This window comes from Acipenser ruthenus, chromosome 5 (genome assembly GCF_902713425.1).
Source record: "Acipenser ruthenus chromosome 5, fAciRut3.2 maternal haplotype, whole genome shotgun sequence".
NCBI classification, from domain to species: domain Eukaryota; kingdom Metazoa; phylum Chordata; class Actinopteri; order Acipenseriformes; family Acipenseridae; genus Acipenser; species Acipenser ruthenus.
Window position 1 is genome coordinate 33,819,369 of NC_081193.1, and position 246,544 is coordinate 34,065,912.

Here is a 246,544-nt window from a genome sequence, read left to right on the forward strand (position 1 = left end):
TGCAAAAAGAAAATTAAGAAAGGAACAAGCAGCAAGCTGCAGAGGTTAGAAAGCAAACTTCAATTGCCGAGTGACGTATATTTTCCCATATCTGCAGCCAGGTAGTACAAAGCGCACGGTGGCCAAAACAGACAGACAAAACCAACAGTGAACAAACACTAAATAGAACAAATATCGCGCTGGTGTAAAGCCAGCATGAATAGTAATTGCCAGCATGAATAGTAATTATTTCTTTTAGTCTCACTCTCTCTCGTTCCACCTCAAAACACCCAAACCCGAGTGAGAAATTTGTGGTGCTTTTAAGCAGATGTGCAGGGACTTGATTGCTAATCATTCAATCTGGCTCCGGGACAGTCTGCACGTGAAGTAACTGTGACATCACCATGCCCACTTACCAACATATATTTTAACTCACCCATGCTACATTCCCCAAACTATCCCAAATAAACCTAAATACACCCAGGGGCAGGGTTTGCCTGTTACATGGTCCCATTGTGTCTTACTAAAAAAATGAGTAAAACTACCAATTGTCTCTTGCTTGGTTAGGGTTTGAAATATCATAGTTATCTCACTAATGTATTCTTCTGAAACATTAGAACCATGAAAAGAATATAACATTACCAATACAACACAATGGATTTGCACAAATATGCGCAGTGGTCCTAATACAGTAGCACACAACTGCTAAAATAATGCTATCATAAGGGTTCATTCAGATGACAATGATTGAAGATATCTCTTCAGACTGGGGGTAAAAAGGTGGTGGAATCCGCTGTGAGTGACTGAGAGAGAGACAGGCACAGACTTCCAGGTTTTATTGTTTTACAGCACAGAACACAGTGCAAGGTGTAATTGCAGACATCACCACTGAGCTACAGTACGTCCCAGCACCAATTGCTGGTGCGGCTCTCCCTCGGTTGCTGAGGACTGGTGGAAACTATAATAAAATCCAAACTTGAAAACTAACTATATGGTAACAGTATCCTGTTAGACTGTCAGCATGGTTTTACGAAAGGGAGATCATGTCTAACTAACCTGCTTGATTTTTTTGAGGATGCAACATTGACAATGGATAATGTGAAAAATAGACTTAGTCTGTGTATGACATGGTTTATTTAGATTTCCAGAAAGCTTTTGACAAAGTCGTGCATACAAGATTAATTCTCAAACGGAACGCAGTAGGGATTCAAGGAAATGCATAAGTTAACATATAGAAAACAGAAAGTACTGATTAGAGGAGAAACCTCAAAATGGAGCGAGGTAACCAATGGAGTACCACAGGGTTCAGTATTAGGTCCTCTGCTATTCCTAATCTACATTCATGACTTAGATTCTGGTATAGTAAGCAAACTTGTTAAATTTGCAGACGACACAAAAATAGGAGGAGTGGCAAACACGGTTGCAGCAGCAAAGATCGTTCAAAATGATCTAGACAGCATTCAGAACTGGGCAGACACATGGCAAATGACATTTAATAGAGAAAAGTGTAAGGTACTGCACGCAGGGAATAAAAATGTGCATTATAAAAATCATATGGGAGATACTAAAATTGAAGAAGGGGTCTATGAAAAAAAAAATCTATGTTTATGTTGACTCAGAAATGTCTTCAGCTAGACAATGTGGGGAAGCTATAAAAAAAGGCCAACAAAATGCTTGGATATATTGTGAAAAGTGTTGAATTGAAATCAAGGAAAGTAATGTTAAAACTTTACAGTGCATTAGTAAGACAAAGGCTAAAAGTATTGAATATATTCAGTCTTGAACAAAGAAGACTACGCGGTGATCTGATTCAAGCATTCAGAATTCTAAAAGGTATTGACAATGTCGACCCAGGGGACTTTTCCGTCCTGAAAAAAGAAACAAGGACCAGGGGTCACAAATGGAGATTAGATAAAGGGGCATTCAGGACAGAAAATAGGAGGCATTTTTTTACACAGAGAATTGTAATGTTGTTGAAGCTGACACCCTGGGTTCCTTCAAGAACGAGATTCTGGGATCAATACGCTACTAACAACCAAAAGATCAAGATGGGCCGAATGGCCTCCTCTGGTTTGTAAACTTTCTTATATTCTTATGTTCTTATGTACCAACAATATCCCTTCCTCCGTGTCAAGAGGTACACACACCTTACATTAGGGCTTCTGGTTTTCTGTGTTTTTGTCTGACTTTTCACCTCTCCTTTACAAATTAATTTCACAATTAACACATTTCTCAGTTTTAATTCAGAAACCAAAACACAGTAAACAGCACTCAAAGTCATTTTAAAAGGAAAATAGTTGAACACAGGGACAGACTGGGACTAAAAATCGGCCCTGGCATTTAAAGCACACAGACCCACATTCAGGCTGTGGGCTCCATGCCAAATTATTTTTCTGTGCTAGGTCTGTTTATGTCAAAACATTTTTTTAAAAGTGTTGGCGTATAATGTTTAATAAAAATATGTATATAGTTAAAACATGAAGTATACACACCAGAGGAACGCGCCTGTCTACTTTTATTAATATACATCTATTTGATTTATTTTATTAATATGAAGGCCTATCTGTAATAGAACCTGATAATTGCATACAATTGTGAAGTACATTTATTTAGAAAAATGAATGTTCCTTATCCTGGTTAAATGAAAATGTGTGTTCCTGTGGTAAGGCTGGGTGCATTGTTAAATTCACCGCTGCATGCACCGATGTAAAGCGGATTCACCGAACAGTTGTTAAATTCACCAGGAGTTGCTGAACGAACTGTTGTTAAATTCATCAGGTCAACATATGATGTCCTCCTATCACTACAGAACCTAAACCTCTGGGTAGCAGTGGATCCCTCAAGTCCTTTGTGTTCATCACCTGCAACATTCAGGCACATTTTGCCAGGATGTTAGGTGGGTCTTAGCCAAGGACAGTTTACTTGGCACCATGACCAGGTGCTGCGATGTTTAGCCTTAGCACTGGAAGACAAGCGTAACATGACCAATAAGTTGCCATCAGTTCCATCAAAACATAATGCACAAAAGACAACATTCCTCTGCCCAGGAGAGCAACCGCCAAGAAAAGGTGTTAAAACCAAGCCTCGCCCAGGACATTGTGCAATCCCCGTGCCTAAATACAAATCTTACATTTTAACATTACCTGTGCTACATAACCCACACTGTGCACCACTACAATAATACATATAACAGACAACAGTAACACGCCACATACAACACAAATCACAATAATACGCACAGGGGCGGGGCACCCCACCACAGTTCCTTATTCGGGTTAAATGCATAAAACTGTGAGGCACACAGGATATGCAATTCACAGGAATCTACTGCATGAGCATTTTCATACCTTATGGCTGGCTACAGCCCTGGTCTACATAAAGAACTACTATTACTGTTGAAAAATGTATGTTATTATTAAATAATAATAATAATAATAATAATAATAATAATAATAATAGTTATTATTATTATTATTATTATTATTATTATTATTATTATTATTATTGGTTGCTTAGATTGACGGCTTGCCATTCTGGTTTCTGAGAAAAGAAAATTGTAAATTTCATAAGCAATATGTTTTGAGTTTAGATTTAAAAATACTGACAGACACAATTTGGAAGAGTTTTCCAGTGAAAAATGAAAGCCCTTGGACCATATCAAGTTCTTGGAATAACTAGGACACCAATGTTTGTTACGCGTCGGCTTACACGGAATAAGTAACTCATGCAAATAGCCTTGTAAGTGAGAAGCAGCGTTTTGAAATCAAAGTGCTGATTCACAGGAATCCAATGCAGTGACCTTAAAACTGGGGAAATGTGAAAAATAGACTTAATCTGTGTAGGTATGCTTGCTGCAGCGTTTTGTATTATCTGCAACATATTCAACGAGGCACCAGGGAGACCAGCAGTGTAGTTGCTGCAGATATTTTAAGTACTGGGCAACTACTGGGCATAGCTGATCCACTAAACTTTGATAACTTTAAATTGGTCATTTTATTTATTTATGAGGACACAAACAAATTGCAAAATTGATACAAACATACATTCCATTTATCACGATTATGTCATCATGGTAAATGTATATTAGACATATATGGTTGTTGCAATAGAGATTTTTTTTGTAATTAATTAATACGGGTTGCATCTCTTAAAATCACAATTTGTTCCAATTGTAGGAGCCACTTTTTTTCTCCAAATCCATGTTTTATCTTTGGGAATTAAATGTAGTGTATCACAGGATCTTCTAACATGCAAGAAAAGATCTAAATGATAACTTTACTCATTTACAGGTAACTAATACAGACTTTTATTGCACCATCAAAATCACATGGTCACTACTGTGGTGGGGGACCAGGAGAGATTTGCTTAACACACTGTAAACCAGGAATGGAAAACAATCCCTTTGCTTTAAAGTATCAGTAAATGAGTTGGAGTGGTGAAGTGTGAAAGTACTATGTCACTTCCAAAATATCATCCCCTCCAAAAAAAAACAAAACAAAACACCTGTACAGTAGGCATTTTTGCTTTGCTTATTTTGTGTTTCAAGAAACCAGGACATTCATTTCAGTGGGGCAATTATTAAGATGTCACCCACAGCCATGTTGCTGTTGTTGCAGGCCTGGGTGACCTGTTAAAAAAGAGACGTGCTACTGTAATGCAGCACAATAACGTATTTACTATTTATTTTCCAGGCAGAAGGATTTAAATCACTGGGTGTGTAAAGTACATTTTAGTAACTGATTCCAGGTCTGAATGTCTAAGTCACTTGGTTCAACTATAGCAAACACTTTCATTGATGTGTTCTGTTGTGAAATGTGAAGCAGTCTACTTTTTCATTATATTCACACACAAAACACAAAATTGTTCTTTAAATGGAATTCCTTTGGGCCCGAAAAAACAAACCATGTAAATTCTTTGAGGCAGGAAATCAGGACAAACTATTATGGAAACACAAGAGGGTGCTATAGCATTACTTAATTTCATTCCATTTCAGGATCGGTTTCATAAGCATGTTATGTCACTCTAAAGAGAAATAGTCATCTCTGCTTTATATTGAACAAGGTACAGACATACAGTCTACGGTTAAGTCTCTCTTAAACACTGAGGGACCAATGAAAAGTATACATCTATTTCTAAGACCTTGCATTTTGGTATCTATTACTGTAGCTATATACTTTTCTTTACAGGTGCAGGGGGTAGGATGGAGGAGATGTGTTTGTGCATTTAGAATGCTGATGACAAACCTCTGTAGTCAACTACCATAGATGCTTGACATAGCGCCTAGCCTCGACTGTTTGCCATTATTCATATTGGCGCCCAGTTTTACTGGCCAAAGGTTAATAAGCGCCCAGGTAAAGAGAAGATTGAGAAAATAAGCACCCAGGCACTATTTCGAGCAAATAGGGTACTTGAGTTGATTGTCTACAGTGTATGAGAATGATTCACCCTTGAACAAGCATTGAGTTTCAAATATATGAGACCCATATGTAATACGAACACAGAAGATTATATCATCCTGCAATAATTGTGCTCATTTTATAACAAGGTCACACACATACACAAACAATATCCTGCCTGAATTTCCAGTAACATTTTCTTCTTGGAGTGAGAGGAATCTAATTATTATATTGCAGGTGAATAAACAAGTTTACACCACAGGTATTTTATCAGCTGTTAGAATGTGTAATGTTATTACTACTGCCATCTCTTTTTTAATACAATATTGCACATTTTTTTGTTCATGTTTAAACTGGTTTAATTATATCATATTTTATGCAGAATGCATTGCAGACTAGCATTTTGTAATTAATGGCCTAAGAACACTATAGAATACTGTAAAGACAGAGCTGTTTATGAAATATGAAAACATAAATAAGGCAAAGGTACCTGGGGTATACTTTGCTTAGCTTAGGCTAAAATATATATTTTTTTATTTTATTTTTTAATGGCCACTATAGACTAATTTAGGCATGCTGACAAAGCATGCCTTTACCCAAAGTAATCTTTTGAGAAACTAATATAGGTTTTCCCAGTCTAAACGGACCCTTGTGGTTTTGGTAGTTCAGTACAGAATACATCCCTCGACGTCTATAGCATGGTAAAACCTACATGATATAAATGTAAGCTTTAGTTTTACAGAGGCAGCATTTTCTGCTATGTGATCCAAATGGCAAATCACAAGTCTCCTGCACTGGAAGAGGTGGCTTGTTTAAATGTGTATTAATGATAAAATAAACTGAAAAGGATGATTTTGTTTAGGAAGACATTTTTATAGTGTTTAGGTTATATTTTATACTGTATTCATTTAAACTGGTCAATATTTAATTCATACTTAAAGTTTGTTTCCAGACTCCCAAAATTCTCTGTGTAAAAAAGTGCCTCCTATTTTCAACATTGTCAGTACCTTTTAGAATTTTGAATGCTTGAATCAGATTCAATTCTTTTAGCCTTTCTGCATATGACATGCTTTTCAAACCAGGAATAATTCTGATCGCTTCTTTGCACTCTTTCTAGAGCAGCAATATCCTTTTTGTAGGTGACCAGAACTGAACACAATATTCTACAGTCCAAGGGTTAGATGGAAGTCAGCCATCTAGGAAGGCGGCGGAGCTACGGTACACCAAGTCATCACCCCAGAAGGGAAGTGATGTGGCAACCATGGATTACAGGAGAAACGGTTGCATTCGCTAACCAAGGGGGTGTGACTGACAGTACAAAAGGGGACTTGGCTAGGCGATCTGTTCCTTTTATTATGGTTAAGAGTGAACCGTGAAAGGGAAAACTGTAAACTAACCATGAGTGTTTTGTTTGTTTGTCGTGTCTAATAATACTTGTTTGTTCCTGTTAGGCGGCTAACACGATCCGGAGCTGTTGCTTAAGGCCAGCACTGCATACCTGTTCACAAATAAATTGTATTTCACCAATCTCACTTCAGCAGTCACTCTGGACTTGGGATTGTATGTGTGTCTTGTGTGTGTTTAATACTGTGTTTATTGTTTCGGGACTGAACCCTGTGGATTTAACTGAGCAATACACATCATTGTGTATTGCCAGTTCTCATTATTATTTACTGTTGTCAAGTGACTTTGGATTACAATTTGTCATTCTCTTGAGAACTTTATGACCTCTACACCCACACTCCTGTATGGCATTTATAATGGACATTTGTATTGCCTGCATGCAGTACCTTACACTTTTCTATATTAAATGTCATTTTCCATGTGTCTGCCCAGTTCTGAATGCTGTCTAGATCATTTTAAATGACTTTTGCTGCTGCAACAGTGTTTGCCACTCCTCTTATTTTTGTGTTAAATTTTGCTTACAGGGGAAAGAGTGTGATTATTTTATGTTTGGGTACATCATATTTATATACATCAAAAACATTTAAAATAATTATATATATATATATATATATATATATATATATATATATATATATATATATATATATATATATATATATATATATATGGAAATGTAGTAGAGGTATTAGAGTTAGAATCAATTAGAAATAAAAAATAAATAAATAAATAATAAAATAAATAAATAACAAAATTGTCAGGCCATTACCTGGATTGTGCAAAACAATTTACAAAGCTGGCTTATAAATATGGTAATTTCTGAATAACAACTTCATTTAGATGTTAATGATTGTGGAATTGCTTCAGCCGCCACTATCCCAACAACCAATCCACTAAAAAGTATAATCAAAAGATCTTAATGCACCATAAACTTCAGACTATGTTAAAAGGTCCCCTAAACTTCAAACTTTGAGACCCTCTAAAGTACCTTCTGTCTGCCATGGCATATTCGTACTGTGAAATAATTTGTGGACACCAAACAATGGCAATTCAATTCATGTATTCATAAATAAGAACCCCAGGGTGCTATACAGACTGTGTGTACAGGAAGTTCAAATGAATTGGTTCCAGTTCTGAAATGCATTCTCCTTGATTTCCACAAGTCAGTAACACTAGAGTACATATTAAAGTGGAAGAAAAAAATGGAAATTAATGTAAATCTGCTGTGAAGGTGAAAAAAGCCCTGATTCTGGAGGGACCAATTGACTTTGAAACAGTAATAAGACTCTTGGAGGACTTCCATCTGTTGTTTCTTTCAATGAGATTTGGTTTCCAAAGGAAATGCAATTGCACTGCGCGACTGAAAAGAAAATGCAAAAATTAAACAAAAAAAACAAAATGTAAATAAGCTGGATTTATTTTTCATATGATTTATGTTTTTACACTTTAGACACTCTCCATTTAGCAAATGTACACAATACCAGATTCCTAATGATACATATGGGCAGCTCTCTGGGCGTTTTTTGTTTTGTTTTTGTGAAATGGTATCAGAATAAGAAAGAGCACACCGTAAGAGATGATGAGAATGTGAAATGTCAATAGAAATCTAATACAGGGGTGTGAAAGTAAAACCTGAATAGCAATGCACTTATTTCATTTTCTTGAAACTAAGAAATATTCCTTATCAAACAGGGTGACATAAGGATAACATATAATAAACAATAGGATCACAGTGCAGCCTTCTTAGCATGCAAAGACATGCAGCAATTGTTTTTGAAAGCCCTACTAGGAATAGTATCTATTAAGTTTAAGGTTTAAAACCTCATTTCATTAAGCATAATGGGTTATGATGACCCAAACAACCATAGTTTTAAATTCAGTTTGATTATTATAATGCTTATAATAGCAGCAGTTTCAATGTTATTAAGATAAACAGCTGGACGCAAAACAATTGTATTTTACATTCCGTTTAAAATGTGTTGATGCATATCATTTAAAGACTCCTTAGCTCTGTATAACTGTAGAGTTGATTACCTTTTGTAATCTACAGGTAAACCCTGCTGGGAGAAGCCTATAAACTTTACATTTCATTTAAATTGTTATTGCCCAGGGCTGTATTGTTTTTTTTTAATTCCTTCTCATTATTGGGCTTGGAGGAAAATGAATGAGGTTGTTTGTTACGAACATAATTTTCACAAAAACAGTGGAGAATCCACTCAGCTGCATTTGGCCATATTGTCATTCATACTGGTGTTGAATAACAATGTCATATAGCTGAGTGACCCGTTGAATAATTACAATATGCAGTATGAGGGTTGGCCTATTTTTATCCATGTCTTTGTCAATCTACCATACAATTCTGTGCATACATCTACTTTCTAGGTATTTTTTAAGATTTGTTGAAGCAGCTTGTACGTTGTAAGACAGGTATACTGTAGGGCCCATTTTGTTGCATGCTTAACCTTCTGTAAATGTAATACAGTTCCATGGAGTAAAACATACAATAGCCTTGACAAGGGAGATGTTATTGGCCCTTGTTTCAATTTTTGTATTATTGTTATAAAATGGTGCAATTGCACTTGAATTTTCACTTGAAAATCTTTGTAAAATGTTTAAAATATATAAAAAAAAATTGTATTTTTTTTATTGACTTCCATATTTAAAGATGTATATGGTATTGTAAGTGTTACGCGCGTGGGTCGTCACTGAATAATAATAAGTCAGACACAGAGCTTTGGGTGGTAACACGCCGCACAGGTGCACAGATTTATTTAACACAGGTGCTGCCACTAGGGTACCAGCAATGGTAACCCTAGTGTCAGATTTAATAAAGAAAACACAACAAAACCAAGCTAAAAATAAACGTTTGCCACACAAGGCGAGCACTAGTCTCACTAAAAGAGACGTCACGCTCCAGGAACCTACAACACTTCGAAACCCTCTCTATACTGGTTGGGATGAACATCCCCTAAACTAACCTATTGCTGTTGCTCCCAAAGTCCCGGCCTCCCAGCGACTCCGGGTCTTTACGACAGTCCTGGCTGAGCAGAACCTTCACAGGCACCGTCTTGCAGTTGAAGGGTTCCGTAGTAGTTATCCTGCAGAGCGGATTCTCTCCTCCTTAATGTAAAAGCACCCCTCTGTGTAGCATGGCGGTGCAGTCACCTGGAGCTGTGCGCAGCCTCCCCGGGCACCCCCCCCAGCCAATCCGGACCTTTCGATCAGTTCAGCATGTTTCAGTGGGAGAACCTGTGTGAATACTTTTCTACTAGTTCTTTTTTATGGACAGCACAGTTGCCCTAAATATGTCCTAACTTCTTGTTTATTTCCTCTTAATTGTTTGGTTTATTTTGTAAATATTTAATTGAAAGTAACGCAAAACAAGATTCATTACCTTGGTTCAACAAAGTGATAATTTTTAATCTGCTCTGTCTCAAAATGGATTGATGACAAATTGCCTCTGGTGTAGATTTGTTTTTTATATGAAAAAGCTCTAACAGAGAGATTTTATTAAAAACCATTAGGTACTGAACCTATTTAACTTTTCTTTCAGAATTTTCATTTTAAAATCGGCCTATTCTCCTTTTTGAACGTGGTCTGAGCATATTTAAGTAATCTGAGTAGCGCCAGAGAAAACATTCACACACTACTCAGATAGTTAGGTTTAGTCCTCACTTGAACTAGTGCTGCTCTGAGGTTGGTGTCCTAAGGCTGTAAACATTCACAGTGCAGTTCTCTTACACATTTTCCGTTTGCTTAAGAGAACATTCTGATTAATCTGAAAACTCTGAGGTATTAACGGCAGAATAAAGAAAATCATATCTGAATATTTTTAATTGGTGGACCGGGACAATTAGCTAAACACCAACTACACAATACAGCACATCCTTTGCTGACTTGGTGCAGCAGACACAGTATATTTGGATCTACAGTGGATGTGGATATGGTTTTTGGTGTGATTTCTTCCTGTGCATTTCTGGTCCAAGGATTGTGTCTAAATTCCACTCAGCATTGCTTCTTGTATGCCAAGGTATTGGTAGGTAATCAGGTGGATTTATTGTTCAGAATTCACTGATGGACATGCATTTTCCTTTTTACCCCATATACAGTACAGTAATTTGTGGACCATGTTTGTATTCCACTTGAAAGCATTCAGTCAAACATATTCTTTTTTTAAAAGCTCACTTATCTCCTTATAGGATAAGAAAATCGAGCTATAGAGAAATTATCTGCTACATTACTCTTTGCCATTTCATTTCTTTCCATTTTAACTTTTCCAGTCCAACTGCATACCTCACTGGGCTGATTTGAAACATCCACAGAGCTTTAGACTTTAGTATTAATTGGCCTTCAGAATAATAGATAATACCTCAACCATATAGCTGTAATTTTACTTTATGTAATGTAAAAGTACAGCAATGATATCATTCAGTGGTTCTGTGTTATGCTGTTCCTATATTGAGTTATAATTGTTCTCGATATCTGTCTTTACTTGGCTTTGCTATTATAAAAGCTTACCACTGGAAATGTGCCATTTCCATGGTTATATTATGCAATTACAATAGTTTACCATGGGTTGCCATCTTTTTTTTTAATGTTTAATCATACCTCTCTGGGATTTACAGCACTTAACTATGTTTTATCATGATTTCACTCTGCTTAACTGTTTGCTATGATTTTATGAGAAACATTGGTTATATTTTAAAAGAGGTGTGCATGAAGCCGAAACATCACACAAAATCAGATCATGACCTACCTACCTATTAAAATGAAAAAAGATATATAGGAAGATATAAAGTACCTCCTAAACATATTGGCTTATATGCATAAAACTTACCGTCTCCTATCGTGCCAGTAATAGTGTTTAACATGACAGTATTTAATCGGATGATGCATAAACACCGTCAATAAACATCACTCATCACAGTATTAGAATTACGTGCCCTTAGAGACCAATTTTCTCATTAGCATGTTATTCTTCTGATTCATAAATCTGTATTGTGCCATTAATTGACCCTTACCTGTAATAACAATACTGAAATAATAATAGTACAATCAGTTTAATTTACGGGGTTTGGCTGTGAAACAATTAAATGAGCTTTTAAATCCTCCATGTCCTTACTTTCTCATTTAAATGTGGAATGAAGAATGAGAATAAGTGACTGTATTGATGGTGGTACAATTACGAATAGTGATTGTAATAAAGTGTATCCATCTTTAAACTATATGTAATTCTTTAAACAGTATGTAATTCAGTATGTTAACGTAACATTATTCAGCAGATTTCATTCGACTTTATGAAGCAAAATATGTTAATTATATAGGGTGATGCCAAACGTTTGGCAATAGCTGTATATGCCTAATTTAATGTGCAGATTTATATTTGTACATGTGTACGGAGAATACATTTATGTTATCTCAGCGCAATGATTTATACATTTAAAATAAACCGACCACTATAAATATGTGTGTGTGTGTGCAATTTATTTGTACTTTTTTTAACCTGACGTGTTGATATTTTGGACAACCTGTCTCCAGACATATCCATTATCCATAACGTGACGGTGTAAACAGACGATGTATGCCATTGACGTCTTAAGTAGGGGACACAGCTCATTTGCATACCTCTGACAATTGGTTAGATACAATCTCTCGGTAACAATCCGTGATGGTAAATCACATCTAAAACCAATACTGGACAGTAAAATAACCGGGCAGTAGTTTTATAAGTCACATGTTAAATACGGCCCAGTCATTTGTTTTAATGGCTGAAAATTACCGCCATCTTTCGTGCATATGGTCCAATATGTGTCTCACCTAAAACGGAACACTATGTGCTGCTTTGTGGTGCTAAGATTGGCATTTGTTGCCTGTTTTTCTGAGCCTGCTTTTCTAATATATTATTTTAATAAGCAAACTTTCTCACAGGAGCTGTGGTCCTGTAATCCAAAGCTATCAGTGTACTTAGTAAGATGTCCTACAAGCCCAGTGACAACCCAAATTGTATTAACAACCAAAAATAAACTACTGGGTGGGATATTTGTTGTTCTTTAACCCAGATTGGTGAATGCTATGACTGGTATTTTGGTGGTGACAATTATCTATTTAGGAATACCAAAATATGTGGGTAAATGGGACATAAATGTACCACCTTGTCATAGCTAAAACAATGTATACATCTTGCAGTACAACAGTTCTTCTGAAATGACTTGACTATACTGTATTTAAGGAGCAGAAAATTATCTTTTCATTCCAATATATTTAGTAAATAATAAGTGGTCTGAGTGGTAAGATGATCAACAAAAGCACCACAAACCAGCACATTTTTTATTTAAGCATTATGGCAGGACAAGGGGTCTGATTTACTATATGAAGCACATTAACTTTAATCCTTATACCAGGTGATTATACCCTGAATTTGCATTTATGCTCTTCATAGCATAAGTGCTGATCAGCTGATGTAATTGCTGTTGTTTAGCCTGACATGGTTAGCCGTACACTTCTGGAAAAGTCATCATCAACAGGAAGATCAAACTACTGTAAACCCCTTTATATCCACGGCCTCCTTTTTAATGATTAAAACAAAAAAAAAATGGTATTGCATATGATAAGTGGAATCTCTTTGCCATTCACTTTTATTAGGATTTCAAATCTTATTGTGATAATACAACACAGTACAGTTTGGGTAAACAAAAATGGCAAAGGCTCCCATTTCAGCCTGCTACTGATTTAGGTCCATGAGTACATGAGTAACTATTTAATAAAGTACAGAACTTTAAAAAAAGAAAGTCCATATATGTATTATGTGTACTCCTGTTACCTTCTTGTACGCTCACTGCTGTTTTTAGTTGTTAAATGGACAATATGGGTAACTACAATTAATGGCACACCAACAAAAGGGTGTTACCAGTAAGATAAATGGAATCAATCTTACCTGTCTGACAGATCACAGCTTATAGCTACATGTCAATACAAAGGAGTCTGTAACAGGGGGAGACCTGTACTGACTCTTCTGATGTGTTCATAGTGCTGCAGGAAGAGGGCAGCAGCCCGTCAATATCCGCCTGTCAGTCATGGCAGTGACACGGAGAGGTGGGAGAGTGGGTGTGCGGGCTTTCCTTCTCTCTGAGTGGCTGAGAGGCTGGTCTTGGGGGAATTGCTGGCCCTATAAGTTAACATTCTGCTGTTCCCTCAGGTCTGCCCTCTGAGACGTACTGAGCGTACGGAAGCGCTGGAGCGAGAACTGCGGGGACGGAAATCCCAACAAGAAAAGAAAAAAAAAAAGAAAAAGAATTAGCGGTAGCGCGGAAAACCTTGGGCAGCCCCGATAAACATTGTATAGCAGGCTGAGGGAGCCGTGAGTGTAGGACGGAGACCCGGGCCGTGCGGGTAGCGACGGTTGGGGTGAAGCTGCCGAGCGCAGCACCTTTTATCTGTAGTTTTGTTTATTGTGCTTTATTTTCCCTGTTCCTTTTGCCTTTTGATTATTCTTGTGTTTGAGCACCTGTACTCTGTACTGCTCCCGGTATAGTTGTGGCTCTGTCTGTACCATCGCTGGTAAGGCAGACCACAGACAACAGCGCCCTCTGCGGGCTGAAAAGAAATTACACTCCCTTAATAAAACTGGGCACCTGTGCGGTGTTTCCAAATTACTTTTGTGTCTCCTGTGTGTTAGTGAACTACCCACCACCCTTCCACAGAGTCCCACAGATGTTCACTCTGGGCCCTTGGTTTTCAACACCTTTGTAATGAAATTCCATCACTTAGTCAGTTTAGCATTTTTCATTTCTATGCTGATGAGACATTTATTTACATTAGCTCAAAAGGCTGTGCCTGCCCTAGGTACTCAGGAGTAACACACACACACACACAAATACTTGAGTAGGCTACACAAATAACTTGACAAGAACTATTCTAAAGAAAAAACAAATTACATCTGTCAATTTCATATCATCATTCCACTTAATACATCAACTGCACCATCTGTAAAGCTAGCAATATTTTGTGAGAACTCATTAACATGAAAAAAATAAGCAAAATGACACTTTTGGGCAGCTACATGTGCTCTATGACAGGGGTTCCCCAACATTTTTTTTATCTGAGGCCCACCTGTTCAACTGCATTAAGCACTGCTGCTCACTATTTGAACTCATTAAATGAGGAATGAAAAACATTTTTAAACCTGTAACACCATAAATAAACGTAATCTAAATTGTCCTTTTTTATTCTGAATCTTATTTTTTTCTTCATTTGTATGTTATTGTTGCGCTTATATATATATATATTACTAAGTATAAATAGAATGCCATTGCTCCCATGGCCCACTTGGGACTGCGTTGTGGCCCACTATTGGCAACTCCTGCTCTATGACTTCCTCTACTACCTCCACTGGTTTTACAAAAAAAAATATATATATCTGGTTCTCCATCATGTGGGACTTCCATAATTTTACAATCGCCCTTATTTATTGTGACACGGTTTATTCCCTTTTTGTGTGGTATAATCTATTTCAATACCTCCGATGAGGCTTTCTGCTTTAGGAATAATCTGATTCTGATACTGCACGCTGGTCCTGATAAACCACTGTCACTACAACATACCATGTTCGGAGTCTGACATTAATGGAACGTGCCACTCAGTGGTGCATGGGTGCCTAATCACAGTCCTGGAGGGCCATTCCTCTCCAGGTTTAACAAGTAAAATTAAATATTAAACTTATTTTGGAACTTGACAGCGGTTTAATTGGTTAAATAAAAGTATTTAGAATAGGGTAGGAACGACGACCAGGACTGTAAGGGCAAACTTAATGTATGCAGAATGGGTTGCATAAGTACACACTGTAGAAAAAAATATTTTCAATAAAAAGAAAACCAGCACAGCCTTGAGACCTTTCACAAATGGAATTTATTATATTTACAGTAGTTTTAAAAAGTAACAGAAATAGAAAAATAGCTAAAACTAATTAAAAATAGAAGTTAGCGCCGAACCCAAACAAAACAACTGACGTTCTTTTGAAGATAGACTTCAAAAGGAGTCTTCTTTTTCACTGTATACGCTTGAAGTATATTTGAATAACTATTGTATGCCACTATATGCATGTAAAAAGATTTCCTATTTGGGATTAAAAAATTAATTCTAGAATAATCGCAAAACATCAGAATTGGTTTGGAATCGTTTATTTACATACTGTAGTGATACCACCACTGAATATAAAGGGTGTGGGGCATTCAATAGCAATAGTGACTTGCTGGTGCTCCTGATAACTTATTTTTCATAGCTTACAAACCTAAGGGGATAACTCTATGTTTGAACTATATTTATATTTCCATTGAGGATAGTGCATACATAGTTTATATATACAGTACATATAAAAAGACTGAGTAAATTATACTCAGACATGAGTGAGTGATTTATATAGTATATGCAGTTGTTAGTATATTGCACAATAAAATGTTAAATACATAATTTAACCCCAAACATTATCTGACTACTGTAAAGCGTAGAATTGGCACAAAGGACTACTTTCGCCTGGAGCTCCCTCTGGTGGTCACTACAGACACAGATGTTCAGCACCCATCACAGTAAAAAATAATAATAATCTGGCTCTTATTGTTTTGGAATGTTGAGTACAGCATTTACAAACACCTCATTCAAATCCTGAACTTGTCCTGGATAAACTCATGGCTTCTAGGCTAATTATTATTCTTTTTTTTTTTTTAATAAAGTCAGCAGGGCTTGCATCAGCAAATAAACATAATCTGCAGGCTTCAGATTTATGCTTAGACAACATTTTAATGATGGCGGTGCTGTATAAATTTGATGCCAGAAATTCAGATAACAACAGTGAACTACAGTAAGAACTTCATTCAGAGCAGGGGCCTGGACAACTTCAAGCTCAGTCATGGAGGTATAGCGCAAAACAGATTACACTCAGTAAAAGTAGTCCAGTAATAAAGTTCAGAAACACTGAATGCAAAAGATCAACAAGGCTTTTGGGCTGACATATCTTTGTATGATATGCCCCTACATTTTCAGATTTTTATAACACAATGATCCACAACTATGTACTACATAATTCATGCAGTTTCTCTTCCCACAATTTAGACTGGGGAGAATGTATTTGCAGTCAGGTTTTCTGACACTTCAGCCTTTTTGTTTTATTTATCACTTAAGGTACTCCATTACTGGAGGCCAATTTAAATTCCCAGTTTCGATGAGAAGCTCCTGGTTTACCATTAAAGAACAGGTTGGAGAATTACTGGGGTCGTTCCATATGTTCAACCTGAAAGCATTTGCATTTTCACAGACTGTCCACCCCAAATGGATACAGGTGCAGAAATTTGCAGTGCAAGCCCTCATTTACAAACCCTTTCATACACGGAAAGAGATCCCTGGAGGAGAAGACAAGCGCAAAGAGCTACTCTTCAGTTCTTCATGGTTTCGTGCCACCCACTACACAAAGCACAGTTTTCAGCCACATCACATGGAAGATAAAATACTCACTATCACACACTACTCCGCCTCTTAACACCATATTATCAGGAAATCACTAATACAAATACATTTTTTTTGTTTTTTTACAGCTGTAAGAAAAAAGGCTCACTAACACAGTATAATAATAAACTTATAAGTTAACTATAAAAAAGTAACAACTAAGTTGGCCTGTTAATAGAAATTCACGTTTTCCCTAAGTCATTTCATCAGGCATGTCTGTGCACTCATTTACAACAACATACAATGACGTGTATTACCCGATACAGAGAAACTGTGAATCACCCACGTTTTCATTGCTAATTTATAGCAGGTTTGCTTCAGAAGTTGTGTGCGCTGTTATTTTATGTCCATCTTAAGCAAGATATTGTTCTGGCCACTGCAAATAGAGAACATGTCTAATTGTACTCTGAAAGGTGCACTTAACTAGTCAGTATGGACTTGTCTGTTGCCATTGGACTTCACCTTGAAAACCTTTTTTGGTTTAGTAGAGTTTAAATCAAGACTATTTTTTGCCTAAAAGACATTCATTAATCCTCTACTCTTTGAATACATCTTGGCACTTATAGTATTACTCAAGCTACAACAAAAAAGAGAAATGCTTTTCTTTATAAAATCAATATTATTAATGACCTTAATGATTCTGGTTATTTGATTGAAAGCAGCAACAGACAGACTGGAGATATAGGTAACAGCAAGGACCATGCATCTGGAGGGCACTGTTCTGCCGGATCCTCTCAAGTCCATCTGGTTTAACTTGCTACTTGATTTGTTGTGTACAGACAAAGGAAAGTCCAGTGCATTCTTTTTTGTCATTGAGGTTAAACAACAGGATCTTTTTTTTCTTAAATCAGTTAAGACACTGTAGCATTTTTTAAGACATATAAGCAAAACACAGAAGGTCACTGTTCTTTGTTGTTTTTTTTTCTTAAGGCAGCCACCTGGGTTACTTTGACCTAAAACAAAAAGAAAGAAGAAAAGAGAAAGAAAACATTACTGCTGATACAGTGCTCAGACAATGTTAACTACAGAAAAGCACTTTTGTTTTAGCTGTGTTCTTGGTTAATGGACCAGAAAGGCAATGGTACGATTCAAATTAGAAAAACAATATACACCAAGATGTAGGTAAAACGATACTCAAAACAACATTTCAAACTTGAATTTTTCCAAAACACAATTAACAATGAGAATCAAAATGAAGTACCCTTTGGCATTGAAATAAACATATAAATTAATTTTATTATGTGCGTAACATCAGTGACACGCATATGAACACAACCTATGGTAATCAAAATGCCTCTGGGCTTGGTCTCTGGAGATCATTCTTTCTTACAATTTGAAAATGGTCCATATAAATGTCTCAGTATTAAGTGTGGGCTCCTCTGGTGTTGATGCACTCTCTACATTGATGGGGTATGCTTCTAATCAGGCAGCAGGTGACATTTTGGGGTATCCTGTCCCATTCTTCAGTCAGTGCAACACCAATCTCTCTGATGTCATGTGGAAAGTCACAACGCTGACTAACAAGATGTAAAAGAAGGTCCCAAAGGTGTTTCTATGGTATTAAGGTCTGGACTTCTTGCTGGCCAGTCCATAACCTCTATAATCTCTTGTTTAAAATATTCCATGACAATCCTGGCAGTATGACAACAGGCATTATCTTACATCAAAATAAACTCAGGATCCAAATCTATGTAACGCAGAGCTATAAATCAGATCTTGGTAATACAATAAGTTCTGTGTGACCTCCAATGCAGAGGCCTCCCCACACCATGTGGAGTCCCCTCCAAAAACGGTCATAATTAACAATGTTGATCCAAATGTTAACAATGTGGACAAAATGGGTGCCCAGTGGACAATTATGGAGCTGTCAGTTTTGATGATCAAGGGAGTAATCAGCAGTCTCTCTGGTAGCTGGTCTTCTAGACCTCAAACCAGACTCATGCAATCTGTTTCACAGTTTGGTTGCTTATGGTGACTCTAGTTGCTGTCCTGAAGTGGATATTGAGCCCATGTGCAATGAACTGGCAATTCCTTATCTGGACTTCAGTCTAAAATCATTATATGCCACCACCTAGCATCATTAAAAGCCTTGATTCCCAAACCAACATCAACAATTAATGTTATGATGTGAGCAGCCACCTGACCATATTTAAAGTTAGCTTCTTTTATACAAATAATTGTATATAAATATAGTTTAGCTTGACTCTTTGATTGGTTGTTGTTATACATTCACAGTCACACACCAGGCTCTGCAAGTGTTGCATGAATAAGTATGTTGTAACGTGTGTTTTAAATAAATGATGATGATGATGATGATGATGAAAGGGGACACTTCCTTTTGAGCTTGTGTAAGGCAAGATTAATCATACTGCACATACATTTTATATACTGTAGTCAATTATATACTATCTCTCTAAGTCTCCCTTTCTGATCAAGACCCTTGGCCTCTATGATGTCAGATCTAGACAAGCATTTCCCCTGAAGATGTTGATTAAAGCACTGGCAGTACTATTCTCTTGTATTTTTTAAATAAATTGATGTTGTTAACATTCTTCCTTTACTACTGTAGTTTTGGTTGGCAGACAAAAATCACCATGAATGAGGAACTCAAAATGACCTGAGTAAAGCATCATAGGTCATTGTATCGGAAATTAAAGAGGCTCAGAATGACAGAATAGATAGAAGATTATAAAGTAATACTTACATATACATAGGCTGTAGTTGCAAATGCGAGGTCTTCTGTGGGCCCTGATAACCGTAAGAATCAAATCCTCCTATGAAATCAACTGAGACAAAAAAAGAAAAAAAAAAACTTTATTACTGCAGCATTAAATATGAGCATGAACTGCCATTAAAACTAGTCTCATCCACAATAATTCAATGCGGCAAATATCAACTGATTAATTATTGGAGGGCAGTATGAAGGGGTGATATTTCTAGAGCACTAACATATGAAAAAATACCTCTTGGATCAGCAGACAAGTTTCTAACAAGACTGTACACACTTGAACAAGATTATCACAGTGCAGTCTGCTGTTCAGGCTTTGCTGTTTTATCCATGCACTTTAATGGTTGTACAACGAGTCCTAGCTGGCTTTCAGAAACCAAAAGGCTGTCAGGCTTTTAATAAAAGATCAGCTGTAGCCCTGCATAAAGTGATTTGTTTTTCTTCAAACAAATACTGTAGCTGGATAAAAATAATATAGTGATGGCTTTCTACTCAGAAAATGAAGGGCAGGATTTTAATAAATATGACTCTACTAAATACTAATTTCCTTTCTCTAGCACACAGTGACTGACAGAAAAGTACAATTTCTCCAATTCCACTGAAGTGTGATTATCCCCATCACCTTTCCGATGGATCATATTTAGCTGTGAAAGAGTCCTACTTGAAAATGTGACCCTCACAATACCACCACTAGCAGTGTGTTAATTCGAATTCACAGGCTACAGCATTACTAGCAATGATAACAATGGATTTTGAGTAAATAATCCACAGTGGTCCTATGACAATGCAATGAATTACAATGGTGTATCGGGTTGTGCTATTATGATACAAGTGTCAGAATATGAAAAGTCTAGCTTTATTACATGCTGAAAACATGTAATGACAAAATACATCCACAGTGCATGCCCTCTTTAAGGATTGTACAGAAAGAATGGGAATAAGTATTTGTCACATTACACAGTGGGACTGTCTGGCCTTGTCCTATCATGGTTCAAAATCTTTTTGATAGGTTTCAGTTCATCTCTATTGCGGAGGTATAATCTACCGTTAGGTGACATTATCCGCAGACACGGAGTGAACTTCCATTTCTACGCTGATGATACCCAGCTATATTTGTCCCTAAAACCAGGGATTTCTTCTGCCTGGATGTTAATAGCTACTTTCTTACAGACATCAAGCATTGGATGTCACAGAATGTTTTAATGTTGAATTCAGATAAAACCAAGGTTTATGCTAGTTAGAACACAGAACCAACTAAAAGGAAATGTGGGATTACATGAGCTCGACCCTTGCAACCTTTCAGCAAAATTTAAACTAGAAATTAAGAGTTTGTGGGTCATCTTTGATCCTGATCTCTCATTTGAGACTCATATTAGGGAAGTTACTAAAGTATCTTTTTATCATTTGAGAAATATAGCCAAACTTAGACCAATTATATTGTATATATTATAAATGCAATAAATAAATAAATAAATAAATAAATAAATAAATACTTGTACGTTTTGGGCATTTGGGCATTTCCACAAATTAAAAAATACTAAAAATACATGTTCAGTGATAACAATAAATCGAATACAATACCTACTGTGAATGCATAAACTGATGTGTGAAGATATCATATTAATCAAAAATGTGTACTATATTTAAATGTATTAAAAAATAAACATAAGTGTACTTTAAAAAAAAAAAAAAAATCAGAAACTGAGGTAACCTCAAATATGACTTCTTCATTTTATTTGGTTTCTTCAGAGCTCAAGCATAACAAGTCCTGTAGGAGATGTAGGACAAAATATTAGCATTCATGAACTTGGTGAAACACCTTTTTTTTCTTACAATGTTTTTGTCTAAAATTCTACCCAAGACTCCAAGGATTACCATTCACATCAATGTAATTTATTTACAAAAACAGCAATCCACAACCAATTTTCTTTTCTTGTCAGGCTTCTTCGTGTATAAACGTAGCCCTTTTGTGCAAAACATTCACACAATTAATTCAGCAAACAAAGAGAATGCAAATCCAACACTGATGAGTGCCTTAGCTAACCATTTTGGGCTTTCATCTGCCATCTATTATACTAAACTTGATTGCAATTCCCATTCCGGGCCTAACCTAATTTTCCAGCTATAAAAGCAAAAAGCCTCTAATGCATCTTGTGAATTCTGATAGTAACATCCCAATTTCCTTCTGTGGAGAAAATGTTTTAAATAAGGGTTCTTATGGACCCCAGGAAATTGACCTTTAAATTAATTGTAATTATAAATGCCATAGTTGATTAGGTTGCACTCCAGTGTACATTACTTAAACATGCACAGAAATGCTTTATCTGTTATTTTAATTAGAATTAGGATGACAAGGAGAGAGCCTTTATATGGCTGTTAGTATTCTGGTTTACCTTAAAAATTAACAGTATTTCTAATTGGCAAATACATTATGTAAGAGACTCTGTAGATTCTAGAAAGGTGTTTTTATTCCCCACACAATTTGAGGTTGGTTTAAAATAAATGCAGCTTTGTTGGAGAACCTAACAAACCATATATTGTCAAACGCCCTTTGCGCAGAGAATAAAATATGAAGACAACTTGTGGTAATTTAACAAGGGCACTGGGTACAAGTACAGTACCAACCAAAGAGAGGCTAGAACTAACACAGAAAGAAGGTTGCCATGACCTAAATCAGGGATTGGCAACAGTCGCCCTTCCTGACCATGTCTTTGTTCCAACTATGTTCTTAACTGTGTAATAGAACCAATTAAACATCCATTCAGGTCCACAAACAGTTAACTACATCTTTATACCTGTCAAATCTGGTGTAGAACTGCCTTCCAGTGCCAGAGTTGCTCATGTCTGACCTAGATTCTGAAACCCTACAGAATTATTCCTCAGAAATGTTCCTGTTAAGACTAGATAACTGATTTTAAACATAGATGTACATTGACGTGTAAGTGTGATATACTTCTGAATAAAATGAGCAACACCCGTTTTCAGCATCTGGTGTCAACACCATATCAAACGTGCGTTTAATTTCTGAAAATACCAGATAAGCAGGATTTGGGCAGAGGTGTAGCAGCAGACTGGGACAGATGAAGACTCCAGGGATGTTTTTGGAAAGTCACACTTGGACAGCATGCTTGCAATGAGGTCCTGGATCTGACATTGTGAAAGCAGTTCCTGATACAGCTATTAGTGCAGATTCCAAGCTCGTCCCATGTGTTTTGGATGAATGAAAAATGATAGGTCTGTGTTTGGCTGTGTGAGGCAGAGAATTGTCTTCCTGGAACTAAAAGCGCTGATGCTGTAGCAGAAAGAATACAACTACCAGCTGAAGCATTTAATCATAGCATGGTTTATCCACAAAACACTGACAACTGAGTGTAATAAAGCACATTGATGACTGCAGTGTAATAAAACATGGTAAAGCTTAGGTAAGCATTGTAAACCCCATATACTGTAGGTATGTTAAAACATATTAAAAACCAGTGCAGTGCAGGTCCTCATAATCCTGCAATAGGCTCACAATAAGTGGAAGGTTATAGTCAAATGCAATCTAATACTTCTATAGCAGGCTAGGAGTGTATAATATAAATAAATAAATAAACACTGGTGATTATTGGAAGCAAAATCAAGGCAGTTATCTTGTCCATTGTGTAGTGCAACAGACAGGCATGTGGGTTTAGTTAAATATTGAAATAAAATGTAGAACTCAATTTGTTTATTAAAGCTATTATAAACAAATTGGTAATTCAAAGTAATAACGAAATTATACTATACACATATAGTATCTACCTTCTAACAAGACCATACAACCATGTTTGTAAGAAATGCATTTACTTTTCACATCAATTCAACTTAGCATCTGAACCGGTCAGCATCAACAAAAAGCGAATACAGCTTGAAGAGAATCCTCCTGGCTTCACTGATGTTTCACTGTATTTATTTAGATTTTGTGAGCATCTCTTTAAAAAACTTTGCATTGGAAACGAGCATAAATAACTGTCACTTACATCATTAAATAGTGTAGACGTTGCAATCATTTTGGACATTCTGAAGAACGAAAGGCTAACGTTGACATCAGTTATATGATATGTATGCATGGTTTTACATGTTGGAAACGACAATCAAATAGCACTTAACTAGCTTCCCCATGTCTTTTTACTTTGTAGTCTGTTATGTGTATTGCCTATTAACAAACAATAGTGTTTACTGCAGACCCCTGCCTAACTTAAATAACTTCTGACCACTCTGTACAGTACTGTTGTGCACACGCATTAGGCAGATACGGAATAAAGTGATGATGTTATGCTTTTAGACCGCTTTAGGTGAGAAAGTGCATGTACAGGTTTAAAATATTAATATAACATCAAAAGTGTATCGGATTAGTACCAAATGCAACCCAAAACTTCTATAGGAGGCTAGCAGTGTATGACACATGTTTAGTGAAGTCTGGTGCAAAATTAAGGCTGTTATTGTGTTCACCCGGTATGCGCTTGACAAATTGACAGATTGAAACAAGCAGTGTATAAGGGTCTCCATTTTTTATAAGAAAACATGGCACACTATGGTAAATGCATTGTATAAGCATGGGCTAAGCATGGAAAAACTGCAGAATTACTGTGCAAATTTACTATGGAAACTTCTATAAGGGATAACATCACTCCTGCCAGTACAGGGTTGCTGAATCTGAATGGGATTATAGCTTTCTCTGTCATGCTTGACTGGTAGTTTGCTCACTCAGTATTTCTATGTTTACCAACTACAGTTGTATATCAAATCAAAAAGTGTTTGATTCAGTGTTTATATACATAAGCAGGTAACAACACACTCTATTAAAGGTATATCTGGATCCAGTATGATACTTAGATAGATAGGTAGAACAAGGTCAGGTGAAAGAATAACCGTGTCAAACTGTTCCAATGTCATACAGCACAATGCAGCAGTCCTTAGGGAGATGTTGTCTTCCTGGTTAAATCTGTCAGGAGACACTGCTCTAAACCAGGGGTGTCTAATCACGCTACTGGAGGGCCATTCCACTCCAGGTTAACAGGGAAAATGTGATAAATAACTACTGCATGGTCTGGCTGGAGGTTTAATTGGTTCAATGAAACAGTTCAGAATGGGGCTGGGAAAAAAGACCATTTCTGGAAGACCTTAATAATGTTGCTTTTCAGGATTGATATGACTTATCTGCAGAAAGTACAGGACTTTTCACAAGATACTGCTTTCCAAAGGCAGTCCTAATGGAATTGTAAGAGATGTTGGATCCTAGGTTCAGAGTTGCTACAGATTCAGTGAATTGAAGAAATAATTTTTCACTCTGGAAATATGGTAACCTTATACAAGGAAGAACAGTAGATCAGAGTCAAAAGGTATTTTCATTAAATTGCCGGGTTCCCCAATATGATATAGACTACTCATATAGCAATTAAAGCACAAAGAGAGAAGGAATGTCATTTCATGAGCATAAAACAATCCCATTCATCTCATGTACAGGTTACATCTGATGCACGTCTCTCTCTACTAAATGTTGTAGCTAAATGGCCAGAAGAAACCCACTATTCATTTATTCTTTAAATGAGCAGTGTCGGCACTTGCCTAGAAAACTGAGCAGTGACAGATGGCTATTACCATATATGACTATTGAGGAGCATTTTAAATGCAAATGTCCACGTGCGAACAACTTTAGTGCCATTTAGATTTATTAACACCTATTACTTAGAAATGTGTGTAAGAGTGCCTTACGCAAGATTGATAAATCAGGATTTAGTACTGTGAGCAACAATTCTAATCTTTATGTGTACAAACAAACAAAGTCATTTATTCATGCACGAATTATAAATATAAGCCCAGGAGTAGAAGGGCCAACCTTGGCCACTGATCTAGGTGTCTTTTGGGTGTCCAAAGGTGGCTCTTCCATGCCTGGTCTTTGTTCCAACCATGTTCTAAATTGTTTAATAAACCAATTCAATCTCCATCCAGATCCTGAAGTAGTTAATTTTGTAATTTTACCTGGAGTCGGAAAAGCCTCCAGGACCATTACTGGACACCCCTGATCTAGATGTTCTCTGGATATCTATTTAATATGATATTATTTTGCCAATCAGCTCAACTGACCTAGGTGTTGGTTTAATTCTTCCTGATAAGAACATGGTTCACATTAGTCTCCACTGAGACTAATCAACAAACTTGCACTTGTTATAACTGAATTCAGATTCAAAGTGCAACCCTTAGGCATTCAAACCACAGGGCCTCCCATTCCCCATGATCCTAATTTAAAAATAAAGTTATAAGTGACTTTGAAATCAGTTCCTTTTTAGAGTTCTGCAACTAAAAAAAAATAATAATCAAAAACAATTTTTAGTAGGAATTAAAAGGGCTGACACAGTAAAAGGGAGTTTCCCTAAATTAATTTAATCAAAACACTCTAATCACTAGAGTAGCATCACTAATTCAGGGCTAATCCTAATGGCACTGAATATTAAATACAAATGTTCTTTTTAGTTTCTGTGACATATTTTAGAACAAACTGAATAATTTTAATTAATCCAAACTTATAAACAAATTTTAAAAACTTTAAAAATGAGTGGGCCAGACTACTCTAAAATGTGTTAAAGTTAAATAAAATCTGTTAGTTATCAAACAAGTGTGTCAAAACTGTGCCTTATATATTTGCTCACTGGTTATGTAAAATTAACAGTATAGTTACTGTATGCAAGAACAGAAATCTTATGGGTCATTGGTAATTTTCACCTCTGCCTGCTCCTTTCCATACTTTTTGTAGTTGTTTATTATCAACTAATATAGACAGTAAGTACAATGACCAGAATAAAGGGTGTATTTGGTTATGTCAACCCATTTTCAGTGGCTTTACAGGAGGAGGGAGGAGACATAGCCAATGCATACTACTTTCACACCTGGAGAAGCATTTGTGTTCAGTGTATGAGGCACAGCTTTAGCATCAGCTTTAAATAGATATTATTGGCTTTTTAATTAAGGACGTCTAATTAATAAAACCGTAACACTTCAAAATAAGCATCTGTAATTAAAATATGATTCTGTATGAACTAACATATGTCCTATTGTTCATATGAAGTAAGCATCAACTCAGCATACATTTAATACTTACTCATTCTAGTGGTATTTTTCATTATTCACAATTAATGTTAGTGTTGGGGTAAAGCATGAATTATTGTTTACTTCATTTAAATGTATTAGTAAACCATATGCTTGCTCATTTGAATTATACAGACACTAATTAAATCAACACACCATGGTGACACCCTGGATCAATTTCAGCGTTAATGTCCAACATTTCTTGTAAATGACTGACACATTGGCAGTAGGATAACCTGAGCCACAGGTAATCACCACTGGAAAACATACACATTTGTTTGTGTGATGAAGACGTTGCAGTTGAAAATGCATCTCAAGATTCTTGTTATTGTACCTTTAAGACCTGGTCTCACAAGCAACTTTTGTTGAAGGCACCAAAAAGGAGACATCTGTTTCCAATGGTTTGTCTTTTGTGACCATTGTGATCAACATGCTGTCAACAAGTCAGAGAGGTTTTGCCCTGTTTAGGACAATGCCCTATTTTGCTGGCAACACAACAGTAACATGCCCAATACCCGCCAACACGTTGGATAGTAGAGTCACATGGTACTACAATAACGATGTGGATGATTTGGAATTAAGAATAATTATTTCTTGAATTCAAAATTTAAAAAGATAAAATAAGCTCTAATTTAATTAAGGCTTTATAGGTATTGTCATGCTGTTATATACTTGTATTGCTTATAGTACTGAATATGATAGAATTATTTGACGTAATGGTTAGGTGGGAGTCCATTAAAGTTTTATAGTAACTTAGCTCTTCATATCTTATTATCCAGAAAGCTAACTGATTGAGTATTATATATTAGAATTATGTTTACAGAAAACATATACAATATGGCATACGATATGTTTAAACACATACAATATGTTGAAATGTAATATCTTCCATTTGGTAAACCATTTAAAGATTTGACCAATCCTGTAGTGATGATATTTGTTTTAAAGTGCATGATACACAGTAGTCTCTGCGTATAGGTACACCTCCTAAGAGAACACTTGGCCTAAGGAAACACCCTTGTGGTATAATGGATTTTCCCATTGTAACTGCTCCGGCTAAAGGAACAGGAACTTTGCTTAAAAGAACATCTTCTTGGCACTGATAGCGATTCCAGAACCGCCATCATATCATTGCCTCGTTTTGTATTATGATTTCCACACGTGCACCTCATCGCTACAAAATGGCATGCAAACAAACAGCAAAATGCACTGCTGTTTCTCTTGCTACACAAAGTTGGAAATTGTTCGAGCTCCTGAAAAAAACCTGAATCAGACACAAGTTGCCTAGCAGTTTCTTGTGAGTTGCTTCACCATTCTGTTAAATAATGTGCATGTCTTGTATATTGCTGCTGCATTTTCTAACGTGTGTAGGGGTGCTGTGTTAATTTAGCGTGACAGTTTATTAACGTTAAGTTAACCCTAAGTAATGTCCATTATTTTTGCCTCTGCCATTATGATTGACCAAAACACACCCGCCAGCTAATTTCATAGTACATAGCGATTTAAGCTTTTTGACCGTGTTGTTTTGCTTTAGTTTTATTAATGTTAGTTTGTCTGTTACTGCATTATTATAGTTTATTAACATACACTTGCCTATTGTTTTGCTTTTACTTATTTAGTTAATTTCATATGTTGATCCATGTGTGTCATGATAAGTAATACATATGTATTTATTTATGTATTGATTCATATTGGTGTCTGGTGGCTAACTCCGTCTTAGAGAACACTTCGGCTATAAGAATACTTTGCTTGCTTCCTGAGGGGTGTTCTCTTAGCCGGAGACTACTGTACTTTTCAAATAACTGAATGTCATCATAAAGTCACATTAGTAAATGCATCTACAGGTATCCTCTTGGTATTAAGGATTTTATGAGGTACTTTCATGAGGTTAAAACAAACCAAAAAAAAACAAAAAAACTTTTGAAAGATGACATAACAAATTATACTGTACTTGAGGTGGAATTTTATATTAAGAAGATGCATCAGGAGATACTTACAGCTATCTTCTTCTTCAGTAATTAATTTCACAACATAACAGGCATAGATAAATCCAGCAAGCTGAAAAAAAGAAGAGAAAATGTTCAGCATCTAAGTCATGTACTGTATGAAACCGCATAATAGAGAAAGATCACGCTTTCCTCCTGACACATCGTAATCATACAGTATGACTTTGACATGTATGCCTGTTCCAAGGAATCAAAACATCACTGAAAAGAATATTCATGGGAAAATATAAATGATAACACAGGGAAGCTACTGCATGAAAAGCCCTAGAATTCTACCATCCTTCAGCTGGTAGAATTCCTGTTTTATAATCTTGCTAAAGTATGGCACAGATACAAATGAACAACTTCCAGTGGGTGTGGAACAACACAATATTAAATATTTGAGGAGGGATACTGTGGCAAAGTGCCCCCCCTGTGTGTGTTATATGTTACGTGTTGTGTGTAAATGTTGGTGTATAGGCATTGGTACACGGGATATAAGCGGTCTGTGTTTCACGTGTGTGTAAATTGTATATTTGTATTTAGGCACGGGGATGGCACATCACATCACGTGCAAGTAAAAAGTAATATGTGAGCACGGGGAATTGCACTTTAATTAATTCACGTGCAGTTGTACCGAGATTCCAATTGAATGATTGACTAGCAATCGAATCTCGGTACAACTGCATAAAAGCTGCATGTTTTCACTCACTGGGGGTTGGTGTTCGGTGAGTGGAGAACGGGTTAGGAGACGGAGGGTATTTAAAAGTAATAATAGTAAAAGAAGCTCACCGTGTTTGTCTGTGTAGTTCGTTTTGTCTGTCTGTTTATTTTGGCGTGTAGTGCCGTGTCCTGTTTTGTGTTCTGTTTGGTAAACCTTTTTATTTTGTTAATAAACGCTGAGTGCAGCCATTGCACTCAGCTCAGCATCACCACCGTCTCTGTCTGTGTGTTTCTCTCTGGTCTGAGTTCCTCCCTGCAGCCATCTTTGTCACACGTGGTGTCAGAACCGGGACAACAGCGCCTCCAGGGCTCAGGCCAGAGCGGGAACCGCAGTTTTTTTTTTTGTGGAAAAGTAAATAAAAAAAAAAAAAAAAAAAAAAAAATGGAAGGCTGGAACTGGAGAGACGGCTGCAGTGAGCTGGAGGATCTCCTCGGCAGGTTGGAGGACCAAGGTTGGTGCCTTGCCTGCGGGGTGTATGGGCACACGGTGGCTGTCTGCCCCTTCCAGGAAGAGGAGGAGGAACCAGCCCAAAGGAGGAAGGTGAGCAGAAGGAGGCAGAGAGGGGGAAAAATGAGGAGGAAGCAGAGGGAGCCAAGGTGGTGCACCATGTGCATTGCATATGGGCATGAGGACGAGGACTGCCCAGAGCAGGAGCCAGGGGAGGAGGAGCCCGAACGTCCTGCGCCTGAGTGGGAGGAGCCCGAACGTCCTGCGCCTGAGTGGGAGGAGCCCGAACGTCCTGCGCCTGAGTGGGAGGAGCCCGAACGTCCTGCGCCTGAGTGGGAGGAGCCCGAACGTCCTGCGCCTGAGTGGGAGGAGCCCGAACGTCCACAGCCCAAGAGGGAGGAGTCGGTGCGTCCACGTCCCAAGAGGGAGGAGTCGGTGCGTCCACGTCCCAAGAGGGAGGAGTCGGTGCGTCCACGTCCCAAGAGGGAGGAGTCGGTGCGTCCACGTCCCAAAAGGGAGGAGTCGGTGCGTCCACGGCCCGAGAGGGAGGAGTCGGTGCGTCCACGGCCCGAGAGGGAGGAGTCGGTGCGTCCACGGCCCGAGAGGGAGGAGTCGGTGCGTCCTGTGTCCGGAGGGGAGGAGCTGAAGGCCCAAACCCCTATTTTTTTTTGGGAGGGACGAGGGCGTGAAGCTCAGGCTCCACAGCAGCCGCTGTTTTTGCTGCTGAAGGGAGCCCAGCGGAGACGCCCGCCACCAGCTCTACCCCCGCTGTCGGAGGAGCCGGCAGCGCCACCAGCCCTACCCCCGCTGTCGGAGGAGCCGGCAGCGCCTCCACCACCACCCGAGGGAGAGGAGCAGGAGCTGCCTCTGCCTCCACCACCACCCGAGGGAGAGGAGCAGGAGCTGCCTCTGCCTCCACCACCACCCGAGGGAGAGGAGCAGGAGCTGCCTCTGCCTCCACCACCCGAGGGAGAGGAGCAGGAGCTGCCTCTGCCTCCACCACCCGAGGGAGAGGAGCAGGAGCTGCCTCTGCCTCCACCACCACCCGAGGGAGAGGAGCAGGAGCTGCCTCTGCCTCCACCACCACCCGAGGGAGAGGAGCAGGAGCTGCCTCTGCCTCCACCACCCGAGGGAGAGGAGCAGGAGCTGCCTCTGCCTCCACCACCCGAGGGAGAGGAGCAGGAGCTGCCTCTGCCTCCACCATCTCCAGGAGCAGAGGAGCAGGAGCTGCCTCTGCCTCCGCCACCACCACCGCAAGGAGCAGAGGAGCAGGAGCTGCCGCTGCCTCCGCCACCACCACCGCAAGGAGCAGAGGAGCAGGAGCTGCCTCTGCCTCCACCATCTCCAGGAGCAGAGGAGCAGGAGCTGCCTCTGCCTCCGCCACCACCACTGCAAGGAGCAGAGGAGCAGGAGCTGCCTCTGCCTCTGCCTCCACCACCGCCAGGAGCAGAGGAGCTGGAGCTGCCTCTGCCTCCACCACCGCCAGGAGCAGAGGAGCTGGAGCTGCCTCTGCCTCCACCACCGCCAGGAGCAGAGGAGCTGGAGCTGCCTCTGCTGCCCGTACCTCCGCAGGGAGTACGGTGGCCGGAGCCCCAGAAAGGGGAGCTGCCGGCCACAAAGAAGGGGGAGGAGGTCTGGAGACCACTTTCCCCAGCAGCAGTTTCGCTGCAGGAGTTCTTGTGGCCGGAGTCCCACAGGAGGGAGCTGCCGGCTATGAAGAAGGGGGAGGTCGGGGGACCACCTGCCCCCGCAGCTTTTTCGCTGCAGGACGGGACCAGCATGCTGTCAGCCGTGCCACTACCGGCAGGGGAGCTGACCGCATTTCCAGCCATGGGCCCACTGAAGCCTCCCGTCCCAGCCCGAGACTTTTGCCTGGACTGCTGGGTATTTAAGGGGGGAGGTGGCCGTTGAGGCCATGTGTGCGTTGCACAAGGGGGGGTATATGTGGCAAAGTGCCCCCCCTGTGTGTGTTATATGTTACGTGTTGTGTGTAAATGTTGGTGTATAGGCATTGGTACACGGGATATAAGCGGTCTGTGTTTCACGTGTGTGTAAATTGTATATTTGTATTTAGGCACGGGGATGGCACATCACATCACGTGCAAGTAAAAAGTAATATGTGAGCACGGGGAATTGCACTTTAATTAATTCACGTGCAGTTGTACCGAGATTCCAATTGAATGATTGACTAGCAATCGAATCTCGGTACAACTGCATAAAAGCTGCATGTTTTCACTCACTGGGGGTTGGTGTTCGGTGAGTGGAGAACGGGTTAGGAGACGGAGGGTATTTAAAAGTAATAATAGTAAAAGAAGCTCACCGTGTTTGTCTGTGTAGTTCGTTTTGTCTGTCTGTTTATTTTGGCGTGTAGTGCCGTGTCCTGTTTTGTGTTCTGTTTGGTAAACCTTTTTATTTTGTTAATAAACGCTGAGTGCAGCCATTGCACTCAGCTCAGCATCACCACCGTCTCTGTCTGTGTGTTTCTCTCTGGTCTGAGTTCCTCCCTGCAGCCATCTTTGTCACAGATACTTATTAAATTAAGTTTGGCAAAACAGATCTGGGCATGGTTTCTGGACATCAGCAGGGGGCAAGTGGAGAGCAAGTGGGGGTGATGTAACTACCCTGAAAACAGAATCACAGAAGCAGGACTGCAACACTGTGGATCGTTACTGGAAAGACAACCAGTGCCACTGTAGGATCTAGGCCACCTGTCAATGATGCTAATCAGGGCTTGTAGCTAACAAAGAGCTTTATGACCTTATAAAAGTTTACCATGGTAAATTTGCTCTGTAATTATGCAGTTTGGCCACGGTTTACACAGTTTATTTTAATATGCTTTACCATGCCTCTTTACAGTGCTTACCTACGCTTTACCATGCTTTCACTACACTTTATTACACTATTGGGAACATGTATCAAGATCGACTGACGCATCACTAAATTGGCGGAGTGTAAAGTAGCGCTCTGAGGCACAGCGTAAACTGGCACATTTAAATGCGAAAATTCCACTGCGCCGGTTTTCTGAAACCCTCAAAATGGTCTACCGGTAGCACAGATTAACAGACTACTCTGAAAAATAGCGCCTCCCCTCCAAATGGGCTACCTCAATTGAACAATAGGTAGGTCATTTGGAGAGGCAATGACCTGTGTTGACTTAAGTGTCTTGACTTTATATTATATTACTATTATATGATGGATAAAACCAATATCAAACATAATGAAAAGGATATAATGAACCAAGTTTATTATATGACAAATACAAACAATTGTACATAATGAAATAGCTGGTATCGAGCTATAATTTCATCCTCAGGGAGATCAGAAAGGGTAATGTAGACACTAAATACTCTCCCTTCTTCTCAGTACTCTCCCTCTGTTCCTGGGTTGTTCAGGAAGGTTAGGAGTCTACACTCTCCATTGTAAGAAATGCCCCTGAAAATTCATGCTATCACAAATTTCACGGAATTGGATATTTGACTGCCTACTGTGAAAAATATGCATTTTATTTTCCTTACAGTATTTCACATTACTGTACTCTTCACCTCCCATTAATTTCATACTTTTATGCCTTGACCTTTCTGCTCCCTCCTATCTCCAGACTATCATCTCTCCCTAGAACCCCCTCTTGCCCCCTCCGCTCCTGAATACACATTCACTGAATACATACTGAGTACAGCAGTGTTATTGTGTGATATGCATGTAGAGGGAGTGGGATTGTGGTGCAGCGCGGCGCAGTGAGGAGGAGGGGGTGGGGGGTATTGTGGAGCTTTGCATCTCCGCTTAATGAAAAACTGAGATTTGCATTGCAACAGAAAATAAGTAAGCCAGACACTTAAATGCAGTGGTAGTCCTGACAGTAAAATACTGTACTGTAATGTAATTTTAATTCAAAGGCCATTACACGTAACACCGCACAGCAGTTAAACTAGGCACCCTCACGAGACGATCACTTCTCAAGGGTACTGTAGTAAAATAGGATTCTGCAGCCTTGAGTAAACATAATCGTGATCATATAACATGCTGTTTACCCACGCAGACTTGTTTTGATGTATTGTCCTCAGTGATTGAGCACCATTGACATCTGTATACTGTATTTAAACTGCTGATGGCACGCTTTTGCTTATTGTAATGTGACAGAGTGGCCGAGGACAGTGTAAATTATCAGGCTGGAGTCTTGATTTACAGTTTTACACCGGTGTTGGTTTTATTTTTCTTACACTGCGATGGCGAAACAACCGCTAATAAAGCAAACAAAATAAACCTAGCTCTCAGTTGGAGCACTAAGAAAACAATACAGTACTTTGAGTGGAACAAACACTAGATTTCTTAGTCATGTTTTTGTTTCTGTTGGTTTAGTTGTGGGTTTTTCTTGGGCATGCATACATGTGGGAACTCGTGACATCTAGTGGTCAACCCATTACACTGCAGGGAACAAGCTCTTATTCTCATACTAACATACTGATTCTGCACCACAGTAATCATATCGGTCAGCTTTTAAGAATCAACCGCTTATAAGAATCAAATCACCCAGGACGGATGTGATTCTTATAAATTGAGTGCACTGTATTTCATAACTTGATAACTTGTAATGTCATATTTTCTAATGTGATACTTTGTACTGTGATATTCTGTAACAATTGTAAGTCACCCTGGATAAGGTTGTCTGCTAAGAAATAAATAAATAAATAATAATGATAATCAGATAGAAGCAGCGCTACAGTACCTGTACACGGCTCAATGCCATGCATTTGGTTATTATGGCAACGGGGTCAAACAAATACCGGCTTCATGATTGAATTCCTCATAATGTATAATGACATTTCTACATGATACTAATGTACAGTGTTGTGGAAGGGTGTGGGTATTCACTAACACTGGAGACAGAAGGGTGTACTTGAAACACAGCACAGGTGCCCAGTTTTATTTATGACTTTTGGTTTTTCTTTCTTTTATTTTAAAGTGCTTGTTTAGCCCGCAGAGGGCGCTGTTGTCCATGGCCTGAATACCAGCGATGGTAGACAGGACCACGGAAATACCCACAGGTAAACAGTCCCGCTGATGGACTCGCAGGTGCTCTCAAATAATAATAATAACAAAAGGCGAAATCAAAAAGAGAAAATAAAACACAATAATCAAAAACTACAAAGAAAAGGTGCTGCACTCGACAGCGTTACCCCGACCGTCGCTACCTTCACGGCCCGGGTCCCCGTCCTACACTTCACCGCTTCCTCAGCCTGCTTTCTATGCACTTATGGGGTCTGCCCAAGGTTCCCCTGCTACCAATATGTGCTTGACAGAGGCTCCTGGAAGGCAGCACACTGTTGTAGTAAGGGGGTCCAAACTTCGAACTGAACTTGCTGTGTTTCTCAATATGGAGTCCCCAACAATCATGATCTCCCTTCTTTTTGCTGCCTGGCCAGCACTGTTTATAGGGTCCTGGATGTTGTTCCTTTCATTCTCTTGATGTTGGTTTTGGTCATCTAAATGTTGAAGTGGCTCAAATTTATTGGATGTTTGGATTTCTGGTGGTTGTGTTTGACGAAGTTTCTTTTTTCCCTGCTTCTGCCTATCTGAACCCAGCTGTTTCAACTCTGATAACTTATCGTTAGTATAACTCGGTGCTATGGCTTTAATGCCGTCGCAAACACTTGACACATGTCCCCCAGTGTTTTTACTTTGGTCAATTGTTATAAAGGGCTACTCCCTGCCTCTGGTATGCCTCTGGTATGCGTGATTGTTCTAGCCAGTCCAGAATCCTACTGTATATTCTATCCCATAGAATGCATTTGCACAAAAGAAAAGTGAATGTTCAACAAAGAACACTCCAAACAAAAAAATCCCTTGAAAAGAAAGGCGGGAGAACAAAAGAACAACTGATTTCACAAAACACTTTTGTAGTAAAAGTTGATTGTGTAACAGTGGCCTATTGTTATGAAGTAATTGTGGTACTTAAAACTGTTACTGTATGTGTCTAGCACTGCAATTCAACACTGCCGGTGCTATCTTAATCCCAGTAATGCAAGCTAAAAGCCCATTGTGTTCTACAGAGGAGCAAAGCCGAAGCCTGAGTTAATTGCAGTGACTGGTGGAGCAGTGCCTCCTTTGAATTTAGAGACATTTAATGCCACTGCAGTGCTTACCTCAGTCATTCTGTGGCGAATTACATTTGTAGTAACAAGCTGAAATATAAAGGCTAAAAGAATACAAATTTGTATTCAGTTCAGGTCACCAAGTCTGTACAAAGGGGGAGGGGGGGTAATGATTTAAATATTCTGGGAATACCTCAAGGTTCAACCCTCATTTAATGTGAATAATGTGCAACTCCCCCAGTACCTGATGCTGGTGAAAGCATAGCCCATCAAGCACAGAGATGAGTCTCAAGACTGGGGTTATTTACATAATATTATGACCCTTTGTGAAGGACAATGCTTACAAATGATCCTGGCTGGATGTATGGAGTGAATGTTACACCTGAATCCAGTTCATTTTTCAATTGAAATAAAAACCACAGCTTGTTAAAAAGCATTGGCAATGAAAACAACAATAAACCTAGCCATGCTCTGCTAGACGCTTCAGTGTATAAAAACCATTTAACTGCCATAGAGAATTACAGTATATTTCCTTAACAACTACTACCCAAGGCTCAAGACTGCAATTTGCATTTTTTTTTTTGGCTTGAAAATGAAGAGCCATAGACAATATTCTTAGCTCAGCTCTCCCACTAATTTTCCATCAGGATCCCCTCTTGAATGTCTGCAGCTTACAGTAATTTATTTTTCTTTTTCGAGGCGTGTTTCCATTTAGAGATGGCTACTAAGTAAATGACTTACTGAACGCTAGACAGTATTGTTTCAGCATAGCAAGACACGCCTGAAGTGAATTCTATCTTTGGCTAAGTGGATGGACTATTCAAAATGCAATGACTGTGCAAACAGCTCTAAACAAGAATGAAATGGGTCTGGTTATTAAGTAAACCAAAAACAAATGTGTATGGAATAACACTGTCTAAATAGAGAGGTAATGCAGGAGTCCAGAAGTGATTCCCAAACCTGGCCTGATCCTGTCCATATTGTAGCCTTGACTCTTATTAACCTTAATTCTGAACTGCGGAAGATTACTTTAATTGATAATTATATCAGAGGGTGGAACAGAGAGTGAAATTAAAATTAATAACCAAATGATAAATCATCTGTTTAATCTTCCTAGAATAAAAATGTGGACCATTTTCTTAAAACTTACTGTTTGTTTTTATCATGGCAGTAATTGTGTTTACATTGACAATATTTTATCCAGTGATTCTTGCAGGAGTGAAATTCTGCTGGTAATAATAATAATAATAATAATAATAATAATAATAATAATAATATATTTATTTTTATATAGCACCTTTCATAGTGGACCACCATCACAAAGTGCTTTACAGAGGTAGGCTGTGAACTGTGCATTATATGCAGAGTCACTTACAATAGAACACTGATTTAACATCTCATCCGCAGGATGAAACACAAGGAGGTTAAGTGACTTGCTCAGGGTCACACAGTGAGTCAGTCAGTGGCAGAGGTGGGATTTGAACCAGTAACCTTCTAGTTACAAGCCCTGGACTTTAACCATTGGACCACACTGCCTACTCACGACCAGGATTTATTTTAATGCTGGTAGTAGTTACCAGGACTTATTTGATCTGCTTTTACATTACTGTCAGCATAATAACTGCATGTTGATTGGCTTTATTTTCTTTACTAGTGCAGAGAAAACATCTGAATATTTGAACCAGTGGCATAGGCAGGACTTTGTTTCAGTGGTGGATGGAGATTTTTTTGTTGATGGTTAATAGCACTGGCATAGTGTGGATTGGGGGTGTTAGTGATGGGTTGCCAGGATTGGTGATGGATTGAGATTTGCACATTTTTACATTTATTTTATGTTTTGGTCCCACGTAATTTAATAATTAGTTTGGTGGTGGTGGTGGTGGTGGAGGGTGGTGAGGGTGGTGGGGGTGGGGGTGGTGGTGGGTGGGGGGGTGGGGTTGGTGTTCAAGCCATCCCCCTAGCTACACCACTGCTTTGAACGACCATTGCTGCACATTACTTTGAAGGCAACAATCCACGTCAGTGTCCGCCATGAATCACATAGTTGATTAATATTAAAAACAATTATCATAATGTGTTTCGGTTTGCTCCAGTTCAGTTTGCGCTACAGTTTCTAACGGCATATGATGTGTGGGACAGTAGGGATTAACATAAAAAGCAGGATTATTTTTTAAATAGTTTATTTAAATTAAATTAGTTTTCACTTGCATGTACATCTAAAAAAAGGCATAAGTAAACCACAGTAATTCTATTACTTTTTTTTTTTAAAACGCAATGTCTACTTTTTATACTGTTTCTGTCTGAAATACACAAGAAAAAATGCATAACTTTAACTACTGTTTTAAAGCAAATTCAGTGGGGCAAAGTAAAGCCTTAACAGCCTTATTATTCCTGGATATTACAGTTTTACATATCATTTTATGATAGAACAGCATTGCAAATCGCTATAAGTTTGTTAAATTTAGCTGGTAATTGGGCAGAAAGTGATTGGAACAGGAAAGTGAAAGTAGGTTTTGTATTTTTTAAAATTAAATACATGAGTAATATACTTTATCTCAGGTAAAAACCGACATTCAGTTAAAAAAAATAAATTAAAAAAAAGTATATTTTCAGTAAAATTCTGAATAAACCAGAAATGCGGAACACTAGTTATATATTAAGGCTTATTTTGTATTAAAAAATGTACGTGTACTGATATGTATACACAATTTAAAAGTATTTATTCATTGTCAGTCAAATTGTCTCAGTTTACGTGTAGAAAAAAAAAAATGAACCACAGGTGTGCTCCACCCTGCTGCACACGAGTACACCCCTGGATTCCAGTGAATTTACGTGACATAAAGATGTTAGGATCTCGACTTTAGCATAATGTGCCATTGGAGACTAATTTTCTCATTAGCATATTTTTCATCTGATTCAGTGCTGTTAACTGACAGTGACATCAGCATCATAATCACCACAGACCTCAGACCACACTGAGAATGACACGTGCCTTCTTCAGTCTAATTTCCTAGTTTAAAATCACACTTTTATGGCCATGTTTTTTTACACCTGGTTACACATTATTTAACTTTTTTTAACAAATAACATAGCTTTGTTTTATTGAAATGATCTCTTCGTTATTTCTTACTTATTTATTATCTGTACTGATCATCGCTACTTGAAGCATCTCTTTGTAAATTATTGCTGGTTGCTGTTATCATTGCAGAAAAATAGGATGAGTTGCAAAGTACTTAAACTCTCAAAACCACAGCCTTGCTGATATGAAGATTCATTCAATAGAAAAAGTGTACAATCCTAACATGTTAGATAAAAGGGAAAACATTTGACTTTAGACATTATTTCTCCATGGACTGAACCTGACCAACCAAAAAAATCTCTAAATTGCACAGCCTTCTATATTCAACTCAAATCAAAAGGTAGAAGTTGCATGCTATTATTCTAGCACTATTATTTCTGAAAAAAAGTTTATTTAGTTGATTACATACCATAAATAAGTGTCTTGATTTATAGTGACCCCTCCTCTATCAGTAATGTGATCACCAGTATCAATAGTGACACTGTAATATGAACATTAAGTTAAAACAAAATGCATCTGGTAAAAAGACATACGGTTCTTAACTCCAAACCAATTACATTTTCAATGAAAGGCTAAAACGACAACTACTAATTATTATAAGTGAAGTACTTTTGTATTCAAATAATTTCCAGCAGCAGGATTTGATGCTGTGATCATAAACTACAAGCAAAGGCTTTCTTTTTTGAGATTTCGGTGGTTTTTATCAGCAACAGTCGATAAAAACAGATTAACCTATTTTGAGATTATTCTGTAGTCTGTTGTGAAGTTCCAGAGAATGTATTTTAGGTTGGCCACCCTTTTTTTTTTTTAAATGTATACCGATTTTCATTTGTGTTAATTTGTTTTCAAGTTGTGTGATAACACAAGATCTGCAAGTTTATTTTTGTCTCAGTAAGATGACAAATCTTCAATTTGCTCCTGGAATATGACTCGTTTTGACCCATGGTACGATGTTAGCGAATCAGACCAATAGAATGCACATTTATAAAATCTAGAACATTATGGTACGGTGACATCAAAATTCTAGAAAAAGAATGTTCCAGTCTGAGTGCCAAAGTCATTGTAAACATGCTAATGTGACATTTCAAAACTGTCAGCTCCATCTACTCTACCTATGTTAAGGTAGAGTAGGTGGGGCTGGCACAGCTGAAAGGTTACATTGGGGGAGTTTCCATGTATGTTCTATTTTACTCGAGACATTGTGCTTGAGCCAAATGAAAAATGACCCTATACATTTTGTGTTTCCATTGGCTTAGTTTATTTTACTCGAGAAGACCCTCTTTTCATGCAAATGAAGGAGAAAGGAGGAGGTCAATATGCTGTTTTCGCAGACAGCTCAGGAAAATGCGGTTTCTATGCAAAGAGAACAGAGAATCTCACCTGGAAATCCATGGTTGTCAGGTGACATCTTGTTTGAATGAAACTTTAAAGCACAGTGTAAAACTCATGTAACAAAGCTATGATTTGTAAATGCCTCGTCATGCCTGGCTGTTTAATAATGTGTTTAACTGCTCTTGCCCAAATCGTTTTTCAAATGTTCATTGGTGGGGTGGCAGATCGTTAGTAGCGAATAATATTTCAAATAATTTAGCACATGACTTATTAATTAAATAAAAAAAGAAAATAATTAACTTGGAGGTATATAATGAAACTGTTCAACCCAGCTATTGCAAATCACCATGGCTGAAAACCGACAGAGACGTAGGATTATAGAGATTGGTGCCATACACCTTCCACGTATGCTCCCAAGGCTGTCTGGATTGGGGGCAGTGGATATTTTCATGTGAAATGCTGGTTTCCATGTGAAAATGGGCATGGATTTCCTGTGTTTTACGTCATGCTCACAAGTAAATGAGATTTACCCTATCCCTCTCTGTGGCCGTTATTTTCTGCCACAAATCTAATCCTTAGACACTTATTACTGGTACCGAAGGGATAAATCCTATTAAAAAGACTAGTGGATAGCTCGACACTGTCGTTTCACGAGACTGAACTCTGACTGGAAATGGATCGCTCATTCATTCATTTGCAACTACCAAGTGCAGCTGGTCACAGTGTCAGTTCATAATGAGTGAGAAGCGAAACATTTGTTCGCGTTCAATTGGCTTTAAAGCTCAGGCTATTCGGAATAACAAGCTTGTCAGCAGAACTTTCAAAACACATGTTTTTGCATGCGAAACATTCAACAATGTCTGATTTCTGTGTGAAACTGTAAGTTGTTTATTATTGTTTTTATTCACCGAGTTAATTCTGTATACTGTACATTTGTTAACCTTTGCTATTTAAGCTGTCAAAGTAGACAGTACAAGTCAGTCAATAGTCAATACCTTAAAGTATTGTGGTGAACCTCAGTTCCCACAGGCAGGGACATCTCACAGGCAGAGGTCGGACACACACCCGGGACCTCCTGCTTTGAAGCATAGCGCCGATACCGCTGTACAAAAGAGCTGGGCTCCCTTGCAGGAGCATATATTGGGCTTATGTCTTCATGTTTTTTAGATTGCATCACTGTGGCAAAGTGGTTGCAGTGCTCAAGACAATGACAGACAACATACTGGTGAAATAGAGATTTATTTTTGTAATCCAAAGACTGATCACAAAACAGTGAACAATAATGAAAACAGACAATACAGAATGGTTTGCGTATTGCTCTGTTGGCCCTGAAATGATAGTCCCAATTTTTAAACACCTACACGTAACACAAACACAATCACAAGTCCACAGTGAGTGCTATAGTGCTCGTGGTGCAAATACAGTTAATCATGACACAAGTGAAATGTTGACTGGATTTGGTGCTGGCCTTTAGAGACAGCTCTGGATCGTGTTAGCCGTCTAATAACAACAAACAAAGTTTTTAGACATGACAAAACAAACAAAACTCACGATTACAATATGGGTCTCCTTCTGGTTTAGCATTAACCATAACAAAGGATCAAATCACCTCGCTACGTCCCCTTATGTACCGTCAATCATGACCCCTTGGTTAACGACTGCAACCCCTCCTCCAACCCGCGGCTGCCACATTGTTTCCCTTCCGGGTCGATGATTTAGTTTACCGTAGCTCTGCCCCCTTTCTAGATGGCCGACTTCTGCCTAACCCTGGGAATGAATTGGCTGGCCATCCAGTCCAGGGCACTCTGTTCCCTTTATACAGCGCCCTTACAGGTCGGGAGGGAGATGTATCACCAAGAATCATTCTGTCTCTGTCACAATCACCTACCAGCCCTGACCCCTACCCCTGTGCATGCTACAGTATAGTCAACAGTTTGTGGTTGGATTGTCTTCGTAAAAATAACGCTGTAGTTATTTTATTAATTATTATTTCAATCGAACTATACAAGTTGTACCGAGTTTGTACAGTACTGTATACTGTAATTCATTCATTCACTGCAGTTCTCGTCTGTTTTCATAAGGACATTTAACTAAAAATAAATGTGTAAATACTGTAATACTGTAAACGTGTGAGTTCTGTTACTTATATGCATGTTAATGCCATGGCTTATGTGCACCTGTGCTTAACTCGACATCTAGGATAAGTCAATACTAAATGGCATCCCTGCGGGATGTCGAGTTAACTGTACTTACTCTTCACTGCTGAATGTCTGTCAAGATAGCTACAAAGAACCAGCAGCTGGATCATCACTGATCTACCATCAATCTGCTGCATATATTTTCCACTTTTCAGTTCTGTTTTGTTCTGATGAGATTAAACCTTGATACATTCACTTTGGGAAGCTTACGGAGGGACAGGAGAATTATACTGACTGGAATTATCAGCCCCACATGATAAAAACCGCTTCAGATGGATGCATGTTTTAAATAAGAAATTATATTTTAGATCATAGATAAAAATGTCTTTAGGGAATAACCTGTGCGAGTGAGATAGTAAACTTCAGCACATCAGCACCTGAATACCAATGGTATCCATTTGCCTTCTAAAAGGCTCCTTATCTGGTACCTTCAGTGCTTAGCAGGGGTTTCCACAATATGAGAAATCGGTAGATTACCCTGGTTCCCTGAAGTAGAAAGGTAACCATTAGCGCATGGGTGTTTACCTCCTAAAGACCCTGAAACCTGAATATTTTAAAACCAAAGCTGCTCGGCCGAGCCTGTGACGCAGTGATGCCTGCCCCCAAGGGCCAAGAGGCTGCCTTGTGTGTTACCATACGGAATCCCAGTAACAAGTAGCTAGGGCTAAAAAATTGAGGGAGAACTCACCTCTATGACTGTGTTGTAAGGGTCGGCTTGGAAGCTGCCCTTAACACTCTAGTTCCAAAGCCAGGGTTTTGAGGAAACAACGACATATAGTGTGTAGTGAAGGTATGGGGACCATGGGACCATGGGCCCAATAGCAGATAAAAAACAGTTGAACTGCCTCCAACTTTTCATCCTGTGAACATAATAATCTAGTGTCCACACAGGCGTATGGAGCTGTCGCTCTCTCTCAGACTGGAAAGGAGGTGGATAAAAAGCATCCAATTCCACAGACCGGTTGACATAAAATGCTGAGATAGCAAAAAAACAGGATTGGTACAGAGAGTAACCTTTGTCCTGGCTTCTGCAAAAAATAAGCTGGCTTTCGCAATTGAGAATGCCTGCATCTCACTCACCCGCTTTGTGGAGGTGATTGCAAGCAAAACGATGCTTTGAGTGATAGAAATTTCAGCTTAGTTGAATGCAAGGGCTTAAATGGAGGCTTTAAGAGTGCATCAGGAACCATGTTAAGCCTCCAGCGAGGACAAATATCCTTCATAAGAGGCCAAGCCGCCGAGCTCCTTTCAAAAATTGCCCCTCCAGAAAGTGAGCTCCTGGGAAGACCATGTCAATTTGACATGGCAAGCTGAAAGAGCTGCCAGATAGACCTTTAAAGTAGAGCAGGTGAACCAGCTCCTTCGTGGATTCCCGTGTGTGGTGACAGCGCTGCAGCATCTCATCCACTGTGGGACCGAACATATTCCCTGGAGTGAGCAGGGCGTCAAAAAATGGTGCTTTGTCCCAGTCAGGCACGCGTGCCTGGGAAAACCAAAGCTGCCTGTGGGTGGCTACCAGTGCAGCCATGTTTTTGCCTACAGCCTGCCCATTCAGTTTTGACAGACGAAGCAGGTTCTTAAAACCAGGCACAGCTTATCCAGTTGTGGTGGTGAGGGCCTGTGGCTGTCAGAGAGGGACCTCAGTAAATAGGACTGGTAGGCTACCAGTTGCCCAGCTGTCTGCAAACGTACTGGCTGAACATGCATGCTTGAGGATCACCTCTGAGACACGGCACTGTTTGTTGGGGTAGATGGTGTCCTTGGACAGGTGATTGAAGCCTCTACTGATGGAAATTGGGCCATGCCCAGCTTCTTCGCATCGTGCACCCTATATAGGATGTCCATAGACCGGGAAATAGTAGGAGCTATAGCCTGGTGACCTCAAGACGACTGGATTCCAAAAAGAAAATCTGGGTGCACTGGGGGGGACACGGTAGAGGTGGTAGGCTCGTCATCAAAGATGAACTTCCTTGTCTCACCTTGTGTAGGCCAGGGCACTAAATAAATCTGCAGGTCCAGAGGGTCTCAATCCTTAAATAAAAAATAGTCACTGCTGATATTATAGCTAAACCATTGCTGTTTATATTTAAGGCATCAATTTTGACAAATGAAATACTTCAAATATGTCTACATTTGTTACACTATTAATGAAGATGATTTGAATAACTAGACCTATTTCAAATTTGTCTGTTCTGGCTAAGTTGCAATAACTGCATTGTATTAGTATTATCAATAACCAATGGACCTTTAATAAAATGTAATTTGATTGCCAAGACTTATCATTGATGTTGGCTAATTGATATTAAATAACACAATTTAAATCAATAGTTAACACCACATTCCCTAAAACAGCATGAACTTAGAAATGTTTCCCTACAGCTTTTCAGTTTACTCAATTAGAACATAAGAACATAAGAAAGTTTACAAACGAGAAGAGGCCATTTGGCCCATCTTGCTCGTTTGGTTGTTAGTAGCTTATTGATCCCAGAATCTCATCAAGCAGCTTCTTGAAGGATCCCAGGGTGTCAGCTTCACAACATTACTGGGGAGTTGGTTCCAAACCCTCACAATTCTCTGTGTAAAAAAGCGCCTCCTATTTTCTGTTCTGAATGCCCCTTTATCTAATCTCCATTTGTGACCCCTGGTCCTTGTTTCTTTTTTCAGGTTGAAAAAGTCACCTGGGTCGACATTGTCAATACCTTTTATAATTTTCAATGCTTGAATCAGATCACCACGTAGTCTTCTTTGTTCAAGACTGAATAGATTCATTTCTTTTAGCCAGTCTGCATACGACATGCCTTTTAAACCCGGGATAATTCTGGTCGCTCTTCTTTGCACTCTTTCTAGAGCAACAATATCCTTTTTGTAACGAGGTGACCAGAACTGAACACAATATTCTAGGTGAGGTCTTACTAATGCATTGTAAAGTTTTAACATTCCCTTGATTTAAATTCAACACTTCTCACAATATATCCGAGCATCTTGTTGGCCTTTTTTTATGTCTTCCCCACATTGTCTAGATGAAGACATTTCTGAGTCAACAGATTATTGTAGAAAAAAACAACAAATTATTTGTATTTTTATAAATGATATCTGTATTGCATTCTTCTGTTTTGTCATTTTAAGATTAAAGATTAAAGGTTAGATTCAATTCAAATGCCATAAACTAAAACATAGGCAGAGTTTCAATGGAACAAGTTAAGTGGTCATTGATTGTATAAAACTGTTACATTCCACAAACGATAAAAGACCCTCAAGTTTAACAGTGCTTTCATTATCTACCAACACAACATGGTTTATTCTGTTTTAAATCTGTTTCACTGCACGGCAAGACATGTTTATCCATCACAGAGAACTAGGATAAAACACTGGATTTTAAAGCAGATTACGTAAAATCCCCAAATACAGAAAACGCAGTATAAACTTTAAAAAACAGCAAAAACATTTAATACTTGAAGGAAAGTCTGGTTCAGTTTGATTGATGTGGATGTCTGTGGTTATATGAAAAATGCAGAAATTATATGAAAAAAAAGTCACATTCTGTGCTACATATGCACTTACATAAAGTGCATGGAATACATGGTGCCAGTCAAAAGGGGTTTTAGCCTAATCCAGCAGAATTAAATTACCAAGATAAGACGAGGGACTTTAAACATACACTTTGTGCATCATCTCAAACTGAAATTTAATTACAGTTTTAAGTGAAGTATTTTATTAGGCTGATTGAAATATTTTTTATTCGCCAAGTGAGTACTTCATTACAAAGTCTGATCTCCTACAATCACTGTAACAGTTATTGATTGTTTGCCATAAGAGCCTGTGCTGAGTAATAAGACTAAAATAGTCCCACATTTACTGTAATGCGTATTGACTTTGTATTGATCAAAGAAAGACACTTAAGTGTTACTACCCAACGGCCACGGCTATCCTGTCAGGTATGGACTGCAGGGTTATGCACTCTTCCTTCCCAAGAAGATTAACATCACATAAAAGTACAAACAGGATACTTGTTACTCATTAAGAGCTTTCAGTGTGTCTTTGTTGCTGTGAATATAGTATACAGTATATGGAAAAGGTTAAGGTGTTTTTTTCTGTTGTTTTTTTTTTTGCTCTTCCAGTTGTTGACATTGAGTATTCTTTTCATTTAATTAAAATGAAATGCAATATTATTATGTACTGTAAAGCACACATTTTTAAAAAGGGTACATTTATGTAAATCATGCAGTATGTAAATGGTTTACCTGCATATGACAGGGTGCCCACCCTTTTATTAATGTATATTATTGTGTTGTTATTGTTATGATTTATTTCTGTTTTTATATATTTGTTTCTCTCTCTCTCTCTCTCTCTCTCTCTCTCTCTCTCTCTCTCTCTCTCTCTATATATATATATATATATATATATATATAGTAATATTGGCAGGGAAGGGGTTAGAAATACATGTGAGAATGTGGCTGGAGCCTTAATTAGGTAATTGTTAACTATTGATTCATTGGGCTCCAGCCACATACTATAAAAAAAAGGATAAATCCTTTGTCTGGGTGGAGTCACACTACAGTATATGGATTTAAATTACTATATAATGATCCCAAGATATTTCAATAAACTTTCCTGCTACTTTGGATTCCACAGGTCTTGGTAACATTTTCCCCACAGAGGTACTAACTTTTGACTTTTTGAGTGATCCCATGCAGTGCCATTTACACCTATTAGGCTTTGAGTACTCTGAAACACTGCACTTTTGTGGCACACTTAGACCCATGTACTATATTCTGAAAACCTTAATAAGCACTTGCACATGTACTGTACCTGTGCTGAATACAAGCCTTATTGAAGTACTGCATGTTTGAAGTATCAGTAAAAGGCACTGAAGTAGACTTTAAAAGGATATTTTTTTTCTTCTTCATTATAATTCAATTTGGTACAATATTAAACAAAAAAACAAACAGGTACAATATTAAACAAAAAAACAAACACAAGCCCTAGGGGACTCACAGAGACACATTTAACATAAATAAATAAATAAATAAATAAAGGGCCCGATGATGATACAAGCGCAAGGGCAACACTCACAGTCATTGCGGTAGCACTGTCCCAAGAGAGGGATTTTGATCAAATGTAGCTTAATCCAACGCAATGTCTTTGCGCTACGCCAATCACTGCAGAGTGGGAGGTGAAATCCGATGCCCAGCCCAGGATGCTCAGCAATGTTGAATTGAGAAAAAGAATAAGTAACGCTAGCTCTGTGTTTTTGGTATCCAACGCCATCGCAGCATGCAGTGGAATTTGGCAATTCGCAGACAATGAACGGAATACTTTATGCCACAGGACTAGATATTTTTGCAGGAGGCTGGCAATAATATATGGCACAAAACATCGAGAACAAAAGGCAAATAATGTGAAAGAGGCATGGAAACAAATAGGCAACCCCTCACACCGCAAGCCAGCCCCCCAACCACTCTACAAAAGAGCCAAACTGGCAGCGGTCACTGAAAAGGTTACAGCAGGACCTACTTTTTATATCTTTGTTATTTTTAAAAACAATAATGAAAAACCATTACATGTTCCATTTCTGAATTTTTTAATTAATGGTACATTTACAATGAAAATAGAGGTAGCACGCTATGATTGTCGCAAAACTCCTTGAACCTGCCGATCCTTTTATTTAGACAAGAGTTGACAACAAACGTCTAAGTGCTGTGTCAGTATAATTTTATGGTATTTAAGAAGGTGCTATGCTAATATGTCATACTGCACACACCGCAAGAATGAAATTAAACATGCATTGCATTAAGAAGGGTTTTTACAAAGACTTTGTAAAATTTTAGAATGATATTACAGAAATGTTCAAATTTTACTTACCTAATCGTGACTATCTGGGTTTACAGCAGATGTAACTGGAGCGTTCTTTTGGTCATCTCAGTTTTTTCACATCTCCAAATATGTCTAAACGTAATTATTTGTTAAATGTTTCTATTAAGATTCCCTCATAGTACTTAAGGATTCTTTAATGTGCTGTGCTAAATGTGGGCCAACATGCTATGGCTACTTCTATATTTTATTTATTATTTTTTTTAAACTATGCAAGGTAATACATACTTTGTTTTTTGGTTACTCAGCATTGCATTAGAATCGCTACACTATAACATGATAATCATAAAAACTTCAAATCAATACATTTTTAAAGAAAGGCTATAACTACTATAATTATTATAAGAGAAGTATTTTGTAGTAAAATATTTTTCAACAGCGGGATTTGATGCTGTGATATTAAAAACCGAGAGCTGAAATTTCAGTGATTTATCAGCTACATTTAATCATACACAATTAAAGCCCCATATATACCAACCCTTGTCATTATTACAAGTCGACAAGTTGTCAAATCCATATTATATGAATACTCTTCCCAATACTGGTTTTCAGACTGCAATTTCCGGTAAGGTAATTTCAGCTCAGTGGCCTAAATGTCATGTTTGACAATACAGATAGTTGCAGTAAACAGTGAGACAATGGAAACTATTTAGATTTTAATAGAAATAGAAAACCAATATAAACATTACAAATGTAATTTCTTTCACACATTTTGTACAGCTGGTTGTGAAAAAACCTGACAGGTTGCTCCTTGTCTTCATAGTAACCAATACTATAGCTGAGTAGCGAGGTAGGGATAAAATAATACATAACACTAAATCATAATAAAACTGTAGCTTGTCTATACATACATTAAAGCACATCAGACACGAATTGTAACGTGTGGTATCAGAATTGCATATAAATGTTTATATTTCCACAATTTCAAATTTTTCAAAATATCAGCTCCACAATTTGCACATAATTTAGACATAAGTCATTATGACTTTAATTGTGGTGCCTGCTACACAATTGACCTGCTTGAATTCCAATATGCATACAGATGCCTCCATAGTTCAATAGATTAGACTTGCTAACTCAAAACTTTATCAAGTCATGTTGTGTATACCTTCAGTGGCAGAGGAAGAGAAAGATGGGCTCGTACAAGACCTTATTGCTGCCCCCCCCCAGACTTTAACGTAACACTTGTTTATAGACATAAAACATGCCAAGTCAAGTGTTCAATATTTAACAATATTTAATTCTCAGAATGTTAGCATGTGTAAAAAAGTATACGACTACATGTAAATGAGAGTTTTCTACTCACCTACTAGAATGGCATTTTGCGTGCATCTTTACATCCAACACTACACCATTTTTAAATCACAAGCTATCAAGTTTATTCACCACTCCCTCTAGGATCCCGCGACTGCATTCGCAGAAATCAATACAAAATTTACACAAGGGTGAAGAACTCTGCGCAGAAATCCACAGAAATGTTCACATAGAAAACCTTTTTTTTCAGTCAGAAAAACAGGCATGTTAATTTGCTTTGATTTTGAAACCCAGCAAGAAAAGATAAACAAATTCCACCTAAACTACAGCATGAATCGTCCTCACAGAATATAACTGCAAAAGACTGTGCTGAACAGCACCCCAAAATCTTCCATGAAGACAGTGGGAAACTATTTTGCAATGTTGAGCGACCACAAGGCTAAAGCACAAGTGGTCGCAGAGTTTGACAAAGCGATGCAGATGACACATAAAACAGTGCCTAGTACCAGCCTCCATGCAAAGACAGAAACTCATTTTAATTCAACAATTTTTTAAGTGAATTGCGGTACATGTTGAAAAAAGAGAGGATAAACACAATGATACTAATATTAAGGTTGTATCATCTGCAATTATAAATGAAAAGGAACTTTCAGACCCCTCTGAGTGCATGGGCCTCAGTGCAGTGCCTCCACCACGGTATACCTTAAACAAACATTTCCTCTATTTAACACTATTTGAAACTCATAGAGCAAAAATCCTAATTGTACATTTATCTCAAGAGCTGAAACTATCAGCTTAATCAATACATGATTAATCCCGGGACTGCTTGTTCAACATCAATAACAAAGAACCACATTTTACACTGTGTGTAAATTCTGATAAATAATATTGCAATAAGTGATTCTGTCCAAACTTAATAATTAACGGCAGGTCAGATTTGCCAAAGCATATTCAGTGCTTTTGTGCACCAAAAACAAACAAACAAACAGAAAGAGATTTGGGGACCACTTGTATTTTTTTTATATAAAGAAGTCTATTGATGGCTTACTCTCTCTTGCACTATGGATAAATACAATGGTTTGCTAATGTAGTAGCCACACAGAATTACATTTAAAAGATAAATATATATTCCACTTTTGGAATAATAAAGATCCATTACCATTTGACTGCCAAGAGTAAACAGAAAAGTAGTAATATATATTTCTGGATAGGAAAACTAGGTAATGTAGGCTCTGGATTTAACCAACTGTAAACAGTTTTACATACAGTAGGAGAATGCAAACAGTCACACCTCAGCAGGTCACCCGGTAAGTATCATATTGGCATATTTATTTGTCATTTATGTCAGTAGTTCTATTTATACAAGCAATAGTACAGCACAGCAAAGTAATTTACATTTTCATTCAATTTATCTGCCCATTTACATGAATGTCAAGAAAACCAATATCAACTCTATCAAACTGAAGATCTGAAGATCTCTATTATCTGCTTCCATGTGAAGGACTAATGCAATGTTTTATCAAGCTGATGTGATGATGATACTTGAATTTACAATATAATAAAGGGTCTATATTATACATTTTAATATTGCTTCAACACTGCAACCCACTTACCAATCAAGAGACCTGAAGAGCAACGGCTGACCAACCAGATCATTTTCCCCCTTTGATCGGAATGTGACTGCCACCAATTAGAGCATACATGGATGACATGACAATCATGACTATAACAGTAGCCTGCACTAATCGGTTATTGGGCAAACTAATCAATAACATTGAATGGGCACGAATGCAATCCAAGCCCAGTAAGTCAAGGAGCATCTCTATAACTAAAGGTAAAGTAGTGGATAAGAGGTTCTACATTAACGGTGAGGCAATACCAACAGTGTCTGAGAAGCCTGTGAAAAGTCTTGGGAGATGGTATGATGGGGACCTAAAGGACACAGTTCAAGTGGGAGAAGTGAGACAACAAGCAGTGCAAGGGTTGAACAGTATAGACAGCAGCACTCTACTGGGGAAACTAAAACTCTGGTGCTTTCAGTTTGGTCTACTGCCAAGACTTCTGTGACCATTCACTGAGTATGAGGTTTCCTTGACAACAGTAGAGAAACTGAAAGCGTTAATCAGTTCATATGTCAGGAAATGGTTAGGAGTTCCACGCTACCTCAGCAGACTGGGACTGTATGGTAAAGGTATACTGCAGCTGCCAGTCTCAGCTCTGAGGAGTTTAAGTGGGCCAGATTGTAAATTACATTGGTAGAGTAACACTACGAATGTGTGAGGGAGGCAGCACCTGTGTTGAAAACTTGAAGAAAGTGGGCGGCAAAAGAAGCTGTGGAAGATGCAAAGGCTGTCCTTTGTGTCAGTGATATCATGGGGCAAGTACAGCATGGAAGAGGAGGCCTTTTAGAGTTCCATCCCCCCATTTTATGTGAGCATCATATTGGGACAATTCAACTTAAAGCAAATATAAGAAGTATAAAAGCTAGTTAGTCGCAAATCCCTTGCATGCAATAACAGCAGTGAGTCTGCGACCCATTGACATCACCAAACACTAGGTATCGTCCTTTGAGATGCTTTGCCAAGCCTTTTCTGCAGCCATTTTCAGCTGTTGCTTGTTTTGGGGAGTTTCTGACTTCAGTCTCCTCTTCAGCAAGTGAAATACATGTTCAATCGGATTTAAATCAGGAGATTGACTTGGCCAGTCTAAAACTTTCCACTTTTTCCCCCTGATGAGCTCCTTGGTTGTGTTGGCAGTGTGTTTTGGGTCATTGTCCTGTTGCATTGTGAAGCGCCGCCCAATGGGTCTGGTCTGGTGGCATTTTCTCGTATTTCTTGAAGTCATTCTGCTGCTGCCATCATTCGTTACATCATCAATAAAGATGAGTGAGCCCGTTCCAGAGGCAGCCCTGCATGCCCATGCCATGACACTACCTCCACCATGCTTCACAGATGAGGTGGTATGATTTGGATCATCTGCAGTTCCTTTTTATCTCCACACTTTTGCCTTCCCATCACTTTGATAAAGGTTAATCTTCATCTCATCTGTCCATAAAACTGTTCCAAAACTCTACTGGCTCATCTCTGTACTTTTTAGCAAATTCTAATCTGGCCTTTCTGTTTTTGGTGCTGATCAGAGGTTTGCATCTTGCAGTGTAGCCTTTGTAATTCTGCTGCCGAAGTCTTCTGTGAACAGTAGATTGTGACACTTTCACCCCAGCATTCTGGAGGTTGTTGGTGATTTCACTGACACTTATTTTAGGGTTGTTTTTCACAGCTCTGGTCATTTTTCTGTCATCAACTGCTGTTGTTTTCTTTGGCCGACCTGGTCGTTGCCGATTGCTGAAGACACCAGTGGTCTCTTTCTTTTTCAGGACATTCCAAACTGTTGATTTGGCTATGCCCAACTTTTGTGCAATGGTTCTAATTGAGTTCCTCTTTTCTTTTAGCATCCAAATCACTTGCTTTTCTTTCATAGACAGCTCCCTAGACTTCATGTTGGATTATGCCTACTGACACCAAACGCAGACTCCAAAGGCAAAAGCAAAGGATAGAACTGAGACTACACATTCAAAGCTCTTTTATGTGTGAACAATCAATGCAACAGGAAACACCTATCAATTAGAAACACCTGTGAGCCAAATGTCCCAATACTTATGCTCACATAAAATGGGGGAATGGAACTCTGAAAGTGCTGTTATTCTTAGTTGGTAAAACATATATGTGTTGAAACAGCCAGAAATATAAGGTGACATTCTGTACTTTTGCCTCATATTCATCTTTTAATCGTATTTTCATATTGCTTGAGTGTACAGCAAAAATAGCAATTTTGACTTCACTGTCCCAATACTTATGGAGGGCACTGTATATATGCACACACTCCTAGCTATAATACCGGTATGTTCAATAATACCGGTATGTTCTTTATTATAATTATAATATAGATATACAATCATATTATTGTTTGTATAATCAATACTTGAAATATTGTATCTTTAAAATAAAATGGACATTAGATCATATAAAACCCTTAAGGCAAAACCTCCCCAGAATGCTCTGAGGAAGATGTGATTGTACATCGAAATGTCAACTTTACTGTCTGAGGACAATGACATCCTGGCTGAATAATATGGATTATACAAAGTAAAATGTCCTGAGTGACAAAACAATGTGCAGTTTTCAATGCAGCACACATGCAAACTTCAGTTATACTGTGAATAATATATACTGTGCAGTCTAGTCCTGTGCTGTATTTTGTAACAAAGCTCTACTATAAGTAGGGCGCTTCGTTTTTGGGTTTTATTTTTGATGACATAATGTCCCTTTAAGTTTGTTTTGAGCTGACATGATTTCTTAATAAAACGAAGAGCTCCAACAATAAGCAATGGAACCACAATAACCACTAACTAATAAAAGAAAGAATGTAGAAAGGTGATTTTTTTTTAATGAACAATAATGAAAATAGATACACAATATTTTTTCCCACATGCAAACCAATATCTCTGCATGCCTGCAAGCACAATTTACAATACAATATATACACTTGCAGTTCTGTCCAGTTTACTACACTTTTTACAAAGATCTACTAAAACAATAGAACTATTTACAGTAACCATTAACAACAAAGTGGAATGAACAATTCAAGCATTCAAAATTCTAAACGGTATTGACAGTGTCGACCCAGGGGACTTTTTTGACCTGAAAAAGGAAACAAGGACCAGGGGTCACAAATGGAGATTAGATAAAGGGGCATTCAGAACAGAAAATAGGAGGCACTTTTTTACACAGAGAATTGTGAGGGTCTGGAACCAACTCCCCAGTAATGTTTTGAAGATGACACCCTGGGATCCTTCAAGAAGCTGCTTGATGAGATTCTGGGATCAATAAGCTACTAACAACCAAACGAGCAAGATGGGTTTGTAAACATTCTTATGTTCTTAACAATGTCAACATTTGTTTTGTCGACGATTACAATGCAGAGAAAGCAGCACCGATATCAAACAAAAGACACAATCCAAACTATTATTATTAAGAGCTACAGTAGTAGATCATCATAAGCAATTATTAGTTTAACTTATTATTTACAAATGTCTTATCTCACAATTAGACAGCTAGTGAAATATAGCAATCAAAATGTAGCGATCAAAATGATTTAATAATTTAAAAAAAAATTGCAATGAATTTACTGAGGCAAGCGTAGGCAAAGCAGAGAAATGCTGCTTTTTTTAACAAAGAAATACAGTAATTAAGTGCCCTTTCCCCTGAAAAACATATCCAGCTTATATTGCTTCATATTTCTTGTGCTATTCTCAATGCACACTGTTTCAATCTTGTTACCTCCTCACGCCTGTTGCCATGGTTACAGTTTGTGTGAAGATAGCAATGGTTGCATATGTTACACATGATTCGCACTACAATAGGTTATCTATGAATCAGCCTTATCTTCGAATTAGCCTATCAAGGTCTTTGTTTTCACTGAGAGAATAACACATTCACACTGGAGAAATTTCAGTGTCACTCACTACCGAGATTGTTTTCGGGTAGATTTTGTAAAAGTGATTGTCCTAATAGGGCTAATTTCCATTAAAAAACGGTTCTTGCTACTTGGATCGTTATAAGAAGGGTTTGTTATAGTGAAGTTAGAGTTTGTTATAGTTGCAACATTTTTGTTATATTTGTGTTCCCACCATCCTCCCTTTCACGTATTTCAGCTGTAATGGTTAAGTCTTTTGCAATATGTTGGAAGGCATCATGCTTTTACAGATTTAGAAAGGTGCTTATTTTGTTTTCTTATTGAAGAGGCCACTTAGATGTAGAGCACAGTGGCTGTGTCACTTATTTCAATGGGGCTTGATACAAAGTATCTGCATCGTCCAATATAGCATACTTTTTGCATGGTTATCTACAAGTTTGCCTGCTCAATGTAGGCTAATAATTCATTTTCTTACTCATAGTGGCAGCAATATCAAGATTATTATTATTTAGTCATTTAGCAGACGCTTTTACCCAACGCGGCTTACAAAGACTAGGGGGTGAACTATGCATCACAACTGCTGTTGCAGAGTCACTTACAATAGGACCTCGGTTTTATGTCTCATCCGAAGGACGGGGCATAAGGAGGTTAAGTGACTTGCTCAAGGTCACACACAGTGAGTCGGTTGCTGAGCTGGGATTTGAACCTCCTGGTTTCAAGCCCCTTTCTTTAACCACTGGACCACCAAGCATGACTGAAATAGAGTCCAACATCTGTGATCAATTGCTGTATAGAAAACATTTCAAAATAAAACGATAAAACCAGTCTAATTGTTCTTGAAAAAAGCAAGTGTACTTACTGCAAGGATAATCTGAAGGGTGCTGTGAGCTACTTCTATATATTGGTACTCCAACAAGCATCCTGAGATACTAATGTAGCGATGGTCCTCTGGTGCCCAGTCAGGAGCTGGGGTCACTGGAGTCACCATGCACCCAGGTCCATTTTCCATCCACCAAGAACGATGCATTGACATGTTGAATGTCATAATTAGGTCTGTATCCTAAAATGAAAAAGATAGAAGACTTCATCATTTAATATCTTTGTAAGTATTGTTCACCCACCATCCTGTTTGACACATATGTGCTACAGCACAAATCATTTGTTAGTCAGTTATGTTGTGTGAAAAGGAACACTGCAGGAGGAGGAATGCAATTCCCAGTTTTAGAACTTGAAATATTGTTTAGCTTATGGGTGTCAATTTAGCAAGAGCAAGACTGCATTAATTGCATAGACTGAAGTCGTGTCTCACCTTAGATAACATTATTTACTGTTGCATATGTTTGTTTTTAAACCGACATTTGAAGCACAACCTCGGTCATAAAATCAGGTTGCGCTACAATCAATCTTAATATCATGGTTATTTCATTACATTTACTGTCTTGAAGTCATGTTCATACAAAAAAGAGTTAGAAACCAATATATAGGCAAACAGATTTTTAACTACACCGTATGACACATTTAGTCAACTGTCTTAAAGGAAAAGAACACAGTTGTGGACCAAGTTTGGAGACAATATCTACTATAAGTGTTTGGTCTCCATCATCCAGAATAAAAAACAGAATATGTAGCAGGCATATTAGGTCAGAGGTTAAGGACATAAGAACATGCAGCCTGATACAGTATGTTCACATATGCCTCAAAACACAAAGTCTGTATATCAATACATATAGGGGTGTCATATAATTAAGGGTTAACCATAAGGACGGGGAGTGTACAAAGCAATAACGTGACTCATAGATAGATTTCCTGATGCCTCAGCTAGCTCTGCACCTACATTTTACATGTGATAGTATTATTTATGTATAGCAAACACATACAGCAAGCCACAACAGTAAATCTAGTAACACCCACTGTTAGTAAATCTGCATTAAAAAAAAAAAAAAGCCTGATCACTCACTCAGAAAGGATACCGAATTACTAATGCACATAGGTTTGTCACGGACAACACCCACATATCAAGTAACTGTTAACGCTGCTGAATGAATCATGCTAAAGCAGACTGCTCTCTTTGTAAATGAGCCTAGTTTATCAGTCCTGCTGTCACCTGCACAGTGCTTCTTCTCCACCTCCACAGAGGGTAGCTCTCTGAAATAAATAATAATAATAATAATAATAATAATAATAATAATAATAATAATAATAATAATAATAATACCCCACATCCAGTTATTCTTCATTCCAAAAAATAAATACAAATGTTGGTGTACAACTGCACTTGTGAGATGCCTTCCTCAATAAAATATTTTGCATATGGAGTGGTCATGATAGTATTTTCACGGATGACAAGATATTTATAAATGTATCTTCTGTCCCTATACTTGTTCGACTTTAGTGTAGATTATTAAGACTCATATCTAATTCACTATTACTTTTCTTTGTATTTAGTTTTTTTATGAATTGAAAAATAGCTCTCTTTCATGTCTTGTCTTGACTGAGCAGGCACAAAGACGAATACCCTGCCGATTCCTAATAAATCACTTCCAAATATCAATTATGCTTGGAGCCATTCCAAACACACAGGTGCAATACCAACACTATTGCAAATGAGATATTCTGTAGGGATATGACTATACACCAGCTTTCAGTTGGATACCTTTTAATATATACAAAGTAATAACCTTGCTTACTGCCAACTCTATCTGCTCAGTTATTACCGGAATGTAATGAAATCCTGTTGTGTAGAAAAACAGAATCCATCAAACACTATTCACTTTTCCATCAAATTATAGAACTAGAATGCAAATCTAAAAAAACTGTAGCAAAATGTAACAGACAAAAAGCAGCATCCTAACAAAGCAGTTTGTTGCAACCTTATTTGACTGAACAACACTAAAGCAAGTTTAAAGGAAAAAAAAACAATAACAGAAAACAAAAATACAAAGAAATAAAACTGATTTCATAGGGCCCTAGCTACCTCTAAACGTCCACATTAAAAATGTATTCCTTCAAGCAAAAAAACTAAACAAAAACAATTAGTCTGCACCAGCTAAGGGACTCTTTGGCCTTAAGGGATTGTTTGCGTGTGTGACAGCTTTTACCAAGATCAATACACTTCTTAAGGGACACACCTGAGACCTGGAGATGATTGGGAATGATAATCAGTCCCAGCATGCCAAATACAATACAAAGCTTTCTATTCTAAAATGATTCAAAGCGCTTCTATACAGTATGTTAGTTTAACACTTATATACTGTAGGTCTGCCACCAAATAAGACTTCATTTTACCAACATGACATCTGAGCCCAAGTGACCTTGCTGATACATTCCCATCAATAGCAATTTAATAGTAAACAAGCATTATAAAAGCAGCACTCATAATGACATTATAAAGCAATTCTATTACTAGGTAATATATGCAATCAACAAGGCCTCTTTCAGTGAATGATAGGATTTTCTGTTTTGAAATTGAATACTGAAGATTAATTAAGACAGTTTTCTGGTTCTGTATGAATAAACTAAAGCACATCAGTTAAAGGTCAATAATTCCAGAATGTACAGTCATGTTAAACATCACTGCCTTCAAGGCAATATATTTCTGAAATCAAATGAGACATTATTTGGGAATAGATAGATAGATAGATAGATAGATAGATAGATAGAGGGTGCGATTTGTAAAATTTCCAGTGGAGGGGATAAAATAGACAAACAACAAAACATCATGACAAGCCTTGATACATCTGTAGTACACAAGTTAAACAGTTAAGAGAATCACTAAGTTACTTATTTATTATACCGAATCAACTGCTAAAAAATCTTTAGGAATCGCACGTTTGCCAAATCTGCCTACATGCAGGATAAATGCAGTTATTTTTTCTGGATACGGTCATACTTGCCAACATTTGGAAACTGTTCAGCGAGACGCTGATTATACAGTATATTATCACATAATAGACATACCCCCCAACTCAACACCACACGACCATCATGACCGTAGAATTAGACATAATGAAGCGTTCTTGCCTTTGTATAAGTTAGTGATCAGCAGATGTGCAGAAAAATTAATTTTTTTCTATGGGTAAATATCCGGACTTTCTTCCTATGTATCGGGATGTGGGACATTTGCTATGAAATCGGGACTGTCCCGACCATATAGGGACTGTTGGCATGTATGGTATCAAAAGACAATAACAAAAACTACCTACGTTACAGCAACTAAAATAATGTTAAAACACACTCATGACAAGTACTTGCATTGTTGCACATAACCTCACTGATAACTGCACAGAGTGTAACAACAATAAATGGAACATAATACAACATCCGTATTTTAACAGCTTCATCTGCAGGAGTTAATTGTTGTTAATCTTGGCCCTTTTTCCACTCTGCTCAGCGGGTGACTCGGCGGGTAAAAGTTCCAGTCTTTGGCTCTGGGGCTGTTTAAAAAAAGCTACTGTGGATGTTTAGTGTTCTGTCTTAATTTATTTTTTCTTTAGCAAAGTATGCTCTTCTGATGACAATTAAAAATAACAGTTTGAAATACAGCAACGGAATGATGTTGACGTAGTCATTGGTCAATTTGCCTTGCTACGGTGCATTCATCACTACTGTTGGATGACAATGACGGGTAAGTGGAATCCGAGCCTGATCCACTTTATACAGCTGAACTTTATGATCCGGCTCCAGTGAAACTAAACTCCATTCCTTTCTTTTTTTTTTAAATCATGATAATACAATGTGCTACAGATCTTACGGTCTGAAGTGCTAAGACCGAGATTTTTTTTAAGTCAGTGCGTAAAAATTATGCAGTATACATTTATCATTTTAAATGTTTAACATTTCCAGAAGAAATCATTGTTAATTCAAAATCTTTTATCGGGGGGGATAAATTACCCCCCCCCCTCCCCTCCTTGGGATGACAACTGAAAGTGCAGAGCCAGGGATAAAAAAAGCAGAGCCAGGGAAATCCCCTTTTGCATTCCAGATTCCACATACCATATTATGGGGAATTAAATCTTTAGGGCCAGCTTATTATTATTATTTTAATGGTATACAGTACGCATCCCTCTGTCAACTTTCAGTTTTTATTTATGGACTCCAGAAGTAGTGTTTATAGCTGTTAACTGTGCATACCAGAAAAAATGCGTTTAAAGCATTATCTAACCCTTTTGATGCTAAATTAAACTACTGAAGAACCGTTTATTGTAGTGCAGAATTATGTGAGAAACAAAAGGAAAAACAAATGGGGAAAACCCTGTCACCACTGGCAATTAGTGAGACTGTTTAAAGGTATTCTGAGGTCACTTTGAATATTGCTTTTATCAGTGTTATGCAATGAAAGCTGAACATCTGTCCAAATTAACAAAAATATCTTAAACTTTACAAGTGCATGGACATAAAATGAATCAAATAACCTGAGCGATGACACATCCAGCACAATCGACTGTTATCCAGCCCTGATCACCTGCTGTATACTCTTAATTTCAAACAAAACTGTGAGACTTTGAATCTTACGGTGAACTTTTTTTTACAAAGGGCTACATGAGGTGGCTGGATCACTCATCCTCTACAAAAAACTTGTAGCTGTTCAATGCGCCATGATAAACTGAAGTCATCTACGCTTTAGGGAACTGTTTTGAATTTTATTTCCTGTAGCTTTTAGATTTATATATGTTTTTCTTAGACAATCTCATTGATGGATGATCAAATGTTTCATTAATTTTAATGCCTGTATTTTTTTTTTTTATTATTATTTTTATTGTATCATTGGAAGTTGACACTTAGCTGTAATAAAAGATTGCATACTGTAATCTATTTTTAAAGGAACAATTTATTAAAGCACGTCCACAGTCATAAATCCTTTTGCACGTTTGCATTCTAATGAGAAACATATAACACCTCCAAGTTTAACTCCACTAACTACATTATTACACCTCATGCAAACCTTAAAGATGCAGTGCCTAAAATAGTTTAAAAACAGTTCAGACATGTTGACATAATGCTGATTACTATTTGTATTCCTTTCAGTGCCTAAATATTTTCATGATGTTAAAGTTATTTTAAAATACATAAATTATACCTTAGTTAAACATGCTTGTTCCTTTTATAGTCATTTGTTAGGTACTTAAAACTGAAATGTTACCCTGAAACTAATAGCTCCACTGGAAGCCAGATTCTGGAAAATAAACAGGTGTTTACTGTTATCTCTAATGTGCTTCTATTCCCAATCCAACCCCATGGCAACAAAACAACAGAAGTCATGGGCTGTGCTTATTTTAAAGAATGTCCTTTTTTGGTTTGTCATGTGTAACACCCACTCCTCCCAGGAATTTAACAAATTCAGTATTTTGAAAAAAGGAAACAAATGCATCGTTGGAATGAGTAGACGGGATCCATGGAGAATGTCCTTAAAATGTTCCAGACAGATGCAAATGCGATCGAGCAAGGAAGTAATGGAACAAATGAAGAAACAAAAAAAACATGTCATCTTTACAGTCTGCAAACCACGATCAGTCGTTTCCTCCTTCTGCAACATTGCCCCACTCCTGTCAGCAATTACAGTGCATGGATTCCTCTAGAGATTGACCTAATGACATCTGGCACTTGTGGTGATTTTTAATCTGGTTGCTCAGCTGTGCATTCTGCCCTCCTGTGGGGATGCTGCTTTTCAAGGTTAAAACTAATATTTAATGCAATTGGGTTAGCCTCGGCAAGGAGCTGTAACAACACGTCCAGATGTAGTGAGCTCCCTGTTAAATCAGCCAAAATTGAGATTGCTGCTTCCACATGGTCGCTCATTTTCATAATAATTTACACACCAGAACCACACATTTAATGACCAGACAGAGAAGTTAGAAAGGGACAATTTCCACGGCTACAATTTATTTATTTATTTATTTTTAATTTCCGTATACATTTGTATTCTATACACTGCATCCATTTTTGTATTTATTTAAAGTTTTCATTATGGATTTTTCATTAACTCTAAATTACAATAAGTGTTATTAATTCAAATGTAATTACATAATAATTTCCTATTGAATGAACAAGCATATAACGGTATATGTATATTAACGGTATATTCATATGAAGCGATCGTCAGTATCTCCTACTATTACAATCTAATACTAATTCCCTGTGTTAATATTTCAAATGTAACCAACATTGTTTGATAATGTGTGGAACAGAGCTCACTGAACAAAAAACAATTACTGGGTTGGCCACTACTATAAAGAAATCAATTGCCCTACCCATAACTGAAACTGAGGTCAACCGTTGAAAAATAGTGAAAGAAAATGGATTGTTTTCTTTTGCATGCTGTATATTTACTAGGCCCGGTTAAATGGAAGTTCCCCTTACCAATTTGGTGGTGGGTCCTGTCAGAATTTTTTTACTCAATAAGAGTAAATGGAAAATCCAGCCCATTGTTTCCCTACAGCCTGTGCGCTGGTACAAGATTACCCCTGTGGAGTTAATGAGGTTCTGCACGTGAGGGCAAGTATACTAGGTCTGTAACGGCTCTCATAAGAGAGTTCTGGTTCTTTTGAGTTAGCACCCAACCTCCATCTGTGAGTGGTTAAAGAAAAGGGCTTGTAACCAGGAGGTCCCCGGTTCAAATCCCACCTCAACCACTGACTCATTGTGTGACCCTAAGCAAGTCACTTAACCTCCTTGTGCTCCGTCTTTCGGGTGAGACGTAATTGTAAGTGACTGCAGCTGATGCATAGTTCACACACCCTAGTTTCTGTAAGTCGCCTTGGATAAAGGCGTCTGCTAAATAAACAAATAATAATAACACTATGTAACACAATTTTTGTTCCTGGGTAGTAAGTGTTATTTCCTAATTGCTTATGCCTCAAAAGTATAGAAAATGGCTATTATTCCCCACAAACTTTGCTTTTGTGACCAGGACAGTGATATTTTGAAATTTACCTATTTCCAATGAGAAAACAGGCACATTTGTGTCTTTTCGTTCACATAAAGTCAGAAAAAAACAATATATGAATCCAAATTAACATGTATTTATACTAAAGTAATACAAAAATGACTACAAAAGATTTAGAAGTGAGTAGTTTTTCGAGATTTACGATTATACTGTAAATCACTTTCACGAATCAGCCCCCAAATGTAGTCTCCCATCATGTTCTCGTTATACTGTCCTTGGTAGCGGTGTTCAAAGTCCAGTATATCCTGGTGGAAGCGCTTGCCTTGCTCCTCCGAGTACGCTCCCATGTTCTCCTTGAATTTATCAAGATGAGCATCAAGGATATGGACTTTGAGGGACATCCTACAGCCCATTGTGCCGTAGTTCTTCACCAGAGTCTCAACCAGCTCCACATAGTTTTCAGCCTTGTGATTGCCCAGGAAGCCCCGAACCACTGCGACAAAGCTGTTCCAAGCCGCTTTCTCTTTACTAGTGAGCTTCTTGGGGAATTCATTGCACTCCAGGATCTTCTTTATCTGTGGTCCGACGAAGACACCGGCTTTGACCTTTGCCTCAGACAGCTTTGGGAAGAAGTCTTGAAGGTACTTGAAGGCTGCCGACTCCTTATCTAGAGCTCTGACAAATTGTTTCATAAGGCCCAATTTGATGTGCACTGGTGGCATCAGCACCTTCCAGGGGTCCACCAGTGGCTCCCACTTGACGTTGTTCCTCCCCACAGAGAACTCTGTCCGCTGTGGCCAGTCCCGCCTGTGGTAGTGCGCCTTGGTGTCCCTGCTGTCCCTGCTGTCCCAAAGGCAAAGATAGCAGGGAAACTTGGTAAAACCGCCTTGGAGACCCATCAGGAATGCCACCATTTTGAAGTCTCCTATGACCTTGATGCCATCTCAGAAAAATGCAGATATGTATCCACTTAGGCAGCTGGAACTAAACTGAACTGGTGGGCTTAAGGCCCCTGTATTTATACTACTATTTATATTACAGGAAAGTTCTAGAAAGTTCTAGAAGTTACTCCAAGTTTACTCAGCACTGAATCTATCTGGAATGTTCTGGAAAATAGGTAAATTTCAAAATATCACTGTCCTGGTCACAAAAGCAAAGTTTGTGGGGAATAATAGCCATTTTCTATACTTTTGAGGCATAAGCAATTAGGAAATAACACTTACTACCCAGGAACCAAAAAAAAAAAAAAAAATTGTTACACAGTGTAATAATAATAATAATTGAGTTGCCTGATCCTACCCTGTCTATAGGAACCATTAGTGCCACTTGGAAACCTGGCTACACCTGGATAAGCTTAACTCTGCATTTTGATTTCGATGTTCAATTGGCAGTTGAAGAACAGTAGGTACCAATAGAATTTAACATCGATAAACTTTCACCTGAAGAGGTTGATTCTTTGTCTGAGAGAGAAAAACAAAGCCAGATTTCTTGTTAAGCTTAATCTAACTATTCCAGTATATATATATATATATATATATATATATATATATATATATATATATATATATATATATATATATAATGGTTTTAAATCTTATATTTAAAGCAGTTACGCTTTGTAATATATGCCAACTACCACCCATGTAAGCTCTCTTGATTAAATTGCTTTAACAAAAAGTATTGTACATGCAGTAGCTAACACAGCTAAAGGCCTCAGTACAAAGGAAAGTGCACTGTGCATGCATGTACTCAGGCAGTCAATTTTGTTGGAGCAGTATAGGGAAAAGCAGGGGCTGTGAATGCTTGTCAGCAGATGCCAAGTTCTGCCAGAATTTATCAAAAAGGCTCACAAGGTCAACATGGTATTCCCTTCTTTTGCAGAGAGGACAACAGCTGACATTCAGTGAATATACCTCTTAGTCAAATATCAAAAACAACTGTGCACAAGATTCACAAAAATGATTGGAAGCTGAAATTCTTCAATTCATCAGTGTCGTACAATCGCCCAAAAGCCAATCCGACTAGAAAGATGTAAAAGACTTGTGGAAGAGCACAGGGGCAGGGGTTTAAATAAAGTAGTATTCCCTAATGAGAGCCCTTTGCAAAGCTCAGAGTGAGCTACACGCATCTGCAGAAATGTAGTGCTGCGGGAAAAGAAATGATATGCGCCAAGAGACTCACAAGTATCAATACAGTTAAACACTCATAGTATTGGTTCCAAATACTCTTTAGGCGTTTAAAAATATCAAAGTGTATAGTAATCCTCTGTAAAGCCCATCATGCTTAAAGACAATTATACTCCCATGTTCTCGTTGTTGTCAGCTGTTATTATGATCATGGTTTATGAAATACTGGATCAATGGATGACCAAAAGTTTTGGTATATATGTGTTTTTTTTGTTTTTTTTTAAATCACGCTTGAAAATGCTACCTATTTATTTATTTATTTATTTATTTATTTATTTGCCTTATTTGTATTATTTACAGTTAAATTATTTAATTTATGGATTGAAACAGCGGCTGATGTTATTACAGGGGACAAATAGGCGCAGAATTATGTCAAAATACTAAAAGTAAACACACACCTTGGCACACAAAATGATCAATGTATTTATCAATGTCTTCAATGGGTTTTCCATGTGGCTCAGTTTCTGCACACTGCAACAATACAGCACAATTATCATCATAGCTGTTTTGAAGCCTCTGGGCTACTGGATCAGTGCTTCCATCAAACCATACAAATCTAAAATGGAGGTACCAGCTCAAGGGATAATCTGAGCTTATGGCAAGACTTGCTTGTTCAACAGGGGGAAAAAAGCATTTTGGTACATCTAGTTCAGAAATTGTCCATATTGCTAATACTGTACTATAAGTACAGTATACTGTACATACATACACCTGATCAAAAGAGCAATGCCTAGTATTTCCTTTTTTTTTTTTTTAAATGTCAGTCTGGTTTATTTTTTAAGTAAATTTTGATATTGTAGATTCAATATCAGTGCCCCAATTAAATACAGAACCCAATAGGAAATTATCATATAATAATTATAATTACAAAATGTATACATAAAATATCTGCTGAGATGCAGCATCTGGTTTGCAGGTAATTTTGTTGCCATACATGGAAGTTTGGTGGAGTGAAACCCCTAAATGTAGATGCAGTAGGTACTCAGGTTAAGGTTATAGTGTCTTTATCTTGTATTCAGCCATTTCTAGTATTCTATTAAGCCTAGAAGCAACTACTTTGTCGCGAGAAATATAGAACAGAGTCAGAGTGGGGCAACCTTGAGTTTAATGGTACAAATAAAAAGCTACAGAAGATGATTTGGTTAATTTGTTGCATACAGTAGCATTTAAGAATATTTTGTGGCTATCTTGGCATATACAGTATTGGTTTAATTGTATGTTTTTACCAGGGGGAATGAAAAGCATTTCATCTTTCAAATCTGTCAACCCTCCGTAACATCAATAATTACATTTGTTTGTGGTGCTGTGTTGAATGTGGATCAGTATCCAGGTTGCTATGATACATATTTATTTACAAACACCATGTATTCCCTTTCGTAGATCAAGAAATCAGATTATTTAGTTGGTTTAAAAGCACTGTTATGCAATGTATGGCAGTTTACAGGCTTATATTAAAACAATTACCTATTTGTTCTAATCCTTCTTTTTTTATTTAGTAGTCGCCAATTAGGGTTTTCTTTGTAGTTTTCTCCCCAATTTAATAGTGTCCAATTATTTTTGTTTTGCTCAGCTCACTGCTACCACCCCCACGCTGACTCGGGAGCAGCGAAGACGAGCACACGCTGTCCTCCGAAGCGTGTGCCATCAGCTGACTGCTTTTTTTCACACTGCAGACTCACCATGCAGCCACCCAGAGCTACAGCGTCGGAGGACAACGCAGCTCTGGGCAACTTACAGACAAGCCCACAGGTGCCTGGCCAGACTACAGGGGTTGCTGGTGCGCGGTGAGCCGAAGACACCCTGACCGACCTAACCCTCCCTCCCCCCAGGCGGCGCTTGGCCAATTGAGCACCGCCCCCTGGGAGCTCCCATCCTCGGTCGGCAAAGGAATAGCCTGGACTCGAACCGACGACATCCAGACTATAGGGCGCATCCTGCACTCTATGCTTTTACTGGATGCGCCACTTGGGAGCCTCCAATCCTTCTTTTTTTAAAAAAATAATAGAGAGAAATAATACAAAGCGAGAACACAATTAATTGTATACTGCACCAATTTTCCCCACTCACATTGTTTTTCACATTTGTTATATTTTGAAAGCTACAATTTAGCTGTTAAGAAGCTACCGTAACAAATTCAAGCTTTTAGAACCATCAGTCGACAGTTTTGGGATGTGGGATGGCAATAAAGAAAGTTATATTATTGTAATGTACACAGGAAAGACCAGCCTTTATTTTCTAAATAAATGTTAAATAAACTAGAAGAGTTATTGCTACACAGACCTGCATTGAAGATCAACATCTGAATTATTAAATCAACTAGATTGGAATTAGGTCAAAAATGTATCAAAAAATTTATAGAAACTGTCAGTAGCAGTTAGAAAATGAAATGAAACAAATATTTCTCCAGCTTCGATGGATATAATAATGAAACTTTAAACTAATGAAAACCTCACTTCCTGAAACTAGTAGTGTAAAACATACCAGTATGTGTTAGTACTTTACATTCTAGTCTGTGTCATTCTGTTCCCACATCTTATAATAAACCACATCCAAACCAATAGTCCACAGAGTAGATAACAATCCAAGCTATTCTTTTGGGGAAATTCTTTTATTTTTAACCTATTTTATAAGCAGAACTATTTTACAAAAACCGTGGGATATACCAGCATCCCTTTGATGGTGAAGACCTTAATAACTTCTGTGAGATGCTTTTTAATAAGATCCTTTGGGATTTGATACTGAAGGTATAGAAGAGGACAGACAGTGCTTCTTACGTCTGAACCTGACAGGCTACATTATATCTTCTCAGAGAAATGTCAACCTCCCTGTCTTTTCCTAATGTTATGAAATGTTTTTTATGGGTCTTGTTGACCTCCTAGTACTTTTATGATTGAATTGTTATTCTAACAGGAAATATTCCCTTTCCATGAACCATGAATAAGTCCTGCCAATTACCACACATCCTTAGGCATGGGGTTTACAGAGCTCTGGCAATCACCCTTCTATTTTTTGAAGATTCATCGTCAACATAACTAACTATATATATATATATATACCCCTGCCTCTCGTATTCCCAGCACCTCCACTCTAGCATGCACTTGCCGATTCTTCCTGAGCAACATACGAAGAATCCGACCCTTCCTCACCAACTACACCACCCAGCTCCTTGTCCAGGCCCTGGTACTCTCCCGCCTAGACTACTGCAACTTCCGCCTGGCTGGTCTCCCTGCGTCCACCACCAGTCTGCTCCAGCTCATCCAGAACTCCGCTGCTCGCCTGGTGTTCTCTCTGCCTCGGTTCTCCCAAGCAACTCCATTGCTCCGCTCACTCCACTGGCTTCCGATTACCGCTCACATCCAGTTCAAGACACTTGCCTACAGGTGCCTTGACCAGACTGCACCCAGCTACCTCCAGACCCTCATCTCTCCCTACACCCCCACTCAACCTCTCCGCTCCGCCTGCACTAGAAGACTGGCTGTACCTCCTCTACGCTCCCCTGCCTCCAGAGCCCGCTCCTTCTCCACCCTCGCCCCACAGTGGTGGAATGACCTTCCTACAGATGTCAGGACTGCCCATTCCCTAACCACCTTCCGGCACCTCCTCAAGACTCACCTCTTCAGAAAGCACCTGTAGAACTCCTCTTTTCCCTCTGGACACTTTATCACTCTTCCTTAATGTGCTTTACTTGCACTTATCTGCTCCCTATTTTACTGCATTTAATCCTGTACTTTACAGAGTACTGTACTGTAATCTGCCACAAGTGTTATTCAATCTGTAGTATTTTGCATTTAATCGTATCCTGATGTAACTATCACTGACGCTTATCTGCTCTGATATTGAATCGTATTTTGTCATATACTTGTACTTACTAGAACTGAAGTCATTGTATTTTATCTTGCTCTTAATTGTATTAATACTTGTACTGTGATTCTTGAAATGTATTTTTTGTTTACAACTGTAAGTCACCATGGGTAAGGGTGCCTGCTAAGAAATAATATATATATATATATATATATATATATATATATATATATATATATATATATATAATATATATATATATATATATATATATATATATATATACAGACGTGCTCAAATTTATTGGTACACTTACAGCTCATTGAAATAATGCTTCATTCCTCCTGAAAAGTGATGAAATTAAAAACTATTTTATCATGTATACTTGCAGGCCTTTGGTATGTCATAGAATAAAGCAAAGAAGCTGTGAAAAGAGATGAATTATTGCTTATTCTACAAAGATATTCTAAAATGGCCTGGACACATTAGTTGGTACCCCTTAGAAAAGATAATAAATAATTGGATTATAGTGATATTTCAAACTAATTAGTTTCTTTAATTAGTATCACACATGTCTCCAATCTTGTAATCAGTCATTCAGCCTATTTAAATGGAGAAAAGTAGTCACTGTGCTGTTTGGTATCATTGTGTGCACCACACTGAACATGGACCAGAGTAAGCAAAGGAGAGAGTTGTCTGAGGAGATCAGAAAGAAAATAATAGACAAGCATGGTAAAGGTAAAGGCTACAAGACCATCTTCAAGCAGCTTGATGTTCCTGTGACAACAGTTGCAAATATTATTAAGAAGTTTAAGGTCCATGGAACTGTAACCAACCTCCCTGGGTGTGGCCGCAAGAGGAAAATCGACCCCAGAGTGAACAGAAGGATAGTGCAAATGGTAGAAAAAGAACCAAGGATAACTGCCAAAGAGATACAAGCTGAACTCCAAGGTGAAGGTATGTCAGTTTCTGATCGCACCATCCGTCACTTTTTGAGCGAAAGTGGGCTCCATGGAAGAAGATCCAGGAGGACTCCACTTTTGACAGAAAAACATAAAAAAGCCAGACTGGAATTTGCTAAAATGCATATTGACAAGCCACAATCCTTCTGGGAGAATGTCCTTTGGACAGATAAGTCAAAACTGGAGCTTTTTGGCAAGTCACATCAGCTCTATGTTCACAGACGAAAAAATGAACCTTTCAAAGAAAAGAACACCATACCTACAGTGAAACATGGAGGAGGCTTGGTTATGTTTTGGGGCTGCTTTGCTGCGCCTGGCACAGGGTGCCTTGAATCTGTGCAGGGCACAATGAAATCTCAAGACTATCAAGGCATTCTGGAGCGAAACGTACTGCCCAGTGTCAGAAAGCTCTGTCTCAGTCGCAGGTCATGGGTCCTCCAAGCGGATAATGACCCAAAACACACAGCTAAAAGCACCCAAGAATGGATAAGAACAAAACATTGGACTAATCTGAAGTGGCCTTCTATGAGTCCTGATCTGAATCCTATCGAACATCTATGGAAAGAGCTGAAACTTGCAGTCTGGAGAAGGCACCCATCAAACCTGAGACAGCTGGAGCAGTTTGCTCAGGAAGAGTGGGCCAAACTACCTGTTAACGGTGCAGAAGTCACATTGAGAGCTACAGAAAATGTTTGATTGCCTCTAAAGGTTGTGCAACAAAAAATTAGGTTAGCGGTCCCATCATTTTTGTCCATGCCATTTTCATTTGTTTTCTTATTTACAATATTATGTTGAATAAAAAATCAAAAGCAAAGTCTGATTTCTATTAAATATGGAATAAACAATGGTGGATGCCAATTACTTTTGTCAGTTTCAAGTTATTTCAGAGAAAATTGTGCATTCTTCATTTTTTGTGGAGGGGTACCAACAAATTTGAACACGTCTGTATATATATATATATATATATATATATATATATATATATATATATATATACTGTATATATATACACACACACACACACATACTGATGCACAATGAAAACCCAACAAAAGTTTGACATCAATAGCTGTAATAGTTTGTGTAAATAAAAGTGCATGCAAGTGCTAAAGTGCAATTCTGGTGTCTGGGTCTGTAATTTAAAAGGGCAAAACGAACCTCAGCCTTGAGGCTGTATTACAATACACTCTGTATTTAAATACCCTGTATGAAATAACCACACTTGACTACTGGGGTCAATTTAAAAGTAAGATGCTTTCTTTGATTTTGTTTGGTATTACCAAGAAATAAGGATTTATAATAATAAACATTATCAATAATAATGTGGTGGAGAGGTATGAGTTACTACCCTCCCAAAAGGTTTACACATGCTCACAATAGAAAGGGTGAAAATAACCCTAAGAAAAGGAAACTTGTTATTAATCAAAACCCCTACATGATTTTGTTTTAATACAGACCCATATATTATTCATATCAGCCGTCAGCCGACCGCTTGTTTTTACTCTGCAGGCCTACCTACCAGCCAGCCCAGAGCTACAGCGTTGGAGGACAATGTAGCTCTGGGCAGCTTAAAGGCAAGCCCGCAGACACCCGGCCAGTCTACAGGGGTCACTGGTATGCGGTGAGCCGAGGACACCCTGGCCGACCTATATGTTAAGCAAAAGCTTTTTTATTTTAAGTTGTTTTACCAAAGTTTATCCTATGTCAATTTATTTCATTAAATCATTTATTTACTTAATTTATTAAATTCAACATGAGCTTTACCGATTTAAAATTGAAAAGTAGCAAGCCTACTTATAAAGTATCTATTATATTTTTAAAATTGAAAAGTAGCAGGCCTACTTATAAAGTATCTTTTATATTTTTCTGAGGTATTTCCTAAAGAAATTTCAGAATGACCACATTTGACAACCAGTACCAGAAAAGGCACAGGCTGTGTGTTACAGATGATCTGTATTTGTTTATAAAACTGTATAATTTTAGATAATTTACCAGTACCTACTTTCTTGGATACACTAACATTTCATATCTGACACTTCTTTTTATTGGGAACAATGTTCAATGATGTGCATTCAATAAAGTTTAGAAACCTCATCAAGTTGTTGTCCTTGCAAAATAAAAATTAAAAAAAATTGTAAAACTGAATTACTGGCATGCTGTTTACTTGATTTTTAATACATAGGCTTCTCCCATTTCTGGACAATCAACATATACTATTAGAGGGGAAGTTTTGCAAATACTTTACTTTGCAGGAAAAGTCAAACAACTCAAAATGCATACATGCATTTGTAGTTACTGATAGCAGCCAGTCAGGATTGATGTTGCCTAAACAGTGATGATAACTTCAGTCACAATCCACTGCCCAAACTTGGCACACATTTAAAAAACTCACATAAAGTCACATAAATCACCACACTGCTAATCACATAATCCAGAGTCAGAAATCTGGTTTTGCTGGCCTAAATTGAAAAAAAAGGACCAGCCAAATTGTTATACCGAATGTCAAGCTACTGCATGTTCCAAACACATGCCATCCTGATTTCCTCCAAAAAGAAATACAAAGCAGGGATTCTGGTATAACATATTAAACAATACATAATACAAAAGGAAAACAGGACTATGAGCAATTATCAGTCATGGTAGTCATTCCAGCCAAAATAGAGGAAAACGTGAATACGTTATAATACAAGTTTCTGAGAAATCTAGGGCATTGCAACAACTATCCCAGATGTTTCAGCGCCATTGAAACTATTTTTTGGACAGGCGTAATCACGGACAGATATAAAACAATATTTTGAAATCTGTGCATATATTAGGGGATCTTTTTTTCATGTTTTAATGAAATTGACATAGTCTCATTTCTCCTGTCCTGCCTTAAAGATGGCCATGCAAGTTGTTGTTGGACAGTCTGTGGGGGAGGAGGAGGTCCAGGACCCTATGCATAATTAAAGCAAGTTTTTATTTTTTCCCAGTCACCAATCAACAGTCCACCAAAGGGTCATAAATGTGAATAAAGAGGACAGGTGTTGAGGCTTGACTTCTCAGCGCTTTTGCAAACTGTATATCTACACAAATTGCTACAATTTTAAATTTTCCACAAGTTCCATACTGAAATTTTGGTTGTGTCACTCAAACCTATGGATGTGTAAAATTATGGGATTATAGATAAATCGATATTTTCAACAGTTCCAGAAACGTAAAGATCTTGGAAAAAGTAACAATTAACTGTACTATGTTAAATGTAATAACCTATTGGCTGATAAATAGTTATGGGGGGAAACTACTGAACTAGTACATTGTTGTTGAAAGTGCAAGGCTGCCATGTGGCTGGAAACCCCTTCGATGGGAGTAGGGTTCTTGCCTGTGGTCTGTAGAGAGTCCAAGATTCAGCTATACACCGATTACACAGTATTGTATTTTGCCAACAGTTATTAAAACAGCTCAGCAGACAGACCGTGGCAAAGTGGTTTGCAGTGCGCAAGTGCAGAGGTGATGTGATTACGAGACAGAAGACAGACAACAAAGTTCACGATCATGCACTGTTTCAAATAATGGGTTACAGTCTCGAAATAATAAACACATAGAACACACACAAAGAGACACACACGATCACAAGTCCAGAGTGAGTGCTAATGTGCAAGTGGTGAAATACAATCTATTTGTGTACAGTTGTGAAGTGTTGTCCGGGTTGGTGCTGGACTTAAGCGGCAGCTCCCGGTTCGTGTTAGCCGCCTAATAAACAAACAAGTATATAATTAGACACGACAAAACAAACAAACACTCATGGTACCATTTTGGTTCTCCTTTAGTGGTTTGCTCTTAACCATAACAAAGGAACAGATCACCAAGCCACATCCCCTTTTGTACTGTCAGTCATGCCCTCTTGGTTAGCGAGTGCAACCGTTTCTCCTCCAATCCACGGTTGCCACATCTGGGGTGATGACTTGGTGTACCGTAGCTCCGCCCCCTTTCTAGATGGCCAACTTCCACCTTTCCCTGGAATGAATTGTCAGACCATCCCGTCTGGGGCACTCTGTTCCCTTTACACAGCACCCCCATAGGTCGGGAGGGAGATTTATAACCAAGATTCATTCTTTCTCTGTCACACAGACAAAAACATTTTTCATTTGTGCCATAGTGGTTTCTGGATAATAAAATAGTTGGTCGGTCGGTCGGTCTTCATCAAAAATAAACCTCCTATACCTGCCAAAGCAATTCTCAAATGCCATGACTGTTCTATCTATATTTTTTTCACATTCATTGATTGAATGTTAGATTCATAGAAAAGATTTTTTTTTTAAGGAAACATAAGAAATATTGTTGTATCTTTTAACAGTTTCCTATGAAGAGCCTTTGTAACTGCTCAGGAGGTGTGTGTTTGGAAATCCCCCTTTCAGTATTTTTTTTCTAAATATGCTTAATTAATTTTAAACTGAAACTTGAAATTGAAAACCTTTACCAATGAAAATTTTGCCTAGGACAATTGGGGAAAAAGCAGGACACAAGGGAGATTAAGAAGGATTTGTAAAGTGAGAAGTCCAAGAAGTGGTGATTCACTTTTTCTGGTTGAGCAAACCTGTAGTAAAATGAGACATAGATATTTTGGATTAGGTCAGACAATAATTCTATCGCCAAATGTTCTTGCCATTATTAATCATATAAATGATATGCTTGCTTAAATTCCAGAAAATAAATCTTGAGCAAATTTTTATGAAAGCTTCCATCTAATTTCAAGAGCATCACTTCTGCATTAAATTACTGTATGTGAATTCTACATGCCAGCTAGCCTTCGATAGACACAAACTGGTCAACGGCACCTACGAAAAAGTTCATATACACTGTATAATAGCAATTCAACTTTTACACTGCAATTTTGAAAGAGGGACTTCTGTCAACACTTGTGTTCTGAAACAAGTGTGCTCATGGATGATGGTGTTTGCCTAGCTACCGTATTCCTTCGAATTTAAGACACAGCCCAAATTTCCCACCCTCAATTTGAGGAAAAAATAAAACATCAAATAAATATGAATTTACAGAGATACAAACTCAATTACGCATATGGAGGCAGTTTGCGGCCGTCTGCTATCACACAGAGCATTACAGTTATGTGCTGCTTCTTATTACTCACGCCTGTTTTTCTCCCAATTTGTGAACTGTGGTATTGCTTGGCATGTCGAAAAATACAGGGGTCTGACCAGTGTTTCCGATCTATCCAAGCTCGTACTGTTTGTTATAAACGCTGAAATTGTAAAAGCTTCTCTTTGAATTCCTCATGAAGCTAATGACGCTTCTTTGAAAATGGCTGCCTGTATGTCATGGATGATTCGAGAACGGGCAGCAATATTTTGGTTGTTTTTTTCTTGGCAGTAAGTCACGTTGCTGCTTGTGTATTCAGGAAGTGACGTCGTCGTTCATCTTTTCTTGGCAGTCAGTCACGTTGTTGTTTGTGTACTCGGGTAGTCACGTCTTTTGTTGCTGATTTTAATGCATGCATCACTACTGTACTCAAATTTAAGACGCAGGCTATTTTTGAGAAGAAAAAAAAAGAGTTCAAAAAGTGTGTCTTAAATTCGAAGGAATACAGTATTACCAGTAGAGCAGAAAAATCTAATGGGGTTCGCTCCAGCGAACCCGCACTGGTCAGGTGCCCAATGAGTCCAGGTGGATTCTTCCCAGGCTGGGCTCCAGGGTTCAGAAGCTTGGTCATATCTGTTACTTACGTCCGAGGGATGAAAGGCAATCTCCATAATAGGAGTTTCAAATTGGCCATGGGGTAAATATATATTTTAAATAAAAGAAAAGCATGCTGAAAATTAAAAACATTTAAGTAAAAATGACTTATTTGTATACATTAAGTCTACAGTATAGTATAATTTTCTTCATTCACAAGAGCAATCAATTTGTTTGTTATCTCTTGTTTAACTTTCATAATGTTTTAATCAAATGGACTTTGGGTGGGTTTCATTTTATCCAGTTGTTTCATACTGTATACAGTGCACTGTATGATTATTTTGAAAGACCATCTTATATTTGTTTCCCTTCATTTTTGGGGCTACTACAGTAAGGAATTACGGAATTTACCTAACCTTCCCACAGTGGGTAATCTGAATGTATACAGTTGGAGTGTAGTGTAGGATTGACATACATTAACATTATTTTGTTAGTACAATAAAGTCTGCTTTTAGAACAATACAAGACTGTGTTGATTTCCTCAAATTCAGCTCTGCATTTTTCTTTTGTATAGGCTGCACTGATGTGCTACCCAGGCAGGGAATAGATGGTTTGCTACTGAGCAGTTTCAAGGTCAGTAGGTTACAACTGTGAGGCCAGAACTTTTCTTGGATGAAAATGGTACATCATAGCCCTCTACCCCTAGATTCAACAGCCATGGCATGACACTACAAGCAGCATTACAATCACCGCCCAGCTGTACAGTACTGTACTAGCTTGCAAAGCTAGAAGGGCCTGTATCCGTTTTTCCATACCACATAGAATCATCAATGATTCATTTCCCTTTCTCATTTGATGCAGTTCATTCATGCCTTGGGGATGGTTTCTCAGCTCAGTGTTCCTGCACCTGCTCCTCGGAAAGCAATTCAGAAGCAGCTAGACAATGCTCGCTCTAGGCAACCATGACCACTCTGTCTTGGCAAACTCATTTTCCAATTATTTTTAAATCACCGGTGTTGTTATTGTGATTATGGGTCCTTTTCGCAATGCTTTTCCAAATGGTTTTTGCCAGGTTCACTCCAACCAGTGCATCATATTCTTCTGGTTTACTCTTGTAATACCTTTCATATCTATACGTAGTATTATGTAGTATCTGTAGCCAAGTGGAGGCAATTCTGTTAGCTACACAAGACTGTACATAAATGGATAGAAACTGAAAAATAAAAAGTAAACATTGAAAAATGCACATAAAGCAGTCTATAGCAGTGGAGTAATAGCCACAGAAAAATAAGAAAGCAAACAGGCCTGTGGGGGCATATTCTTAGGAAAATTAGATCTAGCTGTTTTAGCAATCTGTCAGATTGTATGTATGTATGTATGTATGTATATATGTGTGTATACACACGCACACACACGGTAGATGCCTGTTAATCCGTGTTTCAATAATTCGTGTTTCAATAATCTGTGCTGTTTAATAAAGTACATTTTCAAAATGTATTATCTTAGAAATCATCTGATCTAGTTACTGAAATCAGTGACAATAGCAAACAGAAAGCAGATTTAAGACTCTCTTAGCCTAGCAGTCTGAATATTGTGATGACTTGACCCCACTCAGGTTCGTTGCCCCTTTACAAATTGACCCAGACACAGAAATTGGGGGTTCAGCGCTTCCGCGCACTTTTAATAATACAAACAATACACAAAATACAAAACAAAACAAACACCTAGCTCCTTCGGAGCGCTAACTAAGACTCAGGAACACCCTGACTATCAAATGGGACGGCTAAGCCGTTTCCCCACAACACAAAACACAGGATTGACACGGCACTTACTTCAGTATTACTGCTCGGAGACAGAGCACACCATCTGCCTCCTTCTACTCAGCAGCAATGAGCAGACTAGCTGCCTCTCTTAAATACCCTGCACCTGGTCCTAATTTAACAATAACTACCAGGTGCAGGGGATCATTAACAATAAAACAATTAAACAAATGTGCATTCTCACATGATTCTTCATGCAGGGAGGATTAACCCCCTCCCTGCTGTGTTACAATATGAAGAGCAGTTATGACAATTAAAGACTTTTTAAAACCAGCTCTCTCTGCCTCTGAACAACACTGATTATGTTCAGCATATATTTTGACCGTTGTTGGGACATTATATTTTATCTGTATTATTGCATTTTTTGACTTTTCAATTAATATCGTAGGGATTTCGCAAACAGTAAACTCAATTTTGGCTAATCCGTGTTTTTCACTAATTCAGGCTCAAATTGGTCCCAATCTGCACGGATTAACGGGGATCTACTGTGTCTTGACCTGTGAGGGGGCTGTGTAAAGGGAACAGAGTACCCTGGACTGCATGGCCAGACAATTCATTCCCAGGGTTAGGCGGAAGTTGGTCATCTAGAAAGGGGGCGGAGCTCCGGTACACTAAATCATTGACTCAGAAGGGAAACGATGTGGCAGCCGCAGATTGGAGGAGCTGTTGCACTTGTTAACCAAGGGGTCATGATAGATAGTACAAAAGGGGATGGAGCGATGTGATCTGTTCCTTTGTAAATGGTTAACGCGAAACCAAAAGGAGACCTGTGTTGTGAACCGTGAGTGTTTTGTTTGTTTTGTTTGTCATGTCTAAAGTGTACTTGTTTGTTATTTAGACGGCTAACACGATCCGGAGCTGTCGCTAAAGGCCAGCACTAAACCCAGACAACACTTCACCTTGTTTGCACAATAAACTGTATTTGCACTACGAGCACTAGAGCACGCACTGTGGACTTGTGTTTGTGTTACATGTGGGTGTAAAAGATCGGGACTGTTTATTATTTTAGGACCAACCCGCGGATTACAGTTAAGCAATACACGCCGCTGTATTGCTTATCATTGTTTCGCCATCAGGCAATTGGATTATAAAATAAAACACCATTGCACCTGGATTATGATTGTCTGTCTGTTTATTGATCACCTGCACCTGCACACTGTTAACCAGTTAACAGTCAATTAAGTCAAACAGCATTGTGAAAAAGAAAAAAAAATCAAAGATCAAAAAGTATGGAAACTGCTAAAACAGTTGTATACTAGTGGCACATCATGAAGTAATTTTGTGCAAAGGAGCCAAGCCAGTTTGAGCAGTTATTCTAGTACTTAGCTTTTTCAATTTTCAGTGATTAGTGTTAAAATTGAACATCCTAGAAACACTTAATTAAAACATTGCTTTGCTCAGACCATACATTTCCGGTTGCCTAGTGCTGGGACAAACTGGGACTGGGTTTTTCATGTTGGAATATTATTTATATTCATCGATTTTATAATTTCGAATTAGCTGGAGAACAAAAATACCATTTGTACGATATTATAGTAAAAAAAAAGTACAAGAACATAAGGAAGTTTACAAACAAGAGGAGGCCATTCGGCCCATCTTGCTTGTTTGGTTGTTAGTAGCTTATTGATTCCAGAATCTCATCAAGCAGCTTCTTGAAGGATCCCAGGGTGTCAGCTTCAACAACATTACTGGGGAGTTGGTTTCAGACCCTCACAATTCTCTGTGTACAAAAGTGCCTCCTATTTTCTGTTTTGAATGCCCCTTTATCTAATCTCCATTTGTGACCCCTGTTCCTTGTTTCTTTTTTAGGTTGAAAAAGTCCCCTGGGTCGACATTGTCAATACCTTTTAGAATTTTGAATGCTTGAATCAGATCACTGTGTAGTCTTCTTGGTTCAAGACTGAATAGATTAAATTCTTTTAGCCTGTCTGCATACAACATGTCTTTTAAACCCAGGATAATTCTGGTTGCTCTTCTATACTTGGTACTTCATCAAATTAGCTGATAAATGTGAGAAACACTAACATGCAGTAGAATGTGTGCTATTTTTTCAGAAACATTCATCATTTCTGCATCCTTTATTTGATATATTTCTGATACAGTCATTTAGTTTTGCCACCAAATACACCCCAAGCAGTGTTTGTTTGAATGTTTGTCCCAGGACTAGCATTTCCTGTCATTGCAAAAAACTGAAAACTGCTTAAATGCCAAGAACATTAATACATGATAGACAATGGCCCTTCCCAATCAATTGTCTATTCAGCTCCTTCTAGTCATTTTTTTCTCTTTAAGCTGCATACACTGTATCACTTTATCAGTATACTGAAACTGCTGAAGTAGGAAAAAAAAAACATTCAGCAGCAAGGGATTTCAAAATCACGTAGAAAAGCAAAACACAAACTTGGTAATCACTGGTCTTTAGTCAATTCAGATATATACAATTCCCTGGAGATCTGGAGTAACTAATATGAATATCATTAAGACAAGGTCAAACCACAAACATATACTAACTTCGATGTGGACTACAATAATTATTCTTATGGTGATAAAAAAATATCTTATTTGCACCAACACAAAATAGGCGGTACACGTCACTCAAGATGTGTAACAATGGCCGCTCAGTTGTGCACGTTATACACAAGAATATGAATAATTTCATTTGGATTAAAATATATTTCCTTGAAATGAAACTCATCATTAAAATGGGCTAGATGTACTAAAAAAACATGCAATGGAGCAAAGCATAGTTTTTCAAGCTGTGCCATATGAATAAATAAAGATTCAGACAGCACCAGCAATCCATCATTTTCATACAAATGTTCAGTGAAACTGGGCATTGACCCAACTTGCAGAAGTGAAAGCTTTTACCTTGATTAAATTAAACATATTACAATGAATTTATATATAAAAAAATGATGCCACCAGAATGAACATGATCAATATTAATTCCAGTTGTGATACGTGCCAACATTCCAATACTTTGAGCCAAAGGTGCATGTGTATAACTAGCAGGTGTTAATCTACTCCTGTGAAAGTGAAAATGGTTTAATGTTTGGAAAATATATATATATATATATATATATACACACTATTATAATTGATTCTACAGTATATATTGCTTTATGGTATTCATTGTATAAAATAAAAACTTATGTTGAAATGTTCTGCTTGCTACCTCTCCAGGTACGCCTGTAAATTAGATGTTACTTCTTATTGTGTTTGGGTAATAGGATTTCAATAATAATAATAATAATAATAGATATTGGTATGATTGTAGGAAAAGGAGAAATATGTCTTTCCAAATAAAAAAGAAAATTACTGGCATGTACACAGTTTGTCATCCGAGTGCTCAAGGAGGTTGCTTGCTGGCTTCTTAAATAATCCAGACACTGAGTAGTTGTAATACAGATTGATTTTGGTTCAGCAGGATCAATACCATATTGTCAGAACAGTGCTTAATCTATCAGACTGAAAAAATATCTATTTGGCATGTGGACATATGGACAGCAAAGTCAACAGTTGGGGTGGATTAAATTTAATATTTTTTGCACTAAAATAGGGGGGGACAATAGTTTGCATATTTATCTCAGTACAAAATATAATGATTTATAATGCTGCTAAATATATCTGTACCACATCTAACCCCTTTCTGTGCTGGTCACTGGGTTGTTGCATTTTTGTGGGGGGGCGGGGCAGGGGGGGGGTGGGGTTTAAGGTCAATACATTGAGGAACCAAATCAAAGAAAATCTCTAATCCTCTCCAAACCTTTCACAGATAAGGGGGTTTTATAGACAGCTCAGAAGGTGTCTATATGTATCGCAGAATGGCTTTTGACTTATTAACACAGGATTGTATCTATTGGGAACAATTATATCTCTATTTTTTTTGTATGACAGTTAAATAATATATATTGAACATGTTTTTGTTTGATCCAAATTGTTTATATTATTATCATGTAAAATGACATATATAAAAATGAATATTGTACTACACTGTGTGATAAATATTTTATGCCTCACTGCATTGTCATACTGTACACTTTTATAAAACATACCAATGCCAGTTACAGTTGTACATCATTCAACATTCAATGTTGTTGAAGCTGACACCCTGGGATCCTTAAAGAAGCTGCTTGATGAGATTTTGGGATCAATAAGCTACTAACAACCAAACCAGCAAGATGGGCCGAATGGCCTCCTCTCGTTTGTAAACGTTCTTATGTTCTTATCAATATTTCCAATAATGTGTTTATTCATTTTGAAGCAGTGTTATTGTTACTACCTCTTTAAAGATGATATACTATACATTCATTATCAGGAACTATCCATAAAGTGTTCAGTGTATTATTTTTTCTTTCCTTTTTAAAATGTATTATTACAGTACTTGCAAGTGGGTCATTCCTGATCAGCTGGTGTGGGTCCCGAGCATTTAACATCAGGAGGAGTGTGTTTATGACAAAAGTATTATAACAACATATCTATTTTAAGGTAGTAATTGAATAAGCATGCTGCTTGGTCATAGGCACACATGTTTGCATTGCTGGGCTACAAGTGAGGATGTTTCAGCATGGTTATCGTACATTACTTCACTTGCAGGATTCTTGATGCTGTTTGTGCAGCTAAATTAAATGTAGTGGTTGTTAAATGTAGGCATTAAAAGTGAAGTGCACACCTTGGGCGTGAAACAAATTCCTAAGGATTTTAATGAGAGCATAGCCTGGTTCCCTTTCAATTCCAAGATGACCAACAGCCAATACTTTTGGGATATGCCTGCCACAGGTCAGGTATTTACTGAGCATTTTATGTCAGAGCTGCCGATAGACCTCTCCGGGGAGCGACATCCTTGGTCCCGCCTACCGAGGGATTAAGTAGTCACTCCGCAGACATCACTTTCTCTTTTGCATCTCACTCAAGTAGGTACAGTAAGTATAAACTAACCTGTCCAGTTGCGTGATTGAGCCTGTGTGAAAGAGCTCTGACTGGAGTGCCCCTGCAATTTTATTGCTGGAAGTCGGCTTGCCACTTCCCCGGAATAAGAAACTTGGCTTCTGAAGACTGAGCTATAAACGCTGTGCAACTGTGCTCCTGTTTAATCTTTTCTTTTCAACAGCCAACATCACCTTGCGATTGTCTGCTTTCCTAACCTTATAGAGTTGCGTTTTGTGCTTTTCTTCCTCTGCAATTTGCAGCTAAAAAAAAAAAGAAAGACACGTGATTCCTCCACTGGGACCTGGCCGTGCCGCGCCACTGTTGAGTCGACTCCGCTGTACGCAGTGCTCCACACCGCTGCAAGCGACTGCATGTGGTCCAGACTAGACATACCCTCGGTGCTCGGTGCCCTCGGTGCTTAGTGCTTTGGCGCCCTCTGTGTCTCGGTGCCCCAGAGCCTCAGCGCTTAAACGCTCGGTGCTTCGGCATCCTTGGTGCCCTCAGTGCTCAGTGCTTTGGCACCCTCGGTGTACCAGAGCCTCGTGCTTAAACGCTCTGTGCTTCAGCGTCCTTGGTGCCCTCAGTGCCTCTGTGTTTCTGCGCCCTCTGTGCTCAAACGCTCCCTGCATCAGTGCCCTCGGTGCTTCAGAGCCTTGGTGCTTCGGCACCCTCGGTGTTCCAAAGCCTCGGTGCCTCAGAGCCTCGGTGCCCTTGGTGTCCCAGAGACTCGGTGCCCTCGGTGTCCCAGAGCCTCGGTGCTTCAGTGCCTTCGATGCTCCAGAGCTTCGGTGCCTTAGCACCCTCGGTGCTTGGATGCTCCGTGCTTCAGTGCCCTCGGTTCCTCAGAGCCTCAGTGCTTCGGCACCCTCGGTGCTCAGAAGCTCTGTGCCTTGGTGCTTCACCCTGGCACGTCAATAACATGTCCAGATTTCACCCTTGCACATCCTACGGAGGGATGCTCCCCCACAGGACAAGCACCTCTTCTGTGTCCGGTGCTTGGGCATGCAGCACGCCTCCTCCGCCTTAGGGGAAGAGACGTTCTGCGCAACTTTTATTTTATTTATTTATTTCTTAGCCGACGCCTTTATCCAGGGCGACTTACAATTGTTACAATATATCACATTATTTTTACATACAATTACCCATTTATACAGTTGGGTTTTTACTGGAACAGTCTATGTAAAGTACCTTGCTCAAGGGTACAGCAGCAGTGTCCCCCACCTGGGATTGAACCCATGACCCTCCGGTCAAGAGTCCAGAGCCCTAACCACTACTCCACACTACTGCGCAGCACCCCAGCCATGGACTGTGCAGGAGGCTCGCAGAGTTCACGGGTGCGGCTTCCTCAGCCAGCTCAGCTGAGCCCTCTGTGGCGTTGGGAGCTCCGGCCTCCCCTCTCATCTGGCCTCGAGCCTTTCGCAGAGCATTCCCTGCACACAGGCTCCAGCCCATCCATCTCACAGCCAATCAAAGTTTCCTTCAAGGAGCAGTAAGCGGGCAAGACACTCGAAGCAGGCAAAGGACATCTCCGAACTGAAGAGCCAGATGGCTCAGGTTTTGGAGTACCTGGTCAGGCAGCAGGCTCTTCTCCCTGCTCTGACCCCAGCTCCACCTCTGGCACCTGCCCCGAGACTGACCCCAACCTCACCGGTGGTCGCCCCAGACGTCTCAGAGCAAGAAAGTACAATTTGTACAATTTTTTGCTTAAATGAAAATATACCTATTAAATCTTTATTTCTAAGAAAACTCAAGACAAGAGATCTGGATAAACTCATTGATTACCAGAGCCATTTGTAAGCTAAGTCAGACTTAAGTGGATTATAAAGTGAAAGAACTGCTTAAAAAGAAAATCCCCTGCTGTGAAGATCAGTTAGGCTTGACTTTGTTAAGAAAATATAGATTGTTATCAGAACTATGTGACAAGTGTTTCACCCTTGTGACAATAAAATCCTAGCCATGAGACATTGTGACTCCAAATGTGTAGTCAGTAAGAGATCTGGTCAAAAATAGAGTAATACTACCATGGAGATGGTTCAGTTTGGAATTAAATTAACATTGTTTTAAATGGTGATTTATGAAAACTTATAAAAACAGTATTCATAAATTTACCAACATAGAAAATATAGTGTATTAAAAGCCTACTTAAATCACTAAAACTTAACTTAAGTAAAAAAAAATCTAATTAATTTATTAGAATGATATTTTGGTACTGCATTGTGTGGAATCACATCAGAAAAATAGAAATGTGATTATTAAGTAAAAAATTAATAACTTAGGAACAGTTATTTCACAAAAGAGTATTTTTAACTGAATGCATTTGGTGTGATTTACAATCTTTTGTTCAAATGAACATGGGGAGGTGTCTTTTTGATTAAGTTATAATGTCATCTGCTTACATTCAAAACAGCCAATAAAATGACCTGATGGAGAGTTTACCAATGGAATGACTTGCAGAATTGTCCAATTTAATAACAATAATCTGAGAGATACACCTATTCTCAAATGTTATAAAAATTCTTACAGCATAGAATCTCTCTCAAGAAATCTCTCACGAATTATCAATGGAAAGCAACAACTTCTCCAAGCTCTCTTTCAAAGGAAATATCTCTCCAAGTATTCTATCCAAGGACAACTCAAAAGACAATACTATTCTTGGAAAAGCTAGACAGAAACATCTAAGTGTGTACAATTGGACTGAATTGCTGAAGACTCAACAACATCTCTAAACATTCTATCTTCAAGGAACGAAAACTAAAACACAGCTGATGAAAACAACTTCTTGAAGAAAAGATCTTAAAAAAAAGATTAATGAAAAGACTTTTGTTGCTACTAAATCTGAAAGTATGCTAAACTTAAGCATATGGAGTCTTGAAGAAAAATCTTGTTTTTCTTCAGAAATACTTTAACTGAAGAGGACTACAAACTGAAGACTGGTTTCTAAACTGAAACACTTTTTAACCACAAATAGAAAAGCTATACAGTAATTCTTCATTGCGAGACTGTGACAGAGATCGAATGATTCTTCGTGTTAGATCTCCCTCTCGACCTGTGAGGGCACTGTGTAAAAGGAACAGAGTACCCTTAACTAAATGGCACGACAATTTATTCCGTAAGGTAGGGATCCGGTTACATCCGTGAGCGACCCTCTCCAGGTTTTGGTCCTCAGGCAAGAAGCAAATACATTACTTCTCAAACAAGCCATTTGCCTCATATAACCCTCCTCTCAAGAGGAGGGGTTCTACTCAAAGTATTTTCTAGTGTCAAAAAAGGATGGTGGCCTTTGTCCTATCCTAGATCTGAGACACCTCAATGGGTCCTCAATGGGTTCTGTCTGGTCGAGTGACAGGTTTACCACTGTGGACTTAAAGGACGCATATTTTCACATCCCTATTCGTTCCGCTCACAGAAAATATTTCTGCTGCGCCTTTTAGGGAAGCATCAAGTTTTCTGTGCTGCCATTCGGCCTCTCCTTAGCCCCCCACATGTTTTCAAAGTGTGTGGATGCCATCCTAGTCCCCTTGCGGCTGCAGCGGATCAGGGTGATGAACTACCTGGATGACTGGTTGTTCTGTTCCCAGTCATAGGAAGAAGCAGTAGCCCACACGGCGATCGTGATGGAGAATCTATTGAGGCTTGGTCTCACACTCAACGATGCCAAAAGTGAATTAATACCGGTGCAAAGTACGGTTTACTTGGGTCTCCGGCTGGACTCCCTTACAATGTGAGCCTAACTGTCAGACGACTGAGTGGCCACCATTCACAACTGTCTATCCCTGTTTCAACAGTACTGTTTTCGACAGTACAACTGGTGTTGTGTCAGAAGCTTCATCAGCCCTCCAGGTGGGGTTACTTCATATGTGCCCGATTCAGGCATGGCTCAATGCTTTCCTTCTACATCCCAAACATGGCAGACGCTTTCGGCTGACTGTGTCTCGCGTATGCTTGGAAGCCCTGCGCTGGTGGAGGCAAGCCTCTTACCTGTGCGAAGGTGTATGGATGGGAGTGATCCACAGCCGTCAGGTGGTGATGACAGACACATCCAACTCGGGTTGGGGTGCTGTCCGGGCAGGCAGAGGAGTCCGCAGGTCCTGGTCGGGTTGCTGAACATCCCTGCACATAAATGTGCTGGAACTGCGGGCGGTTCACCTCATTCTCCAGCATTTCCTTCCAGTGCTCCAGCAGAGACATGTCCCTGTCCGCACAGACAACATGTCGGTAGTAGCGTATGTAAACTGCAAGGGAGCACTTTGGGGTTACACCATATAGCCTTTTGGCTACTGATCTGGGCACAAAGGAACCTGTTATCCCTCCGGGCTGGTCATCTCCCTGGAGTGGTGAATTGGGTGGCGGACCTCCTTTTGAGGGAGGGTCCTCACCCGTCAATGGGGACTCCACTCTCAGGTGATAGAGCGCATTTGGGAACATTTCGGGAAGGCCCGAGTCGATCTCTTTGCCACGGCGGAGATGACTCCCTGCCCCCTATGGTTCTCCCTCCACCGCTACGACGGTCCACTAGGCGTCAACACCCTAGCCAACGAGTGGCCCAGGATGCTGTTGTACGCATTCCCGACATTACCTTTGCTCCCGGCCTTCCTAGAGAAGGTGACAGTTCTCCTTGTGGCCCCCAGATGGCCCTGGAGAATCTGGTTTTCAAACTTTTGCCATCTGCTGCAAGGCCAGCCCTGGGAGATCCGCTACGCATGGATCTCCTCAGTCAGGAGAGGGGCACTCTCTGGCACTCAGAACCGGGCAAACTCCAACTAAGGATCTGGCCCCTGAAAGGGACCGTCTGTCTGCCTTAGGGCTCTCAGTATACTGTCGTAAGTACACTGCAGAACACTAGGGCCTCTTCCACAAGATCGTTGTAAGCCTATAAATGGAGGTATTTACAAGATTGGTGTATGACTAGAGGTCATGACCCTATCTATTGTCCTATAGCAATTATTTTGCAATTCCTGCAAGAACTGCTGGAGGCGGGTAGATCCCCCTCAACGCTGAAAATGTACCTAGCAGCTATATCTGTATGCCATGTCCCCACTGATTCAATGTCCCCAGGACTCGTATCCTGGCGACCCGTTTTCTAAAGGGCGCTCGGTGGTTACGATCTCCTAGAAAGGACATCCTCCTTGAGTGGAGTCTAGACATGGTATTGGAGGCTCTCACTAAGGCCCTGTTTGAGCTTATACAATCCATAGAGTTCAAATATCTGTCTATGAAGACAGTCTTTTTATTAGACCTCTGCCAAACGGGTTAGTGAGCTACAAGCTATGTCAGTGCACAGTTCTTATATGCGCGTTTTGGACAATGGAATCGTTGGAATCGATGGAATCGTTACGCACAAACCCTGCTTTCCTCCCTAAAGTGATTACGCCTTTCCACCTAAATCAGTCAGTGGAACTAGAGGCTTTCCATTCCCCTCCTTTTTCTTCAGAGGAGGATCAGAGATTGAATTTCCTCTGCCTGGTTTAGGCATTGAGATGTTATGTGGATAGGACAAGAGCTCTGCGTCAGTCTGACCAGCTCTTTGTCTGTCATGGTGAAAGTACAAAGCAGCAACTGTCTCACTGGACTGTGGACACAGTTTTGACTGCATATACTAATGCCGGTCTACCCCCACCTGGGAGGATGGGCACGCATTCTACCAGAGGAGTGGCTACGTCATGAGCCCTCTTTAGAGGAGCTTCATTGGCTGATTTGTGCTGCTAGAACATTCACCAGGTTCTACCGACTTAATGTGGTAGATCCCTCTGTGCCTTCCTTAGACACAAGGGTCCTTGAGGTAGCTCGCTCACACCTCAAACATTAGTTTGGTGGTAGCGAGACGTCCCTCATCTGCTGTCTCTGTTTACGCTCCCTCGCGATGGCTTTGGTATACTTTCCCAAAAGTATTGGTTGTTGGTCGTCTTCGTATTCAAAGGGAACGTTAGGTTACGGATGTAACCCTGGTTCCCTGAAAGAGAAGTCGACCAACAAACCTTGTGAGGTCTCATCACTCACATTCACGGGTTTGATGCAAAAGAGAAAGTGATCTCCATGGAGTGACTACTTAATCCATTGGTAGGCGGGACCTAGCACGTCACTCCCTGGAGGGGCCTATCAGCAGTTCTGACATAAAATGTTCAGGGTTACATCTGTAACCTAACGTCTTCCTCTGTGGGGTGGTGGTATTAAGATCTGTTAGATTATTACAGGTATTCATTTTAGATCATAGTCATCTGGTTAGTGAGACAACACTACTGTAACAAAACCAAACAACACAGCATCTTCAGTGTAAATAAGTCCAAAAGTAACACTTACAATAGATTTATGTGTACGATTTGGAGAACAGATTTATTTCCCTTTAACCAAGGAATTTAAAATGTTTTTCTTCTTAAATGTAATATTTTGCCTTTAGCAAGTGAAACAAATGAATCCTGGAAACTAATTACCTCCTAATGAAACCGATATACTTGGTACGTTTTCACATTGACCACCAACTGTGTTTTCCCCTTCTTTGAGTTCCGATAACACAAAAGTAGAATTTTCAGTCATTTGTGTAAAAACAACATTAATTTTCCATTAGGGTCAATTAGATAATTTACTTGAACAATACCTAAAGAATAAAACATCATCCATAAAAGATTTGCAAACAGCACTGTATCAGTACTAAAACTAAAAGTACTGGTATATTGGGGCTAATTTACTTACATTATTGCTAGCTCAATTTGCTCTTTAAATGTGCAATTGATGAATTTGTTAATGCCTGTGTTTCAATTCAATTTTGTATTTTTGTTCAAAAGCAGCACTGTTGTTCCTATTCAACTTCAACATTACACAATTAATACAACATTTACATTTAGCAAGCGATTAACAAAGAGCTCAAATGGCATATAAGAACCAAAAGCAAATACATGAAATTTTATCACCAACAAATGACTAATTAATCAGCACATTTTCAATCATTTCAATGCGATTTCATTCTAACTATAATGAACATTTTCATCAGTTATTTTCTCATTAAGACCGGCATTTGGGAAGCAAAGGGGCAATAAGAAGCAATTCATTTTAAAAGTATACATATATTTATATGGCTGCTTTTTTATTTATTTTTTTATTAATGCTGTGCGTCCCTGGATTGTAGTTCCTAGTGCCCTAGACCTGTGTCTACCTTGCATAACGTATACAAAAAAGAGCCCTGCCTAAAACTGAAAAAATAAACAAAATAAAGTTTTATTAACTACCCTTTAAAAAGACATTCAAATACAGTCATTTTCTCTTTGGATTGCACACGTCAACAGAAAACATGAGCCTGATGACACTACTGCAGTATTCATCAGAAAAAGTAATCAAACAGGAGTAATCAAACAAGGTATGCTGTTAGAGTAGGAAGTGAAGCAGGCTTGCCCGCTCATCTTTCTTAGTGTTGAGGTCTGGACGGAGTATGCTTGCTTGTGGAAGACTATCAGCTTCACTTGTTGAGAGTCGATTTCAGTTTACGTCAAACAAAAATGATGTGTCATTCTGGTGATCAGATTGCTTAAATCAGCTCGCCTCACTGAAATTTTACAAATGTTCTCCTTCCTGAGATACTATGGTTTTGAATCCAAGACATACTATATGAAAATCTATTTTTTAATGAAAGTATTTTAATAGCTTGTGAATGATATTTTTTAATAACCTAAAGCATGACACTTTGAAAAGGAAGCATGAGAAATGGCCACAGTTAGTATGATGATCTTAAACCTGGCATCCCCCAATAGAATTACAGCTATGGACCATTCTTATATTATCTTCTTAAACGCCTGGCATTAAAAATACTCAACCAGCAACTGAGAATCTTAAATCCTGTTCAGGAAGAATCTTGCTCCAGTTTCCTTATTTTTATGGTGGTTAAGTGTTTAGAGGGTTGAAGCGTATGTTGATTGCAGTTGCTGAAATCATCTTAGAGTGACCTGTGATGCTCTTCTTGACTTTGTCTCATGTAGCTTGAAGGCATTTTCCATTTATATAAGATTATATAAGGCTTTAAAATTCCAAATGTAATTAGTTAGGCTGTAACTTATTTCGTCTGACAATACTACTGATATTAAACAATGCATAAATGTGGATTCTAAATGATGCACAATACCAATAGGTTTTTTAACAAAGATATATTCTGAATACTATGTGAACAAAACTTTTCCGTATGTCTCAGAATACCACATATTCATGTCAAAATGTATTCATACTGGAATTTAATAGAGTTTGCAGTTTACTTATATTGTAGGTTATTATAAAAAGGGCCACATATTGCTATTTTATATACATTGCAGGTTGTATGTGGGTATAATACAATAAACTTTTTGTTTCTATATGAATATTTTAAACCCTCAAAGCACTCATTCACTTTCTTATTGTCCAAAAACATGACATCATCACTTTATGCCACATCCGCCTAATGAGCATGCACAAAACGTACTGTAGAGAGTGAAGTTACTGAAGTTACCTAGTGGAATTGTTTGCTACACAGGCAATTAACATAACATAAGAACATAAGAAAGTTTACAAACGAGAGGAGGCCATTCGGCCATCTTGCTTGTTTGGTTGCTAGTAGCTTATTGATCCCAGAATCTCATCAAGCAGCTTCTTGAAGGATCCCAGGGTGTCAGCTTCCAAAACATTACTGGAGAGTTGGTTCCAGACCCTCACAATTCTCTGTGTAAAAAAAGTGCCTCCTATTTTCTGTTTTGAATGCCCCTTTATCTAATCTCCATTTGTGACCCCTGGTCCTTGTTTCTTTTTTCAGGGCGAAAAAGTCCCCTGGGTCAACATTGTCAATACCTTTTACAATTTTGAATGATTGAATCAGATCACAGTGTAGTCTTCTTTGTTCAAGACTGAATGGATTCAATTATTTTAGTCTGTCTGCATACGACATGCATTTTAAACCCAGGATAATTCTGGTCGCTCTTCTTTGCACTCTTTCTAGAGCAGCAATATCCTTTTTGTAACGAGGTGACCAGAACTGAACACAATATTCTAGATGAGGTCTTACTAATGCATTGTAAAGTTTTACCATTAATTCCCTTGATTTAAATTCAACACTTTTCCCAATACATCCAAGCATCTTGTTGGCCTTTTTTATACCTTCCCCACATTGTCTAGATGAAGACATTTCAACATAAACTCCTAGGTCTTTTTCATAGATTCCTTCTTCAATTTCAGTATCTCCCATATGATATTTATAATGCACATTTTTATTGCCTGTGTGCAGTACCTTATACCTTTCTCTATTAAATGTCATTTGCCATGTGTCTGCCCAGTTCTGAATGCTGTCTAGATCATTTTGAATGACCTTTGCTGCTGCAACAGTGTTTGCCACTCCTCCTATTTTTGTGTCGCCTGCAAATTTAACAAGTTTTCTTACTATACCAGAATCTAAATCATTAATGTAGATTAGGAATAGCAGAGGACCTAATACTGATCCCTGTGGTACTCCACTGGTTACCTCGCTCCATTTTGAGGTTTCTCCTCTAATCAGTACTTTCTGTTTTCTGCATGTTAACCACTCCCTAATCCATGTGCATGCATTTCCTTGAATCCCTACTGCGTTCAGTTTGAGAGTTAATCTTTTATGCGGGACTTTGTCAAAAGCTTTCTGGAAATCTAAATAAACCATGTCATATGCGTCCATTGTCGATGTTGCATCCTCAAAAAAAATCAAGCAGGTTAGTTAGACATGATCTCCCTTTCCTAAAACCATGCTGACTTTCTCCCAGGATACTGTTACCGTATAGGACATTTCCATTTTAGATCTTATTATAGTTTCCATAAGTTTACATATAATAGAAGTCAGGCTTATTGGTCTGTAGTTACCTGGTTCGGTTTTGTCTCCCTTTTTGTGGATCGGTATTAAGTTTGCAATTCTCCAGTTTGTCGGTACAACCCCTGTCAAGAGACTGTTGCATGATCTTGGTTAGCGGTTTGTAAATAACTTCTTTCATTTCTTTGAGTACTATTGGGAGGATCTCATCCGGCCTAAGGGATTTGTTTATTTTAAGAGCTCCTAGTCCCTTTAACACTTCCGCCTCTGTTATGCTAAAGTTATTTAAAACTGGATAGGGACAGGTCGACATGTCGGGCATGTTGTCCGTGTCCTCCTTTGTAAAAACTTGTGAAAAGTAATCATTTAATATATTTGCTATTTTTTTTTCGTCTATGATTTTGCCATTTGTATCTCTTAGACATTTAGCCTCCTCTTTGAATGTTCTCTTGCTGTTATAATTTTGGAAAAACATTTTGGAATTAGTTTTAGTCCCCTTAGCAATGTTCATTTCTATCTCTCTCTTGGCCTTTCTAACTTCCTTTTTGACTTGCGTTTGCATTTCCAAGTACTCTTTCTGTGTACTTTGTTTTTGGTCCCTTTTAATCGCTCTGTAAAGTGCCTTTTTTTGCTGAATATTTTTTAAAATTGATCTATTAAACCATTTTGGCCATTTTGTTTTAGATTTAGATTTGTCTATTTTTGGGATGTAATTGTTTTGCGCCTCTAGTACTACATTTTTAAAAAAGAGCCACCCTTTTTCTGTGGATGTTTTCTTTATTTTACTCCAATCTACTTCTGTTAGTCTCTATTTCATACCGTCATAGTTTGCTTTTCTAAAATTGTAAACCCTAGCTTTAGTCATTACTTTTTGGGTTTTAAAAATCACTTCAAATGAGACCATGTTGTGGTCTGAGTTTTCCAATGGTTCTCTGACCTCTGTTTTAGTTATTCTGTCTTTGTTATTTGAAAAGACTAAATCAAGGAAGCAGTCATTTGTCATTTCCACCATTACAATTTCACCATCATGCTCCCCACCGGGTTTTCCCATTTTATATGGGGGAAGTTGAAATCCCCCATTAGTATGGCTTCTCCTTTTCTACACGCATTTCTAATGTCATTGTATAACAGATTATTTTGCTTGGCGTCTGAATTTGGTGATCTATAGCATGCTCCTATTATTATGCCCTTTGAATTTCTGTCCATTATTCTGACCCATATTGATTCAGCGTTGTTTCATCCAGATTTAACACCTGGGCTTCAAATCTATTTCTTATGTATAGCACTACCCCTCCGCCTCTTCTGTCCTGCCTGTCTTTCCTGTACAGTGTATACCCACTAATATTATATTCATCTCCATCGCTCTCAGACAACCAAGTTTCGTAGTTACTTGTTAGTGCAGTAGCTTCAAGTTCTAACATTTTGTTTCTGAGACTTTTAGCATTTAGATAAATACATTTAATAGCTGTCTTACCTGAGTTGTTGTCCTTGATTTGATGTGGTCTCCCTTCTGTTTTTTTTTGTTTTCTCCCCTCTTCCTGTGCACAATGGTTTAACTTTTTTTTGTTTTTAGCTCCATCTATTCAACATTTTTACCCAATGTTCATTTCATGTTGAGATTTCATTCAGCAGTGTTAGATTTTAGCCAGCGACTCTGAACTGTTTTTTAATACATAATAAAAGAAGATTTTTTTTCAAAAAACTTTTTTTCGTGTCTGTTTTTTGAGTCTTGGATTGTTGAATGTTTTTTTTTCTACATGAAAGCCCAGTTTGTGCCCTTACATTTGATGTAAGACACTCGCATCTCACCCCTATATGGAGCTGTAAGCACAAATGAAAACAGGAGAAAATGGGCCCGGATCTTAAAGACTTCAAAAAAAGGCCTTTACTGATCTTAGGTTGAAAATTGCCGAATGTTTCTCTCTTACTGTTGACAGGCAATCTATGAAAAATCTGTATAAGGTACTGTGACAGGTCAAAAGCCCTGCTTGTATCAATAGTGTGTGTGTGTGTGTGTGTGTGTGTGTGTGTGTGTGTGTGTGTGTGTGTGTGAATGTAAGGTTGGCAAGGATGGGGTTAATTCTGTCCCCACAGAATTTGGCAAAGCTAAATGTATGAGAAAGATGGCAGAGGTATTCAGATATGGGTAATGCAGTATCCACATTTCTTCAAATACAATAAAGATGAGTTTTTAAAAATATGTTTTTTTTTATATAAAGCAACAGTAATGACTCAAACATCTCCAAAAATGTTTACAGTTCAAATGTAATGTTCTGTTAATCTGTCAGCCTTTCAATAATTAAATGGATAAAAGAAAAGCATTTCTTCTAAAAATGCTAATAATTTTCAAAAATGTTCATAATACGTTTTCAATGTAACCAGAGATCAGCTGCTTTGAATACAGCATAAATACATCTTATTGTTCAGATTTTTTCAAAGAAAAATGATGTGGTATTTAATGGGTTACGTAAGAACATCAGAACAATGTGTTCCAAACATTAAGACAATAGCAGTGCAATTTTACTTAAAAAGTGACAGAACATCCATATTATTCCAGAAGTCAATTCATGGTCAACAACACATTTAGCATTTAAGGTTTATGCATCCCTGCAAATTTGAAGTCACTACCTTAAATGGTTTCCGAGATAAAAGGCTTTGACACTGTGGCAGCAGTTTTGCAAAAACAACTGTCAGGAAAGGGTTATTTTTTCTTGTATGACACCCACTTCAACTATAGAATCAAACTTCACCTGTAGAATAACAGACTAAACTGTACACTTAGTATGAAGGCAATAGCTCAAAGCATCTTTATCAAACCAAAACTTGCCACAGCCCTAATATGGTGGCCATCTTAGGTCACAGCTCAAAGTAAAGGGTGGTGTTAGATTATGCCTGCAGAGTTTCCCCAGCAATAAAACTTTAAAGCTGCCAGCATGAATGGTTTATGAGATATTCACAGTAGCAGGTGAGGCGACAGCAGCGGAATGCCAAACACATACAATCTCCCCTTGCAGGGATTATTAATGACACCTAAAACTAAATACTGGTATGGTAAATTTTTCACACAGAAATGAAGATACAAAAAAACTTTTTTAAAGCTGATAGTTAAAATTAAAAATCTTTCTTCAGTTTTATTATTATTATTATTATCATTATTTATGCTGTAAGTATTCAATTTGTACAGTAAGGATAAGCAATATACAGTGTAGCTACAATGATTGATATGAAATAGAGAGAAATAACATTTTTAGCTCAGTTCTTGACAGAATGACTGACTGGAGACAACAATAGAAAACAAATCTCTCTATTTCCTCCTCGTTATCATCTGCAATGGTGCAGGTTCGTCCATATATAATGACAGTATACAGTACCTTGGACCTCTGTCACAGACGCTCTGTGTTACAGTCACACAATGGGAGTGTTTGAAGCTGTACTATTCAAGAAATAACTGCATTGTTAAACTTGCCCCACCGCTCAGGTGATCAGTTCTTCCTGCCGGCCCAGACATGGAATATATTTTAATCTATTGTATATGATACATGAATTACAAAGCTGTCAAAACGGAAGGAGGTTCAAAACTATTCATTGCAGGGACATGCATAGCTTCAGAATGAAATTATATCGATTACCCATAAAAATCAGGAGATGATCACAGATGTATTGTTCTTTGAATCCTCATAGATGGAAGACTCCTTTGTCTTCAACAGGCTAAAATATAGAGCAAGGGGCACACCAGGTAATGAAAAAGAGAGAGAGAGTTTGCTCAGCACTATGTTAATTACATTATCATATTTTGACACCAACAAGTATGAGAGAGAATGTCACCTGAAATATTCAAATTTGCTTCTTGTATATGAGAAATTCAGTACCGGTAGTGGGAAATACCAGTAGTGATGTCCTTGATAGTTCAGTCATATTTTACACTTTGTGGTCCTAGGGTTACAGAATATTAACACAACTGTGTTAAAATTGAGATACAGATAGGCTTGCTACATTTATACTTGTAGTTTATGAGATGTTTCTGACCAGCTAAGCTGACGGCACGCCATGATTGAGTGGGGTGGATATAGTGGTATCCAAAGTCAACAATAAAAAAGCAACAGGTTTATTGTGATCCGCTTTATCATGGATATCTCCATCCTGCATGTATTTGGTTAGCTGCTGGTGAAAGAACAAATAGAAAATGGTCAGCTAAAAAAAAAAAAGAAGCTTCTCTAAATGGTGAGTGATTTATTACAATATTTTGTAAGGCCCTGAAAAATCAAATGTTGAAAAAGTCACTGTGGTGGATAACCTTGGGAGTTTTTTTTTATATTTCTCAGTTCTACATATTAATTGTAACCTTCTGTGTGGTTCAGGGGGCAGGTGCAGGGGCTCCTACCTAGTTTGTACAGCCAGTTTTATAAATTAACCTCCCTTTTGCTTTTTCCACCATCCTCCCCTCCTCCACAACGCAGCACCACCTCTGCAATGGTCTTCCACTGGGGGCAAGTGACACTCACTTCTCAACCTTAGGCCCAGCAGAGCTGGCCTCATCCTCAGCCAGGAAGGTTCTCAGAAGGGACCCCCAGCCAAATCTATCTTAACAATCTCTTTATCATTCCAGATTCCTCCTGGGGGTAGCATCGATGCTTCCAGCCTTGTAGGCCGATCGGTTTGGTCTCACCTCTGAGAGGGCGGCTCTCCTAGAGCCAGGGGGCAACCCTAAATTATTTACTAACAACTTGCTTTCAACTATGCCAGTTTTCCTCATTGGCCCCTTCTTTGTATGTTCATTTCCTTCTCTCTTACCGAATTCCTGTCACCTCCTGTCCTGTGAAATGACTCCTCTTATCATGAATACATTGTTAAAAATAAAACATGTTTTTTGGGTTTTGAATTCACACTTTTAGTGTCAATATCACTTTCAGCTTGATACTGTAAAATGTTAGGTTATTATTATAACCCTGATTCCCTGAAATAGAAATGTAACCATTACCTAATGGGATATAATCTCTTATAGCCCGAATTACCTGAGCACTTATATCAAATCTGCTCCTTTAAAAGCCCTGTATGCGTCAGACGTCGTCTCCACCCCAGGAGATAAAGACTTGCAGAGGACCGATAAGGGTCCATGACATATAGTCCGCAGTACAGTGAGGGAGGACCCTCATGCAGTGTATATGCTGCAAGGTTACACTGAGTAACCTCAGCATTTAACACCAGAAGTCCAAAATGGGCTAACTACCCTGGACTTAAAGTGGAACATAATAAAAATGTGTTAAAGAGCAGAATGAGTGGCTGTGCTTAACACTCTGGTCCCAAAACCAGAGTTCTACTGATCTACGATATTTAGTCGGTACAACCTAGTAAGAGTATGAGTCATGGCCCATACTGCAGCATTGCAAATGTCTGTGGCAGGTTGGCTAGAGCCAATGTCCATGGAACTTAGACCTGAAGCAAATAAACAATTGCTCTGATTGCCACAAACTCTGGGTGCAATCAACATAATACGCCAGTGCCCTAACCAGACAGAGCGAAACAAACTTTCTCTCCCTGTCAGACTGGAAAGGAGGTGGATGGAAGGCCTCCAATTCTACTGACTGGTTGATATGGAAAGCAGAAATGCTTTTAGGGAGAAAAGCAGGATTAGTGTGGAGAGTAACCTTAGTTTTAGCCTCCTCAAAAAAACAACAGGCTTTTCAGCTCTGCTGAATGTAGGGTCTCAAATGGTGGTTTTATAGCGCATCCAACACCATATTACCAGCGAGGGACAAAGTCCTTTCTAGGGGGTCTTAACCTCCGTGCACCTTCAAAAACTGTCCCGCCAGGAAGTGTGCTCAGTTTTAATTTGGAAGCTGAGATAGCTGCCAGGCAAACCTTAACCCTTTGCAGTCCATTTTTTCAGCGCATCTCAGGTACGTCAGGTCCAATTTATTTTCACACGCGCAGTTTATTTTAGACATGCTGTTTAAAAGTATTTTTTTCACAGTAAAACAGGTTTAAAAGGCACTGCATATCAACAGGACTCTCAGTACTGCATCTCCAGCCACGCCCCACCCCTTTATCGCTGTATTTTTCACATACCTCTTCATAGTCGTGCATACCGATAAATCATCTCCTGATCGCACGTTTTATCACCAAACTCCTCAGTAATGCGATCCAAGTCATTTTTAAAGCTCTGCAAATGTCTGTGATATTCTTTGAGCGCTGGATGCAGAAGCAGCTATCTTGTTTGTTTGTGGCCGTGTTATCTTTGTGGTGCCGGGGCTATGTGTATTGCTCAGATCCGCCCCCTTTTTTTTCGGCTTCTCTCAGCTCCTGTCGGTCTCACTCAGTCTCACTCTGGTATTCTGAAGCGTCTCAATGACTTTATCAGATAACCTGAGATGGCTCAAATGTCCCAGCTCAGGGGCCAGATCCAAAGCTACAGAGCTGTTGGATCGGGATGCCACACAGTCCCCTGCGCTTGGCTCAGCAGGTCGCGATGGGCCGGCAACTCCCACGGCTGGCCAGCCTGCTTTCCAGTGTCCTCTTAGAAAAATCAGCACAAACCGCGCAAGAGCTGCGGTCTTTAACTGCTCCCTCTGCATGCTCCCTTCCCATGCAGTGGATGCACCTGTCCTGCTTATTCTCTGCTAGAATGTTTCTCTTGCAACCAGCACAAAGGTGAAAGCCAGGCATGGTGCAAGGTTGAAAAAACAGTCCAGCCATACCATGTATGTGCACAAGAACAGACACTTAGCTGACTGATGCTGGAAACTGTTGTGTACACAAAAAATGGAGCACTAGTAGCGGTCTTGGTGTCAAACCAGACCGAACCGGGTCACTGGTACAGATTCTGGAATGAACTAGATGACTTGGTACCAATAAAGGTGACTGGTACCTACTTTGGTACCGACCAGGTCACTGGTACTGTGAAACCGACTGTGATACTGACCAGGTCACTGGTACAGTTCTGGTACCAACCAAGTCACTGGTACAAGCTCTGGTACCGACTGGTACCAGCTCTGGTACCATCCAGGTCACTGGTACAGGACCTGGTACTGACTCTGGACCAACCAGATGACTGGTACAGGCTCTGGTACAGACTGTTATCGGCTCTGGTACCGACCAGGTCACTGGTACAGACTCTGGTACTGACAGTTACCGGTTCCGGTACTGACCAGGTGACTGGTAAATGCTCTGGTAGCCACTGGTACTGGCTGTGGTACCAATCAGGGTACAGGCTGTGGTATTGACCAGGGTACAGGCTGTGGTACCAGCTGGTACCAGGACAAGTGGCGTGCAAGTAAAGACCTAAAAAAGCCACTGGCAAACTACAAGCATGTACTGTAAAACAGACAGGGGCTGCAGTTGCCTGCTAACTATAAACAATCTAGTAGCCTTCATTGTCAGTTCAGCAAAGCAAACACAGCAAAGGTATAGAGACACTCAGAATATTTTCCTGTCGAAAAGGCTCCTTCCAATTCGACAGCACAGTGTAGCTAAAAAGCCATTAACATTGGCAGTGTCTCTGTAAAAGATGACCTTAATAAACCAGACGGCTAGCGCAGTATACTGTCTGTGTACAGAGATGGACTATGTGCATGCTGAGGTTTTGAAAGAAAACCAGAAAATAATTAGAAACTTGCTTATATATATATAATTTATTATTTATAAATATATATAAAAAGGTGCTAGCAAGAATTTAATATCGACTCACGAAGAGCCAAGCAGCAAGGGAGAGAGCACACGGCCACAGAGGGGACTTAATCAGAACCTAAGCTAAAAAGAATTACCGCTTTAAAAAAGTGAAATTATTTTAAAATATGAAATAACAGAGATAAAGTGGATTAATCAACTTATCTCTGTAGTTATGCCTTAAAGTCAGAGCTCACTCCTTCCTCAGGCAAGGCTGAAAGAAAACGGCGCTGAGCCTTATGCGTGACTTGTATTTATCTCCTGGGAGTGGAGACAATGTCTGACACATACAGGGCTCTTAAAGGAGCAGCTTTGATATAAGTGCTCGGGTGGTTACATTTCGTACATGAAAAGGGAGCCATGAATTCACCTAGCATCCTGTCCAACCTTCTTTCCCCTAATTGTCTCAATCCAGTAAATATGCTGCAGTTAGTGATCGGAGTTGATGTGAAATTATAGACTTATTGAGCTGCCTCTTGAACTATAACTCATATGTTCTGAAGTCCTAATGCTGACAACCCCAGCATTTCTCCCTTTCTGTGAAATGTATAAATCAGTTTATCATTTTTACCCCATGACAGTTTATCAAAATTCTGAAATTTTATATGAAGTCTGTGGGCAGGTGGCAGGAAAAAAGAGCTGCATTTAATCTTGTCGTGCGGAGGGCAAGTTTTAACTTGAATATAAAAGACTGTAGTCTCACCTGAGCAGAATGAATCTAGTTTTCACATCCTGTTAACACTATATTGGAAGGGGTTCTGTTTTTATGAAAGCACGATAGGTACATCACATGTGATTGTGAATGGTGAGAGTGTGTGTGTGTGTGTGTGTGTGTAGTGTAGGGTATAATTTCTAGGTTCTTTCAACATCAGCAATAAAACCAGATGTATTAAGCACTTCAATGTCAAAATGTATGCATATAGTTTATTTTTAAAAATGGTAGATTTTGTTCTTACTGTTAAATGAAATAAGGGATTTGAAGCAAGATGACACATCACTTGTACACAAACTGTCTTGCTTTGATAAAGTCACATTCTCATTAAAACAGTGAAATACTCGCCCCTTTTTTCAGTCTAATGAATTATGTAGACATTGGTATTAAAGGTCCATTGTGAGCTGTGATCTTCTTTACAACTGACAACTGGGTAATTGATCATACTCTGTTTGATAATACAACAACAGGTCATACTGAAAAATATACATCTGTATGCTGCCATCTACACATGGTGCGGCTAATAGAAATCTATACATTTTCTTGATTGCTATATATCAATCAATCAATCAATCTTTTTTATATATATAGCGCCTTTCATAGTGGACCACCATCACAAACCTCATTGACCCTATCTACCAAATTTAACCCGTTATAATCCTCAGAGGCAAGGACAAACAAATGAAAATGCTTTAAAATTGTTTTAAATAAAACATGAAAAATTCCAAGGTGAAATAATATATATATATATATATACATATATACATACATACATACATACATACATACATACATACATTGTATATATATTTTATATATTTTGTGATACTATATTTAGCATCTTGGGAAACGGGGGCTCAGCTCAAAAGAATAGTAAATGCAAATTAGGATGTGTGAATGATAGCAAATCAATTTTTTTTGTGGTTGCACTGCAGTTCAAACTATATAAATATATTCAAATATTAAAAGAAAACAGAATGTCACACTTTCCTGTCACTGATTAATATTGTGTTTACCACTATGCAGGGTACCAAGCTACTTGTATTGGATCCAGGTGGGAAGGCAAACAATGACACAGAAAATGAATTGCTTCCAATGGGATTCTCAACACTCTCGCTTAATTCAGAATTCCAATCTGCCAGCATATAAAAATAGTGAGGCTGAGTTTGCTTGCTTATGGTATACAGATAAATTCAAGGTGGCAAAAGTGTCACACACCACCTGAACTCCACTAGCTGTGGCAACCACATTCTCATCATTTCAAGGTCCCCTTGGAGAAGGTATTACTCCTCTCAAGACAGTCTTCCAGCTTGGAGGGCAGGCAAAGTTCAGAATTACCTAAAGCTTTGTAGCAGGAAAAGTCAAGTTACCATCTGCTCATTAAATCTTGATGTAGAAATATAACTGGTTCTACACCTACAATATTTTAGAAACTCGCGGCATATCCATGTTGCTTACTACATTGACTGGACACAAAAAGCATGGTGAATCTAAGTAAAATTTGATTTTATATGGTTATTTCTGCAATAAATGTGGTCATGTGATGGGCCATTTGATCCACTAGACCTACAGACGTGCTCAAATTTGTTGGTACCCCTCCACAAAAAAACGAAGAATGCACAATTTTCTCTGAAATAACTTGAAACTGACAAAAGTAATTGGCATCCACCATTGTTTATTCCATATTTAATAGAAATCAGACTTTGCTTTTGATTTTTTATTCAACATAATATTGTAAATAAGAAAACAAATGAAAATGGCATGGACAAAAATGATGGGACCGCTAACCTAATATTTTGTTGCACAACCTTTAGAGGCAATCACTGCAATCAAACGTTTTCTGTAGCTCTCAATGAGACTTCTGCACCTGTTAACAGGTAGTTTGGCTCACTCTTCCTGAGCAAACTGCTCCAGCTGTCTCAGGTTTGATGGGTGCCTTCTCCAGACTGCAAGTTTCAGCTCTTTCCATAGATGTTCGATAGGATTCAGATCAGGACTCATAGAAGGCCACTTCAGAATAGTCCAATGTTTTGTTCTTATCCATTCTTGGGTGCTTTTAGCTGTGTGTTTTGGGTCATTATCCTGTTGGAGGACCCATGACCTGCGACTGAGACAGAGCTTTCTGACACTGGGCAGTACGTTTCGCTCCAGAATGCATTGATAGTCTTGAGATTTCATTGTGCCCTGCACAGATTCAAGGCACCCTGTGCCAGGCGCAGCAAAGCAGCCCCAAAACATAGCTGAGCCTCCTCTATGAATCACTGTAGGTATGGTGTTCTTTTCTTTGAAAGCTTCATTTTTTCGTCTGTGAACATAGAGTTGATGTGACTTGCCAAAAAGCTCCAGTTTTGACTCATCTGTCCAAAGGACATTCTCCCAGAAGGATTGTGGCTTGTCAATATGCATTTTAGCAAATTCCAGTCTGGCTTTTTTATGTTTTTCTGTCAAAAGTGGAGTCCTCCTGGGTCTTCTTCCATGGAGCCCACTTTCGCTCAAAAAGCGACAGATGGTGCGATCAGAAACTGACGTACCTTCACCTTGGAGTTCAGCTTATATCTCTTTGGCAGTTATCCTTGGTTCTTTTTCTACCATTCGCACTATCCTTCTGTTCAATCTGGGGTCGCTTTTCCTCTTGCGGTCGCGCCCAGGGAGGTTGGCCACAGTTCCATGGACCTTAAACTTCTTAATAATATTTGCAACTGTTGTCACAGGAACATCAAGCTGCTTGGAGATGGTCTTGTAGCCTTTACCTTTACCATGCTTGTCTATTATTTTCTTTCTGATCTCCTCAGACAACTCTCTCCTTTGCTTTCTCTGGTCCATGTTCAGTGTGGTGCACACAATGATACCAAACAGCACAGTGACTACTTTTCTCCATTTAAATAGGCTGAATGACTGATCACAAGATTGGAGACATGTGTGATACTAATTAAAGAAACTAATTAGTTTGAAATATCACTATAATCCAATTATTTATTATCTTTTCTAAGGGGTACCAACAAATGTGTCCAGGCCATTTTAGAATATCTTTGTAGAATAAGCAATAATTCATCTCTTTTCACAGCTTCTTTGCTTTATTCTATGACATACCAAAGGCATGCAAGTATACATGATAAAATAGCTTTTAATTTCATCACTTTTCAGGAGGAATGAAGCATTATTTCAATGAGCTGTAAGGGTACCAACAAATTTGAGCACGTCTGTATATTTGTGAGTTGGTTGGTTTTGCCATATTCCACGTCAGGAGGAATGAGGCAGTGCTGTCAATTGCTTTTGTAAGGTACTCCTTTTTTTTAAACCTAATTTCCTGGGCGTGATCACTTTTTACTTGTTGACTGCAATACCAGTCTTAAAATATTATCTAAATGTCATTCAAATCCCTTTTGAAAACCTTCACAAAACAGGTTATGTGCTCCTAAAGCAATAAAACATAGTTACACTTGACACACAATTTTGTTTTTCTTGGTACATTTTACTGTTATTAAATTTTAAATCACTCTGGGGCACTTTATATTATGCTAGCTGTAGCTCTGCACTGGTGGCTGTCTTGTTCGTTCAGTTTTCCTTGAGGCATTAAAAAAAAACATAAGACAGCCTAAGAGAAAGTGAATAGACACATGTTTTTGGCCCTTCAGGTTTTTGTTCTCTGTAATCAAGTTTGTCAATCAGGCTAAGACGGAGGGCTGCTAGCAGTATGTCTGCCTTTGGTTTAAATGATCTCTAGACATTCTTTCCCTGTTTCAATTGTGTGCATTTGTCTCTCGCTAAAGAAATTAAGGATAGCTGAACACCTCAAAATCAAACAGCACTAGCTTTTCATTTTGATTGTGGGGTTAATGAATGAGATGTTCATTTTAGTATTGCATTTGGGTGTCAAATGATGTCAGGTCCTATTTGCAATGTATAGTATGTGTTTGTATATTATACAAGGTGTGCAATTTGGCAGGCAAAGTTGTGTAAACGTTGATCACTCTCTGTCCCAAATAGCATCATGAATGAGAAAAAACAGGCAGTAATTGGGCCCATTTACAACGAGATAGCGTGCTGCGCTTTGCGAACATCATTCTTATCTTAAAATATATTATACAAAATGTGCAATCGGAGGATTTTTAAAGCACAGCACTGGTTTATAACGTCTTTCCACAAAGTCTCATTTTATGGTAATAAAGTGTAGAATGTTACAGTCATCGTTTTCACTGAAACATTTGAGTTTTAAAAGTGGGTAAATGCTTTAACACTAATCTAATTGTTCTGCTGTCAGCTTCCGATATCCGTTAAGTAAACATTTCACTGTTACTGTATCTACTGCTACATTAAAACAAATAGTAGTACAACATCATTTTTTTATCGTTTTAAGTAGCAGCTAGGGACATTAGAATACTCTTATTTTAGATAATTGAAAAAAAAGTCATGTATTGCATTGTTGCACAAAGTGTGGGGGGCCACGGAGCATCAGTAAGGGGGCACGACTATGACTAAATACAGGTGCAGTTCTGTATTTTTTTTTTTTAAAGGATAGATATTTTTAAATAAATACATAAATGACAACTAATTAGTCCAAGTTATTACCTTTCAAATGAGCCGTTGACATTCACTCTAGGGCTTGCTGAACCACATAAATCATGTTTGAAGTTGTGAGTGTCAGTGATACTGCAGTGAACAGAGCCAAAATGTGCTAAGTGTAAAAAAATATAAAAAAACACTTATATTTGAACACTGTTTTTGTGAGAATGTGACTGTTCCCAAATTAGATAATTGGTGCTAATTGGGAAAAGGCAAAAGATATAAAAAGGGAGCTAGAAACTCCATTAGGGGGCAGGTTTTTGCAGCAGACAGAGGGGTTTTGGGAGCTGCATGGAGAGTGAGACAAACGCTCCTCTATATATTTAAGAAACTCACCATGATAGTGCGAGACTTGGGTGAGGGATTTTCTGTTTCATTTTGTGTTCATAACTTGTTTTGTTTAACCTTTTTGTTTGTAATTTTTATTTGTGAAAAATAAACTTTGGTAATTCTTCAGCTCTGGGTCTGAACATGTGTATATAAGATGCCCCCCCCCCCCCCCCCTCTGCTCACTCACTGACATACAGACATGTTTTTCAAAATAGTTTGGGAGCCGGAATCTGACTCAAAATACCCGGTTCCAATGACAGATTCCAAAAATCTCATCAAATGCACCTCATTAGTTTTATCAGCTGTGGGCAGCACTGATTGTACTTACATCGACTAGATGTGGTCATCAATCAGGAAACGCGGATGAAGCATGCAGCCCAGTTTGAAAAATACATAAAAAACAGTATTATTCCCAGGTTTAACAGTTCATTTTGAAACTCCAAAGAAGTGCAAACTATATACAGTCAGTTTTCTTTAATGTGCACAATTTATTTATATGTTGTTTGCCAGGAATACAATCCTGTCGTCCTGCTCTGGATCCAAAGTGGCACACTTTTTGTTTAAATTGAACACTCAGAGGATGTGTATTTACAAAGCATATTCAAAACTGATTCGCTGGTAGGATGAGACCAGCAAATCAAATGCTAGTTAATATTTAAACAGGAAAAGAAGAGTAAGGCAGGGCGTTTGGTGCGGTGGAGTTTCGGTGACAAACTTAAATAATGTTATAAACTATGCTTGTTACAAAAATGTAATTATTTAATCGATTATCCAGTAGTTATATCGATGTAACGGAATGAATTGAAAATCTGTACACAAACATTGTTGTCTTGTTTCAAACGCCAGACTATGCAGTTTCCCCACATAAAGTGTGAATGGGCACCTAGTTTGAGAGAAATTAAATCCAGCTTGTTATAAATTAGCAAGAACACTCTTCAGGTACAATTTAGTTAGAGCCAGCAGAGTAATTTAAAGTTAGATTGGAATCAGTCACAGGTGAGTGAACACCAGTGTCATTTCGTGACACAAAAAGACACAAACACTCAACATTTAAACAAAGTAGACCTCAAGTGATTATATTGCACCAGGAAAGCTACTCACAGGAGGTAGATTAAAAGCAATTGAAAATGTATAAACAAACATTAAGCTCTCTGGAATTCAGATTTCATAGAACAGTGTATATTCATACTGACAGGTCCAATTATTTGCTGAGGAGCCACATGTATCACTACTTCCAGTGTAAAAAGCTATTATAGGTTATTTAACATGATTAAAGAGGCTTTATTTTTTGGCCTGGCCACATATTTGTGGTATAAGGTTTATATACCTTTAGCATGGTAACCATCAAAACACGGGTATTAATCAATTGCTTCTGTAACCTTAAAAATTCATCATTTGCAGGAATGAACTGGCTATGAGCAGGGACTGAAATGTAACTAAAACTAAAAACTTAGAGAGAAATAATGTATCTATGGTTTAAATGATTATCAGATCCTGTTACAAATAATGATCATAAGTATGGTATCACTGATCCATTTTTTATAAGAACTGGAAGTTATGGAATGATTATTAATTTGCTATCTATTAGAAAATATTGTACTTTTTACACCACTACATTTCCCAGAAGCATCTCGTGACTCGTTCTTTCAGCACACGGACTCTTGCATTAGCCAGGTTTCTGATTGGGTAAAAAGCCGCATGCACAGTGTCTGCTTACTTTGATGATGACATAGTATGTTGATGCCCAACCAGAGACCGTTTTGATTTTTAAAATAACCAATCACCAAACTCAACGTTTAGTTGCGGAGGATGCATTGGTAGTTTAGAAGAATAACAGGATTTCACATTTTAAAACATTTGATCCTAGAATTGTTCCATGAGTTGTGTTTTACTTATGGATAAAGGTTGTGACTAAAATTTAAATTCCTGATTTGTGATTTAAATTAAGTATTTGCGCCTGGAGGAGCAGGCTTAATCGTGTGGTAATGCCCGCTTCGTGCTGTTACATGTCAGAGTCGAAGGCGAGAAGGCTCCTGAGGGGCTCAAATGCCATTAAAACATTTTTAAAAATACATTTTTCTAATAGTTTTATCCTGATTTTATGAAGAACTAGTTTTTGTTGCAAAATGTTTACCTCAGTATTCCACAACTAATGCAGTTTTTTCAAAAAACATCCGTGGTCTGTTCAGGCTCTTCAGGTTCAGGTTTAATCCAAGAGGTGGACCCTGTAGGCTACTTCCAATTGCGGCGTAAATTACAATTTAATACAGTACAGTATTTAATTAAAATATACTACTTACAAGCAGCTAATCGTACCCTGTTTTGTGAAGTGTTTGTTATCGATAACTTTAAAAAATAGAATTTGAGTGCATATTTGTACAGCCAGCTAAATATCAGTATTTACTGTTAGGCTACTTTTTTTAATGTGTTATTGGTAATCGTGCTGTTCATAAAGTTTATTCAAAGTGCTGTCAGAGAACAGGTACTATGTCTGTGTTGCTGGTGATCCGTTGAAATAAAGTTATTGAATGTCAGTCTGCGTCCATTTGTTTTACAACTTGTGAATAAAATCATAGAGTAATTGCTATAGCCGCTGATTAACACTATTTTCGATTGAGTTTGAAACAAACAAAAAAAAAACCTTTATTTGCTATTCCAAATTTAAATAGATACAGTAAGGAAAGCTATTAGACACTGACAGACTGCGTTCCGAGTGTGTGTAAAACATAAGAATGAAGATTTTCTTCCATCAAGTAGGAAAAGGTCAATAATATCAGAAGGGAATACATACTGCAGGACGTTTTTTTTTTTTTTTTTTCAGACGGATTCCCTGGGTAGAATTTAAGGGCGGCTACTTTTTACTTCTGATACTTTAGTACTTTTAAGATATGATACTTTTGTACTTTTACTCAAGCAGTTTTCTAGAAGGATACTTTGACTTTTACTTAATGACATTTTTTTCCAAGTAACTTTTACTCAAGTAACACGTTTGAATACTTTTTTCACATCTATATATATCATGAAAAAACTAACAAATAAACAAACAAAACATAAACTTTGTTTTACTACATTTTGGCGAAATGACTTAATAACAAGATTTATTACTATTATTATTATTATTATTATTATTATTATTATTATTATTATTATTATTATATTAATTGTTAGTTTAAAACAAAACATTTAGTCTGAATATAGAAATAAATGTACTTTCGCTACTGTATAGATGCAGCATATAATACAATTATCTTAAATCTAATGACATAATTATAACATTTGACCATTTGGAAGGAAGCAAAGCACATTTTATGCTACACTGGTGCCACACTCAAATGCACATTTTTCATGACCAGCTTTCTTTGTTGGTTTGGGATAGATTTGGTTTGGATTTTGGTTTGGGAATTACACTCTTGTGGGAGACATTGGCGACGTTTACATACACAAGTCATGGCAGTTTTCCTCACAACTTGTTTGCCTTACTTTTCAGGAAATGTGTTGCTATGCAGTTCTGATTTAGGAAAAAAAATCATCTGTACCAATGCAGATTACTCAATCCATAGTCATTTAGGGGAGGGGATATTTAAAGGTCTGTCTGCTTACTAAGTAGGAAAAGAACGACTCTGAATATCGTGAGGAGAGCTTCATGCGTTGCCATGTAGATAAAAACATTTAACAAGAGAAATGAATTGACGTGTTGTCGCGCACATTCTGAATTACTCCGCGCATTAGCTACTTATTTGTCTGGTTACCTTTTCAACACACACACACACACACACACACACACACACACACACACACAAAACTATATAAAATATAATTTCTACAAGTTTTACTACTTAGAATTTATATTTGTGTGTGTGTGTGTGAGTGTGTGTGTGTGTGTGTTTGTGGAACATCTAAAAGTTACATTTCATTAACACTGGAACCGCCTTTTACAATACATGTTTTTATTTTGAATATAACCTACAATATTCAATTGATATATATATATATATATATATATATATATATATATATATATATATATATATATATATATATATTCTGTGCTGCGAGTGACACACATGCAGGACAAACCATATTACTTTCGTTTTAGATTAAAAACTACTTTTGTTTTTACAGTTTTGTATGTGCATATACCTGTTTACAAACTAGTTTCTTTTGAAATGTTTATTTTATAATAGTTTTTCATTTTTTTAAGTAGTGCTTTATATGTGGTAAGTTAGAAAATAAACCCTTTTATGTTTAATTGTTCATTTAAATACGACGTTTCGGCTGTGCAGATGTTTGATTTGATATGCTTGAATAAAGCTTTTGAGTTGTATCCGATAGTTTGTCTTTCATTTTAATATTGATGATGTTTAAAATGTACCGTGATAATAACTGCCGTCGGCTGGTATGAATATAACCGCGGCGGTTCTAGTGCCTGTAAATGTACAATGTGTGTGTGTGTGTGTGTGTGTGTGTGTGGGGGGGGGGGGGGGGGGGGGGTCTATGTTTTGTACGGCCTTTCTGCTGGAGATTACGTGATATTAAGTCAGAAGAACGGGATCTTGACTGCTGAAACTTCATGAGCCACAAGCACGATCCCTGCTCCGGTTTACATGGATTTTTACAGCTATTTTTATCGTGAGAAAGCGACTGACCCTGCCTTTAAAGTCGCGCTGCCAAAAGGACGTCCTTTTGCTGTTTCACGGTGTATTCGCGTGACAACGTCACACAGTCATGACTGTAGAGTCGATTTTCAAGTGCATGTGAACCCAGCCATTGTTTACCTCACATTAAAAGGTAATGAAAACCCTTTCGATTGAGGAAGTCTATGATGCCGGTTACACCATAGGTTATTGCACAACTCAAACATGCTGAAAAATCTGTCTTGTTCAGTTTGTTTCATGGGAAAGCACTTGATGATTACAGTATTTATAAAAAAACATTAACACAAATTGTACAGTTACAAAAAATGTTTCAGTCTGCAGTTAGAATACTAAATCAAGTACGCTAAAACTGACAGGTAAATTACCCTTAAAACAAACCAAAATAGGCTGTAAAGGTAAATCGACAACTATAAAATGCAAGCTACAGTAGCTCAAAATATACTTCATCATCTTCGTTTTGTAAACTGAAAAATATCCATTTGGCTTCCCAAGCTGGACATTGTTGAACACCATAAATAACTTTCTTCTACACTACCAGTAAAGAGGGTAATGAGCTAGCACACACATTTCTTTTCACTCTGGCCAATTACAGAAGATTCTGGAAACTCTTTCCATTGATTCATCTGTGAAAGTGATGAAAACAAAAAGGCAACTCAAAGTCATAGTTAATGCACACAAGGGATTTACAAGAAGACAGCAATCACTTTAATTGGCTGTAGGCTAGTACAAACAACACTCAGTACAATGAATAACACCAGACTGCTATTTTCTGAAATGCAAAAAAGAACCTTGAAACTGTAGTTTCATAACTAAAAGGTGTAATCATTTCAAAATGTTCTAACGCCATTCTATACAAAATGTAAAATGTCTAAAGACTGCTTTTCATTTTTTCTCATGTTTAAGATGGGTTTCCAAGGCATTTAAAGCTTTCATAGTGAAGCAGGAAAACCTTGTTTGATAAAATCTCTAAAACAATTCTTTACCTTGGATAAAAACAGACATGATGCACACGTTATTGTATATAATGACAACGATTCAGAACAGACAACCACGGATCTTTCAGACACGCTGAGTAATTAAAATTTTAAAAGTGAAAACCATCAAATTGACAGCATTGATTAAACATTAACTAAATATATACACTACTGGTCAAAAGTTTTAGAACACCCCCATTTTTCCAGTTTTTATTGAAATTTAAGCAGTTCAAGTCCAGTGAATAACCTGAATTGGTACAAAGGTAAGCGGTAAACTGCCAGAGGTTAAAAAAAAAAGTTTAGGTTACCAAAAACTGAAAAATAATGTACATTTCAGAGTTATACAAAAAGGCCTTTTTCAGGGAACAAGTAATGGGTTAACAACTTACAGCTGTTCTGCAGCAATGGAAGTAAATTAAGCCTTGAAAGTTGATGCTAACAATTCCTACAGGTGTCCCAACTTTTGTTGATTACTTACAAACTCTCTGTTTGTATAAAAGCAGTGTTGGAACAGACTGTGTTACTACACCCTCTTAAGCATTATTTGGACAGTATTGTACTGCAGGAAGTAATATATTGTTCTCATAATTGCGAGAAAAAGGCAATTAACAAAGGAAGACAGACCATTATAACCCTTAAAAGTGTACGTATTTCCTTTAGAGAAATTGCAAAGAAAGCCAAGGTGTCAGTGAGTACAGTTTCCTACACCATCAAAAGGCACTTGGAAACTGGAGGAAACTCTGACAGGAAGAGGTCTGGCAGACCCAAAGCCACAACAGAATCAGAAGACAAGTTTCTGAGAGTCAACAGCTTGCGTGATAGGCGGCTCACAGGACAACAGCTTCAAGCACAGCTTAACACTGGTCGAAGTAAGCAAGTCTCAGTTTCAACTGTGAAGAGAAGACTTCGAGCTGCAGGTTTGACAGGTTGAGTGGCAGTAAGAAAGCCATTGCTAAGATGGCAAAATAAGAAAAAGAGGCTTGCCTGGGCCATGAAGCACCGCCAGTGGACTACTGAAGACTGGAAGAAGGTCTTATGGACCGATGAATCAAAATTTGAAATCTTCGGTTCATCACGCAGGGTTTTTGTACGCCGTCGAGTAGGCGAAAGGATGGTTCCTCGGTGTGTGACACCAACTGTCAAACATGGAGGAGGAAGCGTGATGGTCTGGGGCTCTTTTGCTGGATCCAGAGTCGGCGACTTGCACAGAGTGAGTGGCACCCTGAACCAAAACTGCTACCACAGCATTTTGCAGCGCCATGCAATACCCTCTGGTATACGCCTAGTTGGTCAGGGGTTCATCCTACAGCAAGATAATGACCCAAAACATACCTCCAGGCTATGTCAGAACTACCTTAGAAGAAAAGAACAAGACGGTAGGCTTCAAATCATGGAATGGCCAGCACAGTCTCTAGACTTAAACCCCATCGAGCTGGTTTGGGATAAACTGGACAGAAGGGTGAAAGCAAAGCAACCTACAAGTGCAACACATTTGTGGGAACTTCTGCAACAGTGTTGGGAAGAACTTTCCGAACAATATTTGATTTCCATTGTGGAAAGAATGCCACGAGTGTGTTCGGCTGTTATATCTGCAAAAGGTGGCTACTTTGATGAGTCAAAAATTTAGATTAAATTTTGTTAAACAAAACGATTCCATGATTTCTTTTTTTATCTCCAATTGTTTATTTGTTCTATGCTTTAATTTCAGAGTACATTGAGACATTAAACTGCGTAAATTTAAATAAAAACTGGAAAAATTGAGCTGTTCTAAAACTTTTGACCGGTAGTGTGTATATATATATATATATATATATATATATATATATATATATATATATATATATATATATACACACACACACACACCATACAGTACATGCATTATATATTTAATTGTATTGAAACATGTATTTACCTTTTTAATATTAATCAATATATTTATTATACAAAGCATTAGAACATAAGAAAGTTTACAAACGAGAGGCGGCCATTCAGCCCATCTTGCTCGTTTTATATATGCGGGTTGGGTTTGTTTTGTGGAAACTGTGATTATTTGTTGATTATTGTAAATATGTGATTACTGTTTTTGTGATAATTGTTCAAGTTACTGTTTTACATGTTTATGGTTCATTTGGGAGCATTTCTGTGATTTGTTATTAAGCTGTGAAAATCACCCTGAGAGGTGTGTGTGTGTCCACAAGAGTGGGGAGGTGCCTGTGTGCCTCTGTTTGTGTTAGTGAGCGGTGAGTCACTGCTCTTGACAATCTATGCCAAATAACCCCTCTTGTGTTATAAAAAGACCTGCTTTGCTGCCTTTATTAATCTATAAAGATGATTTTAAGTGCCCTGCTTGTCTACAATATTGTTTGTTTTTTATTATGTGGCATACACAAGTACATACTGTATATTACATATCATATTTAAAATGTATACATAATGTATTTTTCTCTTATTAATTTTATATTTCTCAATATATTTCAATATATTATATTTAACATATATATACACATTTATATATTTTAAGTACATGAAACACACATACACGCATATACAAAAATATATTTTTATTATATAATAAAAAATGTATGATTTATATTTTCCCAACATCATTCTTGAATTCATTATAAATAGAATAGAATAAAAATATATTATCAAGATATTTTATACATTTCTAATACACCAAAATTGGCCCCTTTTCTAGATATGAAAAATATATACATGTGTATATATGTTAAATATATGTTTTATGTACATGTTTTAATACATTTATATATTTTAAATACATAAAACATATATACACATTTATATACTTTTCATATCTAGAACAGGGGCCAATTTTGGTGTTTTGAAAATGTATAAAATATCTTAATATATTTTTATTCTATTCTATTCTTTTCGATTTATATTTAATTCAAGAATGATGTCGGGAAAATATAAATCATACATTTATTATTATATAGTAAACATATATTTTTGTTCCATATGGGAAATGTCATAAATCCTCTAAACATGTATTTCAATAAATTACTAATCTAATTTATAACCATTCCAGTTCTTTTCATTCATACATTGCAAGGGAAAAGTCCTACAGTACACGTGTGACTGCTTGACACAAATGAGAGCCATCATGCTTATTTACTATCCATATCTATATATCTAAATCTATGTCTATATATATATATATATATATATATATATATATATATATATATATATATATATATATATATATATTTAATATAACCTATTGATTCACCGGAATGAAGCGCAATGTTTACTGAAATCACTCAAGGATAAAATTGCTCAGGTTTCTCAATTACAAACAGAACAGAATGTAGAATGCAATATTTACCATTTTCTACCTACCTCATGATCAACCTCCAAACAGGAAAATTCAATATTTGAATGTGATCTCTAAACCAGAACATGTACTGTACAGGAAGCAGGTGTGCACAAACCCAAGACCCAACCCATACAAAACCCCTTGTATTCAAAGTGGATGGATACATGTCAAGCAAATCAATGCTACAGAGCTGTATTGCTATATTCCATATAAGGCATACAACCTGTTTGTTGGGATGCTGTGACGGGGTGCCCGTCCCCTTTTATGTATTAATATTATTTTCATTTGTATTATCATCATTATTATTATTATTGCATGATGTTTGTTTGCAGGGCGGACGAAAAAAACGTCCGTCATTTTTATTTATTATTTGAGACTGGTGAAAAAGCCGGCCATATAAACTTTAGTTGGCGTGGATGGGGTTAAATCCCCATCCCTATAAACCTTGTGGGAATGTGGCTGGAGCCTTAATAAGGTAATTGTTTGGTTAATAGATAATTAAGGCTCCAGCCACAGAATATAAAAGGACCCACTCCAGGTTCATAAAAGAGAACAGCTTAGGAGAAAGAAGAAAATATATATTATTATTATTATTATTATTATTATTATTTATTTATTAGCAGACGCCCTTATCCAGGGCGACTTACAATTGTTACAAGATATCACATTATACATTATTTTACATTATTTTTACATACAATTACCCATTTATACAGTTGGGTTTTTACTGGAGCAATCTAGGTAAAGTACCTTGCTCAAGGGTACAACAGCAGTGTCCCCCACTGGGGATTGAACCCACAACCCTCTGGTCAAGAGTCCAGAGCCCTAACCACTACTCCACACTGCTGCCCTCTCTATATATATATATATATATATAGAGAGAGAGAGAGAGAGAGAGAGAGAGAGAGAGAGAGAGAGAGAGAGAGAGAGAGAGAGAGAGAGAGAGAGAGAGAGAGAGAGAGAATGCTACCACGACTACAAGGTTGAAAGGTACCCGTTTTAGTAACATTCAGCATTGTTTGTTTGTGTACTGCTTCCTGGACACTGACGTCACCACCCATGCCCCTCAAAGTGATCCTTGACACAGATACCTTGCACACTGGCTTGCTGTACTGGGTCAGAACCTACCCAGCTCAGGACATGGTGTCATGCGGGTCGACTTTGATAAAGCAGGGTTGACCTGTGTGACAGACGCAAGTAAACAATACGCGTATCCAATCCAATTCAATTCCATCCAAACTTCTCTGGATAATACAAGTCTTAGGATAACTGGTATAACAATACATAAATAAAACCACAACCCTACAAGATAACATCATAATCCAATCAAGTCATGAAATATAAAATACCCAACCTGTTATGAGATATTTATGGTGATTGTAGGAAATTATATCTGAGTGCAGCTAAACATATGAAACAGAAACAGAATATAATGTTTTTTCACTGCATACAATCAAGTGTACATCCAACCCCAATTGTCTTTGATTGCTATTTTTTATTCCTATTAGGACCAAGTCGAAAACCTTTCCCCATAATGTCTACAACGGATACTCAGGAACACAAGGTGCGCATTAATGAGAATAAAGAAAAGACACATCTCCCCAGACAGATATCAACCAAGACATTTTTCAGCTTAACACAGAATAATTGGTCTCCTCATTAAACCAGACCAAATGTTCCTGTAGAAACAAAGCATGCATCTGGAAGTGAAAAAAAAAAAAAAATCTAAACCTTTTTAAGCTTTGCTTGGCTTTTCCTGTCTCAGTGTATTTTCAAAGTCAAGATTTGTGCTCCCACTTGTGTACTTCCTAGCCCTACAGTATGATATGTGATACAAGCAACAGTATAAATAACAAGGAATACAGTGCTTTAAAAATAGTCAACACGTTATCATAAAAATGAGTTTACATTTGAAATATTAGGTTGTAAATTACCTTTGAAAGGTCTCCGACCTCTAAGTAGAAGCAGATAACAAACACATTCCATGCGACCCAGAGGACCAGCCAGACTGCATACTATGGGTTAGGAATAAAAAAAAAAAAGTTTAATCAAAAGGCAATTAGAATATTGAGGTTTTTCCATACAAAACGTGGACTATTCAGTGGCATATCTGTCTTGCTTAAAAAACACCTGTACATTATGTAACAATGACTTCTCTTTTCAGTACCTTGTATAGATAAAAATAGATGTATATTAAGCCACCTCCCATAAAGACCAGATGTGGACAGTCCTTTAAACTGTTATTGTAAGCAGGTTTGACTAAGGGTCCTTAGTTGCTAGCCTTATAAAAGTTATTTGAGTGCAAGGTTCAAATACCACTCACACCAAGTTGTTTCTGTTTTTTCAGAAATTTCTAGACATTATAAATTTCCATTGGGGTATGTAAACTTCTGACTACAACTGTATTTGTTTGCTGTCAGTTTTTACTAAAGGCACATGCTTTTTTGACAAGAATGTAAAATGCATGGACATCTCTTCCTGCCAGGTTCCTGTTCCACAAAACCTTTTTCATTGGCTTTGGCATATTAGCTTTGCACTGCGATGATGTGTTCCACAAGGATGAGGCTTGTGTCGGTGTCTGGATCACTGTGATTCAATGTCACTTTATCATGATGATTAGATCACTCATAGAAGCCTGCGAACAGGATGGCTTGCAGTGGTGACATCAGACCAGAAACACAGACTCAACACAAGCAGGTAGCGGGGCGAAACTGAAGCGCAATGGCGCTCAGCTCGTTTATTAAATAATAATACAAACAAAAGATTTAAACAAACACAAAACTACACAAATAAAGAGGCGCATTGGCCAAACAAATAAACAAATAACAAATAAGTCTCGTGCTGGTGTTTAAACCAGCACGTTTAGTAATCGTTAGCTAATCAGTAGCTGATCAGTCACACATCCTCACAAGGTTTTAAAATCAAAAATACAAAACAATAACAAATAATGGCAGCGACTTTACTTCCGTGCCACAAACAATAATAATACAAATAATAATAAAACAGCGCACATATATATATATATATATATATATAGGGGCGGGACACTCCACCACAAAGCCAAGAATAGTACTGTAGGATAAACAAGTTTTCTGTTTTCTTTGAACATGATGAATTTACATACAGTAACTATGGCTCTAATTGAATTAATTTCATGAATACAGCCTTATTCATGAAGCCCTCCTACTTAAACTATTCATAAGTAAGGCTATTTTCACAGTGAAAATGAGCTTATTTCACAGTCTAGAAATAGGTATTTGAAGATAGTTCATGATTAAACACACTATGTATTAGAGCAAAAAATAAATACATAAATGAATAAATGAATGCATTGTCACATTCAAAATCGATAATTTCTCAAGAGCTATTATACAACAAACCCTAACCCTAAATATTTAAATACTTATTTGTAGAATATTTTGTTTTTTGAAGTCCACCATCAGTGAAATATCAAACAAAATAAAAAAAAAACTGATAAATGTAAAACTAACAACAGACACATGAAATGTCCCCTTCTTGTACTGGACAGAGCGATTTTTAGAACTATATTCCCGATCTTTGATGCAGCTGATGTATTTTTCATTGACTTTTTAAAGAAACTGTGCAGCTCTATGTAGTGTGTTCATTTACCGGAAGCAAACTAAACCGGCTGCCAGGTTCCTAAATGCAGTGTAACAGGAAGTGCGTCAATAAGGAAAACATTTGATGTATTTATTTTTAAGTGATTAAAAAATATGTATATTTACATTATTATAAAAGAAATGGGAATGTTCACGAGGAACTACATATTTTACATCAATGGGAAAATCGTGAAAAAAATACAGCTTTATTCATAAGTTAGGAAGACACCCAGACATACTGAAGTTTATGTAAAAAAAAAAAAATAGTGAATGTGGTCTAACAAAAATGTTCTGCATTTTGTGGATAAAAGCCTTAAAAATGTGCCGATCTTTAAAAACAAATCCCAATATTATACTTACCCCGGTTACATATCTTGGTCTGAACTGGGCTGTTCCAAAGAGGCCAAGTATCACTGTAATAATATGCACAAAGTTTGTAAGGATCGGTGCCCACTGGTAACCAAGGAAGTCAAATATTTGCCGTTCCAATATGCAGACCTGAAAAAAAGAAGAAAAAACATGTTTTATATGTTTGGACCTAAAATGTCCTTTTATTGCATTAATTATTTCTATGGTTAATAATAAAAATTAAAAAAAAATCTATAAAATACAAAACAATCTGTAACCATAGGGTCATTCCAGATCAAGGGTCAAGGTGTGCTGCCCGACTATAGCTAACTGGCTAGGTCATTCCCCAAACAGAAACAAATGTGGTCACAAGGTTGTCGAAAAGGAAGTTTTTACCATCCTCAGACAAGTGGGGCATGAGTAACACAACTTGTATTCAGTATGCACCCACAACTCCAGGGGTGCTGCAATGTACTGTCTATATTATTAAATGAAACAAGATGAAAACTGCCTGGAACCGATATCCACAGATAACACTTTCCTGCAGTATTTTGTAAAGCTGACCTTCAAATTTAATTAAATAATATTACTTTTCAACATTGATAATCCCTTTAAGCCAACCACCATGAGTAAAAGGTAGTTTAAAAAGCTGTTTGCGCAGCTGTGTTTATTGTAACAAATGGGTTGCTGTGGAAATAAATGTCCATCTCCAGCTCAGTGACAAAAGCAGAAAGCACGATGAATGAGAACTCAAGATGTCAAGATCATGTAACAAAGGTACATTTGTCGGTTTAGGGAAAGGGTAGTTCAAGTCAGTTAATTACTGTAATATAACTAGGCATCTCATTTTCAGGGGAAATCTTTTTCCAAATTCGGGTGAATGCGTTTTTAAAAATCGGGTAGAATTATTTAATGAAAAAATCAGGTGGATTTTTTTAAAATATAATCAAGAAAGAATAAATATTTAGGTAGAAATTGGGTTTTATTTAGAAAGAAATAAACAAATGCTTAAGCACAAAGTGTTGACAAAAAAATTGTCATCAACAGTTTAAATCTCCAACATATGTATATTTCCACACATTGGGGTATGCAAACTTTTGATGACATCTATCTCTCTCCCCCCTCTCTCCCTATCTCTCACACGCACATACTGTATATGGAGGCATTTCTCCATTCCATCAAGTTTTATTATGTATTGGAGTTGCAAAAATTATTGCACACAGAACAAACAGGAAAACTAAACAACTTTACTCCATGCTGTTTTACAAAGAGAAACGATCGACTGTTATATCTAAATGCTCTTGGCTTAAACACACACTCATAAAACAAAATAACTGGGAAGAAAAGTGTGCAAAAACTTAAAGCTAAACCTTAAACCTTAAAGATATACAGTGGCTCTCAAAAGTATTCACCCCCCTTGGACTTTTCCACATTTTATTGTGTTACAACATGGAATCAAAATGGATTTAATTAGGAGTTTTTGCCACTGATCAACACAAAAAAATCCATAATGTCAAAGTGAAAAATAAAATCTACCAATTGTTCTAAATGAATTACAAATACAAAACAGAAAATAATTGATTGCATAAATATTCACCCCCTTGAGTCAATATTTGGTAGAGGCATCTTTAGCAGCAATTACAGCCATGAGTCTATTTGGATAAGTCTCTACCAGCTTTGCACATCTGGACACTGCAATTTTTGCCCATTCTTCTTTTCAAAATTGCTCAAGCTCCATCAAGTTGGATGGGGACCTTTGGTGAACCTCTCTTTCCACATATTCTCAATTGGATTGAGGTCCAGGCTTTGACTGGGCCACTCCAGGACATTGACCTTTTTGTTTTTAAGCCACTCCAGTGTGGCTTTGGCTGTATGTTTGGGGTCATTGTCCTGCTGAAAGATGAATCTTCTCCCAAGTCCCAGGTATCTTGCAGACTTCAGCAGGTTTTCCTCCATGATTTCTCTGTACTTTGCTGCCTCCATTTTACCCTCTATCTTCACAAGCTTTCCAGGCCCTGATGCAGAGAAGCATCCTCATAGCATGATGCTGCCACCACCATGCTTCACGGCAGGGATGGTGTTCTCAGGATGATGTGCAGTGTTAGGCTTGCGCCAAACATAGTGCTTAGCATTGAGGCCAAAAAGCTAAATTTTGGTCTCATCAGACCATAGAATCTTCTTCCACTTGGTCTCAGAGTCTCCCACATGCCTTCTGGCAAACTCTAGCCGTGAATTGATGTGAGTTTTTTTCAACGATGGCTTTCTTTTTGCCACTCTCCAAGGCCAGTTTTGTGAAGCACCCGAGCTATTGTTGATGTATGCACAGTGTCTCCCAGCTCAGCCGTGGAAGACTGTACCTCTTTAGAGTTGCCATAGACCTCTTGGAGGCCTCCCTGACTAGTGCCCTTCTCGCCCAGATACGTTTTTGAGGACGGCCTGTTCTAGACAGATTCACATTCGGGGGGTGGGGGGTGGGGGTTGAGAATCGGGTTAAATCAGGTAAAACCCAAAAATCTGATGCCCTAAATGTAACGTATCCCAGCATACTTTGAGACAAATTAGTCTGCACTTTTGTTAATTACTAGTTCCAGCACTTTTTAATACCTACAACACTCCTTGATAAATAAACCTCCAATGGATTAATGTATTGTAATCCCCATAATAATCTTGTTTTCAATAAAAAAATGTTGCAGTAGGCTTCTGTTTATCACAAGGGGATAACAGTACCAAAACCTGAAAAACTGATTACCAGCTGAATTAACATATTGCAGTACAGCTAATTACTTGTCACAAATCACTAAACAACTTTTGCTGATTACAAAATATGTTATCTGAAAAAGCTTTATTGAATTATTGTGCACCAATTAGTAAACATGGTCATGTAGGAACAATTGAGTCGTTTCCAGTCTGAAATATTATTTACGTTTGGAAAGATTAAGGACTTACTGTGAACCACCATAATACACACAAAGAAAGTTCAATTAATAGCATAAGTTTATTTTAACAGAAATATAAAAGTACAGAAATTTCAAGTCAGAAATAAATCCTAAATGTGTACTATGTATCAAAGGTAATAAATAGTATAAAAACTTAAATATAATCTTTCTACATATTACTTGTACACAAATAGCAAGTTTACTTAAAAGCCCTTCATGTGAATAAATTAGATAATTAACTTTCAGTTACTTATCAAGGTTCATTAAAATATACTTTTCACAAGTTATGTAACTAACTAATTACTCAGTAAAGTTTCAGATAATTATATTTCATGTAATTAGGTTTCATGTGAATGTAACATAGTTTACCTTTTAATTCGAAGACGACCACCAAAACATTACATATGGGATATGCCTGCCTATTGGTAGGTATTCACTGAGCTCTCTATACCAGAGCTGCCGATAGGCAGTGCATGCGGTGCGCACGGTGTTCAGCGCACTCGTTGTGCACGGTGCTTGGTGCCCTCACTGGGCATAGCGCCTCGGTGCATACAGTACCTGGTGCACATGGTGTGCATAGAGCTCCAGTGCATGCACTAGTCGATGCAAGGCACTCATGTGCCCATCTGGGACAAAACTGAAATGGCCTAATACTCCTGACCACATTATCTACATCCAAAAGGATGTAATTAGGAACATAGAAGCTCCCATAGTTGCAGGAATTAGGGGACAGTTCACTTTCACTACCCCATTGGCTCTACGTTGGCCTATGTAGGTCGCATTAGGATCCATATTGTAGTTTTGTATTTTGATTAGACTCAATAGCTTTAGTGTAGTGACACCTAAACCTATCCATGAGCTTTGTACTGATGTTCCTGTATGTTGTTGACCTCTGAACTTTTTTTTTTCTTTTCTCCCAAAATACTCATCAGGTTACTATGCTGTTCATCATGTTCGTATCCTGCATCTCATACTGTAAGAATACAATAGTGAATTTTGGGCATTTACAGTTGTTATACTTCATTTCCAAATATGAAAATTAAGTAATTAAGACCTATTACTGTATTACTAGCACTTATTTATACAAAGTAGCTGCACAGAAGGTTTGATATATAGAATCAATCACTTGAAATATTCTTCATGTAATCCTTCCATTGAAAGCTGACGTAATTTTATGAAATTTGGAAAAAATGCATTATTTTTCGGATTAAATTAGGATTTGCATGTCCAACACTTTCAGAGATGTAAGTCCCACACTAAGAAAATGTATGTCCTACACCTAAGAAAAAACTTTCCTATTTTAGAACCAATACATAGAATTTGAAATACTTAATCTACAATTCATTACCTTAAGTCTTACCCAAAAGATCAACATAGAGTTAAGTATCAGTGTCCTCCTAATTCAGAGCGATCTGAATGTTTCTGTACCTATGCTGGAAAAATTGATTTCTCTGAGTATGTCGGACATAGTGTTTTTAGCACTTCCTAGATTGGATATTTAGTGTGTGACAATGTTAATATGATGAAACAACAATACTAACAGGGCATCCATCATACCATGAAAGGAACCCTGCAGGTTGTTACAGGTAAAATGCTACAGGTCTGTAAAGTGTCCGAAATGTTCGAAATGACACAGTGGAATTGACCATAAGGTAATAATTACACTTCTAAGTCTTAGCTTTTGCAATTATAATGGCCTTTTCGAAACATATTTTGGTTCTGTTGAGGTCCTTAAATGATTTTCAAAAAGAATAAGTCTAGTCTCAATACTTTTTTGTGGTTAGCAACTTTCCCTTCTTCAAGAAGATTCCTGACCGTTGCTATCCTTTCTTTGGCCAATTTACTTGCAGCAAACTACTCCTGAATGGTTTCATCACTTGCACAATTATGTCATAATACAGACAGGTTGTCCATTCTCATTTCTACTTAATTAGTCTGGTTGCCAATAATTGATCAGTTTACATGGAATACCTCCTGCAAGTTATATGTGCAGTCCTCCAAAATTGAGACCAAAATACCCTTTCCACAACAACTAAAACAACAAAAAATAAAAAATAGATAAAAGATGAGTATGAAGTACATTATTACACAGCTTTGAACTAAAGCTCCTTAGATGGAAATAAACTGACACAAATCAATCATGTATATGGCAAGTCTTGACAAGCAGCAAAAACAGACCTCAATAAAGAAGATTTGTATGGTTGGCATTTTCCCCCATAATGTGTGCTCTCATAGCATCTTTTGTATCACTTGATTGACCCAATGCCAGTCCCAAGGATGCAAGCATTATAGAAACACTCTGTGACCACATTGATAACTTCCAGCCTTCCCCTGTGGCAACCTACGGTACCTCTTATGATTTACCACTTAAAGTGATTGTTTAAATTCGTGTTGTGTAAAATTACCTTTATTTTCCTTCATTTCATTAGGTTTATATATGCAATTTTTGCATAAAAATGATTTTGAGCTCTCTCAGAAAATGTAAACAGTTTCAGGTTAGGCGTGGTGGTATAATGTTGCTTACTCCAATGTAATGCTTTGCCGACCTCAAGCAGAGCCACGGTGGTCATGTGCAATGTGACTCCTTAGCAATATTATTATTACAGATAGGCTAAACCCCACTACAGTCACGCAAGGGCCGTCTTTAGCTGTAAAATGTGGCCTAGTGACTATATATTGTGCAGTACATGAAAGTTATGAAAGCTGGGTGGAATCAAATCTCTGTACCCCAGATGTACTGTACTTTATTCAAAACCAACTATTTCCACTCTTCAGCAGTTAGGAAAGCAATGCTTGATTTTGTGATTTAGCCAACAAGATTGGAACTGTCAATACCGAGGCCATACTGTTTGCCCTATGGGGAGTTCAGCACAAGACTGGTTCAAGACTGAGTCAACAACCAAAAGCAGATTATTTATTCCTGGAAGCACTTATGCCAGTCATAATGGGATACATCTGTTAAATGCAAACTGAGCAAGGACATAATTAATGATGTACATTCCTTTATGGCATCAAAATGTATTCAGCATGCCTATATGATTCAGTTAAAAAAAAAAGTATTTTGTCAATGTCTTTTGTGTTACAGGATTGACTGAAAACAATACACATACTCTATCCTGTAGGACAGGATCTACAATGTGAAATCCCAACAAAATAATTTGAATGTACCAATTAAGTAGGTTGATTTGAAAGCCATAATCTTAGAATCTGTCATTCCTGGTATGTGTAACTTGACAGTTCACCGATATTGAGTATTTGTCCTTAGCTACAAGGTCATGTTAGGAAAATGTACTGTTACATGCTAACAGTATTGGACAAAAATTCATCTACTGGATTTTTTACTGTCTAGTTTCCCAGGACCATTGTGATATGACACCACTGACAGAGAGTTCTCCATAATTGTCCTTCAATGCTTGCTTGCCAACTTTCCATGTTTACCCCAGAGCCATCTTCAGTTTGCTGCTTTCATTAATTAGAATTTGTCCTCCAGGGCTCTTCAGTGAACTGTATATTCTCTGTATTGTGTGCCACAGTCTGTAAAACATCATTGTTGTGGCAGTACAGAGACAGTATTATGCCTGGAAAAGAGGTTGAGCTGAAACAGAACTAATCAGTGCAAAACACAAAATATATACATTCTGTGACTGTGTCTGGAGATATGGGGAAAGGATGCAGAGGCAGGTAGATAAAAAAGCAAAAATACATATTACAGGACACCCTGGAAGAAATGATATAGATGAAGTTTCCAGCTGCTAGTTTTTGGAAAATGACTTCATGTGTTGCGGTTTAGATTGAGGTCTAGCTGTAATCAAACAATGAGACCTACAGCAATGGTAAAAGTGAAATGGTGAAATGTCCTGAATATTTTTTAAAACAAGGTGAAGAACCTAAATATTCTCAGCACAATAAAGGGGGGGGGGGGGGGGGGGGTGCTGGGGGGTAGTAATAATGTTAACAAAAGGGAAGACTGACCGGTAATGGCTGCAAATTCATGATGAAATTTGACTGCTTACCACAGGAATAACACCTGAATATCTTATGTACTTTCCCAGAGTTCTGAAGTAATTCATTTAAATTCAGCCCTGCAAATTCATGTGGATTTAATTACCCGTATTCATTCCAAATGGATGTTGATCACATGTATAAGACGTGCATTCATGCATGAATTGACGCTTCTCACAATCCCCTGGTGGTATGAATTAGTGAAGAATAAACAGTGAATTCATTTGGAGCAGATGGAGAGGAAAGGGGAACTTAAATGTTTTTAAATCAGGATGAATTAACAGGGCTCAGTTTAAATGAATTACTTCAGAACTCTGACGAAGTACATAAGATATTCAGGTGTTATTCCTGTGGTATTCAACTGGAATTCATTCTGGCCATTAGTTTAAAGTGTTACCAATTGACTGACATGCTTTCAGCCAGTAACATGCTTTGAACCGGAAGTGAAATGATCCAGAAAGTGCAAGTGCAAACCGATAACCAAAGAATAAGGCATAGAAACTGAGAGCTTAATTTAACCAAAAGTAGTAGATGAGACCTGTTGGGCTAATGAAAGTGCAAAACAGCTTCAATAAAAAGATGGATATCCGTTTTCTACAGCCTTCAGCAATGACTTCTTTACTCTATATACTGTATATAAAATATAATTAAACTTCGGTGGGGGCCAGATTAAATATGATCTGCAGAAGATGCTCCCCACAGACATGACAAACAAGGTATGACAACATTGTACAAACACAAGAAAAAAAACTGTTTGTAGATGAATTAGGAAAATGCAAATGTCAGTTCTTTGTTAAACATAGAATGTATTATTATTTAATTTACGTACAACACAATTATAAAAAACATTAATTTGTGGATATTCTTATATGATAAACAATGTTGGGTAAACAACAATGTACTGTAACAGTGAATAACAAATTGACACATTCATTTGCTATATTGGGTAAATAATGTGACCTATTTTACAGTTTCTTCCATTCACATAAAAAACCAGATTTTGTTCACATTTGAACAAAACAGTTGCTGAAATAACATTTAAAAATGCATTTAATAAATCAGGAAAAAGCCAGTTGACACATTTATGAGAGAGGTTGTTGATGCAGATCTTTCCGAAGCAAATTTGATTTCTCTCAACTCACTTGAGTCATGTTACTCTTTTCCCCCGATTATTTTGGATGAGGTCCCATGTTTTCATGGGCTTTATGACCAACAGAAGGTGTAAATGATAACTGATGTTTCCCCATCTGCTTCCTTAATAGAAATCCTCCTGTATAAAGAAGCAGCAAACTCTTTTCATCATGTACACTACACACTGTAAAAGTGCCCAGCTTTGTTTTCATAAGGATTTTCTGGATTTTGCAACAACAATCAGCTCATGTCTCAAATTAATCTTTAATATTTCCAAACGGTCTTGCGCAAAGAGAAGGACAACCAATTACATTTACCAAAGCTCAGCTTTCTTGCTTGGCAAGTCTGTTCTGTTTTAATAGCCGTCACTTACATCTGCTAATAAAGCACTTAACAAATTCAACAATTTGAACAAGATCCATATGGCATAGCTACTGTAGCTTGTGACACAAATACAAATTTGTATGAGCTTAAAGATGCATTGTCCCATTTGGTTTTATATAGCGATCACATTTTTTGAGAAAATAAGTAATCTTTTTGTAATTTCACTTTTCCAACTGCTGCACATGCAGGAAGGAGGTTCAGTGGCATAGCCAGGATTTTGTTTTTTTGAGGGGGATTTTTGCAAATGGCTAATAATTAGGGCTGTCAATAAAATCGCAGTTAATTTCTGCGATTAATGCGTTCATTTTTTGGGAGATTAATTTAACGCACGTTAATCGCACTCCTATCTTGTCCCTCTTAGCAATATTCCTTATTTCCCTAGCACAGGTTTATTGCTTTTCATTACAGCATTAGAATACAGAGCTCAGTGAAATTTACTCAATGAACCGCCATGGTTAGGATCTCTCCCCCTCGTCACAAGACATCTCAAACTCCCCACAGTTCAGCAGCCACGTCACAGTGCTTAAGGTCTTCTTCCAGTTAAAGCTACGGTAACATTACCTGAATCATTTTTTCTGTACTAATTCTGCTAACATTAATAAAATAATCTGAACAGTGCAAATACTGTAACCTAGCCAAAACAAATCAAAAATAAATTCCAACATCAATAATAAAACAAACTTAAATGAGATGGATGCAGTATTTCTATTTGTGTCAATTAAATATGTCATTAAAACCAAGATTAACTGAATATTTTTTAAAATCTCAAGATTAAATCACGATTCTTTTTTTTTTTTAAATCACTTGACAGCCTAGCAATAATTTATAAAAAATGTTTTTGTAAGTACAAATTAACTACACGCCAAACTTGCAATGTACTCGAAATCGCCCTATTAGGAACAGTGACGTTTCACCTCACAATCACATTTAGAACCACACCTGTGCAGTGTCTCGCTCCTGTACTACAAGCCAGGACATACCAGTCCATATGAACATGAGAGCAAAACGCCTTTCTGTGAGGTGAGCCGCCAAAAAGCTTTTGTTCCAAACTCTGGACCAGCGCCTGTTGAATCGGGGTCAGAGTTCATATAGTTATGTAACTGCATGTAGGAGACACGGATTAGTTTGGAGATTTGTATTCCTGCTTTAATGTATAGAGAGGAGTGTCACTGGGTCCTCCTGTTGTTGACAGTGTAGCACACTTTTCTATTTAGCTGTGTTGTCCAGTGGGGTTTTCTTTGTGGGGTTTTTTTTTGTGCCTGTGGGTATACCTGAATATGACCTACTATTGCAGGTAGTGTTGTGTGTTGTATTATTTGTCTGTTGCTGTTAAATAAATCTTGGGTGCCTGTATGGCACTGCATGTGTCTGTCAAGTATGTCACTCCCTACTACTGAAATCAGCCTAAGCCCCTTTACTAAAGTAAAAGGGGCTTAGATTGCATGGCTTCATGTGTGAGTGATGGAGGAGGAGCCGTTAAAAAAGTGTGTGTGACAGTTTTTTGAGTGAGAGACAGTACTTGCCTACAGTGTGAGATTGGAAGCCAGCTACACTTGTTTGTGGTTAATAAATAAAAGACTGAATGACACTCACCTTGTCAGCGACTTTATTGCTGGTGCCGCAAAGAAAAGGGACGGCGGTACATTATATTCACATTTTGAGATTCAGCTTTTATTAGGGAGCTGCACTAAATCTCTTGTTTAGAAAGATACAGGGTATTAATGATTGTGACTGAGTAGTCGTCTTCCTTGTGGGTGCGTGCATTCTCTGCTGGGTGACAGGCAGGAGAGCGAGACGGAGGTTGAAGTTGACACGCCCCGCAGGCGAACAGGATTTATTTACATATCAACACACTGAACAGCTAACATGACAATACCAGCAATGGCAGCGCATGGAGTACATGCAACACAGTATATGAAAACTTTGGTGGGATCTACAATCTCTGAACTAATCTTCTCTGTTCAATAATAAACTAACGTTGCTGAAGAGGTTGTTCATGGCGGATAAACGGTTAGGGCGGATATGTGATGGGTGGATACGCGATGGATTACTGTGATACTATTTTAAAAATCCTACAGGCATTATTTACTACAGAATATCAAACTACAAGGCTCCTTCACAGTGGTTGTAAAGAACTATTTCCTGAAATGCTACAATTGCATTCACAAGCACATCCTTTTGGCATCATTTATATAATGACAAAACAATTCCTAACAATGTACATAGGTTCAGAACAAAGTTATACAATTTAGTTCTAAATAATTGCACTTCAATTTTTCCAATTAATACAAGGACACATGTTGATAAAAAACTCATGTGGAAGGAAACTGTGTTGATTTTCAAGTAATCCCTGCCTATACTGTTAAGAATGCATCACATCTGGCTTGTACATTAGGAAAATGATATAAAGTATCCCTTTAGTTCAATAGCAAAAATGAACCAGTATGGATTAAATTAGGTACGATAGCTGAATAAGTCTCTTAGCAACGCACGCACCAAATAAACTACTGTTGTTCAAAGGCTATTAAGGTATGGTTCTGTATTTTATCACCAAGAGGTTGTTCATCTTTATGGATTTTCATCCAGAATTGAAGAACAGTGTTGTTCCACTGATTAATCTTAACGTTACACACCATTAAACATTAAAGAGATATTGAACTGCTTGGAAGCTAAATAAAATACACATGTCTGGGTTGTCAGTTGCATGATAATTTAAGCATGTACACAATCAATGGACAAATAGACTCTTTTCATTTTATTGCCTGATTATTTTCGACAGGAGGCCCCTACTGAGAACTGAAAAATTTCTTAGGTACAATAAATAGTTATGTTTAGCACAACATTCCCCAATTATACGGCGATCTACTTTCAATGGTATCCTTTAAAAAAATCATACTGTTTTAAATTCTATGAATGCAGGAAAATATAAGGGGGGGGGGGTTCAAAAGTTTGTAAATAACTCCAGTGTTAATGAACAAATCGGTATGTAGAATTGATTTTGGCATTTTCAAGCAGTCGTTATGCCTATTTCGTTATTAAATAATTGTGCTAATGTGATTTCTGAAATTATGTTGATTTACAAAATAAAGTTAATATCTTAACAAGCAGTGCTTCTTGCGACTATTTCTTTTGTTTTGAGTGGGAATTTAAAAGGAAATCTGTGTTAATTGTCATAATTTATCAGGAGGGTTTTAATTAGAAAAGGAGGGTTTTAATTAATGAAAAAGTATATAACTAGGGCTTATGATTTTCAGTTTTAACCAATAAAAAAACGATAAAACACATCCAATTAAAAAAAAAAATGAAATCAGTGTATAGCCAATAAACACCGGAAAACAGTGGAAATGGTTACTCAATTCACATTGAGCACCCCTAGTACTTTTGAGGCAATATCCTTCCTTCCTGACTTGTATCTGTCATTGATTCGTTCTGAATACTTTAAACCCACCCCAACTACTGAGTGGCAGCACATTCTTACATTTCTCATGAAAACTCTGCTTGTGAGATTTAAAAAGGGATTACAAGTAGGAATGGAGGCTTGTTCGCGGGATTTAAAGCTGTATTACAGTTAAGATACGGAGGATTTAAAACATAATTGCAAACCCAACTGCAACAACTCGTTATAGACTTGGGAGGGCGAAGATGAACACACGCTGTCCTCCAAAGCGTGTAGTGTCAGCCGACCGCTTTTTTTCACATTGAGGACTCACCATGCAGCCACCCAAGAGCTACAGCGTAGGACAACTCAGCTCTCGGGCAGTTTACAGGCAAGCATGCAGGCGCCCGGCCAGACTACAGGGGTCGCTGGTGCGCGGTGAGCCGAGGACTCCCTGGCCGATCTAACCCTCCCTCCCCCCCGGCCAATTGAGCGCCGCCCCGTGGAAGCTCCTGTCCTCGGTCGGCAAAGGAATAGCCTGGACTCAGCAGACTGAACACAAAATCATTTAGTAATTGTAGGACATTGCCATGTGTGAAAACTTCAACAATAAAGCCAAAACAAAAATGCTTTAAATTTAGAACGAGTTAATAGACTAGCAAGCACTGGCAAAATCAACTCATTTTTATACGGTGCAGAACTAATTTATTTTAACATATTGTTTAGGGACGTTGTGATACCTGCACAGTGGGTGTCTTAATAGTAGTATCTACAATACCAATCCAAAGCAAATTGGCTTTTGTTACAGACTTTCTAACAAGTCTGGAATAAACTATTTTGGCTGTTACAGTACTTAAATAACACAAACCTGCTTAACATGAAAAAGAACAGTCGTACAGGTACCACGGTAGCAGGTGCAGTTTACACTGCCTCGGAGTTCCTGATCACATCATAAATTCCAGATTTTCTAAATCCATTGATGTAAATGTCCAGTCTGCTTTTAATTTTTTCAAGCAAATTGGCTTCATCACACTGTCATTCTCGTATTCTGACATCTGAGACATTCTTTCCCTTACCCGTCTCGTATAAAAAATACATGTTTTATTTTATTTTTTTGTCGCAGTGAGGTGTGTCGTACAACACATTTCGCATGTCGCATCTCGTCCGGTGTGTAGAGGCCTTTACAGTTTCTGTGTAATCTGTATTGTACTGTAGACCTACAGTGTATTAAACTTGAAATGAAACACTGGTGTTTTTCCATTATTTCTGTTTATACTGTACATAACAGACACCTTAAATATAATGTATGCAGTTATTATGAAGCAAAATGTCCCAAAATAAAAAACACATAAAAAAAGACACATGTTTGTATGAATTCTTTTTGACAAGCTCTTCCCTTGAAGATCTGAATGCTCGGTTAAAAAAAAGAAGCTTTTTTTTTATTTTTTTGAGTCTTTAAATCAGCTTCTTCATAGAATGCTGAAAGGAGCACCTACTGACTGCTGAGGCATGCTTTAAAGAGGCCAGCTTGTTTCTCCTCGCGTCTGATCCAGGAGGATATTCAGATGAATCTTTTTATTTTTTTTTATTTGTTTCTTAATGACATTTGGGGTTGCTTGCCTTGTACAGACTATAGTGTGTAAGTGATTTGTTGCAGATGAGACACAGAGCTTGACCACTGTTTTCAGTGAAAGCAAACTCTTCCTCCCATTCTAGCTTAAAGCCTCATACTTTTGTTTATAGAGGGTTTGTGCGATGTCATTATCTCCACGAAACAAACAAGCACTTAATTCAAATTTATGAAATTCACTTTCAACTGCACATCCGGCTTTTATACAAGGTGATCGAAATATGCATGCGCCAGCACGCGGTGTCAAAGGTCATCAAGTGACATAATGCCCTTGCAGTGAACATGCAAGCTCAAAGAAACTTAAGGGAGAGAAGAAAGATCAATAAACATGAATGAATACAAAGAACTTGTGTTTATTTTTACTTTGTTTTCTTTTCATTTTTTGTTTATTATTCTTTCTTCAATTCATTTGAGCTGCAAAATGTGCGTCATCCAGCATTTCACCGGGAGCCCCATGCAACGCGTGAGCCGCAGTTTGGCCACCTCTGCTCTAGATCTTCCCCATAGTTTGGACATTGGAAGTTATTAACAATATTACTATATTGTCCCAGTTTAAGGACTTAGAAATCTGGTCATCTTAACAATACACCAGATGGCATATTAGTAGGTCAGTATTGTAATGATCTACTGTTATTTGCACCCAATGTAATGTTACTACTGCCTGTAGCCTATCCGAACTCTGGATACGTACATTGTATGACAACTGGCCTCTACTGTAGATTTTATTTGAATTATACAAATAAAAACTTAAGATTAAATAGCCATCCTCACTCTTTGTACTTCGTAAAAAAATAAAAAATACTCTTGGGTATATAATTTGTGGCCAATTAGTTTAAGTAACCCATATTGTGTTATATATGTATTGCTACTTTTCATATTGACTTTATTATTAATAATAATAATAATAATAATAATAATAATAATGTTTTGGCATTTTTCTTTCTTTCTTTTTTTACTGACTGTATCAGGTTTTATTTATTGACGTTGTTGATGTGGTTTAACTTGCTGGATGCTTGCAACCTCTCTGTGCTGTGCCTAGTGGTCTAGTGTCTGGGCTAAATCCTGCCAGCTACAAACTGAACAGCTACAAAATTACCATATTATGGTCTCTTGTTCCATTCATGTGGAAGATACAACATTACTTTTTTTGTAATATATCAACTTGTGGGATTTCCATTTGTCTCTTGGCCTTGTTTATTCTGTTTAATGCAATAAAATAAAACCTCATAGCCACCAGCACAAATAATGTTTCCTCCCACTCCTTCCTTATCAGCTACTTTATATCAATGTACCCACATTATGTACCTCCTTGTGGCAAAGTGCCCCGCCCCTGTGTGCATTTGTGTGATCTGTGTTGTATGTTGTATGCGTGCGTATGTTAATGTTGGTGTATAGATTGGTACACGGGATATAAACGGGTCTGTGTTTCACGTGTGTTTAAAGTGTATAATTATATTTAGGCACGAGGATGGCACATCACTTCACGTGCAGATAAAATGTGTATAATGTGTGGCACGGGGTTGCACGTAATGAATTCACGTGCTGGGATTCAAGTGAGTAATTAATTAGTAATTGAATCCCAGCACAACAGTATATATAGATGCACAGTTTCACTCAGTCGGGGTTGGTGTTCGGTGAGTGGAGAACGGGTTAGGAGACGGAGGGTATTAGAAAGTCAAAAGTAAAGTAATTAGTGTTTTCACTCACCGTGTTTGTCCGTTTGTCTGTTCACTGTTTAGTCTGTTTTGTTTGTCTCTTTATTTTGGCGTATAGTGCCGTGTCCCGTGTTTTTGTGTTTCAAACCTTTTATTTTCTGTTTATTAAATGCTGAGCGCGATCACGCGCCCAGCTTATACCAAACCACATCTCTCTGTGTATTCCTTCCTGCTTCCGGTCTGACGCCACCCACTCTGGCCGTCTTTGTGACACGTGGTGTCATCGTGGGATAACAGCGCCTCCAAGCGTCAGACCAGGAGAGGGGGTTTTGTGTTAAAAAAAAAAAAAAAAAAAAAAAAAAACCACAGGACTGTCAAAAAAAAAAAAAAGTGAAAATGGAAGGCTGGAGAGACGGCTGCCGGGACCTGGAGGACCTCCTCGGGGGCCTCGAGGACCAAGGCTGGTGCATGGCCTGTGGAGTCTACGGACACACGGTGGCGATCTGCCCCTTCCAAGGTGAGGAGGAGGAGGAACCGGCCCAGGAGAGGAAGGTGGGGAGGAGGAGTAAGAAGAGAAGGGGGAAAGGAAAGCTGCAGCAGCAACAGCAACCACAACACCAGCTGGAGGAACAGCAGCCCGGGTGTTACTGCTGTGCTGAGCCAGGGCATTCCAGCACCAACTGCCCCTGGTACCCCCTCGGACAGCTACCCCAACGATGCCCCATCTGCAGAGGTGAGCACTTCGTGGCCCACTGCCCTGTCCATCAGGAGAGGGAGGAGCAGGGGTCGCCTCAGTCTCCACGACCAGCAGGGGGGGGTAGACTGCTGCTCCCACCGCCCCAACCACAACTGCAACAGCGGCCAGAGGAGCCAGAGAACCTGTTCCCCTGGTGCACCTGGTGCGGAGAGGTGGATCACCGCTGGAGGGACTGCTCCGAGGTGCCACCGAGCTGGTGCGGGCGATGTGAGGAAGGGGGACATGACTGGTCAGGATGCCCCTATGCCAGCTCGCCAGTGCCCAAGCGGAAGGAGCCTGAACGTCCTACGCCTGAGTGGGAGGAGCCCGAACATCCTACGCCTGAGTGGGAGGAGCCCGAACGTCCTACGCCTGAGTGGGAGGAGCCCGAACGTCCTACGCCTGAGTGGGAGGAGCCCGAACGTCCTACGCCTGAGTGGGAGGAGCCCGAACGTCCTACGCCTGAGTGGGGGGAGCCCGAACGTCCACAGCCCAAGAGGGGGGAGTCGGTGCGTCCACAGCCCAAAAGGGAAGAGACGGTGCGTCCACAGCCCAAAAGGGAGGAGTCGGTGCGTCCACAGCCCAAAAGGGAGGAGTCGGTGCGTCCACAGCCCAAAGGGAGGCAAGTCGGGGCTTCCACAGCTCTGGGACCCAAGCCACCAGCAGAGGGAAAATGCCTGCTGGTTCAGCCCCAAGAGCCGGAAGGGGAGGAGTTACAGGCCCAACCCCCTGGAAATTTTTGGGGGGGAGAGGGGCAGGAGGCTGGTGTCCCCCAGCAGCCTCTATTCATGCTGCTGAAGGCAGCACGGTGCGCACCAGCCCAGCCGCCACAGCGGAGGGAGCCAGCGCCGCCAGGAGCAGAGGAGCTGCCTCTGCCTCCGCCACCTCCACCGCTTCCTCCACTAGGAGCAGAGGAGCAGGAGCTGCCTCTCCCTCCACCACCACCAGGAGCAGAGGAGCAGGAGCTGCCTCTGCCTCCACCACTTCCAGGAGCAGAGGAGCAGGAGCTGCCTCTGCCTCCACCACCTCCAGGAGCAGAGGAGCAGGAGCTGCCTCTGCCTCCACCACCTCCAGGAGCAGAGGAGCAGGAGCTGCCTCTGCCTCCACCACCGCCAGGAGCAGAGGAGCTGGAGCTGCCTCTGCCTCCGCCACCGCCCGGAGCAGAGGAACAGGAGCTGCCTCTGCTGCCCGTACCTCCGCAGGGAGTACGGTGGCCGGAGCCCCAGAAAGGGGAGCTGCCGGCCACGAAGAAGGGGGAGGAGGTCTGGAGACCACTTTCCCCAGCAGCAGTTTCGCTGCAGGAGTTCTTGTGGCCGGAGCCCCACAGGAGGGAGCTGCCGGCTACGAAGAAGGGGGAGGTCGGGGGACCACCTGCCCCCGCAGCTTTTTCGCTGCAGGATGGGACGAACAGGCTGTCAGCCGTGCCACTACCGGCAGGGGTGCTGACAGCATTGCCAGCCAAGGGCCCACTGAAGCCTCCCTTCCCAGCCCGAGACTTTGTTCTGGACTGCTGGGTTTTTAAGGGGGGAGGTGGCCGTTGAGGCCATGTGTGCTGCGCACAAGGGGGGGTATATGTGGCAAAGTGCCCCGCCCCTGTGTGCATTTGTGTGATCTGTGTTGTATGTTGTATGCGTGCGTATGTTAATGTTGGTGTATAGATTGGTACACGGGATATAAACGGGTCTGTGTTTCACGTGTGTTTAAAGTGTATAATTATATTTAGGCACGAGGATGGCACATCACTTCACGTGCAGATAAAATGTGTATAATGTGTGGCACGGGGTTGCACGTAATGAATTCACGTGCTGGGATTCAAGTGAGTAATTAATTAGTAATTGAATCCCAGCACAACAGTATATATAGATGCACAGTTTCACTCAGTCGGGGTTGGTGTTCGGTGAGTGGAGAACGGGTTAGGAGACGGAGGGTATTAGAAAGTCAAAAGTAAAGTAATTAGTGTTTTCACTCACCGTGTTTGTCCGTTTGTCTGTTCACTGTTTAGTCTGTTTTGTTTGTCTCTTTATTTTGGCGTATAGTGCCGTGTCCCGTGTTTTTGTGTTTCAAACCTTTTATTTTCTGTTTATTAAATGCTGAGCGCGATCACGCGCCCAGCTTATACCAAACCACATCTCTCTGTGTATTCCTTCCTGCTTCCGGTCTGACGCCACCCACTCTGGCCGTCTTTGTGACACTCCTTCATTAGGGGTCAATTTTATTATTACTCATTAAACCTGAATATCTTCTGATTTTATTTTATCAGGTAATATCAATAAACCACCCTGAGAAATATACCAGTTTAAGGGTAGACCCACCATTGTTTAGTTGATCCCATTATCTTTTTTTTTTCTCATTTTATGATATCCATTCGAAGATACAAAAAAAAAGGTCATAGAGCATTTTATAATTTACTGTTTACATTTTATTTTGTATAGCAGCAGTGTGGAGTAGTCGTGGGTTCAATCCCAGGTGGGGGACACTGCTGCTGTACCCTTGAGCAAGGTACTTTACCTAGATTGCGCCAGTAAAAACCCAACTGTATAAATGGGTAATTGTATGTAAAAATAATGTGATATCGTGTAACAATGGTAAGTCACCCTGGATAAGGGCGTCTGCTAAGAAATAAATAATAATAATAATAATAATAATAATAATAATAATAATAATAATAAATGGGACACCATTTTTTATGTTTGAAATTGAGGGTGGGAGAAGGACAGAAGGAGATTAAGGGAGAAAGGGAGGGTGAAAGAGGGAAGGAGATGAAGGGAGAAATGGAAGAGGGTGAAGGAGAAGGAAGGAAGAATATAGGGAGAAAGGGAGGGTGAAAGAGGTTAGAGAGGGAAGGTGAAAGATAAGGAGAGAGGGAAATATTTTACTAATGTTTAGTTAATATATATGCCAGTTAATTGTTGTATTGTTATAAATTGCTTTGGCAATACTTGTAATATAGTCATCCCAATAAAGCACATTTTAATTGAATTAAATTGGATTGAGAGAAAGTGAGCGTTTGTGTTAGAGGAGAGAGAAATGGTTGTGTAGGGTTACCAAGAAGCTAAATCTGCAAACAATTTGATGTCCCTGAGCTGGTGTGCTGAAAGATGCATATTGTTTATTTAAACCTGACTGGGCATTTTATATTGTATTTTTGTGAAAGTGTTTTTATTTTGTATTTAAAATAAAAACACACACAGAAAATCTATGTTCCAGTATCTTCTTGTCTGGCTGAGACTGAGAGTCAGTACTGTCACAGGACACATCATTTTTTCACAGTCCTGACACCTGACTGGCTAAGCAATCACCCATCCTGTTCACTCATCTTCACCTTCTGGATGAGCTATCCACTGCATATTTTATATTGACATCTTGATAACAGATTTGTGTTAAAACTGACTTGACATATAACATCGGGTTTGGCATTTAATGATTTTAATATATAAAAAATAAAAATAAAAACATGATGAACTTCCACCGATAATACGGTTTTGATAATTCATGACTCCAGAATGATTAGACAGAAAGAGAAAGTATTAAGATATTTTTTTATGATTATAAAACTGAATATAGGTATTGCTGTCTAAAATATGTGTCATGAGGAAAGTGCAACATATTTTAGCTAATTATGCTAACGATGGTGTACTGGAATAATAAAAAACATACTACTACTGTTAATTAAAAAAGATGCAGTGGCATATGCTTATTTTCTAATTGCAGCTCATCTTGTATAATCTGTACGACAAACACGCTATTTATTAGTTTCCTGCAGGGGTGACATTCTCAACAAAATAGCACAGCCAAGTGTAAACATTACAAAAATTGAGTCAATTTGAGTGCCAATGAATAAATACTGTACTTCTAAAATATATAAGTGTGTGTGTGTGTATATATATATATATATATATACACACACACACACACACACACACACACACACACACACACACACACACACACACACGATAACTTCATACAAAATAAGCCTTAAACTAACCGATACAATATAACCAATTCACCATAAAACAAAGAAGCTGAAAATACTGAATGTGTTGTACCCTCTGCATGCACCACTCAGTCATGTACTGTATAACACAAGTTAAACCTTAAATGGTATTAAGAAATATTACACTATACAGTAACTGCTGTAGAGAGGGGGTTTTGTTTCAAGAAATCCTAAAAAAGAGGTGATATTATAAAAATAAATGTATATAAAACACTGCTATAAAAAAATGAAACAAAAAAAGGTCTTGGTCAAACAATGCTAAATAGGGGCTGAATTTTGTAATGTAACAGGCATACTATTAATATATATATATATATATATATATATATATATATATATATATATATATATATATTGACTTCACCATTTTAATCTCCATAGTATTCTCTGAAATTAACCCTATACTTTCCAGACCCTGAGTACTCACCTACAACAGGACCTGGCCATGCTACATTAATAGCCTTGGACTATAACCGATATTTATTACATTTATTTTATTACATTTTTTTTTACATATTACTTATCATACAATAATATATTGTGTGTGCTTCTCTGTTGTCTTTCTGTTAATATTATTTACTCAAGAAAAAAATAGCTTTTGAAAAGGCCTCTCAAAGCTGATCAAAAGGAAATGTGATGGAAGTGTTAAGGCCTGGACACACCAGCACTTCATGTCGCTTCGCTTCACCTAGCGTCACTTTTGATGTACCCTCACACTAGGCCGTTGCGTCACATTGTGTCAAGGAGCTGCACTTCCAGATTTCTCCCAGAGCAATTTTTACGCCCTGCTCATCCAACACGTCTACACTCGATCAACAACAGTCAACTCCTGGGTGAAATGAAAAACCAGAGGCTCCTCGCTTCGGAGATGGATGTTCCAGGCAAGTTATTTATAGGTTTGTAATTACTTTGGGAAATTAAATGGGGTTTTGTCCCGTCATCTGCCTTCTCCCGCTTTCATAAAACTATTATCCATAAACACAGCTAAAACTAAAGCCTGTCAATAATGTCAAACACTCTGTACTGCAATCCTATGAAATGAGAAGTTGAAATGTGTGTTAGCTGAAAAGATTGCTATCATATCATTGCTGATACAAGTAAAAAAAATAAAAATAAGTCACCACTGTGAATTAGACACCCCTGTCTGATTCATATACTGTGTGTTGATTTGTTGTTTATGTATGTTAACGTAGACTATTCCTTACATCATAGTGTTCTGTACACTTGACTTTTTAAATTTATTTTTTAACATATATTAAATATAAATAGATCCTGGTTCAAATTAATTCTGATGTTAAACCTATTTTCCTCTCTTTCCATTTCTGGCATAGAGAGGATCATATACCTGTACAATCATATACCTGAGTCAGCAGTTAAGAAATTGTATCAATTAAAAAAAAAATAAAAAAAATATGCTCTCTATGTAAGATACTGAAGTGTATGAAATACAGTGAGTATATGTTATCAGGGTTCTCCCCAGGCCTTTTCAGACAGGCGGGCCTCCCGGCGAAGTGGCTGTCGCCGCCTGGCTGAAAAAAAACGATCCGCCCGTCTTGCAGATGCTACTGTGCCTTTAACAATAAGGATTGATTTCGTTTGTAGCAGACTAGATTACGTGTGCGTTGCTGTCTGAAAAAAATAAAAATCTCTGGAACCACATGACAGCTGTGTTACGTCTTGACACACCATTTAACCAATCAGAGAGTTGAAGGGGTGGGTTTTCTTTGCACTTTGAGAGGCTAAAACGTTCCAAATGACTGCTAAAAAAATAACCAATTATTTTCAAAGCAAAAAATTGTGACAATGAATGCAGGGCGTCAAAATAAGCCGGAGATCGGCGCAATCCACCGCCTAATAATATATTTGCGCCGGCTACTTTATTAAAAATATTAAGATTGTTTTTCGGGTATTATCATTCAGTCCAGTTTTTGTCGTATTATTGTACTGTAAGGTGATATATAGTAAATAAAAGCTATACATATGCACCAAAAAAAAAAGCCTATTCCTTTTGTTGTGATATCGTAACAATATACTGAGGTGCTTGTGAGAGTCATTGGGGATTCATATTCAGAGGCTATACGCCTTTAAGAAGAAAGGGGTGATGGGATATCAGCTAAACACTTCTCAGCTGACATACAAATGCTTAAACGCTGATGTTCTGGATTATTACACTCCGGTTTCATGCAACATTTATGTTGGTGACCAAACGTGTGTGAGTACTGTTGTGTAAAAAAATGGTTAAAAATGTTGCACTCACAAAATGTAGAACAGCGAAAAACTAAAATAGACTTGCTTTAAAAAAATGCCCTGAACATAAAGAAAACAATTTAAATGAAGCAATTAGCTCAATAATTAAGCTAAAAAGGTTACCATTTTATTTGTTTTGTTAACTCCAATAAACCTATGTTATCTTTCCCCAGTCAAATCGTAGAGTGCCTAAATAAGCATGGTAATTTACCATAATAAAAAACAGTAATTAAAAGAAAATGTATAACATAAAAAAGAGCAACCAGATATAGTCAACGAAAGACAACACATTATTCAAATTCATTGTCGTATTATATATTTAAGGTAAGCCTAGCTATAATGTTCTGCCACCCGGCTGTACAGAATTCCTGGGGAGAACCCTGGTTATAGCATTGTAAAATGTCTTATGCACTGACTTAGAAGATTGATCTGAAACCTAGCATATACAATGATATTTGCATTGCACAATTAATTAATATGACTGATCATTTTATTTTTATGTGCTTTGTTTTGCTGATTCTGTCTTTATTAAAACTAAAAATATCACTTTATGAGCTACAAGGTGGGAGACACTGCTGCTGTACCCTTGAGCAAAGTACTTTACCTAGATTGCTCCAGTAAAAAACCCAACTGTATAAATGGGTAATTGTATGTACCCAAAACATTTAATTCATAGGGCGGGAGCCAGGCTACCTCTTAGAGTTAGCAAAGATTGAAACATACAAGAGAGGGTCCGCCATTTGCTAAGGCCGAACATATACAAAAGGGATGCCCGCCGTTTGGGGGACCGGACACACAGGATAGATCCCCTGCGCATAAATAGAGGCTGAATTATAGACTTCCAAAGCTGGGATGGAGACGCACCCCCAGAGAACCTGAAACGAGAAGAGAGCCTCATGTTATGAAGCTCCTACAGCGAGGTTTAGCAAGAATAAGCTTAGCCCCAGATAGCAAGGATAGTGATAGATTTGGCCAGGGGTCCCCTCTGACTTGTGGAGAACCCTCCTGTGGAGGTAAAGGAAGCGGTGCTTAACCAAGGGTTGGAAAAAGTGAGATCACTAACCCGCCAAAGAATGGACCCTCGGCTCCCCACTAAAGACTCCTATACGTGCAGACAAACAAGAGAACCGCTAATGCATACATTTAAGAAAGAACATGAAAGAAAACATTTAACATAACAATGAAGGTTAGAAACTGGCTTCCTACTGACTATGTGAAGACCCTCCACTCAGTGGAAAAGAAAAAAAAATTGTAAACGAGAAAGTGCGTCAGCTGCATTATTAGAAAAGTCTGGTAGATGGCGCGCTTGGATTAGACAATTATTTGATACTGAAATCCATATTAATCACCACAGTAATTGCATGATGAGAGGTGAACTGTAACAGCCTTTACTGATAATATGAACTGTAGATTTGACACAAAAGTATTGATTTATTTGACCAAAGATGACCCCATAGATGTGCTGCTGTGACTTTTGGGTACATTTCGAGAAGGGCTGTGGATTTTAGATGCAGTAATAGGTTTTTGACTTCTAGTGGCCATGCACTAGAAAACCATTGTTTGTTTAAAAGACCTCCAAATCCCATAAATGAAGCGTCCGTAAATAAAGCCAGATCATGCGCTGCTAAAATGATATCCTCATAGAACATGGACAGGCCATTCCAATGCTGTATGAGAGCAGACCACATTTTAATATCTTTCCTGGCTTCTGATGAAATATTGATGTAGGAGTACAAGTTTTTGCTGTTGATGAAAGCACGAGTAATTGAGATATAAATGTCCGACCTTGAGGGATAATGCGAATTGCAAAATTAAAATGACCTAGCAACGACAGTAGTGTGCGTTTTCTGATAATTTTATTGATCTGAAAGTTCTGGATAAGGGAACGAATATTATCAAGTTTAGATACGGGGAGGCTGTAGGATTCCTAGAAATTCCAGTGAATGAAGGTGACCGATTGTTTTTTTTCTTCTGAAAGCGGGACGCCAACCTCTGAAAATAAACTTAAGACTGGTGATCGCTTCTGCTGGTGGGTATGAGGGCGGAGATATCAAGAGAAAATCATCAAGTAGGTGGAGCAGAAATGAAACATGATATGAATTGAGAAGTATCCAGCATAAAGCCTCTGAAAGAGTACAAAATATTTTCAGGCTGCTGCTGCAGCCAAAAGTTAACTGCGTAAAAAAATTGATTTTTTTCTTCCCAGCATATTCCAAACAGGTGGCGAGGAGAAGGATGAATTGGTATTACTTTAAATGTGTCTGATATATCTGCTTTTGCTAACCAAGAGCCGTGACCTACCAATTTAATTGAATGAATTGCATCTGATATGGTAATGTATTGTAGAGAGAATTGATCGTGAGGAATGAGCGAGTTGATGCTGCTGGTGCTTGATCCCTGTGGTGCTGACAGGTCAATGATAAGACGCTTTTTCCTAAGATTTTCCCGAGATGCGATGCCAATGGGGTTAATCCTGAATATTGGAAATGGGGGGGGGGGGGGGGGGTCTGCAAAACTGGCCACCCATAAATCCTTTTTTAATCTCTTTTTGAATAAGAGATTGTACTGTCTTGGGTTCTTGAGTGGCAGATGCATGGTTGTAGACCGGAGGCTCTACTGTGGTGACTGAGGTTGGCATATAACCAGAAGGTGATGGTAGCTACTGCAGCCGCTGTGTTTATGGCAGGAATGGAGGAAAATACTGAAATTGCTGAACCTTGCTTCTCTTGCTCAATGTTGGACACAAGTTTATCCAAATTGCTGAGTTTGGTATTGACTGAGGATAAGGTATCCACGAATGGTTGTATGAATACATTGAAAATGTGAGAATGTTCCTGTTCAGTTTCGCCGGCTGGAGCGGCTTGATGGTGTGATGACGTGCTTGCAGCGGGGGTAGCTTGCTCAGAGATGGTCTGCCTGCTGTCTGATCTGGGCCGCTGAACATCTGAGCGCGGCTGGGGAGTTTTCTTGGGTGGAAAAATAGGTTCTGATGAGATGGATTCACAATAAAAAACAAAAAGGGATTCTCGATTGCTCCCTGCTGGGATTTCGCTGCTGTTTTTGAGGAGGGTCTTTATGAACTTGTTGAGAGTCCAGTCCTTAAAGTACAGACACTCAGGAGAGATATCCTGAGTTCTGAGCTGCTTGGATCGTCGAGGATTAATTCCTTGAATGGCGGGTATTGGTATGGTATCCTGCTCAGGAGGCACTTCGGATGTTGCTAGGAAGCCTGATAGAGGAAAGAGTGCTGGGCTGATCAGCCCCTGGGTAGAAGATGTCTGAGTGTACTCTGATACAGACATGAAGTGATCTTTGAAAACCTCTGAATCCGAGGAAGAGGAGTGTGGTAAGTACTCCATATTTATTTTCTTCTTTAATTCTTTACTCTGAAAGATTGCTGGGGGTCTTGCTATCGCTTGCTACCGGAAACGAAAAAAAAAAAAAACACAAACATGGAAGTATACAGTGTGACTAATGGTTTAAATAGGAAGTAGATTTGATTGATGGTAGGAGATCAAAAGGTTGGGAGGAGCCCAGCTCCCGCTCCTCGAACTACATCTATAGGTTAACATTCTATGTATGATATGAGCATATAATAAATATAGATGTCTGTGACAGAGATCGAATGAATCTTGGTGCTAGATCTCCCTCCCGACCTGTGAGGGTGCTGTGTAAAGGGAACAGAATACCCTGGACTAAATGGCATGACAATTTATTCCTTGGGTTAGGTGGAAGTCAGCCATCTAGAAAAGGGGGCAGAGCTACGGTACCCAAACTCAATGACCCGGATGGGAAACGGCGTGGCATCCGCTGATTGGAGGAGCAGATGCGCTCGTTAACCTAGGAGGTCGTGGCAGAGGGTATATAGGGGTCGTAGTGTAAGCAATCTGTTCCTTGGTAAATGGTTAGATACAAACCTACAAGGAGTCGTGTTATTTGCTGAGAAACGTGAGTTTTTGTCTTGTGTGTTAGTGTTTGTTGTAACTGTCTGTTTGTCTTAAATTAGACTACCAATAACACGATCCGGAGCTGTAGCGCAAGCCAGCATCAACTAGGACATCACTTTCACCCCTGCATTCACAGAGAACTGTATTACACCACTAGCACCTATTCACTGTCACTAAAAACTGTGTTTATGTTTTGTGTTTAGTGTTGGTGTACGTAAAACAGGACTTTTGGTTACGAGTCGGGGATTACAAGTACCGAGTGATACATGCTGCTGTATCACTCCACCATTATTATTTACAGCTGTTCGCCATAGGGCTCTGGACATTGTTAATAAATGGTGTTTGAGTGGCTGGCTACCACCGCATCATGGCCCGTCAGTTTTGGGCGAGCCAATTGGGACCCTGCCTGATCGGGGAAGCACAGGCAGCCTACCAGGCTATGGCTGATGATGACGCCGCTCAATACGACCTTGTTAAGCTAGCGATTCTCCACCGTATGAACATCACGGAGGAGACCCATCGTGTGAGGCTCCGGGAACACAGGATGTCCCCGGATACACGACCCAGGGTGGTCACGCAAAAAGCTCTGTGACCACATGGTACACTGGCTCAATCCTGCTCAGAAAACGTGCATACAGATGGGGAAGGCAACAGTGATTGAGCAGTTTTGCCATGTGGTCGGTGCCAAGACCTAAGCGTGGATATGGCGCCACAACCCTGACACCCTGGACCAGGCAGTGAAACTGTTTACCAGTTGGTGTTGTGGAAGCACAAGGATTTAGTTGTCTTCTGTCTTTTATTGATCCTGACTACAAACTGCCTTCCTGCCCCTCTGTGATGTGTATAATACATTGTCTTTACGATACTGTGAAGGCTAACTTGAAAGGTGCACTGAATAAAGCTCTGCATGTAAGCTTAGCAACAGGACTGCTGGAGTATACATTGTGTACATCAGTACTGACCATATATATATATATATGTCAATATTAAACTTAAAAGTAAAAAATATGAGTTAAAATAAAGTTAGTAACATTTTAATAAGAGTCACAAGAGTACTTAAATATGGATGTGTGATGGAGTGTCCTCCCCTTGTGGATATTTCTGTATGTATTTATTTGTATTGTTGTTATTATTATTTGTATTATTATTATATTGTGTTTGTGTACGGATGGTCGAAAGCCGTCCAACATTATTATTTATTATTTGAGACCGGCGAAAAGCCAGTCCCATAAAGTGTAGCTGGCGTGGATGGCGTTAAATCCTCATCCCGATAAAACCTGTGGGAATGTGGCTGGAGCCTTAATAAGGTAATTGTTTAATAGGTAATTAAGGCTTCAGCCACAGTATAAAAGACCCACTCCGGGCTCAGAGTAAAAGTTTGTTTTACTTTGGCCAGTGTGCCCTTTATTTTGTGTTTTGTTTAAACCGTTTGTTTTTGTGTAGTTTAAGAAAAAGCTGAGCGCCATTGTGTCTCAGTTTAGCCACGTACATTTTGGTGTTATTGTTCCATTTCCTGGTCTGAGGTCCTACTGCAGCCCTCACTGACACATAATGTTATGAATCATTTAAACACTTTACACGTATATCAATTTAAACGTAGATTTACAGTACATTTAAATACACTGGGACTCAGTCGTCTATGAAACCACTACTAGTGGGTGAAATGAAGTAGCAGTGATTTTCAACAGTATAACAGCACCTAGTACCTATACTTAAAATGTAAATGTTTTTACCACATTTTTGGGAGGTTTCACAGACCCTGATTAGCTAAAGTTACAATTTGTACTTATCAGGGTATGTAAAACCAGCCCTTTGTGTTTTTCATACAGTAGATTGTACCTGTACCTAATTTATGACCATCATCTAATTCTGTATTTTACCTTGGGGTCTGTGGACAGATACAAACAGAATAACATTAAATCACTGAAAAATGTGAATGGTCTCACAAATGAACCTCATCAAAAGAGTTTATGGAGTAAACAGCATATCGTTAACATTTAACTGAATTCATTATCTTAATTTCCATGCCAATGTCCAATAAATGTATGTTTGTCTTAAATCACTTAGTTATTGAACAAAAGATAAAAAGGTTTAATATCTAACTTCCACTGTGACTGCAGACTAATTAGAAAATCGGCCTTTCTTTTTGTAGAACAGATCAATTCATAATTGGTCTCAATTGGATTTATAGAGAGGGACTAAAGTGGCCATCACACATAAATGTGCATAGACTATCCATCTTTCAAGTTTGTTTTTTTTACAAATCGACATAGTCTTTATTCAGTTCCCCAGATTAAACTATATTGGTAGATATGTAGTCTTGAACTAATTTACATAGTGACCCTCTGACCTTTTTGGAATTCCTTCCTAAGACAGTTTTATTTTTTTTTATTATTTTTTTTTTATATTTTTTTTTATTTTTTTTACAATGTTCCCTAATCTTGGTCTTAATTAATCATCTCTAATACGAGATAACTATTCTAGTGTTTGCCTTGGTGTGGGAGTCTGCTGTGTAAAACGTCTAAAATCCTAAAAGTACTTGTAATCAAATCTCTAACTTAGCGCCGATTGATCACCGAAGAAAGAGCTGAATGAATATTTGAAGTCGACATAAATTGAAATATATTCAATTTATGAGCTAGCAGTGCCGGAGTTTGCGGTGGAATATCCCAGACATAACCTGACAAAGAGTGCACATATTGGTGGAGGAATTGCTGTTTCAGTGGAATATCTAAATAGTTAATGAGTCATGTTCTATGCAAAGACATTTCTTTCGTACCCTGAAGTGGAGATGAAACACAGCAGGAGAGCCTTCGAGCGCCTGTATTGTTGAAGACACGGATCAGCTGGAGGAGGCAGCGAAAGTCCGTTAAGTATTCAATTAGTGTTTTAATCCTCTTATGAATTTGAGATTAAGCAGACCTTAAAGTAAAATTAACGTTTTGTTTTAGGTAGAATGTAAGAAAAGTATTATTGCTTTCAATTCATGTTTTGGAGTTAATGAACACTATAGTAACTGTTTGTATGTGATTTATACAAATTGATGTGGGTTTTACAAGGCAATTATCATTCTGCGTTTAAGGCTAGAATCCAAATTTAGCTGTCTTGATAATAGATAATTCTCGATAGGTTGTCTGGACGCAAAGGGTGTCTTTATCTTGCAAGAGTGAGAATTGACTTCTGAACCAAAATTATTATCTATTATATATATATATATATATATATATATATATATATATATATATATAAGAAAAAAGAAAAGGATATTTCAGGTACTTAAAAAGGTAGAATCATTGATTACAAATCAATTATCAGGACGTTTCGGACTACAAGTCCTTCATCGGCTGAATACAAAAAAACAGTGCTAAGACCCCACATATTCAAACCCAGGGTCACTTTGTTTGGGATGCCAGCACTGTTTTTTTTGTATTCAGCCAATGAAGGACTTGTAGTCTGAAACGTCCTGATAATTGATTTGTAATCAATTATTCTACCTTTTTAAGTACCTGAAATATCCTTTTCTTTTTTTCTTTTTTCTTATTGCTCAACTTTATATATATATATATATATATATATGAGACTGACTTAACGATGCTTTGATTATCAAATATTATCAAAAGTAAATATTTGTGTTACTAATACCTCTGTTAAGACTAACCTTCGTCTTAAATAGCTGTCAGGAATGCAGTTGTAACCTTTAAGGGACTCTCCCATAGATTGCGCTGGATCGCTAATCAACCAGTGGGAGTGGGGTGTCGTTGTTTATGTTTCCTTTTCTGTACTGTTTAGTTTAGTTAATTCTTCCTTTCTGTATTATTTTAGTTTAGTTGTTGCACCTTTAATTTTTCCTTTATTTAGTTTTATTTCTAAAAGTGTTCCTTTGTATTCAATAGAAACATTGTCTGGTCTGATTATTTCGATCAAGGTTGGTTCTACATGACTTGAATTCAAAACAAGGTATTTTATTATTACAATTTAAAACTAGTCCAAATACAAATATACCTTGCACACTACAGGATCATGGACAGAGAGCAAAGTTTTTGAAGCTGGCCTTGGCTTAATAAAAATGCAAAAGAAAGATACAAGCGCAACCCTTGCCCTATCATATGCTAAATGTACATCTCCACTTGGAAGAGACCTCTAAAGGATCTGCTCCAGAGCTTATCTTTCCACATTCATTGATTGAGACAAGTGCAATCTACAGCTGCAAGCAGGTCCAATGGTGAAAGTGTATAAATCATGTGTTTTGTATTATGAGAATGAAGAACCATGATCCATTTTAAATTTACAGCCAATGTAATAAGAGAAGACACTTGCAGTATTCAGTCTGGTGTTTTTGGAATGGATCTAACGAATATTTTTTTAATCTATCTATGATTATCCCTTATGTGTGCTGGCATACAAATACATATTTGTTCATATAATAAGACAATATTAGGAACACTCCTCGGAGGCACCAATACTCTGAAACCCATTAAATTGTCTCAAAACAACTAAACTGCATGGGTCTCTTATTTTCCACATCATACATCATGTATTTTATTTTTAAAGATATATACATATATACAGAAGGCACAGGTGTTGTCGTCCATCCATCAACAGTCCAAAGCACCTTTGACCATTGTTCCATAGTCCAATTTCTGTGTTATTGTGCAGATTTTAGCCTTTTAGTCTTGTTCCCCTTTCTTAACAGAGGTATACTTACTGCAACACATCCTTTAAGTCCTGATTTCAAGAGTGACCTTCGTACTGCTGATTTGATGGACAACGACACCTGTGCCTTCTGCCAGTTCTGTTGTCAATTCAATGCTTGTCTTCTTTCTATTTCTTAAGGATATTATCTTCAAGTATTGCTCATCCTTGTTAGACAGCTTTTGGGTCTTCCAGTCATGGATTTGTGAATTACAGATGATGTTTCTCTGTACTTGTTGATTATGCTTCGGATATCACACCTTGAAAATCAAGTGATGCGAGATGTTTCACTCAATGTTTTTCCTTCTTTATGCAAGTCAAGGTTGTTATAATAGTAGAAAATACTAGTGGAAGCTTTGAGTAAATTGTTGATGCTCATAATGCATTAGAGTAGAAAAATGCCACATGTATAAGGCTTTTGCACAGCAGTGTGTATATATATATATATATATATATATATATATATATATATATATATATATATATATAGTGGGTTTTTTTTTATAGGCCATTTAAAATATAAATGTTATATTATTAAATGTATTCTATGAATGACAATACCCATAGTGAGCTCTATATAATACTAAACCGATTAGCATTTCTGTCTAAATAAGCTTTATTATTATACTTTGGATTTCATTCTCACTACATCAGAAGTCAATAAAGCATGGTTTTATTGAATATTTTTTTTGTTTTGTTTTCATTAAAAAAAAAGGACAGGTTCTTAGAATTTGGCTAATTTCAGTTAAATTCAAGAGGAACTTACTTCCAGTAAACGCTTTACAGTCTTTGCTGGAGAAGCGTCAAAAGACAAAGCTAAAGTAAAACAAAAGAGCTCAGGGCACTATATCTGATAACTGAACCTCAACACATTTTTAAAATGCAACACAGACATTCAATATGATTTATATTAGTTATTCTTAAATTGCTCTACATAAACACCACAAAATCTGTGTTTTGCACGATCAAACCCTGTTAGTGGCCATAAAGCAGGACTTTAGCGGCCACTAAAAACAGGCGTACGCAAAGAATGTTTTTCACCTGCCGTTCTGCACCCGCTATCAAATTAGTACTTTGAAATCTTGAATCCATTTAAATGATATTGAAATGTATTCAAATGAAGAAAAGAGAATGGAATTGGGCGAGGATCTGGAATACTGAGCGGGCACAAACATTCTAATGAGATGTAAGGATTTTGCCTTGCACTTGTGCAATTGCTGACCCTCCAAAAACTGCACCTCCTCTACAAGGGGCAAACTATTGTAGAAGCGAGTAATTAAGAGCTGTATAAAACCACACACCAGACAACTGTCAGTGGCCTCAGGATGGCTGCTGTGGTACACTTCCCACTTGGCTCTTGTTGAGGACAGGCAAGAAAACCTGAGGAGAAGGGCAAGACAGAGAAGACCCTGCATATTCAAACCCAGTGTTTTGGATGCTGGAGGATGCGGTTGTAAGGCATTATCATCTCACTCCGCAGGTCATCCTAGACCTAATAGCTGAATTTCATCACCTGGTTGACTGTCCTTCTGGTAACACCTTTGCTGCCCTCCCTCTGACATTTTTTAGTTTGGTTTGATTTTCGTGCTCCACAAATCTCATACAGCGCCTACTGCTCTCTATACTCCTAACTCACCTTCACCTCTGGGCTGTAAGTGCGGCCGCCAAATAAACCGATGCACAGGTGGCGCTCATTACGACCCTCATTATCATGAGTGCAGCTCATTATTTGTGCGTGTTGAGTAATTTGCATTGCTTTTAAGCTTACAAATAATTGCCTGGCCGCTAAGCAATTTAGATTTTGCCGCTCCAATTGTTTGCACTGTGCCTATCCTTACATCAGCCCCTATACCTCTACATGTAGAGAAGCTTTGGAGATGAAACATAATAAAATCATCATCTTTAAATTATGATTTCTGCATCCATAACATTTTATTGGTTGTATTTAGAAATATATAAAACAAGACATGTCCTTTGTAGATGTATTAAAATAAATAAATAAATAAAATCATTCTGCTTAAATGCTGCAGTTTTAAGCCAGAGTAATTGGTGTGTTGTGCATTTTGTGTACTCTCACCTCAAGTTTATGTAGCATCAACATTTCAAAGTGACATAGATTGCAGGCTTGTTGCATGTCTGGCTGTGACAGTAAAACCAGTCATTTAAGCTATTTTATTTTAATGTGAGAAGTGGAGCTCATTAATAAAACCCCTTGAAGTTTCCCCAAGGCGAGGACTCTTCCAATTCCCATCTTGCAATTTTTAAAAGCTGATAAAGGTCATTAATAACTTAACCGTGGACTACCAAAAGAAAATGAAATGGGGCTGAATTAAAGCCATAAAGATTTATGTTGAAATTTCCTTTAAATATTTTACTATTTTAATTCAACCACTGTCAAGCCAGTTGCATGCAAGCTAGGGTAGGCAAAATCCTGGACACTGACACTGATTGATAATTTACAAGAGAGATTACGTGGAGCTATGGTTTGCATTTTTCAATTCACAAACTTGATTTAAAGTCTGAATTAATTAATGATAATATATAACATGTAACTGGTAGCTTTTCTAACAACAGAATAAAACATAACCACTCCTGATTTTTAGTCCTAAAATGGTTAATCCATCAATGAATCCTAATGTGGTCTTGACTTTCAAACTTTAGAAACCAACGATGCAAATATCATGGAACATGTTTTGTTGAAATGATCTGTTTTATGTGCTTATTAGTAATTTCCTGCTTCTCTTTCAATACAGTTGGATAACAATTTATTTTAAAAGGCATATATTTAATTATAATGGTGGCTCATAACATGGACAAAAAATAAAATGCAAATGTGTTAGTTGAGATGCCAAGATAAATTACAGTATCTATATTTATGTAGTTACACAGTTCAGTACTACAGGGTATGTTGGGTCCATAAACAACACTGTCTATTCTGACAGTTCCCAGTTAAGGGATACAACCACCAGCTAGGCATACAACACAACCTACTATCAAGTTCACACTTGGTATTCTGGGACACCGGCATTCGTTTTCTCAGTCATCATACAGCCATAACTATCTCTTATTTGAAAATTACAAAGGATGGTTCCAGATAATTCATAACTTTTTATTCAGTTGAGATTTTACAAAAATGGAATGTATTTTTGGTGAATCTTGCACGTTAATCTTCTTACTGATCTTCTGTACTGCATAAAAGCAATAACTTGGATGAGATTAAAACTGAATTAACTATAGTATTTTATAACAGCTTTCAAGAAATGTAACAAAAAAAGAATGTAATAAATATAATAGCAATCACGCTGTGCTCTAAAACTATCAACTGTCTTCAGCACAGATACATGTTACTAAATGCAGAGATAATGATAATAGGAAGCCTACTGTCTACCTACATTATACATATTTAGTTTGATGATAGAAAAACAGCTTAAAACAAATCAGTGCTGAAATTGCATTCTTAATAACACACGATTATATTTGCAATGGCATTTTTGTTCTATCAAATACATTTTTCCTGTTTGCATTAGTGGTAAAATCACAGGCAGCAAGCATATTGCATTTTTTGGTTTACATGACATAGGATAGTTTTCTTGTACCAAACAGAACACAACAAATGGATCTTAGTTTGATAAACCAATCATAACCGACAGCCTTGTTTCAGTAATAGCAGTGGTCTGAAGATCATTGTGTTGCCTATATTGTATGAGTAGGTAACACCAAAAACACAATGTGGTTTGAAGAGAAAGACAGGCTTTATTATGCTAAGATGTTTTCATCTGATGCAGAACATTACTCCATATTTATGTTAATATTAAATATTGTCAGAAGGATATCAGTGGGTTGCCCAGCTTCTCTTGCTTTAAAATACATCTGAAACCAGCATCTCACTGGAAACCAAGTCACTGCCACAAAGCTAATTGGAAAATATAAGGAGACAGCAGACAGCTCACACAATGGCTTGCTATCAGAGTTTTAGTGGTTCTCAGACTTAGGTATCAATTGAGAATGACAAGAAATGGATGGTCTGGCATGACTTTCCTGTCCAGTAAGTGGAGAGGGCTGCGTTGTATGCTGTACCTTATTAAAACGTATTTTAATATATGAGAGAACATCATTTAAAAAATGTGTTTTTAATAACACTGTGACAGTAAATAATGAATCTGAATGTAAACTAAATTAATTGTTGAAAGGGAGAAAGCAGAGCAGGCATGTTAAAGACAGGCTGCCTGAAAATTCTAGGTTCTAGAGCTTTCACATAGCTTGCTGCTGTGGCCCGGAAGATGAGACTAGATAATTGAATAATTGTTTTCTGTATAAATGGAAAACTGTCACCAAGAGAAATGGGTCACTGGCAGATTTCTTGTGGTCTGAATTCCAGTGATATTCTAAAAACTACCAATTATTCAATGGTCAAGTAGTCAATGGGGAAAAGACGAAAAACTTTTTTCTTTATTCCTACACGGCAGGTTTTGAGAGTTCAGAGGTCTGAATTAGTTAGCTTTAGTCAGCCAAGTGACCCTGAAGCTCCAACGTTATTTCTGCATTGCTGCGAACAAGAGAAAATTAATCTGCACTGCAAATCTACCTCACAACCTGGAAGGGCGCTAAGTAAGGTTGGTGGTACGCCTTCACAGGGATGGGCCGACTCGATGGTGGGACGGAACTGAAAGTCGGACATCTTGGTGAAAGGGTGTAGTTGTAAGACTGCTAAACAACTCTATTGTGATCAGCTGTGGTGTGCGTGGCGATTAGACAAAGTGTGGCACCGTGCAGAACAAATGGGATGCAGCTATGCGAGTACTAAGCCGGAGGATTGCTGTTTCTGTTTGCTTTGTGTAGACAGAGAGTGATAGGAAGCTGAAGCGGTCAAGCCTGCAGAACCACCCCGGTTATCACCACAAGTACAATACTTCAACTGACACTTTCACTTGGAACCTGCCTTTTCCCAGCAATTTGAATTATTGTGTGTGTGTTTGTCACAAAATAAACTGTGCTGTAAATAGACCCTCTGTTTGGACTTCACTTCAATTCTGCACCACTCATATCCTGACAATTGCTAAATCAAACTAAGAGTGAATTCAACTTTTAAAAACCACAACTGAATTTTACATTTGAATAAACAAATAAAAATAAACCATGTATTGCCTTTATGTAACTGCATTACTCCAAACTAAATTCCTATTAATATTGATAGTGAAAATAAACTTACTTTATCCAGAATAGTAGAGTATCTCCACAGTGACAGAGGCTTATCAGTAATAGCATTGTGTTTAGATCAAATGGGAAAGGGAAACATAAGTACATAAGTATTAATATTATGAAACTAGAAACACAAAACTGCTATGGCACACTCTTGTTTTACCAATTTTATAACATTAGTTATAATTTATATCAGAGGCAGAGGACTCTAGCTCGAGTCACAATCCAAGATCGAGACTTGGATTTGACTTGTAACCGACATAAAAATGTATTTTTTTTAATGCAATAATTTTTGTATTACTTCATACTTTGTATTACTTGGAAAAAATACTCTTCATATTTACAAACTAAATAACTTATTACTACAGGATATAAAAGGTACAATATGCTGTGCGCATACTCTACAGTACCAGGTCTGGTACATCCACATGCATCATGAAAATGGTCAAGTACGGTTTCTCCTCAAGTGGTGCAGTTCAGGTTTACAATGTCAGCAGAGGAAAACCTTTAGCAAACTGCACTTTATGATACATGTATTACTGATTGGGACAACATTTAACTTGAATAGACACCTCAGTCATACTTAAGTTATTACGTTCCAGTGAAGTATACTATTTTATTAAGGAATTACTAATATTAGCATTTTTTTTATTTTTTATTAAGACACATCAATGATGTGCATGAACTGCATACTTATTCTGTCGTCTTGTAAGCAATGAGAATAAAAACAGGTGTATTGTTGCTTAGCCCAATGCGTTGGTTATGAATTAATATGAGAAACTATGAACATAGTTTTGCATCAGCTGGAATTTTAGGATTGGTAGGATTGAGACAATGGGAACAAAAACCCCCAAAAAATATGAACATAATTTAGATCTTTTATTTAACATCATCAAAAAAACTATAAAATGATATCGCAAAAGTATACCGGAAGCCATACTAAATTTTGAAATGTAACATTTTTTAATTTATCAGTTTTTCGTTAAGTATATGGAAAACTACAAAGCAGTATACAATTCAATGTGATTTAAAACCAGATTTTAAAATTGTTTGCCTCGCTTGTATTTCCCCCTCTGTCCCAGCAGCAATAATGTTTGCTGATCTTAATACAATTTCATAAGCTTAATACAATAAGATATTGGAAAATTTTAAAACTGCAGATTCATATTTAAAACCTATTATATCTTTTTTTCCAGTTTTTTTTTTTTTAAATGTTTAATGCTACTGTACGCCTGGTAAGTTGCAATTAACTGCTGTTTATTCATTAATAACACTGAGAAATGTAATCGTTAAATAAGTAAGCTTTATGACTATTGTTTGCCTTAAAACCTGTAATTAAAGAAAAAAGCAGTACCGTCGTCTCCGCGTATAGGAGCACCTCATAAGAGAACACTTCAGCTAACAGAACAACTTTGTGGTGAAACTGATTTTTCCCCCCATTGTAAATGCTCCTCCTAAAGGAACAGGAACTTAGCTTAAAAGAACACCTCTTTGGCACCGATAGTGATTTGTTCACAATGGTTACAGTACTGTTTTGTAACCTGATAACTCAAACCCAAATGGTTTATTCAATCTTTTCAAAACTGACTTGTCATCGCAAGAGTAATCTAGAGCTCCCGCTGCATTTTTTAACCTGTGTAGGGGTGCTGTGTTAATAACCATTGTGTTCTAATGAATTCTCATATTCATAATTACTGTTAGAGCTGCTGCTGCATTTTTACCGTATATAGGGGTGCTTTTATTAATGTAGTTGGTCAGTTAATTAGTTTATTAACATACACTTGCCTACTGCTTTTCACTTACTTATTCTGTTCATTTCATATGTTCACAGGGCCACCGAGAGCCATCATGGGCCCTGGGGAAGGATTGTTATGTCCCCCCGCCCCCCCCCCCCCCCCCATGGTACTACATTCATCCGACTTTGTAGTACACTGTAGTCTAAACCAAGCTTCTAAACCAAGCAATGATTCTTGCAATCTTAGCAGTGTCTGAGGAAGATCATTTCAACCGATACAGTATTTTGATAATGGGTTTGAAGGAAACTGTCAACAACGCATAGAAGTTTCAATCTCTCAATTAAAATCTGCAGCAGGATAGTTTACTCTTTCTCAAACTAGTTATGTTTAAGTTATTTACAGTATTCAAACTTTTTTTTTTTTTAGGTAAGTTTATAAAAAAAATTTTTGTACAAACTCCATGTGTAATAGTCATTAATTGGAAGCTTACTTAACATCAAATAACATACTTTTTAGCATAAACTAAATTTTAATAGTGTTGCTATACACTATTTTATTTATCCCGTGCCAAAAATAAACCACTCATCTCTGCTCTTAACTAATAGCCAGTATTGGTAAATATATTTGTATTTTAAGCAATATAACGGATCATTGTCTGATTGTGTTTACCACCAGCTGAAGAAAGTACTTTATTTATTTTACACGATACCATTTTTCGAACAAACTGCTGCAACACGTTGTTTTGAGCAAATTATAGATCTTAAATAAAAGAATAATTCATACTGTGGTATATATTGTGCAACTTTAGGGTTCTTTTAAAGTTTTTTAAAGTCTTTAAAAAAAATACATAAAATTGCTATGCCTTTTTTTCAGCTTTTTGTGTAGTAAAATATGAAATGTGAAAGTTCAAATCATTGTGTGAAAGGAAGTGTTTGACAGCGCCTGGATACACAATCATTACACAATAGAAACACATCGGTGTGCAGTATGGGAATTTTTCTTTTTAATGTGGTGGTGAGAACACAAAGGGTCTTGAGCAGGGTTAGTTGTTTTTAAATATTTTATATATATATTAAAAAAAAAAAAAGTTCCCCCTTCATCAGGGCCCCCTTCGGGGCGTTGGGCCCCGGGGAAATTTCCCCGTCCTCCCCGCCCTCTCGGTGGGCCTGTATGTTGATGCACATGCGTATTGACAGAAGTAATAAATACATTTGTATTTATTGATTCATATCATAATTAGCCTTAGCATATTGTGTTCGGTGGTCAACTCTGCCTTAAAAAACACTTTGGCTAAGAGAACACTTAATTTGCTTCCAGAGGGGTGTTCCTTTAGCCAGAGACTACTGTACTTCTATTATAGAATTCCAGATAGACTGATCATTAGTGAGCTATCGAGCACAGTAATACGAGTATTTTCTTAATATCAAAGCCTCAGCAATTTGGGTGAATTAGTTTGATACAGATGACCTACACCCCCATTGGTTTCTGAAATGTGCCAGAAGCAAAAAAAACCAAAAAAAACCAAATGCTGCTGTGCTTCTGACAGCCAGGGATTTGGCTGTTGAGTGTCTAAATCCCCCCGCAATTAATTTAAATCCAGAATGGTCTGCCTTTCCAAAGTACACTATCCAAAGTATGCCATACCAATGTGTCTGAAAAGTGTGACAAAGTGACAAAAGATACAATGATAAATCCTCCTTCTTTTTCTAATCCATATACAAACAGTCAAGTGGTTTGTATTTATGCTTTGCACCTTTATTGAGCTTAGCTTCAAAATGATATTATTAATTATCACTGGTTAAACATTTCAAAACTTGTTTTTCCATAGCATTAACACGGTTTTGCTTTGGCTAGGTTTAAGTTGTCAGATATTAATTGGATTAGTAATTGAATATAACAATATTTGTTAAGATTACACGTAGTGACCTCCACAGAAATACACCCACTTTCAAAATTCAGAAACATTACAGTAAAAACACAGCAGTCCCTAACATCTACAATCATGTTTGACTTATTCAACCTAAACTCATCCTTTGCTCCAAAATACTATTTTCAAAAGGCCTTTAACTCAAAGCAATCACTTGCTCTATTGGCACTGTTGCTCCCATGTCCATTTCGATCTATTATTTTAGACCTAGTTCAAACAAAACAAAAAACAGACTGCAATCAATGTAAAATCAGTTTGAACCATGGTTTTCTACTGAATTGATAATTCAAACTGCACTTTATAAATGCATGCATTTATTTAACTGTCTCTGAAATAAGCTACTACAAGATGGAAAGGGCAGCTAGAATGTTTTGTTAAACACAGAAATTTAAATGTACATGTCAAATTTGTACCGGTACTTTTTAAAATTATAAAAGAACATTTCATACAAAGTAGAAAACTAAAGATAATAGATTCAAAAGGAATGTCTTTGTGCAGGTTTGGCTGTGTTACTAGGAAAGTGCCACGCTGAACACAAAGGAAGTAGGGGTTGTAAATGACATCACTACAAGGGTGTGTGTGGAGAATGATGAAAGTGTAAGGAGAGCTTGCTGTAGCCCAGAGCATACAGCTCTTTCCATTTAAAATGATTCTTTCTAAGCTATACAAATAAACATATATTTGACTTGAATAATATTGTTTATCAGTTTCATTTTTCCCTACAATATCCAAAGGACAATATCAGCCCTTTCACTAAATATTTAAATTCCTAAACACTTTGTTAAATTATGTATAATGCCACTATATTTTCCAACATATTTATATTTGAACAGTTTACACAGCATGCTTTTGTACAGTGTAAACTCCAATACTTAAATTGTTACAGCCTCATAGGACTATTCATTAAGCTTAAAACCCCTTACTTGTTCCTTTACACATTACCTTAACAAAGCCTATTTGTTGCCTTAACATATTGGTTGTTAATAAAACATGTTTTTTTTTTTTTTTTAATAAAACATGAATTATAGAGGATCTTTTTCAAAAACTGAATTATTTTTATTTATATTGCTGTTTTCCCCCGATGGGTAGAGCAAAGAGAATTTAAAAGGGCTTGTCCTTAATTACCATAGGAATGAAACCATTAATGGCTGTTTGTGCTCTGGAGCAAAACCTGGCAGAAGTGCAAGTGAGGCGCATACTAGCATACAAAAGAAATAGAGCAAACAAAAGCTTTGAAAGTCGGCCTGCTCATTTCTTAAAAATGCCATAGTTATCAAATAAAATATAGAAATACTGTAACATTCATTGTATGAAATAGATATGCAAGCATCCATTGAATCCACTTGCAAAGTGGCATTCGTTCATAATAACTTAATATTCAAAAAACCTTGTGAAATGATGGCATTTAAATGCCACAAATATAATCTAATCATCTGAAGGACTGGCATTTTGATGGTCCCTTTGCCGTTTACCTTTATCCACATTTTTATTTGCAAATCTGTAGAATTAAGGATGACAAGTTTTAGAAAGGGCTCAGCATTCATCAAAAGCAACATCTAAATTATGATAATGCCACTTCATCAGAGCAGAGTAATTCACTATCTTGTGATATTAAGTGCTGAATGATTGTGGCACCAGTAGCACATCATGCCTGTTCTCCTGCCGATAGACAGATCCATACATGGATTCTGAGTGAACGCACTACACCTTTCTGCACTGCTACAGTATTTTGTTTCATACTCTATATTAGTCATGGTTCATGGCTTTTTGGCTGTTATTTTTTTTTTCATGCAACCTTCCTGAAGTTTCAAAGCTCAAAAATATTTCAAGGAATAGGCTCTATTTCAAAATTGTCCAAGGACATATCAAAACAATTATGATTATGTTGAAAAAGAGATTGCAGAAATATGTACAACAAAGCAGGCAACAACGATAACTAATGTGCTTTGTGAAGAACCCTCCAGCCTGTTCAGTAAGGGACACTTACTGTAGCTATTTTGGTCCTCATAAAAACAACTCTGGAGTGGATTCTAGGAAACAACCCTGAATACTAGGAGCCCGAGATAGTCCCCAGTGGTTTACACATTTTAAATCTTACTCCAATTGATCAGCCTCCACATAATCCCACCCAAGCCAATTTATATGTTCTAACCTCAGCAATGGACCTGGTACTTGCAGCACAGAATCTAGATGTGCTAGTTAAGTAAGCTTCAGAAGTACTTAAGAGGTACAAGAGGCACAGGATATTCAAGTATTCCAGATTTTGCCTACAGGAAATAATATTACCAGGTTGTTCTTGTACGATTATGATTCATTAGCACTTAGTATATGTATATGATAAGCATTTTAACGAGCTCTGTTGTGAGAGTAATAATAAAATCGCAAAACATTTTGGGATAAAAGGAAGTATTATTTCCCGCTGCTCTGATCATCTGCTTTTATGAATGGTAAAGTACCACTGTGGTTTTGTTATAAAAAATATTCAGTGAGGCGCTCAGAACCGATTATAGAGCCTGTGCTATCTATCCTTAGACAGGAGCTTCAAAATTCCTTTTGTTTTTAAAAATAATTTGACAATGCACTGTATACAGCCCTTTGTTAGAATGTAAAGTATTACCCTGGCAACAGCATACTCTACAAATATTAATATGCAGGAATTATACCCTGTTTTGATTACTGTTGTGACACAGACAGAGTAATGGAATCATGGCAGATTCTGCAGTATGCCCTGATTACATTAAGCAGGAGGACATAATCTGCACATTAATATGAAAATATACACAACTTCTAGCAACAGTATAAAATGTACAATGTGGCCCTACTGTGCTTTCTGAATCTGATTTGTTTAGTCTCACACTACAGCCCCACTTCTGATCTCTGGGTTATAAACTCATTAATCATGCAGCTGTAAATGATGGCGCCCCCAGGTCAGGCATCTCATTACCTTACCAAGTGCACTCTAATGAAACTGCTCATTAAAAAGAAAAGCCTTGTAATGGTTTTGCAGAACAACAAGACCTAAATGCAGCAGAAAATAGCCTTTTCCATCAAAGAATATAGTGGCCATTTACCAACTATATTTAACCTTTCTATACTGCAATAATTGTGAACTGCCTCTTTGGGGTCAGAGCTTCAGCATGTGCTTTTTCTAGCAGACATTCAACAGAAATACTGAATTACAGCTTTCTGAACTGTTTTTATACAGAAGCATGTCAAGAATCACCTATTATGTATATGCATGACGTAATAAAATCTACGAATGATGAATCATTTTTTTATCAGACAGAACTCTTAACTGTTTCATCATTAGTTAGAAACATCATAGCACGGCCATTTGTATTTAAAAATCCAGCTAGATAAACATGGGTGAAAGTTTTCAGTCTGTAGACAGAATTCCATAAAAATGGACCTCTTCCAGGACCATTCTTAGGATTCGTGTAGAAATGGGGAGGGGGTATATACTTTAATCGTGGAATTTTTTTTCCCCTCCTGTTGAACTGTAACTTGATTGACACCACAGGCGCCTAACCCATAAGATACAGGGGAGGCAAACTATATATTTTGCCCCTCTACTTTTTTTGCTCAGTGTGACTATTTATTCTATGTTTTGTTATGGTTTTGCCTTTAAACGGTTTAATGATTTCCATTACACAAGAGTAGATGTTAAAACTTCATGCCGATTTGAACTCGGCTCTCGCCAAGATAAGCACCAACTAAGACGTAGCTTTACAGTAAACTAATGTGATCCATATGTGTCTCCATCCATTTATGTTTCCTTCCATATGATGATGTAGATATCCTTCTGTCTGGTGTTAATGGCTGAAGTGTAATGCTGGCTCCAGGGATCAGCTTATTTTGCCTCCCTGGCGCATCAGCACACACAATGGCTGTGATGCTGGCTCCGGGGATCAACCACAGTGCGGCCTCCCCAGCGCATCAGCATGACAACCGTCTGGATTGAGCTAAGTATGGTACATCTCTGGGGTCTTCAAGTGGGCACCTTCCATCCTCAGTGTTTCGTCGACTAGCCCACGACACCTCAAGAGGGCTCGACCGTGATTCTGGCGTCCCAGCATCACCCCCCTCTGTCCCCCACTCAACTCAGCCCAGCTTACTTACCCGTACATCAGCGTTTCTTTCTTTCTATTGTGCTTGAGATCCCCAGCCAGAATCTTTCCGTCTCAACCACAGCCAGTTGCTGCTCCTCTCTGCTGCTTCAGATAAGTTCTTCACTGTGCGACGCAACTCTTGGCCACTGAATCCGACGTCTCTGAGAAACCGGGTTGTAGAGTGTGCCACAAATCCTCGACAACCCACTTCCACTGGGTAAACCCGGACTCTCCATCCTCGCTGTTCCGTTTCAGTGAAACGGAAAGTCACTCAGGAAAACACAATAAAAACGCATCCTACACGAACGGTGGTTTAATCCACAGTCCGCACTGCACTATTTACAACAGCTAATGTTAGCAGTGGTGTGACTGCAACAGAAGATGATGGGCAGTTTGTGGAGACTACAAAAAAAGATTAAATTAAAATATAGGCTAGGTAGTTGTTCGTTTCATTTGTTTTCATTCTCTATTAATTACATTATTATTATTTGTTTATTTAGCAGACGCCTTTATCCAAGGCGACTTACAGAGACTAAGGTGTGTGAACTATGCATCAGCTGCAGTCACTTACAACTACGTCTCACCTGAAAGACAGAGCACAAGGAGGTTAAGTGACTTGCTCAGGGTCACACAATGAGTCAGTGGCTGAGGTGGGATTTGAACTGGGGACCTCTTGGTTATAAGCCCTTTTCTTAACCACTGGACCACAGTGTTTTTTTTTTATTTTTTAAAATAAGGAAGCGTAGTAGGTTCATGTTGCTGCGGGCCATGAACAGGTTTAGCTCAACATCAACTCTAAACAAAATGTTGTTACTATTGTTAAGCACTAGTAATAATCTGAAGCAGTTGCATTTCAAAATAATAGAAGCCTGTTTTTACTTCAGTGAAGTAGGCTTTTTTTTTTTAACTTGTTCTTATTGAAATTCATTTTCAGTTTCGTATTGAAGCTTGTTGTGTACTGCTCATTCAATGAAACCAAGCACGTACCTGAAGTAAGATGACACTGGCTGCGAAAGAAGGACTACGACTACTGTCGTTTTTTATACACTAGCAAGAAATGACTTGGTTGCAGTATCAGCAGTTACATTATTGTTTTAAGTTATTTTATTATAGCAAACTTTGCCCTCTAACTCAATGGACCATATTGTAACATTACTGGGTTCCAGTATGAATGGAGTCAGACAAGGTAGGTAGTTTAAAGGCTTGAGCCCATATTTATTTAAACAACAAATTAAATATAAACAAGGGAAGGGTACTGGGCGCAAACACAAAATAAAATGGTGTTTCAATATTTCTCTCTTTGTTCTTTCTTTCCTTTTCCTCTTTACTCTTATCTCTCACTTTCCTCACTCTCAATCTCTATTCTGTCACTTTGCTTCATAATTCAGTTTTTTTTTATGTATTTTATTTTATATATATTTTGAACTGCCTTACTTTTCTTTGTTTAATATAACACCTTCCTTTAATAAACTGCATGTGGGAATTCTAGGTGCAGCACTGTACAGAGATGCCATTGGTACTGGTTGTGCTACTTGCATGTATTTGTAATTAATGCATTCTCAGTAAGTGCATATGGAGCATTTTATGCTGAAACATCTGCTCAATTTTGTCGGTTTGCAATTACTAAAACCATAACTGTACAACAGCAAGGTTTGCTTGGTTTCTTAAAAGCTTCTTAATTGTAAAACAAAATATTAAAAATAAATATATTTGACTCTACGCTTGGCAGTTAGTCCTTTAGTTTGCCCCCCACTTTTTAACAAAGGCGCCTATGATTGGGACACAACATTCTTGGACTATTGCTTCTGACTAAAATTAAAACACTGAATTGTTGTACTGCTTTTAGAATGAACCTATTTTGGCAAGCCAAATTGCATTTTAAGATATCTTTAATTGTGCAGTTAAGGTAGCTAAACTTCATTTTAAGATATCTGTATAAATTAGATTTGTAAATCAATTAGACATATCTAAAAATGAAATAAAGATATCTCAGATTGATTTACAGATATATTTAAATATCATGGAAACCATGTGGCTTTTGCTAGCATGGTATGCCAAATGGTCATTTAGAGATATCTTAAAATTAGGGTTTTAAAAGATATCTCTAAATCATTTGAAGATATCTTGAAATAACTTCCTGTTCATTTAGATATATCTCAAAATGAACAGGAAGTCATTTCAAGATACTGTATCTCTAAATGACTTATTGTGAACATGCTCTATGTTTTGAATGGACTGCCTGTACATTTAGAGATATCTAAATGAACAGGAAGTTATTTAGGAGACATCTCTAAATGATTTAGAGACAGGGCCGGCGTAACCATATAGGTAGAACAGGCGGCCGCCTGGAATGGTGGAATATAAGGGGCAGCATGAACAGTACATAATTACATTTTATACTTCACATTTAGATCACTGTTTCTTGTTCTGCAAAACGTACTGCTGATGTTACGGAACCATATCATGAGCAGTGGTGTAGTCCTAAATCTGGAAGTACGGGAACGCTGGAGTGGCGGGATGATCATGCCGGTGTGGTGTCACGTGAAATCTGGTCTCCCCTGGGAACAGGCTCATGGTTGTTGAGCCCATTGCTAAGCAAAGGAGGTATTGAAATTCCTTGTGTATTCAAATGGGTTGTGGCATTATTAGATTTCATTTAATTACCCTGACAATATCTCTGAAATTCTCAGATGACTGTCCTGGAAATCGCTAGTTTTGTAGCTAGTTGCTTCTAATCTCGCCAAGTCAGCCCTTCAAAGTCACTAAATTGGGAACACTGCTTGAAGGCACAGAAATGTTTTTTTATTTTTTATTTCCGCACGGCTTATTATTGCCTTGACACAACAAGGAAAAGAGATCGCTTCATCGGAGCAGTTGTGTGCCTTTTAAGCATTTTCATAACACATCGGTAAAGATTCTTTAATTCTTTAAAATTAATTCTTAAGTCAAGAATCTGCCTATAGAAAAAAAGTACCGGCAGACTTGCTGTGCACAATTATATATGATCACTAACCTACACGTTAGACACCAGTTTTATAGTAGTTAAGTAACGCAATACAATACTGTACAAATAAGGTACAATGAAAATATGATGTGTCTGAAGTAACCTGCGTATCCTGTATCAATTACTATTTATAACTCTAAGCTCATGCATGGTGGTAGAATCCATTTATCATAAATATTGTCATTGTAGAGCTGACAGTAGTGTCACTACTGTTTGTAACCACAGTAATGATTGTATATAGTTGTATATAGTTTTGTGACAATGTAAAAAAGGCTATATTTGCATCCTGAGCCAGTCTAATTCCTCTAGAGGAAAATATACTTGAACTTTGACCCATTCGACTCCGAGACCATCACTTTCAATTCCATCTCGTAATTTATGACGTCACAGAAACCCTAGATGAAATTATTTTCCTGTAACTCACTGAAGCCCATCTATGTTATATATGTATATATATATATCTATAGACACACACACACACAGCTTAATTTGTGCGGGGCTTGCCGGGGCACAGCCCCAGAACCTCTTCAGTTATGAAAGTTAAAAATTACAAATTTCTGCTCTCAAATGCGTTTTCTTAAAATTTTCAACACAGTTCTTGCGTCCGCGCTAAAGAGAGACAGACCGCTGCCATATTCGTACTTTTGTACTTTATAATTTTAGCGGAGTGTCTTTAATGACACTGGCAGCACAACAAGGACTGTGACTCTTGTCGTTTTTTATTCACAAATAAGCTTACTTGATTTGAAAAACTACTTCTTGCACTATTTGGTTTGATTAAATGAGTACATAACAAAATATGAAAGCTGAACATTAATTTCAACAAAAGAACAACAAGTTTTAATGTAACCTAGTTCAATATGAACATTAAGATCATTGCTGCAGTATTGCCACTTGTCCGGTTTAAGTAATTAAAACTGCTGAAAATACAGTAGCTGTCTGTCTGTCCACCAACACGCAAGTGCACCACATGTGTGAGTGTGAAAATCACACGAGAATGAGGAGACGTGCGAGAGAAGCACTGGGTTTGAAAGTGAAATTTGTTGGACTGGTCAAAAGAGAACTTTGCAAATTTGTATTAGATGCAACCTCAGCTATTCCTGTGGAATTCTACAATGTCACCGTTAAAAATAATAAATAGTTGGAAGCGGCAAAATCAAAACAGCAAGTACAAATTCAAAAAATAGACTCAAAGGATATTATGTAGGCAAAACATTCTGAAACACCGGTTCACATGCTCTGTGCTGTTGAAAACAAAACAAAAAAAATCTCTTAATAAATGTTGCTGAAAACACGACCAAGGTAAGATAAATGTCAAATCTTATCTACCTGAATCTATTTATCTTCTGTATCTATATATCACAACCTGTTTATCTATAAATGTGTATGTGCTACTGTAAGTCGCTGTTATATATAATTGGCATAATAAGTAAATATTGTTTATTAACATACATATCAGACATGTAGTCCTGTAATTCACTGTGTGGGGTGGGGCAGCTGCGTTGTCGGTGGCAGCTTTTTGCATTTCAAAGGTGGCAACCCTACGCAGGATTTATTTATTTATTTACTTATTGTCCTGTGGTTGCCTTGAATTAATTTTTCTGCACGTATTACTACTTTATATATGAATGATGGATGTAGAATACGTGGTTGTAAACATGTAACACTAGTACATACAACACTTTCAAATAAACGTGCGTGATTTTGAATGTGTGGTTCTTAAGAACGGTATTATTGTCATTGCTTGCGCCCCGGCACCACTTTATTTACAAATTAAGCACTGTATATATATATATATATATATATATATATATATATAATCCTTGCACTGGCCCTGTTTAGAGATAGCTGAAAATTATTTCAAGATATCTCAAAAACATTTTGAGATATCTTAAAATGATTTAAAGATATCTGGAAATCATTTTGAGATATCTCTAAATGTATTTTAGATATATTAAAATGATTTAGAGATATCTTTAAATATTTGAAGATATCTTCAAATATTTAGAAATATCTGGAAATGATTTAGGAGATATCTTTAAATATTTAGAGCTATCTATAAATTAATTTGAGATATCTCTAAACGGTAATTTGGCTTGCCATACACCTATAGGTACCAAAACTGATTCCGTGTTACTGAATAAGCAAGATTACTGGTCCAGAGCTTATCTATTATTATTAATTTCTTAGCAGACACCCGTATCCAGGGCGACTTACAATTGTTACAATTATATTATTTTTTCACGTACAATTACCCATTTATATAGTTGGGTTTTTACTGGAGCAATCTAGGTAAAGTACCTTGCTCAAGGGTACACCAGCAGTGTACCCCACCTGGGATTGAACCCACGACCCTCCGGTCAAGAGTCCAGAGCCCAGGGCCCTAACCACTACTCCACACTGCTGCCCTTATCTATACTCAGTGAGTACAATTTCGATTTTTGTTATTTTACAGTTAAATAAACTGTTAATGCAAAAGCTTTATGTTACAGCTGGTTATGTGTCAAACTCCTTAAATTGTGTCTTTGGAAATTGTCAAAATGCTCCTTGAAGGTCCTTGAAAAGTCCTCGAAATTTGTATCAGAAAAACTGCATGAACCCTGTATTTACAACATCTGATTGAGTTAAGATTGGATATGATTTTTGCAACCAAGGTTTTACAAAATGTATTTTATGTAAATTGGGCATACATGTAAAAGGTTTGATAAGTAGCATTTCAAAAAATGTTTGTTAACTAGCCTTGTGTGATTTATCAGTTGATCCATTTGGTAAAATGACAAGTTGTAAGTGAAGTAATTTCTGAATTTCTTTTTCTACAAAGTTCAGCTTTGCTTCTGAAAGTGGCCCAAAATGGCTCAGAATGCATCGGAGAGCATGTACAACCCCTGAGCTTCCGGGGGCCTAGTGGCCCCCAGACCCCCGGCCAAAAGATTGGTTTTACCCCAGGAGTTTCAGTCAAAATTATCAATTGCCACTTTCACTCATGGATAATACTACTGTATTATGAAATAGTATGCCACTACTTCATAATACAGTAGTCTCCGGCTAAGAGCACCCCCCGGGAAGCAAGCAAAGTAATTATCTTAACCAAAGTGTTCTCTAAGACAAAGTTGACCACTAGACACAATATGAATCAATAAATAAATATGTATTACTTGTCATGACACACGTGCATCAACATATTAAATTGACAGAATACAGTGGCTCTCAAAAGTATTCACCCCCCTTGGACTTTTCCACATTTTATTGTGTTACAACATGAAATCAAAATGGATTTAATTAGGAGTTTTTGCCACTGATCAACACAAAAAAGTTCATAATGTCAAAGTGAAAAATAAAATCTACAAATTGTTCTAAATTACAAATATGAAACAGAAAATAATTGATTGCATAAGTATTCGCCCCCTTTGCTATGACACACCTAAATAAGCTCTGGTGCAACCAATTGTCTTTAGAAGTCATAATTAGTTGAATGGAGTCCACCTGTGTGCAATTAAGGTGTTTCACATGATTTCAGGTTAACACCTCTTACGCCCTCTAGTCCCGCGGGCGGAACACGGAACTGCACGTAAATATTATATTTCATAACTCATTTTTAATATTATTACAAAAGCAAAAGAGAAAAAAAGCTGACTCGATATCAAAATCATTGTTTTCATACCGTCAAACAGCGAAGGAATTTTTCGAATCCGTCATTTCACCGCTGAGATATCCCATTCGCAATGTGTCTAGTACCCCCATGCATTCAAAACAAAAGCAATCAACTAGCTTGTGTTTTGCTGCTCTGGTCTTACAACCTTGATGACGGTGAAGTCTCCCTGATCACGTTGTAGGGGAGGTCAGAAGCTTTCCATTCATACCTTTACTTTGTTTGTAGCCCAATCCAGCACAGAGTAATCGATGTGCAAACAAACACGCCCACCTCTTGAATGAGATAAGGGGAAAAAAAAAGCCTATCAAAGGCAAATGCATGTGGCAATGGATAGCATGTGAGGTGCCAGAAGATAACATCCCTTTTAGAACTTAGTGTATCAATTGACATAAAGATTTACACAATGTTTATTTTTGGAGAGGTTTGGGGACCCTTGGGCTTAGCTTTGTAAAAACTCCTGTAGAATTTGATCCCTTTGTTCAAACAGTTCCAGTTCAAACAATTTTTACCCAGTATAGTAGACATGTTGGTGAAGCACTGGAAAAAAATCTGGCTCTTTTCATATGCTACAAGTTGAAAAAATGACTATAGAACATAAAAAAATGAAAAGTGTTTGTTGTTTTTTTATGTATTTTTTCTGGATATCTCCTTCCAGTGTGGTACTGAGTAAGACTTTTATCACACCTGAGGTTTTAGTCTTGATGCCCAAGGGGTTACCTTGAATTCAAGCCCTGAACCATGCTGTCTATACTTTGGAAGATATTGTGATTTATTTAAGGGCACAGCCCCCCAGGCGGAAATTGTCTGTGAGGGGCTGGGGTTTTGACAGGTTAAATACACTGGGAGGTCCCACAGTTGGTTAGTACATTTCCTAACAAAAACTACATCATGAAGACGAAGGAACATTCAAAGCAAATCCGGAATAAGGTTCTTCAAAAGCACTAATCAGGGGTAGGATATAAGAACATTTCCAAGGCATTGAATATGCCCCGGAACACAGAAAAGTCCATTATGGAGAGAATATGGCACAACTGTGAATCTGTCTAGAATAGGCCATCCTCAAAAACTGAGTATCCAGATGAGAAGGGCACTAGTCAGGGAGGCCACCAAGAGGCCTATGGCAACTCTAAAAGAGTTAGTCTTCCACGGCTGAACTGGGAGACACTGTGCATATGGCAACAATAGCCCGGGTGCTTCACAAAACTGGCCTTTATGGGAGAGTGGCAAAAAGAAAGCCATTGTTTGGCCTCAATGCTAAGCGCTATATTTGGCGCAAGCCTAACACTGCACATCATCCTGAGAACACCATCCCTACCGTGAAGCATGGTGGTGGCAGCATCATGCTATGGGGATGCTTCTCTGTGCCAGGGCCTGGAAAGCTTGTGAAGATAGAGGGCAAAATGGATGCAGCAAAGTACAGAGAAATCCTGGAGGAAAACCTGCTGAAGTCTGCAAGATACCTGGGACTTGGGAGAAGATTCATCTTCCAGCAGGACAATGACCCCAAACATACAGCCAAAGCCACACTGGAGTGGCTTAAAAACAAAAAGGTCAATGTCCTGGAGTGGCCCAGTCAAAGCCCAGACCTCAATCCAATTGAGAATATGTGGAAAGAGTTGAAAATTGCTGTTCACCAAAGGTCCCCATCCAACTTGACGGAGCTTGAGCAATTTTGCAAAGAATGGCCATAAATTGCAGTGTCCAGATGTGCAAAGCTGGTAGAGACTTATCCAAATAGACTCATGGCTGTATTTGCTGCCAAAGGTGCCTCTACCAAATACTGACTCAAGGGGGTGAATACTTATGCAATCAATTATTTTCTGTTTTGTATTTGTAATTAATTTAGAACAATTTGTAGATTTTATTTTTCACTTTGACATTATGGACTTTTTTGTGTTGATCAGTGACAAAAACTCCTAATTAAATCCGTTTTGATTCCATGTTGTAACCCAATAAAATGTGGAAAAGTCCAAGGGGGGTGAATAATTTTGAGAGCCACTGTAAGTAGTTGTCCCGCGTTATACCACCCCCCCCACCCCCTTTATAATGCCACCCTCGCATACCGTCAGCCATTCTCTCTAAACAAATGTCACCAATATAAAAACAGTGCTATTTCTACCCATTATATCGCCACCCCGCTGTCCGCTACCCACCAACTTCCCAAGCCAAGCAAACATAAATATATAAGCATTGTAGTTTCCCTCATTGTAGCGCCAGCAAAATAATCACGGCCAATTAAAACAACAAAGTTATGCAGTTAACTTTTGACTCGCTTTCCTAATCCGTTGTTAACTGAACGTTCATACCAATGTCATCAACACTCCCGCTCCCAAAGCAAAACAGAAAGTACAAAATGGTGAGTCAACCCTACATTTAACATCTGAGCAAAAGAAAAACAAATCTGCATGTATGCATCTGAAAATAAGAAAGCAAGGCATATACATAAGTGAGGTATATACTTTTAATCGAAGGACAATTGGAGACATTCTAATGGATAAAAGCAAATGACTTACCCTGATGGATCGATTTGTTTAACAAATTGTTTGTTTGAAGCAGTCTAAAATAAGTGACTTTTATAAACCACAGTAAATAAACTGCTTAAAAAAGAATGCTGTTGAGCTTAAATTGCTTTGTGAAATAAATATATGGCATCGTTCAATGAGGGATAGTATTCAGCAGGCTTACAGTCGTGCCACAAACAGTAAAATTCAAATGACTGTACAGTAAAAACAAAAATGAAAATAAAAAATCATATGCTTTTTTGTTTTTATGGCATTGTTGTTTGGGTAATTTGACACTAAATGTGTGTTTATTTATTTATTTATTTATTTATTTATTTATTTATAGTATAAACTGTTCCTCAAAAGTAACCATGTATGTTTCATACATGAGGGAAAATATGATAAAACATCACTAGTAGACCTAAGAACTAGTACTGTAGTTTAAAAAAAAAAAAAAAAAAGTTTTATTAAAATGGCCTGGAGATATTTGTATAACTAAAAAAAAAAAACAACGTTTGACTGTATTGCAAACATAGAAGGTTGTGTGTTTTTTTTGGTTTGTTTGTTTGACCCTCACTATAAAACGCCACCCTTGCTTATTGCCCGTTTTTGCCCATGGCCCTTACCAGGCGGTATAAAGAGGGTTGACTATAACAGAAAAGCAATAGGCAAGTGTTTGTTTATAAACTATAACAATAAAAGTAACAAACTAACTGTTAAACTAAATTAAGACAGCACCCCTACACACGTTAAATGCAGCAGCAGCAGCTCTAGATTAATTATGAATACCTGTACAGGAGCAATATTCAATACATGCACAAAATTATTTAACAGAATGGTGAAGCAACTCACCAGAACAGACAAATTCTTCGGCGACTTGTGTCTGATTCAGGAAATTTTCAAGAGCTTGAACAATTTCCGACCTTTTGTAGCAAGAGAAACAGTAGGGTGTTTCAGCGTTTGTTACATGCAAGGCAATATTAAATGACAGGGCTTCTGGAAAGATTGAATAAACCAGTCAGTGTGCCTCAAGACACTCTAGCGAGGACAAGTCACATTTGAATAAACCATTTGAATTTAAGTTTGATGATTATGAGTTATCCGGTTACAAAGCAGTACTGTATCAGTTGTGAACAAATAGCTAGCGGTGCCAAAAAGGTGTTTAAGCGAAGTTCCTGTTCCTTTTGGTAGAGCATTTACAATGGGAAAAATCTGTTTCACCACTAGGGTGTTCTGTAAGAGAAGACTACTGTATTACAATTCTGTTCAATACAAAGTATGGTAGATGCAGAATTTGTTGAAAAGCATTGCTTATTTTTGTAAGCATAGCATGTACTAACAATTTGTTCAATAATAATAGAACATATATATGTATATTTCTGATAAAGGGAGAAAATTTGGGTCACTAGCATGCCTGTTGCTTGTTGTATTATGTGCACACATCTGCAGACTTTATCCATCATGATCCACTTGCGGCCAGAGCTGTGCTTTATGGTGGTTTTCTGCAAACGTTACAATTCCGCTAACACCCAGATGTCCTTGTTGAACATTGCAGCCACTGTATTGACGTAAGAGCCTGATGCACAGGCACAAAAATATCTTGCAGTGAGGTCAGTGAGATACTTCTTCTTTCCCATTATTGCTGGTGAATAGTTGCACAGATCTCTCACATAGCTTACAAGGCTCTCGGGGACGCATATACCTGCATCCTTACGTACATATAGTTTGTTGGGACTCAGCTTTGCAGTTGTCTGCAGCCCTGGGGCGCATATCTGTCCATCTGATGCGGGTCGCGTTTTACATTATTTTTTAAATTATTATTTTATTTTTTAATCATGCAGGTAATATAGCTGCGCTGTGTGAGGTGCAAGATTCTGAATGTTAGCAGGCTGTTTCTTTGCATTGTAATTTCTGCTTTGGAGGACTGGAAAACATGGACCCCGGTACGCCTTAGATCGGAGCAGACTGGACTGGACTGGACTGAACACTATACTGAGTCGCGCCCCTTTCATGTGATTTCCTGTGTACGGTTGCGTATTTTGCTGAAATCTATTTTAGGCTTTCTTGCCGACTACTTCATAAGCATAAGCAACTGCACAGAGAAGTTTAATATATTTTTTTTGTTCCCTTCAAAACTGGACTGGCACAAGACCGACAGAACCGGTTAAATAATTTTTTAACCTGCCTGTTGCATCTTTTAAAGTCCGGTTGTGTTCAAAGATAGTAAAGTCCAGCCATGTAGTAGTCAGGGTATATACATTTCCAGCTGTGTGTTTAGCTTTCCTGTAGTAACACTGCTAAGTTTAAGGGTCTACCAGTTGCTTTTTTAATTCTTGTCAGAATTAATGGTAGTTCTGATGTTGGGTACCACTAGTTTTTTTTCTTTTTTTAGTTACTGTATTCTGTAGAGATATAGAGAAAAAGAAAGAAATGTGGTCATTTAAATCTCCCTACTACTAGCCGATCGTGTTACATGTTTAAAAAAGAGCTCCCCTCAATTTAAGTTTGATATTAATTATGTTGATGTAGTTTTAAGAAATGTAACGAAAGCAGGACTTCACTTCCTACTTTTCCAGAGCGTTTAGTCTTCCGGAACTGAGCAGAGCATGCATAGTTTGCAATCTTGACTAGCAAGTTAGAATTTTGCTTTTGTGTATTCTATTGCTATGCCGTTTTGTTCTTTGTTCTTTTAGACAGAAAAAAATTCTGTTTGTGGTTTTTACTTTTTGTTTCTAATTGTTGTTAAAAAATGAATGAATTAAGAACAAAAAAAGATTAACATTAAGATTTTGTACTTTATTGGGACCCCTAAAATTTCCTCTGGAACCTGTGTGGTCCAGTGGTTAAAGAAAAGGACTTGTAACCAGGAGGTCCCCGGTTCAAATCCCACCTCAGCCACTGACTCATTGTGTGACCCTGAGCAAGTCACTTAACCTCCTTGTGCTCCGTCTTTCGGGTGAGACGTAATTGTAAGTGACTCTGCAGCTGATGCGTAGTTCACACACCCTAGTCTCTGTAAGTCGCCTTGGATAAAGGTGTCTGCTAAATAAACAAATAATAATAATAATAATAATAATAATAATAAAAATAATAATAATAATAATTGTATTAGTTAAGAATCCTGGACCCTCAATGGGATTGTATACAGTAGGTCTAGTGGATCGCATGACTCATTGCTTGACTGTATAACATGTGTAAACATTTCAGACTAGAGGATTTTCTTCATTTTACAGTTTTTTAGTTTTTTTGGCCACAGTAAAAATACATATTAAATCTTACTCTCCATGCTATTATGGTCCATTCATGCACACACTGATGCATTTGATCCTTTAAGGTCAGCCTGTTGAAGTTCTTCTTATACTGTACATAATTCACAGGACAGATGCAAGGGCTGCATGGAGGAATAACCTCAGGAATTGCGAATAGGAGAGAAGTGCTTTGTGACTTGGCCAGTGGAGAGTTTCCCTCGTGAAGATGAGACTGTACCGATCGGCCTCTAATGCTGGGAAGCAACCGTTACTTCCCCCAAGGGGAACCTAGAGAGTAGAGAATGGGAAACCAGAAGAATTAGGATAGACTTGACCGGGTATCCCCTCTGGCTTGTGGAGAACCTTTCTGGCAACGGACAAGGCCAGTGTGGATGGGCCTCCAAGTTGAGAAAGTGAGCATCTCTTACCCCCAGATTGAGACCGTTGCAGAGGTGAAGCAGCATAGTGGAGGAGGAAGGCGTAGTAGAGGAGGGGAGGATGGTGGAAAACGAAACACACAAGACAGAGAACAAGGGCATGACTTGAGGTTTAAATAGGGAGATTGGCAGATATTATTGGGGGGACAGAACAGGGGAGGACTCCTAGCTCCTGCCCCCCGAATCATATTCAAGGTTATAATAATATTATGCCATGTTGAATATCACACTATGGACCAGATTCTTAGAGCTCCTTAGTCCCCAAAGTACAATTCTATTCCTGTGAAAATTATGCCCAATTCTTTATCATGTTTCATTACTATTTTAAGAGTTTAAGGTGTCTCCTGAAAGCAAGAGACTGGAAAACTTTAATAGGGAGTGGGTGTACACAGTTTGGCATCTGTTGGAATACCCAATTAAATACAATAAGAACTCCACAAGAGAGTACACTAAGATTTATTTTTACAAATAAATAAATGGTAGCACTAATATACTACAAAATGCCGAATTTATGAATTGGTACCTTTCATTTCAAGTTGTACCCAGAGTTAGCAATTTAATTTCAGTCTGATATATGGAGGCCGTTATCTCTCCTCAGGCCAAAGAAGCCATCACGGCTACTTAAGAAAAGATGTGATGGAACTTGAAAACTGTTACAGATGGACAGCCAGCAGGCTAAAAATGTTAGTTCAGTTAAAGTCATCAATAAACTGCCTCCAAACTGGAAAGGAAATTACACCTTTTCAGATTATCCAAGATTTGAAATGCTAATATAATAGCAGAGTAAAGTGCAGCATGCATCTGTATCATTTATTTCAAAAGCAGAGTAACTTGTCTTTTACAAATACAACTCGGATACTAATAATCTGGTGGTCAAATAAAATGGTCACATGTAATAAAATTGACAGTTATAATACAACACTCACTCTAACCAAATTATACGACAGCTGTAAAATGGTACATGTGAAAATGCTAGCGGCTGATTAGTTTAGGGATTAGAGGGACCGGCGTGTGGATCATGAAAGTACCATGAAAGTACTAATTTGACAGTTCAGCTCCGTGGCCAGGTGTTCAACGATTGAGGTTATGTAAACATCAAAAGAAGTCTCATTAAGCTATGCTATGACAAATTAACAGTCCCAGCTGATAGCATGCTTGCTGATCTCAATTGAGTGATAATGGATACTTTTAACTGCTTAAGACTTAAAACAATTTATGCAATTAAGATTAGAAGGTTTTTTTTCCATTCAAAAATGCATGATTTTTGGTTTTGATGAAAAAAAACCTCAAATAAGATTAATGTTTCCATGCATATTAACATTTAAAAAAATCTAGTTCAGTTGTCAAAACATGTGATTTCTAACACGCAGGAGTACCAGAGCAAATGCAACACTCCCCAGCGAAGACAGGCAACTTTGTGCAGCTAGAATGCAAACCAACACCACAGTCTTGCATTTACTAAAGGATCCTAGTTATTTTGAATTTTACCCAAATAGTTTCCATAACACTGAAAATATGAAGGCAGCTCCCAAAGTGGTTTATGAGATATTAGCAGTTGAAAGTGTGGAAAAGAAAGTCAGATTTACAAAAACTGCTTGGTTAAAAAAAAAAAAAAGCCTTACCATGCAATTGCACAGCAATGTATGCTCTGCAGCTCTCCGGCGCACTGTGCTGATAAAAGAAAGTATCGACTTGCCTTAGGTTACCATGAGCTTTGGTGCAATACTAGGGATAAACCCTACTGGAACCACTGAATAAGCTATACAGTGATGCTTAATTGTACTTTCATACCCACCCAATTTCACCATATTCCATATCAAGATTAATTACTTTGCAAACCTGCTATACAGTACATAAAGCAAAACCATGTTTGGTGTCCCTCAAAGCTATTATCAGATTGCATCTGGCACTGCAACTTAAACTCATTTCAGTAATGCAATTTATGAACTTCTTCAATTTGTTTCAGCTGTCCAGCACTTACTATACTATACACACACAAACAAACTTACTTCAGCAGAGCATGCTAATACTCAAATTAAATAAAATTATTTCAAAAGAACAAGATTAACTCATAAAGGTTAAAGTACTAATTCTGTTACAGAGTTTGGTTATTTTAATGATTGGCTTGTCAAATTGTGAGTTTCTACAGAGTTTTTTATTTGATACTGGTCCAGGTAAATCTATCCAGTCTAAGCAAAAAACGATCAAGTCATCTATCTGTACTAGTAACTGCAATTGTTTTGAAAATGGAGCAGCAGGAAAGGGTTCATCTAATGGCAAACAGTGACTCTCTACTGAAATATTGTGTTGGGACAAACACAGGTAAAATTAAAACAAAATCAAAATGTATTGTAGTGATCTCGGTTAACGCAGGCAGGCATATCACACAGGGCGAGGCAATCCACACACAGGCAGAGGACGGACGCGAACCCGGGACCTCGCACTAAAGCATAGCGCTAATACTGCTATACAAAAGAGCCGGCTCCTTTGCAAGGAGCATATATCAGGCTTATATCTTCATGTGTGATTATGTCACCTACCAGCCCTGCTGCTGCCTTCCCCCATGCACACTACACTCTCCCATGCCAGCCTCAAGTCCACCCTCGGACTTGCTCACCAGGCTACAGGCTTCCAAGTGCACGGCCAGGGTACCTGGATCCCACTCTAACACCAATGTAGCGATCTCAGTTAACGCAGGCAGGCTTTGTGCTTTAGTGCGAGAGGTCCCGGGTTTGCACCCGTCCTCCGCCTGTGTGTAGATTGCCTCGCCCTGTGTGATGCGCCTGCCTGTGTTAATCGAGATCACCACAGTATTTACACACTTCTCTATTTCTGCATGAATTCGTATTTCCCTAAAACCCTTTTCCCTCCCAGTTAAAATGTGAATTGCACACAAATAGTTATTTAATGAAGTACTCTATTGACCTCAAACCATGGAAGCTTGCAATATAATTTCCAAACTGAAAGGTTCAGGTTTTTTTTTTTTTTTTTAAATAAATAAATATTCCTATATACCCACAAATATCACTACAGCATAACGTTATTCTTTAAAAAAAAAAAAGAAGGCTACAGCACCATGTAATAAACCCAACAAGAAACAAATTGCAAAAAGAGATAACCAATCAATCACCAGCTGGGGACAATTTATTTTACTTCAAGCCACCCTCCAGCAGTCAAGTGTCATCCACACTTGAACCGCATATGACTTTCTGGAACCCGCCTCCCGAGTTCTCCCATATACTATTTCCCGTGACACCTGCTTTTATTTACTTTTTAAGATAGACTGCATACAGCACCTGACACTGTCTCCCTTTCTCATTTTTGACAGAGCATTTGGAGAATGTCAGTTGTAGAGCACAATTACTTTACGTGGTTTGTGGCTCCTTTCTTAAAAGTATGAACTGTTATTTTGTATTTATGTATTTAGATTCCCACTATAGAAAAATAGCACGAGTGGGATATAGGCTTACTATATGCATACTACTATATGCTAAATATTTTTTTTATAAGAAAGCAATCTCATTGGTTTATTGAAGCACATTTCAGACCAAATGTATACAGAGCATTCACCATTATTTTATAATTTTATAATTCAAATGTATACAGTACTTCTTAACTTCTTTACACCCAGAAATACAGCTCACTCAATATCGTATTATTTTTGATAGTTGATCAGTGTTCAGCAACCATATTCTGTTGGTTTAAACCCTGGAAATTAGAAACATGCAGGCAATATAAACAAGATATCTTCTACATAAACGAAATAGATCATTCATTTTTAATAACTGGAAAGCAATAGCTCCCTTTTCAAGTACTTAAATATTAATTTTCAACATTGAAGTGTAGGGCGTACTGTGCTGCAAATCAAGGACTGTTCATTTAGATTTATATGAATTTTAAAGTAAGGTCAGATTTACTTTTGAATTCTGAAGTATGCATCTTAATGAGATTCTGTGCTCTGCTTGCCAATTGTGGCAACTTTAATTTATTATATATGTTACAGTTCATGTGTATAAATCTGTAAATCTATAGATTAACCGGTAAATGTGTAGATTTACCAGCTCACCTGTCAATGTATAAAATAACTAAGGAGATGGTAGTTAATGCTACAGCATTTGAGGTGAATTTGGAAATAACGTCAGGGAGCTTAATGACAAAATAAAATAAAACCTGCACCGAGACAATAAAAAGATTTTTGTAAGATCTGTACATACTTGGGTAAATTAACTAATGTATTATTTATTTTTCTTAAACTCCAGCCATATGATTTTTTTTATTATTATTTGATTAATCTTTCTAAACTTCACTGCATCCCTTCTTGCAATATTATTTTATTAAATAATAATAATAATAATAATAATAATAATAATAATAATACATGTATTTAGCAGATACCATGTATTAATGTTTTGTCCTCTATACACACGTGATTAGAGACAGATTTCTGGTTTTATTTCTAACGATTTTATCCCCCATGTCTTGCTTTATGTAAAAAAAAAAAAAAAAAAAGCACTTTCCCGATTTTATTGTAAATCAGTTTTCCATCGGGCAAACATTAGGTATGGTAATAATGACATCTCTTCAGCAAAACTCATGCCTCTACCAAGTGTGATTAAGCTGAACTCATTTAGTAAAAAGCATAACCTAAGTGCCCGCAGGTTTTGCATTTCAGTGAGAATCATACGTACACATAAAGTCACTTTGCTGCCAAAATATTATTTTGTATTGTGAATTGTTGCCAGACACTGATCATAGATGTAAGTAAAAGAGATGGTTTACTACCATCTCCTCAGTTATTTTATACATTGACCGCTGAGCTGGTAAATCTACAAGTATACCGGTTATTTTATAGATTGACCGATGAACTGGTAAATCTAAACATTTACCAGTTAATTTATAGATTTACTGATTTTACACATGAACCATAACATATACAAGGCAGCTGTGGGTCATAAAACTAAAAAAATATAAATCTGGAGATCCTTCTTGGCCAGCAAAAAGATATTAATGAAAATCCATCAGTACTTTACCCAGGAAAAAGAGTCTCCCTCTGAGAAATAACAGCTGTAAACAGTTATGGTATGTCATTTAAAAATTGCACAGAAATTGAGTAGGGGTGGAAAAAAGTTAAAAGGGACTGAAGCTTGGTTGAGAAAACAATCAAACATTTATTGTCTTGTGCAAGAAGGAATTGTAGCATACCTTACACCAGCATTTTGTACTGAGTCCATATACCACACATTGATTTTAATCTGGACAACTCCTCACAAAAAACACTTCAGGAGAGATCACAATCCTGGTTTTCCCAGTGAGCTTCGTTCTTGTTTCCAGAGCAAGATGTACTGGTCAAGTGCAGCTGCCATCTACCTGATGTCACATGCAGTGACTTTCAGAACAACCTGCCACAATCCTTGCTCTTCGTTCAACAATCACAAAAGAAACCGTTGAGTTGCTTCTGCCAAATACATTAGGTTAATGCCGATCGCTTCTAATACCCCCCCCTAAATTAGGTTCCATTACCAAAACTAATTGCACAAATCAAATACGACCAGAGAATAAATCAGTTCAGTTTGCAACATTATCATACAAAAAAAAGGCTAACCCTAGTGTATTTCTCATCCAAGACGAGTCGGCAGTTTTTTTATTTGATCACTTCTGCTGAGATTAGCAGGTCAATCTTGATCCCTACCCTCTCTTTGGCTTTATTGTCGCAGCTCTTAAATGAGGAAATCTTTGCTCGCATTTACTTTTTAAAGTGGCAGGATTAGCTGCTGTTTTTTTTTTTTTTGAGCCGTTTCATGATGTTATATAACTGAAGAACAGTTGGCTACATAGCTGTGCAGCACTACAGAGAATTATTTTACACAAATACTTGCAACATATTTTGAACTGGACACTCTAGATCCTTTTTCAATGTAGGGACCACCTTGGTGTTTGGATTTTTCCCACGTACCACTTGCCACACATTTTCTCACATCAGAATTTTGAAACTCATTTTTATGTGTATATGTATAAGTACATGTAGAAAGTAAAGTTTTCATAGAATGTACCTAACTTAATGAGATTCCTGGGCTTGAATCTTCACTACCAGGTCACAAGGAATGTTGTCATTTTGATCATTGAAAGTTGCTAATGGCAAAGTTCCTGTTTCTTTTGTTTAAAATGTTATTTTTTTTCACAATTCTGAATGCTTTGTAGATAAATGGCGTGTCAATTTGGCGGGTTTAAGAGTTTTGTTTTACACAACCTCCTGACAAATAATGCACTGGGGCTTGGGTCGTCCTCGGATCCAGTAAATGTCAATGCCAGTGCTGGTCCTCGCAACCGTTACCTCGTGTAGAAAATTAATCTGTCCATTTCTAATGCAACTTATTATTCGCCAACTTCACTCGATGTGCACATAAAAAACACTTTTTCCTTTTGGCATATGGTCTTGTGAGACATTAAACCTGTCTGAATAAAGCCATATAATAACATGAACCTGAAAATCAATCATTCACACTACGGTACAGTTCACAAGTCAAGCTACAAATATAGCCTCTTTTTGTTTTACATTAACTTGTTAGTATATGCAGCTAACTTCTCCAAAAACATATGGAAATAATAGGTCTATTCCTATATCCCTGGCAACACTGTAGCACATATTGTATATTGCTAAAAATGAAAAGTACTAAAATTGTAGTTTTAATGTTTGTTTGTTTTTTTTCTTTTTAATTTAGTCATTCCAACCAAGTTAGGAATATTCAATGCAGTGCACTACTTTTATGCAAAGCGAAAAGGCTGGGACAGCCAGATTATGCTTTTCTTTTCCCTGAACAGTGAACACAAGCAGTAGAATGAGCACAGATCAGAAAGATGGGCTTTTTCGTGAATGCTAGATGTAGGCCTAGATTTTCTTTCTTTTTTTTTTAAATAATGCTGGCTATAAAAAAAAAGTCTAATTTTGACAAAACAAATGTGCCTTTGTAATGTGCAAGTTATTTTGTTAGTATTTGTTTCACATTAGCAAGCGGTTTCAGTTAATGGCGGCTTTGAAGGTGATGCTTGGTATTTGCATCAAAAGGGAGCTGTAATATATAGTAATTCATAAACACACGACCCGTAATAAAAGAAAACAGATAAAGGGGGAAAATGCAGACTACATGTCATATGGTTACAGCTGTTTGTTGTGTTGCTTAATAATACATATAGTAGAAGTACAATGTGTGATTGTGTAGAAATGCGTTTTTGCAAGAACTGCGTAACCGAATTTTGGGAGTTGTTTGCAGACTACCTGGAGTTTACTCACGGACCACTGGTTGGGAACCACTGCTCTAAAAGCACAGTTCCCTGCAGATATGTGTTGTTGAAAAGTGGCTGTGAGAGCTGACCTGCAGGCAATCCTGCAGCTTTCAAAAGTAGCTGCGAGTGGCAAACTGTGAGGCACAGACATGCGGCAGAGATCAATATCTACCTGCTGATCTCAATAAAAGAAACCAGTAACTGAAATTCTACTACCTTGGAGAAGAACAATTTCTGCAATAATGACTTTATGGTTAACTTTTTATTGCATCGCGTTAGTAATGAACATGTGTGTATTGGTCAATTGGCACAGCAAGTTGTTCTCATTACTGTTGCAGAGAACATCAGACAGACAGCAGCTGAAAGCAGTCAGCACAGCTAGCAGGAGAGACAAAGAAATACTGTGGTTTAATAAAAGATCTATGACTGTCACTCAAGTTAGAATTGATAGGTAAACCGTCGACTAACTGTGCTAAAAAAAAAAGGGAGGGAAGCCTTGATATAAACATGGCCACCAAGCTTAGGAGTTATCATAATTCTGAAACGGTACGTAAAGTCCCCACAACTTCAATATCTTCTTTCCTGTCATAATTCACCACCTCATTCCCCCAAATTACTGACATGATATGACAGAACAACCTGCCACAATCCTTGCTCTTCGTTCAACAATCACAAATGTAACCGTTGAGTTGCTTCTGCCAAATACATTAGGTTAATGCCGATCGCTTCTAATACCCCCAGCCCCAACACCCCCAAATTAGGTTCCATTACCAAAACTAATTGCACATATTAAATACGACCAGAGAATAAATCAGTTCAGTTTGCAACATTATCATACAAAAAAAGCTAACCCTAGTGTATTTCTCATCCAAGACGAGTCGGCAGTTTTTTGATTAACTGATTATGTTTTTTTCCCTGAACAGTGAACACAAGCAGTAGAATGAGCACAGATCAGAAAGATGGGCATTTTTGTGAATGTTAGATGTAGGCCTAGATTTTCTATTTTACAAATTTTAGTGAACGCTCTTCACATTCAACACACCCCACCCCAAACATTGTGATTTGTGGAAAACACTTTTTTTTCATTTCGCACTTATAGGTGGACTTGCATAATTATTACCAACACCTCCTCCAGAGTTGAGGAAAAAAACATTTTTTTTTCTCCTGCAACTCCCGTTTGAAATTTCACTGGCAGACACAACTATTTTCTCAAGGCAGAATGTATTCATTTTCACTACTGTAGAGCTAAGATGAAACCAATGTTGACTGTTAAAAAAATTCTTAGTATATTAACAGGATTGTGTCTGTGTGTGTGGCTCAATACCTTTCGGCTACACCCCAAAAGCGACAAACACCGTCCGCTGACCGTGTCTCACCTATGCTGAGAAGCCCTGCGCTGGTGGAGGCAAGCTGCTCATTTGAGTGAAGGCATAAGGATGGGAGTGATACACAATCGTCAAGTGGTGACGACAGACGCGTCCAACTCCGGTTGGGGGGCGGTCTGGGCAGGGAGGAGTCTGCAAACCCTGGTCGGGCCACTGGGCATCCCTGCACATAAATGCGCTAGAGCTGAGAGCAGTCCACCAAGCGCTTCAACATTTCCTCCTTGTGCTCCAGAACAGACATGTCCTTGTCAGCATGGACAACATGTCAGTAATTGCGTACGTGACCCATCAGGGAGGGCTTCGGTCCCTGGGGTTACACTGCACAGCATTTCGGCTGCAGATCTAGGCACAGAAGACTCATTGCCCCCTGTGGTTCTCCACTAGAGCGTTGTATGCCTATAAGTGGAAAATATTTTCATAATTGGTGTATGAACAGAGGTCATGATTCCATTTATTGCCCTACAGCAATTATATTACAGTTTCTGCAATATCTGTTAGAGGCGGGTAACTCCCCCCTCTACGTTGAAAGTGTACCTAGCAGCCATATCTGCATGCCATGTCCCCATTGACTCAGTATCTCTGGGTGCTCATATACTAGCGTCCTGTTTTCTGAAGGGTGCTCGGCGGTTATGTCCTGCTAAGAAGGACATCCTCCCCGAATGGAGTCTAGAAGTGGTATTGCAGGCTCTCATTAAGGCCCCATTTAAGACTATACATTCTATAGAGTTGAAATATCTCTCTATGAAGAGAGCCTCTCTATTAGCCATCATCTCCGCTAAGCAGGTCAGTGAGCACCCCAGTTGAATGGCTGATGAACCTGTGGCCATCAGACCCAGTAGTTTTTGGCACAACACCAATTGTACTAAGGAACCCTGTTGAAACAGGGCAAGACAGACAAGACGACAAGACTCTGTCATCGGACAGGTAGGCTCGCATCGTAACGGAATCCATCCGGAGACCCAAGTAAACTGTACTTTGCACTGGTATTAAACGGCTTTTGGCACTGTTGAGGGTGAGACCCAGTATCGCCGTGTGGACTCTCGCTTGTACCTGCGACTGGGAACAAATCAACCAGTCGTTCAGGTAGTTCAACACCCTAATCCCTTGTAGCCGCAAGGGAGCTAGGATGGTATCCATGCACTTTGAAAACGTGCGGGGAGCTAAACAGAGGCCGAATGGCACAGGAGGGGAGCATTGCAGCCACTTGCCGAGACACTTCTCTCTCCTTATGAAAGCATTTTAGTAATTCGTCAACCACTGGCCCGAAAGTATGGCAAGAGAAGATAGGTGCATCCAGTAAGGTGGACTTGTCCGCATCGGGGACCCTCACCTGAGACAGCCACAGCTGTCTGCATGCCACCACCAGGCTAGCCAGGATTCTCCCTAGGGCTTGTCCTTGGAGGCCAGATATCTGTAGTAGCATACCCGAGACCAGGCGTAGCTCTGAAGCTAGCGGTTCGGGTAGCTCAACAGACTGCAGCATGCCATTCAGGTAGGCCGTCAAAAGACCTGTATTGGCAAGGTGCGTTACTTGCGCCTCGGCTGGGTAAGCCTTCTTGAGGTGGACCTCTGTGACCCTGCATTGCGCATCAGATCCTTGGACAGGCTGTCCACTTGGGGGGGCTCGCATCAGAGCCGCTATGGTGGAATCCACCAGCGGGAACTGCTCCAGTCCCAGCACTCCTGCACCCTGCAAGGAGGCCAGAGGAGCTGCGCTCTTGGAGACACTTGGCGCCGAGGACGGTCTCTGCCAGGAGGACGGTCTCTGGGGGGGAGGTCGAAGCTTGCGCCAGTCTGAACGCAGACCGGCGTTTTCTCCAATGAGTCCCCATCCCATGACGCCTCGATGGAGATTGCATTGTTGTCCTCCTTGCTCATAGCCTCGTCTCGCTCTGAGATGACCAGGGCGACCTCCGATGCAAGCGGGGTTGGTTCCACAGCAAATGCCAGAGGCAGAGCCGAGACCAGTGCCGACGGCTGAGCTGGGGCAGGGACAGAGGTAGGTTTAATAGCCTGCTGCCTGACCAGATACTCCAGAACCTGGGCAATCTGGCTCTTCAAGTCTGAAATATCTTTAGAGTGCTTTGAATGCCTCGACCGCTTGCTGCTCCTTGGAGAGCTTGAGCGGCTGCGAGCTGGAGCCTGTGCGCAAGGCATAATCTGCAACAGGCTCGAAGGCAGGTGGAGAAGGGGGGAGACCAGGACCCCTGAGTCTGCAGACAGTTCGTCTGAACTAACTGTAGAGGTCGCGCCAGTGAACTGTGCTAGCCTTCAGTGCAGAGTTTTATCCCTGGACTTTGCACAGATAGAGCAGAAGGCCCTGTCTTCCATCGCAGATGAGGCGTGCTGCCTACCCAAGCACCGGACACACAGCAAGGGTTTGTCCTGTGGAGGAAGGTTCACCTTGCAGGACGTGCAAAGGTGAAAGCCTGACATTGTGCAAGGTCTTTTGGCTGAGGGCACTGAGGCACCAAGGCTCTAAGGCACTAAAGCACCTAATGCACAAAGGCACTGATGCGGTAAGCACTGGGGTGCTGATCTTATCGAAGCGCCAATGCACTGGGCCACCGAGGTAGCAATGTACCGAGGGGCCGGAGGCTGCCTATGCACAGGGTGTGTGAGCACCGAGACGCAGAAGAATTGAAGCTCTGTTGAATCAACGGCGCAGAGAGTACCAAGGTGTCGATGATACCAATGCCAGGGGCGCTTAAGCACCAAGGGCGTCAATGCACTGAGGTGTCGAGGCTCTGGGACACTGGGGGTTTCAAGGCACCCAAGCTCTAAGCACAGGGGCCGAAAGGCACCGAGGCCACTGATGTACTGTGCTTTGGAGATGCTAAGGCATCAAACCGACTTCCAGCAATAATTTGCCAGGCAACTACAGAAAACTCTTTTAAAAAGAGTCGATCACACAACTGGAAGAGGTTAGTTATATCTACCTTACTTACCTGGTTGTGAGAAGCAAAAAAGAGTTAGGTCTCCGCAAAGTGACTATTTAATGTCTCGGTGGGCGGGACCAAGGATGTCACTCCACGGAGGGGCCTGTCGGCAGCTCTGACATAAAATGCTCAGTGAATACCTGACCTGTGGCAGGCATATCCCAAAAGTATGGTTGTTGGTCGTCTTCGAACTGAAAGGGAACTAGAGTTAAAGGAAAAATATATTTTAGCATCTTAGAATTAGTTTTCCTTTGTTAAATGCTCTATTGCTGTATTTTTTAGCTACATAACAGGACATCTGAAGGAAAAACGCACTCTCTGTAATATTGTGCTCACATACTGTATACAGCTGTATTCGCTAAAATTCTGTGCAACTGTCTGTCCCTAAGGGCTCTGTGTTAAATGCACTGATCTTAAAGCATTGCCGGGATATGAAAATCCTGCTCAGGGAACAGTTACCTACACTTATGTAATGCGTCACCTGGGAAACATTTTCAGTAGTGCAATACTTGCATTCATGTAATATTTAGTTACAGTATCAACCAACTACCTCCCTCTTTACCTCGAAGTAATCAGTTTTATTGTATTGTGTGACTCCTATACAAATCTTATCACATTATAGTAAATCAATAATATCATATTTAACTAAAACCATTTCAATTGTATTTGTAATGTTAGGGTCAATTTCTGATTACATTTAAAACACTGCCTATAGCACTATAAGCATACAAGCTCAATTTGTTCAGAAGCTGTCATTATTTCAATACAGTACAGCTATGCCGTAACTAGACAGCCAACAATCTAACCTTAACTAAAAAGTATCTTTACCATATTTTTCTAATGATGTCCAATGTCAGACAGCAATGAGGCAACAGGATACAATGCTAAATTAATTTAGTAGTTATTTGTGGGCTTCATTGATTTCCTTCGCTAAAGGATAATTAAGCTCCTTGAAATCCATCTTCCAAAAATCAACCTAAGTGTGTGGTTGATTTTATTCATAGAGGTTGCCCTTTATATTTCAATCTTGATTGAAGTACCTGAATTCTACTCCACTTTTTTACCAGTAAAAAAGCATTCCATATTCTGGTTTGTTTTTGACCTGGAAAAAAAAGGGGATGCTCACATTTCACATATAGCTATAAAACAGACAAGAACATATTTCACACATTTTGATCATGATTTTAACCTGATATGTTGTACTTTTATAATTGATCTTCAAAAACAAAAAAATTATATATATATATATATATATATATATATATATATATATATATATATATATATATATATACACACATAATTAACAATAACAAAACAACAATTTAGTAAATGGTTTTCAACTATCTAGCGATTCAGTGCTTTTCAAAAGGAAGTAATTCCCTTATGGGATTCCACGTGAATGCTGGGAGAGACATCAAACCAGATGCTATGGAATGTATATTATAAGCTTCACAGTTGAATAAGTTGGTCCTCAAGATTTCACCCAAAAAGTATGGAAATACAGTAGACTGCTTTAGGAGAGAATGTTTTCGAACCGTTTTCAATCCAAGCACCAATGCTGAAATTAGGGGTTTTAATCTTGACATTTTCTATTGATCAATGAATCATCCGATCTAATCGATAGACTAATCCACAAGTGTTTGGTACTGATATGAAATTGTATTGAAAGACAATTACAAGTAATCACTTTTAGTGACATAATCTGACATTTTCTCTTGAGCTGTAATGCCAGTTTGCATTTCCTTCAGCCAAATGCCATGTCTAAAAGAAAGATAACAAATACATCAAGAGCCTATATATTACTATAAATTACCAGTTGCACTACAACCTAGAATACTGTATTTAACAGATCTGTTTTTAGTATGCTGTGAGCTTTCAAGTTTCAAACTAACAAAGGTATCTTACTGAGTGTTATTTTATTTAGGTTAGCTGAAGAGAAATGTAATTTATTAATTGCTAGTTAGCTGAAGAAAAAGTATGATCTAGCTATTCATTTTCTGATAAATTTTGAAAGAAATACATTGAATAAAAAGATAAAATCAGCTAACTTGCAACTAAGATGACATGATAAACTTGCAGTACTGCCCTGAAAGGAAAGCACAAATGAGCAAATTTCATTCTGAAATATTGTATTGGGTTACCTTCCAGTTGCCCTTTTGCCAAGGTCTTTAGAAGTTTCACACACCGTTTTTTGATACCACACTCGATTATACGATCAGAGCCCACAGACATGATTAATCAATTTATGATTATATCAATTGAAACCTCTAGCTGAAATATTGCATTTTTATTTTTTTAAGAAATTGATGTTCTTGCCAATCGTCTGTCTCTCTCCTTTCCCAACACAAGTTTGTTTTGCCTGTCACCGATTATTCACGATATCACATACTGGTGAAAGATTTATTCCACAGCACTCCTCATGTACGCCATATTCTGATGACCTTTTGAAAACTGATCACGACTGCCTTTTCTTCAGGAGGTCCCACTCAGTCCCTGTGTGCCATTCAATACTTATTGCCATGTTGTGTTGTGTGCATCTTTGTGACTTCTCATGAATTCATGCACTGCTAATTATGTGGGCACGATTTTATTCTGGAACAAGATTTTTTTTTTCTTTTCCTTTTTTCATTTGTTTGTTTTTTCATTAAGTGCCATTCTTGAGCCTATAAAAGGACCAGGCAATCGCTATACCATATCACACTCGATCATGTCAATTGGAGCTTTAAAAAAATCAGTTTGATAAAACACAAGACTCTTAAATTCTAATCTATACGTCCATGTACATTAATTTTTAATACCATGGCTGCATTTGCGCCATGAATGCCAACAGCATAATTGCTCTATTCATCCAAGAACAAGAAACTGATAGCAAACATGAAGCATCAATATACAGCTAGCGCTGTGGTTATTCCAGTACTCATTTGCCCCCGAATGTATTCATTATCTGACCAAACCATTTCACATGTACATGAATAAAAGGGATAAGCCATTTAAAGCTGTTACAGTATACATAAAAAGGGTTCACTGACTAGCTCCATTTGTTCACAATGTGGCCCATTTTGTACTGTAGATATAACATGTTTGAATGGCTGGTCCCTTTTTCTTCAATAAGACACAAATGCCTGGACACAATGCTTACTTTTCTGATTTTCAATTTTATTTTATGTGATTACTCCTCTCCATAACGGTAACTAAACAGTCAATTAAAAAGATTTTTTAAAAAGTAAGGGCTAGAGTTCAAACAGAATGCATTGTGTACTTCATGACACTCGGCATACTTGTTGAGATTAAGATGAAGGTCTGTTCAACCTTCTGAATGCTTATTTTCTTAATCCAATGACGGATGGAAATATGTTGATTTCATCGATTACATTTGCATATCAACAGTCTCCAAGTCAAAACCATGCTTTCCCTGAAGTATAAAATTATTAGATTCATTAGCTTGTCACTCACGTTATTCCAAATGCCAAAATAAGCCTTCCGTAATAAATTGGTTTAATGTTTCACTATTATTATTACAAGCTTTATCAAACATTATTTCGTGAGTCAGTGAATTGCAGCAAGCTTCAACTAAAGTATTATAATTATGGGAAAATAACCAACACGATTACTCTGGTAAGTCACTGAACTATTAAGAAAGCCACGATTGTAGAGAGAGGGGTCTTTGACTTTCAAATCCTCATTATTGACACATACAGTAAGGATGAAGCTAATAGGACATGGCTATCACCTAAGAAAGATCTATAGTAACTACTGTGTTTCACAGCCTGTATAATTATGCCAGTAAAGCACAAGGGAATTTTCACTAGGCTTAATATTAAAAACAGTCACATCCCCAACCAAGGGCCAGCACTATTAGAACACTGAAATCTCTATTCTGAGACGGGCAGTATTATTGAGCCAACTCTAAAAACAATAATGCTATCTGACGTGCCTGACCTTTTCGATTAAAAAATAAAAAAAATAAAACTGGTCTCTCTTATAGAGGCAGCCACCACATCTCAGTCTATTCTTCAGAGCACTGTATCATTCTGGTGTCAGCCTTGATATTAACTATAGACCCAGAAATGACTTCTCCTCCATTTCATTTTTTTATCATTTGTATTCTGAATATACTGGCAATATGCTTCTAGCACAACAAGTAATTTGGTTGCTGTGGTAATATGCTGACATTCATAAAACGTTGCCTTCTGCCAGTAGAAAATACTTGCGTGTGTGTTTCATTGAGAACATTGGCCTAGATTTTCCACTCTGCCTTATTAAATGTGTGCTGAAAAAGTGAATTATTGTAGTCAAATAAATGTAAATATAAAAATAAAAAAAATAAATCATACCTGATCATTACAGCACAGTGGAAAACAGGGACCATTCATTAGATTATACAAATATACAAGAATTCACATGACTTACTGTACTGGCTTGTAATAGAAACACATTTGTATTTTAATTATTTTATTTATTTATTTTGACATCTCTTTAGCTGTTATATAAGATTCCAGTCACTTTGGCTCAGGCTCTATAAAATGCTTTAGATTTGCAAGTGCACAGTTTAGCAGAGTGTGTGTTGCTTTCTTCTGCCAACTAGTCCAGTCCCATAAACAAGAAGATTTAATTTCATGTGTCAGAGGTTTTAAGCAGTTCAAGCTATACACTATTTCCCCAGTAGTAAATTGCTTTGTATGGCCTTCATTTAAAATGGTTTTAACCCATGGCCATTCATTCTTCTGTTATTATTAACCAGCTGTTAGAAATTTCAAATAATTTAGAGCCCAAAGGCTCTTTAACGCTGTGACAGGATGGCTGAGCTATGACATCCCAGACCAGGAGGTTGACACAGATGCAGACAGGTACTTGCGGGTTGAAAAGTGCTGGTGCACGTTTTTATTATACAAAAATAAAATAAAAAGGTTTAACACAACAAGTCAGACACGAATACCATGAACCAAACACAGAAACAAAATTACTGGCTCAAGGGCCAAAATAAAGGTTCAAACAAAAGACTAAACAGTTGTAGGCTGGGCATTAGCCTTCACTACAAACAATGTCAATATTATAATAATAGCAAACACTCACCCAACCCCCTTCTTCCAAGAAGAGGATGTTTCCCTCCTTAAATACCATGTGGCTGGAACCTAATTAACCATTAATCATTCAATTAAGACTCCAGCCACATTCTCACATGTATTTGGCAGGGATAGGAAATTAACCCCATCCCTGCCAACCACCACCAACATACAAACCACCCAATGCATTTTAAAACAACAATAATTTTAGATTATAATACAATATTTACAAGCAGGGCCCTGCCCTGCCACAGGCACTCAAATCAATTCCCACTTTTGTCTTGGTGTACAGTTTTTAATGTAGCAAAAAGATTCTGTTAAGCAGTTTACATATTTGAAACAAAATACATCATGACATTTTTAAAATTGCTAACTTTAGCCCTTCCTCATCCATACATTTGACACTAGCAGCTACCACTTAAACACCCATAAGTATGTAATTGCGATCTCGAACTCAGGTTCATGCAGAAGTTAATCTGACATTGACCCTATTTTTTCAAAGTAAAATGTTCTAAACAAATTTGCAGTGAGCTTTATTTGAACTTGGCACTGCAAACTATACAAACCCTAGCAGTTAAGCACTGGACCATTCAATGAAAGCCACGCAAGGTATTTTTTTCTCAGAAAAAAAAGTAAGTACTTCACACACTGAAACCAAAAGCTTCATTCAATCACCACTTACAATCATGAAGGCAGGTGAGACCGGATAAACAGATGTTAAGGAAGTCTAGACATCATTTAAAAAAATAAACTAAAATAATAAAATAATTTGTGTAACTTTCCTGCATGATTAAGATCCCAAGATCTGTATAACCATTTGAATAAAAACTAGCACTCATTTCTTAGAATAGTATAATAATAAGTGGAACACAGCAGGTCCAGGCCTTGCCTTAATGATACATCACACTTTGGAATTGCTTTCACAGTTCTGTCACCCTGGGGCAATGCAAGACCCTGAGCTGTCCTTCAGTTTTGTCACCAGCAATACTGCAAGAGGAACTATTGTGTTTTCTGAAGTGCAGCCTATTTAACTGAAGGTAAATAAGGCATTCAAGCAGGAAATTAACACCTGCGAAACAGAGATCTGTGCCTCTGGAGTAAAAGCTACCACTGGTGGTGAAATGTTTTTAAAAAATACAGTATACTGGGAGACGTACAGAATCAGAACTCTCTCAAGCCGACTGGGTTAAACAGATACCACTCATATTCCACTCATATTTCAGGTATCATTTTTTAAACACAAACCATCTTTACAATATCTTTCAAGTATTTCAAATGTACAGCTATGGCCAAAGGTTTTGCATACCTAGAATTTTAGGATTGAGACAATAAAAAAAAAAGTATGTAATCAAAAGATACTACAAAATGATATCGCAAACGTGTACTGGAAGCCATAATAGTAGTACAGTATTTTGAAATGTCACATTCTTTAATTTGTGTCAGTTTTTCATTAAATATACAGAAAACTACAAAGCGGTATGTAATTCAATATGTTAATGCAGCATTATTCGGCAGGTTTCATTTGACTTTGAAGCAAAATTTGTTAATTCTATAGGATGATGCAAAACTTTTGACCATAGTTGTATATATTCTTTCATTTTATATTATATTTAGAAATATTTATTTAATTAACACTATCACAATGCATTTTTTGTAACAAAGGCATATTTATGTACAGTTCTGCAATTTATTTGCACAACAGGGTAAAAGCATCTCTCAGGAGTAAAAGGAGGAATATCATTTAAAAAGGTGTAATGGTCTGTCACCATAGATCCCATAGTGTGCAAGATTAACGTCAAACCTTGTCAAAGCTGTATACACAGAGATGGAGTGATGCAATTACTTCTCCAGTCACAGGAGCTACGAGTAGGCCCATAACAGTAACAATGACATGGAATATCCTTATCTGAACTGGAGTTCAGTATAAATCCAGTATTCACAAAGTTAAATCATTGTTTTCAGATAGAATAAAAAATTCAGGAATCTCTTGCTTCCATCAGCTATAGAAACGGATGATCACTGACTTGTAAAGAAGTCTTACATTCTGTCACAAAGTCATGTATTATTATTTTGGTATTCTTCTTCCAGCGGCTTAATGTGCCTTGTCAAGATACTGTACTGCAAGTAAAACAATGGTGGTGGTTGAGTATGAATAGTCCAATAGTCTTGGGCTACTACAAAAGGGGATTTTACTTATGTATAATAAAACTGAAAAACAGAAAACAAAAGCCTAGAGACACATCCTAGATACTCCAGTAAAGAACAATCAATCAGACCAAGCAATGTTAAGGTTCAGCTGCATTTAGAAAGATACCTCTGTAAATATGTTTCTATTAATAATGTTAAGCACCCTGTGTGCACTGAAATGCACAAAGGCAAAGATATTGTCTGAACATCAGTTATATTCTGTTGTGCACTGTGAGGCTACTTTAGCACATATTAATTTTACACAGTTTTGACACATTGAGTGGCATAAACATACACGCATATACACACATTTGATTGGATTATGGAGCAGAATACATTTCTAAGACAGAACACATATTTCTGTGCTGTGTATTCAGAGATTAAGAATGAAACATGAAAGGTGGAGGAGAGCAGTCTCTCATAGAAATATTTTTTTTTTTTGCATGTGACATTTTTCCCCAACAGCAGTTAAAGCACATTTGTCACCTATACATGAAGCACTAAAGCAGTGAAAGATAGAGTTCTGCCAGGATACCAGAGTGTCTTTTGGAGTTTTTTTTTTCACTTTTGTTTGTGTTATACCTTACAAATAATTATAAAAAATAATTACTTCTAAAACATGTTTAAATGGTGTTTTTCATCTGTCTTTCACACTCCATATCTCACTAACTAATCATGGAGGTCACTGTCAGACAGGTAAACTAGATGACATACAAGGATTGTGGATGCTATGAGGACGTAGTCTGTGTAATGTAATGGCTGCAGATACCAGAATACATTATTCTACTGTAGAAGCAAAATGGATATACTTGTTTTCTGGAGTAGACTGGTCCCTCCCTTTGTACAACTGTGTCTCCATTTTACCACAACCTCTCAAGAGCTTAAAGTCAAAGTCATCAACAAAATCAAAACTGGACCCCACATCACAAAAAAGGTATCGTGTGCCTCAGACCTTTTTTCTTTGCTGATTTTACACTGTTACAACATTTACTCTATAGCCATATAAGGCATTTCAACCCAGGGTCTCTTATACTGGGCACAGGAAAGGTTAAATAAATAAACCTGTACTGAGCTGAACTGGGCTGAACTATGTAGCATTAAATCAGCATTAAATGTAGCATTAAATCAGGCTTGCACCTCTCTCAGACAGACAGAGGCTTCTATTTCATTTTCTTTGTATTCCAAGTCTGAACCAAGGTTTCCGAAAGGCAACTTTTATTTAAACTGGCAGACCAAGTCCATTGTGTGTAAAGGTCAGTATAAAATCTCTCATCACAATATCACAATGGTGTGCCCGAAGAAGGAAACAAAAATGGAGCCCAGCATCATTCAGATTGCTTTTGTTGTGCAGAAACAGTTATTTGAGAAAGCTGTCCAGCTAGAAATTCTGCATATTTTGTTTAGGGTGAAACCTTCCTTTACATTACTTATATAGTTGCAGAAAAATGTACTGGCACCCTATGCTTACTATACCATAATTCAAGGTAACAGATGAAGGACAAGCATTTAACCACTTTATAATAAAACAAAAAGCAAAATGCACAAGTTCTAGTAATTTAATAAATAATCTTTATCAAAAAACAAACAAGCTTATTTAATTTAAAGTATTCGTTCATGAGAAAAAAGTATTGGCACCTCTGCTTTAGCATTTAGAGTGTCCTCCTTTTGCTTTTATTATGGCTTTCAGACGTTTATGATAATTCTTAACCAGTATGTTACATCTTGCTGGTGCAATCTGGGCCCATTCTGTCTTGCATGTTTCCTTCAGCTCAGACAGATTGGCTACACAATGCTTGGCTACAGCTTTTTTTTCAGATCAGGCCAAAGCATTTCTATTGAAGGCCATTCCAGAGCCTTTATTTTCGTTTTCAAGAATTCCAGAGCTGACGTAGCCCTATGCTTTGGGTCTTTGTTGTGTTGGAAGATAAACTGTCTGCCTATCAGCCTACGAGCGGATGGTATCATTGTATTTTGTAGAATGTTTTGATACATGGCTGCAGTCATTCAATCTTCAAATCAACTAATGTCTCCAGTCCCTGAACTGCTAAAAACACCCCATATGATCAAACCACCTCCATGTTTAACTGCTGGTACAAGGTTTGTCTTCATTGAAGGCTTTTCTTTTTGTTTTCTCCAACACACACTGTGGTCCATTTTTGGGGAAAAGTTATATTTCAGTTTCATTGGACCAGATTATTTGTTAAAGTACTCAAAATAGTATACTAATTAGTGGTAAATGTTCAATAAATTATTGTATTTACCATTTCTTGAATTCTTATACAAAGTGCAGGGTGCCAATGCTTTTCTCTGTGACTATTTATAGGTAGTGTAGATGAATGTTCAATCACATTTTAATGGTTTAGTCAGCAGTTTAAAAAGGTTTTTGCCATGTTAAAAAAATGCATAAAACTTTTGAAGTAGATTTCACATTTACCCAAGGCCTTTTGAATAAAACGGCAACATTAGCAAATTATGACAATACGTAGTTATTATGAAAAATGCTATTTTCTGAGCACTGTCCCGTTCGTTGGCGCATGTGCAGAAACATCGCTTTAAAGAAGCGTATTAATTAAATCATTTAACAGTCCGGTAACACCGGTTACTTTAGAAATACATAACAACATAAAATATTATCAAGACACAGCAATATAGTACAGTAAACAAACTACTGGCATTTTTTTTTTTTTTAACATGCCGAAAACCAGCAACATTTCGTACGCCTGCATTAACTCTCCATAGAATTGTTTTGCCTAACTCTGTATATACCACAATGCTTTGCGTGGAGTGAGACGGAAGTCTCTATTGAAAATCAGCGGAATCTAGTTTCTTTAGCCACACCTGTGTTAAATATGAAGCGCATCTATAACAGCACTGACAGGAATAGTTCTGGGAGTATACACAGAATGTAGATCTTTGGTTGCAATGCAGGTTTCAAGTCAACTTGGCCTTTTTGTCTCAATCATATAAGATATAACTGCTATTGCCACTTGGAAAATTGCTCCAAGCTATTTTTATATAATGTGGAATTCTAAAGAGAGTTGGCCTCTGTCTGGTATGTAATCTCCAATGTTTTGGTCTTTGGAGACCTAGATGTCTGTCAACAAAAGAGAAATCCAGGACAGCAGTATCACGCTCCACTATCTACTTCCAGACTGTTTCATCCAACAATGAATAGTGTGGTTGGGCAAAGGAGGTAAAATGTAACACAAGCAGGTCACTTAATTTTCTCTATGGAGCTACCAGATGACATTCCCCATCAAGGAGTGTTGATGGATATACTGTACAATCCAATCTCTCTACCAAATTGAACAAAATATAAAACGCCATGGGAAATGGTATTTAATAAATTCAAAATAAAAAAGGTACCCAAGAGAACAGTCTTCAATAACTCTGCCAATAAGATGTTAGTGACACTTAAAACGTCTATGTAAAAAATGTCATTGAATTTGGTTTGTTTTTCTTTTTACAATATAGCTTTCATTACCTCAACAAATCAAAGTGCCATAAGTCATGCAACATCAGGTAATGTTATCTACATTCTGATACACTAAGAATTTGTACTAAGGAATATCCATATCGGGGAAAGTGGTTCTCAAGTTATAGATACATATGTAAACCGTGACACACACCTACATACTATAAGTAGACACACACAAATAGGTTGTTTGTACATGCTGTACAAACGTACAGATAACTCTGGTACATCCACTATATCAAATATATTCATCCCCGCAGGAGAAAACAATGAACTGCTGCAACAGCAGACAAGTTTTCAGTGGCATTTAACAATCCATATAATAGTAAAGTTAGCTTCGCTAAGGGCTTGTTTTTTGATCATGGTCCATTAGTATATTTTAATAGATGTATTGATTTCATGTGAAGACTTACTCCATGCATCTTTTCGCTGAAGTTATATTGATTATGCTGGTCAAAGGAATATCATTGAATTTCTCAAAGCAAGCCAACTCACAGCAACAAAAAGGAAATAATGTGGATTTCTCAATCATGTCTGGCTTGAGTTAAGAGTCAGACAAACAATTTGTATTTTATATATACTTTTTTTGGCAAAAAACTTTGTTAACGCGTCAGTTAGGGTTGATATTAAAATGACAAAAGTAGGGAAATGCGATGTTAGGGTTTTTAATCCTAACTCTGCATTCCCTCCCACCCCCTTACGAGTAGTGAAAGGGGCAAGGAAACACAAGCAACCACAGACAGCTATCATCAGTTAAGATGAACAACATACAACTATCTGCAGATTACACAAGAGACATCCATCTGCACTGCATAAGGATGGATATTCATAGAAAACATGTGTGTGCCATGTACCAACATAGTCCTAAAACATTGGAGACATCAGACCAGGAATTAATGGACATAGAAAGGGCTGGTGAGTGATGAAATTGCGCTCATGAGCCAGTTTATTGTAAAATAAAAAGGCTTAACAAAACATAAAAAAAAAAACACTGAAAAAAAACAAAACGACGCGGTGACCAAAACAAGACAGACTAACAAACGGTGGAAGAACCCCAAAACAAGTATTGTGCGAGTCCTCTCGCACAAGTAGCATTTGTTTTGCTTTTAGTTTTGAATTATTCTCTCTCTCTCTCTCGCTCTCTCTCTCTCTCTCTCTCTCTCTCTCTCTCTCTCTCTCTCTCTCTCTCTCTCTCTCTCTCTCTCTCTCGTTCTCCACTCACGAACACAAAACCCTGAGTGAATTGTGCAACTATTTATACAGCTGTGCTGGGATTCAACTACTAATTAATTATTCACTTGAACCCCAGCACGTGAACTAATTTGTGCATTCCCTGTGCTCACATATTAATACACATTTTATCTGCACGTGAAGTGATTGTGCAATTCCCATGCCGAAATACAACTATATATATATTTAACACTCGTGCTAAATAGCCCACATTATATCCCGTGCACCAACATTATATATATATATATATATATATATATATATATATACACACACATTATATTTATATATATATATATATATATATATATATATATATATATATATATATATATATATATATACACACACATTATATTATATATATATATATATATATATATAGACGCATACACACCAACATTAACATCACACACAACAGATAACACATAATATACACACATGGGCAGGGCACACTGCCACAGCCCATCAAAACCTAGCCCACAGTACAAATGCATTTGTTACAACTCATAAGCAAAATCATTCTATGAACAAACTTAAATGAATACCCTAAAATGTTTTACATACTGAATTTTGACTATCAGTTAGTAATATTCAAAGTTGATGGAATTTTGTGAGGCAGGAAGACTCCGCCATGTTCAGCTTGTTTGGTATTTTAGCCTTTTGGCTGACAGTGATTTGAGGGTGCTGTTTGTGCATTGGAGATTTTGTTTAGACAAAAAAGTTCCAAACAATAGTTACATAATATGTAATAAACTATAACATTAATATTATGGGTGAAATATATAAAAACATCTCGCTATACAGTACAGACCATCGGAAATCAAGGCTACATGTATTGTATTTTGCCAGTATTGCATGCACAGTTGTAATGTATCTATTAAAATACAGTGAATTAGCAGTACAGCTATGGTCAAAAGTTTTGCATCTCCCTATATAATTAAATCATTTTGCTTCACAGAGTCGAATGAAGCCTGTGGAATAATGCTATATTAACACACTGAATTACATACTGCTTTTCCATAATTAATGAAAAACTGTGACATTTCAAAATCCAACATGCCTTAACTATTATGGTTTCCGGTAGACTTTTGCAATATCATTCTATAGTTTCTTTGATCACAGGATGTTAAATAAAACGTCTAAATTATGTTAATCTAGAGATGAACAGCTGCTTTTTTTGTGCGAAGAATTCCTTTTTCGTGAGATGAAAAAAGATAAAATAAATACATTTCCTACTCCAAATGAAAAGACAATGTTATGGTCAATCTTATGGAGTCCCAATTATATACAGACATGTCATGGTTTACTAAAGATATAGACTTTTCAGGCTGTTTTTTTTTTTTTAACTGGAAAAAAAAAGTGTCCGCCGCACAAACAAAGATTTTTTTTTTCTGACGAACGAAGATTAGACCCTTGTAAAACAGGACATTTTGTCGTGAGGCCAATTCCTTTTTCGAGATCAAACATCTAACTACAAGAGCTGTACTGAGCATGCTCAGAACCAAAATTTTAAATCCCTATGGCTCAGGAACAGATTAATATTTTTTCACCAAACCAGAAAAAGACTCTGGGCCAGTCCCCTTGTACCCTAAAATTACAAATTACAAACTGTTTTGGGAGCTAGAAACTGACAAAGCACCACTATATATAAATACATGGGTGAAGGCTATATTTGCATCCTGAGCCATTAATAAAAAGCGATAATACCACAGAAGTGACGTCAAAAAGTGATAATTCCTCTAAAGGAAAATATACTTGAACGTTGACCTATTTGAATCCTCAAGACCATTACTTTCAATTCAAACACAAAATGTTTAGTTTTTAATCACTCGACGACACCCACAGTACAGAAATGTTCATCAATGACCAACAAAATGAGAATACATTTAAAAAAAAAAAAAAAGGAGGATGTAAAGCTGGTACATTCGTATCTCAGAGTAACTAAATGGATAACGATATAAAACGTCTGTACAGCACTGAAACACTACGTTTAAAAAAACCGAACTGTACTGCTGAACCTCGTCTTCTTTAATATTAGCATTGCAAGGGTATCCATGTATCATAAAAAAAAATACTAGATGGGTCTCTTCAGTGAGCTACAGGAAAATAATTCCATCTTGGGTTTCTGTGCCAGTTTATAAATTACTCAACCTTCGGTCTCGTAATTTATGTCATCACAGAAACCCTGGATGAAATGATTTTCCTGTAACTCACTGAAGCCCATCCATATAATTATATATATATATAATCTATAATCTGTAATCTTAGCAGATGTCCAGGGTGACTTGCAATTGTTACAAAATATCACAGTACTAAGTATCACATTACACACATAAGAGCAGTTGTAAAGTACAATAAAATCAGTTGCACAAGATAAAATTCAAAGAGCAAAAAAGCAAGAGCACGTAGCAAGTACAATGAATGGAGGAGAATGATTTCAAATAAAAGCAATTACAAAACATGAATACGGATACTTATAAGAGTAAAGTCAAGTACAAGATACAGGAAGTAATTATAATTGAGAGCTACAATTGGGTACCATATAGTCCAGTACAGCTGAGAGCTGTGAGGTTTACAGATGCTGTCTGAACCTTGGAGGTGGTCAGGGTCATTATATATATATATATATATATATATATATATATATATATATATACACACACACACACACACACATTCATGCCAATATGTTGTGCTGCACGAACCTATTATTCAGATGGAACTCTCCACAGAAATCAGGTGCAGATCATTGGTGTGGATTGAGCTAATTTACCATTCCATGTGAAACACGTAAAGAAACAGCTGCTTGGATTTCTGATGACTGCTGCTTTTCTCAGACCTCTGTGGAGAACAGCACTCCACACCAATCCAAGCAGCTGTTTCTTCACTTGGAATGGTAAATTAGCCCAAACAACACCAATGACCTTCACATGTGGAGAACTTGATACACATATTTGGTTGGTGCAGCTCTTCTAATATGACTGTTATATGTACCTTACAATAAAACATGCATTTCCTAAATTATGCGCTGGCATTTAAAATATGTTTCAATAACATACTACAGATAGACAGCAATTTATATACCCAGGTTCTGATACTCTCAATAACGTACAGTACGAACCAAGATTCACCACAATTGGAGAAGCTCTAAGTTATACAGTTTAAAGCTCTAAAGTGTGAAATAGGTACAGAGGGGCACATCCACTGTATCCCTGGCACCAGAAGGGGTCAGTAAGTATAGAAGTGTGCAGTATTTTTAGCAGTTACCACATAATTTATTTGGTTCCTATTGGGAGTACAGAGACGAGATGCAATTGGTAATGTATATAATACATTTAATATATTCTTCTCGCTGCATAGACATTTGTAAATGACAAGAAACTGATATCAACCAAGAGTGAGCTGCAGCAATCTGCCACAAAGATGGATAGCCATAACTGGATTCTTTCCAGGTTGATAATGCTTGGGAAAGTATGTGTATTGGACAATATTTATGTTCATACATCACTGCCATATAGCATCTTTGCTACTTGATATGTATCTTGAATAACTTTCACATTGAACCTGATACACCGAAGCGATGCCTTCCAATCTCTACACCTATATCTGGGAAGAACTTAATCAAATGCAATGTCAGCAATTGCTGGTTGAACATGGCCTCTATTAGTTATTAGATTTAATTGCAGAATGAATGTATATCACCAACAGCTAAAACCCATTAAAAGAGGCTTTTCAAATACAATGTAAGGGTATTTTAGACATTTATCATTTGACGCAAAATAAGTTACATTAGATCCAAGTGACCTCTTGGAAACATCAGTCTAAACGAGCCATTTGCCTTTTTAAATCACAAGTAAGTTTGTATTCAACTTTATTTAATAGATTTTCTTTTTAAAACCTAGCTTATTTAATTTTTTCAATCCCCCTGTCGTGCCTAGTCATCTGAAAAATGATTACACAATCACATGTTGTGCTACCAATATTACTAAGCAACACAATAAATAGCTTTAACCACGTGATAGGGTGGGCGAACAGAGCGTGATTGTGTTCATCCCCTATGGGAACGATTGTGTGTGCTGCAGAAGTTTTGAAAATCAACGTAAAATTATCTTGGTAATCAATCTAAAAACATATACAATATTAATAGAACTTTTTGTCTGTTCTAGTATATTTAAGTGTGTTTGTGTGGTTTTATGTTTAACAGAGGTCTAAAGTCGCTACAAACCGTAAAACACAACGAAACCCATTATACTAATAGTATAATAATTTCTCAAAATATAAATCTCACAAAATATATATATATATTTTTTTGTACTGTTCACCTAATTTACACTCTGCTAAACAACATTTATTTTTTTCAAATGGTTTTTATGATATAACAGTTTGTTTTTCAGTCAAGCGTCAGAGTCAATTTTGGGACTTAGCCGTTGCGCCATGTCTGCAGCACCGGCATTCTGTTTTGGTCTCCCTATTTTGACCTGGCCACAAGCCCCACTTCATATTGGATAAGGGCGTCTGCTAAGAAATATATAATAAGAAGAAATAAATAAACTTTTCAATCAACGTATTACCAGTATGCACTGGCTGCAGACCTGATTGACAGCAACTCCTGCAAGTAAAACATAAAAAAAAATGCATTTAAATATTTCGAGGCGGTATTTCGAAGCCGTAACCACCTACCAATTGACAGGAAGACATACCTCTGAGTTATTATCCTATCAGGTTTGGTTTTATAAGATAAACGGGTTGGATCAAGTGACAAGCGCACCTGGTTTTTACAAGCGTTTAGTCAAAATTCTCTCCCACTGGGACAATGGCACCAGCGGCTGCTGTGACTGTTAGAAGGTGCCAAACAGTGGTACAGGGAAGCAGATATGTAACACTTGCTTACACTTGTTTATAACATCTTAATTCGTAACTTCAGTCTCGATATTAGAAATGTGCAGCATGAACAGTATTTCAAAATGCACGATATACACACATATATAAATAAAATAATTTGTGTTTGTAGAAACTCCACTAAGAATATGTGGGATACATTTAAGGCAAGTTTTTACTTTGTCCCTTGCAAGCAGATGAGTTATTGACAGCAGTGACGATGGTATGACTGGTCAAACGTCACAGGGCAGCTCAGATAGTGCAGACACTCACAAGGCTAGTAGCATCGATACAATTCACGGTGGATCTGATTCTGCAAATATGCTAGACCATTTAAATACATTGATTTGTAATATAGAAATGAAGTTAAAACATGTGGAAGACATGACTGCACTGCACAGATTTAGTTTAAATTGGATTACATTTATAACTAAGGACCTGTGTAAATCGCGATTTCACGGGCTGCGTGGAAATCTTGAAATGATCCCAATACCACGATTTTTACAATATTAAGAAATAAAAATAAGTTTTCATAGTTATTTGTATTTCATACAAAAAAATAAAATTAAAATTAAAATCACATTAACGAAACTGTACAGCTCAGGCAAACCACAGGGTTCAGTCCCGAAATAATAGTACACTAAACAAGACGCACACCAACATAACACAGTCACAAGTCCAGAGTGAGTGCTCTTAGTGAAAGTGGTGATTTACAGGTTTATTTGTGCACAATGGTGAAATGGAGTCCGGGTTTAATTGCTGGCGGTTTAGCTACAGCTCCCGGAGGAAAGCCTTCTAGACAATTGGCAACAAACAAAACATGGTCCTTTCAGTAACCATAACGAAGGAACAGATTAGATCTTTACATCCCCTGTTATACCCTTGGTCACGCCCCCTGCGATAGCTAGTTCAATCACGTCTCCTCCAATCCATGACTGACACATCGTGTACCGCATTACACGATGACTTCAGGCATTGTGATTCCATCCCTTTCCTGAATGGCTGGCTTCCGACTGACCCTGGAACAAACTGCCAGACCATCCAGTACGAGGCACTCTGTTCCTGTTATACTGCGCCCTCACAGGTCGGGAGGGAGATTGTTGACTAGGATTCATTCGCTCTCTGTCACAGACGCCTATGCATTTATGCATTTTTTGCATTACAGAGCTCTTTGCCACACTCTCCTAACAGTTTTGGCAGAGTGACAGATGTGTTTTTAGGGGTAGGCTCTAATGTAAAAAAAAAAAAATCTTTCAATTTAAAATCACAATCAGGCTTGGAACAAATTTTTCCAATGAAAAGTTAATATTTTAGTGACAATTATTATTATTATTATTATTATTATTATTATTACTATTATTATTATTATTATTATTAAAGCTAAAGTAAGTAGAGTGCAAAACTAAATCCAAGATGGCCACCAGGCAGGAACTGTGTAGTGAATTTGGTGCGTGAAAAAGCATTTTTACACATTTTAAAACTTTTTTTAAATTTTAATTTCAGATATGTTTAAGTTAAGTAAGAACTATTGATAATAACCTATTTGGGATTTTGTTTGCCCACTCTACACATGATATATAAATTGCAAGATATATATGTAGTCTGCATTTTTCTCCCTTTATTTGTTTTCTTTTATTACGGGTGGGTTTATAAATGAATATATATTACAGCTCCCTTTGATGCAATACCAAGCATCACCTTCAAAGCCACCATTAACTGAAACAGCTTTCTAATGTGAATACTAACTAAATAACTTACACATTATGAAGACATTTATCTATTTTAGCCAGCATTATTTAAAAATAAATAAAATAAATAATAATCATCTAGTTCTAACAAACATTCACGTAAATCCACTTATTTCTAATCTGTGCTCATTCTACTGCTTGTGTTTATTGAAATGGGGGGGATAAATAAAACAAACAAACAAAAAAAAAAACCTTATCTGGCTGCCCCAGAATTGTCACTCGGCAAAAAAGTAGTGCACTGCATTGCATATTCCTAACGCGGTTTGAATAACCAAATAAAAAATAAAACATTAAAACCAGTTTTAGTAGTTTTCATTTTCAACAGGGGTATAGGTATACAGTATACAATTATTTCAATACATTTTTGCAGAGGTTAGCTGCAGATAAGTTAATGTGAAACTGCAAATATTTGTAGCTTGACTTGTGAACTGTACCGCATTGTGAATGATCGATTTCAGCTACATGTTATTATATGGGCTTAATCAGCCAGGTTTAATATCTCACACGACTATATGCCAAAAGGCAATTCTATTAATACTTTGCGGTCCTGTCAGAACTGGTCCGACATTATTATTTTCCCTTTCCGGTCCAATGTCGGACCCTGTCCGATATCATCAAAAAGACGTAAAGAACAGGTCTCTAGTCGTTTTTTCTCCGGCAACTTTCAATGTGCAAAATGACAACATTCCTTGCTGACCTGGTAGTGAAGATTCAAGCCCAGGAATCTCATTAAGTTCCTGGAAAGTCTAGATGGCAGCAGGAGATTGAACGCTTAGTTAGAGAAAGGAGACAGCTGAGGAAGCAATGGAGAACAGCAGAACAAAGTCAGGAGGAGGGACTCAATCTGTTACAAAGGGTCATAAAAGACAAGCTTGCAACATTGCGCAGAGCTGAGCGCCTACGGAAACGCTACAAAAATAAGGAGTGTGCGAGAACTAACATTTATAAAGACCTATTCAAATTTGTAAAGAAATTATTCACCAGTGAGAAAAATGATACACTAAAAGCATTTAAGTTTGAGCTGGAGAGAAATTTGGAGGAAACACATAAAAAATTCAAAAAGGCAGGAGACTGTCAATTCCTTCAGACATCCCACCTATCAATCCACCAGAATACCAAATGGAGGACTGTGCACCTAAGTGGAAAGCAGTAGAGCAAACTGTGAAATAAGCAAGGCTTCATCATCTCCAGGGTCTAATGGAGTTCTGTACAGAGTGTACAAGAGTGCTTCAGGAGTTCTACGAATCTGTGGAAATTGATGAAAGTGGCATGGGAAAAACAGGTTGTACCAAGAGCATGGCGCCGAGTAAGTGGAGTCTTTTAAACCTAAAGAAAAAGATTCTACAAGCATCAGTCAGTTTCCCCCTATTTCCCTATTAAACGTAGAAGGCAAGATTTTCTTCAGCATTATTGCTCAGAGATTGTCAACTTACCTATTAAAGAACTGCTTCATTGACACTTCAGTACAAAAAGCGGGCATTCCAGGTTTCCCAGGATGTTTAGAACACATCACTGTGATCTGGCAACAAATTCAAATCATCTAAAATGGAGATGAAGGAGCTCCATGTGACATTCCTGGATTTGGCTAATTGCATATGGTTCAGTACCACATGAACTTCTTTGGGCAGCATTTGATTTTTTCAGTGTACCGATGACAATAACAAATTTAGTGAAAGCCTACTTTGGAGATTTGCAATTTAGTTTTTCAACTTCAGAATTCAACACTGCATGGCAATGCTTAGAAGTTGGAATAATGGCAGGATGAACCATTTCTCCACTGGCTTTTACCATGGCAATGGAAGTAATTAGGGCATCAAAATGGGTAGTGGGAGGAGAGCGCTTCGCTTCTGGAATGTGACTACCACAAATTCGAGCATACATGGATGACATGACAACCATGACTACAACAGTAGCCTGCACTAATTGGTTATTGGGCAAATTAACCAATAACATTGCATGGGCATGAATGCAATTCAAGCCCACTAAATCAAGGAGCATCTCTATAATTAAAGGTAAAGTAGTAGATAGAATGTTCTACATTAATGGTGAGGCAATACCAACAGTGTCTGAGAAGCCAGTGAAAAGTCTTGGGAGATGGTACGACGGGGATCTAAAGGACACAGTTTGTGTGAGAGAAGTTAGACAACAAGCAGTGGAATGGGTTGAAGAGCATAGACAGCAGTGCTTTACTGGGCAAGCTAAAACTCTGGTGCTTTCGGTTTGGTCTACTGCTGAAGCTGCTGTGGCCACTGACTGTGTACAAGGTTTCTTTGACAACAGCAGAGAAGCTGGTAGCTTTAATCAGTTCATATGTCAGGAAATGGTTGGGAGTTCCACGCTGCCTCAGCAGAGTGGGACTTTATGGTAAAGGAATACTGCAGCTACCAGTCTCCGCTCTAACCGTGGAGTTTAAGTGCGCCAAGGTCCGACTGGAAATTACATTAGTAGAATCACGCAACAAATGCGTAAGGGATGCAGCAACTGTGTTGAAAACTGGAAGAAAGTGGGCAGCAAAGAAAGCCATGGAAGATGCAAATGCTGCCCTTTGAATCACTGATATCATGCGGCAAATTCAGCATGGAAGACAGGATGTAAGATGGGTCTTAGCCAAGGACGGTTTACTTGGCGCCATGACCAGGTGCTGTGATGTTTGGCCTTAGCATTGGAAGACAAGAGTAACATGACCAATAAGTTGCCACCAGTTTCATCAAAACATTACACACAAAAGACAACATTCCTCCGCCCAGGAGAGCAACCGCCAAGAAAAGATGTTAAAACCAAGCCTCGCCGAGGACAATTGGAAGCTGCTAGAGACTGGAAAATGTTGGCAGATGTTGGTCAACGGCTTATTTTTCCACCCGAGATTGCCACCACTAACCTTCGACCAAATATTGTCTTGTGGTCTGGATCAGTACATCTTGTTCACCTGGTGGAGTTAACAGTGCCATGGGAGGATGCTGTAGATAGGCGTAAGAGAGGAAGAAACTGCGGTATACTCAAATAGCTGATGAAGCAGAACAGCAAAGATGGAGAGTCCAGATTTACCCAGTGGAGGTGGGCTGTCGAGGATTTGTGGCACAATCTACAACCCAGACAGCGGATTCAGTGGCCAAGAGTTGCGTCACACAGTGAAGAACTTATCTGAAGCAGCAGAGAGGAGCAACAACTGGCTGTGGTTGAGACGGAAAGATGCTGATGCGTGGGGAGACCACACTGTGGGTGATCCCCCGAGCCAGCATTGCAGCCGTTGTGTCTGCTGATGCTCTGGGGAGGCAAAATAAGCTGATCCCTGGAACCAGCATTACACTTCAACCATCAACACCAGGCAGAAGGATATCTTCATCATTGGATGGAAGGAAACGCAAATGGATGGAGACGCAGATGGATCACATTAGTTTACTATAAAGCTATGTCTTAGTTGGTGCTTATCTTGGCGAGAGCTGAATTCAAATCAGTATGAAGTTTTAACATCTACTCTCATGTAATGGAAATTCATAAACACTTTACTTTCTACATGTACTTATACATACACATATAAATTAGTTTCAAAATGCTGTTGTGAAAAAATGCATGGCAAGTGGTCCGTGGGAAAAATCCAAACACCAAGGTGGTCCCTACATTGAAAAAGGTTGGAAATAACTGGGACAGACATATACAATTAACATTTATGCCATAAAATGACTATGGAATTAAAACCCAATCAATTTGTATAAAAAATAAATAAACATAGGACTATGGACTCCGCCACAAACTTCAGAACCCAATTTGTCCCATCACCAGGAACAGGCAATGACAAATGTTTGATCAGTTCAAACTTCATAATCCATATCAATGTATTTAATACCTGTTGTTCAGCTACAACTGACATCAAATCAAAACTGTTAATAGACCACAAATAAGTATATCTTGATTCCAATGGCTTCCTAGTAATTTAAAAATGGCTAATACGGGCAAAAGCCCTATTTGTACCGAGACATTATTTGCCATTCATATATGATAAGTCTAAATTATTCACTGTAGCAAATAGCACAGTGTTATAATCCCAACATGTGTCATAAACATTGGACATTGTTTTATTTAAAATGAAATCACTCTTTGTGTCTTTATCAGATGTAAATATTAATTCCCAACCTCTCCATTAATCATCATGAACCTACTGAAATAAATGATACTCCTGGAGAATCTAGTGCTAATCTGTTGGTCTGTTCAGTTTAGGAACCTGGACATATGTTGATATAATTCAGTCCGAAATGTAAGGAAATTCTATGTTGCACATGATTATTAAATACAGTTACCCAGTACCAAATGTTTGTGAATAACCCAGCCACAAACTTTAAAGAAAAGGGAAAAATGATAATGCTATAACCTTCCACTTTATTTTAACAAAATCATTTAATATCTCCTTTTTGTTCTACATGCTAAAAGCAAATTATTTTTGCATGATGAAATCTCTTTTGAAATGAAAAAAAAAAATCATTTGACCTACCTTGCTTAAATCTATATGTGTTTGTTCTCAATTAAATCCTTGTGCTGTTCCAGCAATCAAAGGTATTACAAAGACGGAACCTCAATCGGCACACAGCTTCTCCGTACATCAAAAACCTGCTTTGTTTGACTGACAGATCAAAGTGGGATTTCCCGTCATCTTTCAGACTGCAAACACACTTTAAATGTGGTTCTTACCACGGAAGATTCTGTAGTCACTAATTAAGCTGGCAGGGCAGATACTCAAGATGCAAGTCACATTTTATCTTTTTTTCCCCCCCAAAGGGTCTGAATAATTTGTCAAAGATAGCAGTATATGCTATCATATTCCATTCAGTGTTTTTATATTGTTTAAAGTCATCTAAAACACTTGAGTGTCTTTGGAGATTGATGGAGAAGGAGAAGAAGTGGTTGCACATTTCATTAACTGTAAACTGCTACCAATACTTTATAATACAAATACAAGTTTTCTAAATATTTTATAGAGGTCTCCCTCTAGATTATACTGTGGAAAACAGTTGACCATTGCCTTGGAAACAGCCAATCTAAAATACAGGAAAGGTGTTAGACGTCACCCAATTTCTAGAACGGGCAATCAACCCTGAGCTCAATCAACACTGCACAAATATTGATTTGATCTTCTTTAAAACATTATATGTCGAGTTTTGTACATTACAAAAGTCAGAATATAATCTGACCAAAACATTTAACAAATCGACAAAAGCAGACAAAACTTGAATATAATTTTTATTCCCCATCAAAACGTTGTTTTGTAAAGCTTATATACACACTCCTTTGCAAAATTATTAATTCTGCAAACAATTATTGCAATTCAAAACAATTAATGTAATTTAATTCTAAATACATATAATTGCATTTGTAGATGATTTAAAACCCTTGACATAAAAAAAAAAAAAATATGGTAATACAGTGCTACCCCATTATAACTCGACCCGTTATAGTGCGGAATCAGTTAATAACCCGGCAAGGTCGCGGTTCCCATTTACCCCATAATGCAATTTCACTCAAACGTTGGGTGAATGTTCCAAATATACAGTACAAAGCATGGTAGAGAGCAAAAAATGAAAAATTTTCTCCCTTAATATTAACGTGATGTGGTGGACAGAGTAAGAAAAGATGAAACTCAAGCAGCAGTTTCAAAATATATAAATGTTGCAGAATCTACATTGCATGGATGGCTAAAAGACAGAAAAAATAAGAGATTTTCTTGATAAAATTGACTTCAAAGATGGCTGCGCTTGGGAAAAAATGTGCTGCGCTAAAGACAATGAATTGGACTCTGCTTTATTCGCTTGATTTCAGCAGGAAAGTCAGAGAGGCGGGGACATGAAAGCATATAGGGTGTGCCCACATCAGCGTGGGCAGAGCCAAGTGAGACAAGTAGCTGTGTCAGAGTGCTGTTTTTGAACAGGGGCCGGGAATAATTGTCCAATAAACTGTGGATTCGAGTATCTGCAAATTGTGTGTGTCTCCTCCTTTCATTTCCCACCGTACGCTACAATATTAATTTGGCTTGTGGGCATTGTAAATCATTTTGGGAACAAAAATGTCAATATTCTTTATAAGGTGAAACACAAATAACGCGGTCTCCTAATTATGGAACCCCGACAACCACATTATAACGTGGTAGCACTGTATCTGTATTTGTTGATAACTCAATTTAATCTTTCCAGTTTGATCTGCTTCCAGCATGGAAAGATAGTATCACTAGAGAAAGAGACAGGCAGAGTACAGATAAAACAGAAATTGTGAAACATATTTTTCCAGGTGTACTTGCCTTAGGCAAATGGTAATAAAATCACCCTGCTTTTATCTGGCACCGGAAATGCAATACAGTTTATGGAATATTGCAATTAAATGGCTGGGAAAACAAATGATTAGCTTTCCAGTCAGGGCCTCACTGTCTTCCAAAAGGAAACAGCAACCAGCGTAACCTCTGTGGAAGTCAGCTGTCTGTTTGCAGCGGTAGTAGTACACTTTTATTAGAAGTGCCTCTGTACTGTATTACAGTATCAACTGTGGCCGGGTTTCCATGCAGCTTAGAAATTCATCACTCTCTCTCCACAGTCTCTATTTATATGACATAGAACGCACATACCACACAAATTCCACGTGCTATAAGAAGTACACATGTCTAAAACATATTATGAGGATAAATAGTTTCTCATGCTAAAAGCACCACGTATGCTCTGTATCGTACAGCTTTCTCATGCTAAAAAGCCATGCAACTGACCAAAAACTGTAACCGAGTGCATTTTTCGTACATTATGTTTACGAGACTTAACAGTGAAAATCCTGTTTGTGATGTGACCTCGTAAGACTGCACTTTCAGTGTTTAACACAATCTAAAAACTTTGTGGAAACCCAGTTTAAGAAAGCTGTAGCAGTTGCACAAGGCCAAATTATAACTCAGACAGAAACATTTAAGTTTACCCTCCCGTATTTTAATATTAATTAGGTTATTTGTATTTGGAACGAGAATGTCTCTGGCTAAAAGAAAACTACATGGAAACACACACAACCCGAAAGCACTGCCAAAACAGAGCGAGAAAGGCGAGACTTCTTTTTCAATGGAAATTGTCCCTATGTTACATTGTAAACTAAAAATCATTGAAATAAGATATAGACTTAACCCCACACGTGCAGCAAAAAGGCAAAAGCTTTGGATGAACTGTTCTTGTTTATCCAAAAGGTGATGACAAAACTAGATGTAATTGGACTAATACTATTAAAATGAAAAGAATTATGTGTGTGTGTGGGGGGCGGCCAACTACTTCAAATGTAATGTCGATTATATGAACGTATGTCCTTTGAAGGACACTCACTATTCAAAAACGAAGGTCAAATACTGTATTTAACTGAGCCTGTTGTCACAATTTTTAATGGTGCCATGGGGACCAATTAACCTTTAAAAACAGAGACATGCCACATTGACTAAACTGGAGACCAGAGTTTATCCACGGAGCAGTTCAATAACTGAAATTAAAGCAGACATGAAACAGTTAATGAAATCCCACCAAATATTATTCAAAACCACCGCTCACGACTTAAACTGTTTACTAAAACTTGGTGTCATTAAACACAGTTTACAGTATTAAAAAAGCAGTGCCTGGATATTGGCAATGTATAATTTGCATATTGGTTTTCACACTACCACTCCCATATTCCTTTTCATGTAGTGCACTTTCAAATTTCTGGTTCATGAAACACATGGAGAATGTATGGGTTTAACTTGACAGATATCTCATGGGGGACCATTCCTTATGCCCTGTAGGAATTAAAGGATGTTCTACGGCAATGTTTCTCAACCCTGGTCCTGGGGGCCCACAGTGTCTTCTGGTTTTCATTCCAACTGAGCTCTCAATTACTTAAATAGACCCTTGATTGAACTGATATGTTGCTTAATTAAACCTTAATTGTTTTCAGCTGTTAAACAGTTGCAGACTTCAAGTTACTTATACAGTGTTATAGCTAACCGTGTTATATGCAACTGTTAACAACTGAAAACAATTAAAAAGGTTCAATTAAGGGTCTAGTCAAGTAACTGAAAGCATGAATCTTGCAGAACCTGGACCAGTATGAAATATTAACTATTTGGTCCTATGCCCTGTAAACTACAAGCACTGAAGGGCAGTGACAGAACTAATCTGTACTGAAGTAGTTTATACAATGTCCTTTTTCTATAGCAACCAGAATTCATGTACTGTGCAATATGTCTTCAAAACTGTTTGGATTACTCAAAATAAGACTGTTTCCAATAATGTGAAATGATTTGCAAGTTTACCTTACATGCTAATTATTACCAAACCAGATACTGAAACAAAAATCTGTATGGCCCACAGGATACAGGAGGAGACAGTAGGATTACCCAAAATGACTTTAAAAGTACAGTACAATATTTTTAAATAAAAATGTTAAATTGTAACAAAATGTATGTTAATTGGAATTCTAATGCACCCTGGTTAGCAAGAACTGTAAAAATAAGAAAAGTAATTTGAAAAAAGAGATTTGTTTCAATAAAATAGTGGTAATCCAGACATAAATAACCTATTCAGCTGACATTAATAGTTCATGATCTAGATAAAAAATAAATCTAATTATTACACAAACCAGCACATCCATTTTTATATTAGAGACCCCTCTTTATAACCAGCATTATATAAGGACCTTCTCACCATTCTGACCACTGTCAGTCCCTTTCAATTTGGAGGCAATCTGAAGAAATGATCTCCTTCCATTTATTCAGCCCCTTTAGTAGTTGTAACGGAGAGATCGGATTGTATTTGTCAATAACACATATATAGCTTAAATAAAGAAACTGCAATGCAATTTCATATAATAGAGAGCTACAAAAGGTAGAGCTGCTCAGTTTTCATCTCCACTCTGTGTCAGGCTGAACAGAATGCTGGACACACAGATCACATCACCAACGCTCATTGTGGCAAAACAGGAATCCTTTATGAGATTTGAGTAAAATGTAACAAAAGAAGCATTAAAAGACAAACAAACGCTGAATGGTTGCAATTTATTTTCCACTGTCACATACACCCGAAAATTGTTACAGCCTAAATCCCTGATTTAAAAGCATTGCCAGTAAAGTCTAATTTAATTTGACAACCGCTCCAGGGAGAAGCTATTAATATTGTTAAAGATAATCCGTGGAAGCTTTATAGTTGGGTTGCTTAGAGTTAGCTGGGCATTCCAGGCTGAATGATATTCTAAGGTTATAAATTGACCACCTCACATAGGGTGGCTTATTTTATTATTCATTTCTTAGCAGACGCCCTTATCCAGGGCGACTTACAATTGTTACAAGATATCACATTATACATTATTTCACATACAGATATCACATTATTTTTACATACAATTACCCATTTATACAGTTGTGTTTTTACTGGAGCAATCTAGGTAAAGTACCTTGCTCAAGGGTACAACAGCAGTGTCCCCCACTGGGGATTGAACCCACAACCCTCTGGTCAAGAGTCCAGAGCCCTAACCACTACTCCACACTGCTGCAATTTATTAAGCAATATGTAAGCATAATGTATCCCACTAACCAGTGAAAAAACTGCTATACAATTTTTACATCCTAGTCTGTCTGGACTTGTATTCACACTACAAAACTAGCTTTTTAACCATCTTTTGACCATTTTGCTGTGATTTCCTGTTCTGCTCGGGTGTGCAGCTCTGTGTGTGCCTCGCATACTCTGCTGTCTAGCTTTACTATTGGTGGAAAGCCAAAAGCTTGTGCCTAAGGCAACATTTGTCCTGTGTACTAATATATATATATATATATATATATATATATATATATATATATACAGTATATTATCAGTGCAAATTGTTTGTAAGGATCAAAGAAATTAAGCTGGCAAAGACAATTATTGAAAAATTGAAAATCTATAATGGAATATATATATATATATATATATATATATATATATATATACACAGTATATTATCAGTGCAAATTGTTTGTAAGGATCAAAGAAATTAAGCTGGCAAAGACAATTATTGAAAAATTGAAAATCTATAATGGAATATATATATATATATATATATATATATATATATATATATATATATATATATATATATATATATATATTACTGTGTTGCAAGTAAGATGCTAAAAGTGCTGTACCCAATATTTGTATTGCTTCTGTTACTAACAGTACTATCTCAAATAAATCTACTGTGCCATTTCAATTTCATAATAAATACCCCACAAATTAATGAGCAGTGTAGTTGTGTTACTTGTTAAAGACGTTAGTAATTAAACATAGAAACTGGAATGCAAACATTTACTTACCAGTTGCATGCCACATATAAAGACAAGTGTGCATCTTCCACTGCAGCAGCCCATTGTTAAAAGCTCCACTCGGGCGTTTATGTCCCACGTGGATCACCGTAACTCCAAATGATCCAATTTGCCTTCTGGTCCCAGAAACACCTGTGAGACGAATCTGTTTGAAATGGAACGCTCTATGCAACCAACATGCACTAGGACCTTCTCGTTACCAAACATTCATCAATTACAGCCCGTCTTCTTCTCATAGCTGTACACCCTTTTCGCAATCATTAACCACCCAGCAGCAGTGCAAAACCATCAAACTTCTGTAAATACAATGGCCAGTATTCTTTGTTAGGATTTAGTTGCCTTCTGCGTCTCGCTGTACTGTAGTTAATCACGCTAGTATTACTAGTAAGACAGAGGGAAAGGAACTCACTGTTTCTTCAAAACATAAGAAGTCTTCCTTTTTTGTTTTCCCTTTTTATCCCAACACAATGTAAAGATCCCGTACCTTGCAAAAAAGTGACACGGGTAAAGGAAGTCACTGTTTCTTCAATCATAACAAATCTTCCTTATTTTCCCTTTTTATCCAAACATAATGTAAACATCCCGTTCCTTGCAAAAAAGGTGACCGAGGTAAGAATGTCAGGTTGAAACTCCATACAAATGTCCAAATTCTTTCTTCACCAGAATGTTGTTAATCTCACCAGCACACGAAACAAAGATTTGTATTATTATTTACCACTATACAATATAGGGTACTTGTCGCTCCCCCTACTAAAGATAGATGCCCCTGGTAGATGGATATATATATATTTTCCCGTTAGCATGTGGGAATGATGGCAGGATAAAGACAGCTAAACCCCAGTTAGGTGTGTGATTCCTCACCGCTATCTCATGAGAAGAAGCAGCGTGCCATCGAGACAGAAAGATAAACAGCTGATGAGAAGACCAGCTCCTGTCCGGGATCGCCAAAGCTAAATTGGGTACTTCTGGAAAATAAGATGCTGACGAACATTTCCAGCTGACGGGTTCATTGCCTCGATTACTTTGCTCCGTCTTTTTATGATTATTATTATTATTATTATTATTATTATTATTATTATTATTATTTTTAGCAGAGCGTCAGCTAAGACAAACAGAGACAGGGAAGAGATGCCAGGCACCATTCACTGTGTGAGAGTGCAGCCAGACCTGCCATCTGATGGTACAGATTGGATAAACCGCACGCAGTGGTTTCGGGAAACTGCTGTGTTACTTGTCCCTCTCACCGAGCAAGAGACTGATAATGATATAGAGGACACCGCTGAGGAACTGCCCATCCAAATCCACTGGATTAGCGTATTGCTCCATTGCTGCATGGGCGGGGGAAGTGGGGTAGGGGTAATGGTTATAATTTTGATCAAATATATTTCTACTCCCATATAACAGGGCCTACATCTAAAGTATACTTTTGAAACAGTGCTAGTAGGAGTTGATGTCATAAATAGTGTATGAAGTGATGTATGCCTTTTATAAGTATTACTGTAAAAAAATGTACTATATGAAATATTGTAGTTATTTAGTATGTTTTTAGTACTTACAAACATCCTTCAGTATTAGACGCTCCAAGTAACAAGCAGTATAGTTGTGTGCTAAGTATTGTGGTTTTTTTGTTTATTACAGTTACTGCATCCAGTTACACAGCATTTTTTTTTTTTTGTAAGGGTATTGTTTTTGTGTATGTCGTGATAGGGACAACTACAGGTGAACAGTGATAAGTGTACTGCACTGTACTGGACGGAGTGTACTTTATACAGGCATCAAAACACAGTTTAGTAAACAAGACTGAAGTAATCATGGAATCTGGTTACCTGAGTGACTTGTGAAAATATTGCCTTTGTGTTGCATTTTTAATTCATTCCTTCATATCAGCTGTTTGAGTGCAGAGATTACAAGACTGCTTCCCCTAAGGCCAACAATTATATCCCCAGTTCCCCAGAGATTGTAATGATGATTTATAAACTAGATAGTCCCCTGTGGGTGTATTGGTATTACATTTGAAAAAAAAAAAAGCTTGTCTTAGCCCCCTAGACACCAACTGTGTGAAATAAGCTGCCCCCCTAATTCATGTCATATCCATTCCCCTTTTACGATATTATTTTAACATTTCCAAAAACAGGTTAAGATGTTACAGAATATCTATGGAAAGGACAAAGTTACAAAAGAAACCATCTACAAAGTTGGTATATTTAAAGACAACAGTCCATTTTTTTTCTTCTGTTATTTTAAAATTATTTATATAAAAGAATTAAACACATCTACTGAAGCCCCAAAAGTACAGTTTGTGCAAAATGATCTTTTTTTTTATAAAATTGCAAACATATTTTACTGTTTAGGCCTACCACATAACTAGGGCTTGAATTTTTCAGGTTCTATTTTTTGGTTGAGTAAAGATCTTATTGAATACAAGACCCTTAACTAACTATACAAACAATTAGAAGGCAAACACTAATACAGTGCAAAGCAATATTAAAATTAACAGGACAGTTTAACCGATTGACCTATTAGCCTTTTAGCAGTAAGTATTTTTTATTTATTTTAATTATTATTTTATGAATCATAATAGGCCTACTGATGTTGTTTTAATAATTTTGAATTGTGTAAATATAAATGTTAACCTAATTTTAAAATAATTACTGGTTCTGAATTTATTGGTCCTAAACAATAACAAAAATAATCTTGCAACACTATCGAGCTGTTGTTTCTTTGAGCCCACCCTAGTCCCTAATGTCATTAATGAACTCAGAATGTAATGTATCAAGCCCTGGTCATTTCTATTGTATTTCTTGTTCTTTGTTCACATGTTCCTTTTCACTTTGTCCCTCGTTTTGTATTGCAATTTCTGCATTTATAAAATAAAATAGAAAATACATTAATTAAAACAAAAGTCACTCAAAGGAGTGTATTTTATTACGTAGGCCCACAAAAAAATGCTGATTGGTCAGGAGCAATGTCTTTGCACACCTCCTTCTGAAAGACATTTACTTTATTTAGAAAGAGTAGTGAATGATTGACATTATTCAAAAATATATTGCCGAAACCCAGGTTTATCGGTTTAAAAAAATGTAAAACCAATTTTCCAAATAGGTCTTCGGGGTGTTTTTTTGGTTATTATCGGCTAAAACTGAACACTTCCCCCTTCCTTACCTGTTAGAATGTCAGATAAAATGGGTTCCGCTGTACAATCTCTTGTAAATAGTGAAATCCCTTATTCATACAAATCTCTATATACAGAGGTATGTCTAATTGTATTACAATGCATCATTTACAATACAGTATATATTAATAAAGAAATCAATAAATTATTCCCACTTTTGGACTAGCGATTAGTCCTAATCTAGCACAGATAGAAAAATATTTCTTTGCATGTTAAAGTGACCCATCGGGAAAATGTAATTCCAACAATTAAAAAAAAATTGCAATATCCTAGATTTCCCATAAAGTTCTCCATTCTATGCACATCTTTTTCTAATTCTTGGCTAGAGTCACTGTTGGAATTTTTACATGAGAGTGTAAAAGAAACAGTGAGTATATAGCTAACAGTGCCGCAGCAGTCTTTCCATGTGTGAGGAAACAATACTGACTTTATGATGATGATGCACTTCTGCTCTTCTATAAATGAATATCACTGATTCCCACTCCAATATAAGCAAAAAACTAAACAGGTTCTGTGGCCTCAATAAAAAAAGAATAATAAAAAACCTCACAAAAACAAAAGGAAAGAGGAAAGATTAAAATTGTTGTTTCAGCTGAGAAGTTGACCTGTAGGGTGAACAAAATATTGTTTTTTTTGTGTGTTTTTATTCTTCTATTCTTTATTTTTTATTGCTTCTTGTTCTGTTTTGTTATTTTGGTCAATTGCAGTGCATGTGAAAAGTGATAGATTGATATGGAGAGTTTAAGGAGGTACAGTAAAGGCCTCTACTCACCGGACGCATACTTGCCAACATTTGGAAACTGTTCAGCGGGATGCTCGTCCCCTGGGGGGGATATGCATCATACACATGGGAGGGGTCATATGCAAAAAACACTCTATCACATAATAATAGACGTATCCCCTCAACTCAACACCACACAACCAGCATGGCAGTAAACATAGACACAATGAAGCGTTCTTACCTTTGTATACCGGTAAGTTAGTGATCAGCAGATGTTTCAGCTGCACGAAGAGCACAGCGTGTGGTTTTCAATAACTATACTGTGCAGAATAAATAATTCTTATTGAAGCTGTTGTCTGATTGGTTAATTCGCAAAAAAATAGGATCCAATCAAAAGGTTAATGGGTCATGTTAATAAACAAATCAAGTAAAATAAATAAATAAAATATTAGTTTGGGGTTATTAATACACACATATGTGACCTGTATCAATTTATTTCAGATTTACATTGACTTTTTAAAAATATTTGTGATCTCATTTAGGTCATATACTCCATTTTGCTTCACAGTGACCCCTACTGGGTGTGGTGGTGATTGTTCCTAACATTGTTATTGACACTCCTGGTCAGGATTGAACATTACTGTGGGGGTCTGACCCCTTGCCATTAGTGATCAACATCCAAACAGCCACTTCTCTTGATGGATGCTGACTACAATATATATATATATATATATATATATATATATATATATATATATATATATATATATATATATATATATATATATATATATATATAATTTATTAGCAGATGACCTTATCCAGGGTGACTTACAATTGTTACAAGATATCACATTTTTTGTGTCCATACAATTACCCATTTATATAGTTTTTTATTTTTTTATTTTTTTACCTGGAGCAAAAATAAATAAATAAATAAAGGGTTCAGCAGCAGTTTCCCCAACCTGGGATTGAACCCATGACCCTCTGGTCAAGAGTCCAGAGCACTAACCACTACTTCACACTGCTGCCCCTTAAATTTTAAATTTAACTGGATTCATTTAACCAGGGCACATTCTATTGAGATGCTATTGTATTTTCACAGGTTAAAAACAAAGTAGTCAGTTTACACAGACAGGTAAATTCAGGCATTCAACGAATAAGGAAGTTGTGATGAACAAGTATGATTTCCATATCATACCATGTTTTATATAAATAATTATATATCATACATCACCATACAATAGTAAGGGAAATATACCACAATTCTGGAATTGGAGAAAGGTGTCAAGTAGATTTGGTATTATTTAATTGAATTAATTCCGTGAAATTCAATAGGAAGCAATGTTTATAACTGCATATGAATTCCCATCACTCAGTATAAAGTGTTTGCCAGGTTTGAAACCATGCATTACTGATTAGCAGATATTATTGTCTTTCTTTAACATGCTATCATTCTCAGCTTTCTAAATTATTTATGCATGTGGATGCAAATTACTAAAAGGAAGAGAAATCTATAAATGTAGTTTGCACATGTATGGAGTACTTCTAGGATAACTGGCCTGCTGCTGCAGGCATTTCATATACATTTATTGTTTTAAACGTTTGGTTAACGTTGCTGGATGACCAATCACAACAACAGGGTTTTAAAGCTTTATTATTCACTGTTAGGTATTAGACAACTACTGGATAAATACTATATTCTGAAACAGCACAATGCTAATTGTATGCATCAGTACTTGCTGTAAAATCTCAACTGTCAGAATGGCATTTTGTGGTATGTCTTGAAGACCTTATTTATATTCATTAAACAGCCTTTTTGTAGTCAAATAGCTTCTATTTATATTGGATAAACCATTTAGTTATTTAGGTAAAGGAAATACACACAAATGAAAATGACAAGAAGCATGCATCTGTAGTAGCGAAACTGGGAGATATTGATCCTGTATGAATTTATGCACCACTGTGAAGCTCTTAACTTCTTTTAATTGGACACCAGGAAAAATGGTGTTACTTATTTGATGCTGTGGGAATGGCATACTCTGGATTATAGACTTATACATGTTTTATTTTAACTGGTTGGTTACAGAATTTTTTTTTTTCTTTAACGGGAAACGGCTACTTATTGATGTTTTTACAAGCAAGCATAAAAAAATTAACTCACGGATTGCATTTTTATTACACATACAGTAGTACTTGCATGGATAGATGGGTAATTAGCAATAAACAGATAGCTGATGTGAATACCAGTGTCTGGAAGGGTAGACAAACTTGAGACTTTTCTTTAGCTGCTAAATAGGTTGGAACAGAAAACATAGATAGTTCTGTGAGTACTGATAACTGAAGATGGTCATTTTTAAAAGTGGATCTCTTAGAGTAAAGCACATTTGAACAGATTGACCAAGGTCTTTACACCAACATGCAATTTGCACTATTATTTGTGGAAGGAAAAAAATGGCTTAGAAGTTAAAACTAACAGATTTCCCCCTTTTCAGAATAAGCTGCAGGTTCAAGTGAAATACATCAATAATATGTTCTGTGTGCAAACGTGTCCTCACATTTCTATCATCTCCACAGCTCAAGACTTAGAAATTAAGCACCTAGTCACGTACTTCCTGTTGTCCAGTTGTCTACAGTATTAACTTGTTTATTCAAAACAAACTGCCTGACCTGTTTTTTTCTCTCCCTGGGTTGTGACAGGATAACTGAGCTGTTATAAACAGTTACAAGATCAACTACAGATTAAACTTTTAATACATTTTCGTGTTGTTGAAATGTTATCTTAATCATCCAAAAATTTTGCATTGTATAAAAGGAATACTTTATGCCCTCTGAATCTTCATAATATTATTATTAATTTATTGTATTTATTACCTCATGATGTTATTATTCATCATGTATCAATGTTACTGTGTACACTCATGGATATTTGGCATGTTTACAAAATACAGCAGCATATTGTACCTCTGGGACAGTCTCTGAAGAAAGTCTGAGTACAGTGGATTTTTTGTAATAAGGTAATATAAAAACTGACCAATATTGGTTGTCCCCCCGCCCCATGAGAAAAATGTGTTTGTTAAATATTTTCAGTGGAAAATATCTACACTTAGAGACTGGAATACACTGAAACTAGACTAAAGCAATCCTATTGTATATGAATCTTATAGAATTTAACAAAATACTTCATAGGAAGCAAACACATTTATGTACAAAAAGGGGAGCTCCCTAATAAAAGCTGAATCTCAGAACAATAAGTGTGTGAATATAGTAATTGTTACAGTTGTGTATAATGGGATTTAAAACAGGATTCATTCATCCAACATTTTACATATCCGCTCTTACTCTGGTCTCTAGTTATTTTACACAATTAACTGGTCCTGTGAATGTGTCATGCAGCATTGCTTGCACACATGTCACTGCTTTAGTCCATGTGTACAATAATGGTGTTACAGGTTTAATTTTAGAAATGGATATTCAAATTTTTTTTAGCAAGCCACCTGCAAACAAAAATAGAGTGAAAGAACTAGTTAGAGTGAGGTAGGATTTTTTTTTTTTTAATAAATTTAGTTGTTGCCAATTATTTTTTATTATTTTCACCCAATTTGTAATGGCCAATTATTTTATTATGCTCAGCTCACCACTACCACCCCTGCGCTGACTTGGGAGGGAAAAGACGAACACACGCTGTCCTCCGAAGCGTGTGCCGTCAGCCGACCGCTTTTCTTCACACTGCGGACTCACCATGCAGTCACCCAAGAGCTACAGCGTCGGAGGACAACGCAGCTCTTGAGCAGCTTACAGGCAAGCCCACAGGCGCCCAGTCAGACTACAGGGGTCGCTGGTGCGCGGTGAGCCGAGGACACCCTGGCCGACCCAACCCACCGTCCCTCCCCCCGGGTGGCGCTCGGCCAATTGAGAGCTGCCCCGTGGGAGCTCCTGTCCTCGGTCGGCAAAGGAAAAGCCTGGACTCGAACTCGTGACATCCAGACTATAGGGCACATCCTGCACTCTACGCAAGTGCTTTTCCTGGATGCGCCACTCGGGAGCCCAAGGTAGGAATTTTTTGTCAATAAAATATAATGGGATAATAGTAATTAAATGTAGCTAATGCAGCTTATTTCCTTCAAAAAAAAATAATATGTGTAATGAATATAAACAGGAAACATATGTAGAGAAAGTGGTGATAAACTGTTTAATAACAAACTGTATAAATCAGGAGACAGAGTAGATTTATTTATTTTCTTACAGGGTTGGCCTACTACTTCTGAGGAATCTGCTGCTGCAGATACAAATACTAGGCCTACTGAAGTTGCTAGCAAAGGGAATGTAAGCATTGTTTTACCGCAAAATCCAAACCAGCCGGCAACATCAACAATTATTAAGCAGAATCTCAGCAAGAAAACACTGTGTTTTCAAGCCGACTGGTTCACACGTTACCCCTGGTTGCATTACGAGGAGTCGGTTAAGGAAGTACTGTGCTTTTCCCGTGCGAAGGCATGGCAAATGAAACTAATTAACATGTCCAAATTTGCAGAGGGGTTATTTTTGTATGATGGGGTTCGCAATTGGAAGAAAGCACTGGAGAAATGTAAAGGCCATGAAAAATCATTCACTCATGGACTAGCATCACAAGAACTAAAACAACACAAACCATCAAAGCCAATCGATGCATTGCTCAATGACCAGGTGCTGTGGTGAGCAAGAGGTTGCGTGAAAGTGTCTCCAACAAATATTCACTTCAGTCCGGTATTTAGCTCGTCAAGGACTTGACTTTCGTGGTCATGACACAAATCAAGGAAACTTTAAGCAGCTGTTGTTGTTACGATGTGAAGATGAACCACAACTAAAACAATGGATAATGAGAAAAATGAACATGACATCAAGCGATGTTCAGAATTAAATATTACAATTGCAAGCTCATTCTTTAATATGTGCAATCTGCCAGGCAGTTCGCACTAGCTCTCAGCTTTTTTTCAGTTATTGTAGATGGCACACAGGACGTCAGTGGAATGGAGCAATAATCGATATGTATTAGATACATTGATGAAGAGCTTAATGCTCATGAGGCCTTTCTTGGCTTGTATGAAGCACCTGATTCATGTGGAAAAACGATTGCAAATATTGTGCAGGATGCTCTACTTCGACTCCAGTTACCAATATCCTACCTATGCGGTCAGACGTATGATGGTGCTTCAAATATGTCTGGAGCCTACCATGGGTGTCAGGCAGAAATCAAATCAAAGCAGCCTTTAGCACGTTATGTTCACTGCAGCGGTCATTCCTGCAATCTTGTGGCAGTTATTAGAGATGCTCTTCAATGGGTTCAAAAACTTGGCAATTTTTACAGCGCATGTTGCTAGCAGTGAAAGTACAAAGTTTCACTGAATCAAGCCACTACGTGCAGCTGTGAAATCTGTTTTAACACAATACTCCAAGGTACTGTCCAGTTTGGAGGAAGCAGCAGAGAGCAGATGAGGTCAGAAACAGCTTCTCATGCCAACGGCGTACTAGTAAGATTTCGAATGGGAACAGTACTGTTGGGATTGCACATGGGTATGCCAGTTTTAGAGCTGCTGGAAAATCTTAATGTCTACAAGATCCATGTACGGCTGGGATGTTGGAAGCAGTAAAAGCTGTACAACGCGAGGTGGATGTAGTACGCAGTGAACACTATTTTAATGAAATGTTTGAGGACGTGAACAAGCTAATTGAACAGTATGACTTACAACAGTTGACAATTCCAAGACACCGCAAAACACCTGCAAGTACACTGGAACTGCTACAGCTTATCATGCCACAACCGAACTGGAACGCTACCGACCACAGTATCTCGAGTTTATAGACTGTTCAAAATCTGAATTGTCAAAGTGATTTGACAGCGATGACCTTAAGCACTACCAAGCTTTAGAAAACGTACTACTACATGTCAAGAGCAATGGTATCCTAAGTAAGTATCCTGAACTCAGTCAGGATTCACTAATGATCCAACTTAGAATGTTTAAACATCAAAATCACTACAGATCTGTTGCGGAAGCCGTAAAAACAATCCGAGAACTGACAACCAAAGTCAGGAGACTTGTCCCACAAGTTGAACAACTTGTACGTTTGCTCACTAGTTTCACCAGCATCTTCAGCCCAAGCAGAACGCAGTTTCAGCAGCCTATGATGGCTGAAGTCCTGGCTGCGCAGCAGCATGACACAAAGCAGACTAAACGTTGTAGCAGTTTGTCACACACACCAAGACATTGTTCCAGATCAGATGTTCCAGATCAGACATAAGAAAAAACCTATTTGGAAAATATTAGGTGAGTGACCTTATTCCTTCATAAATATATTTGTGTCAAAACATTTTTTTCCCTTCTAAATACCAGTGTTATTAAATCACTCTAATTTATCAACTTACAATGTGATTAAACACGGCGTTTCTAAAGCAGATTAGTTTATAGTTAAAATACACATTAAAAATATTTCTTATTGCTATTACTGTTTCAATCGCCATTTGTGTTTATAAGAATGTGTCGTAACATCACGCCTTATTTTCCTAAATTAATACACATTGTGTCCCCCCACCTTACAGTAGAGATCGGTGCCCTTGCACAGAAGTCATATTTTTTTTTTATGTCAACATAAAAGATTAAAATGTTGCCCAATATGAAAACTGGAATTATCCTGCCTTTTATTTTTCTTTGTTGTAAAATGTAAAGTTTTTGAATAACACCTTTATACAACTATATAAGTATAACTGTTTGCATATTGCATGCTTTACTAAAGGGCATAAGCAGAAGTAAGAATAAGAAAAAGTTGAAGCTACACAGGTTGAAGCGTAAACACCCCAGTCCTGCTACGAATCCAACTGGAACCATCGTCAGAGGTAACTGCGAAAAAAAAGTTGTCTATAATATTAAACAAACTGTTTTATAACTTATTAATTACTTAATTACTTAATAGTTTTATATTGAAGTTTTAACATGTTCACTGAATTTAAGAGTTGAATGTTGAAATATAAGTAACATAATTAATTTGCAGAGTCAGTGTGATACCTCAAAAAAAAAATGCGCTGAGCCGATAAAGCACTTGTAGAACACGTGCGTGGTTGTGCAGTAGTTCAAAGTAATGCAGTAAAAATGGAAGGCACTTTTTTAATGCCTACCCCATTACAATTAAAGATAGTACATTACTCATTACTCATGACTTCAAGGTAATGTTGCATTTTACCCCCTCAGTGTTAACATTAGAGGGTAAGTTACTCCCAGACCAAAAGCCTTTTCAGGAGCGCTATGGTATAAATGTACAGACGTGCTCAAATTTGTTGGTACCCCTCCACAAAAAACGAAGAATGCACAATTTTCTCTGAAATAACTTGAAACTGACAAAAGTAATTGGCATCCACCATTGTTTATTCCATATTTAATAGAAATCAGACTTTGCTTTTGATTTTTTATTCAACATAATATTGTAAATAAGAAAACAAATGAAAATGGCATGGACAAAAATGATGGGACTGCTAACCTAATATTTTGTTGCACAACCTTTAGAGGCAATCACTGCAATCAAACGTTTTCTGTAGCTCTCAATGAGACTTCTGCACCTGTTAACAGGTAGTTTGGCCCACTCTTCCTGAGCAAACTGCTCCAGCTGTCTCAGGTTTGATGGTGCCTTCTCCAGACTGCATGTTTCAGCTCTTTCCATAGATGTTCGATAGGATTCAGATCAGGACTCATAGAAGGCCACTTCAGAATAGTCCAATGTTTTGTTCTTATCCATTCTTGGGTGCTTTTAGCTGTGTGTTTTGGGTCATCATCCTGTTGGAGGACCCATGACCTGCGACTGAGACAGAGCTTTCTGACACTGGGCAGTACGTTTCGCTCCAGAATGCCTTGATAGTCTTGAGATTTCATTGTGCCCTGCACAGATTCAAGGCACCCTGTGCCAGGCGCAGCAAAGCAGCCCCAAAACATAACCGAGCCTCCTCCATGTTTCACTGTAGGTATGGTGTTCTTTTCTTTGAAAGCTTCATTTTTTCGTCTGTGAACATAGAGCTGATGTGACTTGCCAAAAAGCTCCAGTTTTGACTCATCTGTCCAAAGGACATTCTCCCAGAAGGATTGTGGCCTGTCAATATGCATTTTAGCAAATTCCAATCTGGCTTTTTTATGTTTTTCTTTCAAAAGTGGAGTCCTCCTGGGTCTTCTTCCATGGAGCCCACTTTCGCTCAAAAAGCGACGGATGGTGCGATCAGAAACTGACGTACCTTCACCTTGGAGTTCAGCTTGTATCTCTTTGGCAGTCATCCTTGGTTCTTTTTCTACCATTCGCACTATCCTTCTGTTCAATCGGGTCGATTTTCCTCTTGCGGCCGCGCCCAGGGAGGTTGGCTACAGTTCCATGGACCTTAAACTTCTTAATAATATTTGCAACTGTTGTCACAGGAACATGAAGCTGCTTGGAGATTGTCTTGTAGCCTTTACCTTTACCATGCTTGTCTATTATTTTCTTTCTGATCTCCTCAGACAACTCTCTCCTTTGCTTTCTCTGGTCCATGTTCAGTGTGGTGCACACAATGATACCAAACAGCACAGTGACGACTTTTCTCCATTTAAATAGGCTGAATGACTGATTACAAGATTGGAGACATGTGTGATACTAATTAAAGAAACTAATTAGTTTGAAATATCACTATAATCCAATTATTTATTATCTTTTCTAAGGGGTACCAACAAATGTGTCCAGGCCATTTTAGAATATATTTGTAGAATAAGCAATAATTCATCTTTTCACAGCTTCTTTGCTTTATTCTATGACATACCAAAGGCATGCAAGTATACATGATAAAATAGCTTTTAATTTCATCACTTTTCAGGAGGAATTAAGCATTTCAATGAGCTGTAAGGGTACCAACAAATTTGAGCACGTCTGTATGTAGTTCTGTTTTTTCCTATATTTCAAAAAACCTACATATGAGAACTAAGAAGTATGGCATGCAATTACCATAATAAATGTTACTATTTCTCAGTAAATTATAATTCTTTCATTCCATGTGGCTTACAAATGCATATTTCCTGATGATAATATAAACACTGCTGGTGTTGAATGTGCTTGTGTTTCAAAGTTACTGTATTCAGGTTTGCGGAGGGCATGCAGAGAGACTGCATTGTCTTACTTTTATATGTATTTCTTGCAGACAGTTTCTGCCTCATAAACTACACCCACACACATGCTGATAAAATAATTACTGCTAATGAATGAAAAAGTCCTGTAATAAAATCTGCAGACCAATCTAGCTGTGTTGTTGAGTGCCCTCGTATGGTTTCAGTCGTGAATTTTAATAATTCTACTCACGCATTAACAATCAATTTCATCTGCTCTAATTATACTGGGTTATCTAAATTGGTTTGTAAAATGGTTTCAATGCTAAGGAGGTACCCAATGATTACAATATATAAGATAATTCACACAATTTCTTAAGAATATCTAATTAAGGACCTTTCTGGTTTAAGCCTCATAGAACATAGAATACTCATCAAGCACAGTTCATATTTAAAATGCTTTTTGAGCAATCTGATGAATGTATGGTGGTGGAACATTATCATTATTTGTATGTGTTGACTAGGCATTATTTTGTGATTTTTGTTTTGCTGTAATGGCTTAATGTGAACAATATAATGAATAATACAGTCAACCTCAGCAGCACTAAAAAGTAATATTAAAAAAGTCTGTGATAAATTGGAGCGAACCATATAATTAAAAAAAAAAAAAAAAAACCCACCCCTGGGCATTTCCAATTGAATGAATGGTTTGTAAACATGATGAAAAATGGGTATGTGTAGTAATTTGTTTACGGTTGTTAAGTGGAAAAAAAAAGTATGTATCATTGACTGTTTCTGAAATATGACATGATTTTATGTGTCCACAAAAAGTTTTATTATTATTAGACCAATATCCAAATGTGAAAAGTTGAATAAAAGAAGCCCTGTCAATGGGCCAGTTTCCATGTGGGGCTGTTTACACGTGACATGTCGATGCGCATGCACGTTTGGGAGAATTTACTCATGAGAATCAGGTTTGGGGCTGAAAAGAAAGGCCAAAGCGAGGGATAGGGTAAATCTAATTTACTTGTGTAAATGAAGAAAAAAACGGGAAGACCACGCTGATTTTCAATGGAAACACGCATTTCACATTAAAATGTAAATCAATCAATCAATCTTTATTTCATATAGCACCTTTCATAGTGGACCACCATCACAAAGCACTTTACAAGATGCAGTAACAGCTAGAAATATACTTTAAATACAGAGAAATGCATAATGCATGAGATACAGTAAAAACAATGCATAATACAATACAGTGAAAAATACAAAATACATGAAATACAGTTAAAAAGAAAAAGCACAATACATTAAATACAGTGAAAATGCATAATACATGATATAGTAGCAACAACACAGGAGCTGGTATCAGATATCAAGCTTAAAGAGCATGGAAAGCAATAGCGAACAAGTGGGTCTTGAGAGTTGATTTAAAGCGAGCGACGGTGGGAGCATCACGCACCAAAGCCGGGAGAGAGTTCCAGAGAGTCGGAGCCATGAAGCTAAACAAGCGTTCTCCAAGTGTGGTGCACTTTTGCTTGGGGATAACAAGCAGGCCAGAGTTGGAGGACTTCAGCTTGCTGGCAGGGACATAGCAGGTCAGCAGGTTGAGGAGGTACTCAGGACCTGTGTGATGAAAGGCATTGTAGGTGAACAGGAGAGTTTAAACCGGGCAAGACGGGGTGATGTGCTCACGTTTTTTACATCTGGTAAGGATCCTGGCAGCGGCATTCTGAACTCGCTGCAGTCGGTTTATGGTGTGTGCCGGGAGACCACCGAGTGGCGCATCCAGTAAAGGCCCTCCGTGTGGAGTGCAGGATGTGCCCTATAGTTTGGACGTCGCAAGTTCGAGTCCAGCCTATTCCTTTACTGACTGAGGACGGGAGCTTCCAGGGGGCAGTGCTCAATTGGCCGAGCGCCACCAGGGGGGGAGGGAGGGTTTGGTTAGCCAGGGTGTCCTCGGCTCACCACGCACCAGCGACCCCTGTAGTCTGGCCGGGCGCCTGCGGGCTTGCCTGTAAGCTGCCTGAGAGCTGCGTTGTCCTCCGATGCTGTAGCTCTTTGGTGGCTGCATGGTAAGTCCATAGTGTGAAAAAAAGCGGTTGGCTGACGGCACACACTTCGGAGGACAGCGTGTGTTCGTCTTCACCCTCCCGAGTCAGCGCAGGGGTGGTAGCGGTGAGCTGAGCCTAAAAATAATTGGCCATTCCAAATTGGGAGAAAATAATAAAAATAATTGGCAACGACTAAAAAAAAAAAAAAAGAAAGAAATACTAACCTGCTGAAGTGGGTGTTGACACATATACAATCCTGAACGCCACAGCATCATGCACAGATCCTGGCATGCCACACGAAATGTCTCTAAACCTTTGAAATAAAGTAACAAGATGTGTCAAAATTATTGAAATAGCTGTATTTTGACACATTATGGATTTGTGACTTTATAAGGTACTTTATATGAAAAGTCATAATATACTGTATTCCTTACAAATATGTTGTCAAGACCTATGTAAACACATATATATATATATATATATATATATATGCCAGTGTTATCCACTACTGCTTGGAGAATGAAAGATGCCCAGTACTTCCTGTTGAGGTAATCTCTCAGACAGTGCTGTTGTGCTTTGATGGGAATGTGGGTAGCATCAATCATCCCCATTACTTGGGGCAACCTGAAATTTTCAGCGACACGCAGAGCAATGCTTTTTCCTTCAGTTACATCTGGCATACATATGCACATGTTGCAGTGCCACTGAACAAGGGAGTTGACAGATTTGTAAGTACAACGATGAACTGTGGTTTTATGCACCCCAAACACATTGTCGACTACCCTGTACTCAGCTGAGGATGCTAACCTATACAGAGCAATCGCCACTCTTTTCTCCACTGGCATAGGAGCCCGTACGTAATTCCTTGCTGGCTGCATATCCTCCTTTACCAGTTCCACTATAATGTGGAATGTGGCCGTGGTGACGCGAAAAAACTTTATCCACTGGAGATCTGTGAAAGAGTGATGCAGCACAACCTCTTCCAACCAGCGAGACGGATGAGAATCTGTCCAAACTGTCCTTTAGCTAGCCATTGGCATTAGATAACAAGGCATAAGGATTTGCTGGTAGAGGATGTTTGGAGGTTCAAGCTCCCGAAACAAAGGGAAAACATCCACTGTTCACAATCCAGGCAGCCTTGGGAGCATACATGGAAGGTGTCTGGCACAGAGCTTTAGAATCCTATGTCTTTGTCGGTTTTCAGCCATGGTGCTCTGCAATACATGTGTTGATCAGTTTCATTTTATACCTCTGAGTTCATTTTTAATTCATGAGTCGTAAGTTAAATTAGCTGACAGTATTCACTACTAAGGACTTACCACCCCACCAATGACATTTGAAAAGCAATTTGGGCAAGAGCAGTAAAACATATTATTAAACAACCATGCACAAGGTATTTAGAAATTGCATCTTTATTACATCAGCTTACATTACCTCATGTACCAGTTCTCTGTGCGCATGGAAACAACATTTACACAAGCCCTCTGCGAAAACAGCACGAGAACTTTACGCACAGCTAATTTACATATCAACCCCCACCTTACCCGTTCATTTGCACGACGTCAGATAAAGACATTTTACTCGAGCAATTGTCTCGTTCTAAAAAAAAACACACATGGAAATTCCACCAATGCCAGCATCAGATTTGAGTAGTCCCCCTTGCTCACTAAATATCTTGGTACACCTGAAAAGCTAATCATCCATGTTTGAATACTACAAAAACTACTGGACTGTTTTATTGTTTACAGCTTGGATTGGATTAAAATGCCCCATCCAGATAAAATTGTGAGAATGCGTGGTCAACAGCGAGTGATTTTTGACAAACTGGCCATTGACCACGCATATGAGAAAACCCGTGCCGAATGTGATCGAGGGATAAACAAGGTAATTAATATCCAGTTAATCCCTCGGCCATAATATAAAAACAAGCAGATTTGGCTGAACAGGGTTAGTGTGTTCAGAGGCAGAACGAGACGTGAGTCGTGAGATAAAAAGAAAAGCTAAAATCCAAATAACCAGCACGATACTTGTTTGTTCCATGTCTGTTTGGTTTGTTAAGTGCTTTGTTTTTTGTTTAAATATTAGATTTATTATTAAAACTCATGCATCAGCACTTCCATACCCTAGCACTGTGTCTGTCTCCTCCCTGGTCTGACGTCACCCGCAAGCCATCTTGCCACAGGTACATTTGTGGGACAGAATGCTTATTAAAATGTTTGACATTTGAAGATTTACTCAAGGATACTGTCACGGGGTACGCAGATTTATTAAACTTGTGCAAACTATGGCCGAGGGGTAATAAGATAATGAATAGCCAGTTAATCCCTCGGCCATAATATAAAAGACCTGCAGCTTTGGCTGCATGGGGTGGGTTGTCTAGAGGAGGAAAGAGACAAGTAAGAACAGATACTGAAAGTAAATAATTACTACTCGTGCTGGATTCAAACCAGCACGATACTTGTTTGATTTAGTGTTAACTTTGTTTTGTGCTTTGTCTGTTAGTTTTGGCCAACGAGCCGTTTTGTTTTGTAAAGTTTTTTGTTTTGTGTTTTGGGAAAGAGTTTGTTTTGTTCGAACCTTTTGTTTTGTTATTTTGATTAATAACCACGCAAGCCATCCTGCTTCAGGCCACCGTGCCATTTTGTTTCTGTTTGGTTTGTTGTATTTATTTAATAAAGAAAGAGTGCATTTGCGTCTCACCCCGTAGTACTGAGTCTGTGTCTATCTCCTGGTCTGGTGACATCACCCAGCCATCCGTGACAGATACCAAGATATTTATTAAGCCTCAGGTAGCTAGCTAGTTTAATGAATCTTATCCTTTAATGTTAGAAGGAAAAAATGTTTTGTTTCTATTTGGTTTTTGATGAAATATCATAGAATCTAAGTGTATCAATGTAGCAATTATTGGATATTAATACACATCCTATAATAGATTAAGAAATAGTTTTTCTGATTGCACCTCTTAAAGATTGAAATGTTTTTGGTTTTGTGGTTGCATGTCGAAGTGAACCTGCAACCCTCATATGTTCATGTTCTGAACTTGCACCACTGTTTATTTGTCCTAAGGTTTTCAAATGTCTGTTTAGATCCAGGCGCATGCAACCACAAAACCATCTGATAATGATCAATTACCCTCTTCCTTGCTTCTGGTTCTCTTATCATGATATATCAATATAAGCTAATGTGTTAAATGGCTTACAGTGTTTGAGTGACACTGACTGATTAGTCAATAAATGCTCCATTGATGATGCTGCAATATGTTGCAATATAAAGCTTGTGGGTGACAATATTTATCTTCTTTTTAAACAGCGATATTGTTGTGCAAGTACCAAAATAATACAGTCTCCCTGTTATTATTATTAATTTGACATATTTTAAATTGCTTTATTTAAACATAAGTTCCTTAAACAGAACTGTGGCAGGGCAGAAGCCCTGCTGCTGTAAATAGTGTGGGTGTGGGAATGTAAGGTTGGCAGGGATGGGGTTAAATCTGTCCCTGCCAGCAATCACAGGTGTGGCAGTTCTCCAATTAGGTAATTGATGCTAACTTTGTTTGGTGGAGGGAGTCAGGTCTGTGTTTTGACTATTTGTAGTGAAGGCGATTGCCCAGCCTACAACATTTTATTTTGGCCCTTGTGCTAGTTTGTTTGTTCCTGTTTATTTGTTGTTGTATTTATTAAATGTGCACTCTAGTGTTTAAACTGCAACTTCCTGGTCTCTGAGTCTCTTCCTGCTGATAGCAGCTTGGGTCGTGACGCTATCCTTTTTTTTTTACTGCCTGGCAAAATTACTTCTATATATAGTACTCGTCAGATTCCAGCAAAAGTAAAGCAAGACCAGAATAACAGTTTATTCTTGGATGAAAAATGATTTAAGTCAATGTGAAATATTACAGTTAAATGTACATATGATTTTACCCAAATGCTTCCTAAGGGACATACACCAAACCACCCTGTATTAGGAAGTGTAGTGTAGAGGCCAGGGGAAATCATGGGATCAGTGTGTCAGGTTGTACAATAAGAGAACATTGATTTCAAGGAAAAATACATAAAAGTGTTTACTAGCCACTTCAGCTTCAGGACATACGTATGTACATCAAATGAAAGAGCACTTGCAGTACCATGCCGTGCCTGTGTACGTTAAGGTTTGCCGTCTATTCTATGTTTTTTTTTTAAAAATCTGATCTCTTTGTATACATGCCCTAAGGCAGTGTTAGTAATGTGATATTTGTTTTGAAGTTAGGAAGGAGAGATAGAAATCATCAGGTGACTTTAAAATCCCTATCTATCTGTGAAGACATTGTGAAGAGTTAGAGATACCGCAGCAAACAATTAACGATCTAAAGTATATATATAAGATTTCATTGTATTGTTTGTGCAGTTTTTTTCATACCCTAAAAACACATAATAAAAGGCTCGCAAATATTTATGGCTTTACAGTACTTACAAACTACAGCACTTAATATGAGGCTGTGATGCAACTTTCTAAGGCAAGCAGACCACTTGCAATGCCTGCGCTAAGTAGTGCTGTACTTTGCTTTGTTACAATCCCTCCCACACAAGGTTAGCAGAACAGCACAACACACAACCGAATTGCGAGGCCCTACTCTACATTAATTTGAGAAGCAATGGCTGTGTCAGGAGGCAATTCATATATATAACTTGTTAAAGTGGTTGGTTACAACAAAGACATCCACTTTATTGTTCTTAGTATCTTCAGCAGTCCAAAGGTCCATGCACACAGATTCCATCAGTTCCATAGTCTTGATGTTCTCGAGCGGAGCCCTATCTTCGGGTTCAGGTGTTTTGCTCACTACACATCTTTTACAGTAGTGACTTGACTTCCTCTTCTAATCCCACCCAAAAGAATCTTTGGCATATCAGATACAATGTTCTCCCCTGACCCTGGTGACCTGCAGGGACCCAGAGAACCAGGGACCACTAACTGGTATCTCTTCACTCCGATGGTCCTTTCGATGCTCTGTATAAAATTCTGGTCTTAAGCTCTACCAACTCCCATTGCTTCAGCAGTCTTTTGGTTTGTGAGCTCTCATGATCTAACTCACGACGGAAGATCTTCTACCGTGCTAAACGTAGAACATGGTCCTTCCAACCCCGTCACCTGCCTGCTGTTCTTCTTGCAACTTTTGAAGAGTAAAAACTGGAAGTGTGGGTTGACTTCCTGGCAGCAGGTTTTGAACATGTTGTGTGGCACACACTGCCCTAGCAGGCACATGTTTCTCCCAGTTCAAGTGGGTCTCTAGAACTGCCTTCACAACTTCACTCCTTAAAGAAACAGGCTTTGACAGTTCAGGCATGATTCCCTTTTCACAGCAATCCTCTTGAACAGGCATCTCACGATCTTCCACTGCTTGACAGTTCACTGCTAACATAAAGGCTCTTTGGACACTGTCTTTAGCGACGCCATTAGCTTTAGCTTCCTAAAAAGTGGCTTGCGTTGCTTAACTTGACCAAAAGGTTGCTTCCTGTGCCTTGGTTCAGCAGTGAGCTTATAGAGGGGCCTCACCATTGTCGAGAATCCTGGGATGAAATGCAAATAGTAGTTAGCCTGGCCCAGAAATTACCTAAGCGATTTTGCTAATAGTAGGGACCCCTAAACTACACTGTAGTCATTACAACTCAGACATTTACAAAGCTGTGTCCTCTTTCCGCAAAAAATAAATTGCTTTAAAATTAGAAAACAAAAATATTTTGATAGCCTACAAAAAAAGGAGTATACGTAATGCAATGTCTATTATAGTACACAATTTAAATCAATACATATAAAAAAGCACTCCCTGATCTGTCTCTCCCAGTGTTCCCTAAAAGCCTCATGTTCCCTAAAAGCTTGTGTCCTCGGGAAGATCAATACGACATCTATTTCATATGGCAATATTGTGAAAAACATAACATGCCACAAAAAAAAAAATGCTGACTTAAGGACTGTATTGTAGTGTACCACCTGACAGATCCAAACATCTGAAAAGCATTTTTAACATTCCAAATGTACGCTCAATGACAGATCGAGCAGGAGTATTTGGGTTACATCATAAGCCACGAATACACTGCCCTGCACGCTTCACTAAAGCTGCAGACACTTCATGTACAGCACCTCTTACATCTGACTGGCTAATACCTGCACTAGTTCCTACAGTCCTCTCAAAGGAAACAGTGGCAAATAAAGTTAGTGCAGCTGTGACCTTTAATGCAACAGGCAATGTGTTACATCTTCCCGTATCTCTTTCCAGAACTGCCTGCAGTAACTGGCAGATATCAGCTATAGTGTGCTTGTTAATCAGAGGCGATGTCTGCATTCGCTGTCGTACAAAACTAAGAAGCACAGGTTCGGAAAACTATTTCGATATCTTTTCTCCCTTCGACGCAGGAATGCTGATGCATATTCCATTCTCTCTAAAAATAAATAAACAGAAAATGAATAAATATTCAATTTATAAAATGTAAATATAGAAATGTATATATACTTACGCTTTGTCTTCACGTTCACTTCCTTCTACCCCTAGCGCTGCCGTTGATTGCGCTCAAAATAAGCCTGCCTTTCATCTGCAGCTTTGCACCATCAAAATCACTTCACAACAAAATGTTAATGACACCACGCCTCAAAAGTTATGCTTCAAAAATCGTGCCCAAATGACCTTTGAGCTAGCGCTACTAGTTGGCGAAGTTATGAAAACTGGGTCCATAAAGTCATATTGTAATTATATGATGTATAAAATCAACTTAATTTGGTATTCTTTAACATACAACATGCTGCCTGTGGCCCAAGATTGTATCAACAGAAAAGAAACAAAGAGCTGCAGTTAAAACGCTGTTGCGCACGTTTATTAAACCAACAAAGAAAACACTGTAACAAATAAACAAGGCACAGGGGCCAAAATAATAGGTTCAAACAAAACAAGAAGACCGGGCATTTGCCTTCACTACCTCAAACACAACACAGTTACCTACTCAAACACTCACCTAAACAAACTCCCAAACAAAGCAGTTCTCCTCCCTTACATAGGCCATGGCTGGAGCCTAATTAACCACCAATCGTTCAATTAAAGCTCCAGCCACATTCCCACATTCATTCTGGCAGGGAGGATTTTAACCCCATCCCTCCCAACCCTATATTTACACCACACACACACACACTATTTACAGCCGCAGGGCTTATGCCCTGCCACACTGCCCTTTAACAGATCTGTTCCATTTCTTTCTTTTATATTGCATATAATATGTTTTTATTGCATATAACATGTTTTTATTGCATATAACATGTTTTTTTATTGCAGCTTTTTGCCTTGGGGTTTTTAGTTTGCATTGATAGCTGACAAGGAGCATTACCATTTATGTCGTCTTTTTTTGGTTCAGTAGCTTTGGAAACAAATGAAAGAGGACAAGATGCAAAAAATGCAGGAACATAATTAATGGCACATAAATGCAAGTATGCATATGGCAAAGGGAAGCAGTAGAATACTGTTTATAGCACTGTATATACAATACCTTTAGTACTGTAGGTTTATATCGTTCTGGTTTATTATACCTATAGATCAGACTATTTTTAGCACATTAAAGTAGTCCTTAAAAATACACTTTTTTTCTACTGTGGGTTTTTGGTGTACTGACACATTGTTGACACACATAAATATGCTGAAGGGCTGTGTAACAGGGCAAGGTTACATACGTGGGTTGTCACTGAATAATACTGAGGCAGTGTGAACACGATGGCTCGTTTGGTGACGTCAGGCCAGAAAATAGACAGACAACAGTTTTGGTGAGTGAAATGTGCTGTTGTGCCTGTGAATCCCAGCACAGTCTGCACGTTTACTTATTGTGCACTCCCTGTGCCCCATACAAATACCCACTTTAATCTGCTCGTGAAGTGATTGTGCAATCCTTGTGCTTAAATACAAATTTACATTTTAAATCACCTATGCTGCATAGCCCATACTCCGTGCACCACTACATACATACATATAACATCCCACATACAACGTAAATACACAAAATACCTACAGGGTTGGGGCACCCCACCGCATTGGGTGTTGACAAGCTGCATTTAATAAAGAAAACAAAACTAAACTAAAAATAAAAGTTTGTCCCACTAAAAGGAACATCCTGTTCCAGGAACCTACTACTCTACACAAACCCTCTCTACACTGTTTGGGATTAACATCCCCTAAACTGACCTACTTCTGAGCCCCCGGAGTCCCGGCAGTCTCACGACAACTCCGGCCTCTTCAAACGGCCTTTTCAAACGACCTCGGCTGAACAATGCCTTCACGAGCACCTTCTTGGAGTGGAAGGGTTTTGTGTAGTTCTCTCCATGGAGCAGACACTTTCCTCCTCAATGTAAACACAGCACCCGTCTCTGTAGCATGGCAGTGCAGTCGCCTCAAGCTGTGGTGCAGACGCCTTTTGAGCTCTGCGCAGACTCCCCGCGCACGCCCCCCAGCCATTCAGGACTTCCCGATCAACTCAGCACCGGGCGAGCCTACCTGCTCATCAACGTGTCTCCTGTTGTGCGTCCCAGCTGCTTCCATAAAGGCACACATGCAATCAAGAACCAGCGACAGGGTCTCCCTGTCACAGGCTGAATAAAATATAATTAGAATATAGTGACCACCTTCAGAAGTATGTTGGTATCTCTGGAACCTATCTCTCCCACATGTCCTCTTACCTATCCGGACGCATGCAGTCGGTTTTCTATGCTGGATGCAGTGGTATTACAAACCCAGTCACTTGTGGTGTCCCCCAAGGATTTGTTCTTGGGCCTCTTCTCTTCAATATCTACATGCTTCCCTTGAGTCACCTCATCCAACACACACAAACCTCATGTTTCACTCCTATGATGACGACACCCAGCTCTACTTAAAACTCTACCCTGGAAGCCTCTCTGACATGGTCCCGCTCTCGGTTTGCATTCAAGATATCAAGGCCTGGATGTCTGCCAATTTTCTTTCTAGCAAATCTGAACTCCTTATAGTAGGATCTAAAACTCAACTTAAAACTCTAAATATAGCTGCCCTGAACCTCGGAAACTGTCTGCTGCTGCCTTCCCCCACAGTACTAAGCCTTGGTGTACTTCTTGACAGCAACCTCTCCTTTGATACCTACATCTCCTCCGTGGTCAAATCTTCCTTCTACCATCTTTGAAACATCTCCAAAGTCCGTCCCTACCTTTCCCTCCCGGATGCGGAGATACTTTGTCATGCATTTGTCTCCTCTCGACTCGACTACTGCAACTCTCTCAATGGTGGTCTCCCGGCACACACCATAAACCGACTGCAGCATGTTCAGAATGTTGCTGCCAAGATCCTTACCAGATGTAGAAATCGTGATCACATCACACACCCACCCCCCCACCCCCATCCTGTCTTGGCCAGCTGCACTGGCTACCTGTAAAGTTCAGGATTATTTTCAAAACTCTCCTGCTCACCTACAATGCCCTTCATCACAGAGATCCCGAGTACCTCCTCAATCTGCTGATCAGCTATGTCGCTGCCCGCAAGCTGAGGTCCTCCGACTCTGACCTCCTTGTTATCCCCAAGCAAAAGTGCACCACACTTGGAGAACGCTTGTTTAGCTTCATGGCTCTGACACTTTGGAACTCTCTACCAGCTTTGGTGAGTGATGCTCCCATCGTCGCTCGCTTTAAACTCTCAAGACCCACCTGTTCTCTCTTGTTTTCCATGCTCTTTAAGCCTGATATCTGCTATTAGCTGCTGTGTTGCTGCTACTATTTCATGTATTATGATACTATCATAAATTATGCACATTCCACTGTATTTAATGTATTATGCTTTATTTTACTGTATAGCATGTATTATGCATTTCTATGTATTTAAAGTATTATGGATTTTCTTGCTGTTTCTGCATCTTGTAAAGCACTTTGTGATGGTGGTCCACTATGAAAGGTGCTATATAAAATAAAGATTGATTGATTGATTGATTACAGTGCCCAATAGCTTGTACCAGTTTAAATGTGTCCATTTACTTACTATGATTATTATACAGTAGGTATGCCAGCTACCTTAGATGTGCTGTATGCTCAATACCTACAGGGACACCTTTCTATAAAGAGATAAATATTCAGATTCTGAAATAAAGCTATTTTTGTCTACTGTGTATGCTATTGAAGATGTAAACATCAATGGAGTTGCTGTTGCATTTGCACTCGCAAGCCCTACTATATTTTCACGAGTATAATTACTAACCGTTAAAACATTATCACTGATGTGATGCAAAGTATTGTCATTAATTATTACAGTAAATGGAGAACCCGAGTGCGGTTCTGCTCCACTGTCAAGGTGACTGTATTTGAACTGAGAAGAGAATACCACTAATAAAGTTAAATTATGATACTAGTTCTTTGAGTCTGTTTTGGGCTATCAAATAGCAATTTTTTTGTGTATGTCAACAGAAAATTAGGTACGGCAGGAACACTACCAATTATTTTGCTTTACTTTGTGTAGTAGTAGTGCATGTATAACCAAAATAGCATCAACAACATTTTTCTGCTATGTGTGGCCTTGCTTCAGTGTATTACCCAGAATTCTAATCTGAACATTCTAATTGGGTTTAAAAAAGAAAGTAATATAAGGGGACAGTTTATTTAAATATTAATGCATCAATCTGCAATTCTTAGAAATCAAAACTGCATACATACTGTTTTTCTTACTGTACCTGTTAAAACTGTCAAAAGATCTCTTAAATCCACTCCAGAGAGGCAGAAGGGGTTTAGCAAAGCAAACACTAACAGGGATGTTGACCATTGTAAAAAGGCATATAGAGGCTGTGCTTTGGAGGAACTTTTAATGTACAGTACGTGAAGGATTGATCTCAAGGAGAACAATATTTACAAAATAATACAACGAATTGTCATTGTTTTCCAGGTCAGTAATTCATTTGTTTCTAGTACTGTGTATATAAGCAAATAATATTCTCAAAGTTGTATTTAAACAAATTATGGTAACTGTATACTAGACTGCTGTTTTTCTTATGAATTGAGGATTAATTTATGGATCACAGATTGGCATTTTATTTATAAACCGGTTATACTTTACATTTCATTTATTTGCTTCAACACATTTTGTAAATTATAATTTTTTTTTATGTATTTACTTCAGTTGATTCTGTCTGAAAAGGTTTTCATTCTATTCTGAAAATATCCTTGAATAACTATAGTACAAAATGCAGTACAAAATGTGATAACAGTTATATGATATTATATTGGTTACCTACAACTTCAGTATTGTATATTTTACAACTTTCATGTTGAAGAAATGTCTAGCTTTATAACAAAAAGGGACCATTTCCTTAATTGGTAAGATGAGTACTGGGTATCCCTCACACTGAATCAAAAGATAACAGAAGTCAATGATAAACATTCAGCCAGAAAGGTCTGCAGCGAAATATGTGCACTTTCTTACTGAGGCATGGCAAGTTCCATTAAGCAGTCGAACAAGTAAGCAATAGACTCGTTATTAATAATCCAGAATCCACAGATAATTTACAATATCAATCCTTCTCAACTTCAATGTAAATGTAGATTTCTCTGCTCACATTTACTTCCACTTGGCCTGTAAATAAAGAGTTTATTTACAGGTTTTGAGGGAATTGTGTATTTCGATATAAATTCATTCATGTATTGAAAATGTGGGATTAGTAAAGTGGTTAGGGAAACAATGAACAAATTGAATGGCTGAAAAAGACTAAATCATAGCTGTACTGTATGCTGTGTAGGAGACTGTAAAGCAAATACCATGCACCCTTTCATCCTTAAAATTGGCCATGCATTAACAAACTGTACAAGTGGCATTTACAGTAGATTTGTGTTGTATGTGTTTTTTAAATGTGCCAGTGATACAAAGGTTAACACTGTTGTACATGTCATGCATATGTGTGTTATTACCCCAGAAATACAGTAAATAAAATGTACCTCCCTGAAAATCCCTAATATATTTTGTTAATAAAAGTCTATGCTGTGAATAGTGTGTGTTTAGGGCTGTGACAGGGTGACTGGGCGGTGACGTCAGGCAGAAACAGGAACAAAAACTGACACCAGGGACGTACTGAAGGTAAAGGCACTCGCGCCGTTTTTATTTACAAAAACAAAAATAAATAAAATATTTAAACAAAAACACACTTGCTCGTAGAGCAAAATAAAACAGGTAAACAAAACAAATCACGCACACAAAATAAAACAAAGGTCAGGCTGAGCTATAGCCTTCACTGATCCTGTTATCTTTTTATACTCCTTTTTAAACTCCCCGTTCTCTCCACTCTCGCTCTCTCCGCTCGCCATCATATAAATACAATAAAATAAACAATACAAAATAACACAGGGGCGGAGGGGGACCCCATTCTAAAATAAAACAAACAAATCAATGTACAGGGCTGCTCGCCCTGTTACAAGGGCATACAAAATCAATGTGCTACGCCGTTTTCTGATGACCTGCACTTTATTTCCAAGGGAAATTGTGCTGCATGTCAAAAGCAGCTGCTTTGAGAAGGATAAGCCTCATCTCATCTAAGTTCGACCTTATCTAAGTTCCTCGCTTTACAGTAAACTGTTACCAACTGCATGCCGTCACACAGCAGCTCAAACATGTTTTTTTGTACGTCTGGGATAGTGTTCCCTGTAGAACTAAGAGCAAAGAATGTGACAAGTCGTTCCTACAGATGCTGCACGTGACATCAGGCAGCTGGCAGCTGCACTCAGGCAAAGCAAGATACTCTGAGAACAAAGAGGTTGCTCACCAGAAAACAACGACTTGTGACTTTTACTGTGAAACTTCACAAGGGATCAAATTCATACGTTAACATTGACTGGGCCCTAGACCATATCAAGGGACACATTTTTATTAATTCCTTAATTTTAGATTACAGATGTGTTGGAAATTAATTATTTTTATAAAAAGCTAAATTATTTTTCTTTTTTACTTTTATGTACAGGCAATCTGCCTGGAAATGACATTGTGTTCGGAGGTGAATGTGGAAGGGATTGTTTATAAATGTCTCCAATTCAGAGAGGTAATGGAAATACACACATACCTTTGGGAATTCAAATCAGGCTTCCACCGATTTAATTTATTATAAAATGACAGCTGCTTATTTTAACAAGCATTTTCTTTTTGGAATCTGAAAAGGCAGCACATGGATTTTGCATGGTGTTTTATTCATTGGCAATGTTTTTATTATTATTATTATTATTATTATTATTATTATTATTATTATTATTATTATTATTGTTATTATTATTATCATACTGCTGCACTGTAAGTTGCTAGCATGGCCACATAGGTTTACTTGCCTAACTCATGGGTAGGCAGCTGTTTACTGAGCCTGCTCCTTGGCTGGGGTGAACTCAAACTGGTCTAGCTCGCACTGCTTCTGCTGTCTTGTTTCTGGCCCTCCCCTGCGGCTTCACAAGTATTTATGCAGCACCCCAAACTCTGTGAAGGTCAAGATTCCATCCCAATCCCATCTGCCTCTTCATTAACAACTCAGATGCTCTAAAGTGACTGCAAAGCCAATAACAGATCATGAAACAGGAGACTAATTTAATAGGGCACTAAATCTACAAACTAAAACAACTTAAACTGCCGTCCTCTGCACACTCACTTACCATTATCATTACTCACAACATTACTCACAACACCCACACATTCACACATACCTATGTTTTCCAAGAGCATTATTTGCTACACACATGGAAGCAGTGGCTTTTTGTGTCATATACAGTGCCTTGCGAAAGTATTCGGCCCCCTTGAACTTTGCGACCTTTTGCCACATTTCAGGCTTCAAACATAAAGATATGAAACTGTAATTTTTTGTGAAATGAAATTTATTGGATATTTCAAACTTTTTTAACAAATAAAAAACTGAAAAATTGGGCGTGCAAAATTATTCAGCCCCTTTACTTTCAGTGCAGCAAACTCTCTCCAGAAGTTCAGTGAGGATCTCTGAATGATCCAATGTTGACCTAAATGACTAATGATGATAAATAGAATCCACCTGTGTGTAATCAAGTCTCCGTATAAATGCACCTGCACTGTGATAGTCTCAGAGGTCCGTTTAAAGTGCAGAGAGCATCATGAAGAACAAGGAACACACCAGGCAGGTCCGAGATACTGTTGTGGAGAAGTTTAAAGCCGGATTTGGATACAAAAAGATTTCCCAAGCTTTAAACATCCCAAGGAGCACTGTGCAAGCGATAATATTGAAATGGAAGGAGTATCAGACCACTGCAAATCTACCAAGACCTGGCCGTCCCTCTAAACTTTCAGCTCATACAAGGAGAAGACTGATCAGAGATGCAGCCAAGAGGCCCATGATCACTCTGGATGAACTGCAGAGATCTACAGCTGAGGTGGGAGACTCTGTCCATAGGACAACAATCAGTCGTATACTGCACAAATCTGGCCTTTATGGAAGAGTGGCAAGAAGAAAGCCATTTCTTAAAGATATCCATAAAAAGTGTCGTTTACAGTTTGCCACAAGCCACCTGGGAGACACACCAAACATGTGGAAGAAGGTGCTCTGGTCAGATGAAACCAAAATCGAACTTTTTGGCAACAATGCAAAACGTTATGTTTGGCGTAAAAGCAACACAGCTCATCACCCTGAACACACCATCCCCACTGTCAAACATGGTGGTGGCAGCATCATGGTTTGGGCCTGCTTTTCTTCAGCAGGGACAGGGAAGATGGTTAAAATTGATGGGAAGATGGATGGAGCCAAATACAGGACCATTCTTGAAGAAAACCTGATGGAGTCTGCAAAAGACCTGAGACTGGGACGGAGATTTGTCTTCCAACAAGACAATGATCCAAAACATAAAGCAAAATCTACAATGGAATGGTTCACAAATAAACATATCCAGGTGTTAGAATGGCCAAGTCAAAGTCCAGACCTGAATCCAATCGAGAATCTGTGGAAAGAACTGAAAACTGCTGTTCACAAATGCTCTCCATCCAACCTCACTGAGCTCGAGCTGTTTTGCAAGGAGGAATGGGCAAAAATGTCAGTCTCTCGATGTGCAAAACTGATAGAGACATACCCCAAGCGACTTACAGCTGTAATCGCAGCAAAAGGTGGCGCTACAAAGTATTAACTTAAGGGGGCTGAATAATTTTGCACGCCCAATTTTTCAGTTTTTTATTTGTTAAAAAAGTTTGAAATATCCAATAAATTTCGTTCCACTTCATGATTGTGTCCCACTTGTTGTTGATTCTTCACAAAAAATTACAGTTTCATATCTTTATGTTTGAAGCCTGAAATGTGGCAAAAGGTCGCAAAGTTCAAGGGGGCCGAATACTTTCGCAAGGCACTGTAGAAATAGTATTTTCTACTTATATTATAAATAGCATTTTCAGAGACAATTGAAAAACTATTTTGTAAATATTATTTATTTATTTATTTATTTATTTATTTCATACCACTGTCTCAATAAAAATATATCATGTAAATATTTTTACTTTTGTTGGGGCTGGAGTGGATGTGTAGCATTGGAACAGGAAATCAGGTTGAATTTCCATGCAATCTGATAGAACTAACTTGTTATTAACTGTGCCACTTATAAATTAAAAATGGCTTCTATTGCTGGGTAGCAATAATTTGTTGAACATGGATATAAATAGCAG

At 38.0% G+C, this 246,544-nt stretch overlaps 1 protein-coding gene across 2 annotated transcripts; it reads right to left on the minus strand.

Annotated features, from left to right (window-relative positions):
- Nucleotides 1-15,670: 15,670 nt before the first annotated feature.
- Nucleotides 15,671-217,157, minus strand: LOC117402521 (sodium/potassium-transporting ATPase subunit beta-1-interacting protein 2). Of its 2 annotated transcripts, none has more exons than XM_034003744.3 (7): nucleotides 215,857-217,157; nucleotides 118,810-118,947; nucleotides 116,764-116,844; nucleotides 56,419-56,619; nucleotides 29,106-29,166; nucleotides 19,978-20,059; nucleotides 15,671-18,226 (listed from the first exon to the last, which is right to left on the minus strand). In XM_034003744.3, exons 1-7 carry the CDS (start codon nucleotides 215,908-215,910, stop codon nucleotides 18,217-18,219), a joined length of 627 nt encoding a protein of 208 aa, XP_033859635.1. In that variant the 5' UTR covers nucleotides 215,911-217,157; the 3' UTR covers nucleotides 15,671-18,216. The 2 variants fall into 2 exon arrangements, with proteins under 2 accessions (XP_033859635.1, XP_033859637.1); XM_034003746.3 differs by lacking the exon at nucleotides 215,857-217,157 and adding an exon at nucleotides 214,217-214,411.
- Nucleotides 217,158-246,544: the final 29,387 nt, after the last annotated feature.

What these genes read in the sequence shown, in the direction of transcription:
- LOC117402521 (XM_034003744.3), bottom strand. Translation starts at nt 215,910, where the DNA reads ATGGGCTGCTGCAGTGGAAGATGCACACTTGTCTTTATATGTGGCATG. An exon ending in GACCAAGATATGTAACCGGG is followed by an intron (nt 116,845 to 118,809) that starts GTAAGTATAATA and finishes CCTAACCCATAG; the next exon opens with TATGCAGTCTGGCTGGTCCT. An exon ending in CCCTTCAGATTATCCTTGCA is followed by an intron (nt 29,167 to 56,418) that starts GTAAGTACACTT and finishes TCTTTTTTTCAG; the next exon opens with CTTGCTGGATTTATCTATGC.